We start from the raw sequence: 288,358 nt of genomic DNA, 5'->3' as shown, positions 1-288,358 counted from the left end.
GCTCCTGCGACCTGCACGTCTCTTGAAAGGGGCATTTAAACCCTCTTGTTAAGCTACTGCGACCTGCACGTCTCTTCCAAGGGGCATTTAAACTGTCTTGTTAAGCTACTGCGACCTCCATCTCTCTTCCAAGGGGCATTTAAACCATCTTATTAAGCTACTGCGACCTGCACATCTCTTCCAAAGGGCATTTAAACCTTCTTATTAAGCTACTGCAACCTGCACGTCTCTTCCAAGGGGCATTTAAACTGTCTTGTTAAGCTACTGCGAACTGCACGTCTCTTCCAAGGGGCATTTAAACTGTCTTGTTAAGCCACTGCGACCTCCACCGCTCTTCCTAGGGGCATTTAAACAGTCTTGTAAAGCTACTGTGACCTGCAAGCCTATTCCAAGGGGCATTTAAACACTCTTGTTAAGCTACTGCGACCTGCACGTCTCTTCCAAGGGGGATTTAAACTATCTTGTTAAGCTACTATGACCTGCATCTCTCTTCCAAGGTGCATTTAAACCATCTTGTTAAGCTACTGTGACATACTCGTCTCTTCCAAGGGGCATTTAAACCGTCTTGTTAAGCTACTGTAACCTCCACCACTTTTCCAAGGGGCATTTAAACCGTCTTGTTAAGCTACTGCGACCAGCAAACCTATTCCAAGGGGCATTTAAACCCTCTTGTTAAGCTACTGCGACCTCCACCGCACTTCCAAGGGGCATTTAAACCGTCTTGTTAAGCTACTGCGACCTGCACATCTCTGTCAAGGGGCATTTAAACTGTCTTGTTAAGCTACTGCGACCTGCACGTCTCTTCCAAGGTGGATTTAAACCGTCTTTTTTAAGCTACTGCTACCTGCACGTCTCTTCCAAGGGGCATTTAAACCATCTTGTTAAGCTACTGCGACCTGCTCGTCTCTTCCAAGGGGCATTTAAACTTTCTTGTTATGCTACTGCGACCTGCACTTCTCTTCCAAGGCGCATTTAAGCCTTCTTTTTAAGCTCCTGATACTTGATCGTCTCTTCCAAGGGGCATTTGAACGATCTTGTTAAGCTACTGTAACCTCCACCACTTTTCCAAGGGGCATTTAAAACGTCTTGTTAAGCTACTGCGACTTGCACGTCTCTTCCAAGTGGCTTTTAAACCGCCCTGTTAAGCTACTGCGACCTGCATGTCTCTTCCAAGGGGCATTTAAACCGTCTTTTTAAGCTGCTGCGACCTGCATGTCTCTTCCAAGGGGCATTTAAACCATCGTGTTAAGCTACTGCGACCTCCACCGCTCTTCCAAGGGGCATTTAAACCATCTTGTTAAGCTACTGCGACCTGCACATCTCTTCCAAGGGGCATTAAAACCATCTTGTTAAGATACTGTAGCTTGCACGTCTCTTCCAAGGGGCATTTAAACTGTCTTGTTAAGCTACTGTATCCTCCACCACTATTCCACGGGGAATTTAAACCGTCTTGTTAAGCTACTGCGACCTGCACGTCTCTTACAAGGTGCATTTAAACCGTCTTGCTAAGCTACTGCAACCTGCATGTCTCTTCCAAGGGGCATTTAAACCATCTTGTTAAGCTACTGCGACCTGCACATCTCTTCCAAGGGGCATTTAAACCATCTTGTTAAGCTACTGTAACTTGCACGTCTCTTCAAAGGGGCATTTAAACCGTCTTGTTAAGCTACTGCGACCTGCACGTCTCTTCCAAGGTGCATTTAAAAAGTCTTGTTAAGCTAATGCGACCTGCATGTCTCTTCCAATGGGCATTTAAACCGTCTTGTTAAGCCTCTGCGACCTGCACGTCTTTTACTAGGGGCATTTAAACTGTCTTGTTAAGCTACTGCGACCTCCACCGCTCTTCCAAGGGGCATTTAAACTGTCTTGTTAAGCTACTGCGACCTGCACGTCTCTTCCAAGGGGCATTTAAACCGTCTTGGTAAGCTACTGCGACCAGCAAGCCTATTCCAAGGGGCATTTAAACCCTCTTGTTAAGCTACTGCGACCTGCACATCTCTTCCAAGGGGGATTTAAACCGTCTTGTTAAGCTACTGCGACCTGCACGTCTCTTCCAAGGGGCATTTAAACCGTCTTGTTAAGCTACTGCGAACTGCTCGTCTCTTCCAACGGGCATTTAAACCGTTTTGTTAAGCTACTGCGACCTGCACGTCTCTTCCAAGGTGCATTTAAACCGTCTTTTTCAGCTACTGCGACCTGCACGTTTCTACCGAGGTGCATTTAAACCGTCTTGTTAATCTACTGCGACCTGCACGTCTCTTCCAAGGGGCATTTAAACCCTCTTGTTAAGCCACTGCGACCTGCACGTCTCTTCCAAGGGGCATTTAAACCGTCTTGTTAAGCTGCTGCGACCTGCATGTCTCTTCCAAGGGGCAATTAAACCATCTTGTTAAGCTACTGCGACCTCCACCGCACTCCCAAGGGGCATTTAAACCATCTTGTTAAGCCACTGCGACCTCCACCTCTCTTCCAAGGGGCATTTAAACCATCTTATTAAGCTACTGCGACCTGCACGTCTCTTCCACGGGGCATTTAAACTGTATTGTTAAGCTACTGCGACCTGCAAGCCTATTCTAAGGGGCATTTAAATCCTCTTGTTAAGACACTGCGACCTGCATGTCTCTTCCAAGGGGTATGTAAACCGTCTTGTTAAGCTACTGCTACCTGCACGTCTCTGCCAAGGGGTCATTTAAACCGTCTTGTTAAGCTACTGCGACTTGCACGTCTCTTCCATGGAGCATTTAAACCGTCTTCTTAAGCTACTGTAACCTCCACCACTTTTCCAAGGGGCATTTAAACCGTCTTGTTAAGATACTGCGACCTCCACAGCACTTCCAAGGGGCATTTAAAACGATTTGTTAAGCTACTGCGACCTGCATGTCTCTTCCAAGGGGCATTTAAACCGTCTTGTTAAGCTACTGCGACCTCCACGTCTCTTCCAAGGGGCATTTATACCGTCTTGTTAAAGTGCTGTGACCTGCATGTCTCTTCAAGGGGCATTTAAACCGTCTTGTTAAGCTACTGCGATCTCCACCGCACTTCCAAGGGGCATTTAAACCGTCTTGTTTAGCTACTGCGACCTGCTCGTCTCTTCCAAGGGGCATTTAAACCTTCTTTTTAAGCTACTGCGACCTGCATGTCTCTTCCAAGGGGGATTTAAACCGTCTTGTTTAGCCATTGCGACCTGCACGTCTGTTCCAAAGGGCATTTAAACCGTCTTATTTAGCTGCTGCGACCTGCATGTCTCTTCCAAGGGGTATTTAAGCCATCTTGTTAAGCTACTGCGACCTGCATGTCTCTTCCAAGGGGCATTTAAAGTGTCTTGTTAATCTACTGCTACCTGCACGTCTCTTCCAAGGGGAATTTAAAGTGTCTTGTTAAGCTACTGCTACCTGCACTTCTCTTCCAAGGGGCATTTAAACCTTCTTTTTAAGCTGCTGCGACCTGCACGTCTCTTCCAAGGGGCATTTAAACCATCTTGTTAAGCTACTGTAACATCCTCCAATTTTCCAAGGGGCATTTAAACCGTGTTTAAAGCTACTGCGACTTGCACTTCTCTTCCAAGGGGCTTTTAACACGTCTTGTTAAGCTACTGCGACCTGCATGCCTCTTCCAAGGGGAATTTAAACCGTCTTGTTAAGCCTCTGCGACCTGCACGTCTCTTCCAAGGGGCATTTAAACCGTCTTTTTAAGCTGCTGCCACCTGCATGTCTCTTCCAAGGGGCATTTAAACCATTGTGTTAAGCTACTGCGACCTCCACCGCTCTTCCAAGGGGCATTTAAACCATCTTGTTAAGCTACTGCGACCTGCACGTCTCTTCCAAGGGGGATTTAAAACGCCTTGTTAAGCTACTGCGACCTGCAAGCCTATTCTAAGGGGCATTTAAACTCTCTTGTTAAGATCCTGCGACCTGCATGTCTCTTCCAAGGGGCATTTAAACCGTCTTGTTAAGCTACTGCTACCTGCACGTCTCTTCCAAGGGGAATTTAAACCGTCTTGTTAAGCTACTGCGACCTGCTCGTCTCTTCCAAGGGGCATTTAAACCTTCTTTTTAAGCTACTGCGACCTGCATGTCTCTTCCAAGGGGGATTTAAACAGCCTTGTTAAGCTACTGCTACCTGCACGTCTCTTCCAAGGGGCATTTAAACCGTCTTTTTAAGTTACTGCGACCTGCACGTCTCTTCCAAGGGGCATTTAAACCATCTTTTTAAGCTGCTGCAACCAGCAAGCCTATTCCAAGGGGCATTTAAACCATCTTGTTAAGCTACTGCGAACTGCACATCTCTTCCAAGAGGGATTTAAACCGTCTTGTTAAGCTACTGTGACCTGCACGTCTCTTCCAAGGGGTATTTAAACCGTCTTGTTAAGCTACTGCGACCTGCACGTCTCTTCCAAGGTGCATTAAAACTGTCTTTTTAAGCTACTGCGACCTGCACGTCTCTTCCAAGGTGCATTTAAACCGTCTTGTTAAGCCTCTGCTACCTGCACGTCTCTTCCAAGGGGCATTTAAACCGTCTTTTTAAGCTGCTGCGACCTGCATGTCTCTTCCAAGGGGCATTTAAACCATCGTGTTAAGCTACTGCGACCTCCACCGCTCTTCCAAGGGGCATTTAAACCAACTTGTTAAGCTACTGAGACCTGCACGTCTCTTCCAAGGGGGATTTAAAATGCCTTGTTAAGCTACTGTGACCTGCACGTCTCTTCCAAGGACCATTTAAACCGTATTGTTAAGCTACTGCGACCTGCACGTCTCTTCCAAGGCGCATTTAAACCGTCTTTTTAAGCTACTGCGACTTGCACGTCTCTTCCAAGGGGCATTTAAACTGTCTTGTTAAGCTGCTGCGACCTGCAAGCCTATTCTAAGGGGCATTTAAACTCTCTTGTTAAGATCCTGCGACCTGCATGTCTCTTCCAAGGGGCATTTAAACTGTCTTGTTAAGCTACTGCTACCTGCACGTCTCTTCCAAGGGGAATTTAAATCGTCTTGTTAAGCTACTGCGACCTGCTCATCTCTTCCAAGGGGCATTTAAACCTTCTTTTTAAGCTACTGCGACCTGCATGTCTCTTCCAAGGGGGATTTAAACCGCCTTGTTAAGCTACTGCTACCTGCACGTCTCTTCCAAGCGGCATTTAAACCGTCTTGTTAAGCCTCTACGACATGCACGTCTCTTCCAAGGGGCATTTAAACTGTCTTTTTAAGCTGCTGCGACCTGCATGTCTCTTCCAAGGGGCATTTAAACCATCTTGTTAAGCTACTGCGACCTCCACCGCTCTTCCAAGGGGCATTTAAACCATCTTGTTAAGCTACTGCGACCTGCACATCTCTTCCAAGGGGCATTTAAACCATCTTGTTAAGCTACTGTAACTTGCACGTCTCTTCAAAGGGGCATTTAAACCGTCTTGTTAAGCTACTGCGACCTGCACGTCTCTTCCAAGGTGCATTTAAAAAGTCTTGTTAAGCTAATGCGACCTGCATGTCTCTTCCAATGGGCATTTAAACCGTCTTGTTATGCCTCTGCGACCTGCACGTCTTTTACTAGGGGCATTTAAACTGTCTTGTTAAGCTACTGCGACCTCCACCGCTCTTCCAAGGGGCATTTAAACTGTCTTGTTAAGCTACTGCGACCTGCACGTCTCTTCCAAGGGGCATTTAAACCGTCTTGGTAAGCTACTGCGACCAGCAAGCCTATTCCAAGGGGCATTTAAACCCTCTTGTTAAGCTACTGCGACCTGCATGTCTCTTCCAATGGGACATTTAAACCGTCTTGTTAAGCCACTGCGACCTGCACGTCTCTTCCAAGGGGCATTTAAACCGTCTTGTTAAGCTGCTGCGACCAGCATGTCTCTTCCAAGGGGCATTTAAACCATATTGTTAAGCTACTGCGACCTCCACCGCACTTCCAAGGGGCATTTAAACCGTCTTGTTAAGCTACTGCGACCTGCACATCTCTGTCAAGGGGCATTTAAACTGTCTTGTTAAGCTACTGCGACCTCCACCGTTTCTTCCAAGGGGCTTTTAAACTGTCTTGTTAACCTACTGCGACCTGCACGTCTCTTCCAAGTGGCATTTAAACTGTCTTGTTAAGCTACTGCGACCTGCACGTCTCTTCCAAGGGGCATTTAAACCGTCTTGTTAAGCTACTGCGACCTGCACATCTCTGTCAAGGGGCATTTAAACTGTCTTGTTAAGCTACTGCGACCTCCACCGTTTTTTCCAAGGGGCTTTTAAACCGTCTTGTTAACCTACTGCGACCTGCACGTCTCTTCCAAGTGGCATTTAAACTGTCTTGTTAAGCTACTGCGACCTGCACGTCTCTTCCAAGGGGCATTTAAACTGTCTTGTTAAGCTACTGCGACCTGCACGTCTCTTCCAAGGGGCATTTAATCCGTCTTATTAAGCAACTGCGACCTGCACGTCTCTTCCACGGGGCATTTAAACTGTATTGTTAAGCTACTGCGACCTGCAAGCCTATTCTAAGGGGCATTTAAACCCTCTTTTTAAGCTCCTGCGACTTGATCGTCTCTTCCAAGGGGCATTTAAACCATCTTTTTAAGCTACTGTAACCTCCACCACTTTTCCAAGGGGCATTTAAACCGTCTTGTTAAGCTACTGCGACTTGCACGTCTCTTCCAAGGGGCTTTTAAACCGTCTTGTTAAGCTACTGCGACCTGCATGTCTCTTCCAAGGGGCATTTAAACCGTCTTGTTAAGCCTCTGCAACCTGCATGTCTTTTCCAAGGAGCATTTAAACCATCGTGATTAGCTACTGCGACCTCCACCAATCTTCCAAGGGGCATTTAAACCATCTTGTTAAGCTACTGCGACCTGCACATCTCTTCCAAGGGGCATTTAAACCGTCTTGTTAAGCTACTGTAACTTGCACTTCTCTTCCAAGTGGCATTTAAACCGTCTTGTTAAGCTACTGTAACCTCCACCACTTTTCCACGGGGCATTTAAACCGTCTTGATAAGCTACTGCGACCTGCAAGCCTATTCTAAGGGGCATTTAAACCCTCTTGTTAACATCCTGTGACCTGAATGTCTCTTCCAAGGGGGATTTAAACCGTCTTGATAAACTACTGCTACCTTCACGTCTCTTCCAAGGGGCATTTAAACCGTCTTGTTAAGCTACTGCGACCTGCTCGTCTCTTCCAAGGGTCTTTTAAACCGTCTTGTTATGCTACTGCGACCTGCACTTCTCTTCCAAGGCGCATTTAAACCTTGTTTTTAAGCTCCTGATACTTGATCGTCTCTTCCAAGGGGCATTTAAACCATATTGTTAAGCTACTGTAACCTCCACCACTTTTCCAAGGGGCATTTAAAACGTCTTGTTAAGCTACTGCGACTTGCATGTCTCTTCCAAGGGGCATTTAAACCGTCTTGTTAAGCTACTGCGACCTGCACGTCTCTTCCAAGGGGCATTTAAACCATCGTGTTAAGCTACTGTAACCTCCACCACTTTTCCAAGGGGCATTTAAACCGTCTTTTAAGCTACTGCGACTTGCACTTCTCTTCCAAGGGGCTTTTAAACCGTCTTGTTAAGCTACTGCGACCTGCATGCCTCTTCCAAGGGGCATTTAAATCGTTTTGTTAAGCCTCTGCGACCTGCACGTCTCTTCCAAGGGGTATTTAAACCGTCTTTTTAAGCTGCTGCGACCTGCATGTCTCTTCCAAGGGGCATTTAAATCATCGTGTTAAGCTACTGCGACCTTCACCGCTCTTCCAACGGGTATTTAAACCATCTTGTTAAGCTACTGCGACCTGCACATCTCTTCCAAGGGGGATTTAAACCGTCTTGTTAAGCTACTGTGATCTGCACGTCTCTTCCAAGGGCCATTTAAACCGTCTTGTTAAGCTACTGTGACCTGCTCGTCTATTCCAAGGGGCATTTAAACCGTCTTGTTAAGCTACTGCGACCTGCACGTCTCTTCCAAGGCGCATTTAAACCGTCTTTTTAAGCTACTGCGACTTGCACGTCTCTTCCAAGCGGCATTTAAACTGTCTTGTTAAGCTACTGCGACCTGCATGTCTCTTCCAAGGGGCATTTAAACCGTCTTGTTAAGCTACTGCGACCTCCACGTCTGTTCCAAGGGGCATTTAAACCGTCTTCTTAAGCAACAGTGACCTGCATGTCTCTTCCAAGGCCAATTTAAACCGTCTTGTTAAGCTACTGCGACCTGCTCGTCTTTTCCAAGGGGCATTTAAACCTTCTTTTTAAGCTACTGCGACCTGCATGTCTCTTCCAAGGGGGATTTAAACCGTCTTGTTAAGCCACTGCTACCGGCACGTCTCTTCCAAGGGGCATTTAAAACGTCTTGTTAAGCTACTGCTACCTGCAGGTCTCTTCCAAGGGGCATTTAAACCGTCTTGTTAAGCTACTGCTACCTGCACGTCTCTTCCAAGGGGCATTTAAACCGTCTTGTTAAGCTACTGCGACCTGCATGTCTCTTCCAAGGGGAATTTAAACCGTCTTGTTATGCTACTGCGACCTGCAGTTCTCTTCCATGGCGCATTTAAACCTTCTTTTTAAGCTCCTGCGACTTGATCGTCTCTTCCAAGGGGCATTTAAACCATCTTGTTAAGCTACTGTAACCTCCACCACTTTTCCAAGGGGCCTTTAAACCGTCTTGTTAAGCTACTCCGACTTGCACGTCTCTTCCAAGGGGCATTTAATCCGTCTTGTTAAGCTACTGTAATTTGCAAGTCTCTGCCAAGGGGCATTTAAACCATCTTGTTAAGCTACTGTAACCTCCACCACTTTTCCACGGGGCATTTAAACCGTCTTTTTAAGCTGCTGCAACCTGCATGTCTCTTCCAAGGGGCATTTAATCCGTCTTGTTAAGCTACTGTAATTTGCAAGTCTCTGCCAAGGGGCATTTAAACCGTCTTGTTAAGCTACTGCGACCTGCACGTCTCTTTCAAGTGGCATTTAAACCGTCTTTTTAAGCTGCTGCAACCTGCATGTCTCTTCCAAGGGGCATTTAAACCATCGTGTTAAGCTTCTGCGACCTCCACCGCTCTTCCAAGGGGCATTTAAACCAACTTGTTAAGCTACTGCGACCTGCACATCTCTTCCAAGGGGCATTTAATCCATCTTGTTAAGCTACTGTAACTTGCAAGTCTCTGCCAAGGGGCATTTAAACCATCTTGTTAAGCTACTGTAACCTCCACCACTTTTCCACGGGGCATTTAATACGTCTTGTTAAGCTACTGCGACCTGCACGTCTCTTCCAAGGGGCATTTAAACCGTCTTGTTAAGCTACTGCGACCTGCATGTCTCTTCCAAGGGGCATTTAAACCGTCTTGTTAAGCCTCTGCGACCTGCACGTCTTTTCCTAGGGGCATTTAAACAGTCTTGTTAAGCTGCTTCGACCTGCATGTTTCTTCCAAGTGGCATTTAAACTATCTTGTTAAGCTACTGCGACCTCCACCGCTCTTCCCAGGAGCATTTATACTGTCTTGTTAAGCTACTGCGACCTGCACGTCTCTTCCAAGGGGCATTTAAAACCTCTTGTTAAGCTCCTGCGACCTGCACTTCTCTTGAAAGGGGCATTTAAACCGTCTTGTTAAGCTTCTGCGACCTGCACGTCTCTTCCAAGGGGCATTTAAATTGTCTTGTTAAGCTATTGCGACCTCCACCTCTCTTCCAAGGGGCATTTAAAGCGTCTTGTTAAGCTTCTGCGACCTGCACGTCTCTTCAAAGGCGCATTTAAACAGTCTTTTTACGCTACTCTGACTTGAACGTCTCTTCCAAGGGGCATTTAAACCCTCTTATTAAGCTCCTGCGACCTGCACGTCTCTTCCAAGGGGCATTTAAACAGTCTCGTTAAGCTACTGCGACCTGCATGTCTCTTCCAAGGGGCATTTAAACAGTCTTGTAAAGCTACTGCGACCTCCACCGCTCTTCCAAGGGGCATTTAAACCATCTTGTTAAGCTACTGCGACCTGCACGTCTCTTCCAAGGGGCATTTAAACCGTCTTATTAAGCTACTGCGACCTGCACGTCTCTTCCAAGGGGCATTTAAACCGCCTTATTAAGCTACTGCAACCTGCACGTCTCTTCCACGGGGCATTTATACTGTATTGTTAAGCTACTGCGACCTGCAAGGCTATTCTAAGGGGCATTTAAACCCTCTTTTTAAGCTCCTGCGATTTGATCGTCTCTTCCAAGGGGCATTTAAACTGTCTTGTTAAGCTACTGTAACCTCCACCACTTTTCCAAGGGGCATTTAAACCGTCTTGTTAAGCTACTTCGACCTGCATGTCTCTTCCAAGGGGCATTTAAACCATCTTGTTAAGCCTCTGCGACCTGCACGTCTCTTCCAAGGGTCATTTAAACCGTCTTTTTAAGCTGCTGCGACTTGCATGTCTCTTCCAAGGGGCAATTAAACCATCGTGATAAGCTACTGCGATCTCCACCGCTCTTCCACGGGGCATTTAAACCATCTTGTTAAGCTACTGCGACCTGCACATCTCTTCCAAGGGGCATTTAAATTGTCTTGTTAAGCTATTGCGACCTCCACCTCTCTTCCAAGGGGCATTTAAAGCGTCTTGTTAAGCTTCTGCGACCTGAACGTCTCTTCCAAGGCGCATTTAAACAGTCTTTTTACGCTACTGTGACTTGAACGTCTCTTCCAAGGGGCATTTAAACCCTCTTATTAAGCTCCTGCGACCTGCACGTCTCTTCCAAGGGGCATTTAAACAGTCTCGTTAAGCTACTGCGACCTGCATGTCTCTTTCAAGGGGCATTTAAACCGTCTTGATAAGCTACTGCGACCTACACGTTTCTTCCAAGGGGCATTTAAACTGTCTTGTTAAGCTACTGCGACCTGCAAGCCTATTCTAAGGGGCATTTAAACCCTCTTGTTAAGATCCTGTGACCTGCATGTCTCTTCCAAGGGGGATTTAAACTGTCTTGTTAAGCTACTGCTACCTGCACGTCTCTTCCAAGGGGCATTTAAACCGTCTTGTTAAGCTACTGCGACCTGCTCGTCTCTTCCAAGGGGCATTTAAACCGTCTTGTTATGCTACTGCGACCTGCACTTCTCTTCCAAGGCGCATTTAAACCTTCTTTTTAAGCTCCTGATACTTGATCTTCTCTTCCAAGGGGCATTTAAACGGTCTTGTTAAGCTACTGCGACCTGCACGTCTCTTCCAAGGGGCATTTAAACCATCGTGTTAAGCTACTGTAACCTCCACCACTTTTCCAAGGGGCATTTAAACCGTCTTGTTAAGCTACTGCGACCTGCATGTCTCTTCCAAGGGGCATTTAAATAGTCTTGTTAAGCTACTGCGACCTGCATGCCTCTTCCAAGGGGCATTTAAATCATTTTGTTAAGCCTCTACGACCTGCACGTCTCTTCCAAGGGACATTTAAACCATCGTGTTAAGCTACTGCGACCTCCACCGCTCTTCCAAGGGGCATTTATACCATCTTGTTAAGCTACTGCGACCTGCACGTCTCTTCCAAGGGGGATTTAAACCGTCTTGTTAAGCTACTGTGATCTGCACGTCTCTTCCAAGGGCCATTTAAACCGTCTTGTTAAGCTACTGCGACCTGCTCGTCTCTTCCAAGGGGCATTTAAACCGTCTTGTGAAGCTACTGCGACCTGCACGTCTCTTCCAAGGCGCATTTAAACCGTCTTTTTAAGCTATTGCGACTTGCACGTCTCTTCCAAGGGGCATTTAAACTGTCTTGTTAAGCTACTGCGACCTGCAAGCCTATTCTAAGGGGCATTTAAACCCTCTTGTAAAGATCCTGCGACCTGCACTTCTCTTCCAAGGGGGATTTAAACCGTCTTGTTAAGCAACTGTGACCTGCATGTCTCTTCCAAGGCCAATTTAAACCGTCTTGTTAAGCTACTGCGACCTGCTCGTCTCTTCCAAGGGGCATTTAAACCTTCTTTTTAAGCTACTGCTACCTGCACGTCCCTTCCAAGGGGCATTTAAACCGTCTTGTTAAGCTACTGCTACCTGCAGGTCTCTTCCAAGGGGCATTTAAACCGTCTTGTTAAGCTACTGCGACCTGCACATCTCTTCCAAGGGGCATTTAAACCGTCTTGTTAAGCTACTGTAACTTGCACTTCTCTTCCAAGTGGCATTTAAACCGTCTTGTTACGCTACTGCGACCTGCACTTCTCATTCAAGGTGCATTTAAACCTTCTTTTTAAGCTCCTGATACTTGATCGTCTCTTCCAAGGGGCATTTAATCCATCTTTTTAAGCTACTGCGACCTGCATGTCTCTTCCAAGGGGCATTTAAACCGTCTTGTTAAGCTACTGCGACCTGCACGTCTCTTCCAAGGGGCATTTAAACCATCGTGTTAAGCTACTGTAACCTCCACCACTTTTCCAAGGGGCATTTAAACCGTCTTTTAAGCTACTGCGACTTGCACTTCTCTTCCAAGGGGCTTTTAAACCGTCTTGTTAAGCTACTGCGACCTGTATGCCTCTTCCAAGGGGCATTTAAATCGTTTTGTTAAGCCTCTACGACCTGCACGTCTCTTCCAAGGGGCATTTAAACCGTCTTTTTAAGCTGCTGCGACATGAATGTCTCTTCCAAGGGGCATTTAAACCATCTTGTTAAGCTACTGCGACCTCCACCGCTCTTCCAAGGGGCATTTAAACCATCTTGTTAAGCTACTGCGACCTGCACGTCTCTTCCAAGGGGGATTTAAACCATCTTGTTAAGCTACTGTGATCTGCACGTCTCTTCCAAGGGCCATTTAAACCGTCTTGTTAAGCTACTGCGACCTGCTCGTCTCTTCCAAGGTGCATTTAAACCGTCTTGTTAAGCTACTGCGACCTGCACGTCTCTTCCAAGGCGCATTTAAACCGTCTTTTTAAGCTACTGCGACTTGCACGTCTCTTCCAAGGGGCATTTAAACTGTCTTGTTAAGCTACTGCGACCTGCAAGCCTATTCTAAGGGGCATTTAAACCCTTTCTTTAAGATCCTGCGTCCTGCACTTCTCTTCCAAGAGGGATTTAAACCGTCTTGATAAGCAACGGCGACCTGCTCGTCTCTTCCAAGGGGCATTTAAACCATCTTGTTAAGCAACTGTGACCTGCATGTCTCTTCCAAGGCCAATTTAAACCGTCTTGTTAAGCTACTGCGACCTGCTCGTCTCTTCCAAGGGGCATTTAAACCTTCTTTTTAAGCTACTGCGACCTGCATGTCTCTTCCAAGGGGGATTTAAACCGTCTTGTTAAGCTACTGCTACCTGCACGTCTCTTCCAAGGGGCATTTAAACCGTCTTTTTAAGCTACTGCTACCTGCAGGTCTCTTTCAAGGGGCATTTAAACCGTCTTGTTAAGTTACTGCTACCTGCACGTCTCTTCCAAGGGCCATTTAAACCATCTTGTTAAGCTACTGCGACCTGCATGTCTCTTCCAAGGGGAATTTAAACCGTCTTGTTATGCTACTGCGACCTGCAGTTCTCTTCCATGGCGCATTTAAACCTTCTTTTTAAGCTCCTGCGACTTGATCGTCTCTTCCAAGGGGCATTTAAACCATCTTGTTAAGCTACTGTAACCTCCACCACTTTTCCAAGGGGCATTTAAACCGTCTTGTTAAGCTACCGCGACTTGCACGTCTCTTCCAAGGGGCCTTTAATCCGTATTGTTAAGCTACTGTAATTTGCAAGTCTCTGCCAAGGGGCATTTAAACCATCTTGTTAAGCTACTGTAACCTCCACCATTTTTCCACGGGGCATTTAAACCGTCTTGTTAAGCTACTGCGACCTGCACGTCTCTTCCAAGTGGCATTTAAACCATCTTTTTAAGCTGCTGCAACCTGCATGTCTCTTCCAAGGGGCATTTAAACCATCGTGTTAAGCTTCTGCGACCTCCACCGCTCTTCCAAGGGGCATTTAAACCATCTTGTTAAGCTACTGCGACCTGCACATCTCTTCCAAGGGGCATTTAATCCGTCTTGTTAAGCTACTGTAACTTGCAAGTCTCTGCCAAGGGGCATTTCAACCATCTTGTTAAGCTACTGTAACCTCCACCACTTTTCCACGGGGCATTTCATCCGTCTTGTTAAGCTACTGCGACCTGCAAGTCTCTTCCAAGGGGCATTTAAACCGTCTTGTTAAGCTACTGCGACCTGCATGTCTCTTTCAAGGGGTATTTAAACCGTCTTATTAAGCCTCTGCGACCTGCACGTCTTTTCCTAGGGGCATTTAAACAGTCTTGTTAAGCTGCTTCGACCTGCATGTTTCTTCCAAGTGGCATTTAAACTGTCTTGTTAAGCTACTGCGACCTCCACCGATCTTCCAAGGAGCCTTTAAACTGTCTTGTTAAGCTACTGCGACCTGCACGTCTCTTCCAAGGGGCATTTAAAACCTCTTGTTAAGCTACTGCGACCTGCACGTCTCTTCCAAGGGGCATTTAAATTGTCTTGTTAAGCTACTGCGACCTCCACCTCTCTTCCAAGGGGCATTTAAAGCGTCTTGTTAAGCTTCTGCGACCTGCACGTCTCTTCCAAGACGCATTTAAACAGTCTTTTTACGCTACTGTGACTTGAACGTCTCTTCCAAGGGGCATTTAAACCCTCTTATTAAGCTCCTGCGACCTGCTCGTCTCTTGAAATTGGCATTTAAACCCTCTTGTTAAGCTACTGCGACCTGCATGTCTCTTCCAAGGTGCATTTAAACAGTCTTGTTAAGCTACTGCGACCTGCATGTCTCTTCCAAGGGGCATTTAAACAGTCTTGTTAAGCTACTGCGACCTCCACCGCTCTTCCAAGGGGCATTTAAACCACCTTGTTAAGCTACTGCGACCTGCACGTCTCTTCCAAGGGGCATTTAAACCCTCTTATTAAGCTCCTGCGACCTGCTCGTCTCTTGAAATTGGCATTTAAATCCTCTTGTTAAGCTACTGCGACCTGCATGTCTCTTCCAAGGTGCATTTAAACAGTCATGTTAAGCTACTGCGACCTGCATGTCTCTTCCAAGGGGCATTTAAACAGTCTTGTTAAGCTACTGCGACCTCCACCGCTCTTCCAAGGGGCATTTAAACCATCTTGTTAAGCTACTGCGACACGCACGTCTCTTCCAAGGGGCATTTAAACACTCTTATTAAGCTCCTGCGACCTGCTCGTCTCTTGAAATTGGCATTTAAACCCTCTTTTTAAGCTACTGCGACCTGCATGTCTCTTCCAAGGTGCATTTAAACAGTCTTGTTAAGCTACTGCGACCTGCATGTCTCTTCCAAGGGGCATTTAAACTGTCTTGTTAAGCTACTGCGACCTCCACCGCTCTTCCAAGGGGCATTTAAACCATCTTGTTAAGCTACTGCGACCTGCACGTCTCTTCCAAGGGGCATTTAAACCCTCTTGTTAAGCTCCTGCGACCTGCATGTTTCTTCCAAGGGGCATTTAAACTGTCTTGTTAAGCTACTGCAACCTGCACGTCTCTTCCAAGGGGCATTTAAACCCTCTTGTTAAGATCCTGTGACCTGCATGTCTCTTCCAAGGGGGATTTAAACCGTCTTGTTAAGCTACTGGTACCTGCACGTCTCTTCCAAGGGGCATTTAAACCGTCTTGTTATGCTACTGCGACCTGCTCGTCTCTTCCAAGGGGCATTTAAACCGTCTTGTTATGCTACTGCGACCTGCACTTCTCTTCCAAGGGGGATTTAAACCTTCTTTTTAAGCTCCTGATACTTGATCGTCTCTTCCAAGGGGCATTTAAACCATCTTGTTAAGCTACTGTAACCTCCACCACTTTTCCAAGGGGCATTTAAAACGTCTTGTTAAGCTACTGCGACCTGCATGTCTCTTTCAAGGGGCATTTAAACCGTCTTGTTAAGCTACTGTAGCCTCCACCACTTTTCCACGAGGCATTTAAACCGTCTTTTTAAGCTGCTGCGACCTGCATAACTCTTCCAAGGGGCATTTAAACCATCGTGTTAAGCTGCTGCGACCTCCACCGCTCTTCCAAGGGGCATTTAAACCATCTTGTTAAGCTACTGCGACCTGCACATCTCTTCTAAGGGGCATTTAAACCGTCTTGTTAAGCTACTGTAACCTCCACCACTTTTCCACGAGGCATTTAAACCGTCTTGTTAAGCTACTGCGACCTGCATGTCTCTTCCAAAGGGCATTTAAACTGTCTTGTTAAGCTACTGCGACCTCCACCGCTCTTCCAAGGGGCATTTAAACTGTCTTGTTAATCTACTGCGACCTGCACGTCTCTTCCAAGGGGCATTTAAATCGTCTTGGTAAGCTACTGCGACCAGCAAGCCTATTTCAAGGGGCATTTAAACCCTCTTGTTAAGCTACTGCGACCTGCACATCTCTTCCAAGGGGGATTTAAACCGTCTTGTTAAGCTACTGCGACCTGCACGTCTCTTCCAAGGGGCATTTAAACCGTCTTGTTAAGCTACTGCGACCTGCTCGCCTCTTCCAAGGGGCATTTAAACCATCTTATTAAGCTACTGCGACCTGCACGTCTCTTCCAAGGGGCATTTAAACTGTATTGTTAAGCTACTGCGACCTGCAAGCCTATTCTAAGGGGCATTTAAACCCTCTTGTTAAGATCCTGCGACCTGCATGTCTCTTCCAAGGGACATTTAAACCATCGTGATAAGCTACTGCGACCTCCACCGCTCTTCCAAGGGGCATTTAAACCATCTTGTTAAGCTACTGCGACCTGCACATCTCTTCCAAGGGGCATTTAAACCGTCTTGTTAAGCTACTGTAACTTGCATTTCTCTTCCAAGGGGCATTTAAACCGTCTTGATAATCTACTGTAACCTCCACCACATTTCCACGGGGCATTTAAACCGTCTTGTTAAGCTACTGCGACCTGCACGTCTCTTCCAAGGGGTCATTTAAACTGTCTTGTTAAGCTACTGCGACCTGCAAGCCTATTCTAAGGGGCATTTAAAACCTCTTGTTAAGATCCTGCGACCTGCATGTCTCTTCCAAGGGGGATTTAAACCGTCTTGTTAAGCTACTGCTACCTGCACGTCTCTTCCAAGGGGCATTTAAACCGTCTTGTTAAGCTACTGCGACCTGCTCGTCTCTTCCAAGGGGCATTTAAACCGTCTTGTTATGCTACTGCGACCTGCAGTTCTCTTCCAAGGCGCATTTAAACCTTCTTTTTAAGCTTCTGGTACTTGATCGTCTCTTCCAAGGGGCATTTAAACCATCTTGTTAAGCTACTGTAACCTCCACCACTTTTCCAAGGGGCTTTTAAACCGTCTTGTTAAGCTACTGCGACCTGTAAGTCTCTTCCAAGGGGCATTTAAACCGTCTTTTTAAGCTGCTGTGTCCTGCATGTCTTTTCCAAGGGGCATTTAAATCATCGTTTTAAGCTACTGCGACCTGCACATCTCTTCCAAGGGGCATTTAAACCATCTTGTTAAGCTACTGCGACCTGAACATCTCTTCCAAGGGGCATTTAAAAAATCTTGTTAAGCTACTGTAACTTGCACGTCTCTTCCAAGGGGCATTTAAACCGTCTGGTTAAGCTACTGTAACCTCCACCACTTTTCCACGGGGCATTTAAACCGTCTTGTTAAGCTACTGCGACCTGCACGTCTCTTCCAAGGTGCATTTAAACCGTCTTGTTAAGCTACTGCGACCTGCATGTCTCTTCAGAGGGGCATTTAAAGCGTCTTGTTAAGCCCCTACGACCTGCACGTCTTTTCCTAGGGGCATTTAAACAGTCTTGTTAACTGCTTCGACCTGCATGTTTCTTCCAAGTGGCATTTAAACTGTCTTGTTAAGCTACTGCAACCTCCACCGCTCTTCCAAGGTACATTTAAACTGTCTTGTTAAGCTACTGCGACCTGCACGTCTCTTCCAAGGGGCATTTAAACCGTCTTGTTAAGCTACTGCGACCAGCAAGCCTATTTCAAGGGGCATTTAAACCCTCTTGTTAACCTACTGCGACCTGCACATCTCTTCCAAGGGGGATTTAAACCGTCTTGTTAAGCTACTGCGACCTGCACGTCTCTTCCAAGGGGCATTTAACTGTCTTGTTAAGCTACTGCGACCTGCATGTCTCTTCCAAGGGGCATTTAACCTGTCTTGTTAAGCTACTGCGACCTGCACGTCTCTTCCAAGGGGCATTTAAACCGTCTTGTTAAGCAGCTGCGACCTGCATGTCTCTTCCAAGGGGCATTTAAACCATCTTGTTAAGCTACTGCGACCTCCACCGCACTTCCAAGGGGCATTTAAACTGTCTTGTTAAGCTACTGCGACCTCCACCTCTCTTCCAAGGGGCATTTAAACCGTCTTATTAAGCTACTGCGACCTGCACGTCTCTTCCACGGGGCATTTAAACTGTATTGTTAAGCTACTGCGACCTGCAAGCCTATTCTAAGGGGCATTTAAACCCTCTTGTTAAGATACTGCGACCTGCATGTCTCTTCCAAGGGGGATTTAAACCGTCTTGTTAAGCTACTGCTACCTGCACTTCTCTTCCAAGGGGCATTTAAACCGTCTTGTTAAGCTACTGCGACCTGCTCGTCTCTTCCAAGGGGCATTTAAACTGTCTTGTTAAGCTACTGCGACCTGCACTTCTCTTCCAAGGTGCATTTAAACCTTCTTTTTAAGCTCCTGCGACTTGATCATCTCTTCCAAGGGGCATTTAAACCATCTTGTTAACCTACTGTAACCTCCACCACTTTTCCAAGGGGCATTTAAACCGTCTTGTTAAGCTACTGCGACTTGCACGTCTCTTCCAAGGGGCATTTAAACCGTCTTGTTAAGCTACTGCGACCTGCATGTCTCTTCAAAGGGGCATTTAAACCGTCTTGTTAAGCCTCTGCGACCTGCACGTCTCTTCCAAGGGTCATTTAAACCATCGTGATAAGCTACTGCGGCCTCCACCGCTCTTCCAAGGGGCATTTAAACCATCTTGTTAAGCTACTGCGACCTGCACATCTCTTCCAATGGGCATTTAAACAGTCTTGTTAAGCTACTGTAACTTGCACTTCTCTTCCAAGGGGCATTTAAACCGTCTTTTTAAGCTACTGTAACCTCCACCACTTTTCCATGGGGCATTTAAACCATCTTTTTAAGCTACTGCGACCTGCACGTCTCTTCTAAGGGGCATTTAAACCCTCTTGTTAAGATCCTGCGACCTGCTCGTCTCTTCCAAGGGGCATTTAAACCGTCTTGTTATGCAACTGCGACCTGCAAGCCTATTCTAAGGGACATTTAAACCCTCTTGTTAAGATCCTGCGACCTGCTCGTCTCTTCCAAGGGGCATTTAAACCGTCTTGTTAAGCTACTGCTACCTGCAGGTCTCTTCCAAGGGGCATTTAAACCATCTTGTTAAGCTACTGCGACCTGCTCGTCTCTTCCAAGGGGCATTTAAACCGTCTTGTTATGCTACTGCGACCTGCATTTCTCTTCCAAGGCGCATTTAAACCTTCTTTTTTAACTCCTGATACTTGATCGTCTCTTCCAAGGGGCATTTAAACCATCATGTTAATCTACTGTAACCTCCACCACTTTTCCAAGGCCATTTAAAACGTCTTGTTAAGCTACTGCGACTTGCATGTCTCTTCCCATGGGCATTTAAACCGTCTTGTTAAGCCTCTACGACATGCACGTCTCTTCCAAGGGGCATTTAAACCGTCTTTTTATGCTGCTGCGACCTGCATGTCTCTTCCAAGTGGCATTTAAACCATCGTGTTAAGCTACTGCGACCTCCACCGCTCTTCCAAGGGGCATTTAAACCATCTTGTTAAGCTACTGCGACCTGCACATCTCTTCCAAGGGACATTTAAACTGTCTTGTTAAGCTACTGAGACCTCCACCGTTCTTCCAAGGGGCATTTAAACCGTCTTGTTAAGCTGCTGTGACCTGCATGTCTCTTTCAAGGGGCATTTAAACTTTCTTGTTAAGCTACTGCGACCTGCATGTCTCTTCCAAGGGGCATTTAAACCGTCTTGTTAAGCTACTGTGACCTGCATGTCTATTCCAAGGGGCATTTAAACCGTCTTGTTAAGCTACTGCGACCTGCACGTCTCTTTCAAGAGGCATTTAAACTGTCTTTTAAAGCTACTGCGACCTGCACGTCTCTTCCAAGTGGCATTTAAAGCGTTTTGTTAAGCTACTGCGACCTGCACATCTCTTTCAAGGGGCATTTAAACTGTCTTGTTAAGCTACTGCGACCTCCACCGCTCTTCCAAGGGTCATTTAAACCATCTTGTTAAGCTACTGCGACCTCCACGTCTCTTCCAAGGGGCATTTAAACGGTCTTGTTAAGCGGCTGTGACCAGCATGTCTATTCCAAGGGGCATTTAAACCGTCTTGTTAAGCTACTGCGACCTGCACGTCTCTTCCAAGGGGCATTTAAATTGTCTTGTTAAGCTACTGCGTCCTCCACCTCTCTTCCAAGGGGCATTTAAACCGTCTTATTAAGCTACTGCGACCTGCACATCTCTTCCAAGGGGCATTTAAACCGTCTTATTATGCTACTGCGACCTGCATGTCTCTTCCAAGGGTCATTTAAACTGTCTTGTTAAGCTACAGCGACCTCCACCTCTCTTCCAAGGGGAATTTAAACCGTGTTGTTAAGCTACTGCGACCTGCAGGTCTCTTCCAAGGGGCATTTAAACCGTCTTTTTAAGCTACTGCGACCTGCAAGCCTATTCCAAGGGGCATTTAAACCGTCTTGTTAAGCTGCTGCGACCTGCACGTCTCTTCCAATGGGGATTTAAACCGTCTTGTTAAGCTACTGCGACCTGCATGTCTCTTCCAAGGGGCATTTAAACCGTCTTGTTAAGCTACTGCGACCTGCTCGTCTATTCCAAGGGGCATTTAAACCGTCTTGTTAAGCTACTGCGACCTGCACGTCTCTTCCAAGGGGCATTTAAACTGTCTTGTTAAGCTAATGCGACCTCCACCGCTCTTCCAAGGGGCATTTAAACCATCTTGTTAAGCTACTGCGACATGCACCGGTCTTCCAAGGGGCATTTAAACCGTCTTGTTAAGCCTCTGCGACCTGCACGTCTCTTCCAAGTGGCATTTAAACCGTCTTTTTAAGCTGCTGCGTCCTGCATGTCTCTTCCAAGGGGCATTTAAACCATCTTGATAAGCTACTGCGACCTCCACCACTCTTCCAAGGGGCATTTAAACCATCTTGTTAAGCTACTGCGACCTACACATCTCTTCCAAGGGGCTTTTAAACCGTCTTGTTAAGCTACTGTAACTTACACGTCTCTTATAAGGGGCATTTAAACCGTCTTGTTAAGCTACTGCGACATGCAAGCCTATTCCAAGGGGGCATTTAAACCGTCTTGTTAAGCTACTGCGACCTGCACGTCTCTTCCAAGGGGCATTTAAACCGTCTTGTTAGGCTACTGCGACCTGCACGTCCCATCCAAGGGGAATTAAATCGTCTTGGTAAGCTACTGCGACCTGCAAGCCTATTCCACGGGGCATTTAAACGTCTTATTCAGCTACTGCAACCTGCACATCTCTTCCATGGGGCATTTAAACTGTCTTCTTAAGCTACTGCGACCTCCACCGCTCTTCCAAGGGGCATTTAAACCATCTTGTTAAGCTACTGCGACCTGCACGTCTCTTCCAAGGGGCATTTAAAATGTCTTTTGTTTAGCTTCTGCCACCTGCACGTCTCTTCTAAGGGGCATTTAAACAGTCTTTTTAAGCTACTGCGACTTGCACATCTCTACCAAGGGGCATTTAAACCGTCTTCTTAAGCTACTGTAAATTCCAGCACTTTTCCAAGGGGCATTTAAACCATCTTGTTAAGCTACTGCGACCTGCATGTCACTTCCAAGGGCATTTAAACAGTCTTGTTAAGCTACTGGTAACTCCACGTCTCTTCCAAGGGGCATTTAAACCGTCTTGTTAAGCTGCTGCGACCTGCATGTCTCTTCCAAGGGGCATTTAAACCGTCTTGTTAAGCTTCTGTGACCTGCACGTCTCTTCTAAGGGGCATATAAACAGTCTTGTTAAGCTACTGCGACTTGCACTTCTCCTCCAAGGGGCATTTAAACCATCTTCTTAATCTACTGTAACCTCCACGACTTTTCCAAGGGGCATTTAAACCGTCTTCTTAAGCTTCTGCGACCTGCATGTCTCTTCCAAGGGGCATTTAAACCGTCTTCTTAAGCTACTGCGACCTCCACGTCTCTTCCAAGGGGCATTTAAACCGTCTTGTTAAGCTCCTGCGACCTGCATGTCTCTTCGAATGGGCATTTAAACAGTCTTGATAAGCTACTGCGACCTGCACGTCTCTTTCAAGGGGCATTTAAACCGTCTTGTTAAGCTACTGCGACCTCCACCGCTCTTCCAAGGGGCATTTAAACCGTCTTGTTAAGCTACTGCGACTTGCACGTCTCTTCCAAGTGGCATTTAAACCGTCTTGTTAAGCTGCTGCGACCTGCACGTATCTTCCAAGGGGCATTTAAACTGTCTTGTTAAGCTACTGCGACCTCCACCTCTCTTCCAAGGGGCATTTAAACCGTCTTATTAAGCTACTGCGACCTGCACATCTCTTCCAAAGGGCATTTAAACCGTCCTATTAAGCTACTGCGACCTCCACCACTCTTCCAAGGGGCATTTAAACCGTCTTGTTAAGCTACTGCGACCTGCAAGCCTTTTCCAATTGGCATTTAAACCGTCTTGGTAAGCTACTGCGACCTGCAAGCCTATTCCAAGGGGCATTTAAACCCTCTTGTTATGCTGCTGCGACCTGCATGTCTCTTCCAAGGGGGATTTAAACCATCTTTTTAAGCTACTGCGACCTGCATGTCTCTACCAAGGGACATTTAAAACGTCTTTTAAGCTACTACGACCTGCACTTCTCTTCCAAGGGTTATTTAAACAGTCTTGTTAAGGTGCTGCGACCTGCATGTCTCTTCCAAGGGGCATTTAAACTGTCATGTTAAGCTACTGCGAACTCCACCGCTCTTCCAAGGGGCATTTAAACTGTCTTGTTAAGCTATACTGCGAGCTACACGTCTCTTCCAAGGGACATTTAAACCGTCTTGTTAAGCTGCTGCGACCTGCATGTCTCTTCCAAGGGGCATTTAAACCGTCTTGTTAAGCTTCTGTGACCTGCACGTCTCTTCTAAGGGGCATATAAACAGTCTTGTTAAGCTACTGCGACTTGCACGTCTCCTCCAAGGGGCATATAAACCGTCTTCTTAATCTACTGTAACCTCCACGACTTTTCCAAGGGGCATTTAAACCGTCTTCTTAAGCTTCTGCGACCTGCATGTCTCTTCCAAGGGGCATTTAAACAGTCTTGTTAAGCTACTGCGACCTGCAAGCCTATTCCAAGGGGCATTTAAACCCTCTTGTTAAGCTACTGCGACCTGCATGTCTCTTCCAATGGGCATTTAAACAGTCTTGTTAAGCTATACTGCGAGCTACACGTCTCTTCCAAGGGACATTTAAACCGTCTTGTTAAGCTACTGCGACCTGCAAGCCTCTTCCAAGGGGCATATAAACTGTCTTGTTAAGCTACTGCGACCTGCACGTCTCTTCCAAGGGGCATTTAAATCGTCTTGGTAAGCTACTGCGACCTGCAAGCCTCTTCCAAGGGGCATTTAAACCCTCTTGTTAAGCTACTGCGACCTGCACGTCTCTTCCAAGGGGCATTTAAACTGTCTTCTTTAGCTACTGCGACCTCCACCGCTCTTCCAAGGGGCATTTAAACCATCTTGTTAAGCTACTGCGACATGCACGTCTCTTCCAAGGTGCATTTAAACTGTCTTGTTGAGCTTCTGCGACCTGCACGTCTCTTCCAAGGGGCATTTAAACTGTCTTGTTTAGCTTCTGTGACCTGTACGTCTCTTCCAAGGGGCATTTAAACAGTCTTGTTAAGCTACTGCGACTTGCACGTCTCTTCCAAGGGGCATTTAAACCGTCTTCTTAAGCTACTGTAACCTCCACCACTTTTCCAAGGGGCATTTAAACCGTCTTCTTAAGCTACTGCGACCTGCACGTCTCTTTCAAGGGGAATTTAAAACGCTTTGTTAAGCTACTGCGACCTGCATGTCTCTTCCAAGGGGCATTTAAACCGTCTTGTTAAGCTACTGCGACCTCCACGTCTGTTCCAAGGGTTATTTAAACCGTCTTGTTAAGTTGCTGCGACCTGCATGTCTCTTCTAAGGGGCATTTAAACCGTCTTGTTAAGCTACTGCGACCTCCACCACACTTCCAATGGCCATTTAAACCGTCTTGTTAAGCTTCTGCGACCTGCACGTCTCTTCTAAGGGGCATTTAAACAGTCTTGTTAAGCTACTGCGACCTCCTCCACTCTTCCAAGGGACATTTAAACCGTCTTGTTAAGCTGCTGTGACCTGCACGTCTCTTCCAAGGGGCATTTAAACCGTCTTGTTAAGCGTCTGCGACTTGCACGTCTCTTCCAAGGGGCATTTAAACTGTCTTGTTAAGATACTGCGACCTCCTCCACTCTTCCAAGGGACATTTAAACCGTCTTGTTAAGCTACTGCGACCTGCACGTCTCTTCCAACTGGCATTTAAACCGTCTTGTTAAGCGTCTGCGACTTGCACGTCTCTTCCAAGGGGCATTTAAACTGTCTTGTTAAGCTACTGCGACCTCCACCTCTCTTCCAATGGGCATTTAAACCGTCTTGTTAAGCTACTGCGACCTGCACGTCTCTTCCAAGGGGCAATTAAACCATCTAGGTAAGCTACTGCGACCTGCAAGCCTATTCCAAGGGGCATTTAAACCCTCTTGTTAAGCTGCTGCGACCTGCACGTCTCTTCCAAGGGGGATTTAAACCGTCTTGTTAAGCTACTGCGACCTGCACGTCTCTTTCAAAGGGCATTTAAACCGTATTGTTAAGCTACTGCGACCTGCTCTTGTATTCCAAGGGGCATTTAAACCATCTTGTTAAGCTACTGCGACCTGCACGTCTCTTCCAAGGCGCGTTTAAACCTTCTTTTTAAGCTACTGCGACTTGCATGTCTCTTCCAAGGGGCATTTAAACTGTCTTGTTAAGCTACTGCGACATGCATGTCTTTTCCAAGGGGCATTTAAACCATCTTGTTAAGCCACTGCTACCTGCACGTCTCTTCCAAGGGGCATTTAAACCATCTTGTTAAGCTGCTGCGACCTGCATGTCTCTTCCAAGGGCCATTTAAACCGTCTTGTTAAGCTACTGCGACATCCACCGCACTTCCAAGGGGCATTTAAACGGTCTTGTTAAGCTACTGCGGCCTGCACGTCTCTTTCAAGGGGCATTTAAGCTGTCTTCTTAAGCTACTGCGACCTCCACCGCTCTTCCAAGGGGCATATAAACCGTCTTGTTAAGCTACTGAGACCTGCACGTCTCTTCCAAGGCGCATTTAAACCGTCTTTTTAAGCTACTGCGACTTGCACGTCTCTTCCAAGGGGCATTTAAACCGTTTTGTTAAGCTACTGTAACCTCCACCACTTTTACAAGGGGCATTTAAACAGTCTTGTTAAGCTACTGCTACCTGCACGTCTCTTCCAAGGGGCATTTAAACCATCTTGTTAAGCTTCTGCGACCTGCATGTCTCTTCCAAGGGGCATTTAAACCGTCTTGTTAAGCCACTGCGACCTGCATGTCTCTTCCAAGGGGCATTTAAACCGTCTTTTTAAGCTGCTGCGAACTGCATGTCTCTTCCAAGGGGCATTTAAACCATCTTGTTAAGCTACTGCGACCTCCATCGCTCTTCCAAGGGGCATTTAAACCAACTTGTTAAGCTACTGCGACCTGCACATCTCTTCCAAGGGGCATTTAAACCGTCTTGGTAAGCTACTGCGACCTGCAAGCCTCTTCCAAGGGGCATTTATACCGTCTTTTTAAGCTGCTGCGAACTGCTTGTCTCTTCCAAGGGGCATTTAAACCATCTTTTTAAGCTACTGCGACCTCCACCGCTCTTCCAAGGGGCATTTAAACCATCTTGTTAAGCTACTGCGACCTGCACGTCTCTTCCAAGGGGCATTTAAGCTGTCTTGTTAAGCTACTGCGACCTCCAAGGCTCTTCCAAGGGGCATTTAAACCATCTTGTTAATCTACTGCGACTTGCACGTCTCTTCCATGGGGGATTTAAACTGTCTTGTTAAGCTACTGCGACCTGCACGTCTCTCCCAAGGGGCATTTAAACCGTCTTGTTAAGCTACTGCGACCTGCTCGTCTTTCCCAAGGTGCATTTAAACTATCTTGTTAAGCTTCTGCGACTTGCACGTCTCTTCCATGGCGCATTTAAACCGTTTTTTAAGCTACTGCGACTGGCACGGCTCTTCCAAGGGGCATTTAAACCATCTTGTTAAGCTACTGCGACCTGCACATCTCTTCCAAGGGGCATTTAAACCGTCTTGTTAAGCTACTGTAACTTGCACTTCTCTTCCAAGGGGCATTTAAACCGTCTTGATAATCTACTGTAACCTACACCACTTTTCCACGGGGCATTTAAACCATCTTGTTAAGCTACTGCGACCTGCACGTCTCTTCCAAGGGGCATTTAAACTGTCTTGTTAAGCTACTGCGACCTGCAAGCCTATTCTAAGGGGCATTTAAAACCTCTTGTTAAGATCCTGCGACCTGCATGTCTCTTCCAAGGGGGATTTAAACCGTCTTGTTAAGCTACTGCTACCTGCACGTCTCTTCCAAGGGGCATTTAAACCGTCTTGTTAAGCTACTGCGACCTGCTCGTCTCTTCCAAGGGGCATTTAAACCGTCTTGTTATGCTACTGCGACCTGCACTTCTCTTCCAAGGCGCATTTAAACCTTCTTTTTAAGCTCCTGATACTTGATCGTCTCTTCCAAGGGGTATTTAAACCATCTTGTTAAGCTACTGTAACCTCCACCTCTTTTCCAAGGGGCTTTTAAACCGTCTTGTTAAGCTACTGCGACCTGTAAGTCTCTTCCAAGGGGCATTTAAACCGTCTTGTTAAGCCTCTACGACATGCACGTCTCTTCCAAGGGGCATTTAAACTGTCTTTTTAAGCTGCTGCGACCTGCATGTCTCTTCCAAGGGGCATTTAAATCATCGTGTTAAGCTACTGCGACCTGCACATCTCTTCCAAGGGGCATTTAAACCGTCTGGTTAAGCTACTGTAACCTCCACCACTTTTCCACGGGGCATTTAAACCGTCTTGTTAAGCTACTGCGACCTGCACGTCTCTTCCAAGGTGCATTTAAACCGTCTTGTTAAGCTACTGCGACCTGCATGTCTCTTCAGAGGGGCATTTAAACCGTCTTGTTAAGCCTCTACGACCTGCACGTCTTTTCCTAGGGGCATTTAAACAGTCTTGTTAAGCTGCTTCGACCTGCATGTTTCTTCCAAGTGGCATTTAAACTGTCTTGTTAAGCTACTGCAACCTCCACCGCTCTTCCAAGGTTCATTTAAACTGTCTTGTTAAGCTACTGCGACCTGCACGTCTCTTCCAAGGGGCATTTAAACCGTCTTGTTAAGCTACTGCGACCAGCAAGCCTATTTCAAGGGGCATTTAAACCCTCTTGTTAATCTACTGCGACCTGCACATCTCTTCCAAGGGGGATTTAAACCGTCTTGTTAATCTACTGCGACCTGCACGTCTCTTCCAAGAGGCATTTAAACCGTCTTGTTAAGCTACTGCGACCTGCTCGTCTCTTCCAAGGGGCATTTAAACCGTATTGTTAAGCTACTGCGACCTGCACGTCTCTTCCAAGGTGCATTTAAACCGTCTTTTTAAGCTACTGCGACCTGCACGTCTAGTACAAGGTGCATTTAAACCGTCTTGTTAATCTACTGCGACCTGCACGTCTCTTCCAAGGGGCATTTAAACCCTCTTGTTAAGCCACTGCGGCCTGCACGTCTCTTCCAAGGGGCATTTAAACTGTCTTGTTAAGCTACTGCGACCTGCATGTCTCTTCCACGGGGCATTTAACCTGTCTTGTTAAGCTACTGCGACCTGCACGTCTCTTCCAAGGGGCATTTAAACCGTCTTGTTAAGCAGCTGCGACCTGCATGTCTCTTCCAAGGGGCATTTAAACCATCTTGTTAAGCTACTGCGACCTCCACCGCACTTCCAAGGGGCATTTAAACCGTCTGGTTAAGCTACTGTAACCTCCACCACTTTTCCACGGGGCATTTAAACCGTCTTGTTAAGCTACTGCGACCTGCACGTCTCTTCCAAGGTGCATTTAAACCGTCTTGTTAAGCTACTGCGACCTGCATGTCTCTTCAGAGGGGCATTTAAACCGTCTTGTTAAGCCTCTACGACCTGCACGTCTTTTCCTAGGGGCATTTAAACAGTCTTGTTAAGCTGCTTCGACCTGCATGTTTCTTCCAAGTGGCATTTAAACTGTCTTGTTAAGCTACTGCAACCTCCACCGCTCTTCCAAGGTTCATTTAAACTGTCTTGTTAAGCTACTGCGACCTGCACGTCTCTTCCAAGGGGCATTTAAACCGTCTTGTTAAGCTACTGCGACCAGCAAGCCTATTTCAAGGGGCATTTAAACCCTCTTGTTAATCTACTGCGACCTGCACATCTCTTCCAAGGGGGATTTAAACCGTCTTGTTAATCTACTGCGACCTGCACGTCTCTTCCAAGAGGCATTTAAACCGTCTTGTTAAGCTACTGCGACCTGCTCGTCTCTTCCAAGGGGCATTTAAACCGTATTGTTAAGCTACTGCGACCTGCACGTCTCTTCCAAGGTGCATTTAAACCGTCTTTTTAAGCTACTGCGACCTGCACGTCTAGTACAAGGTGCATTTAAACCGTCTTGTTAATCTACTGCGACCTGCACGTCTCTTCCAAGGGGCATTTAAACCCTCTTGTTAAGCCACTGCGGCCTGCACGTCTCTTCCAAGGGGCATTTAAACTGTCTTGTTAAGCTACTGCGACCTGCATGTCTCTTCCACGGGGCATTTAACCTGTCTTGTTAAGCTACTGCGACCTGCACGTCTCTTCCAAGGGGCATTTAAACCGTCTTGTTAAGCAGCTGCGACCTGCATGTCTCTTCCAAGGGGCATTTAAACCATCTTGTTAAGCTACTGCGACCTCCACCGCACTTCCAAGGGGCATTTAAACCGTCTTGTTAAGCTACTGCGACCTCCACCTCTCTTCCAAGGGGCATTTAAACCATCTTATTAAGCTACTGCGACCTGCACGTCTCTTCCACGGGGCATTTAAACTGTATTGTTAAGCTACTGCGACCTGCAAGCCTATTCTAAGGGGCATTTAAATCCTCTTGTTAAGATACTGCGACCTGCATGTCTCTTCCAAGGGGGATTTAAACCGTCTTGTTAAGCTACTGCTACCTGCACGTCTCTTCCAAGGGGCATTTAAACCGTCTTGTTAAGCTACTGCGATCTGCTCGTCTCTTCCAAGGGGCATTTAAACTGTCTTGTTAAGCTACTGCGACCTGCACTTCTCTTCCAAGGCGCATTTAAACCTTCTTTTTAAGCTCCTGCGACTTGATCGTCTCTTCCAAGGGGCATTTAAACCATCTTGTTAACCTACTGTAACCTCCACCACTTCTCCAAGGGGCATTTAAACCGTCTTGTTAAGCTACTGCGACTTGCACGTCTCTTCCAAGGGGCTTTTAAACCGTCTTGTTAAGCCTCTGCGACCTGCACGTCTATTCCAAGGGTCATTTAAACCATCGTGATAAGCTACTGCGACCTCCACCGCTCTTCCAAGGGGCATTTAAACCATCTTGTTAAGCTACTGCGACCTGCACATCTCTTCCAAGGGGCATTTAAACAGTCTTGTTAAGCTACTGTAACTTGCACTTCTCTTCCAAGGGGCATTTAAACCGTCTTGTTAAGCTACTGTAACCTCCACCACTTTTCCATGGGGCATTTAAACCATCTTGTTAAGCTACTGCGACCTGCAAGCCTTTTATAAGGGGCATTTAAACCCTCTTGTTAAGATCCTGCGACCTGCTCGTCTCTTCCAAGGGGCATTTAAACCGTCTTGTTATGCTACTGCGACCTGCAAGCCTATTCTAAGGGACATTTAAACCCTCTTGTTAAGATCCTGCGACCTGCTCGTCTCTACCAAGGGGGATTTAAACCGTCTTGTTAAGCTACTGCTACCTGCAGGTCTCTTCCAAGGGGCATTTAAACCATCTTGTTAAGCTACTGCGACCTGCTCGTCTCTTCCAAGGGGCATTTAAACCCTCTTGTTATGCTACTGCGACCTGCACTTCTCTTCCAAGGCGCATTTAAACCTTCTTTTTTAACTCCTGATACTTGATCGTCTCTTCCAAGGGGCATTTAAACCATCATGTTAATCTACTGTAACCTCCACCACTTTTCCAAGGGCATTTAAAACGTCTTGTTAAGCTACTGCGACTTGCATGTCTCTTCCAAGGGGCATTTAAACCGTCTTGTTAAGCCTCTACGACATGCACGTCTCTTCCAAGGGGCATTTAAACCGTCTTTTTATGATGCTGCGACCTGCATGTCTCTTCCAAGTGGCATTTAAACAATCGTGTTAAGCTACTGCGACCTCCACCGCTCTTCCAAGGGGCATTTAAACCATCTTGTTAAGCTACTGCGACCTGCACATCTCTTCCAAGGGGCATTTAAACTGTCTTGTTAAGCTACTGTAACTTGCACGTCTCTTCCAAGGGGCATTTAAACCGTCTTGTTAAGCTACTGTAACCTCCACCACTTTTCCACGGGACATTTAAACCGTCTTATTAAGCTCCTGCGACCTGCTCGTCTCTTGAAAGGGGCATTTAAACCCTCTTGTTAAGCTACTGCGACCTGCACGTCTCTTCCAAGCTGCATTTAAACAGTCTTGTTAAGCTACTGCGACCTGCATGTCTCTTCCAAGGGGCATTTAAACAGTTTTGTTAAGCTACTGCGACCTCCACCGCTCTTCCAAGGGGCATTTAAACCATCTTGTTAAGCTACTGCAACCTGCACTTCTCTTCCAAGGTGCATTTAAACCTTCTTGTTAAGCTACTGCGACCTGCATGTCTCTTCCAAGGGGCATTTAAACTGTCTTGTTAAGCCTCTGCGACCTGCACGTCTTTTACTAGGGGCATTTAAACACTCTTGTTAAGCTGCTTCGACCTGCATGTTTCTTCCAAGTGGCATTTAAACTGTCTTGTTAAGCTACTGCGACCTCCACCGCTCTTCCAAGGGGCAGTTAAACTGTCTTGTTAAGCTACTGCGACCTGCACGTCTCTTCCAAGGGTCATTTAAATCGTCTTGGTAAGCTACTGCGACCTGCAAGCCTCTTCCAAGGGGCATTTAAACCCTCTTGTTAAGCTACTGCGACCTGCATGTCTCTTCCAAGGGGCATTTAAACTGTCTTCTTTAGCTACTGCGACCTCCACCACTCTTCCAAGGGGCATTAAAACCATCTTTTTAAGCTACTGCGACCTGCACGTCTCTTCCAAGGGGCATTTAAACTGTCTTGTTTAGCTTCTGCGACCTGCATGTCTCTTCCAAGGGGCATTTAAACCGTCTTGTTAAGCTACTGCGACCTCCACGTCTCTTCCAAGGGGCATTTAAACCGTCTTGTTAAGCTGATGTGACCTGCATGTCTCTTCCAAGGGGCATTTAAACCGTCTTGTTAAGCTACTGCGACCTCCACGTCTCTTCCAAGGGGCATTTAAACCGTCTTGTTAAGCTGATGTGACCTGCATGTCTCTTCCAAGGGGCATTTCAACCATCTTGTTAAGCTACTGCGACCTGCACATCTCTTCCAAGGGGCATTTAAACAGTCTTGTTAAGCTACTGTAACTTGCACTTCTCTTCCATGGGGCATTTAAACAGTCTTGTTAAGCTACTGCGACTTGCACATCTCTTCCATGGGGCATTTAAACCGTCTTCTTAAGCTACTGTAACCTCCACCACTTTTCCAAGGGGCATTTAAACCGTCTTGTTAAGCTGCTGTGACCTGCATGTCTATTACAAGGGGCATTTAAACCGTCTTGTTAAACTACTGCGACCTCCACCGCACTTCCAAGGGGCATTTAAACCGTCTTGTTAAGCTACTGCGACCTGCACGTCTTTTTCAAGAGGCATTTAAACTGTCTTGTTAAGCTACTGCGACCTCCACCGCACTTCCATGGGGCATTTAAACAGTCTTGTTAAGCTACTGCGACTTGCACATCTCTTCCATGGGGCATTTAAACCGTCTTCTTAAGCTACTGCGACCTGCATGTCTCTTTCAAGGGGGCATTTAAACCGTCTTGTTAAGCTACTGCGACCTCCACGTCTCTTCCAAGGGGCATTTAAACCGTCTTGTTAAGCTGCTGTGACCTGCATGTCTATTACAAGGGGCATTTAAACCGTCTTGTTAAACTACTGCGACCTCCACCGCACTTCCAAGGGGCATTTAAACCGTCTTGTTACGCTACTGCGACCTGCATGTCTTTTTCAAGAGGCATTTAAACTGTCTTGTTAAGCTACTGCGACCTCCACCGTTCTTCCAAGGGGCATTTAAACCGTCTTGTTAAGCTGCTGTGACCTGCATGTCTCTTTCAAGGGGCATTTAAACCATCTTGTTAAGCTACTGCGACCTCCACCGCACTTCCAAGGGGCATTTAAACCGTCTGGTTAAGCTACTGTAACCTCCACCACTTTTCCACGGGGCATTTAAACCGTCTTGTTAAGCTACTGCGACCTGCACGTCTCTTCCAAGGTGCATTTAAACCGTCTTGTTAAGCTACTGCGACCTGCATGTCTCTTCAGAGGGGCATTTAAACCGTCTTGTTAAGCCTCTACGACCTGCACGTCTTTTCCTAGGGGCATTTAAACAGTCTTGTTAAGCTGCTTCGACCTGCATGTTTCTTCCAAGTGGCATTTAAACTGTCTTGTTAAGCTACTGCAACCTCCACCGCTCTTCCAAGGTTCATTTAAACTGTCTTGTTAAGCTACTGCGACCTGCACGTCTCTTCCAAGGGGCATTTAAACCGTCTTGTTAAGCTACTGCGACCAGCAAGCCTATTTCAAGGGGCATTTAAACCCTCTTGTTAATCTACTGCGACCTGCACATCTCTTCCAAGGGGGATTTAAACCGTCTTGTTAATCTACTGCGACCTGCACGTCTCTTCCAAGAGGCATTTAAACCGTCTTGTTAAGCTACTGCGACCTGCTCGTCTCTTCCAAGGGGCATTTAAACCGTATTGTTAAGCTACTGCGACCTGCACGTCTCTTCCAAGGTGCATTTAAACCGTCTTTTTAAGCTACTGCGACCTGCACGTCTAGTACAAGGTGCATTTAAACCGTCTTGTTAATCTACTGCGACCTGCACGTCTCTTCCAAGGGGCATTTAAACCCTCTTGTTAAGCCACTGCGGCCTGCACGTCTCTTCCAAGGGGCATTTAAACTGTCTTGTTAAGCTACTGCGACCTGCATGTCTCTTCCACGGGGCATTTAACCTGTCTTGTTAAGCTACTGCGACCTGCACGTCTCTTCCAAGGGGCATTTAAACCGTCTTGTTAAGCAGCTGCGACCTGCATGTCTCTTCCAAGGGGCATTTAAACCATCTTGTTAAGCTACTGCGACCTCCACCGCACTTCCAAGGGGCATTTAAACCGTCTTGTTAAGCTACTGCGACCTCCACCTCTCTTCCAAGGGGCATTTAAACCATCTTATTAAGCTACTGCGACCTGCACGTCTCTTCCACGGGGCATTTAAACTGTATTGTTAAGCTACTGCGACCTGCAAGCCTATTCTAAGGGGCATTTAAATCCTCTTGTTAAGATACTGCGACCTGCATGTCTCTTCCAAGGGGGATTTAAACCGTCTTGTTAAGCTACTGCTACCTGCACGTCTCTTCCAAGGGGCATTTAAACCGTCTTGTTAAGCTACTGCGATCTGCTCGTCTCTTCCAAGGGGCATTTAAACTGTCTTGTTAAGCTACTGCGACCTGCACTTCTCTTCCAAGGCGCATTTAAACCTTCTTTTTAAGCTCCTGCGACTTGATCGTCTCTTCCAAGGGGCATTTAAACCATCTTGTTAACCTACTGTAACCTCCACCACTTCTCCAAGGGGCATTTAAACCGTCTTGTTAAGCTACTGCGACTTGCACGTCTCTTCCAAGGGGCTTTTAAACCGTCTTGTTAAGCCTCTGCGACCTGCACGTCTATTCCAAGGGTCATTTAAACCATCGTGATAAGCTACTGCGACCTCCACCGCTCTTCCAAGGGGCATTTAAACCATCTTGTTAAGCTACTGCGACCTGCACATCTCTTCCAAGGGGCATTTAAACAGTCTTGTTAAGCTACTGTAACTTGCACTTCTCTTCCAAGGGGCATTTAAACCTTCTTGTTAAGCTACTGTAACCTCCACCACTTTTCCATGGGGCATTTAAACCATCTTGTTAAGCTACTGCGACCTGCAAGAGTTTTTATAACGGGCATTTAAACCCTCTTGTTAAGATCCTGCGACCTGCTCGTCTCTTCCAAGGGGCATTTAAACCGTCTTGTTATGCTACTGCGACCTGCAAGCCTATTCTAAGGGACATTTAAACCCTCTTGTTAAGATCCTGCGACCTGCTCGTCTCTACCAAGGGGGATTTAAACCGTCTTGTTAAGCTACTGCTACCTGCAGGTCTCTTCCAAGGGGCATTTAAACCATCTTGTTAAGCTACTGCGACCTGCTCGTCTCTTCCAAGGGGCATTTAAACCCTCTTGTTATGCTACTGCGACCTGCACTTCTCTTCCAAGGCGCATTTAAACCTTCTTTTTTAACTCCTGATACTTGATCGTCTCTTCCAAGGGGCATTTAAACCATCATGTTAATCTACTGTAACCTCCACCACTTTTCCAAGGGCATTTAAAACGTCTTGTTAAGCTACTGCGACTTGCATGTCTCTTCCAAGGGGCATTTAAACCGTCTTGTTAAGCCTCTACGACATGCACGTCTCTTCCAAGGGGCATTTAAACCGTCTTTTTATGATGCTGCGACCTGCATATCTCTTCCAAGTGGCATTTAAACAATCGTGTTAAGCTACTGCGACCTCCACCGCTCTTCCAAGGGGCATTTAAACCATCTTGTTAAGCTACTGCGACCTGCACATCTCTTCCAAGGGGCATTTAAACTGTCTTGTTAAGCTACTGTAACTTGCACGTCTCTTCCAAGGGGCATTTAAACCGTCTTGTTAAGCTACTGTAACCTCCACCACTTTTCCACGGGGCATTTAAACCGTCTTATTAAGCTCCTGCGACCTGCTCGTCTCTTGAAAGGGGCATTTAAACCCTCTTGTTAAGCTACTGCGACCTGCACGTCTCTTCCAAGCTGCATTTAAACAGTCTTGTTAAGCTACTGCGACCTGCATGTCTCTTCCAAGGGGCATTTAAACAGTTTTGTTAAGCTACTGCGACCTCCACCGCTCTTCCAAGGGGCATTTAAACCATCTTGTTAAGCTACTGCAACCTGCACTTCTCTTCCAAGGTGCATTTAAACCTTCTTGTTAAGCTACTGCGACCTGCATGTCTCTTCCAAGGGGCATTTAAACTGTCTTGTTAAGCCTCTGCGACCTGCACGTCTTTTACTAGGGGCATTTAAACACTCTTGTTAAGCTGCTTCGACCTGCATGTTTCTTCCAAGTGGCATTTAAACTGTCTTGTTAAGCTACTGCGACCTCCACCGCTCTTCCAAGGGGCAGTTAAACTGTCTTGTTAAGCTACTGCGACCTGCACGTCTCTTCCAAGGGTCATTTAAATCGTCTTGGTAAGCTACTGCGACCTGCAAGCCTCTTCCAAGGGGCATTTAAACCCTCTTGTTAAGCTACTGCGACCTGCATGTCTCTTCCAAGGGGCATTTAAACTGTCTTCTTTAGCTACTGCGACCTCCACCACTCTTCCAAGGGGCATTAAAACCATCTTTTTAAGCTACTGCGACCTGCACGTCTCTTCCAAGGGGCATTTAAACTGTCTTGTTTAGCTTCTGCGACCTGCATGTCTCTTCCAAGGGGCATTTAAACCGTCTTGTTAAGCTACTGCGACCCCCACGTCTCTTCCAAGGGGCATTTAAACCGTCTTGTTAAGCTGATGTGACCTGCATGTCTCTTCCAAGGGGCATTTAAACCGTCTTGTTAAGCTACTGCGACCTCCACGTCTCTTCCAAGGGGCATTTAAACCGTCTTGTTAAGCTGATGTGACCTGCATGTCTCTTCCAAGGGGCATTTCAACCATCTTGTTAAGCTACTGCGACCTGCACATCTCTTCCAAGGGGCATTTAAACAGTCTTGTTAAGCTACTGTAACTTGCACTTCTCTTCCATGGGGCATTTAAACAGTCTTGTTAAGCTACTGCGACTTGCACATCTCTTCCATGGGGCATTTAAACCGTCTTCTTAAGCTACTGTAACCTCCACCACTTTTCCAAGGGGCATTTAAACCGTCTTGTTAAGCTGCTGTGACCTGCATGTCTATTACAAGGGGCATTTAAACCGTCTTGTTAAACTACTGCGACCTCCACCGCACTTCCAAGGGGCATTTAAACCGTCTTGTTAAGCTACTGCGACCTGCACGTCTTTTTCAAGAGGCATTTAAACTGTCTTGTTAAGCTACTGCGACCTCCACCGCACTTCCATGGGGCATTTAAACAGTCTTGTTAAGCTACTGCGACTTGCACATCTCTTCCATGGGGCATTTAAACCGTCTTCTTAAGCTACTGCGACCTGCATGTCTCTTTCAAGGGGGCATTTAAACCGTCTTGTTAAGCTACTGCGACCTCCACGTCTCTTCCAAGGGGCATTTAAACCGTCTTGTTAAGCTGCTGTGACCTGCATGTCTATTACAAGGGGCATTTAAACCGTCTTGTTAAACTACTGCGACCTCCACCGCACTTCCAAGGGGCATTTAAACCGTCTTGTTACGCTACTGCGACCTGCATGTCTTTTTCAAGAGGCATTTAAACTGTCTTGTTAAGCTACTGCGACCTCCACCGTTCTTCCAAGGGGCATTTAAACCGTCTTGTTAAGCTGCTGTGACCTGCATGTCTCTTTCAAGGGGCATTTAAACTTTCTTGTTAAGCTACTGCGACCTGCATGTCTCTTCCAAGGGGCATTTAAACCGTCTTGTTAAGCTACTGCGACCTTCACGTCTCTTCCAAGGGGCATTTAAACCGTCTTGTTAAGCTGCTGTGACCTGCATGTCTATTCCAAGGGGCATTTAAACCGTCTTGTTAAGCTACTGCGACCTGCACGTCTCTTTCAAGAGGCATTTAAACTGTCTTTTTAAGCTACTGCGACCTGCACGTCTCTTCCAAGTGGCATTTAAAGCGTTTTGTTAAGCTACTGCGACCTGCACGTCTCTTTCAAGGGGCATTTAAACTGTCTTGTTAAGCTACTGCGACCTCCACCGCTCTTCCAAGGGTCATTTAAACCGTCTTGTTAAGCTACTGCGACCTCCACGTCTCTTCCAAGGGGCATTTAAACAGTCTTGTTAAGCGGCTGTGACCTGCATGTCTATTCCAAGGGGCATTTAAACCGTCTTTTTAAGCTACTGCGACCTGCACGTCTCTTCCAAGGGGCATTTAAATTGTCTTGTTAAGCTACTGCGTCCTCCACCTCTCTTCCAAGGGGCATTTAAACCGTCTTATTAAGCTACTGCGACCTGCACATCTCTTCCAAGGGGCATTTAAACCGTCTTATTATGCTACTGCGATCTGCATGTCTCTTCCAAGGGTCATTTAAACTGTCTTGTTAAGCTACTGCGACCTCCACCTCTCTTCCAAGGGGAATTTAAACCGTGTTGTTAAGCTACTGCGACCTGCAAGTCTCTTCCAAGGGGCATGTAAACCGTCTTGTTAAGCTACTGCGACCTGCAAGCCTATTCCAAGGGGCATTTAAACCCTCTTGTTAAGCTGCTGCGACCTGCACGTCTCTTCCAATGGGGATTTAAACCGTCTTGTTAAGCTACTGCGACCTGTACGTCTCTTCCAAGGGGCATTTAAACAGTCTTGTTAAGCTACTGCGACCTGCTTGTCTATTCCAAGGGGCATTTAAACCGTCTTGTTAAGCTACTGCGACCTGCACGTCTCTTTCAAGGGGCATTTAAACTGTCTTGTTAAGCTAATGCGACCTCCACCGCTCTTCCAAGGGGCATTTAAACCATCTTGTTAAGCTACTGCGACATGCACCGCTCTTCCAAGGGGCATTTAAACCGTCTTGTTAAGCCTCTGCGACCTGCACGTCTCTTCCAAGTGGCATTTAAACAGTCTTTTTAAGCTGCTGCGTCCTGCATGTCTCTTCCAAGGGGCATTTAAACCATCTTGATAAGCTACGGCGACCTCCACCGCTCTTCCAAGGGGCATTTAAACCATCTTGTTAAGCTACTGCGACCTACACATCTCTTCCAAGGGGCTTTTAAACCGTCTTGTTAAGCTACTGTAACTTGCACGTCTCTTATAAGGGGCATTTAATCCGTCTTGTTAAGCTACTGCGACATGCAAGCCTATTCCAAGGGGGCATTTAAACCGTCTTGTTAAGCTACTGCGACCTGCACGTCTCTTCCAAGGGGCATTTAAACCATCTTGTTAAGCTACTGCGACCTGCACGTCCCATCCAAGGGGAATTAAATTGTCTTGGTAAGCTACTGCGACCTGCAAGCCTATTCCACGGGGCATTTAAACGTCTTATTCAGCTACTGCAACCTGCACATCTCTTCCATGGGGCATTTAAACTGTCTTCTTAAGCTACTGCGACCTCCACCGCTCTTCCAAGGGGCATTTAAACCATCTTGTTAAGCTACAGCGACCTGCACGTCTCTTCCAAGGGGCATTTAAAATGTCTTTTGTTTAGCTTCTGCCACCTGCACGTCTCTTCTAAGGGGCATTTAAACAGTCTTGTTAAGCTACTGCGACTTGCACATCTCTACCAAGGGGCATTTAAACCGTCTTCTTAAGCTAATGTAAATTCCAGCACTTTTCCAAGGGTCATTTAAACCATCTTGTTAAGCTACTGCGACCTGCATGTCTCTTCCAAGGGCATTTAAACAGTCTTGTTAAGCTAGTGCGACCTCCACGTCTCTTCCAAGGGGCATTTAAACCGTCTTGTTAAGCTGCTGCGACCTGCATGTCTCTTCCAAGGGGCATTTAAACCTGTCTTGTTAAGCTCCTGCGACCTGCATGTCTCTTCCAATGCGCATTTAAACAGTCTTGTTTAGCTACTGCGACCTGCACGTCTCTTTCAAGGGGCATTTAAACCGTTTTGTTAAGCTACTGCGACCTCCACCGCTCTTCCAAGGGGCATTTAAACCGTCTCGTTAAGCTACTGCGACTTGCACGTCTCTTCCAAGTGGTATTTAAACCGTCTTGTTAAGCTGCTGCGACCTGCACGTATCTTCCAAGGGGCATTTAAACCGTCTTGTTAAGCTACTGCTACCTGCACGTCTCTTCCAAGGGGCATTTAAACCGTCTTGTTAAGCTACTGCTATCTGCTCGTCTCTTCCAAGGGGCATTTAAACTGTCTTGTTAAGCTACTGCGACCTGCACTTCTCTTCCAAGGCGCATTTAAACCTTCTTTTTAAGCTCCTGCGACTTGATCGTCTCTTCCAAGGGGCATTTAAACCATCTTGTTAACCTACTGTAACCTCCACCACTTCTCCAAGGGGCATTTAAACCGTCTTGTTAAGCTACTGCGACCTCCACCGCTCTTCCAAGGGGCATTTAAACCGTCTCGTTAAGCTACTGCGACTTGCACGTCTCTTCCAAGTGGTATTTAAACCGTCTTGTTAAGCTGCTGCGACCTGCACGTATCTTCCAAGGGGCATTTAAACTGTCTTGTTAAGCTACTGCGACCTCCACCTCTCTTCCAAGGGGCATTTAAACCGTCTTGTTAAGCTACTGCGACCTGCAAGCCTTTTCCAAGGGGCATTTAAACCGTCTTGGTAAGCTACTGCGACCTGCAAGCCTATTCCAAGGGGCATTTAAACCATCTTTTTAAGCTGCTGCGACCTGCAAGTCTCTTCCAAGGGGGATTTAAACCATCTTTTTAAGCTACTGCGACCTGCATGTCTCTACCAAGGGACATTTAAAACATCTTTTAAGATACTGCAACCTGCACTTCTCTTCCAAGGGTTATTTAAACAGTCTTGTTAAGGTGCTGCGACCTGCATGTCTCTTCCAAGGGGCATTTAAACTGTCTTGTTAAGCTACTGCGAACTCCACCGCTCTTCCAAGGGGCATTTAAACTGTCTTGTTAAGCTATACTGCGAGCTACACGTCTCTTCCAAGGGACATTTAAACCGTCTTGTTAAGCTACTGCGACCTGCAAGCCTCTTCCAAGGGGCATATAAACTGTCTTGTTAAGCTACTGCGACCTGCACGTCTCTTCAAAGGGGCTTTTAAATCGTCTTGGTAAGCTACTGCGACCTGCAAGCCTCTTCCAAGGGGCATTTAAACCCTCTTGTAAAGCTACTGCGACCTGCACGTCTCTTCCAAGGGGCATTTAAACTGTCTTCTTAAGCTACTGCGACCTCCACCGCTCTTCCAAGGGGCATTTAAACCATCTTCTTAAGCTACTGCGACAGGCACGTCTCTTCTAAGGGGAATATAAACAGTCTTGTTAAGCTACTGCGACTTGCACGTCTCCTCCAAGGGGCATATAAACCGTCTTCTTAATCTACTGTAACCTCCACGACTTTTCCAAGGGGCATTTAAACCGTCTTCTTAAGCTTCTGCGACCTGCATGTCTCTTCCAAGGGGCATTTAAACCGTCTTGTTAAGCTACTGCGACCTCCACGTCTCTTCCAAGGGGCATTTAAACCGTCTTGTTAAGCTCCTGCGACCTGCATGTCTCTTCCAATGGGCATTTAAACAGTTTTGTTAAGCTACTGCGACCTGCACGTCTCTTTCAAGGGGCATTTAAACCGTCTTGTTAAGCTACTGCGACCTCCACCGCTCTTCCAAGGGGCATTTAAACCGTCTTGTTAAGCTACTGCGACTTGCACGTCTCTTCCAAGTGGCATTTAAACCGTCTTGTTAAGCTGCTGCGACCTGCACGTATCTTCCAAGGGGCATTTAAACTGTCTTGTTAAGCTACTGCGAACTCCACCGCTCTTCCAAGGGGCATTTAAACTGTCTTGTTAACCTATACTGCGAGCTACACGTCTCTTCCAAGGGACATTTAAACCGTCTTGTTAAGCTACTGCGACCTGCAAGCCTCTTTCAAGGGGCATATAAACTGTCTTGTTAAGCTACTGCGACCTGCACGTCTCTTCCAAGGGGCATTTAAATCGTCTTGGTAAGCTACTGCGACCTGCAAGCCTCTTCCAAGGGGCATTTAAACCCTCTTGTTAAGCTACTGCGACCTGCACGTCTCTTCCAAGGGGCATTTAAACTGTCTTCTTTAGCTACTGCGACCTCCACCTCTCTTCCAAGGGGCATTTAAACCATCTTGTTAAGCTACTGCGACATGCACGTCTCTTCCAAGGGGCATTTAAACTGTCTTGTTGAGCTTCTGCGACCTGCACGTCTCTTCCAAGGGGCATTTAAACTGTCTTGTTTAGCTTCTGTGACCTGCACGTCTCTTCTAAGGGGCATTTAAACAGTCTTGTTAAGCTACTGCGACTTGCACGTCTCTTCCAAGGGGCATTTAAACCGTCTTCTTAAGCTACTGTAACCTCCACCACTTTTCCAAGGGGCATTTAAACAGTCTTGTTAAGCTACTGCGACTTGCACGTCTCTTCCAAGGGGCATTTAAACTGTCTTGTTAAGCTACTGCGACATCCACAGCACTTCCAAGGGGCATTTAAACCCTCTTGTTAAGCTACTGCGGCCTGCACGTCTCTTTCAAGGGGCATTTAAGCTGTCTTCTTAAGCTACTGCGACCTCCACCGCTCTTCCAAGGGGCATTTAAACCGTCTTGTTAAGCTACTGAGACCTGCACGTCTCTTCCAAGGCGCATTTAAACCGTCTTTTTAAGCTACTGCGACTTGCACGTCTCTTCCAAGGGGCATTTAAACCGTTTTGTTAAGCTACTGTAACCTCCACCACTTTTACAAGGGGCATTTAAACAGTCTTGTTAAGCTACTGCTACCTGCACGTCTCTTCCAAGGGGCATTTAAACCATCTTGTTAAGCTACTGCGACATGCACGTCTCTTCCAAGGGGCATTTAAACTGTCTTGTTGAGCTTCTGCGACCTGCACGTCTCTTCCAAGGGGCATTTAAACTGTCTTGTTTAGCTTCTGTGACCTGCACGTCTCTTCTATGGGGCATTTAAACAGTCTTGTTAAGCTACTGCGACTTGCACGTCTCTTCCAAGGGGCATTTAAACCGTCTTCTTAAGCTACTGTAACCTCCACCACTTTTCCAAGGGGCATTTAAACCGTCTTCTTAAGCTACTGCGACCTGCACGTCTCTTTCAAGGGGAATTTAAAACGCTTTGTTAAGCTACTGCGACCTGCATGTCTCTTCCAAGGGGCATTTAAACCGTCTTGTTAAGCTACTGCGACCTCCACGTCTGTTCCAAGGGTTATTAAACTGTCTTGTTAAGCTGCTGCGACCTGCATGTCTCTTCTAAGGGGCATTTAAACCGTCTTGTTAAGCTACTGCGACCTCCACCACACTTCCAATGGCCATTTAAACCGTCTTGTTAAGCTTCTGCGACCTGCACGTCTCTTCTAAGGGGCATTTAAACAGTCTTGTTAAGCTACTGCGACCTCCTCCACTCTTCCAAGGGACATTTAAACCGTCTTGTTAAGCTGCTGTGACCTGCACGTCTCTTCCAAGGGGCATTTAAACCATCTTGTTAAGCGTCTGCGACTTGCACGTCTCTTCCAAGGGGCATTTAAACTGTCTTGTTAAGATACTGCGACCTCCTCCACTCTTCCAAGGGACATTTAAACCGTCTTGTTAAGCTACTGCGACCTGCACGTCTCTTCCAAGTGGCATTTAAACCGTCTTGTTAAGCGTCTGCGACTTGCACGTCTCTTCCAAGGGGCATTTAAACTGTCTTGTTAAGCTACTGCGACCTCCACCTCTCTTCCAATTGGCATTTAAACCGTCTTGTTAAGCTACTGCGACCTGCACGTCTCTTACAAGGGGCAATTAAACCGTCTTGGTAAGCTACTGCGACCTGCAAGCCTATTCCAAGGGGCATTTAAACCCTCTTGTTAAGCTGCTGCGACCTGCACGTCTCTTCCAAGGGGGATTTAAACCGTCTTGTTAAGCTACTGCGACCTGCACGTCTCTTTCAAAGGGCATTTAAACCGTATTGTTAAGCTACTGCGACCTGCTCTTCTATTCCAAGGGGCATTTAAACCATCTTGTTAAGCTACTGCGACCTGCACGTCTCTTCCAAGGCGCGTTTAAACCTTCTTTTTAAGCTACTGCGACTTGCATGTCTTTTCCAAGGGGCATTTAAACTGTCTTGTTAAGCTACTGCGACATGCATGTCTCTTCCAAGGAGCATTTAAACCATCTTGTTAAGCCACTGCTACCTGCACGTCTCTTCCAAGGGGCATTTAAACCATCTTGTTAAGCTGCTGCGACCTGCATGTCTCTTCCAAGGGCCATTTAAACCGTCTTGTTAAGCTACTGCGACATCCACCGCACTTCCAAGGGGCATTTAAACGGACTTGTTAAGCTACTGCGGCCTGCACGTCTCTTTCAAGGGGCATTTAAGCTGTCTTCTTAAGCTACTGCGACCTCCACCGCTCTTCCAAGGGGCATTTAAACCGTCTTGTAAGCTACTGCGACTTGCACGTCTCTTCCAAGGGGCATTTAAACCGTTTTGTTAAGCTACTGTAACCTCCACCACTTTTACAAGGGGCATTTAAACAGTCTTGTTAAGCTACTGCTACCTGCAAGTCTCTTCCAAGGGGCATTTAAACCATCTTGTTAAGCTACTGCGACCTGCATGTCTCTTCCAAGGGGCATTTAAACCGTCTTGTTAAGCCACTGCGACCTGCACGTCTCTTCCAAGGGGCATTTAAACCGTCTTTTTAAGCTGCTGCGAACTGCATGTCTCTTCCAAGGGGCATTTAAACCATCTTGTTAAGCTACTGCGACCTCCATCGCTCTTCCAAGGGGCATTTAAACCAACTTGTTAAGCTACTGCGACCTGCACGTCTCTTCCAAGGGGCATTTAAACCGTCTTGGTAAGCTACTGCGACCTGCAAGCCTCTTCCAAGGGGCATTTAAACCGTCTTTTTAAGCTGCTGCGAACTGCTTGTCTCTTCCAAGGGGCATTTAAACCATCTTTTTAAGCTACTGCGACCTCCACCGCTCTTCCAAGGGGCATTTAAACCATCTTGTTAAGCTACTGCGACCTGCACGTCTCTTCCAAGGGGCATTTAAGCTGTCTTGTTAAGCTACTGCGACCTCCAACGCTCTTCCAAGGGGCATTTAAACCATCTTGTTAATCTACTGCGACTTGCACGTCTCTTCCATGGGGGATTTAAACTGTCTTGTTAAGCTACTGCGACCTGCACGTCTCTTCCAAGGGGCATTTAAACCGTCTTGTTAAGCTACTGCGACCTGCTCGTCTTTCCCAAGGTGCATTTAAACTATCTTGTTAAGCTTCTGCGACTTGCACGTCTCTTCCATGGCGCATTTAAACCGTTTTTTAAGCTACTGCGACTGGCACGGCTCTTCCAAGGGGCATTTAAACCATCTTGTTAAGCTACTGCGACCTGCACATCTCTTCCAAGGGGCATTTAAACCGTCTTGTTAAGCTACTGTAACTTGCACTTCTCTTCCAAGGGGCATTTAAACTGTCTTGTTAAGCCTCTGCGACCTGCACGTCTTTTACTAGGGGCATTTAAACACTCTTGTTAAGCTGCTTCGACCTGCATGTTTCTTCCAAGTGGCATTTAAACTGTCTTGTTAAGCTACTGCGACCTCCACCGCTCTTCCAAGGGGCAGTTAAACTGTCTTGTTAAGCTACTGCGACCTGCACTTCTCTTCCAAGGGTCATTTAAATCGTCTTGGTAAGCTACTGCGACCTGCAAGCCTCTTCCAAGGGGCATTTAAACCCTCTTGTTAAGCTACTGCGACCTGCATGTCTCTTCCAAGGGGCATTTAAACTGTCTTCTTTAGCTACTGCGACCTCCACCGCTCTTCCAAGGGGCATTTAAACCATCTTTTTAAGCTACTGCGACCTGCACGTCTCTTCCAAGGGGCATTTAAACTGTCTTGTTTAGCTTCTGCGACCTGCATGTCTCTTCCAAGGGGCATTTAAACCGTCTTGTTAAGCTACTGCGACATCCACCGCACTTCCAAGGGGCATTTAAACGGTCTTGTTAAGCTACTGCGGCCTGCACGTCTCTTTCAAGGGGCATTTAAGCTGTCTTCTTAAGCTACTGCGACCTCCACCGCTCTTCCAAGGGGCATTTAAACCATCTTGTTAAGCTACTGAGACCTGCACGTCTCTTCCAAGGCGCATTTAAACCGTCTTTTTAAGCTACTGCGTCTTGCACGTCTCTTCCAAGGGGCATTTAAACCGTTTTGTTAAGCTACTGTAACCTCCACCACTTTTACAAGGGGCATTTAAACAGTCTTGTTAAGCTACTGCTACCTGCACGTCTCTTCCAAGGGGCATTTAAACCATCTTGTTAAGCTACTGCGACATGCACGTCTCTTCCAAGGGGCATTTAAACTGTCTTGTTGAGCTTCTGCGACCTGCACGTCTCTTCCAAGGGGCATTTAAACTGTCTTGTTTAGCTTCTGTGACCTGCACGTCTCTTCTAAGGGGCATTTAAACAGTCTTGTTAAGCTACTGCGACTTGCACGTCTCTTCCAAGGGGCATTTAAACCGTCTTCTTAAGCTACTGTAACCTCCACCACTTTTCCAATGGGCATTTAAACCGTCTTCTTAAGCTACTGCGACCTGCACGTCTCTTTCAAGGGGAATTTAAAACGCTTTGTTAAGCTACTGCGACCTGCATGTCTCTTCCAAGGGGCATTTAAACCGTCTTGTTAAGCTACTGCGACCTCCACGTCTGTTCCAAGGGTTATTTAAACTGTCTTGTTAAGCTGCTGCGACCTGCATGTCTCTTCTAAGGGGCATTTAAACCGTCTTGTTAAGCTACTGCGACCTCCACCACACTTCCAATGGCCATTTAAACCGTCTTGTTAAGCTTCTGCGACCTGCACGTCTCTTCTAACGGGCATTTAAACAGTCTTGTTAAGCTACTGCGACCTCCTCCACTCTTCCAAGGGACATTTAAACCGTCTTGTTAAGCTGCTGTAACCTGCACGTCTCTTCCAAGGGGCATTTAAACCGTCTTGTTAAGCGTCTGCGACTTGCACGTCTCTTCCAAGGGGCATTTAAACTGTCTTGTTAAGATACTGCGACCTCCTCCACTCTTCCAAGGGACATTTAAACCGTCTTGTTAAGCTACTGCGACCTGCACGTCTCTTCCAAGTGGCATTTAAACCGTCTTGTTAAGCGTCTGCGACTTGCACGTCTCTTCCAAGGGGCATTTAAACTGTCTTGTTAAGCTACTGCGACCTCCACCTCTCTTCCAATGGGCATTTAAACCGTCTTGTTAAGCTACTGCGACCTGCACGTCTCTTCCAAGGGGCAATTAAACCGTCTTGGTAAGCTACTGCGACCTGCAAGCCTATTCCAAGGGGCATTTAAACCCTCTTGTTAAGCTGCTGCGACCTGCACGTCTCTTCCAAGGGGGATTTAAACCGTCTTGTTAAGCTACTGCGACCTGCACGTCTCTTTCAAAGGGCATTTAAAACGTATTGTTAAGATACTGCGACCTGCTCTTCTATTCCAAGGGGCATTTAAACCATCTTGTTAAGCTACTGCGACCTGCACGTCTCTTCCAAGGCGCGTTTAAACCTTCTTTTTAAGCTACTGCGACTTGCATGTCTCTTCCAAGGGGCATTTAAACTGTCTTGTTAAGCTACTGCGACATGCATGTCTCTTCCAAGGGGCATTTAAACCATCTTGTTAAGCCACTGCTACCTGCACGTCTCTTCCAAGGGGCATTTAAACCATCTTGTTAAGCTGCTGCGACCTGCATGTCTCTTCCAAGGGCCATTTAAACCGTCTTATTAAGCTACTGCGACATCCACCGCACTTCCAAGGGGCATTTAAACGGTCTTGTTAAGCTACTGCGGCCTGCACGTCTCTTTCAAGGGGCATTTAAGCTGCCTTCTTAAGCTACTGCGACCTCCACCGCTCTTCCAAGGGGCATTTAAACCGTCTTGTTAAGCTACTGCGACTTGCACGTCTCTTCCAAGGGGCATTTAAACCATTTTGTTAAGCTACTGTAACCTCCACCACTTTTACAAGGGGCATTTAAACAGTCTTGTTAAGCTACTGCTACCTGCACGTCTCTTCCAAGGGGCATTTAAACCATCTTGTTAAGCTACTGCGACCTGCATGTCTCTTCCAAGGGGCATTTAAACCGTCTTGTTAAGCCACTGCGACCTGCACGTCTCTTCCAAGGGGCATTTAAACCGTCTTTTTAAGCTGCTGCGAACTGCATGTCTCTTCCAAGGGGCATTTAAACCATCTTGTTAAGCTACTGCGACCTCCATCGCTCTTCCAAGGGGCATTTAAACCAACTTGTTAAGCTACTGCGACCTGCACGTCTCTTCCAAGGGGCATTTAAACCGTCTTGGTAAGCTACTGCGACCTGCAAGCCTCTTCCAAGGGGCATTTAAACCGTCTTTTTAAGCTGCTGCGAACTGCTTGTCTCTTCCAAGGGGCATTTAAACCATCTTTTTAAGCTACTGCGACCTCCACCGCTCTTCCAAGGGGCATTTAAACCATCTTGTTAAGCTACTGCGACCTGCACGTCTCTTCCAAGGGGCATTTAAGCTGTCTTGTTAAGCTACTGCGACCTCCAACGCTCTTCCAAGGGGCATTTAAACCATCTTGTTAATCTACTGCGACTTGCACGTCTCTTCCATGGGGGATTTAAACTGTCTTGTTAAGCTACTGCGACCTGCACGTCTCTTCCAAGGGGCATTTAAACTGTCTTGTTAAGCTACTGCGACCTGCTCGTCTTTCCCAAGGTGCATTTAAACTATCTTGTTAAGCTTCTGCGACTTGCACGTCTCTTCCATGGCGCATTTAAACCGTTTTTTAAGCTACTGCGACTGGCACGGCTCTTCCAAGGGGCATTTAAACCGTCTTGTTAAGCGTCTGCGACTTGCACGTCTCTTCCAAGGGGCATTTAAACTGTCTTGTTAAGATACTGCGACCTCCTCCACTCTTCCAAGGGACATTTAAACCGTCTTGTTAAGCTACTGCGACCTGCACGTCTCTTCCAAGTGGCATTTAAACCGTCTTGTTAAGCGTCTGCGACTTGCACGTCTCTTCCAAGGGGCATTTAAACTGTCTTGTTAAGCTACTGCGACCTCCACCTCTCTTCCAATGGGCATTTAAACCGTCTTGTTAAGCTACTGCGACCTGCACGTCTCTTCCAAGGGGCAATTAAACCGTCTTGGTAAGCTACTGCGACCTGCAAGCCTATTCCAAGGGGCATTTAAACCCTCTTGTTAAGCTGCTGCGACCTGCACGTCTCTTCCAAGGGGGATTTAAACCGTCTTGTTAAGCTACTGCGACCTGCACGTCTCTTTCAAAGGGCATTTAAAACGTATTGTTAAGATACTGCGACCTGCTCTTCTATTCCAAGGGGCATTTAAACCATCTTGTTAAGCTACTGCGACCTGCACGTCTCTTCCAAGGCGCGTTTAAACCTTCTTTTTAAGCTACTGCGACTTGCATGTCTCTTCCAAGGGGCATTTAAACTGTCTTGTTAAGCTACTGCGACATGCATGTCTCTTCCAAGGGGCATTTAAACCATCTTGTTAAGCCACTGCTACCTGCACGTCTCTTCCAAGGGGCATTTAAACCATCTTGTTAAGCTGCTGCGACCTGCATGTCTCTTCCAAGGGCCATTTAAACCGTCTTATTAAGCTACTGCGACATCCACCGCACTTCCAAGGGGCATTTAAACGGTCTTGTTAAGCTACTGCGGCCTGCACGTCTCTTTCAAGGGGCATTTAAGCTGCCTTCTTAAGCTACTGCGACCTCCACCGCTCTTCCAAGGGGCATTTAAACCGTCTTGTTAAGCTACTGCGACTTGCACGTCTCTTCCAAGGGGCATTTAAACCGTTTTGTTAAGCTACTGTAACCTCCACCACTTTTACAAGGGGCATTTAAACAGTCTTGTTAAGCTACTGCTACCTGCACGTCTCTTCCAAGGGGCATTTAAACCATCTTGTTAAGCTACTGCGACCTGCATGTCTCTTCCAAGGGGCATTTAAACCGTCTTGTTAAGCCACTGCGACCTGCACGTCTCTTCCAAGGGGCATTTAAACCGTCTTTTTAAGCTGCTGCGAACTGCATGTCTCTTCCAAGGGGCATTTAAACCATCTTGTTAAGCTACTGCGACCTCCATCGCTCTTCCAAGGGGCATTTAAACCAACTTGTTAAGCTACTGCGACCGGCACGTCTCTTCCAAGGGGCATTTAAACCGTCTTGGTAAGCTACTGCGACCTGCAAGCCTCTTCCAAGGGGCATTTAAACCGTCTTTTTAAGCTGCTGCGAACTGCTTGTCTCTTCCAAGGGGCATTTAAACCATCTTTTTAAGCTACTGCGACCTCCACCGCTCTTCCAAGGGGCATTTAAACCATCTTGTTAAGCTACTGCGACCTGCACGTCTCTTCCAAGGGGCATTTAAGCTGTCTTGTTAAGCTACTGCGACCTCCAACGCTCTTCCAAGGGGCATTTAAACCATCTGGTTAATCTACTGCGACTTGCACGTCTCTTCCATGGGGGATTTAAACTGTCTTGTTAAGCTACTGCGACCTGCACGTCTCTTCCAAGGGGCATTTAAACTGTCTTGTTAAGCTACTGCGACCTGCTCGTCTTTCCCAAGGTGCATTTAAACTATCTTGTTAAGCTTCTGCGACTTGCACGTCTCTTCCATGGCGCATTTAAACCGTTTTTTAAGCTACTGCGACTGGCACGGCTCTTCCAAGGGGCATTTAAACCATCTTGTTAAGCTACTGCGACCTGCACATCTCTTCCAAGGGGCATTTAAACCGTCTTGTTAAGCTACTGTAACTTGCACTTCTCTTCCAAAGGGCATTTAAACTGTCTTGTTAAGCCTCTGCGACCTGCACGTCTTTTACTAGGGGCATTTAAACACTCTTGTTAAGCTGCTTCGACCTGCATGTTTCTTCCAAGTGGCATTTAAACTGTCTTGTTAAGCTACTGCGACCTCCACCGCTCTTCCAAGGGGCAGTTAAACTGTCTTGTTAAGCTACTGCGACCTGCACGTCTCTTCCAAGGGTCATTTAAATCGTCTTGGTAAGCTACTGCGACCTGCAAGCCTCTTCCAAGGGGCATTTAAACCCTCTTGTTAAGCTACTGCGACCTGCATGTCTCTTCCAAGGGGCATTTAAACTGTCTTCTTTAGCTACTGCGACCTCCACCGCTCTTCCAAGGGGCATTTAAACCATCTTTTTAAGCTACTGCGACCTGCAGGTCTCTTCCAAGGGGCATTTAAACTGTCTTGTTTAGCTTCTGCGACCTGCATGTCTCTTCCAAGGGGCATTTAAACCGTCTTATTAAGCTACTGCGACCTCCACGTCTCTTCCAAGGGGCATTTAAACCGTCTTGTTAAGCTGATGTGACCTGCGTGTCTCTTCCAAGGGGCATTTCAACCGTCTTGTTAAGCTACTGCGACCTCCACCGCACTTCCATGGGGCATTTAAACAGTCTTGTTAAGCTACTGCGACTTGCACATCTCTTCCATGGGGCATTTAAACCGTCTTCTTAAGCTACTGTAACCTCCACCACTTTTCCAAGGGGCATTTAAACCGTCTTGTTAAGCTACTGCGACCTGCATGTCTCTTTCAAGGGGGCATTTAAACCGTCTTATTAAGCTACTGCGACCTCCACGTCTCTTCCAAGGGGCATTTAAACCGTCTTGTTAAGCTGCTGTGACCTGCATGTCTATTACAAGGGGCATTTAAACCGTCTTGTTAAACTACTGCGACCTCCACCGCACTTCCAAGGGGCATTTAAACCGTCTTGTTAAGCTACTGCGACCTGCACGTCTTTTTCAAGAGGCATTTAAACTGTCTTGTTAAGCTACTGCGACCTTCACGTCTCTTCCAAGGGGCATTTAAACCGTCTTGTTAAGCTGCTGTGACCTGCATGTCTATTCCAAGGGGCATTTAAACCGTCTTGTTAAGCTACTGCGACCTGCACGTCTCTTTCAAGAGGCATTTAAACTGTCTTTTTAAGCTACTGCGACCTGCACGTCTCTTCCAAGTGGCATTTAAAGCGTTTTGTTAAGCTACTGCGACCTGCACGTCTCTTTCAAGGGGCATTTAAACTGTCTTGTTAAGCTACTGTGACCTCCACCGCTCTTCCAAGGGTCATTTAAACCGTCTTGTTAAGCTACTGCGACCTCCACGTCTCTTCCAAGGGGCATTTAAACCGTCTTGTTAAGCGGCTGTGACCTGCATGTCTATTCCAAGGGGCAGTTAAACCGTCTTGTTAAGCTACTGCGACCTGCACGTCTCTTCCAAGGGGCATTTAAATTGTCTTGTTAAGCTACTGCGTCCTCCACCTCTCTTCCAAGGGGCATTTAAACCGTCTTATTAAGCTACTGCGACCTGCACATCTCTTCCAAGGGGCATTTAAACCGTCTTATTATGCTACTGCGACCTGCATGTCTCTTCCAAGGGTCATTTAAACTGTCTTGTTAAGCTACTGCGACCTCCACCTCTCTTCCAAGGGGAATTTAAACCGTGTTGTTAAGCTACTGCGACCTGCAAGTCTCTTCCAAGGGGCATTTAAACCGTCTTGTTAAGCTACTGCGACCTGCAAGCCTATTCCAAGGGGCATTTAAACCCTCTTGTTAAGCTGCTGCGACCTGCACGTCTCTTCCAATGGGGATTTAAACCGTCTTGTTAAGCTACTGCGACCTGTACGTCTCTTCCAAGGGGCATTTAAACCGTCTTGTTAAGCTACTGCGACCTGCTCGTCTATTCCAAGGGGCATTTAAACCGTCTTGTTAAGCTACTGCGACCTGCACGTCTCTTCCAAGGGGCATTTAAACTGTCTTGTTAAGCTAATGCGACCTCCACCGCTCTTCCAAGGGGCATTTAAACCATCTTGTTAAGCTACTGCGACATGCACCGCTCTTCCAAGGGGCATTTAAACCGTCTTGTTAAGCCTCTGCGACCTGCACGTCTCTTCCAAGTGGCATTTAAACCGTCTTTTTAATCTGCTGCGTCCTGCATGTCTCTTCCAAGGGGCATTTAAACCATCTTTATAAGCTACGGCGACCTCCACCGCTCTTCCAAGGGGCATTTAAACCATCTTGTTAAGCTACTGCGACCTGCATGTCTCTTCCAAGGGCATTTAAACAGTCTTGTTAAGCTACTGCGACCTCCACGTCTCTTCCAAGGGGCATTTAAACCGTCTTGTTAAGCTGCTGCGACCTGCATGTCTCTTCCAAGGGGCATTTAAACCGTCTTGTTAAGCTTCTGTGACCTGCACGTCTCTTCTAAGGGGCATTTAAACAGTCTTGTTAAGCTACTGCGACTTGCACGTCTCCTCCAAGGGGCATTTAAACCGTCTTCTTAATCTACTGTAACCTCCACGACTTTTCCAAGGGGCATTTAAACCGTCTTCTTAAGCTTCTGCGACCTGCATGTCTCTTCCAAGGGGCATTTAAACCGTATTGTTAAGCTACTGCGACCTCCACGTCTCTTCCAAGGGGAATTTAAACCGTCTTGTTAAGCTCCTGCGACCTGCATGTCTCTTCCAATGGGCATTTCAACAGTCTTGTTTAGCTACTGCGAGCTGCACGTCTCTTTCAAGGGGCATTTAAACCGTATTGTTAAGCTACTGCGACCTCCACCGCTCTTCCAAGGGGCATTTAAACCGTCTCGTTAAGCTACTGCGACTTGCACGTCTCTTCCAAGTGGCATTTAAACCGTCTTGTTAAGCTGCTGCGACCTGCACGTATCTTCCAAGGGGCATTTAAACTGTCTTGTTAAGCTACTGCGACCTCCACCTCTCTTCCAAGGGGCATTTAAACCATCTTGTTAAGCTACTGCGACCTGCAAGCCTTTTCCAAGGGGCATTTAAACCGTCTTGGTAAGCTACTGCGACCTGCAAGTCTCTTCCAAGGGGGATTTAAACCATCTTTTTAAGCTACTGCGACCTGCATGTCTCTACCAAGGGACATTTAAAACATCTTTTAAGATACTGCGACCTGCACTTCTCTTCCAAGGGTTATTTAAACAGTCTTGTTAAGGTGCTGCGACCTGCATGTCTCTTCCAAGGGGCATTTAAACTGTCTTGTTAAGCTACTGCGAACTCCACCGCTCTTCCAAGGGGCATTTAAACTGTCTTGTTAAGCTATACTACGAGCTACACGTCTCTTCCAAGGGACATTTAAACCGTCTTGTTAAGCTACTGCGACCTGCAAGCCTCTTCCAAGGGGCATATAAACTGTCTTGTTAAGCTACTGCGACCTGCACGTCTCTTCAAAGGGGCTTTTAAATCGTCTTGGTAAGCTACTGCGACCTGCAAGCCTCTTCCAAGGGGCATTTAAACCCTCTTGTAAAGCTACTGCGACCTGCACGTCTCTTCCAAGGGGCATTTAAACTGTCTTCTTAAGCTACTGCGACCTCCACCGCTCTTCCAAGGGGCATTTAAACCATCTTCTTAAGCTACTGCAACATGCACGTCTCTTCCAAGGGGCATTTAAACTGTCTTGTTGAGCTTCTGCGACCTGCACGTCTCTTCCAAGGGGCATTTAAACTGTCTTGTTTAGCTTCTGTGACCTGCACGTCTCTTCTAAGGGGCATTTAAACAGTCTTGTTAAGCTACTGCGACTTGCACGTCTCTTCCAAGGGGCATTTAAACCGTCTTCTTAAGCTACTGTAACCTCCACCACTTTTCCAAGGGGCATTTAAACCGTCTTCTTAAGCTACTGCGACCTGCACGTCTCTTTCAAGGGGAATTTAAAACGCTTTGTTAAGCTACTGCGACCTGCATGTCTCTTCCAAGGGGCATTTAAACTGTCTTGTTAAGCTACTGCGACCTCCACGTCTGTTCCAAGGGTTATTTAAACCGTCTTGTTAAGCTGCTGCGACCTGCATGTCTCTTCTAAGGGACATTTAAACCGTCTTGTTAAGCTACTGCGACCTCCACCACACTTCCAATGGCCATTTAAACCGTCTTGTTAAGCTTCTGCGACCTGCACGTCTCTTCTAAGGGGCATTTAAACAGTCTTGTTAAGCTACTGCGACCTCCTCCACTCTTCCAAGGGACATTTAAACCGTCTTGTTAAGCTGCTGTGACCTGCACGTCTCTTCCAAGGGGCATTTAAACCGTCTTGTTAAGCGTCTGCGACTTGCACGTCTCTTCCAAGGGGCATTTAAGCTGTCTTGTTAAGCTACTGCGACCTCCTCCACTCTTCCAAGGGACATTTAAACCGTCTTGTTAAGCTACTGCGACCTGCACGTCTCTTCCAAGTGGCATTTAAACCGTCTTTTTAAGCGTCTGCGACTTGCACGTCTCTTCCAAGGGGCATTTAAACTGTCTTGTTAAGCTACTGCGACCTCCACCTCTCTTCCAATGGGCATTTAAACCGTCTTGTTAAGCTACTGCGACCTGCACGTCTCTTCCAAGGGGCAATTAAACCGTCTTGGTAAGCTACTGCGACCTGCAAGCCTATTCCAAGGGGCATTTAAACCCTCTTGTTAAGCTGCGGCGACCTACACGTCTCTTCCAAGGGGGATTTAAACCGTCTTGTTAAGCTACTGCGACCTGCACGTCTCTTTCAAAGGGCATTTAAACCGTCTTGTTAAGCTACTGCAACCTGCTCTTCTATTCCAAGGGGCATTTAAACCATCTTGTTAAGCTACTGCGACCTGCACGTCTCTTCCAAGGCGCATTTAAACCTTCTTTTTAAGCTACTGCGACTTGCATGTCTCTTCCAAGGGGCATTTAAACTGTCTTGTTAAGCTACTGCGACATGCATGTCTCTTCCAAGGGGCATTTAAACCATCTTGTTAAGCCACTGCTACCTGCACGTCTCTTCCAAGGAGCATTTAAACCATCTTGTTAAGCTGCTGCGACCTGCATGTCTCTTCCAAGGGGCATTTAAACCGTCTTGTTAAGCCACTGCGACATCCACCGCACTTCCAAGGGGCATTTAAACGGTCTTGTTAAGCTACTGCGGCCTGCATGTCTCTTTCAAGGGGCATTTAAGCTGTCTTCTTAAGCTACTGCGACCTCCACCGCTCTTCCAAGGGGCATTTAAACCGTCTTGTTAAGCTACTGAGACCTGCACGTCTCTTCCAAGGCGCATTTAAACCGTCTTTTTAAGCTACTGCGACTTGCACGTCTCTTCCAAGGGGCATTTAAACCGTTTTGTTAAGCTACTGTAACCTCCACCACTTTTACAAGGGGCATTTAAACAGTCTTGTTAAGCTACTGCTACCTGCACGTCTCTTCCAAGGGGCATTTAAACCATCTTGTTAAGCTACTGCGACCTGCATGTCTCTTCCATGGGGCATTTAAACCGTCTTGTTAAGCCACTGCGACCTGCACGTCTCTTCCAAGGGGCATTTAAACCGTCTTTTTAAGCTGCTGCGAACTGCATGTCTCTTCCAAGGGGCATTTAAACCATCTTGTTAAGCTACTGCGACCTCCATCGCTCTTCTAAGGGGCATTTAAACCAACTTGTTAAGCTACTGCGACCTGCACGTCTCTTCCAAGGGGAATTTAAACCGTCTTGGTAAGCTACTGCGACCTGCAAGCCTCTTCCAAGGGGCATTTAAACCGTCTTTTTAAGCTGCTGCGAACTGCTTGTCTCTTCCAAGGGGCATTTAAACCATCTTTTTAAGCTACTGCGACCTCCACCGCTCTTCCAAGGGGCATTTAAACCATCTTTTTAAGCTACTGCGACCTGCACGTTTCTTCCAAGGGGCATTTAAACTGTCTTGTTAAGCTACTGCGACCTCCAACGCTCTTCCAAGGGGCATTTAAACCATCTTGTTAAGCTTCTGCGACTTGCACGTCTCTTCCATGGGGGATTTAAACTGTCTTGTTAAGCTACTGCGACCTGCACGTCTCTTCCAAGGGGCATTTAAACCGTCTTGTTAAGCTTCTGCGACTTGCACGTCTCTTCCATGGCGCATTTAAACCGTTTTTTAAGCTACTGCGACTGGCACGTCTCTTCCAAGGGACATTGAAACCGTCTTGTTAAACTACTGCGACCTGCATGTCTCTACCAAGGGACATTTAAACCGTCTTGTTAAGCTATTGCGACGTGCATGTCTCTTCCAAGGGGCATTTAAACAATCTTGTTAAGATGCTGTGACCTGCATGTCTCTTCCAAGGGGCATTTAAACTGTCTTATTAAGCTACTGCGACCTCCAACGCTCTTCCAAGGGGCATTTCATCTGTCTTGTAAAGCTACTGCGACCTCCACCGCACTTCGAAGGGGCATTTAAACCGTCTTGTTAAGCTACTGCGACCTGCACATCTCTTTCAAGGGGCATTTAAACCGTCTTGTTAAGCTACTGCGACCTCCACCGCTCTTCCAAGGGGCATTTAAACCATCTTGTTAAGCTACTGCGACCTGCACGTCTCTTCCAAGTGGCATTTAAACCGTCTTGTTAAGCTACTGCGACCTGCATGTCTCTTCCAAGGGGCATTGAAACTGTCTTGTTAAGCTACTGCGACCTCCACAACTCTTCCAAGGGGCATTTAAACCGTCTTATTAAGCTACTGCGACCTGCAAGCCTCTTCGAAGGGGCATTTAAACCGTCTTTGTAAGCTACTGCGACCTGCAAGCCTATTCCAAGGGGCATTTAAACCCTCTTGTTAAGCTGCTGCGACCTGCACGTCTCTTCCAAGGGGGATTTAAGCCATCTTGTTAAGCTACTGCGACCTGCATGTCTCTACCAAGGGACATTTAAAACGTCTTTTAAGCTACTGCGACCTGCACGTCTCTTCCAAGGGATATTTAAACAGTCTTGTTAAGGTGCTGCGACCTGCATGTGTCTTCCAAGGGGCATTTAAACTGTCTTGTTAAGCTACTGCGACCTCCACCGCTCTTCCAAGGGGCATTTAAACTGTCTTGTTAAGCTACTGCGAGCTGCACGTCTCTTCCAAGGGACATTTAAATCGTCTTGGTAAGCTACTGCGACCTGCAAGCCTCTTCCAAGGGGCATTTAAACCGTCTTGTTAATCTACTGCGACCTGCAAGCCTCTTCCAAGGGGCATTTAAACTGTCTTGTTAAGCTACTGCGACCTGCACGTCTCTTCCAAGGGGCATTTAAGTCGTCTTGGTAAGCTACTGCGACCTGCAAGCCTCTTCCAAGGGGCATTTAAACCCTCTTGTTAAGCTACTGCGACCTGCACGTCTCTTCCAAGGGGCATTTAAACAGTCTTTTTAAGCTACTGCGACCTCCACCGCTCTTCCAAGGGGCATTTAAACCATCTTGTTAATCTACTGCGTCCTGCACGTGTCTTCCAAGGGGCATTTAAACCGTCTTGGTAAGCTACTGCGACCTGCAAGCCTCTTCCAAGGGGCATTTAAACCGTCTTTATAAGCTGCTGCGAACTGCATGTCTCTTCCAAGGGGCATTTAAACCATCTTGTTAAGCTACTGCGACCTCCACCGCTCTTCCAAGGGGCATTTAAACCATCTTGTTAAGCTACTGCGACCTCCACCGCTCTTCCAAGGGGCATTTAAACCATCTTGTTAAGCTACTGCGACCTGCATGTCTCTTCCAAGAGGCATTTAAACCATCTTGTTAAGCTACTGCGGCCTGCACGTCTTTTCCATGGGGCATTTACACCATCTTGTTAAGCTACTGCGACTTGCACGTCTCTTCTAAGGCGCATTTAAACCATTTTTTAAGCTACTGCGACTGGCACGTCTCTTCCAAGGGACATTTAAACCGTCTTGTTAAGCTACTGCGACCTGCATGTCTCTACCAAGGGACATTTAAACCGTCTTGTTAAGCTATTGCGACCTGCACGTCTCTTCCAAGGGACATTTAAACCGTCTTGTTTAGCTACTGCGATCTGCAAGCCTTTTCCAAGGGGCATTTAAACTGTCTTGGTAAGCTACTGCGACCTGCAAGCCTATTCCAAGGGGCATTTAAACCCTCTTGTTAAGCTTCTGCGACCTGCACGTCTCTTCCAAGGGGGATTTAAACCATCTTTTTAAGCTACTGCGACCTGCACGTCTCTTCTAAGGGGGATTTAAACCATCTTGTTAAGGTTCTGCGACCTGCATGTCTCTTCCAAGGGGCATTTAAACTGTCTTGTTAAGCTACTGCGAACTCCACCGCTCTTCCAAGGGGCATTTAAACTGTCTTGTTAAGCTACTGCGACCTGCAAGCCTCTTCCAAGGGGCATTTAAACTCTCTTGTTAAGCTACTGCGACCTGCACGTCTCTTCCAAGGGGCATTTAAACTGTCTTCTTAAGCTACTGCGACCTCCACCGCTCTTCCAAGGGGCATTTAAACCATCTTGTTAAGCTACTGCGACATGCACGTCTCTTCCAAGGGGCATTTAAACTGTCTTGTTTAGCTTCTGCGACTTGCACGTCTCTTCTAAGGGGCATTTAAACAGTTTTGTTAAGCTGCTGCGACTTGCACGTCTCTTCCAAGGGGCATTTAAACCGTCTTCTTAAGCTACTGTAACCTCCACCACTTTTCCAAGGGGCATTTAAACCGTCTTCTTAAGCTACTGCGACCTGCACGTCTCTTTCAAGGGGAATTTAAAACGCTTTGTTAAGCTACTGCGACCTGCATGTCTCTTCCAAGGGGCATTTAAACCGTCTTGTTAAGCTACTGCGACCTCCACGTCTGTTCCAAGGGTTATTTAAACCGTCTTGTTAAGCTACTGCGACCTCCACCACACTTCCAATGGGCATTTAAACCGTCTTGTTAAGCTTCTGCGACCTGCACGTCTCTTCTAAGGGGCATTTAACCTGTCTTGTTAAGCTACTGCGACCTCCTCCGTTCTTCTAAGGGACATTTAAACCGCCTTGTTAAGCTATTGTGACCTGCATGTCTCTTCCAAGTGGCATTTAAACCGTCTTGTTAAGCGTCTGCGACTTGCACGTCTCTTCCAAGGGGCATTTAAACTGTCTTGTTAAGCTACTGCGACCTCCACCTCTCTTCCAAGGGGCATTTAAACCGTCTTATTAAGCTACTGCGACCTGCACGTCTCTTCCAATGGGCATTAAAACCGTCTTGTTAAGCTAATGCGACCTCCACCGCTCTTCCAAGGGTCATTTAAAGCATCTTGTTAAGCTACTGCGACCTGCACATCTCTTCCAAGGGGCATTTAAACCGTCTTGTTAAGCTGCTGCGACCTGCATGTCTCTTCCAAGGGGCATTTAAACCGTCTTCTTAAGCTACTGCGACCTCCACCACACTTCCAATGGGCATTTAACCGTCTTGTTAAGCTTCTGCGACCTGCACGTCTCTTCTAAGGGGCATTTAAACAGTCTTGTTAAGCTACTGCGCCTTGCCCGTCTCTTCCAAGGGGCATTTAATCTGTCTTGTTAAGCTACTGCGACCTCCTCCGCTCTTCCAAGGGACATTTAAACCGCCTTGTTAAGCTACTGTGACCTGCATGTCTCTTCCAAGTGGCATTTAAACCGTCTTGTTAAGCGTCTGCGACTTGCACGTCTCTTCCAATGGGCATTTAAACCGTCTTGTTAAGCTAATGCGACCTCCACCGCTCTTCCAAGGGGCATTTAAACCATCTTGTTAAGCTACTGCGACCTGCACGTTTCTTCTAACGGGCACTTAAACCGTCTTGTTAAGCTACGGCGACCTGCACATCTCTTCCAAGGGGCATTTAAACCATCTTATTAAGCTACTGCGACCTGCACCATTCTTCCAATGGGCATTTAAACCGTCTTTTTAAGCTACTGCGACCTGCACATCTCTTCCAAGGGGCATTTAAACCATCTTATTAAGCTACTGCGACCTGCACCATTCTTCCAATGGGCATTTAAACCGTCTTTTTAAGCTACTGCGACCTGCACATCTCTTCCAAGGGGCATTTAAACCATCTTGTTAAGCTCCTACGACCTGCACCACTCTTCCAATGGGCATTTAAACCGTCTTTTTAAGCTACTGCGACCTGCACGTCTCTTCCAAGGGGCAATTAAACCGTCTTGGTAAGCTACTGCGACCTGAAAGCCTATTCCAAGGGGCATTTAAACCCTCTTGTTAAGCTACTGCGACCTGCACGTCTCTTCCAAGACGCATTTAAACCGTCTTTTTAAGCTACTGCGACTTGCATGTCTCTTCCAAGGGGCATTTAAACTGTCTTGTTAAGCTACTGTAACCTCCACCACTTTTCTAAGAGGCATTTAAACTGTCTTGTTAAGCTACTGCGACCTGCATGTCTCTTCCAAGGGGCATTTAAACCATCTTGTTAAGCCACTGCTACCTGCACGTCTCTTCCAAGGGGCATTTAAACCATCTTGTTAAGCTGCTGCGACCTGCATGTCTCTTCCAAGGGGCATTTAAACCGTTTTGTTAAGCTACTGCGACATCCACCGCACTTCCAAGGGGCAATTAAACGGTCTTGTTAAGCTACTGCGACCTGCACGTCTCTTTTAAGGGGCATTTAAACTGTCTTCTTAAGCTACTGCGACCTCCACCGCTCTTCCAAGGGGCATTTAAACAGTCTTGTTAAGCTACTGAGACCTGCACGTCTCTTCCAAGTCGCATTTAAACCATCTTTTTAAGCTACTACGACTTGCACGTCTCTTCCAAGGGGCATTTAAACCGTCTTGTTAAGCTACTGTAACCTCCACCACTTTTACAACGGGCATTTAATCAGTCTTGTTAAGCTACTGCTACCTGCACGTCTCTTCCAAGGGGCATTTAAACCATCTTGTTAAGCTACTGCGACCTGCATGTCTCTTCGAAGGGGCATTTAAACCGTCTTGTTAAGCCACTGCGACCTGCACGTCTCTTCCAAGGGGCATTTAAACCATCTTTTTAAGCTCCTGCGAACTGCATGTCTCTTCCAAGGTGCATTTAAACCATCTTGTTAAGCTACTGCGACCTCCACCGCTCTTCCAAGGGGCATTTAAACCATCTTGTTAAGCTACTGCGACCTGCACGTCTCTTCCAAGGGGCATTTAAACCGTCTTGGTAAGCTACTGCGACCTGCAAGCCTCTTCCAAGGGGCATTTAAACCGTCTTTTTAAGCTGCTGCGAACTGCATGTCTCTTCCAAGGGGCATTTAAACCATCTTTTTAAGCTACTGCGACCTCCACCGCTCTTCCAAGGGGCATTTAAACCATCTTGTTAAGCTACTGCGACCTGCACGTCTCTTCCAAGGGGCATTTAAACCATCTTGTTAAGCTACTGCGACCTGCACGTCTCTTCCAAGGGGCATTTAAACTGTCTTGTTAAGCTTCTGCGACCTCCACCGCTCTTCCAAGGGGCATTTAAACCATCTTGTTAAGCTACTGCGACTTGCACGTCTCTTCCATGGGGGATTTAAACTGTCTTGTTAAGCTACTGCGACCTGCACGTCTCTTCCAAGGGGCATTTAAACCGTCTTGTTAAGCTACTGCGACCTGCTCGTCTTTCCCAAGGGGCATTTAAACTGTCTTGTTAAGCTACTGCGACTTGCACGTCTCTTCCAAGGCGCAATTAAACCGTTTTTTAAGCTACTGCGACTGGCACGTCTCTTCCAAGGGGCATTTAAACAATCTTGTTAAGATGCTGTGACCTGCATGTCTCTTCCAAGGTGCATTTAAACTGTCTTATTAAGCTACTGCGACCTCCAACGCTCTTCCAAGGGGCATTTCATCTGTCTTGTAAAGCTACTGCGACCTCCACCGCACTTCGAAGGGGCATTTAAACCGTCTTGTTAAGCTACTGCGACCTGCACGTCTCTTTCAAGGGGTATTTAAACCGTCTTGTTAAGCTACTGCGACCTGCATGTCTCTTCCAAGGGGCATTAAAACCGTCTCGTTAAGCTACTGCAACCTCCACCGCACCTCGAAGGGGCATTTAAACCGTCTTGTTAAGCTACTGCGACTTGCACGTCTCTTTCAAGGGGCATCTAAACCGTCTTGTTAAGCTACTGCGACTTGCACGTCTCTTTCAAGGGGCATTTAAACCGTCTTGTTAAGCTACTGCGACCTCCACCGCTCTTCCAAGGGGCATTTAAACCGTCTTGTTAAGCTACTGCGACTTGCACGTCTCTTCCAAGTGGCATTTAAACCGTCTTGTTAAGCTACTGCGACCTGCACGTCTCTTCCAAGGGGCATTTAAACTGTCTTGTTAAGCTACTGCGACCTCCACCTCTCTTCCAAGGGGCATTTAAACCGTCTTATTAAGCTACTGCGACTTGCACATCTCTTCCAAGGGGCATTTAAACCGTCTTATTAAGCTACTGCGAACTGCATGTCTCTTCCAAGGGGCATTTAAACTGTCTTGTTAAGCTACTGCGACCTCCATCACTCTTCCAAGGGGCATTTAAACCGTCTTGTTAAGCTACTGCGACCTGCAAGCCTTTCCCAAGGGGCATTTAAACCGTCTTGGTAAGCTACTGCGACCTGCAAGCCTATTCCAAGGGGCATTTAAACCCTCTTGTTAAGCTTCTGCGACCTGCACGTCTTTTCCAAGGGGGATTTAAACGATCTTTTTAAGCTACTGCGACTTGCATGTCTCTACCAAGGGACATTTAAAACGTCTTTTAAGCTACTGCCACCTGCACGTCTGTTCCAAGGGGGATTTAAACCATCTTGTTAAGGTTCTGCAACCTGCATGTCTCTTCCAAGGGCATTTAAACTGTCTTGTTAAGCTACTGCGAACTCCACCGCTCTTCCAAGGGGCATTTAAACTGTCTTGTTAAGCTACTGCGACCTGCTAACCTCTTCCAAGGGGCATTTAAACCCTCTTGTTAATCTACTGCGACCTGCACGTCTCTTCCAAGGGGCATTTAAACTGTCTTCTTAAGCTACTGCGAAGTCCACCCCTCTTCCAAGGGGCATTTAAACCATCTTGTTAAGCTACTGCGACATGCACGTCTCTTCCAAGGTGCATTTAAACTGTCTTGTTTAGCTTCTGCGACCTGCACGTCTCTTCTAAGGGGCATTTAAACAGTCTTGTTAAGCTACTGCAACTTGCACGTCTCTTCCAAGGGGCATTTAAACCGTCTTCTTAAGTTACTGTAACCTCCACCACTTTTCCAAGGGGCATTTAAACCGTCTTCTTAAGCTACTGCGACCTGCACGTCTCTTTCAAGGGGAATTTAAAACGCTTTGTTAAGCTACTGCGACCTGCATGTCTCTTCCAATGGGCATTTAAACCATCTTGTTAAGCTACTGCGACCTCCACGTCTGTTCCAAGGGTTATTTAACCCGTCTTGATAAGCTGCTGCGACCTGCATTTCTCTTCCAAGGGGCATTTAAACCGTGTTGTTAAGCTACTGCGACCTCCACCACACTTCCAATGGGCATTTAAACCGTCTTGTTAAGCTTCTGCGACCTGCACGTCTCTTCTAAGGGGCATTTAAACAGTCTTGTTAAGCTATTGCGCCTTGCACGTCTCTTCCAAGGGGCATTTAAACTGTCTTGTTAAGCTACTGCGACCTCCTCCGCTCTTCTAAGGGACATTTAAACGCCTTGTTAAGCTACTGTGACCTGCATGTCTCTTCCAAGTGGCATTTAAACCGTCTTGTTAAGCGTCTGCGACTTGCATGTCTCTTCCAAGGGGCATTTAAACTGTCTTGTTAAGCTACTGCGACCTGCACGTCTCTTCCAATGGGCATTTAAACCGTCTTGTTAAGCTAATGCGACCTCCACCGCTCTTCCAAGGGGCATTTAAACCAACTTGTTAAGCTTCTGTGACCTGCACATCTCTTCCAAGGGGGATTTAAACCATCTTGTTAAGGTTCTGCGACCTGCATGTCTCTTCCAAGGGGCATTTAAACTGTCTTGTTAAGCTACTGCGAACTCCACCGCTCTTCCAAGGGGCATTTAAACTGTCTTGTTAAGCTACTGCGACCTGCTATCCTCTTCCAAGGGGCATTTAAACCCTCTTGTTAATCTACTGCGACCTGCACGTCTCTTCCAAAGGGCATTTAAACTGTCTTCTTAAGCTACTGCGACCTCCACCCCTCTTCCAAGGGGCATTTAAACCATCTTGTTAAGCTACTGCGACATGCACGTCTCTTCCAAGGTGCATTTAAACTGTCTTGTTTATCTTCTGCGACCTGCACGTCTCTTCTAAGGGGCATTTAAACAGTCTTGTTAAGCTACTGCGACTTGCACGTCTCTTCCAAGGGGCATTTAAACCGTCTTCTTAAGCTACTGTAACCTCCACCACTTTTCCAAGGGGCATTTAAAAAGTCTTCTTAAGCTACTGCGACCTGCACGTCTCTTTCAAGGGGAATTTAAAACGCTTTGTTAAGCTACTGCGACCTGCATGTCTCTTCCAATGGGCATTTAAACCATCTTGTTAAGCTATTGCGACCTCCACGTCTGTTCCAAGGGTTATTTAAACCGTCTTGATAAGCTGCTGCGACCTGCATGTCTCTTCCAAGGGGCATTTGAACCGTGTTGTTAAGCTACTGCGACCTCCACCACACTTCCAATGGGCATTTAAACCGTCTTGTTAAGCTTCTGCGACCTGCACGTCTCTTCTAAGGGGCATTTAAACAGTCTTGTTAAGCTATTGCGCCTTGCACGTATCTTCCAAGGGGCATTTAAACTGTCTTGTTAAGCCACTGCGACCTCCTCCGCTCTTCTAAGGGACATTTAAACAGGCTTGTTAAGCTACTGTGACCTGCATGTCTCTTCCAAGTGGCATTTAAACCGTCTTGTTAAGCGTCTGTGACTTGCACGTCTCTTCCAAGGGGCATTTAAACTGTCATGTTAAGCTACTGCGACCTCCACCTCTCTTCCAAGGGGCATTTAAACCGTCTTATTAAGCTACTGCGACCTGCTCGTCTCTTCCAATGGGCATTTAAACCGTCTTGTTATGCTAATGCGACCTCCACCGCTCTTCCAAGGGGCATTTAAACCATCTTGTTAAGCTACTGCGACCTGCACATCTCTTCCAAGGGGGATTTAAACCATCTTGTTAAGGTTCTGCGACCTGCATGTCTCTTCCAAGGGGCATTTAAACTGTCTTGTTAAGCTACTGCGAACTCCACCGCTCTTCCAAGGGGCATTTAAACTGTCTTGTTAAGCTACTGCGACCTGCTAACCTCTTCCAAGGGGCATTTAAACCCTCTTGTTAATCTACTGCGACCTGCACGTCTCTTCCAAGGGGCATTTAAACTCTCTTCTTAAGCTACTGCGACCTCCACCCCTCTTCCAAGGGGCATTTAAACCATCTTGTTAAGCTACTGCGACATGCACGTCTCTTCCAAGGTGCATTTAAACTGTCTTGTTTAGCTTCTGCGACCTGCACGTCTCTTCTAAGGGGCATTTAAACAGTCTTGTTAAGCTACTGCGACTTGCACGTCTCTTCCAAGGGGCATTTAAACCGTCTTCTTAAGCTACTGTAACCTCCACCACTTTTCCAAGGGGCATTTAAAAAGTCTTCTTAAGCTACTGCGACCTGCACGTCTGTTTCAAGGGGAATTTAAAACGCTTTGTTAAGCTACTGCGACCTGCATGTCTCTTCCAATGGGCATTTAAACCATCTTGTTAAGCTATTGCGACCTCCACGTCTGTTCCAAGGGTTATTTAAACCGTCTTGATAAGCTGCTGCGACCTGCATGTCTCTTCCAAGGGGCATTTGAACCGTGTTGTTAAGCTACTGCGACCTCCACCACACTTCCAATGGGCATTTAAACCGTCTTGTTAAGCTTCTGCGACCTGCACGTCTCTTCTAAGGGGCATTTAAACAGTCTTGTTAAGCTATTGCGCCTTGCACGTATCTTCCAAGGGGCATTTAAACTGTCTTGTTAAGCTACTGCGACCTCCTCCGCTCTTCTAAGGAACATTTAAACAGGCTTATTAAGCTACTGTGACCTGCATGTCTCTTCCAAGTGGCATTTAAACCGTCTTGTTAAGCGTCTGTGACTTGCACGTCTCTTCCAAGGGGCATTTAAACTGTCATGTTAAGCTACTGCGACCTCCACCTCTCTTCCAAGGGGCATTTAAACCGTCTTATTAAGCTACTGCGACCTGCTCGTCTCTTCCAATGGGCATTTAAACCGTCTTGTTAAGCTAATGCGACCTCCACCGCTCTTCCAAGGGGCATTTAAACCATCTTGTTAAGCTACTGCGACCTGCACATCTCTTCCAAGGGGGATTTAAACCATCTTGTTAAGGTTCTGCGACCTGCATGTCTCTTCCAAGGGGCATTTAAACTGTCTTGTTAAGCTACTGCGAACTCCACCGCTCTTCCAAGGGGCATTTAAACTGTCTTGTTAAGCTACTGCGACCTGCTAACCTCTTCCAAGGGGCATTTAAACCCACTTGTTAATCTACTGCGACCTGCACGTCTCTTCCAAGGGGCATTTAAACTCTCTTCTTAAGCTACTGCGACCTCCACCCCTCTTCCAAGGGGCATTTAAACCATCTTGTTAAGCTACTGCGACATGCACGTCTCTTCCAAGGTGCATTTAAACTGTCTTGTTTAGCTTCTGCGACCTGCACGTCTCTTCTAAGGGGCATTTAAACAGTCTTGTTAAGCTACTGCGACTTGCACGTCTCTTCCAAGGGGCATTTAAACCGTCTTCTTAAGCTACTGTAACCTCCACCACTTTTCCAAGGGGCATTTAAACTGTCTTCTTAACCTACTGCGACCTGCATGTATCTTCCAATGGGCATTTAAACCATCTTGTTAAGCTACTGCGACCTCCACGTCTGTTCCAAGGGTTATTTAAACCGTCTTGATAAGCTGCTGCGACCTGCATGTCTCTTCCAAGGGGCATTTAAACAGTCTTGTTAAGCTATTGCGCCTTGCACGTCTCTTCCAAGGGGCATTTAAACTGTCTTGTTAAGCTACTGCGACCTCCTCCGCTCTTCTAAGGGACATTTAAACCGCCTTGTTAAGCTACTGTGACCTGCATGTCTCTTCCAAGTGGCATTTAAACCGTATTGTTAAGCGTCTGCGACTTGCACGTCTCTTCCAAGGGGCATTTAAACTGTCTTGTTAAGCTACTGCGACCTCCACCTCTCTTCCAAGGGGCATTTAAACCTTCTTATTAAGCTACTGCGACCTGCACGTCTCTTCCAATGGTCATTTAAACCGTCTTGTTAAGTTAATGCGACCTCCACCGCTCTTCCAAGGGGCGTTTAAACCATCTTGTTAAGCTACTGCGACCTGCACATCTCTTCCAAGGGGCATTTAAACCGTCTTGTTAAGCTGCTGCGGCCTGCATGTCTCTTCCAAGGGGCATTTAAACCGTCTTTTTAAGCTACTGCGACCTCCACCACACTTCCAATGGGCATTTAAACCGTCTTGTTAAGCTTCTGCGACCTGCACGTCTCTTCTAAGAGGCATTTAAACAGTCTTGTTAAGCTACTGCGCCTTGCACGTCTCTACCAAGGGGCATTTAAACTGTCTTGTTAAGCTACTGCGACCTCCTCCGCTCTTCTATGGAACATTTAAACAGCCTTGTTAAGCTACTGCGACCTGCATGTCTCTTCCAAGGGGCATTTAAACCATCTTTTTAAGCTACTACAACTTGCACGTCTCTTCCAAGGGACATTTAAACCGCCTTGTTAAGCTACTGTGACCTGCATGTCTCTTCCAAGTGGCATTTAAACCGTCTTGTTAAGCGTCTGCGACTTGCACGTCTCTTCCAAGGGGCATTTAAACTGTCTTGTTAAGCTACTGCGACCTCCACCTCTCTTCCAAGGGGCATTTAAACCGTCTTATTAAGCTACTGCGACCTGCACGTCTCTTCTAATGGGCATTTAAACTGTCTTGTTAAGCTAATGCGACCTCCACCGCTCTTCCAAGGGGCATTTAAACCATCTTGTTAAGCTACTGCGACCTGCACATCTCTTCCAAGGGGCATTTAAACCGTCTTGTTAAGCTGCTGCGACCTGCATGTCTCTTCCAAGGGGCATTTAAACCGTCTTGTTAAGCTACTGCGACCTCCACCACAGTTCCAATGGGCATTTAAACCGTCTCGTTAAGCTTCTGCGACCTGCACGTCTCTTCTAAGGGGCATTTAAACAGTCTTGTTAAGCTACTGCGCCTTGCACGTCTCTTCCAAGGGGCATTTAAACCGTCTTGTTAAGCTACTGCGACCTGCACGTCTCTTTCAAGGGGCATTCAAACCGTCTTGTTAAGCTACTGCGACCTGCATGTCTCTTCCAAGGGGCATTTAAACCGTCTTGTTAAGCTACTGCGACCTGCACCACTCTTCCAATGGGCATTTAAACCGTCTTTTTAAGCTACTGCGACCTGCACATCTCTTCCAAGGGGCATTTAAACCATCTTGTTAAGCTCCTGCGACCTGCACCACTCTTCCAATGGGCATTTAAACCGTCTTTTTAAGCTACTGCGACCTGCAAGTCTCTTCCAAGGGGCAATTAAACCGTCTTGGTAAGCTACTGCGACCTGCAAGCCTATTCCAAGGGGCATTTAAACCCTCTTGTTAAGCTGCTGCGACCTGCACGTCTCTTCCAAGGGGGATTTAAACCGTCTTGTTAAGCAACTGCGACCTGCACGTCTCTTCCAAGGGGCATTTATACCGTCTTGTTAAGCTACTGCGACCTGCTCTTCTATTCCAAGGGGCATTTAAACCGTCTTGTTAAGCTACTGCGACCTGCACGTCTCTTCCAAGGTGCATTTAAACCGTCTTTTTAAGCTACTGCGACTTGCATGTCTCTTCCAAGGGGCATTTAAACTGTCTTGTTAAGCTACTGTAACCTCCACCACTTGTCCAAGGGGCATTTAAACTGTCTTGTTAAGCTACTGCGACCTGCATGTCTCTTCCAAGGGGCATTTAAACCATCTTGTTAAGCCACTGCTACCTGCACGTCTCTTCCAAGGGGCATTTAAACCATCTTGTTAAGCTGCTGTGAACTGCATGTCTCTTCCAAGGGGCATTTAAACCGTTTTGTTAAGCTACTGCGACATCCACCGCACTTCCAAGGGGCAATTAAACGGTCTTGCTAAGCTACTGCGACCTGCACGTCTCTTTCAAGGGGCATTTAAACTGTCTTCTTAAGCTACTGCGACCTCCACCGCTCTTCCAAGGGACATTTAAACAGTCTTGTTAAGCTACTGAGACCTGCACGTCTATTCCAAGGCGCATTTAAACTATCTTTTTAAGCTACTACGACTTGCACGTCTCTTCCAAGGGGCATTTAAACCGTCTTGTTAAGCTACTGTAACCTCCACCACTTTTACAAGGGGCATTTAAACAGTCTTGTTAAGCTACTGCTACCTGCACGTCTCTTCCAAGGGGCATTTAAACCATCTTGTTAAGCTACTGCGACCTGCATGTCTCTTCCAAGGGGCATTTAAACCGTCTTATTAAGCCACTGCGACCTGCACGTCTCTTCCAAGGGGCATTTAAACCATCTTTTTAAGCTGCTGCGAACTGCATGTCTCTTCCAAGGGGCATTTAAACCATTTTGTTAAGCTACTGCGACCTCCTCCGCTCTTCCAAGGGGCATTTAAACCATCTTGTTAAGCTACTGTGACCTGCACGTCTCTTCCAAGGGGCATTTAAACCGTCTTGGTAAGCTACTGCGACCTGCAAGCCTCTTCCAAGGGGCATTTAAACCGTCTTTTTAAGCTGCTGCGAACTGCATGTCTCTTCCAAGGGGCATTTAAACCATCTTTTTAAGATACTGCGACCTCCACCGCTCTTCCAAGGTGCATTTAAACCATCTTGTTAAGCTACTGCGACCTGCACGTCTCTTCCAAGGGGCATTTAAACCATCTTGTTAAGCTACTGCGACCTGCACGTCTCTTCCAAGGGGCATTTAAACTGTCTTGATAAGCTACTGCGACCCGCACGTCTCTTCCATGGGGCATTTAAACCGTCTTGTTAAGCTACTGCGACCTGCATGTCTCTACCAAGGGACATTTAAACAGTCTTTTTAAGCTATTGCGACCTGCACGTCTCTTCCAAGGGGCATTTAAACAATCTTGTTAAGATGCTGTGATCTGCATGTCTCTTCCAAGTGGCATTTAAACTGTCTTATTAAGCTACTGCGACCTCCAAAGCTCTTCCAAGGGGCATTTCATCTGTCTTGTAAAGCTACTGCGACCTCCACCGCACTTCGATGGGGCATTTAAACCGTCTTTTTAAGCTACTGCGACCTGCACATCTCTTCCAAGGGGCATTTAAACCATCTTCTTAAGCTCCTGCGACCTGCACCACTCTTCCAATGGGCATTTAAACCGTCTTTTTAAGCTACTGCGACCTGCAAGTCTCTTCCAAGGGGCAATTAAACCGTCTTGGTAAGCTACTGCGACCTGCAAGCCTATTCCAAGGGGCATTTAAACCCTCTTGTTAAGCTGCTGCGACCTGCACGTCTCTTCCAAGGGGGATTTAAACCGTCTTGTTAAAGTACTGCGACCTGCACGTCTCTTCCAAGGGGCATTTATACCGTCTTGTTAAGCTACTGTGACCTGCTCTTCTATTCCAAGGGGCATTTAAACCGTCTTGTTAAGCTACTGCGACCTGCACGTCTCTTCCAAGGCGCATTTAAACCGTCTTTTTAAGCTACTGCGACTTGCATGTCTCTTCCAAGGGGCATTTAAACTGTCTTGTTAAGCTACTGTAACCTCCACCACTTGTCCAAGGGGCATTTAAACTGTCTTGTTAAGCTACTGCGACCTGCATGTCTCTTCCAAGGGGCATTTAAACCATCTTGTTAAGCCACTGCTACCTGCACGTCTCTTCCAAGGGGCATTTAAACCATCTTGTTAAGCTACTGCGACATCCACCGCACTTCCAAGGGGCAATTAAACGGTCTTGTTAAGCTACTGCGACCTGCACGTCTCTTTCAAGGGGCATTTAAACTGTCTTCTTAAGCTACTGCGACCTCCACCGCTCTTCCAAGGGGCATTTAAACAGTCTTGTTAAGCTACTGAGACCTGCACGTCTATTCCAAGGCGCATTTAAACCATCTTTTTAAGCTACTACAACTTGCACGTCTCTTCCAAGGGACATTTAAACCGCCTTGTTAAGCTACTGTGACCTGCATGTCTCTTCCAAGTGGCATTTAAACCGTCTTGTTAAGCGTCTGCGACTTGCAAGTCTCTTCCAAGGGGCATTTAAACTGTCTTGTTAAGCTACTGCGACCTCCACCTCTCTTCCAAGGGGCATTTAAACCGTCTTATTAAGCTACTGCGACCTGCACGTCTCTTCCAATGGGCATTTAAACCGTCTTGTTAAGCTAGTGCGACCTCCACCTCTCTTCCAAGGGGCATTTAAACCGTCTTGTTAAGCTGCTGCGACCTGCATGTCTCTTCCAAGGGGCATTTGAACCGTCTTGTTAAGCTACTGCGACCTCCTCCACACTTCCAATGGGCATTTAAACCGTATCGTTAAGCTTCTGTGACCTGCACGTCTCTTCTAAGGGGCATTTAAACAGTCTTGTTAAGCTACTGCGCCTTGCACGTCGCTTCCAAGGGGCATTTAAACCGTCTTGTTAAGCTACTGCGACCTGCACGTCTCTTTCAAGGGGCATTTAAACCGTCTTGTTAAGCTACTGCGACCTGCATGTCTCTTCCAAGGGGCATTTAAACCGTCTTGTTAAGCTACTGCGACCTGCACCACTCTCCCAATGGGCATTTAAACCGTCTTTTTAAGCTACTGCGACCTGCACATCTCTTCCAAGGGGCATTTAAACCATCTTGTTAAGCTCCTGCGACCTGCACCACTCTTCCAATGGGCATTTAAACCGTCTTTTTAAGCTACTGCGACCTGCAAGTCTCTTCCAAGGGGCAATTAAACCGTCTTGGTAAGCTACTGCGACCTGCAAGCCTATTCCAAGGGGCATTTAAACCCTCTTGTTAAGCTGCTGCGACCTGCACGTCTCTTCCAAGGGGGATTTAAACCGTCTTGTTAAGCTACTGCGACCTGCACGTCTCTTCCAAGGGGCATTTATACCGTCTTGTTAAGCTACTGCGACCTGCTCTTCTATTCCAAGGGGCATTTAAACCGTCTTGTTAAGCTACTGCGACCTGCACGTCTCTTCAAAGGCGCATTTAAACCGTCTTTTTAAGCTACTGCGACTTGCATGTCTCTTCCAAGGGGCATTTAAACTGTCTTGTTAAGCTACTGTAACCTCCACCACTTGTCCAAGGGGCATTTAAACTGTCTTGTTAAGCTACTGCGACCTGCATGTCTCTTCCAAGGGGCATTTAAACCATCTTGTTAAGCCACTGCTACCTGCATGTCTCTTCCAAGGGGCATTTAAACCATCTTGTTAAGCTGCTGCGAACTGCATGTCTCTTCCAAGGGGCATTTAAACCGTTTTGTTAAGCTACTGCGACATCCCCCGCACTTCCAAGGGGCAATTAAACGGTCTTGTTAAGCTACTGCGACCTGCACGTCTCTTTCAAGGGGCATTTAAACTGTCTTCTTAAGCTACTGCGACCTCCACCGCTCTTCCAAGGGGCATTTAAACAGTCTTGTTAAGCTACTGAGACCTGCACGTCTATTCCAAGGCGCATTTAAACTATCTTTTTAAGCTACTACGACTTGCACGTCTCTTCCAAGGGGCATTTAAACCGTCTTGTTAAGCTACTGTAACCTCCACCACTTTTACAAGGGGCATTTAAACAGTCTTGTTAAGCTACTGCTACCTGCACGTCTCTTCCAAGGGGCATTTAAACCATCTTGTTAAGCTACTGCGACCTGCATGTCTCTTCCAAGGGGCATTTAAACCGTCTTGTTAAGCCACTGCGACCTGCACGTCTCTTCCAAGGGGCATTTAAACCATCTTTTTAAGCTGCTGCGAACTGCATGTCTCTTCCAAGGGGCATTTAAACCATCTTGTTAAGCTACTGCGACCTCCTCCGCTCTTCCAAGGGGCATTTAAACAATCTTGTTAAGCTACTGCGACCTGCACGTCTCTTCCAAGGGGCATTTAAACCGTCTTGGTAAGCTACTGCGACCTGCAAGCCTCTTCCAAGGGGCATTTAAACCGTCTTTTTAAGCTGCTGCGAACTGCATGTCTCTTCCAAGGGGCATTTAAACCATCTTTTTAAGCTACTGCGACCTCCACCGCTCTTCCAAGGTGCATTTAAACCATCTTGTTAAGCTACTGCGACCTGCACGTCTCTTCCAAGGGGCATTTAAACCATCTTGTTAAGCTACTGCGACCTGCACGTCTCTTCCAAGGGGCATTTAAACTGTCTTGTTAAGCTACTGCGACCTCCACCGCTCTTCCAAGGAGCATTTAAACCATCTCGTTAAGCTACTGCGACTTGCACGTCTCTTCCATGGGGGATTTAAACTGTCTTGTTAAGCTACTGCGACCTGCACGTCTCTTCCAAGGGGCATTTAAACCGTCTTGTTAAGCTACTGCGACCTGTACGTCTCTTCCATGGGGCATTTAAACCGTCTTGTTAAGCTACTGCAACCTGCATGTCTCTACCAAGGGACATTTAAACAGTCTTGTTAAGCTATTGCGACCTGCACGTCTCTTCCAAGGGGCATTTAAACCGTCTTGTTAAGCTACTGTAACCTCCACCACTTTTACAAGGGGCATTTAAACAGTCTTGTTAAGCTACTGCTACCTGCACGTCTCTTCCAAGGGGCATTTAAACCATCTTGTTAAGCTACTGCGACCTGCATGTCTCTTCCAAGGGGCATTTAAACCGTCTTGTTAAGCCACTGCGACCTGCACGTCTCTTCCAAGGGGCATTTAAACCATCTTTTTAAGCTGCTGCGAACTGCATGTCTCTTCCAAGGGGCATTTAAACCATCTTGTTAAGCTACTGCGACCTCCTCCGCTCTTCCAAGGGGCATTTAAACAATCTTGTTAAGCTACTGCGACCTGCACGTCTCTTCCAAGGGGCATTTAAACCGTCTTGGTAAGCTACTGCGACCTGCAAGCCTCTTCCAAGGGGCATTTAAACCGTCTTTTTAAGCTGCTGCGAACTGCATGTCTCTTCCAAGGGGCATTTAAACCATCTTTTTAAGCTACTGCGACCTCCACCGCTCTTCCAAGGTGCATTTAAACCATCTTGTTAAGCTACTGCGACCTGCACGTCTCTTCCAAGGGGCATTTAAACCATCTTGTTAAGCTACTGCGACCTGCACGTCTCTTCCAAGGGGCATTTAAACTGTCTTGTTAAGCTACTGCGACCTCCACCGCTCTTCCAAGGAGCATTTAAACCATCTCGTTAAGCTACTGCGACTTGCACGTCTCTTCCATGGGGGATTTAAACTGTCTTGTTAAGCTACTGCGACCTGCACGTCTCTTCCAAGGGGCATTTAAACCGTCTTGTTAAGCTACTGCGACCTGTACGTCTCTTCCATGGGGCATTTAAACCGTCTTGTTAAGCTACTGCGACCTGCATGTCTCTACCAAGGGACATTTAAACAGTCTTGTTAAGCTATTGCGACCTGCACGTCTCTTCCAAGGGGCATTTAAACAATCTTGTTAAGATGCTGTGATCTGCATGTCTCTTCCAAGGGGCATTTAAACTGTCTTATTAAGCTACTGCGACCTCCAACGCTCTTCCAAGGGGCATTTCATCTGTCTTGTAAAGCTACTGCGACCTCCACCGCACTACGATGGGGCATTTAAACCGTCTTGTTAAGCTACTGCGACCTGCACGTCTCTTTCAAGGGGCATTTAAACCGTCTTGTTAAGCTACTGCGGCCTCCACCGCTCTTCCAAGAGGCATTTAAACCGTCTTGTTAAGCTACTGCGACCTGCACGTCTCTTCCAAGTGGCATTTAAACCGTCTTGTTAAGCTACTGCGACCTGCACGTCTCTTCTAGAGATGAGCATTGTTCTACTCGAACTGTTCGCCAATCTCAAATTTGAGCTGTTTTGGGCGGTGTTCGAGCCGTTCGGCGAACACGAACAATTTGAGAAAAATTTGGCTGTTCGAGGTTATGTTCGATAACTGTTCGTGCACCAAAATCATAACTGGATTTTTTCTCAGTACTGATGAAAATTAATGTTAATACGCAGTTTGAGTGTACAGCGGGGTGGGGGGAGGGGCAGGGGATGGATCTCTGCAGGAACAATGAAGAACTCCATTTTTTTTCTCTTTCCCGCATTTGCAGTGGGGAGGTGCAATCTGTCAGCCTATCAGCAGCGCACACACGGAGCGAAGTGCTTTTTTTCACACAAGCAAGGGCATGTGTCATTGGCAGTGTATGTCACATGTCCTTGCCCTATAAGACCAAGCCATTTTCCCCGTCGCCACCATTTTCTCACTGCTGCAGCTGCGTGTTAGACGGCACCGCTGTTGCTGTGTGCGCTATACCTTGTTAATTTCAAGCCAATTTTTGCACAAATATACAGATAGCTTGGGAGTAGGGAATAGTTGTGATTGCAGTCCTTTTAAGGACTAGGTTACAGCATTTCCTACGACTTTTATCAGGGAGGTCTGTGCTCTTAAATAGATAGGTTGTGGGAGTAAAGACTAATTGTAATTGGAGTCCTTTTCAGGACTAGGTTACATGAGTTCCTATCAGTTTTTGCCAGGCAGGTCTGTGCCAGTGCTGTGCAAGTTTTTTTCACAGCATTTGGCTGAATCTAGCAAAGCTAATCCTTTTTGGCCTATTGCAGAGTGTGTTAGTCAGTGGAGTAGCCTATCTGTGTTGCAAGATATACCACCTGTGTATAGAATACCAATTTTTTTACTGCACCTAGTGAAGTAAAATCTTTTGGGCATAGCATCATTCTATTAGTCCATCTATACTGACCTCCATCAGGTTGCAAACTGAATATAATTTTTTTCTGCATCTAGCTCTGAAAAAATATTTGGGCTTCTAGCGGTGTGTGGGACTTGGTCTATTAGTCCATCTATACTGACCTCCATCAGGTTGCAAATTAAAAATAATTTTTTTCTGCATCTAGCTCTGAAAAAATATTTGGGCTTCTAGCGGTGTGTGGGACTTGGTCTATTAGTCCATCTATACTGACCTCCATCAGGTTGCAAATTAAAAATAATTTTTTTCTGCATCTAGCTCTGAAAAAATATTTGGGCTTCTAGCGGTGTGTGGGACTTGGTCTATTAGTCCATCTATACTGACCTCCATCAGGTTGCAAATTAAAAATAATTTTTTTCTTCATTTAGCTCTGAAAAAATATTTGGGCTTCTAGCAGTGTGTGGGACTTGTTCTATTAGTCCTTCTATACTGACCTCCATCAGGTTGCAAATTAAAAATAATTTTTTTCTGCATCTAGCTCTGAAAAAATATTTGGGCTTCTAGCGGTGTGTGGGACTTGGTCTATTAGTCCATCTATACTGACCTCCATCAGGTTGCAAATTAAAAATAATTTTTTTCTGCATCTAGCTCTGAAAAAATATTTGGGCTTCTAGCAGTGTGTGGGACTTGGTCTATTAGTCCATCTATACTGACCTCCATCAGGTTGCAAATTGAATCAAAAAATTTTCTGCATCTAGCTCTGAAAAAATATTTGGGCTTCTAGCGGTGTGTGGGACTTGGTCTATTAGTCCATCTATACTGACCTCCATCAGGTTGCAAATTAAAAATAATTTTTTTCTGCATCTAGCTCTGAAAAAATATTTGGGCTTCTAGCGGTGTGTGGGACTTGGTCTATTAGTCCATCTATACTGACCTCCATCAGGTTGCAAATTAAAAATAATTTTTTTCTGCATCTAGCTCTGAAAAAATATTTGGGCTTCTAGCGGTGTGTGGGACTTGGTCTATTAGTCCATCTATACTGACCTCCATCAGGTTGCAAATTAAAAATATTTTTTTTCTGCATCTAGCTCTGAAAAAATATTTGGGCTTCGAGCAGTGTGTGGGACTTGGTCTATTAGTCCATCTATACTGACCTCCATCAGGTTGCAAATTGAATCAAAAAATTTTCTGCATCTAGCTCTGAAAAAATATTTGGGCTTCTAGCGGTGTGTGGGACTTGGTCTATTAGTCCATCTATACTGACCTCCATCAGGTTGCAAATTAAAAATAATTTTTTTCTGCATCTAGCTCTGAAAAAATATTTGGGCTTCTAGCAGTGTGTGGGACTTGGTCTATTAGTCCATCTATACTGACCTCCATCAGGTTGCAAATTGAATCAAAAATTTTCTGCATCTAGCTCTGAAAAAATATTTGGGCTTCTAGCGGTGTGTGGGACTTGGTTTATTAGTCCATCTATACTGACCTCCATCAGGTTGCAAATTGAATCAAAAAATTTTCTGCATCTAGCTCTGAAAAAATATTTGGGCTTCTAGCGGTGTGTGGGACTTGGTCTATTAGTCCATCTATACTGACCTCCATCAGGTTGCAAATTAAAAATAATTTTTTTCTGCATCTAGCTCTGAAAAAATATTTGGGCTTCTAGCGGTGTGTGGGACTTGGTCTATTAGTCCATCTATACTGACCTCCATCAGGTTGCAAATTAAAAATAATTTTTTTCTGCATCTAGCTCTGAAAAAATATTTGGGCTTCTAGCAGTGTGTGGGACTTGGTCTATTAGTCCATCTATACTGACCTCCATCAGGTTGCAAATTGAATCAAAAAATTTTCTGCATCTAGCTCTGAAAAAATATTTGGGCTTCTAGCGGTGTGTGGGACTTGGTCTATTAGTCCATCTATACTGACCTCCATCAGGTTGCAAATTAAAAATAATTTTTTTCTGCATCTAGCTCTGAAAAAATATTTGGGCTTCTAGCAGTGTGTGGGACTTGGTCTATTAGTCCATCTATACTGACCTCCATCAGGTTGCAAATTGAATCAAAAAATTTTCTGCATCTAGCTCTGAAAAAATATTTGGGCTTCTAGCGGTGTGTGGGACTTGGTCTATTAGTCCATCTATACTGACCTCCATCAGGTTGCAAATTAAAAATAATTTTTTTCTGCATCTAGCTCTGAAAAAATATTTGGGCTTCTAGCGGTGTGTGGGACTTGGTCTATTAGTCCATCTATACTGACCTCCATCAGGTTGCAAATTGAATCAAAAAATTTTCTGCATCTAGCTCTGAAAAAATATTTGGGCTTCTAGCGGTGTGTGGGACTTGGTCTATTAGTCCATCTATACTGACCTCCATCAGGTTGCAAATTAAAAATAATTTTTTTCTGCATCTAACCCAGCCAATAGTTTTGGCCTAATACCACAGTTTGGCCACTCAGCTCTGCTCGGTTACCATCCATTGTTTTTTTGTGCAAACAACTCCAGAGTTGTGAATTAGTTAACCACCAAAATGAGTGGAAAAAGGCCTGCTGCTGGTGGAAAGGGGAATAGGCGTGTTGGGAAGGGAAAAAAAGGTTGTGTCCGTGGGGTAGGTGCAGAAGAAAGACCATCTTCCAGCCAAACTAAAATGTCTACTTCTTTTAGCGGACAATGTGATAAGATCCCTTTCTTACGGCCACGCCAATCGCTACAAATTCCAGATGAGGCACAAAAACAGCAGGTGCTTCAACGGATATCAAGTGCTCCTTTAAGTGGGCTCTCCTCCACATCAACTTCAACATCACAAATACTCCAGTCCTCAAAGGTGTCACCCAAATCGCACTTGCTTCCTCACAGCTCCCAAATCTCCAGCTGCCCGTCTGAGTATGAGGTAGAACAGATGGTTGAGTCTGCAGAGCTGTTTACTCATACTATAGCCTGGGAATCAGAGGTCGACTCCAGCGCTTCTGTGAATCCAGACAAGGAAATGATCTGCACTGATGCCCAGAATCTTTATGAGTCGGATCCAGGACCAGACGCAGAAGGTTCTGACCATAATGTTGACCCTCATTCCGAAACTGTAACTCCTGTTGGTGGAGACAATGAGGAAGACGATGATAAGACTCAAATACCTGATTGGAGCGACAACTTTAGTTTTTTGTCAGGGCAGGAACAGGTTGGCTCTGAGGACGACGGGTGTGATAATGCACAGGGTGATGATGATGAGGTCGGAGATCCCACTTACTGTCAACCCACAGTCAGCCAAGAGATGAGGTCAGCAGAGGAGGTGGAGGAAGATGCTAGTGACGACGAGGTCAGGTTGCGCCTTCCTGGACAGAGACATAGTACTGGAAGCACGTCAACAACTGCATCCTCAAACACAACTCTGCCTCTCACCACAAGTCGTGGTGGCTCTTCAGGTCGCATGGATGCTAAGCCTTGCATAGCCTGGGCATTTTTTCAGATCGATAAAGATGACCCAACTCGTGTTATCTGTAACATTTGTCAGCAAAAGCTAAGTAGAGGCCAAAAAATACATAGTTTGAGTACTTCATGCATGAACCGGCACATGGACATGAAGCATAAGTTGCAGTGGGAAGCTCAGTGTGCTACAATGCGGCCTAGCCGGCCGGGCCAACCACCGTCTGCCATATCTTGTGCATCCGCGGCCTCTTCATCCTCTGTGACTGGGGGGACAGCAGTCACACCTGTTTTGGGGCGCAGACCTGCCACCTCTTTACCCGCAACAGCCAGCGTGATTGGCAGGTCATCATTTTCTTTGGAGGTGGGAACACCAGCTGGTGTTGAGCACCACCTTTGGATCAAGGCAACCTAACATGTCCGCCTGCATCTTCCTCACAGACCGGCAGTTTGCCGGGGACACCCTTATCAACCCCGTCTAAGCACAAGAGCCAGCCCTCGGTCCCTCAGATGTGGACAAGTAAAAGACCATTTCCTCCTAGCCATGAGAAAGCTAAGAGGTTGAATTTCACCATCTGCAAGCTCTTGGCTACAGAAATGCTGCCTTTCCGCCTGGTGGACACAGAGGATTTTCGAGACCTTATGTCCGTCGCAGTGCCCCAGTACCAGATGCCCAGTCGGCACTACTTCTCAAAGAAAGGTGTGCCTGCGCTCCACCAGCATGTCGCACACAACATCACCGCTTCTTTGAGAAACTCTGTGTGTGACAGGGTGCATTTCACCACAGACACTTGGACGAGTAGGCATGGACAGGGGCGTTACATGTCGCTGACTGGGCACTGGGTAACTATGGTGACAGCAGGACAAGGGGCTGCTGTCCAAGTCTTGCCGTCCCCACGAGTTGTGCGTCAATCCTCTTTATGTCAAAGTTCCTCCACTGCTTCTGCCTCCTCAACCTCCTCTCGGTCTTCCACCTGCACCCAAAGCCTGTCTGGTCATGCCACAAGCTTTCTAACTGCGCAGAAGGGATCCTGCACACCTCCTTACTATGCTGGCAGTAGGGCTCAACGTCATCAGGCGGTTTTTACATTGAAATGTCTGGGAAATGTGAGTCACACAGCTGAGGCGTTGTGGTCAGCTCTGGAGAACCAATTTCATGAATGGTTGTCTCCACTGGACCTGAAACCAGGGAAGGCCGTATGCGACAATGCTGCAAACCTGGGTGCGGCCCTTCGCCGGGGCAATGTCACACACGTGCCTTGTATGGCTCACGTGTTGAACCTGGTTGTCCAGCAATTTTTAGCCCACTATCCCAGACTAGATGGCCTTCTGCAGAGGGCACGGTCGCTGTGTGCTCACTTCCGCCGTTCGCATCCCGCAGCTCAGCGACTTACATCTCTACAGAAGTCGTTGGGCCTGCCACTTCACCGGCTAAAATGCGATGTGCCTACCCGGTGGAATTCAACTCTGCACATGTTGCAGCGACTGTGGCAGCACCGACAAGCCCTGGTGCAATACGTTCTGACGTATAGCCTGGGCCAACGAGATTCAGAGGTGGGGCAAATCACGCTGGAGGAGTGGTCTCAGATCAGGGACCTATGCACCCTTCTGCACAGTTTTGAAATGGCGACGAAGATGTTTAGTGCTGACGATGCCATTATCAGCATGACTATTCCGGTGATTTACATGCTGGAGCACATGTTAAACAGAATTTGGAGTCAGGTGGTGGCACAAGAGGAGGTGGAGGAAGTAGAGGAGGAGGAGTTGTATGCGGAAGGGCTAACATCTGCAAGGTCCAGACGGTCGGCAGCACCAAGGCGGCAGGCATGTGAGGGTGGGGGAGATGGTTATACCAGGGCGCATGGTAGCAGCCAAACTAGTGAGGAAGGTGCAGGAGCCCAGGAAGAAGTGGAGGACGAACTGATGGAAGACTCATCAGATGAAGGAGACCTTGATCACATTTCTGTTGTGCGAGGTTGGGGGGAGAGGACAGAGGAAGGAAGCATGATTGTTACCTCGCCACCAACACAACAGGGACTTGGTGCTCCTGGATGCGCAACACACATGAGTGCCTTCTTGCTGCACTACCTGCAACATGACCCTCGAATTGTGAGAATTAGAAATAATCCTGACTACTGGGTTGCCACACTGTTAGATCCCCGGTACAAAAGTAAATTTTCAGAAATTATTCCTGCCATAGAAAGGGATGCACGCATGCAGGAGTATCAGCAGAGACTGTTGCAGAATCTTTCATGTGCTTTTCCACAAAATACCAGTGGTGCACGTAGTGAATCTCACAGTTCCAACTTGCCAACCGTGGGACCGTCAAGTGTTCAGCACTCAAACCGTAACAGAACCACAGTATCTGGTGGTAACATCAATTTTGCGGAATCATTTCACCACTTTTTTAGCCCATCCTTTGCAAGGCCACAGGAGACAAGAAGTCTGACACATAGTCAACGCCTAGAGACGATGGTACAGGAGTATCTCCAAGTAAACATTGAAGCCACGACTGTGTCACTGGACCCTTGCTCTTTTTGGGCTTCCAATCTGGATAAATGGCCGGAGCTAGCCACTTACGCCTTGGAGATCTTGTCATGCCCCGCAGCCAGCGTTCTGTCTGAACGTGTGTTCAGCGCTGCTGGTGGTGTGCTGACAGATAAGCGCACGCGGCTCTCCACTGATAATGTAGACAGACTCACGTTCATAAAGATGAACAAATCATGGATCCGAAACGACTTTTCTACCCCTGTGTCATCCTGGGGAGAGTAAAAGCTTGATGATTGTTTAAAATCACCCTACCAACCGTTTTAAGCTTTCAAATTACTAATCATGTTTATCTGTATCTTGACTGGAAAATAATTTGGGCTTTGTAGCAGTGTGCAGCACTGATCCTATTAGGCCATCTATAATAAGCTCCACCAGATTTAAAATTAAAAATAATTTTTAGCTGCATCTAGCCCGGAAAATAATTTTGGGGCTCCGAGATGCGCAAGACACATAAGTGCCTTCTTGCTGCACTACCTGCAGCATGACCCTCATATTGTCAGAATTCGAAGTAATCATGACTACTGGGTTGCCACACTCTTAGATCCCCCAAACTTTTCGATCAACCTTTTCATTTTAATAAAGACCAAAAAAATGGTCATTTTTGAAATTATAAGCATTAGCAGGTTGTTAGAAACTGAAATCAAACAGTTTTCAACTCAAAACTTTATTCTAGGTGATGTTACATTTTCACATAGGACCCCTTGTTCGAAAGGAGCTTCTGAACTCTCTCGTCCATTGAATTTGTCAGGTTTTGGATGGTTTCTGCTTCAATTGTTTTGCATGAGGACAGAATACCCTCCCAGAGCTGTTGCTTAGATGTGAACTGCCTCCCGCCATCATAGACACTCCTTTTAATGATGGTTCTGAATGGTGTAGAGGTCAGGGGAGCATGGGGGTCACACCATAAGTTTGTCCCCTTTTATGCCCATATCAGCCAGAGATGCAGATGTTTTATGTGCAGCATGAGATGGTGCATTATCATGCAGAAAAATGATCTTGCTGTGAAATACACGGTTCTTCTTCTTGAACCATGGCAGGAAGTGCTGTTTGAGAAAATCCACATACATTATGGAGTTCATCTTTAGCGCCTTCAGGGATCCTAAAGGGGCCGACAATCTCTCTCCCCATGATTCCAGCCCAAAACATTACTCCACCTCCTCCTTGTTGGCGCTGTAGCCGTGTTTGCGTGGGGTGTCCATCAACCAGCCATCCTCCACTCCATCCATCTGGACCATCGAGCGCTGCACGGCACTCATCCGTGAACAAAACAGTTTTGAAATCAGTCTTCATGTAATGTTTGGCCCACTGGAGCCGTTTCTGCTTGTGTGAAGTGGATAGAGGAGGTCGACAGGATGGCGTATGCACAGCTGCAAACCTCTGAAGGACCCTGCATCTTGTTGTTCGGGGGACATTGGAGGCACAAGCAGCTTCAAAAACTTGTCTGCTGCTATGACAAGGCTTTTTTGCCGCTGCTCTTTCAACCTGACGTAATTGCCTGTAGGAAAGAGTCCTCAATTTGCCCTTATCAGCACGCACACATGTGTACTGTGAATCAGCTACATACTTCTTGATTGCCAAGACACTTCATCCTGATCATCGCACAATGTTGATTGTAGTCATGCCTTGACCTAAACACTCCACAATTTGTTGCTTCTCAGCAGCCGACACATCCTGTTTCTTTCCCATTTTGGCAGAAAATGTAGGCTGCTGAATAATGTGAGAGAGCCTTCTTAAGTAGTCTTGCCTTTCATTGGACACACCTGCCAAACTAATTAGCACTGGTGTCTGCAATTGCTTACAGTGATATAAAGAGCCCTGACACACATCACCATCAATGAGTTTAACTGACAAACAAACAAATTCTTCCCTTATCACTCCTAAACACTTTTTGCATAATAATTTGGAACACAGTGTACATGTGCTTTTCCACAAAACACCAGTGGTTCACGTAGTGAATCTTACAGTTCTAACTTGCCAACCGTGGTCTGTATGGAGTTGTTCAATAAAGGGCCCAAAATTAAGATAACATAGATGGGAGAGGTCTCTATGAATAGGAATTCCTAAGTATTTGATACCCTGTGAGGGCCAGGCAAAGGGAAAGTTGGACTGGATGGAATCCTATATGGATTTGGGGAGGGAGACATCGAGGGCCTCAGACTTCGCTGCATTGATTTTAAAATTTGACCATGTAACAAAGTGATCTATTTCAGCCATAACAGCATGGATGGATATATGTGATTGAGTGATATATACTAGGACATCATCAGCAAATAGAGAGCACTTGTACTCGGTGCCTCCCACCTCAATCCACCTAATATTGGGGTTATGGCGAATTGATGAGAGCAGGTGCTCCGTCACTAGGATGTATAAGAGAGGGGACAGAGAACATCCCTGCCTTGTCCCATTGGTGATTGTGAAAGGTGATGAAAATGTTCTGCCGCGCCCCCTGGGCCTTGGGACACCCGGAGCCGGACCCTTTTTGGTGGATGCTGGTGGTTGTAGTCTCCGTGGCGGCAACCCGGTTCCGTGGCTCAGGGCGGTCAAACCAGTGGCGGAACTATTTATGTGGTTTTGATGTTTAAATGTCCGACTACGCCACCCGTGGATTGCGGTCAGAGTGAACCGCCGCTCCAGGGCAGACCGCTGAGGCTGGTGTTGTGGGTGCAGCAGAGCGTAGCATAACTCCCCACGGGAGGAGTATAGCCTCAGGGCAGTGTATGCGGAGGATGGGGGTGATGGTGCAGGGCAGCAGCAGTAATGACACGGAGTCAGTGATGCAGTCCAGGGCCTTTACTCACAGTTCTTATTATCCAGATCACGTCTGCAGGTAACGGCTGCCCACGTCGTACTGTGCTCACCAGGTGAGGGGCTCAGACAACTCCCAGATAACTTTGGAGCGCTTCACAGGACCCCCTTTGTGTGTCCTTTGTCTGGCCTTTCTTACCAACCCTTCTGTCCGGCTGCCTCGGGCCTCCTCTTGGTAAACTTGGCGCCAGTTTCCCTGACCCTATGTGGTGCCTTCCTAGCGGGTGTAGCGAGGGGCTGCGCCACATAAAATGTCACAGCCTCCTGTTTCTAGCTGAGGGTCGTTTCCTGCCTCCACTAGTTTCGGGGACCGGTCTCCCCCTTTGGCCTGACCCCTCCACGCAGGTGGATTCTGGCGTGCGGTGGCGACTCGCCCGTCCGCACCCCTGAGATCCCTTCGTTCCTCGTTCCTGGAGCCTTCTCCGCTCCTCTTCCTTCCTTCTCCCTCTTCCAGGCCTGGGCCTCTGTTACTAGGCCCGCCTCCGGAGCAGAGCTCATGCAGAGCCCCTGCTCCCTGCCACTTCTGCTCAGACTTCTCTGCACTGAACTAAGATGGTGCCCACCTTTTATACTCCCTTCTCAATGCACCCAGGAACTGCTTCCTCCCTGCTCCTGCACTACAGGGTTCCCCTTCCTCAGTGTTCCCTCCCCCCACTCCAGCCAGGGACAGGGACTGTCGTGCCCATCTCAGGGGCATATTGGTCGCCCTGCCCCACGGCAATGTGGTGTAATGCATGCAGGTGTCGGGTCCTGATCCACACTGCATCCTTACCTGAGAGTGAGATATCACACCTCTGGGTGAGGTGCAATACCTCTGTAGCAACCAAGCCCTCAGGGTGCTACAGTTCCATTTATCTTCAGCCTAGGTGACGTATTGCGATACAGGGCCGTGATTTTGGCTATAAAAGGGTCCCCTAGACCCCTACCCCAAGCTTTTTAAGAGAATCATATATGGCGTGCCAGGAGACTCTATGGAATGCTTTCTCAGCATCCAACGAGAGTATCTAATTACAAATTTTTAACTGCATCTAGCCCAGGAAATACTTTGTGCCTAGTAGCAGGGTCTGCTAGTCAGCGGATTATCCCGGCTGTTAAGCAAGCTACACCACCTGTAGTTTGGACACTTCATTTTTTCAAAGGAAATGCTTCGGGACCACGGGATACTCAGTGAAGAGCATCAGGAGGCACCCCAAGGCATAGGGGCTGGGACTGGCAGTAGGATGCCTTGCGGTGGACAGCCGAGCTCGATCCTTATAAAAGCTTTTTAACTGCAGCAGCTTTAGTGGACGCTACTGGAGCTGGAATTACGCGGCTGCTGGCATGAGACTTGCCCTCCAATAGATCCTTGTAAATGGATTTAAAGTGTATTCATTCAAATTAGAGAGACAATTTAAATTAAAAAGCTTAGAGCTGCCTCCACCACAGGGGGGCTCGCTCGACCCACCAGCGGACAGGCACCAGTATTGGGAGAGGGGGGCTGGCCATCAGGGTTCACCGCGGCTCTGGCACAAACCCGGCGACACGGAGGTGGCACGGGCAGGAGCGGACTGGCCGTGTCGGCTTCTCACTTTTTGGATTTTAGAAGGGCATGACATGCCTATATCTGTGTCTCCCAGTCCTTTTACTCCTCCACCTCTTTTATTTTCGCATGACTATATGTACTTGTCACTTTTCCATGTGTTAGTTATGTCTTCTGAGCAGTTTGTCAGCTTTTGGACACCTTTGAAGGTGATTTCTATGTGTTTCTATGTGTTTTTGTTTGTCTGCCATTGATTTTAACGGTGTTCGAAGGTGTTCGACGAACAGTTCGACGAACAGTTCGGCGAACACACGGGTGTTCGACGAACCGAACCGAACTCGAACACTACGGGGGTGGCTCAAAACTAGTCTCTTCCAAGGGGCATTTAAACCGTCTTGTTAAGCTACTGCGACCTCCACCGCTCTTCCAAGGGGCATTTAAACCGTCTTGTTAAGCTACTGCGACCTGCACGTCTCTTCCAAGGGTCATTTAAACCATCTTGTTAAGCTGCTGTGACCTGCATGTCTCTTCCAAGGGGCATTTAAACCGTTTTGCTAAGCTACTGCGACATCCACCGCACTTCCAAGGGGCAATTAAACGGTCTTGTTAAGCTACTGCGACCTGCACGTCTCTTTCAAGGGGCATTTAAACTGTCTTCTTAAGCTACTGCGACCTCCACCGCTCTTCCAAGGGGCATTTAAACAGTCTTGTTAAGCTACTGAGACCTGCACGTCTCTTCCAAGGCGCATTTAAACCATCTTTTTAAGCTACTACGACTTGCACGTCTCTTCCAAGTGGCATTTAAACCGTCTTGTTAAGCTACTGTAACCTCCACCACTTTTGCAAGGGGCATTTAAACAGTCTTGTTAAGCTACTGCTACCTGTACGTCTCTTCCAAGGGGCATTTAAACCATCTTGTTAAGCTACTGCGACCTGCATGTCTCTTCCAAGGGGCATTTAAACCGTCTTATTAGGCCACTGCGACCTGCACGTCTCTTCCAAGGGGCATTTAAACCATCTTTTTAAGCTGCTGCGAACTGCATGTCTCTTCCAAGGGGCATTTAAACCATCTTGTTAAGCTACTGCGACCTCCACCGCTCTTCCAAGGGGCATTTAAACCATCTTGTTAAGCTACTGCGACCTGCACGTCTCTTCCAAGGGGCATTTAAACCGTCTTGGTAAGCTACTGCGACCTGCAAGCCTCTTCCAAGGGGCATTTAAACCGTCTTTTTAAGCTGCTGCGAACTGCATGTCTCTTCCAAGGGGCATTTAAACCATCTTTTTAAGCTACTGCGACCTCCACCGCTCTTACAAGGGGCATTTAAACCATCTTGTTAAGCTACTGCGACCTGCACGTCTCTTCCAAGGGGCATTTAAACCATCTTGTTAAGCTACTGCGAACTGCACGTCTCTTCCAAGGGGCATTTAAACCATCTTGTTAAGCTACTGCGACCTGCTCGTCTTTCCCAAGGGCCATTTAAACTGTCTTGTTAAGCTACTGCGACTTGCACGTCTCTTCCAAGGCACATTTAAACCGTTTTTTAAGCTACTGCGACTGGCACGTCTCTTCCAAGGGACATTTAAACCGTCTTGTTAAGCTACTGCGACCTGCACGTCTCTTCCATGGGGCATTTAAACCGTCTTGTTAAGCTACTGCGAACTGCATGTCTCTACCAAGGGACATTTAAACCGTCTTGTTAAGCTATTGCGACCTGCACGTCTCTTCCAAGGGGCATTTAAACAATCTTGTTAAGATGCTGTGACCTGCATGTCTCTTCCAAGGGGCATTTAAACTGTCTTATTAAGCTACTGCGACCTCCAACGCTCTTCCAAGGGGCATTTCATATGTCTTGTAAAGCTACTGCGACCTCCACCGCACTTCGAAGGGGCATTTAAACCATCTTGTTAAGCTACTGCGACCTGCACGTCTCTTTCAAGGGGCATTTAAACCGTCTTGTTAAGCTACTGCGACCTCCACCGCTCTTCCAAGGGGCATTTAAACCGTCTTGTTAAGCTACTGCGACCTGCACGTCTCTTCCAAGTGGCATTTAAACCGTCTTGTTAAGCTACTGCGACCTGCACGTCTCTTCCAAGGGGCATTTAAACCGTCTTGTTAAGCTACTACGACCTGCACGTCTCTTCCAAGGGGCATTTAAACTGTCTTGTTAAGCTACTGCGACCTCCACCTCTCTTCCAAGGGGCATTTAAACCGTCTTATTAAGCTACTGCGACCTGCACATCTCTTCCAAGGCGCATTTAAACCATCTTATTAAGCTACTGTGAACTGCATGTCTCTTCCAAGGGGCATTGAAACTGTCTTGTTAAGCTACTGCGACCTCCACCACTCTTCCAAGGGGCATTTAAACCGTCTTGTTAAGCTACTGCGACCTGCAATCCTCTTTCAAGGGGCATTTAAACCATCTTGGTAAGATACTGTGACCTGCAAGCCAATTCCAAGGGGCATTTAAACCCTCTTGTTAAGCTGCGGCGACCTGCACGTCTCTTCCAAGGGGCATTTAAACCGTCTTGTAAAGCTACTACGCCCTGCACGTCTCTTCCAAGGGGCATTTAAACAATCTTGTTAAGCCACTGAGACTTGCACGTCTCTTCCAAGGGGCATTTTAACCGTCTTGTTAAGCCACTGAGACTTGTATGTCTCTTCCAAGGGACATTTAAACCATCTTGTTAAGACACTGCGACCTGCACGTCTCTTCCACGGGGCACTTAAACCGTCTTGATAAGCCACTGCGAAATGCACGTCTTTCACAAGGGGCATTTAAACCATCTTGTTAAGCTACTGCGACCACCACCGCTCTTCCAAAGGGCATTTAAACAATCTTGTTAAGCTACTGTGACCTGCAAGCCTATTCCAAGGGGCATTTAAACCCTCTTGTTAAGCTACTGCGACCTGCATGTCTCTTCCAAGGGGGATTTAAACCATCTTGTTAAGCTACTGCGACCTGCACGTCTCTTCCAAGGGGCATTTAAACCGTCTTGTTAAGCTACTGCGACCTGCACTTCGCTTCCAAGGGGCATTTAATTTGTCTTGTTAAGCTACTGCGACCTCCACCGCTCTTCCAAGTGGCACTTAATCCGTCTTGTTAAGCTACTGCGACCTGCACGTGTCTTCCAAGGGGCATTTAAACCGTCTTGTTAAGCTACTGCGACATGCACGTCTCTTCCAAGGGACATTTAAACCGACCTATAAAGCTACTGCGACCTGCACGTCTCTTCCAAGGGGGATTTAAACCGTCTTGTTAAGCTACTGTGACCTGCACGTCTCTTACAAGGGGCATTTAAACCGTCTTGTTAAGCTACTGCGACCTGCAAGCCTATTCCACGGGGCATTTAAACCCTCTTGTTAAGCTACTGCGACCTGCACTTCGCTTCCAAGGGGCATTTAAACTGTCTTGTTAAGCTACTGCGACCTCCACCGCTCTTCCAAGTGGCACTTAATCCATCTTGTTAAGCTACTGCGACCTGCACGTCTCTTCCAAGGGGCATTTAAACCGTCTTGTTAATCTACTGCGACATGCACGTCTCTTCCAAGGGACATTTAAACCGTCTTATTAAGCTACCGCGACCTAAATGTCTCTTCCAAAGGGCATTTAAACCGTCTTTTTAAGCCACTGCGACCTGCACGTCTCTACCAAGGGGCATTTAAACCGTCTTGTTAAACTGCTGCGAACTGCATGTCTCTTCCAATTGGCATTTAAACCATATTGTTAAGCTACTGCGACCTCCACCGCTCTTCCAAGGGGCATTTAAACTGTCTTGTTAAGCTACTGCAACCTGCTCGTCTCTTCCAAGGGGCATTTAAACCGTCTTGGTAAGCTACTGCGACCTGCAAGCCTATTCCAAGGGGCATTTAAACCGTCTTATTAAGCTACTGTGACCTGCACGTCTCTTCCAAGGGAAATTTAAACTGTCTTGTTAAGATACTGCGACCTCCACCGCTCTTCCAATTGGCATTTAAACCGTCTTGTTAAGCTACTGCGACCAGCACGTCTCTTCCAAGGGGCGTTTAAACAATCTTGTTAAGCTGCTGCGACCTGCATGTCTCTTCCAAGGGGCATTTAAACCGTCTTGTTAAGCTACTGCGACCTCCACCGCTCTTCCAAGGGGGCATTTAAACCGTCTTGTTAAGCTACTGCGACCTGCACGTCTCTTCCAAGGGCCATTTAAACCGTCTTGGTAAGCTACTGCGACCTGCACGTCTCTTCCAAGGGCCATTTAAACCGTCTTGGTATGCTACTGCGACCTGCAAGCCTCTTCCAAGGGGAATTTATACCGTCTTGTTAAGCTACTGCGACAAGCACTTCTTTTCCAAGGGGCATATAAAACATCTTGTTAAGCTACTGCGACCTGCACGTTTTTTCCAAGGGGCATTTAAACCGTCTTGTTAAGCTACTGCGACCTCCACCGCTCTTCCAAGTGGCATTTAAACCATCTTGCTAAGCTACTGCGACATGCACGTCTCTTCCAAGATGCATTTAAACCGTCTTGTTAAGCTACTGCGACCTGCACGTCTCTTGCAAGGGGCATTTAATCTGTCTTGTTAAGCTTCTGCGACCTGCACGTCTCTTTCAAGGGGCATTTAAACTGTCTTGTTAAGCTACTGCGACCTGCACGTCTCTTCCAAGGGGCATTTAAACCGTCTTGTTAAGCTACTGCGACCTGCACGTCTCTTCCAAGGGGCATTTAAACCGTCTTTTTAAGCTACTGTAACCTCCACCACTTTTCCAAGTGGCATTTAAACCGTCTTGCTAAGCTACTCCGACCTGCACGTCTCTTCCAAGGGGCATTTAAACCGTCTTGTTAAGCTACTGCGACATGCACGTCTCTTCCAAGGGGCATTTAAACAGTCTTGTTAAGCTGCTGCTACCTGAATGTGTCTTCCAAGGGGCATTTAAACTGTCTTGTTAAGCTACTGAGACCTTCACCGCTCTTCCAAGGGGCATTTAAACTGTCTTGTTAAGCTACTGTGACCTGCACGTCTCTTCCAAGGGGCATTTAAACCGTCTTGTTAAGCTACTGCGACCTGCACGTCTCTTACAAGGCGCATTTAAACCGACTTTTTAAGCTACTGCGACTTGCACGTCTCTTCCAAGGGACATTTAAACCGTCTTGTTAAGCTACTGCGACCTGCACGTCTCCTCCTTGGGGCATTTAAACCGTCTTGTTAAGCTACTGCGACCTGCATGTCTCTACCAAGGGACATTTAAACCGTCTTGTTAAGCTACTGCGACCTGCACGTCTCTTCCAAGGGGCATTTAAACTGTCTTGTTAAGCTACTGCGACATCCACCGCTCTTTCAAGGGGCATTTAAACTATCTTGATAAGCTACTGTGACCTGCACGTCTCTTCCAAGGGCCATTTAAACCGTCTTGGTAAGCTACTGCGAACTGCACGTCTCTTCCAAGGGCCATTTAAATCGTCTTGTTAAGCTACTGCGACTTGCACGTCTCTTCCAAGGGGCATTTAAACCTTCTTGTAAAGCTACTGTAACCTCCAGCACTTTTCCAAGGGGCATTTAAACTGTCTTGTTAAGCTACTGCGACCTGCACGTCTCTTCAATGGGGCATTTGAACCGTCTTGTTAAGCTACTGCGACCTGCACGTCTCTTCCAAGCGGCATTTAAACAGTCTTGTTTAGCTAATGCGAACTGCACGTCTCTTCCAAGGGGCATTTAAACTGTCTTGTTAAGCTACTGCGACCTACACCGCTCTTCCAAGGGGCATTTAAACCGTCTTGTTAAGCTACTGCGACCTGCACGTCTCTTCCAAGGGGCATTTAAACCTTCTTGTTAAGCTACTGCGACCAGCACGTCTCTTCCAAGGGGCAATTAAACCGTCTTGGTAAGCTTCTACGACCTGCAAGCCTCTTCCAAGGGGTATTTACACCCTCTTGTTAAGCTACTGCGACCTACACGTCTCTTCCAAGGGGCATTTAAACCATCTTGGTAAGCTACTGTGACCTGCTCGTCTCTTCCAAGGGGCATTTAAACCGTCTTGTTAAGCTACTGCGACCTGCACGTCTCTTCAAAGGGGCATTTAAACCGTCTTGGTAAGCTACTGCTAACTGCAAGACTCTTCCAAGGGTCATTTAAACACTCTTGTTAAGCTACTGCGAACTGCACGTCTCTTCCAATGGGGATTTAAACTGTCTTGTTAAGCCTCTGCGACTTGCACGTCTCTTCCAAGGGGCATTCAAACAATCTTGGTAAGCTACTGCGACCTGCACGTCTCTTCCAAGGCGCATTTAAACCGTCTTTTTAAGCAACTGCGACTTGCACGTCTCTTCCAAGGGACATTTAAACGGTCTTGTTAAGCTACTGTGACCTGCACGTCTCCTCCATGGGGCATTTAAACCGTCTTGTTAAGCTGCTGCGACCTGTATGTCTCTACCAAGGGACATTTAAACCATCTTGTTAAGCTACTGCGACCTGCACGTCTCTTCCAAGGGGCATTTAAACTGTCTTGTTCAGCTACTGCGACCTGCATGTCTCTTCCAAGGGGCATTTAAACTGTCTTGTTAAGCTACTGCGACATCCACCGCTCTTTCAAGGGGCATTTAAACTGTCTTGGTAAGCTACTGCGACTTGCAAGCCTCTTCCAAGGGGCATTTACACCGTCTTGTTAAGCTACTGTGACCTCCACCGCTCTTCCAAGGGGCACTTAAACTGTCTTGTTAAGCTACTGCGACCTGAAAGCCTCTTCCAAGGGGCATTTAAACAGTCTTGTTAAGCTGCTGCGACCTGCATGTCTCTTCCAAGGGGCATTTAAGCTGTCTTGTTAAGCTACTGCGACCTCCACCGCTCTTCCAAGGGGCATTTAAACTGTCTTATTAAGCTACTGCGACCTGCTCGTCTCTTCCAAAGGTCATTTAAACCATCTTGTTAAGCTACTGCGACCTGCACGTCTCTTCCAAGGGGCATTTAAACTGTCTTGTTAAGCTACTGCGACATCCACCGCTCTTTCAAGGGGCATTTAAACCGTCTTTTTAAGCTACTGTAACCTCCACCACTTTTCCAAGTGGCATTTAAACCGTCTTGCTAAGCTACTGCGACATGCACGTCTCTTCCAAGGGGCATTTAAGCAGTCTTGTTAAGCTGCTGCTACCTGAATGTGTCTTCCAAGGGGCATTTAAACTGTCTTGTTAAGCTACTGAGACCTTCACCGCTCTTCCAAGGGGCATTTAAACTGTCTTGTTAAGCTACTGTGACCTGCACGTCTCTTCCAAGGGGCATTTAAACCATCTTGTTAAGCTACTGAGACCTGCTCGTCTCTTCCAAGGGGCATTTAAACCGTCTTGTTAAGCTACTGCGACCTGCACGTCTCTTACAAGGCGCATTTAAACCGACTTTTTAAGCTACTGCGACTTGCACGTCTCTTCCAAGGGACATTTAAACCGTCTTGTTAAGCTACTGCGACCTGCACGTCTCCTCCTTGGGGCATTTAAACCGTCTTGTTAAGCTACTGCGACCTGCATGTCTCTACCAAGGGACATTTAAACCGTCTTGTTAAGCTACTGCGACCTGCACGTCTCTTCCAAGGGGCATTTAAACTGTCTTGTTAAGCTACTGCGACATCCACCGCTCTTTCAAGGGGCATTTAAACTATCTTGATAAGCTACTGTGACCTGCACGTCTCTTCCACGGTGCATTTAAATCGTCTTGGTAAGCTACTGTGACCTGCACGTCTCTTCCATGGGGCATTTAAACCGTCTTTTTAAGCTGCTGCGAACTGCACGTCTCTTCCATGGGGCATTTAAATCGTTTTGGTAAGCTACTGCGCCCTGCTCGTCTCTTCCAAGGGGCATTTAAACCATCTTGTTAAGCTACTGCATCCTGCACGTCTCTTCCAATAGGCATTTAAACCGTCTTGTTAAGCTACTGCGACCTGCATGTCTCTACCAAGGGGCATTTAAACCGGCTTTTTAAGCCACTGCGACCTCCACCGCTCTTCCTAGGGGCATTTAAACGTCTTGTTAAGTTACTGCGACCCACAATTCTCTTCGAAGGGCCATTTAAACCGTCTTGGTAGGCTACTGCGAACAGCAAGTCTTTTCCAAGGGGCATTTATACCGTCTTGTTAAGCTTCTACGACCTGCATGTCTCTTCCAAGGGACATTTAAAACATCTTGTTAAGCTACTGCGAACTGAACGTCTTTTCCAAGGGGCATTTAAACCGTCTTGTTAAGCTACTGCGACCTCCACCGATCATCCAAGGGGCATTTAAACCATCTTGTTAAGCTACTGCGACCTGCACGTCTCTTGCAAGGGGCATTTAAAGCGTCTTGTTAAGCTACTGCGACCTGAACGTCTCTTCCAAGGGGTATTTAAATCGCCTTGTTAAGCTACTGCGACATGCACGTCTCTTCCAAGGGGCATTTAAACCGTCTTATTAAGCTACTGCGACCTGCATGTCTCTTCCAAGGGGCATTTAAACTGTCTTGTTAAGTTACTGCGACCTCCACCTCTAATCCAAGGGGCAATTCAACCGTCTTGTTAAGCTACTGCGACCTGCACGTCTCTTCCAAGGGGCATTTAAACCGTCTTGTTAAGCTTCTGCGTCCTGCATGTCTCTTCCAAGGGGCATTTAAACCGTCTTGTTAAGCTACTGCGACCTGCATGTCTCTTCCAAGGGGCATTTAAAATGCTTTGTTAAGCTACTGCGACCTGCATGTCTCTGTTAAAGGGCATTTAAAACGCTTTGTTAAGCTACTGCGACCTGCATGTCTCTTCCAAGGGGCATTTAAACCGTCTTTTGAAGCTACTGCGACCTGCACGTCTCTTCCAAGGGGCAGTTAAACTGTCTTGTTAAGCTACTGCGACCTCCACCTCTCTTCCAAGGGTCATTTAAACCATCTTGTTAAGCTACTGCGACCTGCTCGTCTCTTCCAAGGGGCATTTAAACCGTCTTTTTAAGCTACTGCGACTTGAACGTCTCTTCCAAGGGGCATTTAAACAGTCTTGTTAAGCTACTGTAACCTCCACCACTTTTCCAAGGGGCATCTAAACCGTCTTGTTATGCTACTGCGACCAGCAAGTCTCTTCCAAGGGGCATTTAAACAGACTTGTTAAGCTACTGCGACCTGCATGTCTCTTCCAAGGGGCATTTAAACCGTCTTGTTAAGCTACTGCGACATGCACGGCTCTTCCAAGGGGCATTTAAACCATCTTGTTAAGCTGCTGCGACCTGCATGTCTCTTTCAAGGGGCATTTAAACCATCTTGTTAGGCTACTGTGACCTCCACCGCACCTCCAAGGGGCATTTAAACCGTCTAGTTAAGCTACTGCGTCCTGTACGTCTCTTCCAAGGGGCATTTAAACTGTCTTTTTAAGCTACTGAGACCTCCATCTCTCATCCAAGGGGCATTTAAAGCGTATTGTTAAGCTTCTGCGACCTGCTCGTCTCTTCCAAGGGGCATTTAAACAGTCTTGTTAAGCTTCTGTAACCTCCACCACTTTTCCAAGGGGCATCTAAACCGTCTTGTTAAGCTACTGCGACCTGCATGTCTCTTCCAAGGGGCATTTAAACCGCCTTGTTAAGCTACTGCAACCCGCACGTCTCTTCCAAGGGGTAATTAAATCGTCTTGTTAAGCTGCTGCGACCTACATGTCTCCTCCAAGGGGCATTTAGACCGTCTTGTTAAGCTACTGCGACCTCCACCGCACTTCCAAGGGGCATTTAAACCATTTTGTTAAGCTACTGCGACCTGCACGTCTCTTTCAAGGGGCATTTAAACTGTCTTGTTAAGCTACTGCGACCTCAACCGCTCATCCAAGGGGCATTTAAACCGTCTTGTTCAGCTACTTCGACGTGCACGTCTCTTCCAATTTGCATTTAAACTGTCTTGTTAAGCTACTGCGACCTGCAAGTCTCTTCCAAGGGGCATTTAAACTGTCTTGTTAAGCTACTGCATCCTCCACCACAATTCCAAGGGGCATTTAAAGCGTCTAGTTAAGCTTCTGCGACCTGCTGGTCTCTTCCAAGGGGCATTTAAACCGTCTTGTTAAGCTACTGCGACCTGCAATTCTCTTCCAAGGCGCATTTAAACCGTCTTTTTAAGCTACTGTGACTTGAACGTCTTTTCCAAGGGGCATTTAAACCGTCTTGTTAAGCTACTGTAACCTCCACCACTATTCCAAGGGGCATCTCAACAATCTTGTTAAGCTACTGCGACCTGCACGTCTCTTGAAAGGGGCATTTATACCTTCTTGTTAAGCTACTGTGACCTGCACGTCTCTTCCAAGGGGCATTTAAACTGTCTCATTAAGCTACTGCGACCTCCACCTCTCTTCCAAGGGGCATTTAAACCGTCTTGTTATGCTACTGCGACCTGCAAGTCTCTTCCAAGGCGCATTTAAATCGTCTTTTTAAGCTACTGTGACTTGAACTTCTCTTCCAAGGGGCAATTAAACCGTCTTGTTAAGCTACTGTAACCTCCACCACTTTTCCAAGGGGCATCTCAACAGTCTTGTTAAGCTACTGCTACCTCTACCGCTCTTCCAAGGGGCATTTAAACCATCTTGTTAAGCTACTGCGACCTGCACGTCTCTTCCAAGGGGCATTTAAACCCTCTTGTTAAGCTACTGCGACCTGCATGTCTCTTCCAAGGGGCATTTAAACTGTCTTGTTAAGCTACTGCGACCTCCTCCTCTTTTCCAAGGGGCATTTAAAGCGTCTTGTTAAGCTTCTGCGACCTGCACTTCTCTTCCAAGGCGCATTTAAACCTTCTTTTTAAGCTCCTGCGACTTGATCGTCTCTTCCAAGGGGCATTTAAACCATCTTGTTAAGCTACTGTAACCTCCACCACTTTTCCAAGGGGCATTTAAACCGTCTTTTAAGCTACTGCGACTTGCACTTCTCTTCCAAGGGGCTTTTAAACTGTCTTGTTAAGCTACGGCGACCTGCATGCCTCTTCCAAGAGTCATTTAAACCGTTTTGTTAAGACTCTGCGACCTGCACATCTCTTCCAAGGGGCATTTAAACCATCTTTTTAAGCTGCTGCGACCTGCATGTCTCTTCCAAGGGGCATTTAAACCATCGTGTTAAGCTACTGTGACCTCCACCGCTCTTCCAAGGGGCATTTAAACCATCTTGTTAAGCTACTGCGACCTGGACGTCTCTTCCAAGGGGGATTTAAACCATCTTGTTAAGCTACTGTGACCTGCACGTCTTTTCCAAGGGCCATGTAAACCGTCTTGTTAAGCTACTGCGACCTGCACGTCTCTTCCAAGGGGCATTTAAACCGTCTTGTTAAGCTACTGCGACCTGCACGTCTCTTCCAAGGCGCATTTAAACCGTCTTTTTCAGCTACTGCGACTTGCACGTCTCTTCCAAGGGGCATTTAAACTGTCTTGTTAAGCTACTGCGACCTGCAAGTCTATTCTAAGAGGCATTTAAACCCTCTTGTTAAGATCCTGCGACCTGCACTTCTCTTCCAAGGGGGATTTAAACCGTCTTGTTAAGAAACTGCAACCTGCTCGTCTCTTCCAAGGGGCATTTAAACCGTCTTGTTAAGCAACTGTGACCTGAATGTCTCTTCCAAGGCCCATTTAAACCATCTTGTTAAGCTACTGCGACATGCTCGTCTCTTCCAAGGGGCATTTAAACCTTCTTTTTAAGCTACTGCGACCTGCATGTCTCTTCCAAGGGGGATTTAAACCGTCTTGTTAAGCTACTGCTACCTGCACGTCTCTTCCAAGGGGAATTTAAACCGTCTTGTTAAGCTACTGCTACCTGCACGTCTCTTCCAAGGGGCATTTAAACTGTCTTGTTAAGCTACTGCTACCTGCACGTCTCTTCCAAGGGGCATTTAAACCGTCTTGTTAAGCTACTGCGACCTGCATGTCTCTTCCAAGGGGAATTTAAACCATCTTGTTATGCTACTGCGACCTGCAGTTCTCTTCCATGGCGCATTTAAACCTTCTTTTTAAGCTCCTGCGACTTGATCGTCTCTTCCAAGGGGCGTTTAAACCATCTTGTTAAGCTACTGTAACCTCCACCACTTTTCCAAGGGGCATTTAAACCGTCTTGTTAAGCTACTGCGACTTGCACGTCTCTTCCAAGGGGCTTTTAAACCGTCTTGTTAAGCTACTGCGACCTGCATGTCTCTTCCAAGGGTCATTTAAACCGTCTTGTTAAGCCTCGGCGACCTGCACGTCTCTTCCAAGTGGCATTTAAACCGTCTTTTTAAGCTGCTGTAACCTGCATGTCTCTTCCAAGGAGCATTTAAACCATCGTGTTAAGCTTCTGCGACCTCCACCGCTCTTCCAAGGGGCATTTAAACCATCTTGTTAAGCTACTGCGACCTGCACATCTCTTCCAAGGGGCATTTAATCCGTCTTGTTAAGCTACTGTAACTTGCAAGTCTCTGCCAAGGGGCATTTAAACCATCTTGTTAAGCTACTGTAACCTCCACCACTTTTCCACGGGGCATTTAAACCGTCTTGTTAAGCTACTGCGACCTGCACGTCTCTTCCAAGGGGCATTTAAACCGTCTTGTTAAGCTACTGCGACCTGCATGTCTCTTCCAAGGGGCATTTAAACCGTCTTGTTAAGCCTCTGCGACCTGCACGTCTTTTCCTAGGGGCATTTAAACAGTCTTATTAAGCTGCTTCGACCTGCATGTTTCTTCCAAGTGGCATTTAAACTGTCTTGTTAAGCTACTGCGACCTTCACCGCTCTTCAAAGGAGCATTTAAACTGTCTTGTTAAGCTACTGCGACCTGCACGTCTCTTGCAAGGGGCATTTATAACCTCTTGTTAAGTTCCTGCGACCTGCACGTCTCTTGAAAGGGGCATTTAAACCCTCTTGTTAAGCTACTGCGACCTGCACGTCTCTTCCAAGGGGCTTTTAAACCGTCTTGTTAAGCTACTGCGACCTCCAAGTCTCTTCCAAGGGTCATTTAAACCCTCTTGTTAAACTCCTGCGACATGCACTTCTCTTGAAAGGGGCATTTATACCTTCTTGTTAAGCTACTGTGACCTGCACGTCTCTTCCAAGGGGCATTTAAACTGTCTCATTAAGCTACTGCGACCTCCACCTCTCTTCCAAGGGGCATTTAAACCGTCTTATTAAGCTACTGCGACCTGCACATCTCTTCCAAGGCGCATTTAAATCGTCTTTTTAAGCTACTGTGACTTGAACTTCTCTTCCAAGGGGCAATTAAACCGTCTTGTTAAGCTACTGTAACCTCCACCACTTTTCCAAGGGGCATCTCAACAGTCTTGTTAAGCTACTGCTACATGCACGTCTCTTCCAAGGGGCATTTAAACAGTCTTGTTAAGCTACTGCGACCTGCATGTCTCTTCCAAGGGGCACTTAAACCGTCTTGTTAAGCTACTGCGACCTCCACCGCTCTTCCAAGGGGCATTTAAACCATCTTGTTATGCTACTGCGACCTGCAGTTCTCTTCCATGGCGCATTTAAACCTTCTTTTTAAGCTCCTGCGACTTGATCGTCTCTTCCAAGGGGCATTTAAACCATCTTTTTAAGCTACTGTAACCTCCACCACTTTTCCAAGGAGCATTTAAACCGTCTTGTTAAGCCTCGGCGACCTGCACGTCTCTTCCAAGTGGCATTTAAACCGTCTTTTTAAGCTGCTGCAACCTGCATGTCTCTTCCAAGGGGCATTTAAACCATCGTGTTAAGCTTCTGCGACCTCCACCTCTCTTCCAAGTGGCATTTAAACCATCTTGTTAAGCTACTGCGACCTGCACATCTCTTCCAAGGGGCATTTAATCCGTCTTGTTAAGCTACTGTAACTTGCAAGTCTCTGCCAAGGGGCATTTAAACCATCTTGTTAAGCTACTGTAACCTCCACCACTTTTCCACGGGGCATTTAAACCGTCTTGTTAAGCTACTGCGACCTGCACGTCTCTTCCAAGGGGCATTTAAACCGTCTTGTTAAGCTACTGCGACCTGCATGTCTCTTCCAAGGTGCATTTAAACCGTCTTGTTAAGCCTCTGCGACCTGCACGTCTTTTCCTAGGGGCATTTAAACAGTCTTATTAAGCTGCTTCGACCTGCATGTTTCTTCCAAGTGGCATTTAAACTGTCTTGTTAAGCTACTGCGACCTTCACCGCTCTTCCAAGGAGCATTTAAACTGTCTTGTTAAGCTACTGCGACCTGCACGTCTCTTCCAAGGGGCATTTATAACCTCTTGTTAAGTTCCTGCGACCTGCACGTCTCTTGAAAGGGGCATTTAAACCGTCTTGTTAAGCTACTGCGACCTGCACGTCTCTTCCAAGGGGCTTTTAAACCGTCTTGTTAAGCTACTGCGACCTGCATGTCTCTTTCAAGGTGCATTTAAACCGTCTTGTTAAGCCTCGGCGACCTGCACGTCTCTTCCAAGTGGCATTTAAACCGTCTTTTTAAGCTGCTGCAAACTGCATGTCTCTTCCAAGGGGCATTTAAACCATCGTGTTAAGCTTCTGCGACCTCCACCGCTCTTCCAAGGGGCATTTAAACCATCTTGTTAAGCTTCTGCGACCTCCACCGCTCTTCCAAGGGGCATTTAAACCCTCTTATTAAGCTCCTGCGACCTGCTCGTCTCTTGAAAGGGGCATTTAAACCCTCTTGTTAAGCTACTGCGACCTGCACGTCTCTTCCAAGGGGCAATTAAACTGTCTTGTTAAGCTACTGCGACCTCCACCTCTCTTCCAAGGGGCATTTAAACTGTCTTATTAAGCTACTGCGACCTGCACATTTCTTCCAAGGCGCATTTAAACCGTCTTTTTAAGCTACTGTGACTTGAACGTCACTTCCAAGGGGCATTTAAACCGTCTTGTTAAGTTAATGTAACCTCCACCACTTTTCCAAGGGGCATCTCAACAGTCTTGTTAAGATACTGCGACCTGCATGTCTCTTCCAAGGGGCATTTAAACAGTCTTGTTAAGCTACTGCGACCTCCACCGCTCTTCCAAGGGGCATTTAAACCATTTTGTTAAGCTAATGCGACCTGCACGTCTCTTCCAAGGGGCATTTAAACCCTCTTGTTAAGCTTCTGCGACCTGCACGTCTCTTGAAAGGGGCATTTAAACCCTCTTGTTAAGCTACTGCGACCTGCACGTCTCTTCCAAGGGGCATTTAAACTGTCTTGTGAAGCTACTGCGTCCTCCATCTCTCTTCCAAGGGGCATTTAAACCATCTTATTAAGCTACTGCGACCTGCACATCTCTTCGAAGGGGCATTTAAACCGTTTTATTAAGCTACTGCGACCTGCACGTCTCTTCCAAGGGGCATTTAAACTGTCTTGTTAAGCTACTGCGAACTGCACGTCTCTTCCAAGGGGCATTTAAACTGTCTTGTTAAGCCACTGCAACCTCCACCGCTCTTCCTAGGGGCATTTAAACCGTCTTGTAAAGCTACTGCGACCTGAAAGCCTATTCCAAGGGGCATTTAAACACTCTTGTTAAGCTACTGGGACCTGCACGTCTCTTCCAAGGGGGATTTAAACCATCTTGTTAAGCTACTACGACCTGCAGGTCTCTTACTAAGTGCATTTAAACCATCTTGTTAAGCTACTGTGACATACTCGTCTCTTCCAAGGGGCATCTAAACCGTCTTGTTAAGCTACTGTAACCTCCACCACTTTTCCAAGGGGCATTTAAACCATCTTGTTAAGCTACTGCGACCTGCACGTCTCTTCCAAGGGGCATTTAAACCGTCTTGGTAAGCTACTGCGACCAGCAAACCTATTCCAAGGGGCATTTAAACCCTCTTGTTAAGCTACTGCGACCTGCACATCTCTTTCAAGGGGGATTTAAACCCTCTTGTTAAGCTACTGCGACCTGCACATCTCTTCCAAGGGGGATTTAAACCGTCTTGTTCAGCTACTGCGACCTGCACGTCTCTTCCAAGGTGCATTTAAACCGTCTTTTTGAGCTACTGCGACCTGCACGTCTCTTCCAAGGTGCATTTAACCGTCTTGTTAATCTACTGTAACCTCCACCACCTTTCCATGGGGCATTTAAACCGTCTTGTTAAGCTACTGCGACCTGCACGTCTCTTCCAAGGGGCATTTAGCCGTCTTGTTAAGCTACTGCGACCTGCATGTCTCTTCCAACAGGCATTTAAACCGTCTTGTTAAGCTGCTGCGACCAGCATGTCTCTTCCAAGGGGCATTTAAACCATCTTGTTAAGCGTCTGCGACCTCCACCGCACTTCCAAGGGGCATTTAAACCGTCTTGTTAAGCTACTGCGACCTGCACATCTCTGTCAAGGGGCATTTAAACTGTCTTGTTAAGCTACTGCGACCTGCACGTCTCTTCCAAGGGGCATTTAAACCGTCTTATTAAGCTACTGCGACCTGCACGTCTCTTCAGAGGGGCATTTAAACTGTATTGTTAAGCTACTGCGACCTGCAAGCCTATTCTAAGGGGCATTTAAACCCTCTTGTTAAGACACTGCGACTTGCATGTCTCTTCCAAGGGGGATGTAAACCGTCTTGTTAAGCTACTGCTACCTGCACGTCTCTTCCAAGGGGCATTTAAACCGTCTTGTTAAGCTACTGCGACTTGCACGTCTCTTCCATCGGGCATTTAAACCGTCTTCTTAAGCTACTGTAACCTCCACCACTTTTCCAAGGGGCATTTAAACCGTCTTGTTAAGCTACTGCGACCTCCACAGCACTTCCAAGGGGCATTTAAAATGCTTTGTTAAGCTACTGCGACCTGCATGTCTCTTCCAAGGTGCATTTAAACCGTCTTGTTAAGCTACTGCGACCTCCACGTCTCTTCCAAGGGGCATTTAAACCGTCTTTTTAAGGTGCTGTGACCTGCATGTCTCTTCCAAGGGGCATTTAAACCGTCTTGTTAAGCTACTGCGATCTCCACCGCACTTCCAAGGGGCATTTAAACCGTCTTGTTAAGCTACTGCGACCTGCACGTCTCTTTCAAGGGGCATTTAAACTGTCTTGTTAAGCTACTGCGACCTGCACGTCTCTTCCAAGGTGCATTTAAACCGTCTTTTTATGCTACTGCGACCTGCACGTCTCTTCCAAGGTGCATTTAAACCGTCTTGTTAATCTACTGCGACCTGCACGTCTCTTCCAAGGGGCATTTAAACCCTCATGTTAAGCCACTGCGACCTGCACGTCTCTTCCAAGGGGCATTTAAACCGTCTTGTTAAGCTGCTGCGACCTGCATGTCTCTTCCAAGGGGCAATTAAACCATCTTGTTAAGCTACTGCGACCTCCACCGCACTTCCAAGGGGCATTTAAACCATCTTGTTAAGCTACTGCAACCTCCACAGCACTTCCAAGGGGCATTTAAAACGCTTTGTTAAGCTACTGCAACCTGCATGTCTCTTCCAAAGGGCATTTAAACCGTCTTGTTAAGCTACTGCGACCTCCACGTCTCTTCCAAGGGGCATTTAAACCGTCTTGTTAAGGTGCTGTGACCTGCATGTCTCTTCCAAGGGGCATTTAAACCGTCTTGTTAAGCTACTGCGATCTCCACCGCACTTCCAAGGGGCATTTAAACCGTCTTGTTTAGCTACTGCGACCTGCTCGTCTCTTCAAAGGGACATTTAAACCTTCTTTTTAAGCTACTGCGACCTGCATGTCTCTTCCAAGGGGGATTTAAACAGTCTTGTTAAGCTACTGCGACCTGCATGTCTCTTCCAAGGGGTATTTAAACCATCTTGTTAAGCTACTGCGACCTGCATGTCTCTTCCAAGGGGCATTTAAAGTGTCTTGTTAATCTACTGCTACCTGCACGTCTCTTCCAAGGGGCATTTAAAGTGTCTTGTTAAGCTACTGCAACCTGCACTTCTCTTCCAAGGGGCATTTAAACCTTCTTTTTAAGCTACTTCGACCTGCACGTCTCTTCCAAGGGGCATTTAAACCATCTTGTTAAGCTACTGTAACCTCCACCACTTTTCCAATGGGCATTTAAACCGTCTTTTAAGCTACTGCGACTTGCACTTCTCTTCCAAGGGGCTTTTAAACCGTCTTGTTAAGCTACTGCGACCTGCATGCCTCTTCCAAGGGGCATTTAAACCGTCTTGTTAAGCCTCTGCGACCTGCACGTCTCTTCCAAGGGGCACTTAAACCGTCTTTTTAAGCTGCTGCGACCTGCATGTCTCTTCCAAGGGGCATTTAAACCATCGTGTTAAGCTACTGCGACCTCCACCGCTCTTCCAAGGGGCATTTAAACCGTCTTGTTAAGCTACTGTGACCTGCACGTCTCTTCCAAGGACCATTTAAAGCCTCTTGTTAAGCTACTGCGACCTGCTCGTCTCTTCCAAGGGGCATTTAAACAGTCTTGTTAAGCTACTGCGACCTGCACGTCTCTTCCAAGGCGCATTTAAACCGTCTTTTTAAGCTACTGCGACTTGCACGTCTCTTCCAAGGGGCATTTAAACTCTCTTGTTAAGATCCTGCGACCTGCATGTCTCTTCCAAGGGGCATTTAAACCGTCTTGTTAAGCTACTGTTACCTGCACGTCTCTTCCGAGGGGAATTTAAACCGTCTTGTTAAGCTACTGCGACCTGCATGTCTCTTCCAAGGGGGATTTAAACGGCCTTGTTAAGCTACTGCTACCTGCACGTCTCTTCCAAGGGGCATTTAAACCGTCTTGTTAAGCTACTGCGACATGCACGTCTCTTCCAAGGGGCATTTAAACCATCTTGTTAAGCTGCTGCGACAGGCAAGCCTATTCCAAGGGGCATTTAAACCCTCTTGTTAAGCTACTGCGACCTGCACATCTCTTCCAAGAGGGATTTAAACCGTCTTGTTAAGCTACTGCGACCTGCTTGTCTCTTCCAAGGGGCATTTAAACCGTCTTGTTAAGCTACTGCGACCTGCACGTCTCTTCCAAGGTGCATTAAAACTGTCTTTTTAAGCTACTGCGACCTGCACGTCTCTTCCAAGGTGCATTTAAACCGTCTTGGTAATCTACTGAAACCTCCACCACTTTTCCAAGAGGCATTTAAACCGTCTTGTTAAGCTACTGCGACCTCCACCGCACTTCTAAGGGGCATTTAAACCGTCTTGTTAAGCTACTGCGACCTGCACATCTCTGTCAAGGGGCATTTAAAGTGTCTTGTTAAGCTACTGCGACCTCCACCGCTCTTCCAAGGGGCATTTAAACCGTCTTGTTAACCTACTGCGACCTGCACGTCTCTTCCAAGTGGCATTTAAACTGTCTTGTTAAGCTACTGCGACCTGCACGTCTCTTCCAAGGGGCATTTAAACTGTCTTGTTAAGCTACTGCGACCTCCACCTCTCTTCCAAGGGGCATTTAAATCATCTTCTTAAGCTACTGCGACCTGCACGTCTCTTCCACGCAGCATTTAAACTGTATTGTTAAGCTACTGCGACCTGCAAGCCTATTCTAAGGGGCATTTAAACCCTCTTGTTAAGATCCTGCGACCTGCATGTCTCTTCCAAGGGGGATTTAAACCGTCTTGTTAAGCTACTGCTACCTGCACGTCTCTTCCAAGGGGCTTTTAAACCGTCTTGTTAAGCTACTGCGACCTGCATGTCTCTTCCAAGGTGCATTTAAACTGTCTTGTTAAGATCCTGCGACCTGCATGTCTCTTCCAAGGGGGATTTAAACCGTCTTGTTAAGCTACTGCTACCTGCACGTCACTTCCAAGGGGCATTTAAACCGTCTTGTTAAGCTACTGCGACTTGCACGTCTCTTCCAAGGGGCATTTAAACCGTCTTATTAAGCTACTGCGACCTGCACGTTTCTTCCAAGGGGCATTTAAACCGTCTTATTAAGCTACTGAGACCTGCACGTCTCTTCCACGGGGCATTTAAACTGTATTGTTAAGCTACTGCGACCTGCAAGCCTATTCTAAGGGGCATTTAAACCCTCTTTTTAAGCTCCTGCGACTTGATCGTCTCTTCCAAGGGGCATTGAAACCATCTTTTTAAGCTACTGTAACCTCCACCACTTTTCCAAGGGGCATTTAAACCGTCTTGTTAAGCTACTGCGACCTGCATGTCTCTTCCAAGGGGCATTTAAACCGTCTTGTTAAGCCTCTGCAACCTGCATGTCTCTTCCAAGGGGCATTTAAACCATCGTGATAAGCTACTGCGACCTCCACCGCTCTTCCAAGGGGCATTTAAACCGTCTTGTTAAGCTACTGTAACTTGCACTTCTCTTCCAAGTGGCATTTAAACCGTCTTGTTAAGCTACTGCGACCTGCAAGCCTATTCTAATGGGCATTTAAACCCTCTTGATAAGATCCTGTGACCTGCATGTCTCTTCCAAGGGGGATTTAAACCGTCTTGTTAAGCTACTGCTACCTGCACGTCTCTTCCAAGGGGCATTTAAACCGTCTTGTTAAGCTACTGCGACCTGCTCGTCTCTTCCAAGGGGCATTTAAACCGTCTTCTTATGCTACTGCGACCTGCACTTCTCTTCCAAGGCGCATTTAAACCTTCTTTTTAAGCTCCTGATACTTGATCGTCTCTTCCAAGGGGCATTTAAACCATCATGTTAAGCTACTGTAACCTCCACCACTTTTCCAAGGGGCATTTAAAACGTCTTGTTAAGCTACTGCGACCTGAATGTCTCTTCCAAGGGGCATTTAAACCGTCTTGTTAAGATACTGCGACCTGCACGTCTCTTCCAAGGGGCATTTAAACCATCTTGTTAAGCTACTGTAACCTCCACCACTTTTCCAAGGGGCATTTAAACCGTCTTTTAAGCTACTGCGACTTGCACTTCTCTTCCAAGGGGCTTTTAAACCTTCTTGTTAAGCTACTGCGACCTGCATGCCTCTTCCAAGGGGCATTTAAATCATTTTGTTAAGCCTCTGCGACCTGCACGTCTCTTCCAAGGGGCATTTAAACCGTCTTTTTAAGCTGCTGCGACCTGCATGTCTCTTCCAAGGGGCATTTAAACCATCGTGTTAAGCTACTGCGACCTTCACCGCTCTTCCAAGGGGCATTTAAACCATCTTGTTAAGCTACTGCGACCTGCACGTCTCTTCCAAGGGGGATTTAAACCGTCTTGTTAAGCTACTGTGATCAGCACGTCTCTTCCAAGGTGCATTTAAACCGTCTTGTTAAGCTACTGCGACCTGCACGTCTCTTCCAAGGCGCATTTAAACCATCTTTTTAAGCTACTGCGACTTGCACGTCTCTTCCAAGGGGCATTAAAACTGTCTTGTTAAGCTACTGCGACCTGCAAGCCTATTCTAAGGGGCATTTAAACTCTCTTGCTAAGATCCTGCGACCTGCATGTCTCTTCCAAGGGGCATTTAAACCGTCTTGTTAAGCTACTGCTACCTGCACGTCTCTTCCAAGGGGAATTTAAACCGTCTTGTTAAGCTACTGCGACCTGCATGTCTCTTCCAAGGGGAATTTAAACCGCCTTGTTAAGCTACTGCTACCTGCACGTCTCTTCCAAGGGGCATTTAAACCGTCTTGTTAAGCTACTGCGACCTGCACGTCTCTTCCAAGGGGCATTTAAACCATTTTGTTAAGCTGCTGCGACCAGCAAGCCTATTCCAAGGGGCATTTAAACCCTCTTGTTAAGCTACTGCGTCCTGCACATCTCTTCCAAGAGGGATTTAAACCATCTTGTTAAGCTACTGCGACCTGCACGTCTCTTCCAAGGGGCATTTAAACCGTCTTGTTAAGCTACTGCGACCTGCACGTCTCTTCCAAGGTGCATTAAAACTGTCTTTTTAAGCTACTGCGACCTGCACGTCTCTTCCAAGGTGCATTTAAACCATCTTGGTAATCTACTGAAACCTCCACCACTTTTCCAAGGGGCATTTAAACAGTCTTGTTAAGCTACTGCGACCTGCACGTCTCTTCCAAGGGGCATATAGCCGTCTTGTTAAGCTACTGCGACCTGCATGTCTCTTCCAAGGGGCATTTAAACCGTCTTGTTAAGCCACTGCGACCTGCACGTCTCTTCCAAGGGGCATTTAAACCGTCTTGTTAAGCTGCTGCGACCAGCATGTCTCTTCCAAGGGGCATTTAAACCATCTTGTTAAGCTACTGCGACCTCCACCGCACTTCCAAGGGGCATTTAAACCGTCTTGTTAAGCTACTGCGACCTGCACATCTCTGTCAAGGGGCATTTAACCTGTCTTGTTAAGCTACTGCGACCTCCACCGCTCTTCCAAGGGGCATGTAAACCGTCTTGTTAACCTACTGCGACCTGCACGTCTCTTCCAAGTGGCATTTAAACTGTCTTGTTAAGCTACTGCGACCTGCACGTCTCTTCCAAGGGGCATTTAAACTGTCTTGTTAAGCTACTGCGACCTCCACCTCTCTTCCATGGGGCATTTAAACTGTATTGTTAAGCTACTGCGACCTGCAAGCCTATTCTAAGGGGCATTTAAACCATCATGTTAAGATCCTGCGACCTGCATGTCTCTCCAAGGGGGATTTAAACCGTCTTGTTAAGCTACTGCTACCTGCACTTCACTTCCAAAGGGCATTTAAACCGTCTTATTAAGCTTCTGCGACCTGCACGTCTCTTCCACGGGGCATTTAAACTGTACTGTTAAGCTACTGCGACCTGCAAGCCTATTCTAAGGGGCATTTAAACCCTCTTGTTAAGATCCTGCGACCTGCATGTCTCTTCCAAGGGGGATTTAAACCATCTTGTTAAGCTACTGCTACCTGCACGTCTCTTCCAAGGGGCTTTTAAACCGTCTTGTTAAGCTACTGCGACCTGCATGTCTCTTCCAAGGTGCATTTAAACCGTCTTGTTAAGATCCTGCGACCTGCATGTCTCTTCCAAGGGGGATTTAAACCATCTTGTTAAGCTACTGCTACCTGCACGTCACTTCCAAGGGGCATTTAAACCGTCTTGTTAAGCTACTGCGACTTGCTCGTCTCTTCCAAGGGGCATTTAAACCGTCTTATTAAGCTACTGAGACCTGCACGTCTCTTCCACGGGGCAATTAAACTGTATTGTTAAGCTACTGCGACCTGCAAGCCTATTCTAAGGTCCATTTAAACCCTCTTTTTAAGCTCCTGCGACTTGATCGTCTCTTCCAAGGGGCATTTAAACCATCTTTTTAAGCTACTGTAACCTCCACCACTTTTACAAGGGGCATTTAAACCGTCTTGTTAAGCTACTGCGACCTGCATGTCTCTTCCAAGGGGCATTTAAACCGTCTTGTTAAGCCTCTGCAACCTGCATGTCTCTTCCAAGGGGCATTTAAACCATCGTGATAAGCTGCTGCGACCTCCACCGCTCTTCCAAGGGGCATTTAAACTATCTTGTTAAGCTACTGCGACCTGCACATCTCTTCCAAGGGGCATTTAAACCATCTGGTTAAGCAACTGTGACCTGCATGTCTCTTCCAAGGCCAATTTAAACCGTCTTGTTAAGCTACTGCGACCTGCTCGTCTCTTCCAAGGGGCATTTAAACCTTCTTTTTAAGCTACTGCGACCTGCATGTCTCTTCCAAGGGGGATTTAAACCGTCTTGTTAAGCTACTGCTACCTGCAGGTCTCTTCCAAGGGGCATTTATACCGTCTTGTTAAGCTACTGCTACCTGCACGTCTCTTCCAAGGGGCATTTAAACCGTCTTGTTAAGCTACTGTGACCTGCATGTCTCTTCCAAGGGGAATTTAAACCGTCTTGTTATGCTACTGCGACCTGCAGTTCTCTTCCATGGCGCATTTAAACCTTCTTTTTAAGCTCCTGCGACTTGATCGTCTCTTCCAAGTGGCATTTAAACCATCTTGTTAAGCTACTGTAACCTCCACCACTTTTCCAAGCGGCATTTAAACCGTCTTTTTAAGCTACTGCGACCTGCACGTCTCTTCCAAGTGGCATTTAAACCGTCTTTTTAAGCTGCTCCAACCTGCATGTCTCTTCCAAGGGGCATTTAAACCATCGTGTTAAGCTTCTGCGAAATCCACCGCTCTTCCAAGGGGCATTTAAACCATCTTGTTAAGCTACTGCGACCTGCACATCTCTTCCAAGGGGCATTTAATCCGTCTTGTTAAGCTACTGTAACTTGCAAGTCTCTGCCAAGGGGCATTTAAACCATCTTGTTAAGCTACTGTAACCTCCACCACTTTTCCACGGGGCATTTAATCCGTCTTGTTAAGCTACTGCGACCTGCACGTCTCTTCCAAGGGGCATTTAAACCGTCTTGTTAAGCTACTGCGACCTGCATGTCTCTTCCAAGGGGCATTTAAACCATCTTGTTAAGTCTCTGCGACCTGCACGTCTTTTCCTAGGGGCATTTAAACAGTCTTGTTAAGCTGCTTCGACCTACATGTTTCTTCCAAGTGGCATTTAAACTGTCTTGTTAAGCTACTGCGAGCTGCACGTCTCTTCCAAGGGGCATTTAAACTGTCTTGTTAAGCTACTGCGACCTCCACCTCTCTTCCATGGGGGCATTTAAACTGTATTGTTAAGCTACTGCGACCTGCAAGCCTATTCTAAGGGGCATTTAAACCCTCATGTTAAGATCCTGCGACCTGCATGTCTCTTCCAAGGGGGATTTAAACCGTCTTGTTAAGCTACTGCTACCTGCACGTCACTTCCAAAGGGCATTTAAACCGTCTTATTAAGCTACTGCGACCTGCACGTCTCTTCCACGGGGCATTTAAACTGTACTGTTAAGCTACTGCGACCTGCAAACCTATTCTAAGGGGCATTTAAACCCTCTTGTTAAGATCCTGCGACCTGCATGTCTCTTCCAAGGGGGATTTAAACCGTCTTGTTAAGCTACTGCTACCTGCACGTCTCTTCCAAGGGGCTTTTAAACCGTCTTGTTAAGCTACTGCGACCTGCATGTCTCTTCCAAGGGGGATTTAAACCGTCTTGTTAAGCTACTGCTACCTGCATGTCACTTCCAAGGGGCATTTAAACCGTCTTGTTAAGCTACTGCGACTTGCTCGTCTCTTCCAAGGGGCATTTAAACCGTCTTATTAAGCTACTGAGACCTGCACGTCTCTTCCACGGGGCATTTAAACTGTATTGTTAAGCTACTGCGACCTGCAAGCCTATTCTAAGGTGCATTTAAACCCTCTTTTTAAGCTCCTGCGACTTGATCGTCTCTTCCAAGGGGCATTTAAACCATCTTTTTAAGCTACTGTAACCTCCACCACTTTTCCAAGGGGCATTTAAACCGTCTTGTTAAGCTACTGCGACCTGCATGTCTCTTCCAAGGGGCATTTAAACCGTCTTTTTAAGCCTCTGCAACCTGCATGTCTCTTCCAAGGGGCATTTAAACCATCGTGATAAGCTACTGCGACCTCCACCGCTCTTCCAAGGGGCATTTAAACCATCTTGTTAAGCTACTGCGACCTGCACATCTCTTCCAAGGGGCATTTAAACCATCTGATTAAGCAACTGTGACCTGCATGTCTCTTCCAAGGCCAATTTAAACCGTCTTGTTAAGCTACTGCGACCTGCTCGTCTCTTCCAAGGGGCATTTAAACCTTCTTTTTAAGCTACTGCGACCTGCATGTCTCTTCCAAGGGGGATTTAAACCGTCTTGTTAAGCTACTGCTACCTGCAGGTCTCTTCCAAGGGGCATTTAAACCGTCTTGTTAAGCTACTGCTACCTGCACGTCTCTTCCAAGGGGCATTTAAACCGTCTTGTTAAGCTACTGTGACCTGCATGTCTCTTCCAAGGGGAATTTAAACCGTCTTGTTATGCTACTGCGACCTGCAGTTCTCTTCCATTGCGCATTTAAACCTTCTTTTTAAGCTCCTGCGACTTGATCGTCTCTTCCAAGTGGCATTTAAACCATCTTGTTAAGCTACTGTAACCTCCACCACTTTTCCAAGCGGCATTTAAACCGTCTTGTTAAGCTACTGCGACCTGCACGTCTCTTCCAAGTGGCATTTAAACCGTCTTTTTAAGCTGCTGCAACCTGCATGTCTCTTCCAAGGGGCATTTAAACCATCGTGTTAAGATTCTGCGAAATCCACCGCTCTTCCAAGGGGCATTTAAACCATCTTGTTAAGCTACTGCGACCTGCACATCTCTTCCAAGGGGCATTTAAACCGTCTTGTTAAGCTACTGTAACTTGCACTTCTCTTCCAAGTGGCATTTAAACCGTCTTGTTAAGCTACTGTAACCTCCACCACTTATCCACGGGGCATTTAAACCGTCTTGATAAGCTACTGCGACCTACACGTCTCTTCCAAAGGGCATTTAAACTGTCTTGTTAAGCTACTGCGACCTGCAAGCCTATTCTAAGGGGCATTTAAACCCTCTTGTTAAGATCCTCTGACCTGCATGTCTCTTCCAACGGGGATTTAAACCGTCATGTTAAGCTACTGCTACCTGCACGTCTCTTCCAAGGGGCATTTAAACCGTCTTCTTAAGCTACTGCGACCTGCTCGTCTCTTCCAAGGGGCATTTAAACCGTATTGTTATGCAACTGCGACCTGCACTTCTCTTCCAAGGCGCATTTAAACCTTCTTTTTAAGCTCCTGATACTTGATCGTCTCTTCCAAGGGGCATTTAAACAGTCTTGTTAAGCTACTGCGACCTGCACGTCTCTTCCAAGGGGCATTTAAACCATCTTGTTAAGCTACTGTAACCTCCACCACTTTTCCAAGGGGCATTTAAACCGTCTTTTAAGCTACTGCGACTTGCACTTCTCTTCCAAGGGGCTTTCAAATCTTCTTGTTAAGCTACTGCGACCTGCATGCCTCTTCCAATGGGCATTTAAATCGTTTTGTTAAGCCTCTGTGACCTGCACGTCTCTTCCAAGGGGCATTTAAACCGTCTTTTTAAGCTGCTGCGACCTGCATGTCTCTTCCAAGGGGCATTTAAACCATCGTGTTAAGCTACTGCGACCTTCACCGCTCTTCCAAGGGGCATTTAAACCATCTTGTTAAGCTACTGCGACCTGCACGTCTCTTCCAAGGGGGATTTAAACCGTCTTGTTAAGCTACTGTGATCAGCACGTCTCTTCCAAGGTGCATTTAAACCGTCTTGTTAAGCTACAGCGACGTGCACATCTCTTCCAAGGCGCATTTAAACCATCTTTTTAAGCTACTGCGACTTGCACGTCTCTTCCAAGGGGCATTAAAACTGTCTTGTTAAGCTACTGCGACCTGCAAGCCTATTCTAAGGGGCATTTAAACTCTCTTGTTAAGATCCTGCGACCTGCATGTCTCTTCCAAGGGGCTTTTAAACCGTCTTGTTAAGCTACTGCTACCTGCACGTGTCTTCCAAGGGGAATTTAAACCGTCTTGTTAAGCTACTGCGACCTGCATGTCTCTTCCAAGGGGAATTTAAACCGCCTTGTTAAGCTACTGCTACCTGGACGTCTCTTCCAAGGGGCATTTAAACCGTCTTGTTAAGCTACTGTGACCTGCACGTCTCTTCCAAGGGGCATTTAAACCATCTTGTTAAGCTGCTGCGACCAGCAAGCTTATTCCAAGGGGCATTTAAACCCTCTTGTTAAGCTACTGCGACCTGCACATCTCTTCCAAGAGGGATTTAAACCGTCTTGTTAAGCTACTGCGACCTGCACGTCTCTTCCAAGGGGCATTTAAACCGTCTTGTTAAGCTACTGCGACCTGCACGTCTCTTCCAAGGTGCATTAAAACTGTCTTTTTAAGCTACTGCGACCTGCACGTCTCTTCCAAGGTGCATTTAAACCGTCTTGGTAATCTACTGAAACCTCCACCACTTTTTCAAGGGGCATTTAAACAGTCTTGTTAAGCTACTGCGACCTGCACGTCTCTTCCAAGGGGCATATAGCCGTCTTGTTAAGCTACTGCGACCTGCATGTCTCTTCCAAGGGGCATTTAAACCGTCTTGTTAAGCCACTGCGACCTGCACGTCTCTTCCAAGGGGCATTTAAACCGTCTTGTTAAGCTGCTGCGACCAGCATGTCTCTTCCAAGGGGCATTTAAACCATCTTGTTAAGCTACTGCGACCTCCACCGCACTTCCAAGGGGCATTTAAACCGTCTTGTTAAGCTACTGCGACCTGCACATCTCTGTCAAGGGGCATTTAACCTGTCTTGTTAAGCTACTGCGACCTCCACCGCTCTTCCAAGGGGCATGTAAACCGTCTTGTTAACCTAATGCGACCTGCACGTCTCTTCCAAGTGGCATTTAAACTGTCTTGTTAAGCTACTGCGACCTGCACGTCTCTTCCAAGGGGCATTTAAACTGTCTTGTTAAGCTACTGCGACCTCCACCTCTCTTCCATGGGGCATTTAAACTGTATTGTTACGCTACTGCGTCCTGCAAGCCTATTCTTAGGGGCATTTAAACCCTCATGTTAAGATCCTGCGACCTGCATGTCTCTTCCAAGGGGGATTTAAACCGTCTTGTTAAGCTACTGCTACCTGCACGTCACTTCCAAAGGGCATTTAAACCGTCTTATTAAGCTACTGCGACCTGCACGTCTCTTCCACGGGGCATTTAAACTGTACTGTTAAGCTACTGCGACCTGCAAGCCTATTCTAAGGGGCATTTAAACCCTCTTGTTAAGATCCTGCGACCTGCATGTCTCTTCCAAGGGGGATTTAAACCGTCTTGTTAAGCTACTGCTACCTGCACGTCTCTTCCAAGGGGCTTTTAAACCGTCTTGTTAAGCTACTGCGACCTGCATGTCTCTTCCAAGGTGCATTTAAACCGTCTTGTTAAGATCCTGCGACCTGCATGTCTCTTCCAAGGGGGATTTAAACCGTCTTGTTAAGCTACTGCTACCTGCACGTCACTTCCAAGGGGCATTTAAACCGTCTTGTTAAGCTACTGCGATTTGCTCGTCTCTTCCAAGGGGCATTTAAACCGTCTTATTAAGCTACTGAGACCTGCACGTCTCTTCCACGGGGCATTTAAACTGTATTGTTAAGCTACTGCGACCTGCAAGCCTATTCTAAGGTGCATTTAAACCCTCTTTTTAAGCTCCTGCGACTTGATCGTCTCTTCCAAGGGGCATTTAATCCATCTTTTTAAGCTACTGTAACCTCCACCACTTTTCCAAGGGGCATTTAAACCGTCTTGTTAAGCTACTGCGACCTGCATGTCTTTTCCTAGGGGCATTTAAACAGTCTTGTTAAGCTACTTCGACCTACATGTTTCTTCCAAATGTCATTTAAACTGTCTTGTTAAGCTACTGCGACCTCCACCGCTCTTCCAAGGAGCATTTAAACTGTCTTGTTAAGCTACTGCGACCTGCACGTCTCTTCCAAGGGGCATTTAAAACCTCTTGTTAAGCTCCTGCGACCTGCACGTCTCTTGAAAGGGGCATTTAAACCCTCTTGTTAAGCTACTGCGACCTGCACGTCTCTTCCAAGGGGCATTGAAACTGTCTTGTTAAGCTACTGCGACCTCCACCTCTCTTCCAAGGGGCATTTAAAGCGTCTTGTTAAGCTTCTGCGACCTGCACGTCTCTTCCAAGGTGCATTTAAACAGTCTTTTTACGCTGCTGTGACTTGAACGTCTCTTCCAAGGGGCTTTTAAACCATCTTGTTAAGCTACTGCGACCTGCACGTCTCTTCCAAGGGGCATTTAAACCGTCTTATTAAGCTACTGCGACCTCCACTGCTCTTCCAAGGGGCATTTAAACCATCTTGTTAAGCTACTGCGACCTCCACCGCTCTTCCAAGGGGCATTTAAACCATCTTGTTAAGCTACTGCGACCTTCACGTCTCTTCCAAGCGGGATTTAAACCGTCTTATTAAGCTACTGCGACCTGCACGTCTCTTCCACGGGGCATTTAAACTGTATTGTTAAGCTACTGCGACCTGCAAGCCTATTCTAAGGGGCATTTAAACCCTCTTTTTAAGCTCCTGCGACTTGATCGTCTCTTCCAAGGGGCATTTAAACTGTCTTGTTAAGCTACTGTAACCTCCACCACTTTTCCAAGGGGCATTTAAACCGTCTTGTTAAGCTACTGCGACTTGCACGTCTCTTCCAAGGGGCTTTTAAACCGTCTTGTTAAGCTACTGCAACCTGCATGTCTCTTCCAAGGGGCATTTAAACCGTCTTGTTAAGCCTCTGCGACTTGCACGTCTCTTCCAAGGGTCATTTAAACCGTCTTTTTAAGCTGCTGCGACCTGCATGTCTCTTCCAAGGGGCATTTAAACCATCGTGATAAGCTACTGCGACCTCCACCGCTCTTCCAAGGGGCATTTAAACCATCTTGCTTAGCTACTGCGACCTGCACATCTCTTCCAAGCGGCATTTAAACCGTCTTGTTAAGCTACTGTAACTTGCACTTCTCTTCCAAGTGGCATTTAAAACGTCTCGTTAAGCTACTGTAACCTCCACCACTTATCCACGGGGCATTTAAACCGTCTTGATAAGCTACTGCGACCTACACGTCTCTTCCAAGGGGCATTTAAACTGTCTTGCTAAGCTACTGCGACCTGCAAGCCTATTCTAAGGGGCATTTAAACCCTCTTGTTAAGATCCTCTGACCTGCATGTCTCTTCCAAGGGGGATTTAAACCATCTTGTTAAGCTACTGCGACCTGCTCGTCTCTTCCAAGGGGCATTTAAACCGTCTTGTTATGCTACTGCGACCTGCACTTCTCTTCCAAGGCGCATTTAAACCTTCCTTTTAAGCTCCTGATACTTGATCGTCTCTTCCAAGGGGCATTTAAACCATCTTGTTAAGCTACTGCGACCTGCATGTCTCTTCCAAGGGGCATTTAAACAAGTCTTGTTAAGCTACTGCGACCTGCACGTCTCTTCCAAGGGGCATTTAAACCATAGTGTTAAGCTACTGTAACCTCCACCACTTTTCCAAGGGGCATTTAAACCGTCTTTTAAGCTACTGCGACTTGCACTTCTCTTCCAAGGGGCTTTTAAACCGTCTTGTTAAGCTAATGCGACCTGCATGTCTCTTCGAAGGGGCATTTAAACCGTCTTTTTAAGCTGCTGCGACCTGCATGTCTCTTCCAAGGGGCATTTAAACCATCGTGTTAAGCTACTGCGACCTTCACCGCTCTTCCAAGGGGCATTTAAACCATCTTGTTAAGCTACTGCGACCTGCACGTCTCTTCCAAGGGGGATTTAAACCGTCTTGTTAAGCTACTGTGATCAGCACGTCTCTTCCAAGGTGCATTTAAACCGTCTTGTTAAGCTACTGCGACGTGCACATCTCTTCCAAGGCGCATTTAAACCATCTTTTTAAGCTACTGCGACTTGCACGTCTCTTCCAAGGGGCATTAAAACTGTCTTGTTAAGCTACTGCGACCTGCAAGCCTATTCTAAGGGGCATTTAAACTCTCTTGTTAAGATCCTGCGACCTGCATGTCTCTTCCAAGGGGCTTTTAAACCGTCTTGTTAAGCTACTGCTACCTGCACGTGTCTTCCAAGGGGAATTTAAACCGTCTTGTTAAGCTACTGCGACCTGCATGTCTCTTCCAAGGGGAATTTAAACCGCCTTGTTAAGCTACTGCTACCTGGACGTCTCTTCCAAGGGGCATTTAAACCGTCTTGTTAAGCTACTGCGACCTGCACGTCTCTTCCAAGGGGCATTTAAACCATCTTGTTAAGCTGCTGCGACCAGCAAGCTTATTCCAAGGGGCATTTAAACCCTCTTGTTAAGCTACTGCGACCTGCACATCTCTTCCAAGAGGGATTTAAACCGTCTTGTTAAGCTACTGCGACCTGCACGTCTCTTCCAAGGGGCATTTAAACCGTCTTGTTAAGCTACTGCGACCTGCACGTCTCTTCCAAGGTGCATTAAAACTGTCTTTTTAAGCTACTGCGACCTGCACGTCTCTTCCAAGGTGCATTTAAACCGTCTTGGTAATCTACTGAAACCTCCACCACTTTTCCAAGGGGCATTTAAACAGTCTTGTTAAGCTACTGCGACCTGCACGTCTCTTCCAAGGGGCATATAGCCGTCTTGTTAAGCTACTGCGACCTGCATGTCTCTTCCAAGGGGCATTTAAACCGTCTTGTTAAGCCACTGCGACCTGCACGTCTCTTCCAAGGGGCATTTAAACCGTCTTGTTAAGCTGCTGCGACCAGCATGTCTCTTCCAAGGGGCATTTAAACCATCTTGTTAAGCTACTGCGACCTCCACCGCACTTCCAAGGGGCATTTAAACCGTCTTGTTAAGCTACTGCGACCTGCACATCTCTGTCAAGGGGCATTTAACCTGTCTTGTTAAGCTACTGCGACCTCCACCGCTCTTCCAAGGGGCATGTAAACCGTCTTGTTAACCTACTGCGACCTGCACGTCTCTTCCAAGTGGCATTTAAACTGTCTTGTTAAGCTACTGCGACCTGCACGTCTCTTCCAAGGGGCATTTAAACTGTCTTGTTAAGCTACTGCGACCTCCACCTCTCTTCCATGGGGCATTTAAACTGTATTGTTATGCTACTGCGTCCTGCAAGCCTATTCTTAGGGGCATTTAAACCCTCATGTTAAGATCCTGCGACCTGCATGTCTCTTCCAAGGGGGATTTAAACCGTCTTGTTAAGCTACTGCTACCTGCACGTCACTTCCAAAGGGCATTTAAACCGTCTTATTAAGCTACTGCGACCTGCACGTCTCTTCCACGGGGCATTTAAACTGTACTGTTAAGCTACTGCGACCTGCAAGCCTATTCTAAGGGGCATTTAAACCCTCTTGTTAAGATCCTGCGACCTGCATGTCTCTTCCAAGGGGGATTTAAACCGTCTTGTTAAGCTACTGCTACCTGCACGTCTCTTCCAAGGGGCTTTTAAACCGTCTTGTTAAGCTACTGCGACCTGCATGTCTCTTCCAAGGTGCATTTAAACCGTCTTGTTAAGATCCTGCGACCTGCATGTCTCTTCCAAGGGGGATTTAAACCGTCTTGTTAAGCTACTGCTACCTGCACGTCACTTCCAAGGGGCATTTAAACCGTCTTGTTAAGCTACTGCGACTTGCTCGTCTCTTCCAAGGGGCATTTAAACCGTCTTATTAAGCTACTGAGACCTGCACGTCTCTTCCACGGGGCATTTAAACTGTATTGTTAAGCTACTGCGACCTGCAAGCCTATTCTAAGGTGCATTTAAACCCTCTTTTTAAGCTCCTGCGACTTGATCGTCTCTTCCAAGGGGCATTTAAACCATCTTTTTAAGCTACTGTAACCTCCACCACTTTTCCAAGGGGCATTTAAACCGTCTTGTTAAGCTACTGCGACCTGCATGTCTTTTCCTAGGGGCATTTAAACAGTCTTGTTAAGCTGCTTCGACCTACATGTTTCTTCCAAATGGCATTTAAACTGTCTTGTTAAGCTACTGCGACCTCCACCGCTCTTCCAAGGAGCATTTAAACTGTCTTGTTAAGCTACTGCGACCTGCACGTCTCTTCCAAGGGGCATTTAAAACCTCTTGTTAAGCTCCTGCGACCTGCACGTCTCTTGAAAGGGGCATTTAAACCCTCTTGTTAAGCTACTGCGACCTGCACGTCTCTTCCAAGGGGCATTGAAACTGTCTTGTTAAGCTACTGCGACCTCCACCTCTCTTCCAAGGGGCATTTAAAGCGTCTTGTTAAGCTTCTGCGACCTGCACGTCTCTTCCAAGGTGCATTTAAACAGTCTTTTTACGCTGCTGTGACTTGAACGTCTCTTCCAAGGGGCTTTTAAACCATCTTGTTAAGCTACTGCGACCTGCACGTCTCTTCCAAGGGGCATTTAAACCGTCTTATTAAGCTACTGCGACCTCCACTGCTCTTCCAAGGGGCATTTAAACCATCTTGTTAAGCTACTGCGACCTCCACCGCTCTTCCAAGGGGCATTTAAACCATCTTGTTAAGCTACTGCGACCTTCACGTCTCTTCCAAGCGGGATTTAAACCGTCTTATTAAGCTACTGCGACCTGCACGTCTCTGCCACGGGGCATTTGAACTGTATTGTTAAGCTACTGCGACCTGCAAGCCTATTCTAAGGGGCATTTAAACCCTATTTTTAAGCTCCTGCGACTTGATCGTCTCTTCCAAGGGGCATTTAAACTGTCTTGTTAAGCTACTGTAACCTCCACCACTTTTCCAAGGGGCATTTAAACCGTCTTGTTAAGCTACTGCGACTTGCACGTCTCTTCCAAGGGGCTTTTAAACCGTCTTGCTAAGCTACTGCAACCTGCATGTCTCTTCCAAGGGGCATTTAAACCGTCTTGTTAAGCCTCTGCGACTTGCACGTCTCTTCCAAGGGTCATTTAAACCGTCTTTTTAAGCTGCTGCGACCTGAATGTCTCTTCCAAGGGGCATTTAAACCATCGTGATAAGCTACTGCGACCTCCACCGCTCTTCCAAGGGGCATTTAAACCATCTTGCTAAGCTACTGCGACCTGCACATCTCTTCCAAGGGGCATTTAAACCGTCTTGTTAAGCTACTGTAACTTGCACTTCTCTTCCAAGTGGCATTTAAAACGTCTTGTTAAGCTACTGTAACCTCCACCACTTATCCACGGGGCATTTAAACCGTCTTGATAAGCTACTGCGACCTACACGTCTCTTCCAAGGGGCATTTAAACTGTCTTGCTAAGCTACTGCGACCTGCAAGCCTATTCTAAGGGGCATTTAAACCCTCTTGTTAAGCTACTGCGACCTGCATGTCTCTTCCAAGGGGCATTTAAACAAGTCTTGTTAAGCTACTGCGACCTGCACGTCTCTTCCAAGGGGCATTTAAACCATCGTGTTAAGCTACTGTAACCTCCACCACTTTTCCAAGGGGCATTTAAACCGTCTTTTAAGCTACTGCGACTTGCACTTCTCTTCCAAGGGGCTTTTAAACCGTCTTGTTAAGCTAATGCGACCTGCATGTCTCTTCGAAGGGGCATTTAAACCGTCTTTTTAAGCTGCTGCGACCTGCATGTCTCTTTCAAGGGGCATTTAAACCATCGTGTTAAGCTACTGCGACCTCCACCGCTCTTCCAAGGGGCATTTAAACCATCTTGTTAAGCTACTGCGACCTGCACGTCTCTTCCAAGGGGGATTTAAACCGTCTTGTTAAGCTACTGTGATCTGCACGTCTCTTCCAAGGGCCATTTAAACTGTCTTGTTAAGCTACTGCAACCTGCTCGTCTCTTCCAAGGGGCATTTAAACCGTCTTGTTAAGCTACTGCGACCTGCACGTCTCTTCCAAGGCGCATTTAAACCGTCTTTTTAAGCTACTGCGACTTGCACGTGTCTTCCAAGGGGCATTTAAACTGTCTTGTTAAGCTACTGCGACCTGCAAGCCTATTCTAAGGGGCATTTAAACCCTCTTGTTAAGATCCTGCGACCTGCACTTCTCTTCCAAGGGGGATTTAAACCGTCTTGTTAAGCAACTGCGACCTGCTCTTCTCTTCCAAGGGGCATTTAAACCGTCTTGTTAAGCAACGGTGACCTGCATGTCTCTTCCAAGGCCAATTTAAACCGTCTTGTTAAGCTACTGCGACCTGCTCGTCTCTTCCAAGGGGCATTTAAACCTTCTTTTTAAGCTACTGCGACCTGCATGTTTCTTCTAAGGGGGATTTAAACCGTCTTGTTAAGCTACTGCTACCTGCACGTCTCTTCCAAGGGGCATTTAAACCATCTTCTTAAGCTACTGCTACCTGCAGGTCTCTTCCAAGGGGCATTTAAACCGTCTTGTTAAGCTACTGCTACCTGCACGTCTCTTCCAAGGGGCATTTAAACCGTCTTGTTAAGCTACTGCGACCTGCATGTCTCTTCCAAGGGGAATTTAAACCGTCTTGTTATGCTACTGCGACCTGCAGTTCTCTTCCATGGTGCATTTAAACCTTCTTTTTAAGCTCCTGCGACTTGATCGTCTCTTCCAAGGGGCATTTAAACAATCTTGTTCAGCTACTGAAACCTCCACCACTTTTCCAAGGGGCATTTAAACCGTCTTGTTAAGCTACTGCGACCTGCACATCTCTTCCAAGGGGCATTTAAACCGTCTTGTTAAGCTACTGTAACCTCCACCACTTTTCCACGGGGCATTTAAACCGTCTTGATAAGCTACTGCGACCTATACGTCTCTTCCAAGGGGCATTTAAACTGTCTTGTTAAGCTACTGCGACCTGCAAGCCTATTCTAAGGGGCATTTAAACCCTCTTGTTAAGATCCTGTGACATGCATGTCTCTTCCAAGGGGGATTTAAACCGTCTTGTTAAGCTACTGCTACCTGCACGTCTCTTCCAAGGGGCATTTAAACCGTCTTGTTAAGCTACTGCGACCTGCTCGTCTCTTCCAAGGGGCATTTAAACCGTCTTGTTATGCTACTGCGACCTGCACTTCTCTTCCAAGGCTCATTTAAACCTTCTTTTTAAGCTCCTGATACTTGATCGTCTCTTCCAAGGGGCATTTAAACCATCTTGTTAAGCTACTGCGACCTGCATGTCTCTTCCAAGGGGCATTTAAACCGTCTTGTTAAGCTACTGCGACCTGCACGTCTCTTCCAAGGGGCATTTAAACCATCGTGTTAAGCTACTGCGACCTCCACCACTTTTCCAAGGGGCATTTAAACTGTCTTTTAAGCTAATGCGACTTGCACTTCTCCTCCAAGGGGCTTTTAAACCGTCTTGTTAAGCTACTGCGACCTGTATGCCTCTTCCAAGGGGCATTTAAATCGTTTTGTTAAGCCTCTACGACCTGCACGTCTCTTCCAAGGGGCATTTAAACCGTCTTTTTAAGCTGCTGCGACCTGCATGTCTCTTCCAAGGGGCATTTAAACCATCGTGTTAAGCTACTGCGACCTCCACCGCTCTTCCAAGGGGCATTTAAACCATCTTGTTAAGCTACTGCGAAATGCACGTCTCTTCCAAGGGGGATTTAAACCGTCTTGTTAAGCTACTGCGACCTGCAAGCCTATTCTAAGGGGCATTTAAACCCTCTTGTTAAGATCCTGCGACCTGCACTTCTCTTCCAAGGGGCATTTAAACCGTCTTGTTAAGCTACTGTGATCTGCACGTCTCTTCCAAGGGGCATTTAAACTGTCTTGTTAAGCTACTGCGACCTGCAAGCCTATTCTAAGGGGCATTTAAACCCTCTTGTTAAGATCCTGCGACCTGCACTTCACTTCCAAGGGGCATTTAAACCGTCTTGTTAAGCAACTGTGACCGGCATGTCTCTTCCAAGGCCAATTTAAACCGTCTTGTTAAGCTACTGCGAACTGCTTTTCTCTTCCAAGGGGCATTTAAACCTTCTTTTTAAGCTACTGCTACCTGCAGGTCTCTTCCAAGGGGCATTTAAACCGTCTTGTTAAGCTACTGCTACCTGCACGTCTCTTCCAAGGGGCATTTAAACCGTCTTGTTAAGCTACTGCGACCTGCATGTCTCTTCCAAGGGGAATTTAAACCGTCTTGTTATGCTACTGCGACCTGCAGTTCTCTTCCATGGCGCATTTAAACCTTCTTTTTAAGCTCCTGCGACTTGATTGTCTCTTCCAAGGGGCATTTAAACCATCTTGTTAAGCTACTGTAACCTCCACCACTTTTCCAAGGGGCATGTAAACCATCTTGTTAAGCTACTGCGACTTGCACGTCTCTTCCAAGGGGCATTTAATCCGTCTTGTTAAGCTACTGTAATTTGCAAGTCTCTGCCAAGGGGCATTTAAACCATCTTGTTAAGCTACTGTAACCTACACCACTTTTCAACGGGGCATTTAAACCGTCTTGTTAAGCTACTGCGACCTGCACGTCTCTTCCAAGTGGCATTTAAACCGTCTTTTTAAGCTGCTGCAACCTGCAGGTCTCTTCCAAGGGGCATTTAAACCGTCTTGTTAAGCTACTGCTACCTGCACGTCTCTTCCAAGGGGCATTTAAACCGTCTTGTTAAGCTACTGCGACCTGCATGTCTCTTCCAAGGGGAATTTAAACCGTCTTGTTATGCTACTGCGACCTGCAGTTCTCTTCCATGGCGCATTTAAACCTTCTTTTTAAGCTCCTGCGACTTGATCGTCTCTTCCAAGGGGCATTTAAACAATCTTGTTAAGCTACTGAAACCTCCACCACTTTTCCAAGGGGCATTTAAACCGTCTTGTTAAGCTACTGCGACCTGCACATCTCTTCCAAGGGGCATTTAAACCGTCTTGTTAAGCTACTGTAACTTGCACTTCTCTTCCAAGTGGCATTTAAACCGTCTTGTTAAGCTACTGTAACCTCCACCACTTTTCCACGGGGCATTTAAACCGTCTTGATAAGCTACTGCGACCTACACGTCTCTTCCAAGGGGCATTTAAACTGTCTTGTTAAGCTACTGCGACCTGCAAGCCTATTCTAAGGGGCATTTAAACCCTCTTGTTAAGATCCTGTGACATGCATGTCTCTTCCAAGGGGGATTTAAACCGTCTTGTTAAGCTACTGCTACCTGCACGTCTCTTCCAAGGGGCATTTAAACCGTCTTGTTAAGCTACTGCGACCTGCTCGTCTCTTCCAAGGGGCATTTAAACCGTCTTGTTATGCTACTGCGACCTGCACTTCTCTTCCAAGGCTCATTTAAACCTTCTTTTTAAGCTCCTGATACTTGATCGTCTCTTCCAAGGGGCATTTAAACCATCTTGTTAAGCTACTGCGACCTGCATGTCTCTTCCAAGGGGCATTTAAACCGTCTTGTTAAGCTACTGCGACCTGCACGTCTCTTCCAAGGGGCATTTAAACCATCGTGTTAAGCTACTGCGACCTCCACCACTTTTCCAAGGGGCATTTAAACTGTCTTTTAAGCTAATGCGACTTGCACTTCTCTTCCAAGGGGCTTTTAAACCGTCTTGTTAAGCTACTGCGACCTGTATGCCTCTTCCAAGGGGCATTTAAATCGTTTTGTTAAGCCTCTACGACCTGCACGTCTCTTCCAAGGGGCATTTAAACCGTCTTTTTAAGCTGCTGCGACCTGCATGTCTCTTCCAAGGGGCATTTAAACCATCGTGTTAAGCTACTGCGACCTCCACCGCTCTTCCAAGGGGCATTTAAACCATCTTGTTAAGCTACTGCGAAATGCACGTCTCTTCCAAGGGGGATTTAAACCGTCTTGTTAAGCTACTGCGACCTGCAAGCCTATTCTAAGGGGCATTTAAACCCTCTTGTTAAGATCCTGCGACCTGCACTTCTCTTCCAAGGGGCATTTAAACCGTCTTGTTAAGCTACTGTGATCTGCACGTCTCTTCCAAGGGGCATTTAAACTGTCTTGTTAAGCTACTGCGACCTGCAAGCCTATTCTAAGGGGCATTTAAACCCTCTTGTTAAGATCCTGCGACCTGCACTTCACTTCCAAGGGGCATTTAAACCGTCTTGTTAAGCAACTGTGACCGGCATGTCTCTTCCAAGGCCAATTTAAACCGTCTTGTTAAGCTACTGCGAACTGCTTTTCTCTTCCAAGGGGCATTTAAACCTTCTTTTTAAGCTACTGCTACCTGCAGGTCTCTTCCAAGGGGCATTTAAACCATCTTGTTAAGCTACTGCGACCTGCATGTCTCTTCCAAGGGGCATTTAAACAAGTCTTGTTAAGCTACTGCGACCTGCACGTCTCTTCCAAGGGGCATTTAAACCATCGTGTTAAGCTACTGTAACCTCCACCACTTTTCCAAGGGGCATTTAAACCGTCTTTTAAGCTACTGCGACTTGCACTTCTCTTCCAAGGGGCTTTTAAACCGTCTTGTTAAGCTAATGCGACCTGCATGTCTCTTCGAAGGGGCATTTAAACCGTCTTTTTAAGCTGCTGCGACCTGCATGTCTCTTCCAAGGGGCATTTAAACCATCGTGTTAAGCTACTGCGACCTCCACCGCTCTTCCAAGGGGCATTTAAACCATCTTGTTAAGCTACTGCGACCTGCACGTCTCTTCCAAGGGGGATTTAAACCGTCTTGTTAAGCTACTGTGATCTGCACGTCTCTTCCAAGGGCCATTTAAACTGTCTTGTTAAGCTACTGCAACCTGCTCGTCTCTTCCAAGGGGCATTTAAACCGTCTTGTTAAGCTACTGCGACCTGCACGTCTCTTCCAAGGCGCATTTAAACCGTCTTTTTAAGCTACTGCGACTTGCACGTGTCTTCCAAGGGGCATTTAAACTGTCTTGTTAAGCTACTGCGACCTGCAAGCCTATTCTAAGGGGCATTTAAACCCTCTTGTTAAGATCCTGCGACCTGCACTTCTCTTCCAAGGGGGATTTAAACCGTCTTGTTAAGCAACTGCGACCTGCTCTTCTCTTCCAAGGGGCATTTAAACCGTCTTGTTAAGCAACGGTGACCTGCATGTCTCTTCCAAGGCCAATTTAAACCGTCTTGTTAAGCTACTGCGACCTGCTCGTCTCTTCCAAGGGGCATTTAAACCTTCTTTTTAAGCTACTGCGACCTGCATGTTTCTTCTAAGGGGGATTTAAACCGTCTTGTTAAGCTGCTGCTACCTGCACGTCTCTTCCAAGGGGCATTTAAACCATCTTCTTAAGCTACTGCTACCTGCAGGTCTCTTCCAAGGGGCATTTAAACCGTCTTGTTAAGCTACTGCTACCTGCACGTCTCTTCCAAGGGGCATTTAAACCGTCTTGTTAAGCTACTGCGACCTGCATGTCTCTTCCAAGGGGAATTTAAACCGTCTTGTTATGCTACTGCGACCTGCAGTTCTCTTCCATGGCGCATTTAAACCTTCTTTTTAAGCTCCTGCGACTTGATCGTCTCTTCCAAGGGGCATTTAAACAATCTTGTTAAGCTACTGAAACCTCCACCACTTTTCCAAGGGGCATTTAAACCGTCTTGTTAAGCTACTGCGACCTGCACATCTCTTCCAAGGGGCATTTAAACCGTCTTGTTAAGCTACTGTAACTTGCACTTCTCTTCCAAGTGGCATTTAAACCGTCTTGTTAAGCTACTGTAACCTCCACCACTTTTCCACGGGGCATTTAAACCGTCTTGATAAGCTACTGCGACCTACACGTCTCTTCCAAGGGGCATTTAAACTGTCTTGTTAAGCTACTGCGACCTGCAAGCCTATTCTAAGGGGCATTTAAACCCTCTTGTTAAGATCCTGTGACATGCATGTCTCTTCCAAGGGGGATTTAAACTGTCTTGTTAAGCTACTGCTACCTGCACGTCTCTTCCAAGGGGCATTTAAACCGTCTTGTTAAGCTACTGCGACCTGCTCGTCTCTTCCAAGGGGCATTTAAACCGTCTTGTTATGCTACTGCGACCTGCACTTCTCTTCCAAGGCTCATTTAAACCTTCTTTTTAAGCTCCTGATACTTGATCGTCTCTTCCAAGGGGCATTTAAACCATCTTGTTAAGCTACTGCGACCTGCATGTCTCTTCCAAGGGGCATTTAAACCGTCTTGTTAAGCTACTGCGACCTGCACGTCTCTTCCAAGGGGCATTTAAACCATCGTGTTAAGCTACTGCGACCTCCACCACTTTTCCAAGGGGCATTTAAACTGTCTTTTAAGCTAATGCGACTTGCACTTCTCTTCCAAGGGGCTTTTAAACCGTCTTGTTAAGCTACTGCGACCTGCTCGTCTCTTCCAAGGGGCATTTAAACCGTCTTGTTATGCTACTGCGACCTGCACTTCTCTTCCAAGGCTCATTTAAACCTTCTTTTTAAGCTCCTGATACTTGATCGTCTCTTCCAAGGGGCATTTAAACCATCTTGTTAAGCTACTGCGACCTGCATGTCTCTTCCAAGGGGCATTTAAACCGTCTTGTTAAGCTACTGCGACCTGCACGTCTCTTCCAAGGGGCATTTAAACCATCGTGTTAAGCTACTGCGACCTCCACCACTTTTCCAAGGGGCATTTAAACTGTCTTTTAAGCTAATGCGACTTGCACTTCTCTTCCAAGGGGCTTTTAAACCGTCTTGTTAAGCTACTGCGACCTGTATGCCTCTTCCAAGGGGCATTTAAATCGTTTTGTTAAGCCTCTACGACCTGCACGTCTCTTCCAAGGGGCATTTAAACCGTCTTTTTAAGCTGCTGCGACCTGCATGTCTCTTCCAAGGGGCATTTAAACCATCGTGTTAAGCTACTGCGACCTCCACCGCTCTTCCAAGGGGCATTTAAACCATCTTGTTAAGCTACTGCGAAATGCACGTCTCTTCCAAGGGGGATTTAAACCGTCTTGTTAAGCTACTGCGACCTGCAAGCCTATTCTAAGGGGCATTTAAACCCTCTTGTTAAGATCCTGCGACCTGCACTTCTCTTCCAAGGGGCATTTAAACCGTCTTGTTAAGCTACTGTGATCTGCACGTCTCTTCCAAGGTGCATTTAAACTGTCTTGTTAAGCTACTGCGACCTGCAAGCCTATTCTAAGGGGTATTTAAACCCTCTTGTTAAGATCCTGCGACCTGCACTTCACTTCCAAGGGGCATTTAAACCGTCTTGTTAAGCAACTGTGACCGGCATGTCTCTTCCAAGGCCAATTTAAACCGTCTTGTTAAGCTACTGCGAACTGCTTTTCTCTTCCAAGGGGCATTTAAACCTTCTTTTTAAGCTACTGCTACCTGCAGGTCTCTTCCAAGGGGCATTTAAACCATCTTGTTAAGCTACTGCGACCTGCATGTCTCTTCCAAGGGGCATTTAAACAAGTCTTGTTAAGCTACTGCGACCTGCACGTCTCTTCCAAGGGGCATTTAAACCATCGTGTTAAGCTACTGTAACCTCCACCACTTTTCCAAGGGGCATTTAAACCGTCTTTTAAGCTACTGCGACTTGCACTTCTCTTCCAAGGGGCTTTTAAACCGTCTTGTTAAGCTAATGTGACCTGCATGTCTCTTCGAAGGGGCATTTAAACCGTCTTTTTAAGCTGCTGCGACCTGCATGTCTCTTCCAAGGGGCATTTAAACCATCGTGTTAAGCTACTGCGACCTCCACCGCTCTTCCAAGGGGCATTTAAACCATCTTGTTAAGCTACTGCGACCTGCACGTCTCTTCCAAGGGGGATTTAAACCGTCTTGTTAAGCTACTGTGATCTGCACGTCTCTTCCAAGGGCCATTTAAACTGTCTTGTTAAGCTACTGCAACCTGCTCGTCTCTTCCAAGGGGCATTTAAACCGTCTTGTTAAGCTACTGCGACCTGCACGTCTCTTCCAAGGCGCATTTAAACCATCTTTTTAAGCTACTGCGACTTGCACGTGTCTTCCAAGGGGCATTTAAACTGTCTTGTTAAGCTACTGCGACCTGCAAGCCTATTCTAAGGGGCATTTAAACCCTCTTGTTAAGATCCTGCGACCTGCACTTCTCTTCCAAGGGGGATTTAAACCGTCTTGTTAAGCAACTGCGACCTGCTCTTCTCTTCCAAGGGGCATTTAAACCGTCTTGTTAAGCAACGGTGACCTGCATGTCTCTTCCAAGGCCAATTTAAACCGTCTTGTTAAGCTACTGCGACCTGCTCGTCTCTTCCAAGGGGCATTTAAACCTTCTTTTTAAGCTACTGCGACCTGCATGTTTCTTCTAAGGAGGATTTAAACCGTCTTGTTAAGCTACTGCTACCTGCACGTCTCTTCCAAGGGGCATTTAAACCGTCTTGTTAAGCTACTGCGACCTGCATGTCTCTTCCAAGGGGAATTTAAACCGTCTTGTTATGCTACTGCGACCTGCAGTTCTCTTCCATGGCGCATTTAAACCTTCTTTTTAAGCTCCTGCGACTTGATCGTCTCTTCCAAGGGGCATTTAAACAATCTTGTTAAGCTACTGAAACCTCCACCACTTTTCCAAGGGGCATTTAAACCGTCTTGTTAAGCTACTGCGACCTGCACATCTCTTCCAAGGGGCATTTAAACCGTCTTGTTAAGCTACTGTAACTTGCACTTCTCTTCCAAGTGGCATTTAAACCGTCTTGTTAAGCTACTGTAACCTCCACCACTTTTCCACGGGGCATTTAAACCGTCTTGATAAGCTACTGCGACCTACACGTCTCTTCCAAGGGGCATTTAAACTGTCTTGTTAAGCTACTGCGACCTGCAAGCCTATTCTAAGGGGCATTTAAACCCTCTTGTTAAGATCCTGTGACATGCATGTCTCTTCCAAGGGGGATTTAAACCGTCTTGTTAAGCTACTGCTACCTGCACGTCTCTTCCAAGGGGCATTTAAACCGTCTTGTTAAGCTACTGCGACCTGCTCGTCTCTTCCAAGGGGCATTTAAACCGTCTTGTTATGCTACTGCGACCTGCACTTCTCTTCCAAGGCTCATTTAAACCTTCTTTTTAAGCTCCTGATACTTGATCGTCTCTTCCAAGGGGCATTTAAACCATCTTGTTAAGCTACTGCGACCTGCATGTCTCTTCCAAGGGGCATTTAAACCGTCTTGTTAAGCTACTGCGACCTGCACGTCTCTTCCAAGGGGCATTTAAACCATCGTGTTAAGCTACTGCGACCTCCACCACTTTTCCAAGGGGCATTTAAACTGTCTTTTAAGCTAATGCGACTTGCACTTCTCTTCCAAGGGGCTTTTAAACCGTCTTGTTAAGCTACTGCGACCTGTATGCCTCTTCCAAGGGGCATTTAAATCGTTTTGTTAAGCCTCTACGACCTGCACGTCTCTTCCAAGGGGCATTTAAACCGTCTTTTTAAGCTGCTGCGACCTGCATGTCTCTTCCAAGGGGCATTTAAACCATCGTGTTAAGCTACTGCGACCTCCACCGCTCTTCCAAGGGGCATTTAAACCATCTTGTTAAGCTACTGCGAAATGCACGTCTCTTCCAAGGGGGATTTAAACCGTCTTGTTAAGCTACTGCGACCTGCAAGCCTATTCTAAGGGGCATTTAAACCCTCTTGTTAAGATCCTGCGACCTGCACTTCTCTTCCAAGGGGCATTTAAACCGTCTTGTTAAGCTACTGTGATCTGCACGTCTCTTCCAAGGGGCATTTAAACTGTCTTGTTAAGCTACTGCGACCTGCAAGCCTATTCTAAGGGGCATTTAAACCCTCTTGTTAAGATCCTGCGACCTGCACTTCACTTCCAAGGGGCATTTAAACCGTCTTGTTAAGCAACTGTGACCGGCATGTCTCTTCCAAGGCCAATTTAAACCGTCTTGTTAAGCTACTGCGAACTGCTTTTCTCTTCCAAGGGGCATTTAAACCTTCTTTTTAAGCTACTGCTACCTGCAGGTCTCTTCCAAGGGGCATTTAAACCGTCTTGTTAAGCTACTGCTACCTGCACGTCTCTTCCAAGGGGCATTTAAACCGTCTTGTTAAGCTACTGCGACCTGCATGTCTCTTCCAAGGGGAATTTAAACCGTCTTGTTATGCTACTGCGACCTGCAGTTCTCTTCCATGGCGCATTTAAACCTTCTTTTTAAGCTCCTGCGACTTGATCGTCTCTTCCAAGGGGCATTTAAACCATCTTGTTAAGCTACTGTAACCTCCACCACTTTTCCAAGGGGCATGTAAACCATCTTGTTAAGCTACTGCGACTTGCACGTCTCTTCCAAGGGGAATTTAATCCGTCTTGTTAAGCTACTGTAATTTGCAAGTCTCTGCCAAGGGGCATTTAAACCATCTTGTTAAGCTACTGTAACCTACACCACTTTTCAACGGGGCATTTAAACCGTCTTGTTAAGCTACTGCGACCTGCACGTCTCTTCCAAGTGGCATTTAAACCGTCTTTTTAAGCTGCTGCAACCTGCAGGTCTCTTCCAAGGGGCATTTAAACCGTCTTGTTAAGCTACTGCTACCTGCACGTCTCTTCCAAGGGGCATTTAAACCGTCTTGTTAAGCTACTGCGACCTGCATGTCTCTTCCAAGGGGAATTTAAACCGTCTTGTTATGCTACTGCGACCTGCAGTTCTCTTCCATGGCGCATTTAAACCTTCTTTTTAAGCTCCTGCGACTTGATCGTCTCTTCCAAGGGGCATTTAAACAATCTTGTTAAGCTACTGAAACCTCCACCACTTTTCCAAGGGGCATTTAAACCGTCTTGTTAAGCTACTGCGACCTGCACATCTCTTCCAAGGGGCATTTAAACCGTCTTGTTAAGCTACTGTAACTTGCACTTCTCTTCCAAGTGGCATTTAAACCGTCTTGTTAAGCTACTGTAACCTCCACCACTTTTCCATGGGGCATTTAAACCGTCTTGATAAGCTACTGCGACCTACACGTCTCTTCCAAGGGGCATTTAAACTGTCTTGTTAAGCTACTGCGACCTGCAAGCCTATTCTAAGGGGCATTTAAACCCTCTTGTTAAGATCCTGTGACATGCATGTCTCTTCCAAGGGGGATTTAAACCGTCTTGTTAAGCTACTGCTACCTGCACGTCTCTTCCAAGGGGCATTTAAACCGTCTTGTTAAGCTACTGCGACCTGCTCGTCTCTTCCAAGGGGCATTTAAACCGTCTTGTTATGCTACTGCGACCTGCACTTCTCTTCCAAGGCTCATTTAAACCTTCTTTTTAAGCTCCTGATACTTGATCGTCTCTTCCAAGGGGCATTTAAACCATCTTGTTAAGCTACTGCGACCTGCATGTCTCTTCCAAGGGGCATTTAAACCGTCTTGTTAAGCTACTGCGACCTGCACGTCTCTTCCAAGGGGCATTTAAACCATCGTGTTAAGCTACTGCGACCTCCACCACTTTTCCAAGGGGCATTTAAACTGTCTTTTAAGCTAATGCGACTTGCACTTCTCTTCCAAGGGGCTTTTAAACCGTCTTGTTAAGCTACTGCGACCTGTATGCCTCTTCCAAGGGGCATTTAAATCGTTTTGTTAAGCCTCTACGACCTGCACGTCTCTTCCAAGGGGCATTTAAACCGTCTTTTTAAGCTGCTGCGACCTGCATGTCTCTTCCAAGGGGCATTTAAACCATCGTGTTAAGCTACTGCGACCTCCACCGCTCTTCCAAGGGGCATTTAAACCATCTTGTTAAGCTACTGCGAAATGCACGTCTCTTCCAAGGGGGATTTAAACCGTCTTGTTAAGCTACTGCGACCTGCAAGCCTATTCTAAGGGGCATTTAAACCCTCTTGTTAAGATCCTGCGACCTGCACTTCTCTTCCAAGGGGCATTTAAACCGTCTTGTTAAGCTACTGTGATCTGCACGTCTCTTCCAAGGGGCATTTAAACTGTCTTGTTAAGCTACTGCGACCTGCAAGCCTATTCTAAGGGGCATTTAAACCCTCTTGTTAAGATCCTGCGACCTGCACTTCACTTCCAAGGGGCATTTAAACCGTCTTGTTAAGCAACTGTGACCGGCATGTCTCTTCCAAGGCCAATTTAAACCGTCTTGTTAAGCTACTGCGAACTGCTTTTCTCTTCCAAGGGGCATTTAAACCTTCTTTTTAAGCTACTGCTACCTGCAGGTCTCTTCCAAGGGGCATTTAAACCGTCTTGTTAAGCTACTGCTACCTGCACGTCTCTTCCAAGGGGCATTTAAACCGTCTTGTTAAGCTACTGCGACCTGCATGTCTCTTCCAAGGGGAATTTAAACCGTCTTGTTATGCTACTGCGACCTGCAGTTCTCTTCCATGGCGCATTTAAACCTTCTTTTTAAGCTCCTGCGACTTGATCGTCTCTTCCAAGGGGCATTTAAACCATCGTGTTAAGCTACTGCGACCTCCACCACTTTTCCAAGGGGCATTTAAACTGTCTTTTAAGCTAATGCGACTTGCACTTCTCTTCCAAGGGGCTTTTAAACCGTCTTGTTAAGCTACTGCGACCTGTATGCCTCTTCCAAGGGGCATTTAAATCGTTTTGTTAAGCCTCTACGACCTGCACGTCTCTTCCAAGGGGCATTTAAACCGTCTTTTTAAGCTGCTGCGACCTGCATGTCTCTTCCAAGGGGCATTTAAACCATCGTGTTAAGCTACTGCGACCTCCACCGCTCTTCCAAGGGGCATTTAAACCATCTTGTTAAGCTACTGCGAAATGCACGTCTCTTCCAAGGGGGATTTAAACCGTCTTGTTAAGCTACTGCGACCTGCAAGCCTATTCTAAGGGGCATTTAAACCCTCTTGTTAAGATCCTGCGACCTGCACTTCTCTTCCAAGGGGCATTTAAACCGTCTTGTTAAGCTACTGTGATCTGCACGTCTCTTCCAAGGGGCATTTAAACTGTCTTGTTAAGCTACTGCGACCTGCAAGCCTATTCTAAGGGGCATTTAAACCATCTTGTTAAGATCCTGCGACCTGCACTTCACTTCCAAGGGGCATTTAAACCGTCTTGTTAAGCAACTGTGACCGGCATGTCTCTTCCAAGGCCAATTTAAACCGTCTTGTTAAGCTACTGCGAACTGCTTTTCTCTTCCAAGGGGCATTTAAACCTTCTTTTTAAGCTACTGCTACCTGCAGGTCTCTTCCAAGGGGCATTTAAACCGTCTTGTTAAGCTACTGCTACCTGCACGTCTCTTCCAAGGGGCATTTAAACCGTCTTGTTAAGCTACTGCGACCTGCATGTCTCTTCCAAGGGGAATTTAAACCGTCTTGTTATGCTACTGCGACCTGCAGTTCTCTTCCATGGCGCATTTAAACCTTCTTTTTAAGCTCCTGCGACTTGATCGTCTCTTCCAAGGGGCATTTAAACCATCTTGTTAAGCTACTGTAACCTCCACCACTTTTCCAAGGGGCATGTAAACCATCTTGTTAAGCTACTGCGACTTGCACGTCTCTTCCAAGGGGCATTTAATCCGTCTTGTTAAAGCTACTGTAATTTGCAAGTCTCTGCCAAGGGGCATTTAAACCATCTTGTTAAGCTACTGTAACCTACACCACTTTTCAACGGGGCATTTAAACCGTCTTGTTAAGCTACTGCGACCTGCACGTCTCTTCCAAGTGGCATTTAAACCGTCTTTTTAAGCTGCTGCAACCTGCAGGTCTCTTCCAAGGGGCATTTAAACCGTCTTGTTAAGCTACTGCTACCTGCACGTCTCTTCCAAGGGGCATTTAAACCGTCTTGTTAAGCTACTGTGACCTGCATGTCTCTTCCAAGGGGAATTTAAACCGTCTTGTTATGCTACTGCGACCTGCAGTTCTCTTCCATGGCGCATTTAAACCTTCTTTTTAAGCTCCTGCGACTTGATCGTCTCTTCCAAGGGGCATTTAAACCATCTTGTTAAGCTACTGTAACCTCCACCACTTTTCCAAGGGGCATGTAAACCATCTTGTTAAGCTACTGCGACTTGCACGTCTCTTCCAAGGGGCATTTAATCCGTCTTGTTAAGCTACTGTAATTTGCAAGTCTCTGCCAAGGGGCATTTAAACCATCTTGTTAAGCTTCTGCGACCTCCACCGCTCTTCCAAGGGGCATTTAAACCATCTTGTTAAGCTACTGCGACCTGCACATCTCTTCCAAGGGGCATTTAATCCGTCTTGTTAAGCTACTGTAACCTCCACCACTTTTCCATGGGGCATTTAATCTGTCTTGTTAAGCTACTGCGACCTGCACGTCTCTTCCAAGGGGCATTTAAACCGTCTTGTTAAGCTACTGCGACCTGCATGTCTCTTCCAAGGGGCATTTAAACCGTCTTGTTAAGCCTCTGCGACCTGCATGTCTTTTCCTAGGGGCATTTAAACAGTCTTGTTAAGCTGCTTCGACCTGCATGTTTCTTCCAAGTGGCATTTAAACTGTCTTGTTAAGCCTCTACGACATGCACGTCTCTTCCAAGGGGCATTTAAACCGTCTTTTTAAGCTGCTGCGACCTGCATGTCTCTTCCAAGGGGCATTTAAATCATCGTGTTAAGCTACTGCGACCTCCACCGCTCTTCCAAGGGGCATTTAAACCATCTTATTAAGCTACTGCGACCTGCACATCTCTTCCAAGGGGCATTTAAACCATCTTGTTAAGCTACTGTAACCTCCACCAGTTTTCCACGGGACATTTAAACCGTCTTTATTAAGCTACTGCGACCTGCACGTCTCTTCCAAGGTGCATTTAAACCGTCTTGTTAAGCTACTGCGACCTGCATGTCTCTTCCAAGGGGCATTTAAGGCGTCTTGTTAAGCCTCTACGACCTGCACGTCTTTTCATAGGGGCATTTAAACTGTCTTGTTAAGCTGCTTCGACCTGCATGTTTCTTCCAAGTGACATTTAAACTGTCTTGTTAAGCTACTGCAACCCCCACCGCTCTTCCAAGGTTCATTTAAACTGTCTTGTTAAGCTACTGCGACCTGCACGTCTTTTCCAAGGGGCATTTAAACCGTCTTGTTAAGCTACTGCGACCAGCAAGCCTATTCCAAGGGGCATTTAAACCCTCTTGTTAAGCTACTGCGACCTGCACATCTCTTCCAAGGGAGATTTAAACCGTCTTGTTAAGCTACTGCGACCTGCACGTCTCTTCCAAGGGGCATTTAAACCGTCTTGTTAAGCTACTGCGACCTGCTCGTCTCTTCCAAGGGTTATTTAAACCGTCTTGTTAAGCTACTGCGACCTGCACGTCTCTTCCAAGGTGCATATAAACCGTCTTGTTAATCTACTGCGACCTGCACGTCTCTTCCAAGGGGCATTTAAACCCTCTTGTTAAGCCACTGCGACCTGCACGTCTCTTCCAAGGGGCATTTAAACTGTCTTGTTAAGCTACTGCGACCTGCATGTCTCTTCCAAGGGGCATTTAAACTGTCTTGTTAAGCTACTGCGACCTGCACGTCTCTTCCAAGGGGCATTTAAACCGTCTTGTTAAGCAGCTGCGACCTGCATGTCTCTTCCAAGGGGCATTTAAACCATCTTGTTAAGCTACTGCGAACTCCACCGCACTTAAAAGGTGCATTTAAACCGTCTTGTTAAGCTACTGCGACCTCCACCTCTCTTCCAAGGGGCATTTAAAACGTCTTATTAAGCTACTGCGACCTGCACGTCTCTTCCACGGGGCATTTAAACTGTATTGCTAAGCTACTGCGACCTGCAAGCCTATTCTAAGGGGCATTTAAACCCTCTTGTTAAGATACTGCGACCTGCATGTCTCTTCCAAGGGGGATTTAAACCGTCTTGTTAAGCTACTGCTACCTGCACGTCTCTTCCAAGGGGCATTTAAACCATCTTGTTAAGCTACTGCGACTTGATCGTCTCTTCCAAGGGGCATTTAAACCATCTTGTTAAGCTACTGTAACCTCCACCACTTTTCCAAGGGGCATTTAAAACGTCTTGTTAAGCTACTGCGACTTGCACGTCTCTTCCAAGGGGCTTTTAAACCATCTTGTTAAGCTACTGCGACCTGCATGTCTCTTCCAAGGGGCATTTAAACCATCTTGTTAAGCCTCTGCGACCTGCTCGTCTCTTCAAAGGGTCATTTAAACCATCGTGATAAGCTACTGCGACCTCCACCGCTCTTCCAAGGGACATTTAAACCATCTTGTTAAGCTACTGCGACCTGCACATCTCTTCCAAGGGGCATTTAAACAGTCTTGTTAAGCTACTGTAACTTGCACTTCTCTTCAAAGGGGCATTTAAACCGTCTTGTTAAGCTACTGTAACCTCCACCACTTTTCCACGGGGCATTTAAACCATCTTGTTAAGCTACTGCGACCTGCAAGCCTATTCTAAGGGGCATTTAAACCCTCTTGTTAAGATCCTGCGACTTGCTCGTCTCTACCAAGTGGGATTTAAACTGTCTTGTTAAGCTACTGCTACCTGCACGTCTCTTGCAAGGGGCATTTAAACCATCTTGTTAAGCTACTGCGACCTGCTCGTCTCTTCCAAGGGGCATTTAAACCGTCTTGTTATGCTACTGCGACCTGCACTTCTCTTCCAAGGCGCATTTAAACCTTCTTTTTAAGCTCCTGATACTTGATCGTCTCTTCCAAGGGGCATTCAAACCATCTTGTTAAGCTACTGTAACCTCCACCACTTTTCCAAGGGGCATTTAAAACGTCTTGTTAAGCTACTGCGACTTGCATGTCTCTTCCAAGGGGCATTTAAACCGTCTTGTTAAGCCTCTACGACATGCACGTCTCTTCCAAGGGGCATTTAAACCGTCTTTTTATGCTGCTGCGACCTGCATGTCTCTTCCAAGGGGCATTTAAACCATTGTGTTAAGCTACTGCGACCTCCACCGCTCTTCCAAGGGGCATCTAAACCATCTTGTTAAGCTACTGCGACCTGCACATCTCTTCCAAGGGGCATTTAAACCGTCTTGTTAAGCTACTGTAACTTGCACGTCTCTTCCAAGGGGCATTTAAACCGTCTTGTTAAGCTACTGTAACCTCCACCACTTTTCCACGGGGCATTTAAACCGTCTTGTTAAGCTACTGCAACCTGTACTTCTCTTCCAAGGTGCATTTAAACTGTCTTGTTAAGCTACTGCGACCTGCATGTCTCTTCCAATGGGCATTTAAACTGTCTTGTTAAGCCTCTGCGACCTGCACGTCTTTTACTAGGGGCATTTAAACAGTCTTGTTAAGCTGCTTCGAAATTCATGTTTCTTCCAAGTGGCATTTAAACTGTCTTGTTAAGCTACTGCGACCTCCACCGCTCTTCCAAGGGGCAGTTAAACTGTCTTGTTAAGCTACTGCGACCTGCACGTCTCTTCCAAGGGTCATTTAAATCGTCTTGGTAAGCTACTGCGACCTGCAAGTTTCTTCCAAGGGGCATTTAAACCCTCTTGTTAAGCTACTGCGACCTGCATGTCTCTTCCAAGGGGCATTTAAACTGTCTTCTTTAGCTACTGCGACCTCCACCGCTCTTCCAAGGGGCATTTAAACCATCTTGTTAAGCTAGTGCGACCTGCACGTCTCTTCCAAGGGGCATTTAAACTGTCTTGTTTAGCTTCTGCGACCTGCATGTCTCTTCCAAGGGGCATTTAAACCGTCTTGTTAAGCTACTGCGACCTCCACGTCTCTTCCAAGGGGCATTTAAACCGTCTTGTTAAGCTGATGTGACCTGCATGTCTCTTCCAAGGGGCATTTAAACCGTCTTGTTAGGCTGATGTGACCTGCATGTCTCTTCCAAGGGGCATTTCAACCGTCTTGTTAAGCTACTGCGACCTCCACCGCACTTCCATGAGGCATTTAAACAGTCTTGTTAAGCTACTGCGACTTGCACATCTCTTCCATGGGGCATTTAAACCGTGTTCTTAAGCTACTGTAACCTCCACCACTTTTCCAAGGGGCATTTAAACCGTCTTGTTAAGCTACTGCGACCTCCACCGCACTTCCAAGGGGCATTTAAACCGTCTTGTTAAGCTACTGCGACCTGCACGTCTTTTTCAAGAGGCATTTAAACTGTCTCGTTAAGCTACTGCGACCTCCACCGCTCTTCCAAGGGGCATTTAAACCGTCTTGTTAAGCTGCTGTGACCTGCATGTCTCTTTCAAGGGGCATTTAAACTGTCTTGTTAAGCTACTGCGACCTGCATGTCTCTTCCAAGGGGCATTTAAACCGTCTTGTTAAGCTACTGCGACCTCCACGTCTCTTCCAAGGGGCATTTAAACCGTCTTGTTAAGATGCTGTGACCTGCATGTCTACTATTCCAAGGGGCATTTAAACCATCTTGTTAAGCTACTGCGACCTCCACCGCACTTCCAAGGGGCATTTAAACCATCTTGTTAAGCTACTGCGACCTGCACGTCTCTTTCAAGAGGCATTTAAACTGTCTTGTTAAGCTACTGCGACCTGCACGTCTCTTCCAAGTGGCATTTAAACCGTTTTGTTAAGCTACTGCGACCTGCACGTCTCTTTCAAGGGGCATTTAAACTGTCTTGTTAAGCTACTGCGACCTCCACCGCTCTTCCAAGGGGCATTTAAACCGTCTTGTTAAGCTACTGCGACCTCCACGTCTCTTCCAAGGGGCATTTAAACCGTCTTGTTAAGCTGCTGTGACCTGCATGTCTATTCCAAGGGGCATTTAAACCGTCTTGTTAAGCTACTGCGACCTCCACCGCACTTCCAAGGGGCATTTAAACCGTTTTGTTAAGCTACTGCGACCTGCACGTGTCTTCCAAGGGGCAATTAAATCATCTTGTTAAGCTACTGCGACCTCCACCTATCTTCCAAGGGGCATTTAAACCGTCTTATTAAGCTACTGCGACCTGCACATCTCTTCCAAGGGGCATTTAAACCGTCTTATTATGCTACTGCGACCTGCATGTCTCTTCCAAGGGTCATTTAAACTGTCTTGTTAAGCTACTGCGACCTCCACCACTCTTCCAAGGGGAATTTAAACCGTGTTGTTAAGCTACTGCGACGTGCAAGTCTCTTCCAAGGCGCATTTAAACCATCTTGTTAAGCTACTGCGACCTTCAAGCCTATTCCAAGGGGCATTTAAACCCTCTTGTTAAGCTGCTGCGACCTGCACGTCTCTTCCAATGGGGATTTAAACCGTCTTGTTAAGCTACTGCGACCTGCACGTCTCTTCCAAGGGGCATTTAAACCGTCTTGTTAAGCTACTGCGATCTGCTCGTCTATTCCAAGGGGCATTTAAACCGTCTTGTTAAGCTACTGCGACCTGCACGTCTCTTCCAAGGTGCATTTAAACTGTCTTGTTAAGCTAATGCGACCTCCACCGCTCTTCCAAGGGGCATTTAAACCATCTTGTTAAGCTACTGCGACATGCACCGCTCTTCCAAGGGGCATTTAAACCGTCTTGTTAAGCCTCTGCGACCTGCACGTCTCTTCCAAGGGGCATTTAAACCGTCTTTTTAAGCTGCTGCGTCCTGCATGTCTCTTCCAAGGGGCATTTAAACCATCTTGATAAGCTACTGCGACCTCCACCGCTCTTCCAAGGGGCATTTAAACCATCTCGTTAAGCTACTGCGACCTGCACATCTCTTCCAAGGGGCTTTTAAACCGTCTTGTTAAGCTACTGCGACCTGCTCTTCTATTCCAAGGGGCATTTAAACCGTCTTGTTAAGCTACTGTAACTTGCACGTCTCTTATAAGGGGCATTTAAACCGTCTTGTTAAGCTACTGCGACATGCAAGCCTATTCCAAGGGGGCATTTAAACCATCTTATTCAGCTACTGTGACCTGCACGTAACTTCCAAGGGGCATTTAAACCCTCTTATTAAGCTATTGCAACCTGCTCATCTCTTCCAAAGGGCATTTAAACTGTCTTCTTAAGCTACTGCGACCTCCACCGCTCTTCCAAGGGGCATTTAAACCATCTTGTTAAGCTACTGCGACCTGCACTTCTCTTCCACGGGGCATTTAAACCGTCTTGTTAAGCTACTGCGACCTGCATGTTTCTTCCAAGTGGCATTTAAACTGTCTTGTTAAGCTACTGCGACCTCCACCGCTCTTCCAAAGGACATTTAAACTGTCTTGTTAAGCTACTGCGACCTGCACGTCCCTTCCAAGGGGCATTTAAATCGTCTTGGTAAGCTAATGCGACCTGCAAGCCTATTCCACGGGGCATTTAAACCATCTTATTCAGCTACTGTGACCTGCACGTAACTTCCAAGGGGCATTTAAACCGTCTTGTTAAGCTACTGCGACCTCCACCGCACTTCCAAGGGGCATTTAAACCGTCTTGTTAAGCTACTGCGACCTGCACGTCTTTTTCAAGAGGCATTTAAACTGTCTCGTTAAGCTACTGCGACCTCCACCGCTCTTCCAAGGGGCATTTAAACCGTCTTGTTAAGCTGCTGTGACCTGCATGTCTCTTTCAAGGGGCATTTAAACTGTCTTGTTAAGCTACTGCGACCTGCATGTCTCTTCCAAGGGGCATTTAAACCGTCTTGTTAAGCTACTGCGACCTCCACGTCTCTTCCAAGGGGCATTTAAACCGTCTTGTTAAGATGCTGTGACCTGCATGTCTACTATTCCAAGGGGCATTTAAACCATCTTGTTAAGCTACTGCGACCTCCACCGCACTTCCAAGGGGCATTTAAACCATCTTGTTAAGCTACTGCGACCTGCACGTCTCTTTCAAGAGGCATTTAAACTGTCTTGTTAAGCTACTGCGACCTGCACGTCTCTTCCAAGTGGCATTTAAACCGTTTTGTTAAGCTACTGCGACCTGCACGTCTCTTTCAAGGGGCATTTAAACTGTCTTGTTAAGCTACTGCGACCTCCACCGCTCTTCCAAGGGGCATTTAAACCGTCTTGTTAAGCTACTGCGACCTCCACGTCTCTTCCAAGGGGCATTTAAACCGTCTTGTTAAGCTGCTGTGACCTGCATGTCTATTCCAAGGGGCATTTAAACCGTCTTGTTAAGCTACTGCGACCTCCACCGCACTTCCAAGGGGCATTTAAACCGTTTTGTTAAGATACTGCGACCTGCACGTGTCTTCCAAGGGGCAATTAAATCATCTTTTTAAGCTACTGCGACCTCCACCTATCTTCCAAGGGGCATTTAAACCGTCTTATTAAGCTACTGCGACCTGCACATCTCTTCCAAGGGGCATTTAAACCGTCTTATTATGCTACTGCGACCTGCATGTCTCTTCCAAGGGTCATTTAAACTGTCTTGTTAAGCTACTGCGACCTCCACCACTCTTCCAAGGGGAATTTAAACCGTGTTGTTAAGCTACTGCGACGTGCAAGTCTCTTCCAAGGCGCATTTAAACCATCTTGTTAAGCTACTGCGACCTGCAAGCCTATTCCAAGGGGCATTTAAACCCTCTTGTTAAGCTGCTGCGACCTGCACGTCTCTTCCAATGGGGATTTAAACCGTCTTGTTAAGCTACTGCGACCTGCACGTCTCTTCCAAGGGGCATTTAAACCGTCTTGTTAAGCTACTGCGATCTGCTCGTCTATTCCAAGGGGCATTTAAACCGTCTTGTTAAGCTACTGCGACCTGCACGTCTCTTCCAAGGTGCATTTAAACTGTCTTGTTAAGCTAATGCGACCTCCACCGCTCTTCCAAGGGGCATTTAAACCATCTTGTTAAGCTACTGCGACATGCACCGCTCTTCCAAGGGGCATTTAAACAGTCTTGTTAAGCCTCTGCGACCTGCACGTCTCTTCCAAGGGGCATTTAAACCGTCTTTTTAAGCTGCTGCGTCCTGCATGTCTCTTCCAAGGGGCATTTAAACCATCTTGATAAGCTACTGCGACCTCCACCGCTCTTCCAAGGGGCATTTAAACCATCTCGTTAAGCTACTGCGACCTGCACATCTCTTCCAAGGGGCTTTTAAACCGTCTTGTTAAGCTACTGCGACCTGCTCTTCTATTCCAAGGGGCATTTAAACCGTCTTGTTAAGCTACTGTAACTTGCACGTCTCTTATAAGGGGCATTTAAACCGTCTTGTTAAGCTACTGCGACATGCAAGCCTATTCCAAGGGGGCATTTAAACCATCTTATTCAGCTACTGTGACCTGCACGTAACTTCCAAGGGGCATTTAAACCCTCTTATTAAGCTATTGCAACCTGCACATCTCTTCCAAGGGGCATTTAAACTGTCTTCTTAAGCTACTGCGACCTCCACCGCTCTTCCAAGGGGCATTTAAACCATCTTGTTAAGCTACTGCGACCTGCACCTCTCTTCCACGGGGCATTTAAACCGTCTTGTTAAGCTACTGCGACCTGCATGTTTCTTCCAAGTGGCATTTAAACTGTCTTGTTAAGCTACTGCGACCTCCACCGCTCTTCCAAAGGACATTTAAACTGTCTTGTTAAGCTACTGCGACCTGCACGTCCCTTCCAAGGGGCATTTAAATCGTCTTGGTAAGCTAATGCGACCTGCAAGCCTATTCCACGGGGCATTTAAACCATCTTATTCAGCTACTGTGACCTGCACGTAACTTCCAAGGGGCATTTAAACCCTCTTATTAAGCTATTGCAACCTGCACATCTCTTCCAAGGGGCATTTAAACTGTCTTCTTAAGCTACTGCGACCTCCACCGCTCTTCCAAGGGGCATTTAAACCATCTTGTTAAGCTACTGCGACCTGCGCGTCTCTTCTAAGGGGCATTTAAACAGTCTTGTTAAGCTACTACGACTTGCACGTCTCTACCAAGGGGCATTTAAACCGTCTTCTTAAGCTACTGTAAATTCCACCACTTTTCCAAGGGGCATTTAAACCATCTTGTTAAGCTACTGCGATCTGCATGTCTCTTCCAAGGGCATTTAAACAGTCTTGTTAAGCTACTGCGACCTCCACGTCTCTTCCAAGGGGCATTTAAACCGTCTTGTTAAGCTGCTGCGACCTGCATGTCTCTTCCAAGCGGCATTTAAACCGTCTTGTTAAGCTTCTGTGACCTGCACGTCTCTATTAAGGGGCATTTAAACAGTCTTGTTAAGCTACTGCGACTTGCACGTCTCATCGAAGGGGCATTTAAACCGTCTTCTTAATCTACTGCGACCTGCATGTCTCTTCCAAGGGGCATTTAAACCGTCTTGTTAAGCTACTGCGACCTCCACATCTCTTCCAAGGGGCATTTAAACCGTCTTCTTAAGCTACTGCGACCTGCATGTCTCTTCCAAGGGGCATTTAAACCGTCTTGTTAAGCTACTGCGACCTCCACATCTCTTCCAAGGGGCATTTAAACCATCTTGTTAAGCTCCTGCGACCTGCATGTCTCTTCCAATGGGCATTTAAACCGTCTTGGTAAGCTACCGCGACCCCCACCGCACTTCGAAGGGGCATTTAAACCGTCTTGTTAAGCTACTGCGACCTGCATGTCTCTTCCAAGGGGCATTTAAATCGTCTTGTTAAGCTACTGCGACCTCCACCGCACTTCGAAGGGGCATTTAAACCGTCTTGTTAAGCTACTGCGACCTGCACGTCTCTTTCAAGGGGCATTTAAACCGTCTTGTTAAGCTACTGCGACCTCCACCGCTCTTCCAAGGGGCATTTAAACCGTCTTGTTAAGCTACTGCGACTTGCACGTCTCTTCCAAGTGGCATTTAAACCGTCTTGTTAAGCTACTGCGACCTGCACGTATCTTCCAAGGGGCATTTAAACTGTCTTGTTAAGCTACTGCGACCTCCACCTCTCTTCCAAGGGGCATTTAAACCGTCTTATTAAGCTACTGCGACCTGAACATCTCTTCCAAAGGGCATTTAAACCGTCTTATTAAGCTACTGCAAACTGCATGTCTCTTCCAAGGGGCATTTAAACTGTCTTGTTAAGCTACTGCAACCTCCACCACTCTTCCAAGGGGCACTTAAACCGTCTTGTTAAGCTACTGCGACCTGCAAGCCTTTTCCAAGGGGCATTTAAACCGTCTTGGTAAGCTACTGCGACCTGCAAGCCTATTCCAAGGGGCATTTAAACCCTCTTGTTAAGCTGCTGCGACCTGCACGTCTCTTCCAAGGGGGATTTAAACCATCTTTTTAAGCTACTGCGACCTGCATGTCTCTACCAAGGGACATTTAAAACGTCTTTTAAGCTAATGCGACCTGCACGTCTCTTCCAAGGGATATTTAAACAGTCTTGTTAAGGTGCTGCGACCTGCATGTCTCTTCCAAGGGGCATATAAACTGTCTTGTTAAGCTACTGTGAACTCCACCGCTCTTCCAAGGGGCATTTAAACTGTCTTGTTAAGCTATACTGCGAACTACACGTCTCTTCCAAGGGACATTTAAACCGTCTTGTTAAGCTACTGCGACCTGCAAGCCTCTTCCAAGGGGCATATAAACTGTCTTGTTAAGCTACTGCGACCTGCACGTCTCTTCCAAGGGGCATTTAAATCGTCTTGGTAAGCTACTGCGACCTGCAAGCCTCTTCCAAGGGGCATTTAAACCCTCTTGTTAAGCTACTGCGACCTGCACGTCTCTACCAAGGGGCATTAAACTGTCTTCTTAAGCTACTGCGACCTCCACCGCTCTTCCAAGGGGCATTTAAACCATCTTGTTAAGCTACTGCGACATGCACGTCTCTTCCAAGGGGCATTTAAACTGTATTGTTTAGCTTCTGCGACCTGCACTTCTCTTCCAAGGGGCAATTAAACTGTCTTGTTTAGCTTCTGCGACCTGCACGTCTCTTCTAAGGGGCATTTAAACAGTCTTGTTAAGCTACTGCGACTTGCACGTCTCTTCCAAGGGGCATTTAAACCGTCTTCTTAAGCTACTGTAACCTCCACCACTTTTCCAAGGGGCATTTAAACCGTCTTCTTAAGCTACTGCGACCTGCACGTCTCTTTCAAGGGGAATTTAAAACGCTTTGTTAAGCTACTGCGACCTGCATGTCTCTTCCAAGGGGCATTTAAACCGTCTTGCTAAGCTACTGCGACCTCCACGTCTGTTCCAAGGGTTATTTAAACCGTCTTGTTAAGCTGCTGCGACCTGCATGTCTCTTCTAAGGGGCATTTAAACCGTCTTGTTAAGCTACTGCGACCTCCACCACACTTCCAATGGGCATTTAAACCGTCTTGTTAAGCTTCTGCGACCTGCACGTCTCTTCTAATGGGCATTTAAACAGTCTTGTTAAGCTACTGCGACCTCCTCCGCTCTTCCAAGGGACATTTAAACCGTCTTGTTAAGCTGCTGTGACCTGCACGTCTCTTCCAAGTGGCATTTAAACCGTCTTGTTAAGCGTCTGCAACTTGCACGTCTCTTCCAAGGGGCATTTAAACTGTCTTGTTAAGCTACTGCGACCTCCACCTCTCTTCCAATGGGCATTTAAACCGTCTTGTTAAGCTACTGCGACCTGCACGTCTCTTCCAAGGGGCAATTAAACCGTCTTGGTAAGCTACTGCGACCTGCAAGCCTATTCCAAGGGGCATTTAAACCCTCTTGTTAAGCTGCTGCGACCTGCACGTCTCTTCCAAGGGGGATTTAAACCGTCTTGTTAAGCTACTGCGACCTGCACGTCTCTTCCAAGGGGCATTTAAACCGTCTTGTTAAGCTACTGCGACCTGCTCTTCTATTCCAATGGGCATTTAAACCATCTTGTTAAGCTACTGCGACCTGCACGTCTCTTTCAAGGCGCATTTAAACCGTCTTTTTAAGCTACTGCGACTTGAATGTCTCTTCCAAGGGGCATTTAAACTGTCTTGTTAAGCTACTGTAACCTCCACGACTTTTCCAAGGGGCATTTAAACTTTCTTGTTAAGCTACTGCGACCTGCATGTCTCTTCCAAGGGGCATTTAAACCATCTTGTTAAGCCACTGCTACCTGCACGTCTCTTCCAAGGGGCATTTAAACCATCTTGTTAAGCTGCTGCGACCTGCATGTCTCTTCCAAGGGGCATTTAAACCCTCTTGTTAAGCTACTGCGACATCCACCGCACTTCCAAGTGGCATTTAAACGGTCTTGTTAAGCTACTGCGACCTGCACGTCTCTTTCAAGGGGCATTTAAACTGTCTTCTTAAGCTACTGCGACCTCCACCGCTCTTCCAAGGGGCATTTAAACAGTCTTGTTAAGCTACTGAGACCTGCACGTCTCTTCCAAGGCGCATTTAAACCGTCTTTTTAAGCTAATGCGACTTTCACGTCTCTTCCAAGGGGCATTTAAACCGTCTTGTTAAGCTACTGTAACCTCCACCACTTTTACAAGGGGCATTTAAACAGTCTTGTTAAGCTACTGCTACCTGCACGTCTCTTCCAAGGGCCATTTAAACCATCTTGTTAAGCTACTGCGACCTGCATGTCTCTTCCAAGGGGCATTTAAACCGTCTTGTTAAGCCACTTCGACCTGCACGTCTCTTCCAATAGGCATTTAAACCGTCTTTTTAAGCTGTTGCGAACTGCATGTCTCTTCCAAGGGGCATTTAAACCATCTTGTTAAGCTACTGCGACCTCCACCGCTCTTCCAAGGGGCATTTAAACCAACTTGTTAAGCTACTGCGACCTGCACGTCTCTTCCAAGGGGCATTGAAACCGTCTTGGTAAGCTACTGCGACCTGCAAGCCTCTTCCAAGGGGCATTTAAACCGTCTTTTTAAGCTGCTGTGAACTGCATGTCTCTTCCAAGGGGCATTTAAACAATCTTTTTAAGCTACTGCGACCTCCACCGCTATTCCAAGGGGCATTTAAACCATCTTGTTAAGCTACTGCGACTTGCACGTCTCTTCCAAGGGGCATTTAAACAATCTTGTTAAGCTACTGCGACCTGCACGTCTCTTCCAAGGGGCATTAAAACTGTTTTGTTAAGCTACTGCGACCTCCAACGCTCTTCCAAGGGGCATTTAAACCATCTTGTTAAGCTACTGCGACTTGCACGTCTCTTCCATGGGGGATTTAAACTGTCTTGTTAAGCTACTGCGACTTGCACGTCTCTTCCATGGGGGATTTAAACCGTCTTGTTAAGCTACTGCGACCTGCTCGTCTTTCCCAAGGGGCATTTAAACTGTCTTGTTAAGCTACTGCGACTTGCACGTCTCTTCCATGGCGCATTTAAACCGTTTTTTAAGCTACTGCGACTGGCACGTCTCTTCCAAGGGACATTTAAACCGTCTTGTTAAGCTACTGCGACCTGCATGTCTCTACCAAGGGACATTTAAACCGTCTTGTTAAGCTATTGCGACCTGCACGTCTCTTCCAAGATGCATTTAAACAATCTTGTTAAGATGCTGTGACCTGCATGTCTCTTCCAAGAGGCATTTAAACTGTCTTATTAAGCTACTACGACCTCCAACGCTCTTCCAAGGGGCATTTCATCTGTCTTGTAAAGCTACTGCGACCTCCACCGCACTTCGAAGGGGCATTTAAACCGTCTTGTTAAGCTACTGCGACCTGCACGTCTCTTTCAAGGGGCATTTAAACCGTCTTGTTAAGCTAATGCGACCTCCACCGCTCTTCCAAGGGGCATTTAAACCATCTTGTTAAGCTACTGCGACCTGCACGTCTCTTCCAAGTGGCATTTAAACCGTCTTGTTAAGCTACTGCGACCTGCATGTCTCTTCCAAGGGGCATTGAAACTGTCTTGTTAAGCTACTGCGACCTCCACCACTCTTCCAGGGGCATTTAAACCGTCTTGTTAAGCTACTGCGAACTGCAAGCCTCTTCCAAGGGGCATTTAAACCATCTTGGTAAGCTACTGCGACCTGCAAGCCTATTCCAAGGGGCATTTAAACCCTCTTGTTAAGCTGCTGCGACCTGCACGTCTCTTCCAAGGGGGATTTAAGCCATCTTGTTAAGCTACTGCGACCTGCATGTCTCTACCAAGGGACATTTAAAACGTCTTTTAAGCTACTGCGACCTGCACGTCTCTTCCAAGGGATATTTAAACAGTCTTGTTAAGGTGCTGCGACCTGCATGTGTCTTCCAAGGGGCATTTAAACTGTCTTGTTAAGCTACTGCGACCTCCACCGCTCTTCCAAGGGGCATTTAAACTGTCTTGTTAAGCTGCTGCGAGCTGCACGTCTCTTCCAAGGGACATTTAAATCGTCTTGGTAAGCTACTGCGACCTGCAAGCCTCTTCCAAGGGGCATTTAAACCCTCTTGTTAATCTACTGCGACCTGCAAGCCTCTTCCAAGGGGCATTTAAACTGTCTTGTTAAGTTACTGCGACCTGAACGTCTCTTTCAAGGGGCATTTAAGTCGTCTTGGTAAGCTACTGCGACCTGCAAGCCTCTTCCTAGGGGCATTTAAACCCTCTTGTTAAGCTACTGCGACCTGCACGTCTCTTCCAAGGGGCATTTAAACTGTCTTTTTAAGCTACTGCGACCTCCACCGCTCTTCCAAGGGGCATTTAAACCATCTTGTTAAGCTACTGCGACCTGCACGTCTCTTCCAAGGGGCATTTAAACCGTCTTGGTAAGCTACTGCGACCTGCAAGCCTCTTCCAAGGGGCATTTAAACCGTCTTTATAAGCTGCTGCGAACTGCATGTCTCTTCCAAGGGGCATTTAAACCATCTTGTTAAGCTACTGCTACCTCCACCGCTCTTCCAAGGGGCATTTAAACCATCTTGTTAAGCTACTGCGACCTGCACGTCTCTTCCAAGGGGCATTTAAACCGTCTTGTTAAGCTACTGCGACCTGCACGTCTCTTCCAAGGGGCATTTAAACCGTCTTGTTAAGCTACTGCGACCTGCACGTCTCTTCCAAGGAGCATTTAACTGTCTTGTTAAGCTACTGCGACTTGCACGTCTCTTCCAAGGCGCATTTAAACCGTCTTTTTAAGCTTCTGCGACTTGCACGTCTCTTCCAAGGGTCATTTAAACCGTTTTGTTAAGCTACTGCGACCTGCACGTCTCTTCCATGGGGCATTTAAACCGTCTTGTTAAGCTACTGCGACCTGCATGTCTCTAGCAAGGGACATTTAAACCGTCTTGTTAAGCGACTGCGACCTGCACGTCTCTTCCAAGGGGCATGTAAACAATCTTGTTAAGATGCTGTGACCTGCATGTCTCTTCCAAGGGGCATTTAAACTGTCTTGTTAAGCTACTGCGACCTCCACCGCTCTTCCAAGGGGCATTTAAACCATCTTGTTAAGCTACTGCGACCTGCACGTCTCTTCCAAGGGGCATTTAAACCGTCTTGTTAAGCTACTGCGACCTGCACGTCTCTTCCAAGGGGCATTTAAACCGTCTTGTTAAGCTACTGCGACCTGCACGTCTCTTCCAAGGAGCATTTAACTGTCTTGTTAAGCTACTGCGACTTGCACGTCTCTTCCAAGGCGCATTTAAACCGTCTTTTTAAGCTTCTGCGACTTGCACGTCTCTTCCAAGGGTCATTTAAACCGTTTTGTTAAGCTACTGCGACCTGCACGTCTCTTCCATGGGGCATTTAAACCGTCTTGTTAAGCTACTGCGACCTGCATGTCTCTAGAAAGGGACATTTAAACCGTCTTGTTAAGCGACTGCGACCTGCACGTCTCTTCCAAGGGGCATGTAAACAATCTTGTTAAGATGCTGTGACCTGCATGTCTCTTCCAAGGGGCATTTAAACTGTCTTGTTAAGCTACTGCGACCTCCACCGCTCTTCCAAGGGGCATTTAAACCATCTTGTTAAGCTACTGCGACCTGCACGTCTCTTCCAAGGGGCATTTAAACCGTCTTGTTAAGCTACTGCGACCTGCACGTCTCTTCCAAGGGGCATTTAAACCGTCTTGTTAAGCTACTGCGACCTGCACGTCTCTTCCAAGGAGCATTTAACTGTCTTGTTAAGCTACTGCGACTTGCACGTCTCTTCCAAGGCGCATTTAAACCGTCTTTTTAAGCTTCTGCGACTTGCACGTCTCTTCCAAGGGTCATTTAAACCGTTTTGTTAAGCTACTGCGACCTGCACGTCTCTTCCATGGGGCATTTAAACCGTCTTGTTAAGCTACTGCGACCTGCAAGTCTCTAGCAAGGGACATTTAAACCGTCTTGTTAAGCGACTGCGACCTGCACGTCTCTTCCAAGGGGCATGTAAACAATCTTGTTAAGATGCTGTGACCTGCATGTCTCTTCCAAGGGGCATTTAAACTGTCTTATTAAGCTACTGCGACCTCCAGCGCTCTTCCAAGGGGCATTTCAACTGTCTTGTTAAGCTACTGCGACCTGCACGTCTCTTCCAAGGAGCATTTAACTGTCTTGTTAAACTACTGCGACCTGCACGTCTCTTCCAAGGAGCATTTAACTGTCTTTTTAAGCTACTGCGACTTGCACGTCTCTTCCAAGGCGCATTTAAACCGTCTTTTTAAGCTTCTGCGACTTGCACGTCTCTTCCAAGGGTCATTTAAACCGTTTTGTTAAGCTACTGCGACCTGCACGTCTCTTCCATGGGGCATTTAAACCGTCTTGTTAAGCTACTGCGACCTGCATGTCTCTAGCAAGGGACATTTAAACCGTCTTGTTAAGCGACTGCGACCTGCACGTCTCTTCCAAGGGGCATATAAACAATCTTGTTAAGATGCTGTGACCTGCATGTCTCTTCCAAGGGGCATTTAAACTGTCTTGTTAAGCTACTGCGACCTCCACCGCTCTTCCAAGGGGCATTTAAACCATCTTGTTAAGCTACTGCGACCTGCACGTCTCTTCCAAGGGGCATTTAAACCGTCTTGTTAAGCTACTGCGACCTGCACGTCTCTTCAAAGGGGCATTTAAACCATCTTGTTAAGCTACTGCGACCTCCAGCGCTCTTCCAAGGAGCATTTCAACTGTCTTGTTAAGCTACTGCGACCTGCATGTCTCTTCCAAGGGACATTTAAATCGTCTTGGTAAGCTACTGCGGCCTGTAAGCCTCCTCCAAGGGACATTTAAACAGTCTTGTTAAGCTACTGCGACCTGCACGTCTCTTCCAAGGGGCATTTAACCTGTCTTGTTAAGCTACTGCGACCTCCACCGCTCTTCCAAGGGGCATTTAAACCATCTTGTTAAGCTACTGCAACCTGCACGCCTCTTCCAAGGGGCATTTAAGCTGTCTTATTAAGCTACTGCGAACAGCACGTCTCTTCTATGGGGCATTTAAACCGTCTTGTTATGCTACTGCGACTTTCACGTCTCTTCCAAGGGGCATTTAAATCGTCTTGTTAAGCTACTGTAACCTCCACCACTTTTCCAAGGGGCATTTAAACCGTCTTGTTAAGCTACTGCGACCAGCACGTCTCTTCCAAAGGGCATTTAAAACGCTTTGTTAAGCTACTGCGACCTGCATGTCTATTCCAAGGTGCATTTAAACCGTCTTGTTAAGCTACTGCGACCTGCACGTCTCTTTCAAGGGGCATTTATACGGTCTTGTTAAGCTGCTGCGGCCTGCATGTCTCTTCCAAGGGGCATTTAAACCGTCTTGTTAAGCTACTGCGACCTGCATGTTTCTTCCAAGGAGCATTTTAACGGTCTTGTTAAGCTGCTGCGACCTGCATGTTTCTTCCAGGGGGCATTTAAACCGTCTTGTTAAGCTACTGCGACCTCCACCGCACTTCCAAGGGGCATTTAAACCGTCTTGATAAGCTACTGTGACCTGCACGTCTCTTTCAAGGGGCATTTAAACTGTCTTGTTAAGCTTCTGTGACCTGCACGTCTCTTCTAAGGGGCATTTAAACTGTCTTGTTAAGCTACTGCGACTTGCACGTCTCTTCCAAGGGGCATTTTAACCGTCTTGTTAAGATACTGTAACCTCCACCAATTTTCCAAGGGGCATATAAACCGTCCTGTTAAGCTACTGTGTCCTGCACGTCTCTTCCAAGGGGCATTTAAACTGTCTTGTTAAGCTACTGCGACCTGCACGTCTCTTCCAAGGGGCATTTAAACCGTCTTGATAATCTACTGTGACCTGCACGTCTCTTTCAAGGGGCATTTAAACTGTCTTGTTAAGCTTCTGTGACCTGCACGTCTCTTCTAAGGGGCATTTAAACTGTCTTGTTAAGCTACTGCGACTTGCACGTCTCTTCCAAGGGGCATTTAAACCGTCTTGTTAAGCTACTGTAACCTCCACCAATTTTCCAAGGGGCATTTAAATCGTCTTGTTAAGCTACTGCGACCTGCACGTCTCTTCCAAGGGGCATTTAAACCATCATGTTAAGCTGCTGCGACCTGCGTGTCTCTTCCAAGGGGCATTGAAACCGTCTTGTTAAGCTACTGCGACCTCCTCCGCACTTCCAAGGGGCATTTAAACAGTTTTTTTAAGCTACTGCGACCTGCACGTCTCTTCCAAGTGGCATTTAAACCATCTTGTTAAGCTACTGCGACCTGCACGTCTCTTCCTAGGGGGATTTAAACCGACTTGTTAAGCTACTGCGACCTGCACGTCTCTTCCAAGGGGCATTTAAACAGTCTTGTTCAGCTACTGCGTCCTGCTAGTCTATTCATAGGGGCATTTAAACCGTCTTGTTAAGCTTCTGCGACCTCCACCGCTCTTTCAATGGACATTTAAAGCGTCTTGTTAAGCTATTGCGACCTGCACGGCTCTTCCAAGGGGCATTTAAACCGTATTGGTAAGCTACTGCGACCTGCAAGCCTATTCCAAGGGGCATTTAAACCCTCTTGTTAAACTACTGCGACCTGCACGTCTCTACCTAGGGGGATTTAAACCGCCTTGTTAAGCTACTGCGACCTGCACGTTTCTTCCAAGGGGCATTTAAACTGTCTTGTTAAGATACTGTAACCTCCACCAATTTTCCAAGGGGCATTTAAATCGTCTTGGTAAGCTAATGCGGCCTGCAAGCCTATTCCACGGGGCATTTAAACAGTCTTGTTAAGCTACTGCGACCTGCACGTCTCTTCCAAGGGGGATTTAAACCGTCTTGTTAAGCTACTGCGACCTGCACGTCTCTTCCAAGGGGCATTTAAACCGTCTCGTTAAGCTTCTGCGACCTGCTCGTCTCTTCCAAGGGGCATTTAAACCGTCTTCTTTAGCTACTGCGACCTGCACGTCTCTTCCAAGGGGCATTTAAACCGTCTTTTTAAGCTACTGCGACTTGCACGTCTCTTCCTTGGGGCATTTAAACCGTCTTGTTAAGCTACTGCGACCTGCACGTCTCTTCCAAGGGGCATTTAAACTGTCTTGTTAAGCTACTGCGACCTGCACGTCTCTTCCAAGGGGCATTTAAACCATCTTGTTAAGCTACTGCGACCTCCACGTCTGTTCCAAGGGTTATTTAAACGGTCTTGTTAAGCTGCTGCGACCTGCATGTCTCATCCAAGGGGCATTTAAACCGTCTTGTTAAGCTACTGCGACCTCCACCACACTTCCAATGGGCATTTAAACCGTCTTGTTAAGCTTCTGCCACCTGCACGTTTCTTCTAAGGGGCATTTAAACAGTCTTGTTAAGCTACTGCGCCTTGTACGTCTTTTTCAAGGGGCATTTAAACTGTCTTGTTAAGCTACTGCGACCTCCTCCGCTCTTCCAAGGGACATTTAAACCGCCTTGTTAAGCTACTGTGACCTGCACGTCTCTTCCAAGTGGCATTTAAACCGTCTTGTTAAGCGTCTGCAACTTGCACGTCTCTTCCAAGGGGCATTTAAACTGTCTTGTTAAGCTACTGCGACCTCCACCTCTCTTCCAAGGGGCATTTAAACGGTCTTATTAAGCTACTGCGACCTGCACGTCTCTTCCAATGGGCAATTAAACCGTCTTGTTAAGCTAATGCGACCTCCACCGCTCTTCCAAGGGGCATTTAAACCATCTTGTTAAGCTACTGCGACCTGCACATCTCTTCCAAGGGGCATTTAAACCGTCTTATTAAGCTACTGCGACCTGCACCACTCTTCCAAGGGGCATTTAAACCGTCTTTTTAAGCTACTACGACCTGCACGTCTCTTCCATGGGGCAATTAAACCCTGTTGGTAAGCTACTGCGACCTGCAAGCCTATTCCAAGGGGCATTTAAACCCTCTTGTTAAGCTGCTGCGACCTGCACGCCTCTTCCAAGGGGGATTTAAACCGTCTTGTTAAGCTACTGCGACCTGCACGTCTCTTCCAAGGGGCATTTAAACCGTCTTGTTAAGCTACTGCGACCTGCACGTCTCTTCCAAGGCGCATTTAAACTGTCTTTTTAAGCTACTGCGACTTGCATGTCTCTTCCAAGGGGCATTTAAACTGTCTTGTTAAGCTACTGTAACCTCCACCACTTTTCCAAGGGGCATTTAAACTGTCTTGTTAGGCTACTGCGACCTGCATGTCTCTTCCAAGGGGCATTTAAAACATCTTGTTAAGCCACTGCTACCTGCACGTCTCTTCCAAGGGGCATTTAAACCATCTTGTTAAGCTGCTGCGACCTGCATGTCTCTTCCAAGGGGCATTTAAACCGTTTTGTTAAGCTACTTCGACATCCACCACCCTTCCAAGGGGCAATTAAACGGTCTTGTTAAGCTACTGCGACCTGCACGCCTCTTTCAAGGGGCATTTAAACTGTCTTCTTAAGCTACTGCGACCTACACCGCTCCTCCAAGGGGAATTTAAACCGTCTTTTTAAGCTACTACGACTTGCACGTCTCTTCCAAGGGGCAATTAAACCGTCTTGTTAAGCTACTGTAACCTCCACCACTTTTACAAGGGGCATTTAAACAGTCTTGTTAAGCTACTGCTACCTGCACGTCTCTTCCAAGGGGCATTTAAACAATCTTGTTAAGCTACTGCGACCTGCATGTCTCTTCCAAGGGGCATTTAAACCGTCTTGTTAAGCCACTGCAACCTGCATGTCTCTTCCAAGGGGTATTTAAACCGTCTTGTTAAGCTACTGCAACCTCCACCGCTCTTCCAAGCGGCATTTAAACTGTCTTATTAAGCTACTGTGACCTCCAACGCTCTTCCAAGGGGCATTTCATCTGTCTTGTAAAGCTACTGTGACCTCCACCGCACTTCGAAGGGGCATTTAAACCATCTTGTTAAGCTACTGCGACCTGCACGTCTCTTTCAAGGGGCATTTAAAGCGTCTTGTTAAGCTACTGCGACCTCCACCGCTCTTCCAAGGGGCATTTAAACCATCTTGTTAAGCTACTGCGACCTGCACGTCTCTTCCAAGTGGCATTTAAACCGTCTTGTTAAGCTACTGCGACCTGCACGTCTCTTCCAAGGGGCATTTAAACTGTCTTGTTAAGCTACTGCGACCTCCAACTCTCTTCCAAGGGGCATTTAAACCGTCTTATTAAGCTACTGCGAACTGCATGTCTCTTCCAAGGGGCATTTAAACCGTCTTGTTAAGCTACTGCGACCTGCAAGCCTATTCCAAGGGGCATTTAAACCCTCTTGTTAAGCTGCTGCGACCTGCACGTCTCTTCCAAGGGGGATTTAAGCCATCTTGTTAAGCTGCTGCGACCTGCATGTCTCTACCAAGGGACATTTAACACGTCTTTTAAGCTACTGCGACCTGCACGTTTCTTCCAAGGGATATTTAAACAGTCTTGTTAAGGTGCTGCGACCTGCATGTCTCTTCCAAGGGGCATTTAAACTGTCTTGTTAAGCTACTGCGACCTCCACCGCTCTTCCAAGGGGCATATAAACTGTCTTGTTAAGCTACTGCAAGCAGCACTTCTCTTCCAAGGGACATTTAAATCGTCTTGGTAAGCTACTGCGACCTGCAAGCCTCTTCCAATGGGCATTTAAACCCTCTTGTTAAGCTATTGCGAACTGCATGTCTCTTCCAAGGGGCATTTAAACTGTCTTTTTAAGCTACTGCGACCTCCACCGCTCTTCCAAGGGGCATTTAAACCATCTTGTTAAGCAACTGCGACCTGCACGTCTCTTTCAAGGGGCATTTAAACCGTCTTGGTAAGCTACTGCGACATGCAAGCCTCTTCCAAGGGGCATTTAAACCGTCTTTATAAGCTGCTGCGAACTGCATGTCTCTTCCAAGGGGCATTTAAACCATCTTGTTAAGCTACTGCGACCTACAACGCTCTTCCAAGGGGCATTTAAACCATCTTGTTAAGCTATTGCGACCTACACGTCTCTTCCAAGGTGCATTTAAACCGTCTTGTTAAGCTACTGCGACCTGCACGTCTCTTCCAAGGGGCATTTAAACTGTCTTGTTAAGCTACTGCGACCTCCACCGCTCTTCCAAGGGGCATTTAAACCATCTTGTTAAGCTACTGCGACCTGCACGTCTCTTCCAAGGGGGATTTAAACTGTCTTGTTAAGCTACTGCGACCTCCACGTCTCTTCCAAGGGGCATTTAAACCGTCTTGTTATGCTACTGCGACCTGCTCGTCTCTTCCAAGGAGCATTTAAACTGTCTTGTTAAGCTACTGCTACTTGCACGTCTCTTCCAAGGCGCATTTAAACCGTCTTTTTAAGCTACTGCGACTTGCACGTCTCTTCCAAGGGTCATTTAAACCGTCTTGTTAAGCTGCTGCGTCCTGCACGTCTCTTCCATGGGGCATTTAAACCGTCTTGTTAAGCTACTGCGAACTTCATGTCTCTAGCAAGGGACATTTAAACCGTCTTGTTAAGCTACTGCGACCTGCACGTCTCTTCCAAGGGGCATTTAAACAATCTTGTTAAGTGGCTGTGACCTGCATGTCTCTTCCAAGGGGCATTTAAACTGTCTTATTAAGCTACTGCAACCTCCACCGCTCTTCCAAGGGGCATTTCAACTGTCTTGTTAAGCTACTGCGACCTGCACGTCTCTTCCAAGGGGCATTTAAATCGTCTTGGTAAGCTACTGCTTCCTGCAAGCCTCTTCCAAGGGGCATTTAAAACATCTTGTTAAGCTACTGCGGCCTGCACGTCTCTTCCAAGGGGCATTTAAACCGTCTTGTTAAGCTACTGCGACCTGCACGTCTTTTCCAACAGGCATTTACACCGTCTTGTTAAGCTACTGCGACTTGCACGTCCCTTCCAAGAGGTATTTAAACGGTCTTGTGAAGATACTGTAACCTCCACCAGTTTTCCAAGGGGCATTTAAACCGTCTTGTTAAGCTACTGCGACCTGTACGTCTCTTCCATGGGGCATTTAAAACGTCTTTTAAGCTACTGCGACCTGCACGTCTCTTCCAAGGGGTATTTAAACAGTCTTGTTAAGGTGCTGCGACCTGCGTGTCCTTCCAAGGGGCATTTAAACTGTCTTGTTAAGCTACTGTGACCTCCACCGCTCTTCCAAGGGGCATTTAAACTGTCTTATTAAGCTACTGCGACCTGCAGGTCTCTTCCAAGGGACATTTAAATCGTCTTGGTAAGCTACTGCGGCCTGCTAGCCTCTTCCAAGGGGCATTTAAACAGTCTTGTTAAGCTACTGCAACCTGCACGTCTCTTCCAAGGGGCCTTTAACATGTCTTGTTAAGCTACTGCGACCTCCACCGCTCTTCCAAGGGGCATTTATACCATCTTGTTAAGCTACTGCAACCTGCACGTCTCTTCCAAGGGGCATTTAAGCTGTCTTATTAAGCTACTGCGACCTGCATCACTCTTCTAAGGGGCATTTAAACCGTCTTGTTATGCTACTGCGACTTTCACGTCTCTTCCAAGGGGCATTTAAATCGTCTTGTTAAGCTACTGTAACCTCCACCACTTTTCCAAGGGGCATTTAAACCGTCTTGTTAAGCTACTGCGACCAGCACGTCTCTTCCAAAGGGCATTTAAAACGCTTTGTTAAGCTACTGCGACCTGCATGTCTTTTCCAAGGGGACATTTATACGGTCTTGATAAGCTGCTGCGGCCTGCATGTCTCTTCCAAGGGGCATTTAAACCGTCTTGTTAAGCTATTGCGACCTCCACCGCACTTCCAAGTGGCATTTAAACCATCTTGTTAAGCTACTGCGACCTGCACGTCTCTTCCAAGGGGCATTTAAACCATCTTGTTAAGCTTCTGCGACCTGCACGTCTCTTCTAAGGGGCATTTAAACAGTCTTGTTAAGCTTCTGCGACTTTCACTTCACTTCCAAGGGGCATTTAAACCGTCTTGTTAATCTACTGCAACCTCCAACACTTTTCCAAGGGGCATTTAAACCGTCTTGTTAAGCTACTGCGACCTGCACATCTCTTCCAAGGGGCATTTTAACTGTCTTGTTAAGCTGCTGCGACCTGCATGTTTCTTCCAAGTGGCATTTAAACCGTCTTGTGAAGCTACTGCGACCTCCACCACACTTCCAAGGTGCATTTAAACCGTCTTGTTAAGCTACTGCGACCATTACGTCTCTTCCAGGGGGCATTTAAAGCGTCTTGTTAAGCTAATGCGACCTCCACCGCACTTCTAAGGGGCATTTAAACCGTCTTGTTAAGCTACTTCGACCTCCACCTCTCTTCCAAGGGGTATTTAAACCATCTTGTTAAGCTACTGCGACCTGCACGTCTCTTCCAAGGCGCATTTAAACCGTCTTTTTAAGCTACTGCGACCTGTACGTCTCTTCCAAGGGGCATTTAAACCGTCTTGTTAAGCTACTGCGACCTCCACCGCACTTCCAAGGGGCATTTAAACCGTCTTGTTAAGCTACTTCCACCTCCACCTCTCTTCCAAGGGGCATTTAAACCATCTTGTTAAGCTACTGCGACGTGCACGTCTCTTCCAAGGGGCATTTAAACTTTCTTGTTAAGCTACTGCGACTTGCACGTCTCTTCCAACGGGCAATTAAATCGTCTTGTTAAGCCACTGTAACCTCCACCACTTTTCCAAGGGGCATATAAACCATCTTGTTAAGCTACTGCGACCTGCACGTCTCTTCCAAGGGGCATTTAAGCTGTCTTGTTAAGCTTCTGTGAACTGCACGTCTCTTCCAAGGGGCATTTAAACTGTCTTGTTAAGCTTTTGTGACCTGCACGTCTCTTCCAAGGGGCATTTAAACTGTCTTGTTAAGCTACTGTGACCTGCACGTCTCTTTCAAGGGATATTTAAACTGTCTTGTTAAGCTTCTATGACCTGCACGTCTCTTCTAAGGGGCATTTAAACTGTCTTGTTAAGCTACAGCGACTTGCACGTCTCTTCCAAGGGGCAATTAAACCGTCTTGTTAAGCTACTGTAACCTCCACCACTTTTCCAAGGGGCATATAAACCGTCTTGTTAAGCTACTGTGACCTGCACGTCTCTTCCAAGGGGCTTTTAATACGCTTTGTTAAGCTACTGCGACGTGCATGTCTCTTGCAAGGGATTTAAACCGTCTTGTTAAGCTACTGCGACCTGCACGTCTCTTCCAAGGGGCATTTAAACCATCTTGTTAAGCTGCTGCGACCTGCGTGTCTCTTCCAACGGGCATTTAAACCGTCTTGTTAAGCTACTGCGACCTCCTCCGCACTTCCAAGGGGCATTTAAACTGTCTTTTTAAGCTACTGCGACCTGCACGTCTCTTCCAAGGGGCATTTAAACTGTCTTGTTTATCTACTGCGTCCTCCACATATCTTCCAAGGGGCATTTAAACCGTCTTATTAAGCTTCTGCGACCTCCACCGCTCTTCCAATGGACATTTAAACCATCTTGTTAAGCTACTGCGACCTGCACGGCTCTTCCAAGGGGCATTTAAACCGTATTGGTAAGCTACTGCGACCTGCAAGCCTATTCCAAGGGGCATTTAAACCCTCTTGTTAAGCTACTGCGACCTGCACGTCTCTTCCTATGGGGATTTAAACCGACTTGTTAAGCTTCTGCGTCCTGCACGTCTCTTCCAAGGGGCATTTAAACAGTCTTGTTAAACTTCTGCGACCTGCACGTCTCTTCCAAGGGGCATTTAAACTGTCTTTTTAAGATACTGTAACCTCCACCACTTTTCCAAGGGGCATTTAAACCGTCTTGGTAAGCTAATTCGGCCTGCAAGCCTATTCCAAGGGGCATTTAAACACTCTTGTTAACTACTGCGACCTGCACGTCTCTTCCAAGGGGGATTAAAACCGTCTTGTTAAGCTACTGCGACCTGCACGTCTCTTCCGAGGGGCATTTAAACCGTCTTGTTAAGCTACTGCGACCTGCTCGTCTCTTCAAAGGGGCATTTAAACCATCTTGTTAAGCTACTGCGACCTGCACGTCTCTTCCAAGGGGCATTTAAACCGTCTTGTTAAGCTACTGCGACCTGCATGTTTCTTCCAAGTGGCATTTAAACTGTCTTGTTAAGCTACTGCGACCTCCACCGCTCTTCCAAGGGGCATTTAAACAGTCTTGTTTAGCTTCTGCCACCTGCACGTCTCTTCCAAGGGGCATTTAAATCGTCTTGGTAAGCTACTGCTTCCTGCAAGCCTCTTCCAAGGGGCATTTAAACCATCTTGTTAAGCTACTGCGGCCTGCACGTCTCTTCCAAGGGGCATTTAAACCGTCTTGTTAAGCTACTGCGACCTGCACGTCTTTTCCAACAGGCATTTACACCGTCTTGTTAAGCTACTGCGACTTGCACGTCCCTTCCAAGAGGTATTTAAACGGTCTTGTTAAGATACTGTAACCTCCACCAGTTTTCCAAGGGGCATTTAAACCGTCTTGTTAAGCTACTGCGACCTGTACGTCTCTTCCATGGGGCATTTAAAACGTCTTTTAAGCTACTGCGACCTGCACGTCTCTTCCAAGGGGTATTTAAACAGTCTTGTTAAGGTGCTGCGACCTGCGTGTCCTTCCAAGGGGCATTTAAACTGTCTTGTTAAGCTACTGTGACCTCCACCGCTCTTCCAAGGGGCATTTAAACTGTCTTATTAAGCTACTGCGACCTGCAGGTCTCTTCCAAGGGACATTTAAATCGTCTTGGTAAGCTGCTGCGGCCTGCTAGCTTCTTCCAAGGGGCATTTAAACAGTCTTGTTAAGCTACTGCATCCTGCACGTCTCTTCCAAGGGGCCTTTAACATGTCTTGTTAAGCTACTGCGACCTCCACCGCTCTTCCAAGGGGCATTTATACCATCTTGTTAAGCTACTGCAACCTGCACGTCTCTTCCAAGGGGTATTTAAGCTGTCTTATTAAGCTACTGCGACCTGCTCGTCTCTTCAAAGGGGCATTTAAACCATCTTGTTAAGCTACTGCGACCTGCACGTCTCTTCCGAGGGGCATTTAAACCGTCTTGTTAAGCTACTGCGACCTGCTCGTCTCTTCAAAGGGGCATTTAAACCATCTTGTTAAGCTACTGCGACCTGCACGTCTCTTCCAAGGGGCATTTAAACCGTCTTGTTAAGCTACTGCGACCTGCATGTTTCTTCCAAGTGGCATTTAAACTGTCTTGTTAAGCTACTGCGACCTCCACCGCTCTTCCAAGGGGCATTTAAACTGTCTTGTTTAGCTTCTGCCACCTGCACGTCTCTTCCAAGGGGCATTTAAACAGTCTTGTTAAGCTACTGCGACTTGCACGCCTCTTCCAAGTAGCATTTAAACCGTCTTCTTAAGCTACTGTAAATTCCACCACTTTTCCAAGGGGCATTTAAACCATCTTATTAAGCTACTGCGACCTGCATGTCTCTTCCAAGGGGCATTTAAACAGTCTTGTTAAGCTACTGCGACCTCCACGTCTCTTCCAAGGGGCATTTAAACCATCTTGTTAAGCTACTGCGACCTGCACATCTCTTCCAAGGGGCATTTAAACCGTCTTATTAAGCTACTGCGACCTGCACCACTCTTCCAATGGGCATTTAAACCGTCTTGTTAAGCTACTGCGATCTGCACGTTTCTTCCAAGGGGCAATTAAACCGTCTTGGTAAGCTACTGCGACCTGCAAGCCTATTCCAAGGGGCATTTAAACCCTCTTGTTAAGCTGCTGTGACCTGCACGTCTCTTCCAAGGGGGATTTAAACCGTCTTGTTAAGATACTGCGACCTGCACGTTTCTTCCAAGGGGCATTTAAACCGTCTTGTTAAGCTACGGCGACCTGCTCTTCTATTCCAAGGGGCATTTAAACCGTCTTGTTAAGCTACTGCGACCTGCACGTCTCTTCCAAGGCGCATTTAAACCGTCTTTTTAAGCTACTGCGACTTGCATGTCTGTTCCAAGGGGCATTTAAACTGTCTTGTTAAGCTACTGTAACCTCCACCACTTTTCCAAGGGGCATTTAAACTGTCTTGTTAAGCTACTGCGACCTGCATGTCTCTTCCAAGGGGCATTTAAACCATCTTCTTAAGCCACTGCTACCTGCACGTCTCTTCCAAGGGGCATTTAAACCATCTTGTTAAGCTGCTGCGACCTGCATGTCTCTACCAAGGGGCATTGAAACCGTCTTGTTAAGCTACTGCGACATCCACCGCACTTCCAAGGGGCATTTAAATGGTCTTGTTAAGCCACTCCGACCTGCACGTCTCTTTCAAGGGGCATTTAAACTGTCTTTTTAAGCTACTGCGACCTCCACCTCTCTTACAAGGGTCATTTAAACCGTCTTGTTAAGCTACTACGACTTGCACGTCACTTCCAAGGGGCATTTAAACCGTCTTGTTAAGCTACTGTAACCTCCACCACTTTTACAAGGGGCATTTAAACAGTCTTGTTAAGCTACTGCTACCTGCACGTCTCTTCCAAGGGGCATTTAAATCAACTTGTTAAGCTACTGCGACCTGCACGTCTCTTCCAAGGGGCATTTAAACCGTCTTTTTAAGCTGCTGCGAACTGCATGTCTCTTCCAAGGGGCATTTAAACCATCTTGTTAAGCTACTGCGACCTCCACCGCTCTTCCAAGGGGCATTTAAACCATCTTGTTAAGCTACTGCGACCTGCACGTCTCTTCCAAGGGGCACTTAAACCGTCTTGGTAAGCTACTGCGACCTGCAAGCCTCTTCCAAGGGGCATTTAAACCGTCTTTTTAAGCTGCTGCGAACTGCATGTCTCTTCCAAGGGGCATTTAAACCATCTTTTTAAGCTACTGCGACCTCCACCGCTCTTACAAGGAGCATTTAAACCATCTTGTTATGCTACTGCGACCTTCACGTCTCTTCCAAGAGGCATTTAAACCATCTTGTTAAGCTACTGCGACCTGCACGTCTCTTCCAAGGGGCATTTAAACTGTCTTGTTAAGCTACTGCAACCTGCACGTCTCTTCCAAGGGGCATTTAAACCGTCTTGTTAAGCTAATGCGACCTGCTCGTCTTTCCCAAGGGTCATTTAAACCGTTTTTAAGCTACTGCGACTGGCACGTCTCTTCCATGGGGCATTTAAACCGTCTTGTTAAGCTACTGCGACCTGCATGTCTCTACCAAGGGACATTTAAACCGTCTTGTTAAGCTATTGCGACCTGCACGTCTCTTCCAAGGGGCATTTAAACAATCTTGTTAAGAGGCTGTGACCTGCATGTCTCTTCCTAGGGGCATTTAAACTGTCTTATTAAGCTACTGCGACCTCCACCGCACTTCGAAGGGGCATTTAAACCATCTTGTTAAGCTACTGCGACCTGCACGTCTCTTTCAAGGGGCATTTAAACCATCTTGTTAAGCTACTGCGACCTCCACCGCTCATCCAAGGGGCATTGAAACCGTCTTGTTAAGCTACTGCGCCCTGCACGTCTCTTCCAATTGGCATTTTAACCGTCTTGTTAAGCTACTGCGATCTGCACGTCTCTTCCAAGGGGCATTTAAACCGTCTTGCTAAGCTACTGCGACCTGCTCTTCTATTCCAAGGGGCATTTATACCGTCTTGTTAAGCTACTGCGACCTGCACGTCTCTTGCAAGGCGCATTTAAACTGTCTTTTTAAGCTACTGCGACTTGCATGTCTGTTCCAAGGGGCATTTAAATTGTCTTGTTAAGCTAATGTAACCTCCACCACTTTTCCAAGGGGCATTTAAACTGTCTTGTTAAGCTACTGCGACCTGCATGTCTCTTCCAAGGAGCATTTAAACCATCTTGTTAAGTCACTGCTACCTGCACGTCTCTTCCAAGGGGCATTTAAACCATCTTGTTAAGTTGCTGCGACCTGCATGTCTCTTCCAAGGGGCATTTAAACTGTCTTGTTAAGCTACTGCGACATCCACCGCACTTCCAAGGGGCATTTAAACGGTCTTGTGAAGCTACTGCGACCTGCACCTCTCTTTCAAGGGGCATTTAAACTGTCTTATTAAGCTACTGCGACCTGCACCTCTGTTCCAAGGGGCATTTAAACCATCTTGTTAAACTACTGCGACCTGCACGTCTCTTCCAAGGGGCATTTAAACCGTCTTGCTAAGCTACTGCGACCTGCACGTCTCTTTCAAGTGGCATTTAAACCGTCTTGTTCAGCTACTGCGACCTGCACGTCTCTTCCAAGGGGCATTTAAACTGTCTTGTTAAGCTACTGCGACCTCCACCTCTCTTCCAAGGGGCATTTAAACCGTCTTATTAAGCTACTGCGACCTGCACATCTCTTCCAAGGGGCATTTAAACCGTCTTATTAAGCTACTGCGAACTGCATGTCTCTTCCAAGGGGCATTGAAACTGTCTTGTTAAGCTACTGCGACCTCCACCACTCTTCCAAGGGGCATTTAAACCATCTTGTTAAGCTACTGCGCCCTGCACGTCTCTTCCAAGTGGCATTTAAACCGTCTTGTTCAGCTACTGCGACCTGCACGTCTCTTCCAAGGGGCATTTAAACTGTCTTGTTAAGCTACTGCGACCTCCACCTCTCTTCCAAGGGGCATTTAAACCGTCTTATTAAGCTACTGCGACCTGCACATCTCTTCCAAGGGGCATTTAAACCATCTTATTAAGCTACTGCGAACTGCATGTCTCTTCCAAGGGGCATTTAAACAGTCTTGTTAAGCTACTGCGACCTGCAAGCCTCTTCCAAGGGGCATTTAAACCGTCTTGGTAATCTACTGCGACCTGCAAGCCTATTCCAAGGGGCATTTAAACCCTCTTGTTAAGCTGCTGCGACCTGCACGTCTCTTCCAAGGGGGATTTAAGCCATCTTGTTAAGCTACTGCGACCTGCATGTCTCTACCAAGGGACATTTAAAACGTCTTTTAAGCTACTGCGACCTGCACGTCTCTTCCAAGGGATATTTAAACTGTCTTGTTAAGCTACTGCGACCTCCACCGCTCTTCCAAGGGGCATTTAAACTGTCTTGTTAAGCTACTGCGAGCTGCACGTCTCTTCCAAGGGGCATTTAAACCGTCTTGCTAAGCTACTGCGACCTGCTCTTCTATTCCAAGGGGCATTTAAACCGTCTTGTTAAGCTACTGCGACCTGCACGTCTCTTGCAAGGCGCATTTAAACTGTCTTTTTAAGCTACTGCGACTTGCATGTCTGTTCCAAGGGGCATTTAAATTGTCTTGTTAAGCTAATGTAACCTCCACCACTTTTCCAAGGGGCATTTAAACTGTTTTGTTAAGCTACTGCGACCTGCATGTCTCTTCCAAGGAGCATTTAAACCATCTTGTTAAGCCACTGCTACCTGTACGTCTCTTCCAAGGGGCATTTAAACCATCTTGTTAAGTTGCTGCGACCTGCATGTCTCTTCCAAGGGGCATTTAAACCGTCTTGTTAAGCTACTGCGACATCCACCGCACTTCCAAGGGGCATTTAAACGGTCTTGTTAAGCTACTGCGACCTGCACCTCTCTTTCAAGGGGCATTTAAACTGTCTTATTAAGCTACTGCGACCTGCACCTCTGTTCCAAGGGGCATTTAAACCATCTTGTTAAGCTACTGCGACCTGCACGTCTCTTCCAAGGGGCATTTAAACCATCTTGTTAAGCTACTGCGACCTGCACGTCTCTTCCAAGTGGCATTTAAACCGTCTTGTTCAGCTACTGCGACCTGCATGTCTCTTCCAAGGGGCATTTAAACTGTCTTGTTAAGCTACTGCGACCTGCAAGCCTCTTCCAAGGGGCATTTAAACCGTCTTGGTAATCTACTGCGACCTGCAAGCCTATTCCAAGGGGCATTTAAACCCTCTTGTTAAGCTGCTGCGACCTGCACGTCTCTTCCAAGGGATATTTAAACTGTCTTGTTAAGCTACTGCGACCTCCACCGCTCTTCCAAGGGGCATTTAAACTGTCTTGTTAAGCTACTGTGAGCTGCACGTCTCTTCCAAGGGGCATTTAAACCGTCTTGCTAAGCTACTGCGACCTGCTCTTCTATTCCAAGGGGCTTTTAAACCGTCTTGTTAAGCTACTGCGACCTGCACGTCTCTTGCAAGGCGCATTTAAACTGTCTTTTTAAGCTACTGCGACTTGCATGTCTGTTCCAAGGGGCATTTAAATTGTCTTGTTAAGCTAATGTAACCTCCACCACTTTTCCAAGGGGCATTTAAACTGTCTTGTTAAGCTACTGCGACCTGCATGTCTCTTCCAAGGAGCATTTAAACCATCTTGTTAAGCCACTGCTACCTGCACGTCTCTTCCAAGGGGCATTTAAACCATCTTGTTAAGTTGCTGCGACCTGCATGTCTCTTCCAAGGGGCATTTAAACCGTCTTGTTAAGCTACTGCGACATCCACCGCACTTCCAAGGGGCATTTAAACGGTCTTGTTAAGCTACTGCGACCTGCACCTCTCTTTCAAGGGGCATTTAAACTGTCTTATTAAGCTACTGCGACCTGCACCTCTGTTCCAAGGGGCATTTAAACCATCTTGTTAAGCTACTGCGACCTGCACGTCTCTTCCAAGGGGCATTTAAACCGTCTTGTTAAGCTACTGCGACCTGCACGTCTCTTCCAAGTGGCATTTAAACCGTCTTGTTCAGCTACTGCGACCTGCACGTCTCTTCCAAGGGGCATTTAAGCTGTCTTGTTAAGCTACTGCGACCTCCACCTCTCTTCCAAGGGGCATTTAAACCGTCTTATTAAGCTACTGCGACCTGCACATCTCTTCCAAGGGGCATTTAAACCGTCTTATTAAGCTACTGCGAACTGCATGTCTCTTCCAAGGGGCATTGAAACTGTCTTGTTAAGCTACTGCGACCTCCACCACTCTTCCAAGGGGCATTTAAACCGTCTTGTTAAGCTACTGCGCCCTGCACGTCTCTTCCAAGTGGCATTTAAACCGTCTTGTTCAGCTACTGCGACCTGCACGTCTCTTCCAAGGGGCATTTAAACTGTCTTGTTAAGCTACTGCGACCTCCACCTCTCTTCCAAGGGGCATTTAAACCGTCTTATTAAGCTACTGCGACCTGCACATCTCTTCCAAGGGGCATTTAAACCATCTTATTAAGCTACTGCGAACTGCATGTCTCTTCCAAGGGGCATTTAACCAGTCCTGTTAAGCTACTGCGACCTGCAAGCCTCTTCCAAGGGGCATTTAAACCATTTTGGTAATCTACTGCGACCTGCAAGCCTATTCCAAGGGGCATTTAAACCGTCTTGTTAAGCTACTGCGACCTGCATGTCTCTACCAAGGGACATTTAAAACGTCTTTTAAGCTACTGCGACCTGCACGTCTCTTCCAAGGGATATTTAAACTGTCTTGTTAAGCTACTACGACCTCCACCGCTCTTCCAAGGGGCATTTAAAATGTCTTGTTAAGCTACTGCGAGCTGCACGTCTCTTCCAAGGGACATTTAAGTCGTCTTGGTAAGCTACTGCGACCTGCAAGCCTCTCCCAAGTGGCATTTAAACTGTCTTGTTAAGCTACTGTGACCTGCACGTCTCTTCCAAGGGGCATTTAAATCGTCTTGGTAAGCTACTGCGACCTGCAAGCCACTTCCAAGGGGCATTTAAACCCTCTTGTTAAGCTACTGCGACCTGCATGTCTCTTCCAAGGGGCATTTAAACCGTCTTGGTAAGCTACTGCGACCTGGAAGCCTCTTCCAAGGGGCATTTAAACCGTCTTTATAAGCTGCTACGAACTGCATGTCTCTTCCAAGGGGCATTTAAACCATCTTGTTAAGGTACTGCGACCTCCACCGCTCTTCCAAGGGGAATTTAAACCATTTTGTTAAGCTACTGCGACCTGCACGTCTCTTCCAAGGGGCATTTAAACGGTCTTGTTAAGCTACTGCGACCTGTACGTCTCTTACAAGGGGCATTTAAACTGTCTTGTTAAGCTACTGCGACCTCCACCGCTCTTCCAAGGGGCATTTAAACCATCTTGTTAAGCTACTGCGACCTCCACGTCTCTTCCAAGGGGCATTTAAACCGTCTTGTTAAGCTACTGCGACCTGTTTGTCTCTTCCAAGGAGCATTTAAACTGTCTTGTTAAGCTACTGCGACTTGCACGTCTCTTCCAAGGCGCATTTAAACCGTCTTTTTAAGCTTCTGCGACTTGCACGTCTCTTCCAAGGGTCATTTAAACCGTCTTGTTAAGCTACTGTGACCTGCACGTCTCTTCCATGGGGCATTTAAACCGTCTTGTTAAGCTAATGCGACCTCCACCCCTCTTCCAAGGGGCATTTCAACTGTCTTGTCAAGCTACTGCGACCTGCATGTCTCTTCCAAGGGGCATTTAAATCATCTTGGTAAGCTACTGATTCCTGCAAGCCTCTTCCAAGGGGCATTTAAACCATCTTGTTAAGCTACTGCAGCCTGCATGTCTCTTCCAAGGGGCATTTAAACCGTCTTGTTAAGCTACTGCGACCTGCACGTCTTTTCCAAGGGGCATTTACACCGTCTTGTTCAGCTACTGCGACTTGCCTGTCTCTACCAAAGGGCATTTAAACGGTCTTGTTAAGCTACTGTAACCTCCACCACTTTTCCAAGGTGCATTAAACCGTCTTGTTGAGCTACTGCGACCTGCACGTCTCTTCCAAGGGGCATTTAAACCGTCTTGTTAAGCTACTGCGACCTGCATGTCTCTACCAAGGGACATTTAAAACGTCTTTTAAGCTACTGCGACCTGCACGTCTCTTCCAAGGGGAATTTAAACAGTCTTGTTAAGGTGTTGCGACCTGCATGTCCTTCCAAGGGGCATTTAAACTGTCTTGTTAAGCTACTGCGACCTCCACCGCTCTTCCAAGGGGCATTTAAACTGTCTTGTTAAGCTACTGCGACCTGCAGGTCTCTTCCAAGGGACATTTAAATCGTCTTGGTAAGCTACTGCGGCCTGCAAGCCTCTTCCAAGGGGCATTTAAACAGTCTTGTTAAGCTACTGCGACCTCCACCGCTCTTCCAAGGGGCATTTAAACCATCTTGTTAAGCTACTGCGACCTGCACGTCACTTCCAAGGGGTATTTATGCTGTCTTATTAAGCTACTGCGACCTGCACCTCTCTTCTAAGGGGCATTTAAACCGTCTTGTTATGCTACTGCGACTTTCACGTCTCTTCCAAGGGGCATTTAAATTGTCTTGTTAAGCTACTGTAACCTCCACCACTTTTCCAAGGGGCATTTAAACCGTCTTGTTAAGCTACTGCGACCAGCACGTCTCTTCCAAAGGGCATTTAAAACGCTTTGTTAAGCTACTGCGACCTGCACGTCTCTTCCAAGGGGCATTTATACGGTCTTGTTAAGCTGCTGCGGCCTGCATGTCTCTTCCAAGGGGCATTTAAACCATCTTGTTAAGCTACTGCGACCTGCACGTCTCTTCCAAGTGGCATTTAAACCATTTTGTTAAGCTTCTGCGACCTGCACGTCTCTTCTAAGGGGCATTTAAACAGTCTTGTTAATCTACTGTAACCTCCACCACTTTTCCAAGGGGCATTTAAACCGTCTTGTTAAGCTACTGCGACCTGCACATCTCTTCCAAGGGGCATTTTAACGGTCTTGTTAAGCTGCTGTGACCTGCATGTTTCTTCCAAGGGGCATTTAAACCGTCTTGTTAAGCTACTGCGACCATCACGTCTCTTCCAAGGGGCATTTAAACTGTCTTGTTAAGCTACTGCGACCTCCTCCGCTCTTCCAAGTGGCATTTAAACCATCTTATTAAGCTACTGTGACCTGCACGTCTCTTTCAAGGGGCATTTAAACTGTCTTGTTAAGCTTCTGTGACCTTCACGTTTCTTCTAAGGGACATTTAAACTGTCTTGTTAAGCTACTGCGACTTGCACGTCTCTTCCAAGGGGCATTTAAACCGTCTTGTTAAGCTATTGTAACCTCCACCAATTTTCCAAGGGGCATATAAACCGTCTTGTTAAGCTACTGTGACCTGCACGTCTCTTCCAAGGGGCTTTTAAAACGCTTTGTTAAGCTACTGCGACCTGCATGTCTCTTCCAAGGGGCATTTAAACCGTCTTGTTAAGCTACTGCGACCTGCACGTCTCTTCCAAGGGGCATTTAAACCATCATGTTAAGCTGCTGCGACCTGCGTGTCTCTTCCAAGGGGCATTGAAACCGTCTTGTTAAGCTACTGCGACCTCCTCCGCACTTCCAAGGGGCATTTAAACCGTCTTGTTAAGCTACTGCGACCTGCACGTCTCTTCCAAGTGGCATTTAAACCATCTTGTTAAGCTACTGCGACATGCACGTCTCTTCCAAGGGGCATTTAAACTGTTTTGTTTTTCTACTGCGACCTCCACCTATCTTCCAAGGGGCATTTAAACCGTCTTATTAAGCTACTGCGACCTGCACATCTCTTCCAAGGGGCATTTAAACAGTCTTGTTAAGCTTCTGTGACCTCCACGTCTTTTCTAAGGGGCATTTAAACCGTCTTGCTAAGCTACTGCGACTTGTACGTCTCTTCCAAGGGGCATTTAAACCGTCTTGTTAAGCTACTGTAACCTCCACCAATTTTCCAAGGGGCATATAAACCGTCTTGTTAAGCTACTGCAAAGTGCACATCTCTTCCAAGGGGCATTTAAACCGTCTTGTTAAGCTACTGCGACCTTCACGTCTCTTCCAAGGGGCATTTAAACTGTCTTGTTAAGCTACTGCGACGTCCACCGCTCTTCCAAGGGGCATTTAAACCGTCTTGTTAAGCTACTGCGACCTGCACGTCTCTTCCAAGGGGCATTTAAACCATCTTGGTAATCTACTGCGACCTGCAAGCCTATTCCAAGGGGCATTTAAACCCTCTTGTTAAGTTTCTGTGACCTGCACGTCTCTTCCAAGGGGCATTTAAACCGTCTTATTAAGCCACTGCGACCTGCACGTCTCTTCCAAGGGGCATTTAAACCGTCTTGTTAAGCTGCTGTGACCTGCATGTCTCTTCCAAGGTGCATTTAAATCATCATGTTAAGCTACTGCGACCTCCATCGCATTTCCAAGTTGCATTTAAACCGTCTTGTTAAGCTACTGCGACCTGCACGTCTCTTTCAAGCGGCATTTAAACTGTCTTGTAAAGCTACTGCGACCTCCACCGCTCTTCCAAGGGGCATTTAAACAATCTTTTTAAGCTACTGCGACCTCCACCGCACTTCCAAGGGGCATTTAAATCATCTTGTTAAGCTACTGCGACCTGCACGTCTCTTTCAAGGGGCATTTAAACCGTCTTGTTAAGCTACTGCGACCTCCACCGCTCATCCAAGGGGCATTGAAACCGTCTTGTTAAGCTACTGCGCCCTGCACGTCTCTTCCAAGTGGCATTTTAACCGTCTTGTTAAGCTACTGCGATCTGCACGTCTCTTCCAAGGGGCATTTAAACCATCTTGCTAAGCTACTGCGACCTGCTCTTCTATTCCAAGGGGCATTTAAACCGTCTTGTTAAGCTACTGCGACCTGCACGTCTCTTGCAAGGCGCATTTAAACTGTCTTTTTAAGCTACTGCGACTTGCATGTCTGTTCCAAGGGGCATTTAAATTGTCTTGTTAAGCTAATGTAACCTCCACCACTTTTCCAAGGGGCATTTAAACTGTCTTGTTAAGCTACTGCGACCTGCATGTCTCTTCCAAGGAGCATTTAAACCATCTTGTTAAGTCACTGCTACCTGCACGTCTCTTCCAAGGGGCATTTAAACCATCTTGTTAAGTTGCTGCGACCTGCATGTCTCTTCCAAGGGGCATTTAAACTGTCTTGTTAAGCTACTGCGACATCCACCGCACTTCCAAGGGGCATTTAAACGGTCTTGTGAAGCTACTGCGACATGCACCTCTCTTTTAAGGGGCATTTAAACTGTCTTATTAAGCTACTGCGACCTGCACCTCTGTTCCAAGGGGCATTTAAACCATCTTGTTAAACTACTGCGACCTGCACGTCTCTTCCAAGGGGCATTTAAACCGTCTTGTTAAGCTACTGCGACCTGCACGTCTATTCCAAGTGGCATTTAAACCGTCTTGTTCAGCTACTGCGACCTGCACGTCTCTTCCAAGGGGCATTTAAACTGTCTTGTTAAGCTACTGCGACCTCCACCTCTCTTCCAAGGGGCATTTAAACCGTCTTATTAAGCTACTGCGACCTGCACATCTCTTCCAAGGGGCATTTAAACCGTCTTATTAAGCTACTGCGAACTTCATGTCTCTTCCAAGGGGCATTGAAACTGTCTTGTTAAGCTACTGCGACCTCCACCACTCTTCCAAGGGGCATTTAAACCGTCTTGTTAAGCTACTGCGCCCTGCACGTCTCTTCCAAGTGGCATTTAAACCGTCTTGTTCAGCTACTGCGACCTGCACGTCTCTTCCAAGGGGCATTTAAACTGTCTTGTTAAGCTACTGCGACCTCCAACTCTCTTCCAAGGGGCATTTAAACCGTCTTATTAAGCTACTGCGACCTGCACATCTCTTCCAAGGGGCATTTAAACCATCTTATTAAGCTACTGCGTACTGCATGTCTCTTCCAAGGGGCATTTAAATTGTCTTGTTAAGCTAATGTAACCTCCACCACTTTTCCAAGGGGCATTTAAACTGTCTTGTTAAGCTACTGCGACCTGCATGTCTCTTCCAAGGAGCATTTAAACCATCTTGTTAAGTCACTGCTACCTGCACGTCTCTTCCAAGGGGCATTTAAACCCTCTTGTTAAGCTGCTGCGACCTGCACGTCTCTTCCAAGGGGGATTTAAGCCATCTTGTTAAGCTACTGCGACCTGCATGTCTCTACCAAGGGACATTTAAAACGTCTTTTAAGCTACTGCGACCTGCACGTCTCTTCCAAGGGATATTTAAACTGTCTTGTTAAGCTACTGCGACCTCCACCGCTCTTCCAAGGGGCATTTAAACTGTCTTGTTAAGCTACTGCGAGCTGCACGTCTCTTCCAAGGGACATTTAAGTCGTCTTGGTAAGCTACTGCGACCTGCAAGCCTCTCCCAAGGGGCATTTAAACTGTCTTGTTAAGCTACTGCGACCTGCACGTCTCTTCCAAGGGGCATTTAAATCGTCTTGGTAAGCTACTGCAACCTGCAAGCCACTTCCAAGGGGCATTTAAACCCTCTTGTTAAGCTACTGCGACCTGCATGTCTCTTCCAAGGGGCATTTAAACTGTCTTTTTAAGCTACTGCGACCTCCACCGCTCTTCCAAGGGGCATTTAAACCATCTTGTTAAGCTACTGCGACCTGCACGTCTCTTCCAAGGGGCATTTAAACCGTCTTGGTAAGCTACTGCGACCTGCAAGCCTCTTCCAAGGGGCATTTAAACCGTCTTTATAAGCTGCTACGAACTGCATGTCTCTTCCAAGGGGCATTTAAACCATCTTGTTAAGCTACTGCGACCTCCACCGCTCTTCCAAGGGGAATTTAAACCATCTTGTTAAGCTACTGCGACCTGCACGTCTCTTCCAAGGGGCATTTAAACGGTCTTCTTAAGCTACTGCGACCTGTACGTCTCTTACAAGGGGCATTTAAACTGTCTTGTTAAGCTACTGCGACCTCCACCGCTCTTCCAAGGGGCATTTAAACCATCTTGTTAAGCTACTGCGACCTCCACGTCTCTTCCAAGGGGCATTTAAACCGTCTTGTTAAGCTACTGCGACCTGCTCGTCTCTTCCAAGGAGCATTTAAACTGTCTTGTTAAGCTACTGCGACTTGCACGTCTCTTCCAAGGCGCATTTAAACCGTCTTTTTAAGCTTCTGCGACTTGAACGTCTCTTCCAAGGGTCATTTAAACCGTCTTGTTAAGCTACTGCGACCTGCACGTCTCTTCCATGGGGCATTTAAACCGTCTTGTTAAGCTAATGCGACCTCCACCCCTCTTCCAAGGGGCATTTCAACTGTCTTGATAAGCTACTGCGACCTGCACGTCTCTTCCAAGGGGCATTTAAATCGCCTTGGTAAGCTACTGCGACCTGCACGTCTTTTCCAAGGGGCATTTACTCCGTCTTGTTAAGCTACTGCGACTTGCCTGTCTCTACCAAAGGGCATTTAAACGGTCTTGTTAAGCTACTGTAACCTCCACCACTTTTCCAAGGGGCATTTAAACCGTCTTGTTGAGCTACTGCGACCTGCACGTCTCTTCCAAGGGGCATTTAAACCGTCTTGTTAAGCTACTGCGACCTGCATGTCTCTACCAAGGGACATTTAAAACGTCTTTTAAGCTTCTGCGACCTGCACGTCTCTTCCAAGGGGTATTTAAACAGTCTTGTTAAGGTGCTGCGACCTGCATGTCCTTCCAAGGGGCATTTAAACTGTCTTGTTAAGCTACGGCGACCTCCACCGCTCTTCCAAGGGGCATTTAAACTGTCTTGTTAAGCTACTGCGACCTGCAGGTCTCTTCCAAGGGACATTTAAATCGTCTTGGTAAGCTACTGCGGCCTGCAAGCCTCTTCCAAGGGGCATTTAAACAGTCTTGTTAAGCTACTGCGACCTCCACCGCTCTTCCAAGGGGCATTTAAACCATCTTGTTAAGCTACTGCGACCTGCAAGTCTCTTCCAAGGGGCATTTATGCTGTCTTATTAAGCTACTGCGACCTGCACCTCTCTTCTAAGGGGCATTTAAACCGTCTTGTTATGCTACTGCGACTTTCACTTCTCTTCCAAGGGGCATTTAAATTGTCTTGTTAAGCTACTGTAACCTCCACCACTTTTCCAAGGGGCATTTAAACCGTCTTGTTAAGCTACTGCGACCTGCACGTCTCTTCCAAAGGGCATTTAAAACGCTTTGTTAAGCTACTGCGACCTGCATGTCTTTTCCAAGGTGCATTTAAATCGTCTTGTTAAGCAACTGCGACCTGCACGTCTCTTCCAAGGGGCATTTATACGGTCTTGTTAAGCTGCTGCGGCCTGCATGTTTCTTCCAAGGGGCATTTAAACCGTCTTGTTAAGCTACTGCGACCATCACGTCTCTTCCAAGGGGCATTTAAACTCTCTTGTTAAGCTACTGCGACCTCCACCGCTCTTCCAAGTGGCATTTAAACCATCTTATTAAGCTACTGTGACCTGCACGTCTCTTTCAAGGGGCATTTAAACTGTCTTGTTAAGCTTCTGTGACCTTCACGTCTCTTCTAAGGGGCATTTAAACTGTCTTGTTAAGCTACTGCGACTTGCACGTCTCTTCCAAGGGGCATTTAAACCGTCTTGTTAAGCTACTGTAACCTCCACTCATTTTCCAAGGGGCATATAAACCGTCTTGTTAACCTACTGTGACCTGCACATCTCTTCCAAGGGGCTTTTAAAACGCTTTGTTAAGCTACTGCGACCTGCATGTCTCTTCCAAGGGGCATTTAAACCGTCTTGTTAAGCTACTGCGACCTGCACGTCTCTTCCAAGGGGCATTTAAACCATCATGTTAAGCTGCTGCGACCTGCATGTCTCTTCCAAGGGGCATTGAAACCGTCTTGTTAAGCTACTGCGACCTCCTCCGCACTTCCAAGGGGCATTTAAACTGTCTTGTTAAGCTACTGCGACCTGCACGTCTCTTCCAAGTGGCATTTAAACCATCTTGTTAAGCTACTGCGACATGCACGTCTCTTCCAAGGGGCATTTAAACTGTTTTGTTTTTCTACTGCGACCTCCACCTATCTTCTAAGGGGCATTTAAACCGTCTTATTAAGCTACTGCGACCTGCACATCTCTTCCAAGGGGCATTTAAACAGTCTTGTTAAGCTTCTGTGGCCTGCACGTCTCTTCTAAGGGGCATTTAAACCGTCTTGCTAAGCTACTGCGACCTGCATGTCTCTTCCAAGAGGCATTTAAACCATCTTGTTAAGCCACTGCTACCTGCACGTCTCTTCAAAGTGGCATTTAATCTGTCTTGTTAAGCTGCTGCGACCTGCATGTCTCTTCCAGGGGGCATTTAAATCGTCTTGTTAAGCTACTGCACCCTCCACCGCACTTCCAAGTGGCATTTAAACCGTCTTGTTACGCTACTGCGACTTGCACGTCTTTTTAAGCTGCTGCGACCTGCATGTCTCTTCCAAGGGGCATTTAAACCATCTTGTTAAGCTACTGCGACCTACACCGCTCTTCCAAGGGGCATTTAAACCGTCTTGTTAAGCTACTGCGACCTGCACGTCTCTTCCAAGTGGCATTTAAAGCGTCTTGTTAAGCTAATGCGACCTGCCCGTCTTTTCCAAGGGGCATTTAAACTGTATTTTTAAGTTACTGTGACCTCCACCTCTCTTCCAAGGGCCATTTAAACCGTCTTATTAAGCTACTGCGACCTGCACATCTCTTCCAAGGGGCATTTAAACCGTCTTATTAAGCTACTGCAACATGCACGTCTCTTCCAAGGGGCATTTAAACTGTCTTGTTAAGCTTCTGTGACCTCCACCGCTCTTCCAAGGGGCATTTAAACCGTCTTGTTAAGCTACTGCGACCTGCACGTCTCTTCCAAGGCTCATTTAAACTGTCTTTTTAAGCTTCTGCGACTTGAACGTCTCTTCCAAGGGGCATTTAAACCGTCTTGTTAAGCTACTATAACCTCCACCACTTTTCCAAGGGGCATCTCAACAGTCTTGTTAAGCTACTGCGACCTGCACGTCTCTTCCAAGGGGCATTTAAACCTTCTTGTTAAGCTACTGCTACCTGCATGTCTCTTCCAAGGGGCATTTAAACCATCTTGTTAAGCTACTGTGACCTCCACCGCTCTTCCAAGGGGCATTTAAACCATCTTGTTAAGCTACTGCAACCTGCCCGTCTCTTCCAAGGGACATTTAAACCCTCTTGTTAAGCTCCTGCGACCTGCACGTCTCTTGAAAGGGGCATTTAAACCCTTTTTTTAAGCTACTGCGACCTGCACGTCTCTTCCAAGGGGCATTTAAACTGTCTTGTTAATCTACTGCGACCTCCATCTCTCTTCCAAGGGGCATTTAAACCATCCTATTAAGCTACTGCGACCTGCACATCTCTTCCAAGCAGCATTTAAACAGTCTAATTAAGCTACTGCGACCTGCACGTCTCTTGAAAGGGGCATTTAAACCGTCTTGTTAAGCTACTGCGACCTCCACCGCTCTTCCAAGGGGCATTTAAACCGTCTTGTTAAGCTACTGCGACCTGCACGTCTCTTTCAAGGGGCATTTAAACCGTCTTGTTAAGCTACTGCGACCTGCATGTCTCTTCCAAGGGGCATTTAAACCGTCTTGTTAAGCTACTACGACTGGCATGTCTCTTCCAAGGGGCATTTAAACCGTCTTGTTAAGCCACTGCGACCTGCACGTCTCTTCCAAGGGGCATTTAAACCATCTTTTTAAGCTGATGCGAACTGCATGTCTCTCCCAAGGGGCATTTAAACCAACTTGTTATGCTACTGCGACCTCCACCGCTCTTCCAAAGGGCATTTAAACCATCTTGCTAAGCTTCTGCTACCTGCACGTCTCTTCCAAGAGGCATTTCAACCGTCTTGGTAATCTACTGCGACCTGCAAGCCTATTCCAAGGGGCATTTAAACCGTATTGTTAAGCTACTGCGACCTGCACGTCTCTTCCAAGGTGCATTTAAACCGTCTTGTTAAGCTACTGCGACCTGCACGTCTCTTCCAAGGGGCATTTAAACCATCTTATTAAGCTACTGCGACCTCCACCGCTCTTCCAAGGGGCATTTAAACTGTCTTGTTAAGCTACTGCGACCTCCACCTCTCTTCCAAGGTGCATTTAAACCATCTTATTAAGCTACTGCGACCTGCACATCTCTTCCAAGGGGCATTTAAACCGTCTGATTAAGCTACTGAGACCTGCACGTCTCTTCCAAGGGGCATTTAAACTGTCTTGTTAAGCTAATGCTACCTCCACCTCTCTTCCAAGGGGCATTTAAACCGTCTTATTAAGCTACTGCGACCTGCACATCTCTTCCAAGGGGCATTTAAACCGTCTTGTTAAGCTACTGCGACCTTCACGTCTCTTCCAAGGGGCATTTAAACTGTCTTGTTAAGCTACTGCGACCTCCACCGCTCTTTCAAAGGGGCATTTAAACCGTTTGTTAAGCTACTGCGACCTGCAAGCCTATTCCAAGGGGCATTTAAACCCTCTTGTTATGTTTCTGAGACCTGCACGTCTCTTCCAAGAGGCATTTAAACCGTCTTGTTAAGCCACTGCGACCTGCATGTCTCTTCCAAGGGGCATTTAAACCATCTTGATAAGCTACTGCGACCTCCACCGCACTTCCAAGGGGCATTTAAACCGTCTTGCTAAGCTACTGCGACCTGCACATCTCTTCAAAGGGGCATTTAAACCGTCTTGTTAAACTACTGCGACCTTCACGTCTCTTCCAAGGGGCATTTAAACTGTCTTGTTAAGCTACTGCGACCTCCACCGCTCTTCCAAGGGGCATTTAAACCGTCTTGTTAAGCTACTGTAACCTCCACCACTTTTCCAAGGGGCATCTCAACAGTCTTGTTAAGCTGCTGCGACCTGCACGTCTCTTCCAAGGGGCATTTAAACCGTCCTGTTAAGCTACTGCTACCTGCATGTCTCTTCCAAGGGGCATTTAAACCGTCTTGTTAAGCTATTGTGACCTCCACCGCTCTTCCAAGGGGCATTTAAACCATCTTGTTAAGCTACTGCGACCTACACGTCTCTTCCAAGGGGCATTTAAACCGTCTTATTAAGCTACTGCGACCAGCACGTCTCTTCCAAGGGGCATTTAAACTGTCTTGTTAAGCTACTGCGACCTGCACGTCTCTTCCAAGGGGCATTTAAACTGTCTTGTTAAGCTACTGTGACCTCCACCGCTCTTCCAAGGGGCATTTAAACCATCTTGTTAAGCTACTACGACCTGCACGTCTCTTCCAAGGGGGCTTTAAACTGTCTTGTTAAGCTACTGCGACCTGCACGTCTCTTCCAAGGGGCATTTAAACCGTCTTGTTAAGCTACTGCGACCTGCTCGTCTCTTCCAAGGGGCACTTAAACCGTCTTGTTAAGCTACTGCGACTTGCACGTCTCTTCCAAGGGAAATTTAAACCGTCTTGTTAAGCTACTGCGACCTGCACGTCTCTTCCATGGGGCATTTAAACCGTCTTGTTAAGCTACTGCGACCTGCATGTCTCTACCAAGGGACATTGAAACCGTCTTGTTAAGCTACTGCGACCTGCACGTCTCTTCCAAGGGGCAATTAAACAATCTTGTTAAGATGCTGCGACCTGCATGTCTCTTCCAAGGGGCATTTAAACCGTCTTGTTAAGCTACTGCGACCTCCACCGCTCTTCCAAGGGGCATTTAAATTGTCTTGTTAAGCTACTGCGACCTGCACGTCTCTTCCAAGGGGCATTTAAATCGTCTAGGTAAGCTACTGCGTCCTGCAAGCCTCTTCCAAGGGGCATTTAACCCTTCTTGTTAAGTTACTGCTACCTGCACGTCTCTTCCATTGGGCATTTAAACTATCTTGTTAAGCTACTGCGAACTAAACTGTTCTTCCAAGGGGCATTTAAACCATCTTGTTAAGCTACTGCTGCCTGCACGTCTCCTCCAAGGGGCATTTAAACCGTCTTGTTAAGCTACTGCGACCTGCACGTCTTTTCCAAGGGGCATTTACACCGTCTTGTTAAGCTACTGTGACTTGCACGTCTCTTCCAAGGGACATTTAAACGGACTTGTTAAGCTCCTGCGACCTGAACGTCTCTTCCAAGGGGCATTTAAACCGTCTTATTAAGCTACTGTAACCTCCACCACTTTTCCAAGGGGCATTTAAACGGTCTTGTTAAGCTACTGCGACCTGCACTTCTCTTCCATGGGGCATTTAAACCGTCTTGTTAAGCTACTGAGACCTGCATGTCTCTTCCAAGGGGTATTTAAACAGTCTTGTTAAGGTTCTGCGACCTGTTCGTCTCTTTCAAGGGGCATTTAAACCGTCTTGTTAAGCTACTGCGACCTCCACCGCACTTCCAAGGGACATTTAAACCGTCTTGTTAAGCTACTGCGACCTCCGCCGCACTTCCAAGGGACATTTAAACCGTCCTGTTAAGCTACTGCTACCTGCAGGTCTCTTCCAAGGGGCATTTAAACCGTCTTATTAAGCTACTGAGACCTGCACGTCTCTTCCAAGGGGCATTTAAACTGTCTTGTTAAGCTAATGCTACCTCCACCTCTCTGCCAAGGGGCATTTAAACCGTCTTATTAAGCTACTGCGACCTGCACATCTCTTCCAAGGGGCATTTAAACCGTCTTGTTAAGCTACTGCGACCTTCACGTCTCTTCCAAGGGGCATTTAAACTGTCTTGTTAAGCTACTGCGACCTCCACCGCTCTTCCAAGGTGCATTTAAACCATCTTATTAAGCTACTGTGACCTGCACATCTCTTCCAAGGGGCATTTAAACCGTCTGATTAAGCTACTGAGACCTGCATGTCTCTTCCAAGGGGCATTTAAACTGTCTTGTTAAGCTAATGCTACCTCCACCTCTCTTCCAAGGGGCATTTAAACCGTCTTATTAAGCTACTGCGACCTGCACATCTCTTCCAAGGGGCATTTAAACCGTCTTGTTAAGCTACTGCGACCTTCACGTCTCTTCCAAGGGGCATTTAAACTGTCTTGTTAAGCTACTGCGACCTCCACCGCTCTTTCAAGGGGCATTTAAACCGTTTGTTAAGCTACTGCGACCTGCAAGCCTATTCCAAGTGGCATTTAAACCCTCTTGTTATGTTTCTGAGACCTGCACGTCTCTTCCAAGAGGCATTTAAACCGTCTTGTTAAGCCACTGCGACCTGCATGTCTCTTCCAAGGGGCATTTAAACCATCTTGATAAGCTACTGCGACCTCCACCGCACTTCCAAGGGGCATTTAAACCGTCTTGCTAAGCTACTGCGACCTGCACATCTCTTCCAAGGGGCATTTAAACCGTCTTGTTAAACTACTGCGACCTTCACGTCTCTTCCAAGGGGCATTTAAACTGCCTTGTTAAGCTACTGCGACCTCCACCGCTCTTCCAAGGGGCATTTAAACCGTCTTGTTAAGCTACTGTAACCTCCACCACTTTTCCAAGGGGCATCTCAACAGTCTTGTTAAGCTACTGCGACCTGCACGTCTCTTCCAAGGGGCATTTAAACCGTCCTGTTAAGCTACTGCTACCTGCATGTCTCTTCCAAGGGGCATTTAAACCATCTTGTTAAGCTATTGTGACCTCCACCGCTCTTCCAAGGGGCATTTAAACCATCTTGTTAAGCTACTGCGACCTACACGTCTCTTCCAAGGGGCATTTAAACCGTCTTATTAAGCTACTGCGACCAGCACGTCTCTTCCAAGGGGCATTTAAACTGTCTTGTTAAGCTACTGCGACCTGCACGTCTCTTCCAAGGGGCATTTAAACTGTCTTGTTAAGTTTCTGCCACCTCCACCGCTCTTCCAAGGGGCATTTAAACCGTCTTGTTAAGCTACTGCGACCAGCACGTCTCTTCCAAGGCTCATTTAAACCGTCTTTTTAAGCTTCTGCGACTTGAACGTCTGTTCCAAGGGGCATTTAAACCGTCTTGTTAAGCTACTATAACCTCCACCACTTTTCCAAGGGGCATCTCAACAGTCTTGTTAAGCTACTGCGACCTGCACGTCTCTTCCAAGGGGCATTTAAACCTTCTTGTTAAGCTACTGCTACCTGCATGTCTCTTCCAAGGGGCATTTAAACCATCTTGTTAAGCTACTGTGACCTCCACCGCTCTTCCAAGGGGCATTTAAACCATCTTGTTAAGCTACTGCGACCTGCACATCTCTTACAAGCAGCATTTAAACAGTCTAATTAAGCTACTGCGACCTGCACGTCTCTTCAAAGGGGTATTTAAACCGTCTTGTTAAGCTACTGCGACCTCCACCGCTCTTCCAAGGGGCATTTAAACCGTCTTGTTAAGCTACTGCGACCTGCACGTCTCTTTCAAGGGGGACTTAAACTGTCTTGTTAAGCTACTGCGACCTCCACCGCTCTTCCAAGGGGCATTTAAACCGTCTTGTTAAGCTACTGCGACCTGCACGTCTCTTCCAAGGGGCATTTAAACCGTCTTGTTAAGCTACTGCGACCTGCACGTCTCTTCCAAGTGTCATTTAAACCGTCTTGTTAAGCTACTGCGACCTGCATGTCTCTTCCAAGGGGCATTTAAACCGTCTTGTTAAGCTACTGTGACCTCCACCGCTCTTCCAAGGGGCATTTAAACCATCTTGTTAAGCTACTGCGACCTGCAGGTCTCTTCCAAGGGGCATTTAAACCCTCTTATTAAGCTACTGAGACCTGCACGTCTCTTCCAAGGGGCATTTATTTAAACTGTCTTGTTAAGCTAATGCTACCTCCACCTTTCTTCCAAGGGGCATTTAAACCGTCTTATTAAGCTACTGCGACCTGCACATCTCTTCCAAGGGGCATTTAAACCGTCTTGTTAAGCTACTGCGACCTTCACGTCTCTTCCAAGGGGCATTTAAACTGTCTTGTTAAGCTACTGCGACGTCCACCGCTCTTCCAAGGGGCATTTAAACCGTCTTGTTAAGCCTCTGCGACCTGCACGTCTTTTCCTAGGGGCATTTAAACAGTCTTATTAAGCTGCTTCGACCTGCATGTTTCTTCCAAGTGGCATTTAAACTGTCTTGTTAAGCTACTGCGACCTTCACTGCTCTTCCAAGGAGCATTTAAACTGTCTTGTTAAGCTACTGCGACCTGCACGTCTCTTCCAAGGGGCATTTATAACCTCTTGTTAAGTTCCTGCGACCTGCACGTCTCTTGAAAGGGGCATTTAAACCCTCTTGTTAAGCTACTGCGACCTGCACGTCTCTTCCAAGGGGCTTTTAAACCGTCTTGTTAAGCTACTGCGACCTGCATGTCTCTTTCAAGGTGCATTTAAACCGTCTTGTTAAGCCTCGGCGACCTGCACGTCTCTTCCAAGTGGCATTTAAACCGTCTTTTTAAGCTGCTGCAAACTGCATGTCTCTTCCAAGGGGCATTTAAACCATCGTGTTAAGCTTCTGCGACCTCCACCGCTCTTCCAAGGAGCATTTAAACCATCTTGTTAAGCTTCTGCGACCTGCACGTCTCTTCCATGGCGCATTTAAACAGTCTTTTTACGCTACTGTGACTTGAACGTCTCTTCCAAGGGGCATTTAAACCCTCTTATTAAGCTCCTGCGACCTGCTCGTCTCTTGAAATTGGCATTTAAACCCTCTTGTTAAGCTACTGCGACCTGCACGTCTCTTCCAAGGGGCATTTAAACTGTCTTGTTAAGCTACTGCGACCTCCACCTCTCTTCCAAGGGGCATTTAAACTGTCTTATTAAGCTACTGCGACCTGCACATTTCTTCCAAGGCGCATTTAAACCGTCTTTTTAAGCTACTGTGACTTGAACGTCACTTCCAAGGGGCATTTAAACCGTCTTGTTAAGTTAATGTAACCTCCACCACTTTTCCAAGGGGCATCTCAACAGTTTTGTTAAGCTACTGCAACCTGCACGTCTCTTCAGAGGGGCATTTAAACAGTCTTGTTAAGCTACTGCGACCTGCATGTCTCTTCCAAGGGGCATTTAAACAGTCTTGTTAAGCTACTGCGACCTCCACCGCTCTTCCAAGGGGCATTTAAACCATTTTGTTAAGCTAATGCGACCTGCACGTCTCTTCCAAGGGGCATTTAAACCCTCTTGTTAAGCTTCTGCGACCTGCACGTCTCTTGAAAGGGGCATTTAAACCCTCTTGTTAAGCTACTGCGACCTGCACGTCTCTTCCAAGGGGCATTTAAACTGTCTTGTGAAGCTACTGCGTCCTCCATTTCTCTTCCAAGGGGCATTTAAACCATCTTATTAAGCTACTGCGACCTGCACATCTCTTCGAAGGGGCATTTAAACCGTCTTATTAAGCTACTGCGACCTGCACGTCTCTTCCAAGGGGCATTTAAACTGTCTTGTTAAGCTACTGCGAACTGCACGTCTCTTCCAAGGGGCATTTAAACTGTCTTGTGAAGCTACTGCGTCCTCCATTTCTCTTCCAAGGGGCATTTAAACCATCTTATTAAGCTACTGCGACCTGCACATCTCTTCGAAGGGGCATTTAAACCGTCTTATTAAGCTACTGCGACCTGCACGTCTCTTCCAAGGGGCATTTAAACTGTCTTGTTAAGCTACTGCGAACTGCACGTCTCTTCCAAGGGGCATTTAAACTGTCTTGTTAAGCCACTGCGACCTCCACCGCTCTTCCTAGGGGCATTTAAACCGTCTTGTAAAGCTACTGCGACCTGAAAGCCTATTCCAAGGGGCATTTAAACACTCTTGTTAAGCTACTACGACCTGCATGTCTCTTCCAAGGTGCATTTAAACCATCTTGTTAAGCTACTGTGACATACTCGTCTCTTCCAAGGGGCATCTAAACCGTCTTGTTAAGCTACTGTAACCTCCACCACTTTTCCAAGGGGCATTTAAACCATCTTGTTAAGCTACTGCGACCTGCACGTCTCTTCCAAGGGGCATTTAAACCGTCTTGGTAAGCTACTGCGACCAGCAAACCTATTCCAAGGGGCATTTAAACCCTCTTGTTAAGCTACTGCGACCTGCACATCTCTTCCAAGGGGGATTTAAACCCTCTTGTTAAGCTACTGCGACCTGCACATCTCTTCCAAGGGGGATTTAAACCGTCTTGTTCAGCTACTGCGACCTGCACGTCTCTTCCAAGGTGCATTTAAACCGTCTTTTTAAGCTACTGCGACCTGCACGTCTCTTCCAAGGTGCATTTAACCGTCTTGTTAATCTACTGTAACCTCCACCACCTTTCCATGGGGCATTTAAACCGTCTTGTTAAGCTACTGCGACCTGCACGTCTCTTCCAAGGGGCATTTAGCCGTCTTGTTAAGCTACTGCGACCTGCATGTCTCTTCCAACAGGCATTTAAACCGTCTTGTTAAGCTGCTGCGACCAGCATATCTCTTCCAAGGGGCATTTAAACCATCTTGTTAAGCTACTGCGACCTCCACCGCACTTCCAAGGGGCATTTAAACCGTCTTGTTAAGCTACTGCGACCTGCACATCTCTGTCAAGGGGCATTTAAACTGTCTTGTTAAGCTACTGCGACCTGCACGTCTCTTCCAAGGGGCATTTAAACCGTCTTATTAAGCTACTGCGACCTGCACGTCTCTTCAGAGGGGCATTTAAACTGTATTGTTAAGCTACTGCGACCTGCAAGCCTATTCTAAGGGGCATTTAAACCCTCTTGTTAAGACACTGCGACTTGCATGTCTCTTCCAAGGGGGATGTAAACCGTCTTGTTAAGCTACTGCTACCTGCACGTCTCTTCCAAGGGGCATTTAAACCGTCTTGTTAAGCTACTGCGACTTGCACGTCTCTTCCATGGGGCATTTAAACCGTCTTCTTAAGCTACTGTAACCTCCACCACTTTGCCAAGGGGCATTTAAACCGTCTTGTTAAGCTACTGCGACCTCCACAGCACTTCCAAGGGGCATTTAAAATGCTTTGTTAAGCTACTGCGACCTGCATGTCTCTTCCAAGGGGCATTTAAACCGTCTTGTTAAGCTACTGCGACCTCCACGTCTCTTCCAAGGGGCATTTAAACCGTCTTTTTAAGGTGCTGTGACCTGCATGTCTCTTCCAAGGGGCATTTAAACCGTCTTGTTAAGCTACTGCGATCTCCACCGCACTTCCAAGGGGCATTTAAACCGTCTTGTTAAGCTACTGCGACCTGCACGTCTCTTTCAAGGGGCATTTAAACTGTCTTGTTAAGCTACTGCGACCTGCACGTCTCTTCCAAGGTGCATTTAAACCGTCTTTTTATGCTACTGCGACCTGCACGTCTCTTGCAAGGTGCATTTAAACCGTCTTGTTAATCTACTGCGACCTGCACGTCTCTTCCAAGGGGCATTTAAACCCTCATGTTAAGCCACTGCGACCTGCACGTCTCTTCCAAGGGGCATTTAAACCGTCTTGTTAAGCTGCTGCGACCTGCATGTCTCTTCCAAGGGGCAATTAAACCATCTTGTTAAGCTACTGCGACCTCCACCGCACTTCCAAGGGGCATTTAAACCATCTTGTTAAGCTACTGCGACCTCCACAGCACTTCCAAGGGGCATTTAAAACGCTTTGTTAAGCTACTGCGACCTGCATGTCTCTTCCAAAGGGCATTTAAACCGTCTTGTTAAGCTACTGCGAACTCCACGTCTCTTCCAAGGGGCATTTAAACCGTCTTGTTAAGGTGCTGTGACCTGCATGTCTCTTCCAAGGGGCATTTAAACCGTCTTGTTAAGCTACTGCGATCTCCACCGCACTTCCAAGGGGCATTTAAACCGTCTTGTTTAGCTACTGCGACCTGCTCGTCTCTTCAAAGGGACATTTAAACCTTCTTTTTAAGCTACTGCGACCTGCATGTCTCTTCCAAGGGGGATTTAAACCGTCTTGTTAAGCTACTGCGACCTGCATGTCTCTTCCAAGGGGTATTTAAACCATCTTGTTAAGCTACTGCGACCTGCATGTCTCTTCCAAGGGGCATTTAAAGTGTCTTGTTAATCTACTGCTACCTGCACGTCTCTTCCAAGGGGCATTTAAAGTGTCTTGTTAAGCTACTGCAACCTGCACTTCTCTTCCAAGGGGCATTTAAACCTTCTTTTTAAGCTACTTCGACCTGCACGTCTCTTCCAAGGGGCATTTAAACCATCTTGTTAAGCTACTGTAACCTCCACCGCTCTTCCAAGGGGCATTTAAACCGTCTTGTTAACCTACTGCGACCTGCACGTCTCTTCCAAGTGGCATTTAAACTGTCTTGTTAAGCTACTGCGACCTGCACGTCTCTTCCAAGGGGCATTTAATCTGTCTTGTTAAGCTACTGCGACCTCCACCTCTCTTCCAAGGGGCATTTAAATCATCTTATTAAGCTACTGCGACCTGCACGTCTCTTCCACGTAGCATTTAAACTGTATTGTTAAGCTACTGCGACCTGCAAGCCTATTCTAAGGGGCATTTAAACCCTCTTGTTAAGATCCTGCGACCTGCATGTCTCTTCCAAGGGGGATTTAAACCGTCTTGTTAAGCTACTGCTACCTGCACGTCTCTTCCAAGGGGCTTTTCAACCGTCTTGTTAAGCTACTGCGACCTGCATGTCTCTTCCAAGGTGCATTTAAACTGTCTTGTTAAGATCCTTCGACCTGCATGTCTCTTCCAAGGGGGATTTAAACCGTCTTGTTAAGCTACTGCTACCTGCACGTCTCTTCCAAGGGGCATTTAAACCGTCTTATTAAGCTACTGCGACTTGCACGTTTCTTCCAAGGGGCATTTAAACCGTCTTATTAAGCTACTGAGACCTGCACGTCTCTTCCACGGGGCATTTAAACTGTATTGTTAAGCTACTGCGACCTGCAAGCCTATTCTAAGGGGCATTTAAACCCTCTTTTTAAGCTCCTGCGACTTGATCGTCTCTTCCAAGGGGCATTTAAACCATCTTTTTAAGCTACTGTAACCTCCACCACTTTTCCAAGGGGCATTTAAACCGTCTTGTTAAGCTACTGCGACCTGCATGTCTCTTCCAAGGGGCATTTAAACCGTCTTGTTCAGCCTCTGCAACCTGCATGTCTCTTCCAAGGGGCATTTAAACCATCGTGATAAGCTACTGCGAACTCCACCGCTCTTTCAAGGGGCATTTAAACCGTCTTGTTAAGCTACTGTAACTTGCACTTCTCTTCCAAGTGGCATTTAAACCGTCTTGTTAAGCTACTGCGACCTGCAAGCCTATTCTAATGGGCATTTAAACCCTCTTGATAAGATCCTGTGACCTGCATGTGTCTTCCAAGGGGGATTTAAACCGTCTTGTTAAGCTACTGCTACCTGCACGTCTCTTCCAAGGGGCATTTAAACCGTCTTGTTAAGCTACTGCGACCTGCTCGTCTCTTCCAAGGGGCATTTAAACCGTCTTGTTATGCTACTGCGACCTGCACTTCTCTTCCAAGGCGCATTTAAACCTTCTTTTTAAGCTCCTGATACTTGATCGTCTCTTCCAAGGGGCATTTAAACCATCTTGTTAAGCTACTGTAACCTCCACCACTTTTCCAAGGGGCAGTTAAAACGTCTTGTTAAGCTACTGCGACCTGAATGTCTCTTCCAAGGGGCATTTAAACCGTCTTGTTAAGATACTGCGACCTGCACGTCTCTTCCAAGGGGCATTTAAACCATCTTGTTAAGATACTGTAACCTCCACCACTTTTCCAAGGGGCATTTAAACCGTCTTTTAAGCTACTGCGACTTGCACTTCTCTTCCAAGGGGCTTTTAAACGTTCTTGTTAAGCTACTGCGACCTGCATGCCTCTTCCAAGGGGCATTTAAATCGTTTTGTTAAGCCTCTGCGACCTGCACGTCTCTTCCAAGGGGCATTTAAACCGTCGTTTTAAGCTGCTGCGACCTGCATGTCTCTTCCAAGGGGCATTTAAACCATCGTGTTAAGCTACTGCGACCTTCACCGCTCTTCCAAGGGGCATTTAAACCGTCTTGTTAAGCTACTGCGACTTGCTCGTCTCTTCCAAGGGGCATTTAAACCGTCTTATTAAGCTACTGAGACCTGCACGTCTCTTCCACGGGGCATTTAAACTGTATTGTTAAGCTACTGCGACCTGCAAGCCTATTCTAAGGTGCATTTAAACCCTCTTTTTAAGCTCCTGCGACTTGATCGTCTCTTCCAAGGGGCATTTAAACCATCTTTTTAAGCTACTGTAACCTCCACCACTTTTCCAAGGGGCATTTAAACCGTCTTGTTAAGCTGCTGCAACCTGCATGTCTCTTCCAAGGGGCATTTAAACCATCGTGTTAAGCTTCTGCGAAATCCACCGCTCTTCCAAGCGGCATTTAAACCATCTTGTTAAGCTACTGCGACCTGCACATCTCTTCCAAGGGGCATTTAAACCGTCTTGTTAAGCTACTGTAACTTGCACTTCTCTTCCAAGTGGCATTTAAACCGTCTTGTTAAGCTACTGTAACCTCCACCACTTATCCACGGGGCATTTAAACCGTCTTGATAAGCTACTGCGACCTACACGTCTCTTCCAAGGGGCATTTAAACTGTCTTGTTAAGCTACTGCGACCTGCAAGCCTATTCTAAGGGGCATTTAAACCCTCTTGTTAAGATCCTCTGACCTGCATGTCTCTTCCAAGGGGGATTTAAACCATCTTGTTAAGCTACTGCTACCTGCACGTCTCTTCCAAGGGGCATTTAAACCGTCTTGTTAAGCTACTGCGACCTGCTCGTCTCTTCCAAGGGGCATTCAAACCGTCTTGTTATGCTACTGCGACCTGCACTTCTCTTCCAAGGCGCATTTAAACCTTCTTTTTAAGCTCCAGATACTTGATCGTCTCTTCCAAGGGGCATTTAAACCGTCTTGTTAAGCTACTGCGACCTGCACGTCTCTTACAAGGGGCATTTAAACCATCTTGTTAAGCTACTGTAACCTCCACCACTTTTCCAAGGGGCATTTAAACCGTCTTTTAAGCTACTGCGACTTGCACTTCTCTTCCAAGGGGCTTTTAAATCTTCTTGTTAAGCTACTGCGACCTGCATGCCTCTTCCAAGGGGCATTTAAATCGTTTTGTTAAGCCTCTGTGACCTGCACGTCTCTTCCAAGGGGCATTTAAACCGTCTTTTTAAGCTGCTGCGACCTGCATGTCTCTTCCAAGGGGCATTTAAACCATCGTGTTAAGCTACTGCGACCTTCACCGCTTTTCCAAGGGGCATTTAAACCATCTTGTTAAGCTACTGCGACCTGCACGTCTCTTCCAAGGGGGATTTAAACCGTCTTGTTAAGCTACTGCGATCAGCACGTCTCTTCCAAGGTGCATTTAAACCGTCTTGTTAAGCTACTGCGACCTGCACGTCTCTTCCAAGGTGCATTAAAACTGTCTTTTTAAGCTACTGCGACCTGCACATCTCTTCCAAGGGGCATATAGCCGTCTTGTTAAGCTACTGCGACCTGCATGTCTCTTCCAAGGGGCATTTAAACCGTCTTGTTCAGCCTCTGCAACCTGCATGTCTCTTCCAAGGGGCATTTAAACCATCGTGATAAGCTACTGCGAACTCCACCGCTCTTCCAAGGGGCATTTAAACCGTCTTGTTAAGCTACTGTAACTTGCACTTCTCTTCCAAGTGGCATTTAAACCGTCTTGTTAAGCTACTGCGACCTGCAAGCCTATTCTAATGGGCATTTAAACCCTCTTGATAAGATCCTGTGACCTGCATGTGTCTTCCAAGGGGGATTTAAACCGTCTTGTTAAGCTACTGCTACCTGCACGTCTCTTCCAAGGGGCATTTAAACCGTCTTGTTAAGCTACTGCGACCTGCTCGTCTCTTCCAAGGGGCATTTAAACCGTCTTGTTATGCTACTGCGACCTGCACTTCTCTTCCAAGGCGCATTTAAACCTTCTTTTTAAGCTCCTGATACTTGATCGTCTCTTCCAAGGGGCATTTAAACCATCTTGTTAAGCTACTGTAACCTCCACCACTTTTCCAAGGGGCAGTTAAAACGTCTTGTTAAGCTACTGCGACCTGAATGTCTCTTCCAAGGGGCATTTAAACCGTCTTGTTAAGATACTGCGACCTGCACGTCTCTTCCAAGGGGCATTTAAACCATCTTGTTAAGCTACTGTAACCTCCACCACTTTTCCAAGGGGCATTTAAACCGTCTTTTAAGCTACTGCGACTTGCACTTCTCTTCCAAGGGGCTTTTAAACCTTCTTGTTAAGCTACTGCGACCTGCATGCCTCTTCCAAGGGGCATTTAAATCATTTTGTTAAGCCTCTGCGACCTGCACGTCTCTTCCAAGGGGCATTTAAACCGTCGTTTTAAGCTGCTGCGACCTGCATGTCTCTTCCAAGGGGCATTTAAACCATCGTGTTAAGCTACTGCGACCTTCACCGCTCTTCCAAGGGGCATTTAAACCGTCTTGTTAAGCTGCTGCGACTTGCTCGTCTCTTCCAAGGGGCATTTAAACCGTCTTATTAAGCTACTGAGACCTGCACGTCTCTTCCACGGGGCATTTAAACTGTATTGTTAAGCTACTGCGACCTGCAAGCCTATTCTAAGGTGCATTTAAACCCTCTTTTTAAGCTCCTGCGACTTGATCGTCTCTTCCAAGGGGCATTTAAACCATCTTTTTAAGCTACTGTAACCTCCACCACTTTTCCAAGGGGCATTTAAACCGTCTTGTTAAGCTGCTGCAACCTGCATGTCTCTTCCAAGGGGCATTTAAACCATCGTGTTAAGCTTCTGCGAAATCCACCGCTCTTCCAAGGGGCATTTAAACCATCTTGTTAAGCTACTGCGACCTGCACATCTCTTCCAAGGGGCATTTAAACCGTCTTGTTAAGCTACTGTAACTTGCACTTCTCTTCCAAGTGGCATTTAAACCGTCTTGTTAAGCTACTGTAACCTCCACCACTTATCCACGGGGCATTTAAACCGTCTTGATAAGCTACTGCGACCTACACGTCTCTTCCAAGGGGCATTTAAACTGTCTTGTTAAGCTACTGCGACCTGCAAGCCTATTCTAAGGGGCATTTAAACCCTCTTGTTAAGATCCTCTGACCTGCATGTCTCTTCCAAGGGGGATTTAAACCGTCTTGTTAAGCTACTGCTACCTGCACGTCTCTTCCAAGGGGCATTTAAACCGTCTTTTTAAGCTACTGCGACCTGCTCGTCTCTTCCAAGGGGCATTTAAACCGTCTTGTTATGCTACTGCGACCTGCACTTCTCTTCCAAGGCGCATTTAAACCTTCTTTTTAAGCTCCAGATACTTGATCGTCTCTTCCAAGGGGCATTTAAACCGTCTTGTTAAGCTACTGCGACCTGCACGTCTCTTCCAAGGGGCATTTAAACCATCTTGTTAAGCTACTGTAACCTCCACCACTTTTCCAAGGGGCATTTAAACCGTCTTTTAAGCTACTGCGACTTGCACTTCTCTTCCAAGGGGCTTTTAAATCTTCTTGTTAAGCTACTGCGACCTGCATGCCTCTTCCAAGGGGCATTTAAATCGTTTTGTTAAGCCTCTGTGACCTGCACGTCTCTTCCAAGGGGCATTTAAACCGTCTTTTTAAGCTGCTGCGACCTGCATGTCTCTTCCAAGGGGCATTTAAACCATCGTGTTAAGCTACTGCGACCTTCACCGCTTTTCCAAGGGGCATTTAAACCATCTTGTTAAGCTACTGCGACCTGCACGTCTCTTCCAAGGGGGATTTAAACCGTCTTGTTAAGCTACTGCGATCAGCACGTCTCTTCCAAGGTGCATTTAAACCGTCTTGTTAAGCTACTGCGACCTGCACGTCTCTTCCAAGGTGCATTAAAACTGTCTTTTTAAGCTACTGCGACCTGCACATCTCTTCCAAGGGGCATATAGCCGTCTTGTTAAGCTACTGCGACCTGCATGTCTCTTCCAAGGGGCATTTAAACCGTCTTGTTAAGCCACTGCGACCTGCACGTCTCTTCCAAGGGGCATTTAAACCGTCTTGTTAAGCTGCTGCGACCAGCATGTCTCTTCCAAGGGGCATTTAAACCATCTTGTTAAGCTACTGCGACCTCCACCGCACTTCCAAGGGGCATTTAAACCGTCTTGTTAAGCTACTGCGACCTGCACATCTCTGTCAAGGGGCATTTAACCTGTCTTGTTAAGCTACTGCGACCTCCACCGCTCTTCCAAGGGGCATGTAAACCGTCTTGTTAACCTACTGCGACCTGCACGTCTCTTCCAAGTGGCATTTAAACTGTCTTGTTAAGCTACTGCGACCTGCACGTCTCTTCCAAGGGGCATTTAAACTGTCTTGTTAAGCTACTGCGACCTCCACCTCTCTTCCATGGGGCATTTAAACTGTATTGTTAAGCTACTGCGTCCTGCAAGCCTATTCTTATTGGCATTTAAACCCTCATGTTAAGATCCTGCGACCTGCATGTCTCTTCCAAGGGGGATTTAAACCGTCTTGTTAAGCTACTGCTACCTGCACGTCACTTCCAAAGGGCATTTAAACCGTCTTATTAAGCTACTGCGACCTGCACGTCTCTTCCACGGGGCATTTAAACTGTACTGTTAAGCTACTGCGACCTGCAAGCCTATTCTAAGGGGCATTTAAACCCTCTTGTTAAGATCCTGCGACCTGCATGTCTCTTCCAAGGGGGATTTAAACCGTCTTGTTAAGCTACTGCTACCTGCACGTCTCTTCCAAGGGGCTTTTAAACCGTCTTGTTAAGATACTGCGACCTGCATGTCTCTTCCAAGGTGCATTTAAACCGTCTTGTTAAGATCCTGCGACCTGCATGTCTCTTCCAAGGGGGATTTAAACTGTCTTGTTAAGCTACTACTACCTGCACGTCACTTCCAAGGGGCATTTAAACCGTCTTGTTAAGCTACTGCGACTTGCTCGTCTCTTCCAAGGGGCATTTAAACCGTCTTATTAAGCTACTGAGACCTGCACGTCTCTTCCACGGGGCATTTAAACTGTATTGTTAAGCTACTGCGACCTGCAAGCCTATTCTAAGGTGCATTTAAACCCTCTTTTTAAGCTCCTGCGACTTGATCGTCACTTCCAAGGGGCATTTAAACCATCTTTTTAAGCTACTGTAACCTCCACCACTTTTCCAAGGGGCATTTAAACCGTCTTGTTAAGCTACTGCGACCTGCATGTCTCTTCCAAGGGGCATTTAAACCGTCTTGTTAAGCCTCTGCAACCTGCATGTCTCTTCCAAGGGGCATTTAAACCATCGTGATAAGCTACTGCGACCTCCACCGCTCTTCCAAGGGGCATTTAAACCATCTTGTTAAGCTACTGCGACCTGCACATCTCTTCCAAGGGGCATTTAAACCATCTGGTTAAGCAACTGTGAACTGCATGTCTCTTCCAAGGCCAATTTAAACCGTCTTGTTAAGCTACCGCGACCTGCTCGTCTCTTCCAAGGGGCATTTAAACCTTCTTTTTAAGCTACTGCGACCTGCATGTCTCTTCCAAGGGGGATTTAAACCGTCTTGTTAAGCTACTGCTACCTGCAGGTCTCTTCCAAGGGGCATTTAAACCGTCTTGTTAAGCTACTGCTACCTGCACGTCTCTTCCAAGGGGCATTTAAACCGTCTTGTTAAGCTACTGTGACCTGCATGTCTCTTCCAAGGGGAATTTAAACCGTCTTGTTATGCTACTGCGACCTGCAGTTCTCTTCCATGGCGCATTTAAACCTTCTTTTTAAGCTCCTGCGACTTGATCGTCTCTTCCAAGTGGCATTTAAACCATCTTGTTAAGCTACTGTAACCTCCACCACTTTTCCAAGCGGCATTTAAACCGTCTTGTTAAGCTACAGCGACCTGCACGTCTCTTCCAAGTGGCATTTAAACCGTCTTTTTAAGCTGCTGCAACCTGCATGTCTCTTCCAAGGGGCATTTAAACCATCGTGTTAAGCTTCTGCGAAATCCACCGCTCTTCCAAGGGGCATTTAAACCATCTTGTTAAGCTACTGCGACCTGCACATCTCTTCCAAGGGGCATTTAATCCGTCTTGTTAAGCTACTGTAACTTGCAAGTCTCTGCCAAGGGGCATTTAAACCATCTTGTTAAGCTACTGTAACCTCCACCACTTTTCCACGGGGCATTTAATCCGTCTTGTTAAGCTACTGCGACCTGCACGATTCTTCCAAGGGGCATTTAAACCGTCTTGTTAAGCTACTGCGACCTGCATGTCTCTTCCAAGGGGCATTTAAACCGTCTTGTTAAGTCTCTGCGACCTGCATGTCTTTTCCTAGGGGCATTTAAACAGTCTTGTTAAGCTGCTTCGACCTACATGTTTCTTCCAAATGGCATTTAAACTGTCTTGTTAAGCTACTGCGACCTCCACCGCTCTTCCAAGGAGCATTTAAACTGTCTTGTTAAGCTACTGCGACCTGCACGTCTCTTCCAAGGGGCATTTAAAACCTCTTGTTAAGCTCCTGCGACCTGCACGTCTCTTGAAAGGGGCATTTAAACCCTCTTGTTAAGCTACTGCGACCTGCACGTCTCTTCCAAGGGGCATTGAAATTGTCTTGTTAAGCTACTGCGACCTCCACCGCTCTTCCAAGGGGCATTTAAACCATCTTGTTAAGCTACTGCGACCTCCACCGCTCTTCCAAGGGGCATTTAAACCATCTTGTTAAGCTACTGCGACCTTCACGTCTCTTCCAAGCGGGATTTAAACCGTCTTATTAAGCTACTGCGACCTGCACGTCTCTTCCACGGGGCATTTAAACTGTATTGTTAAGCTACTGCGACCTGCAAGCCTATTCTAAGGGGCATTTAAACCCTCTTTTTAAGCTCCTGCGACTTGATCGTCTCTTCCAAGGGGCATTTAAACTGTCTTGTTAAGCTACTGTAACCTCCACCACTTTTCCAAGGGGCATTTAAACCGTCTTGTTAAGCTACTGCGACTTGCACGTCTCTTCCAAGGGGCTTTTAAACCGTCTTGTTAAGCTACTGCGACCTGCATGTCTCTTCCAAGGGGCATTTAAACCGTCTTGTTAAGCCTCTGCGACTTGCACGTCTCTTCCAAGGGTCATTTAAACCGTCTTTTTAAGCTGCTGCGACCTGCATGTCTCTTCCAAGGGGCATTTAAACCATCGTGATAAGCTACTGCGACCTCCACCTCTCTTCCAAGGGGCATTTAAACCATCTTGCTAAGCTACTGCGACCTGCACATCTCTTCCAAGGGGCATTTAAACCGTCTTGTTAAGCTACTGTAACTTGCACTTCTCTTCCAAGTGGCATTTAAACCGTCTTGTTAAGCTACTGTAACCTCCACCACTTATCCACGGGGCATTTAAACCGTCTTGATAAGCTACTGCGACCTACACGTCTCTTCCAAGGGGCATTTAAACTGTCTTGTTAAGCTACTGCGACCTGCAAGCCTATTCTAAGGGGCATTTAAACCCTCTTGTTAAGATCCTCTGACCTGCATGTCTCTTCCAAGGGGGATTTAAACCATCTTGTTAAGCTACTGCGACCTGCTCGTCTCTTCCAAGGGGCATTTAAACCGTCTTGTTATGCTACTGCGACCTGCACTTCTCTTCCAAGGCGCATTTAAACCTTCTTTTTAAGCTCCTGATACTTGATCGTCTCTTCCAAGGGGCATTTAAACCGTCTTGTTAAGCTACTGCGACCTGCACGTCTCTTCCAAGGGGCATTTAAACCATCGTGTTAAGCTACTGTAACCTCCACCACTTTTCCAAGGGGCATTTAAACCGTCTTTTAAGCTACTTCGACTTGCACTTCTCTTCCAAGGGGCTTTTAAACCGTCTTGTTAAGCTAATGCGACCTGCATGCCTCTTCCAAGCGGCATTTAAATCGTTTTGTTAAGCCTCTACGACCTGCACGTCTCTTCCAAGGGGCATTTAAACCGTCTTTTTAAGCTGTTGCGACCTGCATGTCTCTTCCAAGGGGCATTTAAACCATCGTGTTAAGCTACTGCGACCTCCACCGCTCTTCCAAGGGGCATTTAAATCATCTTGTTAAGCTACTGCGACCTGCACGTCTCTTCCAAGGGGGATTTAAACTGTCTTGTTAAGCTACTGTGATCTGCACGTCTCTTCCAAGGGGCATTTAAACCATCTTGTTAAGCTACTGCGAAATGCACGTCTCTTCCAAGGGGGATTTAAACCATCTTGTTAAGCTACTGCGACCTGCAAGCCTATTCTAAGGGGCATTTAAACCCTCTTGTTAAGATCCTGCGACCTGCACTTCTCTTCCAAGGGGCATTTAAAACGTCTTTTTAAGCTACTGTGATCTGCACGTCTCTTCCAAGGGGCATTTAAACTGTCTTGTTAAGCTACTGCGACCTGCAAGCCTATTCTAAGGGGCATTTAAACCCTCTTGTTAAGATCCTGCGACCTGCACTTCACTTCCAAGGGGCATTTAAACCGTCTTGTTAAGCAACTGTGACCGGCATGTCTCTTCCAAGGCCAATTTAAACCGTCTTGTTAAGCTACTGCGAACTGCTTTTCTCTTCCAAGGGGCATTTAAACCTTCTTTTTAAGCTACTGCTACCTGCAGGTCTCTTCCAAGGGGCATTTAAACCGTCTTGTTATGCTACTGCGACCTGCAGTTCTCTTCCATGGCGCATTTAAACCTTCTTTTTAAGCTCCTGCGACTTGATCGTCTCTTCCAAGGGGCATTTAAACCATCTTGTTAAGCTACTGTAACCTCCACCACTTTTCCAAGGGGCATTTAAACCATCTTGTTAAGCTACTGCGACTTGCACGTCTCTTCCAAGGGGCATTTAATCCGTCTTGTTAAGCTACTGTAATTTGCAAGTCTCTGCCAAGGGGCATTTAAACCATCTTGTTAAGCTACTGTAACCTCCACCACTTTTCAACGGGGCATTTAAACCGTCTTGTTAAGCTACTGCGACCTGCACGTCTTTTCCAAGTGGCATTTAAACCGTCTTTTTAAGCTGCTGCAACCTGCATGTCTCTTCCAAGGGGCATTTAAACCATCGTGTTAAGCTTCTGCGACCTCCACCGCTCTTCCAAGGGGTATAAAAAACAATCTTGTTAAGCTACTGCGACCTGCACATCTCTTCCAAGGGGCATTTAATCCGTCTTGTTAAGCTACTGTAACCTCCACCACTTTTCCATGGGGCATTTAATCTGTCTTGTTAAGCTACTGCGACCTGCACGTCTCTTCCAAAGGGCATTTAAACCGTCTTGTTAAGCTACTGCAACCTGCATGTCTCTTCCAAGGGGCATTTAAACCGTCTTGTTAAGCCTCTGCGACCTGCACGTCTTTTCCTAGGGGCATTTAAACAGTCTTGTTAAGCTGCTTCGACCTGCATGTTTCTTCCAAGTGGCATTTAAACTTTCTTGTTTAGCCTCTACGACATGCACGTCTCTTCCAAGGGGCATTTAAACCGTGTTTTTAAGCTGCTGCGACCTGCATGTCTCTTCCAAGGGGCATTTAAATCATCGTGTTAAGCTACTGCGACCTCCACCGCTCTTCCAAGGGGCATTTAAACCATCTTATTAAGCTACTGCGACCTGCACATCTCTTCCAAGGGGCATTTAAACCATCTTGTTAAGCTACTGTAACCTCCACCACTTTTCCACGGGGCATTTAAACCGTCTTTATTAAGCCACTGCGACCTGCACGTCTCTTCCAAGGTGCATTTAAACCGTCTTGTTAAGCTACTGCGACCTGCATGTCTCTTCCAAGGGGCATTTAAACCCTCTTGTTAAGCTACTGCGACCTGCACATCTCTTCCAAGGGAGATTTAAACCGTCTTGTTAAGCTACTGCGACCTGCACGTCTCTTCCAAGGGGCATTTAAACCGTCTTGTTAAGCTACTGCGACCAGCAAGCCTATTCCAAGGGGCATTTAAACCCTCTTGTTAAGCTACTGCGACCTGCACATCTCTTCCAAGTGAGATTTAAACCGTCTTGTTAAGCTACTGCGACCTGCACGTCTCTTCCAAGGGGCATTTAAACCGTCTTGTTAAGCTACTGCAACCTGCTCGTCTCTTCCAAGGGTTATTTAAACCGTCTTGTTAAGCTACTGCGACCTGCACGTCTCTTCCAAGGTGCATGTAAACAGTCTTTTTTAACTACTGCGACCTGCACGTCTCTTCCAAGGTGCATATAAACCGTCTTGTTAATCTACTGCGACCTGCACGTCTCTTCCAAGGGGCATTTAAACCATCTTGTTAAGCCACTGCGACCTGCACGTCTCTTCCAAGGGGCATTTAAACTGTCTTGTTAAGCTACTGCGACCTGCATGTCTCTTCCAAGGGGCATTTAAACTGTCTTGTTAAGCTACTGCGACCTGCACGTCTCTTCCAAGGGGCATTTAAACCGTCTTGTTAAGCAGCTGCGACCTGCATGTCTCTTCCAAGGGGCATTTAAACCGTCTTGTTAAGCTACTGCGACCTCCACCTCTCTTCCAAGGGGCATTTAAAACGTCTTATTAAGCTACTGCGACCTGCACGTCTCTTCCACGGGGCATTTAAACTGTATTGCTAAGCTACTGCGACCTGCAAGCCTATTCTAAGGGGCATTTAAACCCTCTTGTTAAGATACTGCGACCTGCATGTCTCTTCCAAGGGGGATTTAAACCGTCTTGTTAAGCTACTGCTACCTGCACGTCTCTTCCAAGGGGCATTTAAACCGTCTTGTTAAGCTATTGCGACCTGCTCGTCTCTTCCAAGGGGCATTTAAAAGGTCTTGTTAAGCTACTGCGACCTGCAATTCTCTTCCAAGGCGCATTTAATCCTTCTTTTTAAGCTCCTGCGACTTGATCGTCTCTTCCAAGGGGCATTTAAACCATCTTGTTAAGCTACTGTAACCTCCAGCACTTTTCCAAGGGGCATTTAAAACGTCTTGTTAAGCTACTGCGACTTGCACGTCTCTTCCAAGGGGCTTTTAAACCATCTTGTTAAGCTACTGCGACCTGCATGTCTCTTCCAAGGGGCATTTAAACCATCTTGTTAAGCCTCTGCGACCTGCACGTCTCTTCCAAGGGTCATTTAAACCATCGTGATAAGCTACTGCGACCTCCACCGCTCTTCCAAGGGACATTTAAACCATCTTGTTAAGCTACTGCGACCTGCACATCTCTTCCAAGGGGCATTTAAACAGTCTTGTTAAGCTACTGTAACTTGCACTTCTCTTCCAAGGGGCATTTAAACCGTCTTGTTAAGCTACTGTAACCTGCACGTCTCTTCCACGGGGCATTTAAACCATCTTGTTAAGCTACTGCGACCTGCAAGCCTATTCTAAGGGGCATTTAAACCCTCTTGTTAAGATCCTGCGACTTGCTCGTCTCTACCAAGTGGGATTTAAACTGTCTTGTTAAGCTACTGCTACCTGCACGTCTCTTCCAAGGGGCATTTAAACCATCTTGTTAAGCTACTGCGACCAGCTCGTCTCTTCCAAGGGGCATTTAAACCGTCTTGTTATGCTACTGCGACCTGCACTTCTCTTCCAAGGCACATTTAAACCTTCTTTTTAAGCTCCTGATACTTGATCGTCTCTTCCAAGGGGCATTCAAACCATCTTGTTAAGCTACTGTAACCTCCACCACTTTTCCAAGGGGCATTTAAAACGTCTTGTTAAGCTACTGCGACTTGCATGTCTCTTCCAAGGGGCATTTAAACCGTCTTGTTAAGCCTCTACGACATGCACGTCTCTTCCAAGGGGCATTTAAACCATCTTTTTATGCTGCTGCGACCTGCATGTCTCTTCCAAGGGGCATTTAAACCATCGTGTTAAGCTACTGCGACCTCCACCGCTCTTCCAAGGGGCATTTAAACCATCTTGTTAAGCTACTGCGACCTGCACATCTCTTCCAAGGGGCATTTAAACCGTCTTGTTAAGCTACTGTAACTTGCATGTCTCTTCCAAGGGGCATTTAAACCGTCTTGTTAAGCTACTGTAACCTCCACCACTTTTCCACGGGGCATTTAAACCGTCTTGTTAAGCTACTGCAACCTGTACTTCTCTTCCAAGGTGCATTTAAACTGTCTTGTTAAGCTACTGCGACCTGCATGTCTCTTCCAATGGGCATTTAAACTGTCTTGTTAAGCCTCTGCGACCTGCACGTCTTTTACTAGGGGCATTTAAACAGTCTTGTTAAGCTGCTTCGAAATACATGTTTCTTCCAAGTGGCATTTAAACTGTCTTGTTAAGCTACTGCGACCTCCACCGCTCTTCCAAGGGGCAGTTAAACTGTCTTGTTAAGCTACTGCGACCTGCACGTCTCTTCCAAGGGTCATTTAAATCGTCTTGGTAAGCTACTGCGACCTGCAAGCCTCTTCCAAGGGGCATTTAAACCCTCTTGTTAAGCTACTGCGACCTGCATGTCTCTTCCAAGGGGCATTTAAACTGTCTTCTTTAGCTACTGCGACCTCCACCGCTCTTCCAAGGGGCATTTAAACCATCTTGTTAAGCTACTGCGACCTGCACGTCTCTTCCAAGGGGCATTTAAACTGTCTTGTTTAGCTTCTGCGACCTGCATTTCTCTTCCAAGGGGCATTTAAACCGTCTTGTTAAGCTACTGCGACCTCCATGTCTCTTCCAAGGGGCATTTAAACCGTCTTGTTAAGCTGATGTGACCTGCATGTCTCTTCCAAGGGGCATTTAAACCGTCTTGTTAGGCTGATGTGACCTGCATGTCTCTTCCAAGGGGCATTTCAACCGTCTTGTTAAGCTACTGCGACCTCCACCGCACTTCCATGGGGCATTTAAACAGTCTTGTTAAGCTACTGCGACTTGCACATCTCTTCCATGGGGCATTTAAACCGTGTTCTTAAGCTACTGTAACCTCCACCACTTTTCCAAGGGGCATTTAAACCGCCTTGTTAAGCTACTGCGACCTCCACCGCACTTCCAAGGGGCATTTAAACCGTCTTGTTAAGCTACTGCGACCTGCACGTCTTTTTCAAGAGGCATTTAAACTGTCTCGTTAAGCTACTGCGACCTCCACCGCTCTTCCAAGGGGCATTTAAACCGTCTTGTTAAGCTGCTGTGACCTGCATGTCTCTTTCAAGGGGCATTTAAACTGTCTTGTTAAGCTACTGCGACCTGCATGTCTCTTCCAAGGGGCATTTAAACCGTCTTGTTAAGCTACTGCGACCTCCACGTCTCTTCCAAGGGGCATTTAAACAGTCTTGTTAAGATGCTGTGACCTGCATGTCTATTCCAAGGGGCATTTAAACCATCTTGTTAAGCTACTGCGACCTCCACCGCACTTCCAAGGGGCATTTAAACCATCTTGTTAAGCTACTGCGACCTGCACGTCTCTTTCAAGAGGCATTTAAACTGTCTTGTTAAGCTACTGCGACCTGCACGTCTCTTCCAAGTGGCATTTAAACCGTTTTGTTAAGCTACTGCGACCTGCACGTCTCTTTCAAGGGGCATTTAAACTGTCTTGTTAAGCTACTGCGACCTCCACCGCTCTTCCAAGGGGCATTTAAACCGTCTTGTTAAGCTACTGCGACCTCCACGTCTCTTCCAAGGGGCATTTAAAACGTCTTGTTAAGCTACTGCAACTTGCACGTCTCTTCCAAGGGGCTTTTAAACCATCTTGTTAAGCTACTGCGACCTGCATGTCTCTTCCAAGGGGCATTTAAACCATCTTGTTAAGCCTCTGCGACCTGCACGTCTCTTCCAAGGGTCATTTAAACCATCGTGATAAGCTACTGCGACCTTCACCGCTCTTCCAAGGGACATTTAAACCATCTTGTTAAGCTACTGCGACCTGCACATCTCTTCCAAGGGGCATTTAAACAGTCTTGTTAAGCTACTGTAACTTGCACTTCTCTTCCAAGGGGCATTTAAACCGTCTTGTTAAGCTACTGTAACCTCCACCACTTTTCCACGGGGCATTTAAACCATCTTGTTAAGCTACTGCGACCTGCAAGCCTATTCTAAGGGGCATTTAAACCCTCTTGTTAAGATCCTGCGACTTGCTCATCTCTACCAAGTGGGATTTAAACTGTCTTGTTAAGCTACTGCTACCTGCACGTCTCTTCCAAGGGGCATTTAAACCATCTTGTTAAGCTACTGCGACCTGCTCGTCTCTTCCAAGGGGCATTTAAACCGTCTTGTTATGCTACTGCGACCTGCACTTCTCTTCCAAGGCGCATTTAAACCTTCTTTTTAAGCTCCTGATACTTGATCGTCTCTTCCAAGGGGCATTCAAACCATCTTGTTAAGCTACTCTAACCTCCACCACTTTTCCAAGGGGCATTTAAAACGTCTTGTTAAGCTACTGTGACTTGCATGTCTCTTCCAAGGGGCATTTAAACCGTCTTGTTAAGCCTCTACGACATGCACATCTCTTCCAAGGGGCATTTAAACCGTCTTTTTATGCTGCTGCGACCTGCATGTCTCTTCCAAGGGGCATTTAAACCATCGTGTTAAGCTACTGCGACCTCCACCACTCTTGCAAGGGGCATTTAAACCATCTTGTTAAGCTACTGCGACCTGCACATCTCTTCCAAGGGGCATTTAAACCGTCTTGTTAAGCTACTGTAACTTGCACGTCTCTTCCAAGAGGCATTTAAACCGTCTTGTTAAGCTACTGTAACCTCCACCACTTTTCCACTGGGCATTTAAACCGTCTTGTTAAGCTACTGCAACCTGTACTTCTCTTCCAAGGTGCATTTAAACTGTCTTGTTAAGCTACTGCGACCTGCATGTCTCTTCCAATGGGCATTTAAACTGTCTTGTTAAGCCTCTGCGACCTGCACGTCTTTTACTAGGGGCATTTAAACAGTCTTGTTAAGCTGCTTCGAAATTCATGTTTCTTCCAAGTGGCATTTAAACTGTCTTGTTAAGCTACTGCGACCTCCACCGCTCTTCCAAGGGGCAGTTAAACTGTCTTGTTAAGCTACTGCGACCTGCACGTCTCTTCCAAGGGTCATTTAAATCGTCTTGGTAAGCTACTGCGACCTGCAAGCCTCTACCAAGGGGCATTTAAACCCTCTTGTTAAGCTAATGCGACCTGCATGTCTCTTCCAAGGGGCATTTAAACTGTCTTCTTTAGCTACTGCGACCTCCACCGCTCTTCCAAGGGGCATTTAAACCATCTTGTTAAGCTACTGGGACCTGCACGTCTCTTCCAAGGGGCATTTAAACTGTCTTGTTTAGCTTCTGCGACCTGCATGTCTTTTCCAAGGGGCATTTAAACCGTCTTGTTAAGCTACTGCGACCTCCACGTCTCTTCCAAGGGGCATTTAAACCGTCTTGTTAAGCTGATGTGACCTGCATGTCTCTTCCAAGGGGCATTTAAACCGTCTTGTTAGGCTGATGTGACCTGCATGTCTCTTCCAAGGGGCATTTCAACCGTCTTGTTAAGCTACTGCGACCTCCACCGCACTTCCATGGGGCATTTAAACAGTCTTGTTAAGCTACTGCGACTTGCACATCTCTTCCATGGGGCATTTAAACCGTGTTCTTAAGCTACTGTAACCTCCACCACTTTTCCAAGGGGCATTTAAACCGTCTTGTTAAGCTACTGCGACCTCCACCGCACTTCCAAGGGGCATTTAAACCGTCTTGTTAAGCTACTGCGACCTGCACGTCTTTTTCAAGAGGCATTTAAACTGTCTCGTTAAGCTACTGCGACCTCCACCGCTCTTCCAAGGGGCATTTAAACCGTCTTTTTAAGCTGCTGAGACCTGCATGTCTCTTTCAAGGGGCATTTAAACTGTCTTGTTAAGCTACTGCGACCTGCATGTCTCTTCCAAGGGGCATTTAAACCGTCTTGTTAAGCTACTGCGACCTCCACGTCTCTTCCAAGGGGCATTTAAACCGTCTTGTTAAGATGCTGAGACCTGCATGTCTATTCCAAGGGGCATTTAAACCATCTTGTTAAGCTACTGCGACCTCCACCGCACTTCCAAGGGGCACTTAAACCATCTTGTTAAGCTACTGCGACCTGCACGTCTCTTTCAAGAGGCATTTAAACTGTCTTGTTAAGCTACTGCGACCTGCACGTCTCTTCCAAGTGGCATTTAAACCGTTTTGTTAAGCTACTGCGACCTGCACGTCTCTTTCAAGGGGCATTTAAACTGTGTTGTTAAGCTACTGCGACCTCCACCGCTCTTCCAAGGGGCATTTAAACCGTCTTGTTAAGCTACTGCGACCTCCACGTCTCTTCCAAGGGGCATTTAAACCGTCTTGTTAAGCTGCTGTGACCTGCATGTCTATTCCAAGGGGCATTTAAACCGTCTTGTTAAGCTACTGCGACCTCCACCGCACTTCCAAGGGGCATTTAAACCCTCTTGTTAAGCTACTGCAACCTGCACGTGTCTTCCAAGGGGCAATTAAATCATCTTGTTAAGCTACTGCGACCTCCACCTATCTTCCAAGGGGCATTTAAACCGTCTTATTAAGCTACTGCGACCTGCACATCTCTTCCAAGGGGCATTTAAACCATCTTATTATGCTACTGCGACCTGCATGTCTGTTCCAAGGGTCATTTAAACTGTCTTGTTAAGCTACTGCGACCTCCACCACTCTTCCAAGGGGAATTTAAACCGTGTTGTTAAGCTACTGCGACGTGCAAGTCTCTTCCAAGGCGCATTTAAACCATCTTGTTAAGCTACTGCGACCTGCAAGCCTATTGCAAGGGGCATTTAAACCCTCTTGTTAAGCTGCTGCGACCTGCACGTCTCTTCCAATGGGGATTTAAACCGTCTTGTTAAGCTACTGCGACCTGCACGTCTCTTCCAAGGGGCATTTAAACCGTCTTGTTAAGCTACTGCGATCTGCTCGTCTATTCCAAGGGGCATTTAAACCGTCTCGTTAAGCTACTGCGACCTGCAAGCCTATTCTAAGGGGCATTTAAACCCTCTTGTTAAGATCCTGCGACTTGCTCGTCTCTACCAAGTGGGATTTAAACTGTCTTGTTAAGCTACTGCTACCTGCACGTCTCTTCCAAGGGGCATTTAAACCATCTTGTTAAGCTACTGCGACCTGCTCGTCTCTTCCAAGGGGCATTTAAACCGTCTTGTTATGCTACTGCGACCTGCACTTCTCTTCCAAGGCGCATTTAAAATTTCTTTTTAAGCTCCTGATACTTGATCGTCTCTTCCAAGGGGCATTCAAACCATCTTGTTAAGCTACTCTAACCTCCACCACTTTTCCAAGGGGCATTTAAAACGTCTTGTTAAGCTACTGCGACTTGCATGTCTCTTCCAAGGGGCATTTAAACCGTCTTGTTAAGCCTCTACGACATGCACGTCTCTTCCAAGGGGCATTTAAACCGTCTTTTTATGCTGCTGCGACCTGCATGTCTCTTCCAAGGGGCATTTAAACCATCGTGTTAAGCTACTGCGACCTCCACCACTCTTGCAAGGGGCATTTAAACCATCTTGTTAAGCTACTGCGACCTGCACATCTCTTCCAAGGGGCATTTAAACCGTCTTGTTAAGCTACTGTAACTTGCACGTCTCTTCCAAGAGGCATTTAAACCGTCTTGTTAAGCTACTGTAACCTCCACCACTTTTCCACTGGGCATTTAAACCGTCTTGTTAAGCTACTGCAACCTGTACTTCTCTTCCAAGGTGCATTTAAACTGTCTTGTTAAGCTACTGCGACCTGCATGTCTCTTCCAATGGGCATTTAAACTGTCTTGTTAAGCCTCTGCGACCTGCACGTCTTTTACTAGGGGCATTTAAACAGTCTTGTTAAGCTGCTTCGAAATTCATGTTTCTTCCAAGTGGCATTTAAACTGTCTTGTTAAGCTACTGCGACCTCCACCGCTCTTCCAAGGGGCAGTTAAACTGTCTTGTTAAGCTACTGCGACCTGCACGTCTCTTCCAAGGGTCATTTAAATCGTCTTGGTAAGCTACTGCGACCTGCAAGCCTCTACCAAGGGGCATTTAAACCCTCTTGTTAAGCTACTGCGACCTGCATGTCTCTTCCAAGGGGCATTTAGACTGTCTTCTTTAGCTACTGCGAACTCCACCGCTCTTCCAAGGGGCATTTAAACCATCTTGTTAAGCTACTGCGACCTGCACGTCTCTTCCAAGGGGCATTTAAACTGTCTTGTTTAGATTCTGCGACCTGCATGTCTCTTCCAAGGGGCATTTAAACCGTCTTGTTAAGCTACTGCGACCTCCACGTCTCTTCCAAGGGGCATTTAAACCGTCTTGTTAAGCTGATGTGACCTGCATGTCTCTTCCAAGGGGCATTTAAACCGTCTTGTTAGGCTGATGTGTCCTGCATGTCTCTTCCAAGGGGCATTTCAACCGTCTTGTTAAGCTACTGCGACCTCCACCGCACTTCCATGGGGCATTTAAACAGTCTTGTTAAGCTACTGCGACTTGCACATCTCTTCCATGGGGCATTTAAACCGTGTTCTTAAGCTACTGTAACCTCCACCACTTTTCCAAGGGGCATTTAAACCGTCTTGTTAAGCTACTGCGACCTCCACCGCACTTCCAAGGGGCATTTAAACCGTCTTGTTAAGCTACTGCGACCTGCACGTCTTTTTCAAGAGGCATTTAAACTGTCTCGTTAAGCTACTGCGACCTCCACCGCTCTTCCAAGGGGCATTTAAACCGTCTTTTTAAGCTGCTGTGACCTGCATGTCTCTTTCAAGGGGCATTTAAACTGTCTTGTTAAGCTACTGCGACCTGCATGTCTCTTCCAAGGGGCATTTAAACCGTCTTGTTAAGCTACTGCGACCTCCACGTCTCTTCCAAGGGGCATTTAAACCGTCTTGTTAAGATGCTGTGACCTGCATGTCTATTCCAAGGGGCATTTAAACCATCTTGTTAAGCTACTGCGACCTCCACCGCACTTCCAAGGGGCACTTAAACCATCTTGTTAAGCTACTGCGACCTGCACGTCTCTTTCAAGAGGCATTTAAACTGTCTTGTTAAGCTACTGCGACCTGCACGTCTCTTCCAAGTGGCATTTAAACCGTTTTGTTAAGCTACTGCGACCTGCACGTCTCTTTCAAGGGGCATTTAAACTGTGTTGTTAAGCTACTGCGACCTCCACCGCTCTTCCAAGGGGCATTTAAACCGTCTTGTTAAGCTACTGCGACCTCCACGTCTCTTCCAAGGGGCATTTAAACCGTCTTGTTAAGCTGCTGTGACCTGCATGTCTATTCCAAGGGGCATTTAAACCGTCTTGTTAAGCTACTGCGACCTCCACCGCACTTCCAAGGGGCATTTAAACCCTCTTGTTAAGCTACTGCGACCTGCACGTGTCTTCCAAGGGGCAATTAAATCATCTTGTTAAGCTACTGCGACCTCCACCTATCTTCCAAGGGGTATTTAAACCGTCTTATTAAGCTACTGCGACCTGCACATCTCTTCCAAGGGGCATTTAAACCATCTTATTATGCTACTGCGACCTGCATGTCTGTTCCAAGGGTCATTTAAACTGTCTTGTTAAGCTACTGCGACCTCCACCACTCTTCCAAGGGGAATTTAAACCGTGTTGTTAAGCTACTGCGACGTGCAAGTCTCTTCCAAGGCGCATTTAAACCATCTTGTTAAGCTACTGCGACCTGCAAGCCTATTGCAAGGGGCATTTAAACCCTCTTGTTAAGCTGCTGCGACCTGCACGTCTCTTCCAATGGGGATTTAAACCGTCTTGTTAAGCTACTGCGACCTGCACGTCTCTTCCAAGGGGCATTTAAACCGTCTTGTTAAGCTACTGCGATCTGCTCGTCTATTCCAAGGGGCATTTAAACCGTCTTGTTAAGCTACTGCGACCTGCACGTCTCTTCCAAGGTGCATTTAAACTGTCTTGTTAAGCTAATGCGACCTCCACCGCTCTTCCAAGGGGCATTTAAACCATCTTGTTAAGCTACTGCGACATGCACCGCTCTTCCAAGGGGCATTTAAACCGTCTTGTTAAGCCTCTGCGACCTGCACGTCTCTTCCAAGGGGCATTTAAACCGTCTTTTTAAGCTGCTGCGTCCTGCATGTCTCTTCCAAGGGGCATTTAAACCATCTTGATAAGCTACTGCGACCTCCACCGCTCTTCCAAGGGGCATTTAAACCATCTCGTTAAGCTACTGCGACCTGCACATCTCTTCCAAGGGGCCTTTAAACCGTCTTGTTAAGCTACTGCGACCTGCTCTTCTATTCCAAGGGGCATTTAAACCGTCTTGTTAAGCTACTGTAACTTGCACGTCTCTTATAAGGGGCATTTAAACCGTCTTGTTAAGCTACTGCGACATGCAAGCCTATTCCAAGGGGGCATTTAAACCATCTTATTCAGCTACTGTGACCTGCACGTAACTTCCAAGGGGCATTTAAACCCTCTTATTAAGCTATTGCAACCTGCACATCTCTTCCAAGGGGCATTTAAACTGTCTTCTTAAGCTACTGCGACCTCCACCGCTCTTCCAAGGGGCATTTAAACCATCTTGTTAAGCTACTGCGACCTGCACCTCTCTTCCACGGGGCATTTAAACCGTCTTGTTAACTACTGCGACCTGCATGTTTCTTCCAAGTGGCATTTAAACTGTCTTGTTAAGCTACTGCGACCTCCACCGCTCTTCCAAAGGACATTTAAACTGTCTTGTTAAGCTACTGCGACCTGCACGTCCCTTCCAAGGGGCATTTAAATCGTCTTGGTAAGCTACTGCGACCTGCAAGCCTATTCCACGGGGCATTTAAACCATCTTATTCAGCTACTGTGACCTGCACGTAACTTCCAAGTGGCATTTAAACCCTCTTATTAAGCTATTGCAACCTGCACATCTCTTCCAAGGGGCATTTAAACTGTCTTCTTAAGCTACTGCGACCTCCACCGCTCTTCCAAGGGGCATTTAAACCATCTTGTTAAGCTACTGCGACCTGCACGTCTCTTCCAATGGGCATTTAAACTGTCTTTTGTTTAGCTTCTGCCACCTGCGCGTCTCTTCTAAGGGGCATTTAAACAGTCTTGTTAAGCTACTGCGACTTGCACGTCTCTACCAAGGGGCATTTAAACCGTCTTCTTAAGCTACTGTAAATTCCACCACTTTTCCAAGGGGCATTTAAACCATCTTGTTAAGCTACTGCGATCTGCATGTCTCTTCCAAGGGCATTTAAACAGTCTTGTTAAGCTACTGCGACCTCCACGTCTCTTCCAAGGGGCATTTAAACCGTCTTGTTAAGCTGCTGCGACCTGCATGTCTCTTCCAAGCGGCATTTAAACCGTCTTGTTAAGCTTCTGTGACCTGCACGTCTCTACTAAGGGGCATTTAAACAGTCTTGTTAAGCTACTGCGACTTGCACGTCTCATCGAAGGGGCATTTAAACCGTCTTCTTAATCTACTGTAACCTCCACGACTTTTCCAAGGGGCATTTAAACCGTCTTCTTAAGCTACTGCGACCTGCATGTCTCTTCCAAGGGGCATTTAAACCGTCTTGTTAAGCTACTGCGACCTCCACGTCTCTTCCAAGGGGCATTTAAACCGTCTTGTTAAGCTCCTGTGACCTGCATGTCTCTTCCAATGGGCATTTAAACCGTCTTGGTAAGCTACCGCGACCCCCACCGCACTTCGAAGGGGCATTTAAACCGTCTTGTTAAGCTACTGCGACCTGCATGTTTCTTCCAAGGGGCATTTAAACCATCTTGTTAAGCTACTGCGACCTCCACCGCACTTCGAAGGGGCATTTAAACCGTCTTGTTAAGCTACTGCGACCTGCACGTCTCTTCCAATGGGCATTTAAACTGTCTTTTGTTTAGCTTCTGCCACCTGCGCGTCTCTTCTAAGGGGCATTTAAACAGTCTTGTTAAGCTACTGCGACTTGCACGTCTCTACCAAGGGGCATTTAAACCGTCTTCTTAAGCTACTGTAAATTCCACCACTTTTCCAAGGGGCATTTAAACCATCTTGTTAAGCTACTGCGATCTGCATGTCTCTTCCAAGGGCATTTAAACAGTCTTGTTAAGCTACTGCGACCTCCACGTCTCTTCCAAAGGGCATTTAAACCGTCTTGTTAAGCTGCTGCGACCTGCATGTCTCTTCCAAGCGGCATTTAAACCGTCTTGTTAAGCTTCTGTGACCTGCACGTCTCTACTAAGGGGCATTTAAACAGTCTTGTTAAGCTACTGCGACTTGCACGTCTCATCGAAGGGGCATTTAAACCGTCTTCTTAATCTACTGTAACCTCCACGACTTTTCCAAGGGGCATTTAAACCGTCTTCTTAAGCTACCGCGACCTGCATGTCTCTTCCAAGGGGCATTTAAACCGTCTTGTTAAGCTACTGCGACCTCCACGTCTCTTCCAAGGGGCATTTAAACCGTCTTGTTAAGCTCCTGTGACCTGCATGTCTCTTCCAATGGGCATTTAAACCGTCTTGGTAAGCTACCGCGACCCCCACCGCACTTCGAAGGGGCATTTAAACCGTCTTGTTAAGCTACTGCGACCTGCATGTTTCTTCCAAGGGGCATTTAAACCATCTTGTTAAGCTACTGCGACCTCCACCGCACTTCGAAGGGGCATTTAAACCGTCTTGTTAAGCTACTGCGACCTGCACGTCTCTTTCAAGGGGCATTTAAACCGTCTTGTTAAGCTACTGCGACCTCCACCGCTCTTCCAAGGGGCATTTAAACCGTCTTGTTAAGCTACTGCGACTTGCATCTCTCTTCCAAGTGGCATTTAAACCGTCTTGTTAAGCTACTGCGACCTGCACGTATCTTCCAAGGGGCATTTAAACTGTCTTGTTAAGCTACTGCGACCTCCACCTCTCTTCCAAGGGGCATTTAAACCGTCTTATTAAGCTACTGCGACCTGAACATCTCTTCCAAAGGGCATTTAAACCGTCTTATTAAGCTACTGCAAACTGCATGTCTCTTCCAATGGGCATTTAAACTGTCTTGTTAAGCTACTGCAACCTCCACCACTCTTCCAAGGGGCATTTAAACCGTCTTGTTAAGCTACTGCGACCTTCAAGCCTTTTCCATGGGGCATTTAAACCGTCTTGGTAAGCTACTGCGACCTGCAAGCCTATTCCAAGGGGTATTTAAACCCTCTTGTTAAGCTGCTGCGACCTGCACGTCTCTTCCAAGGGGGATTTAAACCATCTTTTTAAGCTACTGCGACCTGCATGTCTCTACCAAGGGACATTTAAAACGTCTTTTAAGCTAATGCGACCTGCACGTCTCTTCCAAGGGATATTTAAACAGTCTTGTTAAGGTGCTGCGACCTGCATGTCTCTTCCAAGGGGCATATAAACTGTCTTGTTAAGCTACTGTGAACTCCACCGCTCTTCCAAGGGGCATTTAAACTGTCTTGTTAAGCTATACTGCAAACTACACGTCTCTTCCAAGGGACATTTAAACTGTCTTGTTAAGCTACTGCGACCTCCACCACTCTTCCAAGGGGAATTTAAACCGTGTTGTTAAGCTACTGCGACGTGCAAGTCTCTTCCAAGGCGCATTTAAACCATCTTGTTAAGCTACTGCGACCTGCAAGCCTATTCCAAGGGGCATTTAAACCCTCTTGTTAAGCTGCTGCGACCTGCACGTCTCTTCCAATGGGGATTTAAACCGTCTTGTTAAGCTACTGCGACCTGCACGTCTCTTCCAAGGGGCATTTAAACCGTCTTGTTAAGCTACTGCGATCTGCTCGTCTATTCCAAGGGGCATTTAAACCGTCTTGTTAAGCTACTGCGACCTGCACGTCTCTTCCAAGGTGCATTTAAACTGTCTTGTTAAGCTAATGCGACCTCCACCGCTCTTCCAAGGGGCATTTAAACCATCTTGTTAAGCTACTGCGACATGCACCGCTCTTCCAAGGGGCATTTAAACCGTCTTGTTAAGCCTCTGCGACCTGCACGTCTCTTCCAAGGGGCATTTAAACCGTCTTTTTAAGCTGCTGCGTCCTGCATGTCTCTTCCAAGGGGCATTTAAACCATCTTGATAAGCTACTGCGACCTCCACCGCTCTTCCAAGGGGCATTTAAACCATCTCGTTAAGCTACTGCGACCTGCACATCTCTTCCAAGGGGCCTTTAAACCGTCTTGTTAAGCTACTGCGACCTGCTCTTCTATTCCAAGGGGCATTTAAACCGTCTTGTTAAGCTACTGTAACTTGCACGTCTCTTATAAGGGGCATTTAAACCGTCTTGTTAAGCTACTGCGACATGCAAGCCTATTCCAAGGGGGCATTTAAACCATCTTATTCAGCTACTGTGACCTGCACGTAACTTCCAAGGGGCATTTAAACCCTCTTATTAAGCTATTGCAACCTGCACATCTCTTCCAAGGGGCATTTAAACTGTCTTCTTAAGCTACTGCGACCTCCACCGCTCTTCCAAGGGGCATTTAAACCATCTTGTTAAGCTACTGCGACCTGCACCTCTCTTCCACGGGGCATTTAAACCGTCTTGTTAACTACTGCGACCTGCATGTTTCTTCCAAGTGGCATTTAAACTGTCTTGTTAAGCTACTGCGACCTCCACCGCTCTTCCAAAGGACATTTAAACTGTCTTGTTAAGCTACTGCGACCTGCAGGTCCCTTCCAAGGGGCATTTAAATCGTCTTGGTAAGCTACTGCGACCTGCAAGCCTATTCCACGGGGCATTTAAACCATCTTATTCAGCTACTGTGACCTGCACGTAACTTCCAAGTGGCATTTAAACCCTCTTATTAAGCTATTGCAACCTGCACATCTCTTCCAAGGGGCATTTAAACTGTCTTCTTAAGCTACTGCGACCTCCACCGCTCTTCCAAGGGACATTTAAACCATCTTGTTAAGCTACTGCGACCTGCACGTCTCTTCCAATGGGCATTTAAACTGTCTTTTGTTTAGCTTCTGCCACCTGCGCGTCTCTTCTAAGGGGCATTTAAACAGTCTTGTTAAGCTACTGCGACTTGCACGTCTCTACCAAGGGGCATTTAAACCGTCTTCTTAAGCTACTGTAAATTCCACCACTTTTCCAAGGGGCATTTAAACCATCTTGTTAAGCTACTGCGATCTGCATTTCTCTTCCAAGGGCATTTAAACAGTCTTGTTAAGCTACTGCGACCTCCACCGCTCTTCCAAGGGGCATTTAAACCATCTTGTTAAGCTACTGCGACATGCACCGCTCTTCCAAGGGGCATTTAAACCGTCTTGTTAAGCCTCTGCGACCTGCACGTCTCTTCCAAGGGGCATTTAAACCGTCTTTTTAAGCTGCTGCGTCCTGCATGTCTCTTCCAAGGGGCATTTAAACCATCTTGATAAGCTACTGCGACCTCCACCGCTCTTCCAAGGGGCATTTAAACCATCTCGTTAAGCTACTGCGACCTGCACATCTCTTCCAAGGGGCCTTTAAACCGTCTTGTTAAGCTACTGCGACCTGCTCTTCTATTCCAAGGGGCATTTAAACCGTCTTGTTAAGCTACTGTAACTTGCACGTCTCTTATAAGGGGCATTTAAACCGTCTTGTTAAGCTACTGCGACATGCAAGCCTATTCCAAGGGGGCATTTAAACCATCTTATTCAGCTACTGTGACCTGCACGTAACTTCCAAGGGGCATTTAAACCCTCTTATTAAGCTATTGCAACCTGCACATCTCTTCCAAGGGGCATTTAAACTGTCTTCTTAAGCTACTGCGACCTCCACCGCTCTTCCAAGGGGCATTTAAACCATCTTGTTAAGCTACTGCGACCTGCACCTCTCTTCCACGGGGCATTTAAACCGTCTTGTTAACTACTGCGACCTGCATGTTTCTTCCAAGTGGCATTTAAACTGTCTTGTTAAGCTACTGCGACCTCCACCGCTCTTCCAAAGGACATTTAAACTGTCTTGTTAAGCTACTGCGACCTGCACGTCCCTTCCAAGGGGCATTTAAATCGTCTTGGTAAGCTACTGCGACCTGCAAGCCTATTCCACGGGGCATTTAAACCATCTTATTCAGCTACTGTGACCTGCACGTAACTTCCAAGTGGCATTTAAACCCTCTTATTAAGCTATTGCAACCTGCACATCTCTTCCAAGGGGCATTTAAACTGTCTTCTTAAGCTACTGCGACCTCCACCGCTCTTCCAAGGGACATTTAAACCATCTTGTTAAGCTACTGCGACCTGCACGTCTCTTCCAATGGGCATTTAAACTGTCTTTTGTTTAGCTTCTGCCACCTGCGCGTCTCTTCTAAGGGGCATTTAAACAGTCTTGTTAAGCTACTGCGACTTGCACGTCTCTACCAAGGGGCATTTAAACCGTCTTCTTAAGCTACTGTAAATTCCACCACTTTTCCAAGGGGCATTTAAACCATCTTGTTAAGCTACTGCGATCTGCATGTCTCTTCCAAGGGCATTTAAACAGTCTTGTTAAGCTACTGCGACCTCCACGTCTCTTCCAAGGGGCATTTAAACCGTCTTGTTAAGCTGCTGCGACCTGCATGTCTCTTCCAAGCGGCATTTAAACCGTCTTGTTAAGCTTCTGTGACCTGCACGTCTCTACTAAGGGGCATTTAAACAGTCTTGTTAAGCTACTGCGACTTGCACGTCTCATCGAAGGGGCATTTAAACCGTCTTCTTAATCTACTGTAACCTCCACGACTTTTCCAAGGGGCATTTAAACCGTCTTCTTAAGCTACTGCGACCTGCATGTCTCTTCCAAGGGGCATTTAAACCGTCTTGTTAAGCTACTGCGACCTCCACGTCTCTTCCAAGGGGCATTTAAACCGTCTTGTTAAGCTCCTGTGACCTGCATGTCTCTTCCAATGGGCATTTAAACCGTCTTGGTAAGCTACCGCGACCCCCACCGCACTTCGAAGGGGCATTTAAACCGTCTTGTTAAGCTACTGCGACCTGCATGCTTCTTCCAAGGGGCATTTAAACCATCTTGTTAAGCTACTGCGACCTCCACCGCATTTCGAAGGGGCATTTAAACCGTCTTGTTAAGCTACTGCGACCTGCACGTCTCTTTCAAGGGGAATTTAAACCGTCTTGTTAAGCTACTGCGACCTCCACCGCTCTTCCAAGGGGCATTTAAACCGTCTTGTTAAGCTACTGCGACTTGCACGTCTCTTCCAAGTGGCATTTAAACCGTCTTGTTAAGCTACTGCGACCTGAACATCTCTTCCAAAGGGCATTTAAACCGTCTTTTTAAGCTACTGCAAACTGCATGTCTCTTCCAATGGGCATTTAAACTGTCTTGTTAAGCTACTGCAACCTCCACCACTCTTCCAAGGGGCATTTAAACCGTCTTGTTAAGCTACTGCGACCTTCAAGCCTTTTCCAACGGGCATTTAAACCGTCTTGGTAAGCTACTGCGACCTGCAAGCCTATTCCAAGGGGCATTTAAACCCTCTTGTTAAGCTGCTGCGACCTGCACGTCTCTTCCAAGGGATATTTAAACAGTCTTGTAAAGGTGCTGCGACCTGCATGTCTCTTCCAAGGGGCATATAAACTGTCTTGTTAAGCTACTGTGAACTCCACCGCTCTTCCAAGGGGCATTTAAACTGTCTTGTTAAGCTATACTGCAAACTACACGTCTCTTCCAAGGGACATTTAAACCGTCTTGTTAAGCTACTGCGACCTGCAAGCCTCTTCCAAGGGGCATATAAACTGTCTTGTTAAGCTACTGCGACCTGCACGTCTCTTCCAAGGGGCATTTAAATCGTCTTGGTAAGCTACTGCGACCTGCAAGCCTCTTACAAGGGGCATTTAAACCCTCTTGTTAAGCTACTGCGACCTGCACGTCTCTACCAAGGGGCATTTAAACTGTCTTCTTAAGCTACTGCGACCTCCACCGCTCTTCCAAGTGGCATTTAAACCATCTTGTTAAGCTACTGCGACATGCACGTCTCTTCCAAGGGGCATTTAAACTGTATTGTTTAGCTTCTGCGACCTGCACTTCTCTTCCAAGGGGCAATTAAACTGTCTTGTTTAGCTTCTGCGACCTGCACGTCTCTTCTAAGGGGCATTTAAACAGTCTTGTTAAGCTACTGCGACTTGCACGTCTCTTCCAAGGGGCATTTAAACCGTCTTCTTAAGCTACTGTAACCTCCACCACTTTTCCAAGGGGCATTTAAACCGTCTTCTTAAGCTACTGCGACCTGCACGTCTCTTTCAAGGGGAATTTAAAACGCTTTGTTAAGCTACTGCGACCTGCATGTCTCTTCCAAGGGGCATTTAAACCGTCTTGTTAAGCTACTGCGACCTGCACGTCTCTTCCAAGGGGCATTTAAACCGTCTTGTTAAGCTACTGCGACCTGCTCTTCTATTCCAAGGGGCATTTAAACCATCTTGTTAAGCTACTGCGACCTGCACGTCTCTTCCAAGGCGCATTTAAACCGTCTTTTTAAGCTACTGCGACTTGAATGTCTCTTCCAAGGGGCATTTAAACTGTCTTGTTAAGCTACTGTAACCTCCACGACTTTTCCAAGGGGCATTTAAACTGTCTTGTTAAGCTACTGCGACCTGCATGTCTCTTCCAAGGGGCATTTAAACCATCTTGTTAAGCCACTGCTACCTGCACGTCTCTTCCAAGGGGCATTTAAACCATCTTGTTAAGCTGCTGCGACCTGCATGTCTCTTCCAAGGGGCATTTAAACCGTCTTGTTAAGCTACTGCGACATCCACCGCACTTCCAAGTGGCATTTAAACGGTCTTGTTAAGCTACTGCGACCTGCACGTCTCTTTCAAGGGGCATTTAAACTGTCTTCTTAAGCTACTGCGACCTCCACCGCTCTTCCAAGGGGCATTTAAACAGTCTTGTTAAGCTACTGAGACCTGCACGTCTCTTCCAAGGCGCATTTAAACCGTCTTTTTAAGCTAATGCGACTTTCACGTCTCTTCCAAGGGGCATTTAAACCGTCTTGTTAAGCTACTGTAACCTCCACCACTTTTACAAGGGGCATTTAAACAGTCTTGTTAAGCTACTGCTACCTGCACGTCTCTTCCAAGGGGCATTTAAACCATCTTGTTAAGCTACTGCGACCTGCATGTCTCTTCCAAGGGGCATTTAAACCGTCTTGTTAAGCCACTTCGACCTGCACGTCTCTTCCAATGGGCATTTAAACCGTCTTTTTAAGCTGTTGCGAACTGCATGCCTCTTCCAAGGGGCATTTAAACCATCTTGTTAAGCTACTGCGACCTCCACCGCTCTTCCAAGGGGCATTTAAACCAACTTGTTAAGCTACTGCGACCTGCACGTCTCTTCCAAGGGGCATTGAAACCGTCTTGGTAAGCTACTGCGACCTGCAAGCCTCTTCCAAGGGGCATTTAAACCGTTTTTTTAAGCTGCTGTGAACTGCATGTCTCTTCCAAGGGGCATTTAAACAATCTTTTTAAGCTACTGCGACCTCCACCGCTCTTCCAAGGGGCATTTAAACCATCTTGTTAAGCTGCTGCGACTTGCACGTCTCTTCCAAGGGGCATTTAAACAATCTTGTTAAGCTACTGCGACCTGCACGTCTCTTCCAAGGGGCATTAAAACTGTTTTGTTAAGCTACTGCGACCTCCAACGCTCTTCCAAGGGGCATTTAAACCATCTTGTTAAGCTACTGCGACTTGCACGTCTCTTCCATGGGGGATTTAAACTGTCTTGTTAAGCTACTGCGACTTGCACGTCTCTTCCATGGGGGATTTAAACCGTCTTGTTAAGCTACTGCGACCTCCACCGCACTTCGAAGGGGCATTTAAACCGTCTTGTTAAGCTACTGCGACCTGCACGTCTCTTTCAAGGGGCATTTAAACCGTCTTGTTAAGCTACTGCGACCTCCACCGCTCTTCCAAGGGGCATTTAAACCGTCTTGTTAAGCTACTGCGACTTGCATCTCTCTTCCAAGTGGCATTTAAACCGTCTTGTTAAGCTACTGCGACCTGCACGTATCTTCCAAGGGGCATTTAAACTGTCTTGTTAAGCTACTGCGACCTCCACCTCTCTTCCAAGGGGCATTTAAACCGTCTTATTAAGCTACTGCGACCTGAACATCTCTTCCAAAGGGCATTTAAACCGTCTTATTAAGCTACTGCAAACTGCATGTCTCTTCCAATGGGCATTTAAACTGTCTTGTTAAGCTACTGCAACCTCCACCACTCTTCCAAGGGGCATTTAAACCGTCTTGTTAAGCTACTGCGACCTTCAAGCCTTTTCCATGGGGCATTTAAACCGTCTTGGTAAGCTACTGCGACCTGCAAGCCTATTCCAAGGGGTATTTAAACCCTCTTGTTAAGCTGCTGCGACCTGCACGTCTCTTCCAAGGGGGATTTAAACCATCTTTTTAAGCTACTGCGACCTGCATGTCTCTACCAAGGGACATTTAAAACGTCTTTTAAGCTAATGCGACCTGCACGTCTCTTCCAAGGGATATTTAAACAGTCTTGTTAAGGTGCTGCGACCTGCATGTCTCTTCCAAGGGGCATATAAACTGTCTTGTTAAGCTACTGTGAACTCCACCGCTCTTCCAAGGGGCATTTAAACTGTCTTGTTAAGCTATACTGCAAACTACACGTCTCTTCCAAGGGACATTTAAACTGTCTTGTTAAGCTACTGCGACCTCCACCACTCTTCCAAGGGGAATTTAAACCGTGTTGTTAAGCTACTGCGACGTGCAAGTCTCTTCCAAGGCGCATTTAAACCATCTTGTTAAGCTACTGCGACCTGCAAGCCTATTCCAAGGGGCATTTAAACCCTCTTGTTAAGCTGCTGCGACCTGCACGTCTCTTCCAATGGGGATTTAAACCGTCTTGTTAAGCTACTGCGACCTGCACGTCTCTTCCAAGGGGCATTTAAACCGTCTTGTTAAGCTACTGCGATCTGCTCGTCTATTCCAAGGGGCATTTAAACCGTCTTGTTAAGCTACTGCGACCTGCACGTCTCTTCCAAGGTGCATTTAAACTGTCTTGTTAAGCTAATGCGACCTCCACCGCTCTTCCAAGGGGCATTTAAACCATCTTGTTAAGCTACTGCGACATGCACCGCTCTTCCAAGGGGCATTTAAACCGTCTTGTTAAGCCTCTGCGACCTGCACGTCTCTTCCAAGGGGCATTTAAACCGTCTTTTTAAGCTGCTGCGTCCTGCATGTCTCTTCCAAGGGGCATTTAAACCATCTTGATAAGCTACTGCGACCTCCACCGCTCTTCCAAGGGGCATTTAAACCATCTCGTTAAGCTACTGCGACCTGCACATCTCTTCCAAGGGGCCTTTAAACCGTCTTGTTAAGCTACTGCGACCTGCTCTTCTATTCCAAGGGGCATTTAAACCGTCTTGTTAAGCTACTGTAACTTGCACGTCTCTTATAAGGGGCATTTAAACCGTCTTGTTAAGCTACTGCGACATGCAAGCCTATTCCAAGGGGCATTTAAACCATCTTATTCAGCTACTGTGACCTGCACGTAACTTCCAAGGGGCATTTAAACCCTCTTATTAAGCTATTGCAACCTGCACATCTCTTCCAAGGGGCATTTAAACTGTCTTCTTAAGCTACTGCGACCTCCACCGCTCTTCCAAGGGGCATTTAAACCATCTTGTTAAGCTACTGCGACCTGCACCTCTCTTCCACGGGGCATTTAAACCGTCTTGTTAACTACTGCGACCTGCATGTTTCTTCCAAGTGGCATTTAAACTGTCTTGTTAAGCTACTGCGACCTCCACCGCTCTTCCAAAGGACATTTAAACTGTCTTGTTAAGCTACTGCGACCTGCACGTCCGTTCCAAGGGGCATTTAAATCGTCTTGGTAAGCTACTGCGACCTGCAAGCCTATTCCACGGGGCATTTAAACCATCTTATTCAGCTACTGTGACCTGCACGTAACTTCCAAGTGGCATTTAAACCCTCTTATTAAGCTATTGCAACCTGCACATCTCTTCCAAGGGGCATTTAAACTGTCTTCTTAAGCTACTGCGACCTCCACCGCTCTTCCAAGGGACATTTAAACCATCTTGTTAAGCTACTGCGACCTGCACGTCTCTTCCAATGGGCATTTAAACTGTCTTTTGTTTAGCTTCTGCCACCTGCGCGTCTCTTCTAAGGGGCATTTAAACAGTCTTGTTAAGCTACTGCGACTTGCACGTCTCTACCAAGGGGCATTTAAACCGTCTTCTTAAGCTACTGTAAATTCCACCACTTTTCCAAGGGGCATTTAAACCATCTTGTTAAGCTACTGCGATCTGCATGTCTCTTCCAAGGGCATTTAAACAGTCTTGTTAAGCTACTGCGACCTCCACCGCTCTTCCAAGGGGCATTTAAACCATCTTGTTAAGCTACTGCGACATGCACCGCTCTTCCAAGGGGCATTTAAACCGTCTTGTTAAGCCTCTGCGACCTGCACGTCTCTTCCAAGGGGCATTTAAACCGTCTTTTTAAGCTGCTGCGTCCTGCATGTCTCTTCCAAGGGGCATTTAAACCATCTTGATAAGCTACTGCGACCTCCACCGCTCTTCCAAGGGGCATTTAAACCATCTCGTTAAGCTACTGCGACCTGCACATCTCTTCCAAGGGGCCTTTAAACCGTCTTGTTAAGCTACTGCGACCTGCTCTTCTATTCCAAGGGGCATTTAAACCGTCTTGTTAAGCTACTGTAACTTGCACGTCTCTTATAAGGGGCATTTAAACCGTCTTGTTAAGCTACTGCGACATGCAAGCCTATTCCAAGGGGGCATTTAAACCATCTTATTCAGCTACTGTGACCTGCACGTAACTTCCAAGGGGCATTTAAACCCTCTTATTAAGCTATTGCAACCTGCACATCTCTTCCAAGGGGCATTTAAACTGTCTTCTTAAGCTACTGCGACCTCCACCGCTCTTCCAAGGGGCATTTAAACCATCTTGTTAAGCTACTGCGACCTGCACCTCTCTTCCACGGGGCATTTAAACCGTCTTGTTAACTACTGCGACCTGCATGTTTCTTCCAAGTGGCATTTAAACTGTCTTGTTAAGCTACTGCGACCTCCACCGCTCTTCCAAAGGACATTTAAACTGTCTTGTTAAGCTACTGCGACCTGCACGTCCCTTCCAAGGGGCATTTAAATCGTCTTGGTAAGCTACTGCGACCTGCAAGCCTATTCCACGGGGCATTTAAACCATCTTATTCAGCTACTGTGACCTGCACGTAACTTCCAAGTGGCATTTAAACCCTCTTATTAAGCTATTGCAACCTGCACATCTCTTCCAAGGGGCATTTAAACTGTCTTCTTAAGCTACTGCGACCTCCACCGCTCTTCCAAGGGACATTTAAACCATCTTGTTAAGCTACTGCGACCTGCACGTCTCTTCCAATGGGCATTTAAACTGTCTTTTGTTTAGCTTCTGCCACCTGCGCGTCTCTTCTAAGGGGCATTTAAACAGTCTTGTTAAGCTACTGCGACTTGCACGTCTCTACCAAGGGGCATTTAAACCGTCTTCTTAAGCTACTGTAAATTCCACCACTTTTCCAAGGGGCATTTAAACCATCTTGTTAAGCTACTGCGATCTGCATGTCTCTTCCAAGGGCATTTAAACAGTCTTGTTAAGCTACTGCGACCTCCACGTCTCTTCCAAGGGGCATTTAAACCGTCTTGTTAAGCTGCTGCGACCTGCATGTCTCTTCCAAGCGGCATTTAAACCGTCTTGTTAAGCTTCTGTGACCTGCACGTCTCTACTAAGGGGCATTTAAACAGTCTTGTTAAGCTACTGCGACTTGCACGTCTCATCGAAGGGGCATTTAAACCGTCTTCTTAATCTACTGTAACCTCCACGACTTTTCCAAGGGGCATTTAAACCGTCTTCTTAAGCTACTGCGACCTGCATGTCTCTTCCAAGGGGCATTTAAACCGTCTTGTTAAGCTACTGCGACCTCCACGTCTCTTCCAAGGGGCATTTAAACCGTCTTGTTAAGCTCCTGTGACCTGCATGTCTCTTCCAATGGGCATTTAAACCGTCTTGGTAAGCTACCGCGACCCCCACCGCACTTCGAAGGGGCATTTAAACCGTCTTGTTAAGCTACTGCGACCTGCATGCTTCTTCCAAGGGGCATTTAAACCATCTTGTTAAGCTACTGCGACCTCCACCGCATTTCGAAGGGGCATTTAAACCGTCTTGTTAAGCTACTGCGACCTGCACGTCTCTTTCAAGGGGAATTTAAACCGTCTTGTTAAGCTACTGCGACCTCCACCGCTCTTCCAAGGGGCATTTAAACCGTCTTGTTAAGCTACTGCGACTTGCACGTCTCTTCCAAGTGGCATTTAAACCGTCTTGTTAAGCTACTGCGACCTGAACATCTCTTCCAAAGGGCATTTAAACCGTCTTTTTAAGCTACTGCAAACTGCATGTCTCTTCCAATGGGCATTTAAACTGTCTTGTTAAGCTACTGCAACCTCCACCACTCTTCCAAGGGGCATTTAAACCGTCTTGTTAAGCTACTGCGACCTTCAAGCCTTTTCCAACGGGCATTTAAACCGTCTTGGTAAGCTACTGCGACCTGCAAGCCTATTCCAAGGGGCATTTAAACCCTCTTGTTAAGCTGCTGCGACCTGCACGTCTCTTCCAAGGGATATTTAAACAGTCTTGTAAAGGTGCTGCGACCTGCATGTCTCTTCCAAGGGGCATATAAACTGTCTTGTTAAGCTACTGTGAACTCCACCGCTCTTCCAAGGGGCATTTAAACTGTCTTGTTAAGCTATACTGCAAACTACACGTCTCTTCCAAGGGACATTTAAACCGTCTTGTTAAGCTACTGCGACCTGCAAGCCTCTTCCAAGGGGCATATAAACTGTCTTGTTAAGCTACTGCGACCTGCACGTCTCTTCCAAGGGGCATTTAAATCGTCTTGGTAAGCTACTGCGACCTGCAAGCCTCTTACAAGGGGCATTTAAACCCTCTTGTTAAGCTACTGCGACCTGCACGTCTCTACCAAGGGGCATTTAAACTGTCTTCTTAAGCTACTGCGACCTCCACCGCTCTTCCAAGTGGCATTTAAACCATCTTGTTAAGCTACTGCGACATGCACGTCTCTTCCAAGGGGCATTTAAACTGTATTGTTTAGCTTCTGCGACCTGCACTTCTCTTCCAAGGGGCAATTAAACTGTCTTGTTTAGCTTCTGCGACCTGCACGTCTCTTCTAAGGGGCATTTAAACAGTCTTGTTAAGCTACTGCGACTTGCACGTCTCTTCCAAGGGGCATTTAAACCGTCTTCTTAAGCTACTGTAACCTCCACCACTTTTCCAAGGGGCATTTAAACCGTCTTCTTAAGCTACTGCGACCTGCACGTCTCTTTCAAGGGGAATTTAAAACGCTTTGTTAAGCTACTGCGACCTGCATGTCTCTTCCAAGGGGCATTTAAACCGTCTTGTTAAGCTACTGCGACCTGCACGTCTCTTCCAAGGGGCATTTAAACCGTCTTGTTAAGCTACTGCGACCTGCTCTTCTATTCCAAGGGGCATTTAAACCATCTTGTTAAGCTACTGCGACCTGCACGTCTCTTCCAAGGCGCATTTAAACCGTCTTTTTAAGCTACTGCGACTTGAATGTCTCTTCCAAGGGGCATTTAAACTGTCTTGTTAAGCTACTGTAACCTCCACGACTTTTCCAAGGGGCATTTAAACTGTCTTGTTAAGCTACTGCGACCTGCATGTCTCTTCCAAGGGGCATTTAAACCATCTTGTTAAGCCACTGCTACCTGCACGTCTCTTCCAAGGGGCATTTAAACCATCTTGTTAAGCTGCTGCGACCTGCATGTCTCTTCCAAGGGGCATTTAAACCGTCTTGTTAAGCTACTGCGACATCCACCGCACTTCCAAGTGGCATTTAAACGGTCTTGTTAAGCTACTGCGACCTGCACGTCTCTTTCAAGGGGCATTTAAACTGTCTTCTTAAGCTACTGCGACCTCCACCGCTCTTCCAAGGGGCATTTAAACAGTCTTGTTAAGCTACTGAGACCTGCACGTCTCTTCCAAGGCGCATTTAAACCGTCTTTTTAAGCTAATGCGACTTTCACGTCTCTTCCAAGGGGCATTTAAACCGTCTTGTTAAGCTACTGTAACCTCCACCACTTTTACAAGGGGCATTTAAACAGTCTTGTTAAGCTACTGCTACCTGCACGTCTCTTCCAAGGGGCATTTAAACCATCTTGTTAAGCTACTGCGACCTGCATGTCTCTTCCAAGGGGCATTTAAACCGTCTTGTTAAGCCACTTCGACCTGCACGTCTCTTCCAATGGGCATTTAAACCGTCTTTTTAAGCTGTTGCGAACTGCATGTCTCTTCCAAGGGGCATTTAAACCATCTTGTTAAGCTACTGCGACCTCCACCGCTCTTCCAAGGGGCATTTAAACCAACTTGTTAAGCTACTGCGACCTGCACGTCTCTTCCAAGGGGCATTGAAACCGTCTTGGTAAGCTACTGCGACCTGCAAGCCTCTTCCAAGGGGCATTTAAACCGTTTTTTTAAGCTGCTGTGAACTGCATGTCTCTTCCAAGGGGCATTTAAACAATCTTTTTAAGCTACTGCGACCTCCACCGCTCTTCCAAGGGGCATTTAAACCATCTTGTTAAGCTGCTGCGACTTGCACGTCTCTTCCAAGGGGCATTTAAACAATCTTGTTAAGCTACTGCGACCTGCACGTCTCTTCCAAGGGGCATTAAAACTGTTTTGTTAAGCTACTGCGACCTCCAACGCTCTTCCAAGGGGCATTTAAACCATCTTGTTAAGCTACTGCGACTTGCACGTCTCTTCCATGGGGGATTTAAACTGTCTTGTTAAGCTACTGCGACTTGCACGTCTCTTCCATGGGGGATTTAAACCGTCTTGTTAAGCTACTGCGACCTGCTCGTCTTTCCCAAGGGGCATTTAAACTGTCTTGTTAAGCTACTGCGACTTGCACGTCTCTTCCATGGCGAATTTAAACCGTTTTTTAAGCTACTGCGACTGGCACGTCTCTTCCAAGGGACATTTAAACCGTCTTGTTAAGCTACTGCGACCTGCATGTCTCTACCAAGGGACATTTAAACCGTCTTGTTAAGCTATTGCGACCTGCACGTCTCTTCCAAGGGGCATTTAAACAATCTTGTTAAGATGCTGTGACCTGCATGTCTCTTCCAAGAGGCATTTAAACTGTCTTATTAAGCTACTACGACCTCCAGCGCTCTTCCAAGGGGCATTTCATCTGTCTTGTAAAGCTACTGCGACCTCCACCGCACTTCGAAGGGGCATTTAAACCGTCTTGTTAAGCTACTGCGACCTGCACGTCTCTTCCAAGTGGCATTTAAACCGTCTTGTTAAGCTACTGCGACCTGCATGTCTCTTCCAAGGGGCATTGAAACTGTCTTGTTAAGCTACTGCGACCTCCACCACTCTTCCAAGGGGCATTTAAACCATCTTGTTAAGCTACTGCGACCTGCACGTCTCTTCCAAGGGGCATTTAAACCGTCTTAGTAAGCTACTGCGACCTGCAAGCCTCTTCCAAGGGCCATTTAAACCGTCTTTATAAGCTGCTGCGAACTGCATGTCTCTTCCAAGGGGCATTTAAACCATCTTGTTAAGCTACTGCGACCTCCACCGCTCTTCCAAGGGGCATTTAAACCATCTTGTTAAGCTACTGCGACCTGCACGTCTCTTCCAAGGGGCATTTAAACCGACTTGTTAAGCTACTGCGACCTGCACTTCTCTTCCAAGGGGCATTTAAACCGTCTTGTTAAGCTACTGCGACCTGCACGTCTCTTCCAAGGAGCATTTAACTGTCTTGTTAAACTACTGCGACTTGCACGTCTCTTCCAAGGCGCATTTAAACCGTCTTTTTAAGCTTCTGCGACTTGCACGTCTCTTCCAAGGGTCATTTAAACCGTTTTGTTAAGCTACTGCGACCTGCACGTCTCTTCCATGGGGCATTTAAACCGTCTTGTTAAGCTACTGCGACCTGCATGTCTCTAGCAAGGGACATTTAAACCGTCTTGTTAAGCGACTGCGACCTGCACGTCTCTTCCAAGGGGCATGTAAACAATCTTGTTAAGATGCTGTGACCTGCATGTCTCTTCCAAGGGGCATTTAAACTGTCTTATTAAGCTACTGCGACCTCCAGCGCTCTTCCAAGGGGCATTTCAACTGTCTTGTTAAGCTACTGCGACCTGCATGTCTCTTCCAAGGGGCATTTAAACCATCTTGTTAAGCTACTGCGACCTGCATGTCTCTTCCAAGGGGCATTTAAACCATCTTGTTAAGCTACTGCGGCCTGCACGTCTTTTCCAAGGGGCATTTACACCGTCTTGTTAAGCTACTGCGACCTGCACGTCTTTTCCAAGGGGCATTTACACCGTCTTGTTAAGCTACTGCGACTTGCACGTCTCTTCCAAGGGGCATTTAAACCGTCTTGTTAAGCTACTGTAACCTCCACCACTTTTCCGAGAGGTATTTAAACCGTCTTGTTAAGCTACTGCGACCTGCACGTCTCTTCCATGGGGCATTTAAACCGTCTTGTTAAGCTACTGCGACCTCCACCGCTCTTCCAAGGGGCATTTAAACCGTCTTGTTAAGCTACTGCGACTTGCACGTTTCTTCCAAGGGGCATTTAAACGGTCTTGTTAAGCTACTGTAACCTCCACCACTTTTCCAAGGGGTATTTAAACCGTCTTGTTAAGCTACTGCGACCTGCACGTCTCTTCCATGGGGCATTTAAACCGTCTTGTTAAGCTACTGCGACCTCCACCGCTCTTCCAAGGGGCATTTACACCGTCTTGTTAAGCTACTGCGACTTGCACGTCTCTTCCAAGGGGCATTTAAACGGTCTTGTTAAGCTACTGTAACCTCCACCACTTTTCCAAGGGGTATTTAAACCGTCTTGTTAAGCTACTGCGACCTGCACGTCTCTTCCATGGGGCATTTAAACCGTCTTGTTAAGCTACTGCGACCTACACCGCTCTTCCTTGGGGCATTAAAACCGTCTTGTTAAGCTACTGCTACCTGCATGTCTCTACCAAGGGACATTTAAAACGTCTTTTAAGCTACTGCGACCTGCACGTCTCTTCCAAGGGGCATTTAAACAGTCTTGTTAAGGTGCTGCGACCTGCATGTCCTTCCAAGGGGCATTTAAACTGTCTTGTTAAGCTACTGCGACCTGCAGTTCTCTTCCAAGGGACATTTAAATCGTCTTGGTAAGCTACTGCGGCCTGTAAGCCTCCTCCAAGGGACATTTAAACAGTCTTGTTAAGCTACTGCGACCTGCACGTCTCTTCCAAGGGGCATTTAACCTGTCTTGTTAAGCTACTGCGACCTCCACCGCTCTTCCAAGGGGCATTTAAACCATCTTGTTAAGCTACTGCAACCTGCACGCCTCTTCCAAGGGGCATTTAAGCTGTCTTATTAAGCTACTGCGACCAGCACGTCTCTTCTATGGGGCATTTAAACCGTCTTGTTATGCTACTGCGACTTTCACGTCTCTTCCAAGGGGCATTTAAATCGTCTTGTTAAGCTACTGTAACCTCCACCACTTTTCCAAGGGGCATTTAAACCGTCTTGTTAAGCTACTGCGACCAGCACGTCTCTTCCAAAGGGCATTTAAAACGCTTTGTTAAGCTACTGCGACCTGCATGTCTTTTCCAAGGTGCATTTAAACCGTCTTGTTAAGCTACTGCGACCTGCACGTCTCTTCCAAGGGGCATTTACACCGTCTTGTTAAGCTACTGCGACTTGCACGTCTCTTCCAAGGGGCATTTAAACGGTCTTGTTAAGCTACTGTAACCTCCACCACTTTTCCAAGGGGTATTTAAACCGTCTTGTTAAGCTACTGCGACCTGCACGTCTCTTCCATGGGGCATTTAAACCGTCTTGTTAAGCTACTGCGACCTACACCGCTCTTCCTTGGGGCATTAAAACCGTCTTGTTAAGCTACTGCTACCTGCATGTCTCTACCAAGGGACATTTAAAACGTCTTTTAAGCTACTGCGACCTGCACGTCTCTTCCAAGGGGCATTTAAACAGTCTTGTTAAGGTGCTGCGACCTGCATGTCCTTCCAAGGGGCATTTAAACTGTCTTGTTAAGCTACTGCGACCTGCAGTTCTCTTCCAAGGGACATTTAAATCGTCTTGGTAAGCTACTGCGGCCTGTAAGCCTCCTCCAAGGGACATTTAAACAGTCTTGTTAAGCTACTGCGACCTGCACGTCTCTTCCAAGGGGCATTTAACCTGTCTTGTTAAGCTACTGCGACCTCCACCGCTCTTCCAAGGGGCATTTAAACCATCTTGTTAAGCTACTGCAACCTGCACGCCTCTTCCAAGGGGCATTTAAGCTGTCTTATTAAGCTACTGCGACCAGCACGTCTCTTCTATGGGGCATTTAAACCGTCTTGTTATGCTACTGCGACTTTCACGTCTCTTCCAAGGGGCATTTAAATCGTCTTGTTAAGCTACTGTAACCTCCACCACTTTTCCAAGGGGCATTTAAACCGTCTTGTTAAGCTACTGCGACCAGCACGTCTCTTCCAAAGGGCATTTAAAACGCTTTGTTAAGCTACTGCGACCTGCATGTCTTTTCCAAGGTGCATTTAAACCGTCTTGTTAAGCTACTGCGACCTGCACGTCTCTTTCAAGGGGCATTTATACGGTCTTGTTAAGCTGCTGCGGCCTGCATGTCTCTTCCAAGGGGCATTTAAACCGTCTTGTTAAGCTACTGCGACCTGCATGTTTCTTCCAAGGGGCATTTTAACGGTCTTGTTAAGCTGCTGCGACCTGCATGTTTCTTCCAGGGGGCATTTAAACCGTCTTGTTAAGCTACTGCGACCTCCACCGCACTTCCAAGGGGCATTTAAACCGTCTTGATAAGCTACTGTGACCTGCACGTCTCTTTCAAGGGGCATTTAAACTGTCTTGTTAAGCTTCTGTGACCTGCACGTCTCTTCTAAGGGGCATTTAAACTGTCTTGTTAAGCTACTGCGACTTGCACGTCTCTTCCAAGGGGCATTTAAACCGTCTTGTTAAGATACTGTAACCTCCACCAATTTTCCAAGGGGCATATAAACCGTCTTGTTAAGCTACTGTGTCCTGCACGTCTCTTCCAAGGGGCATTTAAACTATCTTGTTAAGCTACTGCGACCTGCACGTCTCTTCCAAGGGGCATTTAAACCGTCTTGATAATCTACTGTGACCTGCACGTCTCTTTCAAAGGGCATTTAAACTGTCTTGTTAAGCTTCTGTGACCTGCACGTCTCTTCTAAGGGGCATTTAAACTGTCTTGTTAAGCTACTGCGACTTGCACGTCTCTTCCAAGGGGCATTTAAACCGTCTTGTTAAGCTACTGTAACCTCCACCAATTTTCCAAGGGGCATATAAACCGTCTTGTTAAGCTACTGTGACCTGCACGTTTCTTCCAAGGGGCATTTAAACAGTCTTGTTAAGCTACTGCGACCTGCACGTCTCTTCCAAGGGGCATTTAAACCATCATGTTAAGCTGCTGCGACCTGCGTGTCTCTTCCAAGGGGCATTGAAACCGTCTTGTTAAGCTACTGCGACCTCCTCCGCACTTCCAAGGGGCATTTAAACAGTTTTTTTAAGATACTGCGACCTGCACGTCTCTTCCAAGTGGCATTTAAACCATCTTGTTAAGCTACTGCGACCTGCACGTCTCTTCCTAGGGGGATTTAAACCGACTTGTTAAGCTACTGCGACCTGCACGTCTCTTCCAAGGGGCATTTAAACAGTCTTGTTAAGCTACTGCGACCTGCTAGTCTATTCAAAGGGGCATTTAAACCGTCTTGTTAAGCTTCTGCGGCCTCCACCGCTCTTCCAATGGACATTTAAAGCGTCTTGTTAAGCTATTGCGACCTGCACGGCTCTTCCAAGGGGCATTTAAACCGTATTGGTAAGCTACTGCGACCTGCAAGCCTATTCCAAGGGGCATTTAAACCCTCTTGTTAAGCTACTGCGACCTGCACGTCTCTACCTAGGGGAATTTAAACCGACTTTTTAAGCTACTGCGACCTGCACGTTTCTTCCAAGGGGCATTTAAACTGTCTTGTTAAGATACTGTAACCTCCACCAATTTTCCAAGGGGCATTTAAACCGTCTTGGTAAGCTAATGCGGCCTGCAAGCCTATTCCACGGGGCATTTAAACAGTCTTGTTAAGCTACTGCGACCTGCACGTCTCTTCCAAGGGGGATTTAAACCGTCTTGTTAAGCTACTGCGACCTGCACGTCTCTTCCAAGGGGCATTTAAACCGTCTCGTTAAGCTTCTGCGACCTGCTCGTCTCTTCCAAGGGGCATTTAAACCGTCTTGTTTAGCTATTGCGACCTGCACGTCTCTTCCAAGGGGCATTTAAACCGTCTTTTTAAGCTACTGCGACTTGCACGTCTCTTCCTTGGGGCATTTAAACCGTCTTGTTAAGCTACTGCGACCTGCACGTCTCTTCCAAGGGGCATTTAAACCGTCTTGTTAAGCTACTGCGACCTCCACCACACTTCCAATGGGCATTTAAACCGTCTTGTTAAGCTTCTGCCACCTGCACGTTTCTTCTAAAGGGCATTTAAACAGTCTTGTTAAGATACTGCGCCTTGTACGTCTTTTTCAAGGGGCATTTACACTGTCTTGTTAAGCTACTGCGACCTCCTCCGCTCTTCCAAGGGACATTTAAACCGCCTTGTTAAGCTACTGTGACCTGCACGTCTCTTCCAAGTGGCATTTAAACCGTTTTGTTAAGCGTCTGCAACTTGCACCTCTCTTCCAAGGGGCATTTAAACTGTCTTGTTAAGCTACTGCGACCTCCACCTCTCTTCCAAGGGGCATTTAAACGGTCTTATTAAGCTACTGCGACCTGCACGTCTCTTCCAATGGGCAATTAAACCGTCTTGTTAAGCTAATGCGACCTCCACCGCTCTTCCAAGGGGCATTTAAACCATCTTGTTAAGCTACTGCGACCTGCACATCTCTTCCAAGGGGCATTTAAACCCTCTTATTAAGCTACTGCGACCTGCACCACTCTTCCAATGGGCATTTAAACCGTCTTTTTAAGCTACTACGACCTGCACGTCTCTTCCATGGGGCAATTAAACCCTGTTGGTAAGCTACTGCGACCTGCAAGCCTATTCCAAGGGGCATTTAAACCCTCTTGTTAAGCTGCTGCGACCTGCACGCCTCTTCCAAGGGGGATTTAAACCGTCTTGTTAAGCTACTGCGACCTGCACGTCTCTTCCAAGGCGCATTTAAACCGTCTTTTTAAGCTACTGCGACTTGCATGTCTCTTCCAAGGGGCATTTAAACTGTCTTGTTAAGCTACTGTAACCTCCACCACTTTTCCAAGGGGCATTTAAACTGTCTTGTTAGGCTACTGCGACCTGCATGTCTCTTCCAAGGGGCATTTAAACCATCTTGTTAAGCCACTGCTACCTGCACGTCTCTTCCAAGGGGCATTTAAACCATCTTGTTAAGCTGCTGCGACCTGCATGTCTCTTCCAAGGGGCATTTAAACCGTTTTGTTAAGCTACTGCGACATCCACCACCCTTCCAAGGGGCAATTAAACGGTCTTGTTAAGCTACTGCGACCTGCACGTCTCTTTCAAGGGGCATTTAATCTGTCTTCTTAAGCTACTGCGACCTACACCGCTCCTCCAAGGGGAATTTAAACCGTCTTTTTAAGCTACTACGACTTGCACGTCTCTTCCAAGGGGCATTTAAACCGTCTTGTTAAGCTACTGTAACCTCCACCACTTTTACAAGGGGCATTTAAACAGTCTTGTTAAGCTACTGCTACCTGCACGTCTCTTCCAAGGGGCATTTAAACAATCTTGTTAAGCTACTGCGACCTGCATGTCTCTTCCAAGGGGCATTTAAACCGTCTTGTTAAGCAACTGCAACCTGCATGTCTATTCCAAGGGGTATTTAAACCGTCTTGTTAAGCTACTGCAACCTCCACCGCTCTTCCAAGGGGCATTTAAACTGTCTTATTAAGGTACTGCGACCTCCAACGCTCTTCCAAGGGGCATTTCATCTGTCTTGTAAAGCTACTGTGACCTCCACCGCACTTCGAAGGGGCATTTAAACCATCTTGTTAAGCTACTGCGACCTGCACGTCTCTTTCAAGGGGCATTTAAAGCGTCTTGTTAAGCTACTGCGACCTCCACCGCTCTTCCAAGGGGCATTTAAACCATCTTGTTAAGCTACTGCGACCTGCACGTCTCTTCCAAGTGGCATTTAAACCGTCTTGTTAAGCTACTGCGACCTGCACGTCTCTTCCAAGGGGCATTTAAACTGTCTTGTTAAGCTACTGCGACCTCTACCTCTCTTCCAAGGGGCATTTAAACCGTCTTATTAAGCTACTGCGAACTGCATGTCTCTTCCAAGGGGCATTTAAACCGTCTTGTTAAGCTACTGCGACCTGCAAGCCTATTCCAAGGGGCATTTAAACCCTCTTGTTAAGCTGCTGCGACCTGCACGTCTCTTCCAAGGGGGATTTAAGCCATCTTGTTAAGCTGCTGCGACCTGCATGTCTCTACCAAGGGACATTTAACACGTCTTTTAAGCTACTGCGACCTGCACGTTTCTTCCAGGGGATATTTAAACAGTCTTGTTAAGGTGCTGCGACCTGCATGTCTCTTCCAAGGGGCATTTAAACTGTCTTGTTAAGCTACTGCGACCTCCACCGCTCTTCCAAGGGGCATATAAACTGTCTTGTTAAGCTACTGCAAGCTGCACTTCTCTTCCAAGGGACATTTAAATCGTCTTGGTAAGCTACTGCGACCTGCAAGCCTCTTCCAATGGGCATTTAAACCCTCTTGTTAAGCTACTGCGAACTGCATGTCTCTTCCAAGGGGCATTTAAACTGTCTTTTTAAGCTACTGCGACCTCCACCGCTCTTCCAAGGGGCATTTAAACCATCTTGTTAAGCAACTGCGACCTGCACGTCTCTTTCAAGGGGCATTTAAACCGTCTTGGTAAGCTACTGCGACATGCAAGCCTCTTCCAAGGGGCATTTAAACCGTCTTTATAAGCTGCTGCGAACTGCATGTCTCTTCCAAGGGGCATTTAAACCATCTTGTTAAGCTACCGCGACCTACAACGCTCTTCCAAGGGGCATTTAAACCATCTTGTTAAGCTACTGCGACCTGCACGTCTCTTCCAAGGTGCATTTAAACCGTCTTGTTAAGCTACTGCGACCTGCACGTCTCTTCCAAGGGGCATTTAAACTGTCTTGTTAAGCTACTGCGACCTCCACCGCTCTTCCAAGGGGCATTTAAACCATCTTGTTAAGCTACTGCGACCTGCACATCTCTTCCAAGGGGGATTTAAACTGTCTTGTTAAGCTACTGCGACCTCCACGTCTCTTCCAAGGGGCATTTAAACCGTCTTGTTAAGCTACTGCGACCTGCTCGTCTCTTCCAAGGAGCATTTAAACTGTCTTGTTAAGCTACTGCTACTTGCACGTCTCTTCCAAGGCGCATTTAAACCGTCTTTTTAAGCTACTGCGACTTGCACATCTCTTCCAAGGGTCATTTAAACCGTCTTGTTAAGCTGCTGCGACCTGCACGTCTCTTCCATGGGGCATTTAAACCGTCTTGTTAAGCTACTGCGAACTTCATGTCTCTAGCAAGGGACATTTAAACCGTCTTGTTAAGCTACTGCGACCTGCACGTCTCTTCCAAGGGGCATTTAAACAATCTTGTTAAGTTGCTGTGACCTGCATGTCTCTTCCAAGGGGCATTTAAACTGTCTTATTAAGCTACTGCAACCTCCACCGCTCTTCCAAGGGGCATTTCAACTGTCTTGTTAAGCTACTGCGACCTGCACGTCTCTTCCAAGGGGCATTTAAATCGTCTTAGTAAGCTACTGCTTCCTGCAAGCCTCTTCCAAGGGGCATTTAAACCATCTTGTTAAGCTACTGCGGCCTGCACGTCTCTTCCAAGGGGCATTTAAACCGTCTTGTTAAGCTACTGCGACCTGCACGTCTTTTCCAACAGGCATTTACACCGTCTTGTTAAGCTACTGCGACTTGCACGTCCCTTCCAAGGGGCATTTAAACGGTCTTGTTAAGATACTGTAACCTCCACCAGTTTTCCAAGGGGCATTTAAACCGTCTTGTTAAGCTACTGCGACCTGTACGTCTCTTCCATGGGGCATTTAAAACGTCTTTTAAGCTACTGCGACCTGCACGTCTCTTCCAAGGGGTATTTAAACAGTCTTGTTAAGGTGCTGCGACCTGCGTGTCCTTCCAAGGGGCATTTAAACTGTCTTGTTAAGCTACTGTGACCTCCACCGCTCTTCCAAGGGGCATTTAAACTGTCTTATTAAGCTACTGCGACCTGCAGGTCTCTTCCAAGGGACATTTAAATCGTCTTGGTAAGCTACTGCGGCCTGCTAGCCTCTTCCAAGGGGCATTTAAACAGTCTTGTTAAGCTACTGCAACCTGCACGTCTCTTCCAAGGGGCCTTTAACATGTCTTGTTAAGCTACTGCGACCTCCACCGCTCTTCCAAGGGGCATTTATACCGTCTTGTTAAGCTACTGCAACCTGCACGTCTCTTCCAAGAGGCATTTAAGCTGTCTTATTAAGCTACTGCGACCTGCACCACTCTTCTAAGGGGCATTTAAACCGTCTTGTTATGCTACTGCGACTTTCACGTCTCTTCCAAGGGGCATTTAAATCGTCTTGTTAAGCTACTGTAACCTCCACCACTTTTCCAAGGGGCATTTAAACCGTCTTGTTAAGCTACTGCGACCAGCACGTCTCTTCCAAAGGGCATTTAAAACGCTTTGTTAAGCTACTGCGACCTGCATGTCTTTTCCAAGGGGACATTTATACGGTCTTGATAAGCTGCTGCGGCCTGCATGTCTCTTCCAAGGGGCATTTAAACCGTCTTGTTAAGCTATTGCGACCTCCACCGCACTTCCAAGTGGCATTTAAACCATCTTGTTAAGCTACTGCGACCTGCACGTCTCTTCCAAGGGGCATTTAAACCATCTTGTTAAGCTTCTGCGACCTGCACGTCTCTTCTAAGGGGCATTTAAACAGTCTTGTTAAGCTTCTGCGACTTTCACTTCACTTCCAAGGGGCATTTAAACCGTCTTGTTAATCTACTGCAACCTCCAACACTTTTCCAAGGGGCATTTAAACCGTCTTGTTAAGCTACTGCGACCTGCACATCTGTTCCAAGGGGCATTTTAACTGTCTTGTTAAGCTGCTGCGACCTGCATGTTTCTTCCAAGTGGCATTTAAACCGTCTTGTGAAGCTACTGCGACCTCCACCACACTTCCAAGGGGCATTTAAACCGTCTTGTTAAGCTACTGCGACCATTACGTCTCTTCCAGGGGGCATTTAAAGCGTCTTGTTAAGCTAATGCGACCTCCACCGCACTTCTAAGGGGCATTTAAATCGTATTGTTAAGCTACTTCGACCTCCACCTCTCTTCCAAGGGGTATTTAAACCATCTTGTTAAGCTACTGCGACCTGCACGTCTCTTCCAAGGCGCATTTAAACCGTCTTTTTAAGCTACTGCGACCTGTACGTCTCTTCCAAGGGGCATTTAAACCGTCTTGTTAAGCTACTGCGACCTCCACCGCACTTCCAAGGGGCATTTAAACCGTCTTGTTAAGCTACTTCCACCTCCACCTCTCTTCCAAGGGGCATTTAAACCATCTTGTTAAGCTACTGCGACGTGCACGTCTCTTCCAAGGGGCATTTAAACTGTCTTGTTAAGCTACTGCGACTTGCACGTCTCTTCCAACGGGCAATTAAATTGTCTTGTTAAGCCACTGTAGCCTCCACCACTTTTCCAAGGGGCATATAAACCATCTTGTTAAGCTACTGCGACCTGCACGTCTCTTCCAAGGGGCATTTAAACTGTCTTGTTAAGCTTCTGTGAACTGCACGTCTCTTCCAAGGGGCATTTAAACTGTCTTGTTAAGCTTTTGTGACCTGCACGTCTCTTCCAAGGGGCATTTAAACTGTCTTGTTAAGCTACTGTGACCTGCACGTCTCTTTCAAGGGATATTTAAACTGTCTTGTTAAGCTTCTGTGACCTGCACGTCTCTTCTAAGGGGCATTTAAACTGTCTTGTTAAGCTACAGCGACTTGCACGTCTCTTCCAAGGGGCAATTAAACCGTCTTTTTAAGCTACTGTAACCTCCACCACTTTTCCAAGGGGCATATAAACCGTCTTGTTAAGCTACTGTGACCTGCACGTCTCTTCCAAGGGGCTTTCAATACGCTTTGTTAAGCTACTGCGACGTGCATGTCTCTTGCAAGGGATTTAAACCGTCTTGTTAAGCTACTGCGACCTGCACGTCTCTTCCAAGGGGCATTTAAACCATCTTGTTAAGCTGCTGCGACCTGCGTGTCTCTTCCAACGGGCATTTAAACCGTCTTGTTAAGCTACTGCGACCTCCTCCGCACTACCAAGGGGCATTTAAACTGTCTTTTTAAGCTACTGCGACCTGCACGTCTCTTCCAAGGGGCATTTAAACTGTCTTGTTTATCTACTGCGTCCTCCACATATCTTCCAAGGGGCATTTAAACCGTCTTATTAAGCTACTGCGACCTGCACGTCTCTTCCAAGGGGCATTTAAACCGTCTTGTTAAGCTTCTGCGACCTCCACCGCTCTTCCAATGGACATTTAAACCATCTTGTTAAGCTACTGCGACCTGCACGGCTCTTCCAAGGGGCATTTAAACCGTATTGGTAAGCTACTGCGACCTGCAAGCCTATTCCAAGGGGCATTTAAACCCTCTTGTTAAGCTACTGCGACCTGCACGTCTCTTCCTATGGGGATTTAAACCGACTTGTTAAGCTTCTGCGTCCTGCACGTCTCTTCCAAGGGGCATTTAAACAGTCTTGTTAAACTTCTGCGACCTGCACGTCTCTTCCAAGGGGCATTTAAACTGTCTTTTTAAGATACTGTAACCTCCACCACTTTTCCAAGGGGCATTTAAACCGTCTTGGTAAGCTAATTCGGCCTGCAAGCCTATTCCAAGGGGCCTTTAAACACTTTTGTTAACTACTGCGACCTGCACGTCTCTTCCAAGGGGGATTAAAACCATCTTGTTAAGCTACTGCGACCTGCACGTCTCTTCCGAGGGGCATTTAAACCGTCTTGTTAAGCTACTGCGACCTGCTCGTCTCTTCAAAGGGGCATTTAAACCATCTTGTTAAGCTACTGCGACCTGCACGTCTCTTCCAAGGGGCATTTAAACCGTCTTGTTAAGCTACTGCGACCTGCATGTTTCTTCCAAGTGGCATTTAAACTGTCTTGTTAAGCTACTGCGACCTCCACCGCTCTTCCAAGGGGCATTTAAACTGTCTTGTTTAGCTTCTGCCACCTGCACGTCTCTTCCAAGGGGCATTTAAACAGTCTTGTTAAGCTACTGCGACTTGCACGCCTCTTCCAAGGAGCATTTAAACCGTCTTCTTAAGCTACTGTAAATTCCACCACTTTTCCAAGGGGCATTTAAACCATCTTATTAATCTACTGCGACCTGCATGTCTCTTCCAAGGGGCATTTAAACAGTCTTGTTAAGCTACTGCGACCTCCACGTCTCTTCCAAGGGGCATTTAAACCATCTTGTTAAGCTACTGCGACCTGCACATCTCTTCCAAGGGGCATTTAAACCGTCTTATTAAGCTACTGCGACCTGCACCACTCTTCCAATGGGCATTTAAACCGTATTGTTAAGCTACTGCGATCTGCACGTTTCTTCCAAGGGGCAATTAAACCGTCTTGGTAAGCTACTGCGACCTGCAAGCCTATTCCAAGGGGCATTTAAACCCTCTTGTTAAGCTGCTGTGACCTGCACGTCTCTTCCAAGGGGGATTTAAACCGTCTTGTTAAGATACTGCGACCTGCACGTTTCTTCCAAGGGGCATTTAAACCGTCTTGTTAAGCTACGGCGACCTGCTCTTCTATTCCAAGGGGCATTTAAACCGTCTTGTTAAGCTACTGCGACCTGCATGTCTCTTCCAAGGCGCATTTAAACCGTCTTTTTAAGCTACTGCGACTTGCATGTCTGTTCCAAGGGGCATTTAAACTGTCTTGTTAAGCTACTGTAACCTCCACCACTTTTCCAAGGGGCATTTAAACTGTCTTGTTAAGCTACTGCGACCTGCATGTCTCTTCCAAGGGGCATTTAAACCATCTTGTTAAGCCACTGCTACCTGCACGTCTCTTCCAAGGGGCATTTAAACCATCTTGTTAAGCTGCTGCGACCTGCATGTCTCTTCCAAGGGGCATTGAAACCGTCTTGTTAAGCTACTGCGACATCCACCGCACTTCCAAGGGGCATTTAAATGGTCTTGTTAAGCCACTCCGACCTGCACGTCTCTTTCAAGGGGCATTTAAACTGTCTTTTTAAGCTACTGCGACCTCCACCTCTCTTCCAAGGGTCATTTAAACCATCTTGTTAAGCTACTACGTCTTGCACGTCACTTCCAAGGGGCATTTAAACCGTCTTGTTAAGCTACTGTAACCTCCACCACTTTTACAAGGGGCATTTAAACAGTCTTGTTAAGCTACTGCTACCTGCACGTCTCTTCCAAGGGGCATTTAAATCAACTTGTTAAGCTACTGCGACCTGCACGTCTCTTCCAAGGGGCATTTAAACCGTCTTTTTAAGCTGCTGCGAACTGCATGTCTCTTCCAAGGGGCATTTAAACCATCTTGTTAAGCTACTGCGACCTCCACCGCTCTTCCAAGGGGCATTTAAACCATCTTGTTAAGCTACTGCGACCTGCACGTCTCTTCCAAGGGGCACTTAAACCGTCTTGGTAAGCTACTGCGACCTGCAAGCCTCTTCCAAGGGGCATTTAAACCGTCTTTTTAAGCTGCTGCGAACTGCATGTCTCTTCCAAGGGGCATTTAAACCATCTTTTTATGCTACTGCGACCTCCACCGCTCTTACAAGGAGCATTTAAACCATCTTGTTATGCTACTGCGACCTTCTCGTCTCTTCCAAGGGGCATTTAAACCATCTTGTTAAGCTACTGCGACCTGCACGTCTCTTCCAAGGGGCATTTAAACTGTCTTGTTAAGCTACTGCAACCTGCACGTCTCTTCCAAGGGGCATTTAAACCGTCTTGTTAAGCTAATGCGACCTGCTCGTCTTTCCCAAGGGTCATTTAAACCGTTTTTAAGCTACTGCGACTGGCACGTCTCTTCCATGGGGCATTTAAACCGTCTTGTTAAGCTACTGCGACCTGCATGTCTCTACCAAGGGACATTTAAACCGTCTTGTTAAGCTATTGCGACCTGCACGTCTCTTCCAAGGGGCATTTAAACAATCTTGTTAAGAGGCTGTGACCTGCATGTCTCTTCCAAGGGGCATTTAAACTGTCTTATTAAGCTACTGCGACCTCCACAGCACTTCGAAGGGGCATTTAAACCGTCTTGTTAAGCTACTGCGACCTGCACGTCTCTTTCAAGGGGCATTTAAACCGTCTTGTTAAGCTACTGCGACCTCCACCGCTCATCCAAGGGGCATTGAAACCGTCTTGTTAAGCTACTGCGCCCTGCACGTCTCTTCCAAGTGGCATTTTAACCGTCTTGTTAAGCTACTGCGATCTGCACGTCTCTTCCAAAGGGCATTTAAACCGTCTTGCTAAGCTACTGCGACCTGCTCTTCTATTCCAAGGGGCATTTAAACCGTCTTGTTAAGCTACTGCGACCTGCACGTCTCTTGCAAGGCGCATTTAAACTGTCTTTTTAAGCTACTGCGACTTGCATGTCTGTTCCAAGGGGCATTTAAATTGTCTTGTTAAGCTAATGTAACCTCCACCACTTTTCCAAGGGGCATTTAAACTGTCTTGTTAAGCTACTGCGACCTGCATGTCTCTTCCAAGGAGCATTTAAACCATCTTGTTAAGCCACTGCTACCTGCACGTCTCTTCCAAGGGGCATTTAAACCATCTTGTTAAGTTGCTGCGACCTGCATGTCTCTTCCAAGAGGCATTTAAACCGTCTTGTTAAGCTACTGCGACATCCACCGCACTTCCAAGGGGCATTTAAACGGTCTTGTTAAGCTACTGCGACCTGCACCTCTCTTTCAAGGGGCATTTAAGCTGTCTTATTAAGCTACTGCGACCTGCACCTCTGTTCCAAGGGGCATTTAAACCATCTTGTTAAGCTACTGCGACCTGCACGTCTCTTCCAAGGGGCATTTAAACCGTCTTGTTAAGCTACTGCGACCTGCACGTCTCTTCCAAGTGGCATTTAAACCGTCTTGTTCAGCTACTGCGACCTGCACGTCTCTTCCAAGGGGCATTTAAACTGTCTTGTTAAGCTACTGCGACCTCCACCTCTCTTCCAAGGGGCATTTAAACCGTCTTATTAAGCTACTGCGACCTGCACATCTCTTCCAAGGGGCATTTAAACCGTCTTATTAAGCTACTGCGAACTGCATGTCTATTCCAAGGGGCATTGAAACTGTCTTGTTAAGCTACTGCGACATCCATCGCACTTCCAAGGGGCATTTAAATGGTCTTGTTAAGCCACTCCGACCTGCACGTCTGTTTCAAGGGGCATTTAAACTGTCTTTTTAAGCTACTGCGACCTCCACCTCTCTTCCAAGGGTCATTTAAACCGTCTTGTTAAGCTACTACGACTTGCACGTCACTTCCAAGGGGCATTTAAACCGTCTTGTTAAGCTACTGTAACCTCCACCACTTTTACAAGGGGCATTTAAACAGTCTTGTTAAGCTACTGTTACCTGCACGTCTCTTCCAAGGGGCATTTAAATCAACTTGTTAAGCTACTGCGACCTGCACGTCTTTTCCAAGGGGCATTTAAACCGTCTTTTTAAGCTGCTGCGAACTGCATGTCTCTTCCAAGGGGCATTTAAACCATCTTGTTAAGCTACTGCGACCTCCACCGCTCTTCCAAGGCGCATTTAAACCATCTTGTTAAGCTACTGCGACCTGCACGTCTCTTCCAAGGGGCACTTAAACCGTCTTGGTAAGCTACTGCGACTTGCAAGCCTCTTCCAAGGGGCATTTAAACCGTCTTTTTAAGCTGCTGCGAACTGCATGTCTCTTCCAAGGGGCATTTAAACCATCTTTTTAAGCTACTGCGACCTCCACCGCTCTTACAAGGAGCATTTAAACCATCTTGTTATGCTACTGCGACCTTCACGTCTCTTCCAAGGGGCATTTAAACCATCTTGTTAAGCTACTGCGACCTGCACGTCTCTTCCAAGGGGCATTTAAACGGTCTTGTTAAGCTACTGTAACCTCCACCACTTTTCCAAGGGGTATTTAAACCGTCTTGTTAAGCTACTGCGACCTGCACGTCTCTTCCATGGGGCATTTAAACCGTCTTGTTAAGCTACTGCGACCTACACCGCTCTTCCTTGGGGCATTAAAACCGTCTTGTTAAGCTACTGCTACCTGCATGTCTCTACCAAGGGACATTTAAAACGTCTTTTAAGCTACTGCGACCTGCACGTCTCTTCCAAGGGGCATTTAAACAGTCTTGTTAAGGTGCTGCGACCTGCATGTCCTTCCAAGGGGCATTTAAACTGTCTTGTTAAGCTACTGCGACCTGCAGTTCTCTTCCAAGGGACATTTAAATCGTCTTGGTAAGCTACTGCGGCCTGTAAGCCTCCTCCAAGGGACATTTAAACAGTCTTGTTAAGCTACTGCGACCTGCACGTCTCTTCCAAGGGGCATTTAACCTGTCTTGTTAAGTTACTGCGACCTCCACCGCTCTTCCAAGGGGCATTTAAACCATCTTGTTAAGCTACTGCAACCTGCACGCCTCTTCCAAGGGGCATTTAAGCTGTCTTATTAAGCTACTGCGACCAGCACGTCTCTTCTATGGGGCATTTAAACCGTCTTGTTATGCTACTGCGACTTTCACGTCTCTTCCAAGGGGCATTTAAATCGTCTTGTTAAGCTACTGTAACCTCCACCACTTTTCCAAGGGGCATTTAAACCGTCTTGTTAAGCTACTGCGACCAGCACGTCTCTTCCAAAGGGCATTTAAAACGCTTTGTTAAGCTACTGCGACCTGCATGTCTTTTCCAAGGTGCATTTAAACCGTCTTGTTAAGCTACTGCGACCTGCACGTCTCTTTCAAGGGGCATTTATACGGTCTTGTTAAGCTGCTGCGGCCTGCATGTCTCTTCCAAGGGGCATTTAAACCGTCTTGTTAAGCTACTGCGACCTGCATGTTTCTTCCAAGGGGCATTTTAACGGTCTTGTTAAGCTGCTGCGACCTGCATGTTTCTTCCAGGGGGCATTTAAACCGTCTTGTTAAGCTACTGCGACCTCCACCGCACTTCCAAGGGGCATTTAAACCGTCTTGATAAGCTACTGTGACCTGCACGTCTCTTTCAAGGGGCATTTAAACTGTCTTGTTAAGCTTCTGTGACCTGCACGTCTCTTCTAAGGGGCATTTAAACTGTCTTGTTAAGCTACTGCGACTTGCACGTCTCTTCCAAGGGGCATTTAAACCGTCTTGTTAAGATACTGTAACCTCCACCAATTTTCCAAGGGGCATATAAACCGTCTTGTTAAGCTACTGTGTCCTGCACGTCTCTTCCAAGGGGCATTTAAACTATCTTGTTAAGCTACTGCGACCTGCACGTCTCTTCCAAGGGGCATTTAAACCGTCTTGATAATCTACTGTGACCTGCACGTCTCTTTCAAAGGGCATTTAAACTGTCTTGTTAAGCTTCTGTGACCTGCACGTCTCTTCTAAGGGGCATTTAAACTGTCTTGTTAAGCTACTGCGACTTGCACGTCTCTTCCAAGGGGCATTTAAACCGTCTTGTTAAGCTACTGTAACCTCCACCAATTTTCCAAGGGGCATATAAACCGTCTTGTTAAGCTACTGTGACCTGCACGTTTCTTCCAAGGGGCATTTAAACAGTCTTGTTAAGCTACTGCGACCTGCACGTCTCTTCCAAGGGGCATTTAAACCATCATGTTAAGCTGCTGCGACCTGCGTGTCTCTTCCAAGGGGCATTGAAACCGTCTTGTTAAGCTACTGCGACCTCCTCCGCACTTCCAAGGGGCATTTAAACAGTTTTTTTAAGATACTGCGACCTGCACGTCTCTTCCAAGTGGCATTTAAACCATCTTGTTAAGCTACTGCGACCTGCACGTCTCTTCCTAGGGGGATTTAAACCGACTTGTTAAGCTACTGCGACCTGCACGTCTCTTCCAAGGGGCATTTAAACAGTCTTGTTAAGCTACTGCGACCTGCTAGTCTATTCAAAGGGGCATTTAAACCGTCTTGTTAAGCTTCTGCGGCCTCCACCGCTCTTCCAATGGACATTTAAAGCGTCTTGTTAAGCTATTGCGACCTGCACGGCTCTTCCAAGGGGCATTTAAACCGTATTGGTAAGCTACTGCGACCTGCAAGCCTATTCCAAGGGGCATTTAAACCCTCTTGTTAAGCTACTGCGACCTGCACGTCTCTACCTAGGGGAATTTAAACCGACTTTTTAAGCTACTGCGACCTGCACGTTTCTTCCAAGGGGCATTTAAACTGTCTTGTTAAGATACTGTAACCTCCACCAATTTTCCAAGGGGCATTTAAACCGTCTTGGTAAGCTAATGCGGCCTGCAAGCCTATTCCACGGGGCATTTAAACAGTCTTGTTAAGCTACTGCGACCTGCACGTCTCTTCCAAGGGGGATTTAAACCGTCTTGTTAAGCTACTGCGACCTGCACGTCTCTTCCAAGGGGCATTTAAACCGTCTCGTTAAGCTTCTGCGACCTGCTCGTCTCTTCCAAGGGGCATTTAAACCGTCTTGTTTAGCTATTGCGACCTGCACGTCTCTTCCAAGGGGCATTTAAACCGTCTTTTTAAGCTACTGCGACTTGCACGTCTCTTCCTTGGGGCATTTAAACCGTCTTGTTAAGCTACTGCGACCTGCACGTCTCTTCCAAGGGGCATTTAAACCGTCTTGTTAAGCTACTGCGACCTCCACCACACTTCCAATGGGCATTTAAACCGTCTTGTTAAGCTTCTGCCACCTGCACGTTTCTTCTAAAGGGCATTTAAACAGTCTTGTTAAGATACTGCGCCTTGTACGTCTTTTTCAAGGGGCATTTACACTGTCTTGTTAAGCTACTGCGACCTCCTCCGCTCTTCCAAGGGACATTTAAACCGCCTTGTTAAGCTACTGTGACCTGCACGTCTCTTCCAAGTGGCATTTAAACCGTTTTGTTAAGCGTCTGCAACTTGCACCTCTCTTCCAAGGGGCATTTAAACTGTCTTGTTAAGCTACTGCGACCTCCACCTCTCTTCCAAGGGGCATTTAAACGGTCTTATTAAGCTACTGCGACCTGCACGTCTCTTCCAATGGGCAATTAAACCGTCTTGTTAAGCTAATGCGACCTCCACCGCTCTTCCAAGGGGCATTTAAACCATCTTGTTAAGCTACTGCGACCTGCACATCTCTTCCAAGGGGCATTTAAACCCTCTTATTAAGCTACTGCGACCTGCACCACTCTTCCAATGGGCATTTAAACCGTCTTTTTAAGCTACTACGACCTGCACGTCTCTTCCATGGGGCAATTAAACCCTGTTGGTAAGCTACTGCGACCTGCAAGCCTATTCCAAGGGGCATTTAAACCCTCTTGTTAAGCTGCTGCGACCTGCACGCCTCTTCCAAGGGGGATTTAAACCGTCTTGTTAAGCTACTGCGACCTGCACGTCTCTTCCAAGGCGCATTTAAACCGTCTTTTTAAGCTACTGCGACTTGCATGTCTCTTCCAAGGGGCATTTAAACTGTCTTGTTAAGCTACTGTAACCTCCACCACTTTTCCAAGGGGCATTTAAACTGTCTTGTTAGGCTACTGCGACCTGCATGTCTCTTCCAAGGGGCATTTAAACCATCTTGTTAAGCCACTGCTACCTGCACGTCTCTTCCAAGGGGCATTTAAACCATCTTGTTAAGCTGCTGCGACCTGCATGTCTCTTCCAAGGGGCATTTAAACCGTTTTGTTAAGCTACTGCGACATCCACCACCCTTCCAAGGGGCAATTAAACGGTCTTGTTAAGCTACTGCGACCTGCACGTCTCTTTCAAGGGGCATTTAATCTGTCTTCTTAAGCTACTGCGACCTACACCGCTCCTCCAAGGGGAATTTAAACCGTCTTTTTAAGCTACTACGACTTGCACGTCTCTTCCAAGGGGCATTTAAACCGTCTTGTTAAGCTACTGTAACCTCCACCACTTTTACAAGGGGCATTTAAACAGTCTTGTTAAGCTACTGCTACCTGCACGTCTCTTCCAAGGGGCATTTAAACAATCTTGTTAAGCTACTGCGACCTGCATGTCTCTTCCAAGGGGCATTTAAACCGTCTTGTTAAGCAACTGCAACCTGCATGTCTATTCCAAGGGGTATTTAAACCGTCTTGTTAAGCTACTGCAACCTCCACCGCTCTTCCAAGGGGCATTTAAACTGTCTTATTAAGGTACTGCGACCTCCAACGCTCTTCCAAGGGGCATTTCATCTGTCTTGTAAAGCTACTGTGACCTCCACCGCACTTCGAAGGGGCATTTAAACCATCTTGTTAAGCTACTGCGACCTGCACGTCTCTTTCAAGGGGCATTTAAAGCGTCTTGTTAAGCTACTGCGACCTCCACCGCTCTTCCAAGGGGCATTTAAACCATCTTGTTAAGCTACTGCGACCTGCACGTCTCTTCCAAGTGGCATTTAAACCGTCTTGTTAAGCTACTGCGACCTGCACGTCTCTTCCAAGGGGCATTTAAACTGTCTTGTTAAGCTACTGCGACCTCTACCTCTCTTCCAAGGGGCATTTAAACCGTCTTATTAAGCTACTGCGAACTGCATGTCTCTTCCAAGGGGCATTTAAACCGTCTTGTTAAGCTACTGCGACCTGCAAGCCTATTCCAAGGGGCATTTAAACCCTCTTGTTAAGCTGCTGCGACCTGCACGTCTCTTCCAAGGGGGATTTAAGCCATCTTGTTAAGCTGCTGCGACCTGCATGTCTCTACCAAGGGACATTTAACACGTCTTTTAAGCTACTGCGACCTGCACGTTTCTTCCAGGGGATATTTAAACAGTCTTGTTAAGGTGCTGCGACCTGCATGTCTCTTCCAAGGGGCATTTAAACTGTCTTGTTAAGCTACTGCGACCTCCACCGCTCTTCCAAGGGGCATATAAACTGTCTTGTTAAGCTACTGCAAGCTGCACTTCTCTTCCAAGGGACATTTAAATCGTCTTGGTAAGCTACTGCGACCTGCAAGCCTCTTCCAATGGGCATTTAAACCCTCTTGTTAAGCTACTGCGAACTGCATGTCTCTTCCAAGGGGCATTTAAACTGTCTTTTTAAGCTACTGCGACCTCCACCGCTCTTCCAAGGGGCATTTAAACCATCTTGTTAAGCAACTGCGACCTGCACGTCTCTTTCAAGGGGCATTTAAACCGTCTTGGTAAGCTACTGCGACATGCAAGCCTCTTCCAAGGGGCATTTAAACCGTCTTTATAAGCTGCTGCGAACTGCATGTCTCTTCCAAGGGGCATTTAAACCATCTTGTTAAGCTACCGCGACCTACAACGCTCTTCCAAGGGGCATTTAAACCATCTTGTTAAGCTACTGCGACCTGCACGTCTCTTCCAAGGTGCATTTAAACCGTCTTGTTAAGCTACTGCGACCTGCACGTCTCTTCCAAGGGGCATTTAAACTGTCTTGTTAAGCTACTGCGACCTCCACCGCTCTTCCAAGGGGCATTTAAACCATCTTGTTAAGCTACTGCGACCTGCACATCTCTTCCAAGGGGGATTTAAACTGTCTTGTTAAGCTACTGCGACCTCCACGTCTCTTCCAAGGGGCATTTAAACCGTCTTGTTAAGCTACTGCGACCTGCTCGTCTCTTCCAAGGAGCATTTAAACTGTCTTGTTAAGCTACTGCTACTTGCACGTCTCTTCCAAGGCGCATTTAAACCGTCTTTTTAAGCTACTGCGACTTGCACATCTCTTCCAAGGGTCATTTAAACCGTCTTGTTAAGCTGCTGCGACCTGCACGTCTCTTCCATGGGGCATTTAAACCGTCTTGTTAAGCTACTGCGAACTTCATGTCTCTAGCAAGGGACATTTAAACCGTCTTGTTAAGCTACTGCGACCTGCACGTCTCTTCCAAGGGGCATTTAAACAATCTTGTTAAGTTGCTGTGACCTGCATGTCTCTTCCAAGGGGCATTTAAACTGTCTTATTAAGCTACTGCAACCTCCACCGCTCTTCCAAGGGGCATTTCAACTGTCTTGTTAAGCTACTGCGACCTGCACGTCTCTTCCAAGGGGCATTTAAATCGTCTTAGTAAGCTACTGCTTCCTGCAAGCCTCTTCCAAGGGGCATTTAAACCATCTTGTTAAGCTACTGCGGCCTGCACGTCTCTTCCAAGGGGCATTTAAACCGTCTTGTTAAGCTACTGCGACCTGCACGTCTTTTCCAACAGGCATTTACACCGTCTTGTTAAGCTACTGCGACTTGCACGTCCCTTCCAAGGGGCATTTAAACGGTCTTGTTAAGATACTGTAACCTCCACCAGTTTTCCAAGGGGCATTTAAACCGTCTTGTTAAGCTACTGCGACCTGTACGTCTCTTCCATGGGGCATTTAAAACGTCTTTTAAGCTACTGCGACCTGCACGTCTCTTCCAAGGGGTATTTAAACAGTCTTGTTAAGGTGCTGCGACCTGCGTGTCCTTCCAAGGGGCATTTAAACTGTCTTGTTAAGCTACTGTGACCTCCACCGCTCTTCCAAGGGGCATTTAAACTGTCTTATTAAGCTACTGCGACCTGCAGGTCTCTTCCAAGGGACATTTAAATCGTCTTGGTAAGCTACTGCGGCCTGCTAGCCTCTTCCAAGGGGCATTTAAACAGTCTTGTTAAGCTACTGCAACCTGCACGTCTCTTCCAAGGGGCCTTTAACATGTCTTGTTAAGCTACTGCGACCTCCACCGCTCTTCCAAGGGGCATTTATACCGTCTTGTTAAGCTACTGCAACCTGCACGTCTCTTCCAAGAGGCATTTAAGCTGTCTTATTAAGCTACTGCGACCTGCACCACTCTTCTAAGGGGCATTTAAACCGTCTTGTTATGCTACTGCGACTTTCACGTCTCTTCCAAGGGGCATTTAAATCGTCTTGTTAAGCTACTGTAACCTCCACCACTTTTCCAAGGGGCATTTAAACCGTCTTGTTAAGCTACTGCGACCAGCACGTCTCTTCCAAAGGGCATTTAAAACGCTTTGTTAAGCTACTGCGACCTGCATGTCTTTTCCAAGGGGACATTTATACGGTCTTGATAAGCTGCTGCGGCCTGCATGTCTCTTCCAAGGGGCATTTAAACCGTCTTGTTAAGCTATTGCGACCTCCACCGCACTTCCAAGTGGCATTTAAACCATCTTGTTAAGCTACTGCGACCTGCACGTCTCTTCCAAGGGGCATTTAAACCATCTTGTTAAGCTTCTGCGACCTGCACGTCTCTTCTAAGGGGCATTTAAACAGTCTTGTTAAGCTTCTGCGACTTTCACTTCACTTCCAAGGGGCATTTAAACCGTCTTGTTAATCTACTGCAACCTCCAACACTTTTCCAAGGGGCATTTAAACCGTCTTGTTAAGCTACTGCGACCTGCACATCTGTTCCAAGGGGCATTTTAACTGTCTTGTTAAGCTGCTGCGACCTGCATGTTTCTTCCAAGTGGCATTTAAACCGTCTTGTGAAGCTACTGCGACCTCCACCACACTTCCAAGGGGCATTTAAACCGTCTTGTTAAGCTACTGCGACCATTACGTCTCTTCCAGGGGGCATTTAAAGCGTCTTGTTAAGCTAATGCGACCTCCACCGCACTTCTAAGGGGCATTTAAATCGTATTGTTAAGCTACTTCGACCTCCACCTCTCTTCCAAGGGGTATTTAAACCATCTTGTTAAGCTACTGCGACCTGCACGTCTCTTCCAAGGCGCATTTAAACCGTCTTTTTAAGCTACTGCGACCTGTACGTCTCTTCCAAGGGGCATTTAAACCGTCTTGTTAAGCTACTGCGACCTCCACCGCACTTCCAAGGGGCATTTAAACCGTCTTGTTAAGCTACTTCCACCTCCACCTCTCTTCCAAGGGGCATTTAAACCATCTTGTTAAGCTACTGCGACGTGCACGTCTCTTCCAAGGGGCATTTAAACTGTCTTGTTAAGCTACTGCGACTTGCACGTCTCTTCCAACGGGCAATTAAATTGTCTTGTTAAGCCACTGTAGCCTCCACCACTTTTCCAAGGGGCATATAAACCATCTTGTTAAGCTACTGCGACCTGCACGTCTCTTCCAAGGGGCATTTAAACTGTCTTGTTAAGCTTCTGTGAACTGCACGTCTCTTCCAAGGGGCATTTAAACTGTCTTGTTAAGCTTTTGTGACCTGCACGTCTCTTCCAAGGGGCATTTAAACTGTCTTGTTAAGCTACTGTGACCTGCACGTCTCTTTCAAGGGATATTTAAACTGTCTTGTTAAGCTTCTGTGACCTGCACGTCTCTTCTAAGGGGCATTTAAACTGTCTTGTTAAGCTACAGCGACTTGCACGTCTCTTCCAAGGGGCAATTAAACCGTCTTTTTAAGCTACTGTAACCTCCACCACTTTTCCAAGGGGCATATAAACCGTCTTGTTAAGCTACTGTGACCTGCACGTCTCTTCCAAGGGGCTTTCAATACGCTTTGTTAAGCTACTGCGACGTGCATGTCTCTTGCAAGGGATTTAAACCGTCTTGTTAAGCTACTGCGACCTGCACGTCTCTTCCAAGGGGCATTTAAACCATCTTGTTAAGCTGCTGCGACCTGCGTGTCTCTTCCAACGGGCATTTAAACCGTCTTGTTAAGCTACTGCGACCTCCTCCGCACTACCAAGGGGCATTTAAACTGTCTTTTTAAGCTACTGCGACCTGCACGTCTCTTCCAAGGGGCATTTAAACTGTCTTGTTTATCTACTGCGTCCTCCACATATCTTCCAAGGGGCATTTAAACCGTCTTATTAAGCTACTGCGACCTGCACGTCTCTTCCAAGGGGCATTTAAACCGTCTTGTTAAGCTTCTGCGACCTCCACCGCTCTTCCAATGGACATTTAAACCATCTTGTTAAGCTACTGCGACCTGCACGGCTCTTCCAAGGGGCATTTAAACCGTATTGGTAAGCTACTGCGACCTGCAAGCCTATTCCAAGGGGCATTTAAACCCTCTTGTTAAGCTACTGCGACCTGCACGTCTCTTCCTATGGGGATTTAAACCGACTTGTTAAGCTTCTGCGTCCTGCACGTCTCTTCCAAGGGGCATTTAAACAGTCTTGTTAAACTTCTGCGACCTGCACGTCTCTTCCAAGGGGCATTTAAACTGTCTTTTTAAGATACTGTAACCTCCACCACTTTTCCAAGGGGCATTTAAACCGTCTTGGTAAGCTAATTCGGCCTGCAAGCCTATTCCAAGGGGCCTTTAAACACTTTTGTTAACTACTGCGACCTGCACGTCTCTTCCAAGGGGGATTAAAACCATCTTGTTAAGCTACTGCGACCTGCACGTCTCTTCCGAGGGGCATTTAAACCGTCTTGTTAAGCTACTGCGACCTGCTCGTCTCTTCAAAGGGGCATTTAAACCATCTTGTTAAGCTACTGCGACCTGCACGTCTCTTCCAAGGGGCATTTAAACCGTCTTGTTAAGCTACTGCGACCTGCATGTTTCTTCCAAGTGGCATTTAAACTGTCTTGTTAAGCTACTGCGACCTCCACCGCTCTTCCAAGGGGCATTTAAACTGTCTTGTTTAGCTTCTGCCACCTGCACGTCTCTTCCAAGGGGCATTTAAACAGTCTTGTTAAGCTACTGCGACTTGCACGCCTCTTCCAAGGAGCATTTAAACCGTCTTCTTAAGCTACTGTAAATTCCACCACTTTTCCAAGGGGCATTTAAACCATCTTATTAATCTACTGCGACCTGCATGTCTCTTCCAAGGGGCATTTAAACAGTCTTGTTAAGCTACTGCGACCTCCACGTCTCTTCCAAGGGGCATTTAAACCATCTTGTTAAGCTACTGCGACCTGCACATCTCTTCCAAGGGGCATTTAAACCGTCTTATTAAGCTACTGCGACCTGCACCACTCTTCCAATGGGCATTTAAACCGTATTGTTAAGCTACTGCGATCTGCACGTTTCTTCCAAGGGGCAATTAAACCGTCTTGGTAAGCTACTGCGACCTGCAAGCCTATTCCAAGGGGCATTTAAACCCTCTTGTTAAGCTGCTGTGACCTGCACGTCTCTTCCAAGGGGGATTTAAACCGTCTTGTTAAGATACTGCGACCTGCACGTTTCTTCCAAGGGGCATTTAAACCGTCTTGTTAAGCTACGGCGACCTGCTCTTCTATTCCAAGGGGCATTTAAACCGTCTTGTTAAGCTACTGCGACCTGCATGTCTCTTCCAAGGCGCATTTAAACCGTCTTTTTAAGCTACTGCGACTTGCATGTCTGTTCCAAGGGGCATTTAAACTGTCTTGTTAAGCTACTGTAACCTCCACCACTTTTCCAAGGGGCATTTAAACTGTCTTGTTAAGCTACTGCGACCTGCATGTCTCTTCCAAGGGGCATTTAAACCATCTTGTTAAGCCACTGCTACCTGCACGTCTCTTCCAAGGGGCATTTAAACCATCTTGTTAAGCTGCTGCGACCTGCATGTCTCTTCCAAGGGGCATTGAAACCGTCTTGTTAAGCTACTGCGACATCCACCGCACTTCCAAGGGGCATTTAAATGGTCTTGTTAAGCCACTCCGACCTGCACGTCTCTTTCAAGGGGCATTTAAACTGTCTTTTTAAGCTACTGCGACCTCCACCTCTCTTCCAAGGGTCATTTAAACCATCTTGTTAAGCTACTACGTCTTGCACGTCACTTCCAAGGGGCATTTAAACCGTCTTGTTAAGCTACTGTAACCTCCACCACTTTTACAAGGGGCATTTAAACAGTCTTGTTAAGCTACTGCTACCTGCACGTCTCTTCCAAGGGGCATTTAAATCAACTTGTTAAGCTACTGCGACCTGCACGTCTCTTCCAAGGGGCATTTAAACCGTCTTTTTAAGCTGCTGCGAACTGCATGTCTCTTCCAAGGGGCATTTAAACCATCTTGTTAAGCTACTGCGACCTCCACCGCTCTTCCAAGGGGCATTTAAACCATCTTGTTAAGCTACTGCGACCTGCACGTCTCTTCCAAGGGGCACTTAAACCGTCTTGGTAAGCTACTGCGACCTGCAAGCCTCTTCCAAGGGGCATTTAAACCGTCTTTTTAAGCTGCTGCGAACTGCATGTCTCTTCCAAGGGGCATTTAAACCATCTTTTTATGCTACTGCGACCTCCACCGCTCTTACAAGGAGCATTTAAACCATCTTGTTATGCTACTGCGACCTTCTCGTCTCTTCCAAGGGGCATTTAAACCATCTTGTTAAGCTACTGCGACCTGCACGTCTCTTCCAAGGAGCATTTAAACCGTCTTCTTAAGCTACTGTAAATTCCACCACTTTTCCAAGGGGCATTTAAACCATCTTATTAAGCTACTGCGACCTGCATGTCTCTTCCAAGGGGCATTTAAACAGTCTTGTTAAGCTACTGCGACCTCCACGTCTCTTCCAAGGGGCATTTAAACCATCTTGTTAAGCTACTGCGACCTGCACATCTCTTCCAAGGGGCATTTAAACCGTCTTATTAAGCTACTGCGACCTGCACCACTCTTCCAATGGGCATTTAAACCGTATTGTTAAGCTACTGCGATCTGCACGTTTCTTCCAAGGGGCAATTAAACCGTCTTGGTAAGCTACTGCGACCTGCAAGCCTATTCCAAGGGGCATTTAAACCCTCTTGTTAAGCTGCTGTGACCTGCACGTCTCTTCCAAGGGGGATTTAAACCGTCTTGTTAAGATACTGCGACCTGCACGTTTCTTCCAAGGGGCATTTAAACCGTCTTGTTAAGCTACGGCGACCTGCTCTTCTATTCCAAGGGGCATTTAAACCGTCTTGTTAAGCTACTGCGACCTGCATGTCTCTTCCAAGGCGCATTTAAACCGTCTTTTTAAGCTACTGCGACTTGCATGTCTGTTCCAAGGGGCATTTAAACTGTCTTGTTAAGCTACTGCAACCTCCACCACTTTTCCAAGGGGCATTTAAACTGTCTTGTTAAGCTACTGCGACCTGCATGTCTCTTCCAAGGGGCATTTAAACCATCTTGTTAAGCCACTGCTACCTGCACGTCTCTTCCAAGGGGCATTTAAACCATCTTGTTAAGCTGCTGCGACCTGCATGTCTCTTCCAAGGGGCATTGAAACCGTCTTGTTAAGCTACTGCGACATCCACCGCACTTCCAAGGGGCATTTAAATGGTCTTGTTAAGCCACTCCGACCTGCACGTCTCTTTCAAGGGGCATTTAAACTGTCTTTTTAAGCTACTGCGACCTCCACCTCTCTTCCAAGGGTCATTTAAACCATCTTGTTAAGCTACTACGACTTGCACGTCACTTCCAAGGGGCATTTAAACCGTCTTGTTAAGCTACTGTAACCTCCACCACTTTTACAAGGGGCATTTAAACAGTCTTGTTAAGCTACTGCTACCTGCACGTCTCTTCCAAGGGGCATTTAAATCAACTTGTTAAGCTACTGCGACCTGCACGTCTCTTCCAAGGGGCATTTAAACCGTCTTTTTAAGCTGCTGCGAACTGCATGTCTCTTCCAAGGGGCATTTAAACCATCTTGTTAAGCTACTGCGACCTCCACCGCTCTTCCAAGGGGCATTTAAACCATCTTGTTAAGCTACTGCGACCTGCACGTCTCTTCCAAGGGGCACTTAAACCGTCTTGGTAAGCTACTGCGACCTGCAAGCCTCTTCCAAGGGGCATTTAAACCGTCTTTTTAAGCTGCTGCGAACTGCATGTCTCTTCCAAGGGGCATTTAAACCATCTTTTTATGCTACTGCGACCTCCACCGCTCTTACAAGGAGCATTTAAACCATCTTGTTATGCTACTGCGACCTTCTCGTCTCTTCCAAGGGGCATTTAAACCATCTTGTTAAGCTACTGCGACCTGCACGTCTCTTCCAAGGGGCATTTAAACTGTCTTGTTAAGCTACTGCAACCTGCACGTCTCTTCCAAGGGGCATTTAAACCGTCTTGTTAAGCTAATGCGACCTGCTCGTCTTTCCCAAGGGTCATTTAAACCGTTTTTAAGCTACTGCGACTGGCACGTCTCTTCCATGGGGCATTTAAACCGTCTTGTTAAGCTACTGCGACCTGCATGTCTCTACCAAGGGACATTTAAACCGTCTTGTTAAGCTATTGCGACCTGCACGTCTCTTCCAAGGGGCATTTAAACAATCTTGTTAAGAGGCTGTGACCTGCATGTCTCTTCCAAGGGGCATTTAAACTGTCTTATTAAGCTACTGCGACCTCCACAGCACTTCGAAGGGGCATTTAAACCGTCTTGTTAAGCTACTGCGACCTGCACGTCTCTTTCAAGGGGCATTTAAACCGTCTTGTTAAGCTACTGCGACCTCCACCGCTCATCCAAGGGGCATTGAAACCGTCTTGTTAAGCTACTGCGCCCTGCACGTCTCTTCCAAGTGGCATTTTAACCGTCTTGTTAAGCTACTGCGATCTGCACGTCTCTTCCAAAGGGCATTTAAACCGTCTTGCTAAGCTACTGCGACCTGCTCTTCTATTCCAAGGGGCATTTAAACCGTCTTGTTAAGCTACTGCGACCTGCACGTCTCTTGCAAGGCGCATTTAAACTGTCTTTTTAAGCTACTGCGACTTGCATGTCTGTTCCAAGGGGCATTTAAATTGTCTTGTTAAGCTAATGTAACCTCCACCACTTTTCCAAGGGGCATTTAAACTGTCTTGTTAAGCTACTGCGACCTGCATGTCTCTTCCAAGGAGCATTTAAACCATCTTGTTAAGCCACTGCTACCTGCACGTCTCTTCCAAGGGGCATTTAAACCATCTTGTTAAGTTGCTGCGACCTGCATGTCTCTTCCAAGAGGCATTTAAACCGTCTTGTTAAGCTACTGCGACATCCACCGCACTTCCAAGGGGCATTTAAACGGTCTTGTTAAGCTACTGCGACCTGCACCTCTCTTTCAAGGGGCATTTAAGCTGTCTTATTAAGCTACTGCGACCTGCACCTCTGTTCCAAGGGGCATTTAAACCATCTTGTTAAGCTACTGCGACCTGCACGTCTCTTCCAAGGGGCATTTAAACCGTCTTGTTAAGCTACTGCGACCTGCACGTCTCTTCCAAGTGGCATTTAAACCGTCTTGTTCAGCTACTGCGACCTGCACGTCTCTTCCAAGGGGCATTTAAACTGTCTTGTTAAGCTACTGCGACCTCCACCTCTCTTCCAAGGGGCATTTAAACCGTCTTATTAAGCTACTGCGACCTGCACATCTCTTCCAAGGGGCATTTAAACCGTCTTATTAAGCTACTGCGAACTGCATGTCTATTCCAAGGGGCATTGAAACTGTCTTGTTAAGCTACTGCGACATCCATCGCACTTCCAAGGGGCATTTAAATGGTCTTGTTAAGCCACTCCGACCTGCACGTCTGTTTCAAGGGGCATTTAAACTGTCTTTTTAAGCTACTGCGACCTCCACCTCTCTTCCAAGGGTCATTTAAACCGTCTTGTTAAGCTACTACGACTTGCACGTCACTTCCAAGGGGCATTTAAACCGTCTTGTTAAGCTACTGTAACCTCCACCACTTTTACAAGGGGCATTTAAACAGTCTTGTTAAGCTACTGTTACCTGCACGTCTCTTCCAAGGGGCATTTAAATCAACTTGTTAAGCTACTGCGACCTGCACGTCTTTTCCAAGGGGCATTTAAACCGTCTTTTTAAGCTGCTGCGAACTGCATGTCTCTTCCAAGGGGCATTTAAACCATCTTGTTAAGCTACTGCGACCTCCACCGCTCTTCCAAGGCGCATTTAAACCATCTTGTTAAGCTACTGCGACCTGCACGTCTCTTCCAAGGGGCACTTAAACCGTCTTGGTAAGCTACTGCGACTTGCAAGCCTCTTCCAAGGGGCATTTAAACCGTCTTTTTAAGCTGCTGCGAACTGCATGTCTCTTCCAAGGGGCATTTAAACCATCTTTTTAAGCTACTGCGACCTCCACCGCTCTTACAAGAAGCATTTAAACCATCTTGTTATGCTACTGCGACCTTCACGTCTCTTCCAAGGGGCATTTAAACCATCTTGTTAAGCTACTGCGACCTGCACGTCTCTTCCAAGGGGCATTTAAACTGTCTTGTTAAGCTACTGCAACCTGCACGTCTCTTCCAAGGGGCATTTAAACCGTCTTGTTAAGCTAATGCGACCTGCTCGTCTTTCCCAAGGGTCATTTAAACCGTTTTTAAGCTACTGCGACTGGCACGTCTCTTCCATGGGGCATTTAAACCGTCTTGTTAAGCTACTGCGACCTGCATGTCTCTACCAAGGGACATTTAAACCGTCTTGTTAAGCTACTGCGACCTGCATGTCTCTACCAAGGGACATTTAAACCGTCTTGTTAAGCTACTGCGACCTCCACCACTCTTCCAAGGGGCATTTAAACCGTCTTGTTAAGCTACTGCGCCCTGCACGTCTCTTCCAAGTGGCATTTAAACCGTCTTGTTCAGCTACTGCGACCTGCACGTCTCTTCCAAGGGGCATTTAAACTGTCTTGTTAAGCTACTGCGACCTCCACCTCTCTTCCAAGGGGCATTTAAACCGTCTTATTAAGCTACTGCGACCTGCACATCTCTTCCAAGGGGCATTTAAACCATCTTATTAAGCTACTGCGAACTGCATGTCTCTTCCAAGGGGCATTTAAACAGTCTTGTTAAGCTACTGCGACCTGCAAGCCTCTTCCAAGGGGCATTTAAACCGTCTTGGTAATCTACTGCGACCTGCAAGCCTATTCCAAGGGGCATTTAAACCCTCTTGTTAAGCTGCTGCGACCTGCACGTCTCTTCCAAAGGGGATTTAAGCCATCTTGTTAAGCTACTGCGACCTGCATGTCTCTACCAAGGGACATTTAAAACGTCTTTTAAGCTACTGCGACCTGCACGTCTCTTCCAAGGGATATTTAAACTGTCTTGTTAAGCTACTGCGACCTCCACCGCTCTTCCAAGGGGCATTTAAAATGTCTTGTTAAGCTACTGCGAGCTGCACGTCTCTTCCAAGGGACATTTAAGTCGTCTTGGTAAGCTACTGCGACCTGCAAGCCTCTCCCAAGTGGCATTTAAACTGTCTTGTTAAGCTACTGCGACCTGCACGTCTCTTCCAAGGGGCATTTAAATCGTCTTGGTAAGCTACTGCAACCTGCAAGCCACTTCCAAGGGGCATTTAAACCCTCTTGTTAAGCTACTGCGACCTGCATGTCTCTTCCAAGGGGCATTTAAACTGTCTTTTTAAGCTACTGCGACCTCCACCGCTCTTCCATGGGGCATTTAAATCATCTTGTTAAGCTACTGCGACCTGCACGTCTCTTCCAAGGGGCATTTAAACCGTCTTGGTAAGCTACTGCGACCTGGAAGCCTCTTCCAAGGGGCATTTAAACCATCTTTATAAGCTGCTACGAACTGCATGTCTCTTCCAAGGGGCATTTAAACCATCTTGTTAAGCTACTGCGACCTCCACCGCTCTTCCAAGGGGAATTTAAACCATCTTGTTAAGCTACTGCGACCTGCACGTCTCTTCCAAGGGGCATTTAAACGGTCTTGTTAAGCTACTGCGACCTGTATGTCTCTTACAAGGGGCATTTAAACTGTCTTGTTAAGCTACTGCGACCTCCACCGCTCTTCCAAGGGGCATTTAAACCATCTTGTTAAGCTACTGCGACCTCCACGTCTCTTCCAAGGGGCATTTAAACCGTCTTGTTAAGCTACTGCGACCTGCTCGTCTCTTCCAAGGAGCATTTAAACTGTCTTGTTAAGCTACTGCGACTTGCACGTCTCTTCCAAGGCGCATTTAAACCGTCTTTTTAAGCTTCTGCGACTTGCACGTCTCTTCCAAGGGTCATTTAAACCGTCTTGTTAAGCTACTGCGACCTGCACGTCTCTTCCATGGGGCATTTAAACCGTCTTGTTAAGCTAATGCGACCTCCACCCCTCTTCCAAGGGGCATTTCAACTGTCTTGTTAAGCTACTGCGACCTGCACGTCTCTTCCAAGGGGCATTTAAATCATCTTGGTAAGCTACTGATTCCTGCAAGCCTCTTCCAAGGGGCATTTAAACCATCTTGTTAAGCTACTGCAGCCTGCATGTCTCTTCCAAGGGGCATTTAAACCGTCTTGTTAAGCTACTGCGACCTGCACGTCTTTTCCAAGGGGCATTTACACCGTCTTGTTAAGCTACTGCGACTTGCCTGTCTCTACCAAGGGGCATTTAAACGGTCTTGTTAAGCTACTGTAACCTCCACCACTTTTCCAAGGGACATTTAAACCGTCTTGTTGAGCTACTGCGACCTGCACGTCTCTTCCAAGGGGCATTTAAACCGTCTTGTTAAGCTACTGCGACCTGCATGTCTCTACCAAGGGACATTTAAAACGTCTTTTAAGCTACTGCGACCTGCACGTCTCTTCCAAGGGGTATTTAAACAGTCTTGTTAAGGTGTTGCGACCTGCATGTCCTTCCAAGGGGCATTTAAACTGTCTTGTTAAGCTCCTGCGACCTCCACCGCTCTTCCAAGGGGCATTTAAACTGTCTTGTTAAGCTACTGCGACCTGCAGGTCTCTTCCAAGGGGCATTTAAATCGTCTTGGTAAGCTACTGCGGCCTGCAAGCCTCTTCCAAGGGGCATTTAAACAGTCTTGTTAAGCTACTGCGACCTCCACCGCTCTTCCAAGGGGCATTTAAACCATCTTGTTAAGCTACTGCGAGCTGCACGTCACTTCCAAGGGGTATTTATGCTCTCTTATTAAGCTACTGCGACCTGCACCTCTCTTCTAAGGGGCATTTAAACCGTCTTGTTATGCTACTGCGACTTTCACGTCTCTTCCAAGGGGCATTTAAATTGTCTTGTTAAGCTACTGTAACCTCCACCACTTTTCCAAGGGGCATTTAAACCGTCTTGTTAAGCTACTGCGACCAGCACGTCTCTTCCAAAGGGCATTTAAAACGCTTTGTTAAGCTACTGCGACCTGCATGTCTTTTCCAAGGTGCATTTAAATCGTCTTGTTAAGCTACTGCGACCTGCACGTCTCTTCCAAGGGGCATTTATACGGTCTTGTTAAGCTGCTGCGGCCTGCATGTCTCTTCCAAGGGGCATATAAACCATCTTGTTAAGCTACTGCGACCTGCCCGTCTCTTCCAAGTGGCATTTAAACCATTTTGTTAAGCTTCTGCGACCTGCACGTCTCTTCTAAGGGGCATTTAAACAGTCTTGTTAATCTACTGTAACCTCCACCACTTTTCCAAGGGGCATTTAAACCGTCTTGTTAAGCTACTGCGACCTGCACATCTCTTCCAAGGGGCATTTTAACGGTCTTGTTAAGCTGCTGCGACCTGCATGTTTCTTCCAAGGGGCATTTAAACCGTCTTGTTAAGCTACTGCGACCATAACGTCTCTTCCAAGGGGCATTTAAACTGTCTTGTTAAGCTACTGCGACCTCCACCGCTCTTCCAAGTGGCATTTAAACGATCTTATTAAGCTACTGTGACCTGCACGTCTCTTTCAAGGGGCATTTAAACTGTCTTGTTAAGCTTCTGTGACCTTCACGTCTCTTCTAAGGGGCATTTAAACTGTCTTGTTAAGCTACTGCGACTTGCACGTCTCTTCCAAGGGGCATTTAAACCGTCTTGTTAAGCTACTGTAACCTCCACCAATTTTCCAAGGGGCATATAAACCGTCTTGTTAAGCTACTGTGACCTGCACGTCTCTTCCAAGGGGCTTTTAAAACGCTTTGTTAAGCTACTGCGACCTGCATGTCTCTTCCAAGGGGCATTTAAACCGTCTTGTTAAGCTACTGCGACCTGCACGTCTCTTCCAAGGGGCATTTAAACCATCATGTTAAGCTGCTGCGACCTGCGTGTCTCTTCCAAGGGGCATTGAAACCGTCTTTTTAAGCTACTGCGACCTCCTCCGCACTTCCAAGGGGCATTTAAACCGTCTTGTTAAGCTACTGCGACCTGCACGTCTCTTCCAAGTGGCATTTAAACCATCTTGTTAAGCTACTGCGACATGCACGTCTCTTCCAAGGGGCATTTAAACTGTTTTGTTTTTCTACTGCGACCTCCACCTATCTTCAAAGGGGCATTTAAACCGTCTTATTAAGCTACAGCGACCTGCACATCTCTTCCAAGGGGCATTTAAACAGTCTTGTTAAGCTTCTGTGACCTGCACGTCTCTTCCAAGGGGCATTTAAACCATCTTGTTAAGTTGCTGCGACCTGCATGTCTCTTCCAAGGGGCATTTAAACTGTCTTGTTAAGCTACTGCGACATCCACCGCACTTCCAAGGGGCATTTAAACGGTCTTGTGAAGCTACTGCGACCTGCACCTCTCTTTCAAGGGGCATTTAAACTGTCTTATTAAGCTACTGCGACCTGCACCTCTGTTCCAAGGTGCATTTAAACCATCTTGTTAAGCTACTGCGACCTGCACGTCTCTTCCAAGGGGCATTTAAACCGTCTTGTTAAGCTACTGCGACCTGCACGTCTCTTCCAAGTGGCATTTAAACTGTCTTGTTCAGCTACTGTGACCTGCACGTCTCTTCCAAGGGGAATTTAAACTGTCTTGTTAAGCTACTGCGACCTCCACCTCTCTTCCAAGGGGCATTTAAACCGTCTTATTAAGCTACTGCGACCTGCACATCTCTTCCAAGGGGCATTTAAACCGTCTTATTAAGCTACTGCGAACTGCATGTCTCTTCCAAGGGGCATTGAAACTGTCTTGTTAAGCTACTGCGACCTCCACCACTCTTCCAAGGGGCATTTAAACCGTCTTGTTAAGCTACTGCGCCCTGCACGTCTCTTCCAAGTGGCATTTAAACCGTCTTGTTCAGCTACTGCGACCTGCACGTCTCTTCCAAGGGGTATTTAAACTGTCTTGTTAAGCTACTGCGACCTCCACCTCTCTTTCAAGGGGCATTTAAACCGTCTTATTAAGCTACTGCGACCTGCACATCTCTTCCAAGGGGCATTTAAACCATCTTATTAAGCTACTGCGAACTGCATGTCTCTTCCAAGGGGCATTTAAACATTCTTGTTAAGCTACTGCGACCTGCAAGCCTCTTCCAAGGGGCATTTAAACCGTCTTGGTAATCTACTGCGACCTGCAAGCCTATTCCAAGGGGCATTTAAACCCTCTTGTTAAGCTGCTGCGACCTGCACGTCTCTTCCAAGGGGGATTTAAGCCATCTTGTTAAGCTACTGCGACCTGCATGTCTCTACCAAGGGACATTTAAAACGTCTTTTAAGCTACTGCGACCTGCACGTCTCTTCCAAGGGATATTTAAACTGTCTTGTTAAGCTACTGCGACCTCCACCGCTCTTCCAAGGGGCATTTAAACTGTCTTGTTAAGCTACTGCGAGCTGCACGTCTCTTCCAAGGGACATTTAAGTCGTCTTGGTAAGCTACTGCGACCTGCAAGCCTCTCCCAAGGGGCATTTAAACTGTCTTGTTAAGCTACTGCGACCTGCACGTCTCTTCCAAGGGGCATTTAAATCGTCTTGGTAAGCTACTGCGACCTGCAAGCCACTTCCAAGGGGCATTTAAACCCTCTTGTTAAGCTACTGCGACCTGCATGTCTCTTCCAAGGGGCATTTAAACTGTCTTTTTAAGCTACTGCGACCTCCACCGCTCTTCCAAGGGGCATTTAAACCATCTTGTTAAGCTACTGCGACCTGCACGTCTCTTCCAAGGGGCATTTAAACCGTCTTGGTAAGCTACTGCGACCTGCAAGCCTCTTCCAAGGGGCATTTAAACCGTCTTTATAAGCTGCTACGAACTGCATGTCTCTTCCAAGGGGCATTTAAACCATCTTGTTAAGCTACTGCGACCTCCACCGCTCTTCCAAGGGGAATTTAAACCATCTTGTTAAGCTACTGCGACCTGCACGTCTCTTCCAAGGGGCATTTAAACGGTCTTGTTAAGCTACTGCGACCTGTACGTCTCTTACAAGGGGCATTTAAACTGTCTTGTTAAGCTACTGCGACCTCCACCGCTCTTCCAAGGGGCATTTAAACCATCTTGTTAAGCTACTGCGACCTCCACGTCTCTTCCAAGGGGCATTTAAACCGTCTTGTTAAGCTACTGCGACCTGCTCGTCTCTTCCAAGGAGCATTTAAACTGTCTTGTTAAGCTACTGCGACTTGCACGTCTCTTCCAAGGCGCATTTAAACCGTCTTTTTAAGCTTCTGTGACTTGCACGTCTCTTCCAAGGGTCATTTAAACCGTCTTGTTAAGCTACTGCGACCTGCACGTCTCTTCCAAGGGGCATTTAAATCGCCTTGGTAAGCTACTGATTCCTGCAAGCCTCTTCCAAGGGGCATTTAAACCATCTTTTTAAGCTACTGCAGACTGCATGTCTCTTCCAAGGGGCATTTAAACCGTCTTGTTAAGCTACTGCGACCTGCACGTCTTTTCCAAGGGGCATTTACACCGTCTTGTTAAGCTACTGCGACTTGCCTGTCTCTACCAATGGGCATTTAAACGGTCTTGTTAAGCTACTGTAACCTCCACCACTTTTCCAAGGGGCATTTAAACCGTCTTGTTGAGCTACTGCGACCTGCACGTCTCTTCCAAGGGGCATTTAAACCGTCTTGTTAAGCTACTGCGACCTGCATGTCTCTACCAAGGGACATTTAAAACGTCTTTTAAGCTTCTGCGACCTGCACGTCTCTTCCAAGGGGTATTTAAACAGTCTTGTTAAGGTGCTGCGACCTGCATGTCCTTCCAAGGGGCATTTAAACTGTCTTGTTAAGCTACGGCGACCTCCACCGCTCTTCCAAGGGGCATTTAAATTGTCTTGTTAAGCTACTGCGACCTGCAGGTCTCTTCCAAGGGACATTTAAATCGTCTTGGTAAGCTACTGCGGCCTGCAAGCCTCTTCCAAGGGGCATTTAAACAGTCTTGTTAAGCTACTGCGACCTCCACCGCTCTTCCAAGGGGCATTTAAACCATCTTGTTAAGCTACTGCGACCTGCAAGTCTCTTCCAAGGGGCATTTATGCTGTCTTATTAAGCTACTGCGACCTGCACCTCTCTTCTAAGGGGCATTTAAACCGTCTTGTTATGCTACTGCGACTTTCACGTCTCTTCCAAGGGGCATTTAAATTGTCTTGTTAAGCTACTGTAACCTCCACCACTTTTCCAAGGGGCATTTAAACCGTCTTGTTAAGCTACTGCGACCTGCACGTCTCTTCCAAAGGGCATTTAAAACGCTTTGTTAAGCTACTGCGACCTGCATGTCTTTTCCAAGGTGCATTTAAATTGTCTTGTTAAGCTACTGCGACCTGCACGTCTCTTCCAAGGGGCATTTATACGGTCTTGTTAAGCTGCTGCGGCCTGCATGTCTCTTCCAAGGGGCATTTAAACCATCTTGTTAAGCTACTGCGACCTGCACGTCTCTTCCAAGGGGCATTTAAACCATTTTGTTAAGCTTCTGCGACCTGCACGTCTCTTCTAAGGGGCATTTAAACAGTCTTGTTAATCTACTGTAACCTCCACCACTTTTCCAAGGGGCATTTAAACCGTCTTGTTAAGCTACTGCGACCTGCACATCTCTTCCAAGGGGCATTTTAACGGTCTTGTTAAGCTGCTGCGACCTGCATGTTTCTTCCAAGGGTCTTGTTAAGCTACTGCGACCATCACGTCTCTTCCAAGGGGCATTTAAACTCTCTTGTTAAGCTACTGCGACCTCCACCGCTCTTCCAAGTGGCATTTAAACCATCTTATTAAGCTACTGTGACCTGCACGTCTCTTTCAAGGGGCATTTAAACTGTCTTGTTAAGCTTCTGTGACCTTCACGTCTCTTCTAAGGGGCATTTAAACTGTCTTGTTAAGCTACTGCGACTTGCACGTCTCTTTCAAGGGGCATTTAAACCGTCTTGTTAAGCTACTGTAACCTCCACTCATTTTCCAAGGGGCATATAAACCGTCTTGTTAACCTACTGTGACCTGCACATCTCTTTCAAGGGGCTTTTAAAACGCTTTGTTAAGCTACTGCGACCTGCATGTCTCTTCCAAGGGGCATTTAAACCGTCTTGTTAAGCTACTGCGACCTGCACGTCTCTTCCAAGGGGCATTTAAACCATCATGTTAAGCTGCTGCGACCTGCGTGTCTCTTCCAAGGGGCATTGAAACCGTCTTGTTAAGCTACTGCGACCTCCTCCGCACTTCCAAGGGGCATTTAAACCGTCTTGTTAAGCTACTGCGACCTGCACGTCTCTTCCAAGTGGCATTTAAACCATCTTGTTAAGCTACTGCGACATGCACGTCTCTTCCAAGGGGCATTTAAACTGTTTTGTTTTTCTACTGCGACCTCCACCTATCTTCTAAGGGGCATTTAAACCGTCTTATTAAGCTACTGCGACCTGCACATCTCTTCCAAGGGGCATTTAAACAGTCTTGTTAAGCTTCTGTGGCCTGCACGTCTCTTCTAAGGGGCATTTAAACCGTCTTGCTAAGCTACTGCGACTTGCACGTCTCTTCCAAAGGGCATTTAAACCGTCTTGTTAAGCTACTGTAACCTCCACCAATTTTCCAAGGGGCATATAAACCGTCTTGTTAAGCTACTGCGACCTGCACATCTCTTCCAAGGGCATTTAAACCGTCTTGTTAAGCTACTGCGACCTTCACGTCTCTTCCAAGGGGCATTTAAACTGTCTTGTTAAGCTACTGCGACGTCCACCGCTCTTCCAAGGGGCATTTAAACCGTCTTGTTAAGCTACTGCGACCTGCACGTCTCTTCCAACTGGCATTTAAACCATCTTGGTAAGCTACTGCGACCTGCAAGCCTATTCCAAGGGGCATTTAAACCCTCTTGTTAAGTTTCTGTGACCTGCACGTCTCTTCCAAGGGGCATTTAAACCGTCTTATTAAGCCACTGCGACCTGCACGTCTCTTCCAAGGGGCATTTAAACCGTCTTGTTAAGCTGCTGCGACCTGCATGTCTCTTCCAAGGGGCATTTAAACCATCATGTTAAGCTACTGCGACCTCCATCGCATTTCCAAGTTGCATTTAAACCGTCTTGTTAAGCTACTGCGACCTGCACGTCTCTTTCAAGCGGCATTTAAACTGTCTTGTTAAGCTACTGCGACCTCCACCGCTCTTCCAAGGGGCATTTAAACAATCTTGTTAAGCTACTGTGACCTCCACCGCACTTCCAAGGGGCATTTAAACCGTCTTATTAAGCTACTGCGACCTGCACGTCTCTTCCAAGGGGCATTTAAACCGTCTTATTAAGCTACTGTGACCTGCACGTCTCTTCCAAGGGGCATTTAAACTGTCTTGTTAAGCTTCTGCGACCTCCACCGCTCTTCCAAGGGGCATTTAAACCGTCTTGTTAAGCTACTGCGACCTGCTCGTTTATTCCAAGGGGCATTTAAACTGTCTTGTTAAGCTACTGTGACCAGCACGTCTCTTCCAAGCCGCATTTAAACCGTCTTGTTAAGCTACTGCGACCTGCATGTCTCTTCCAAGGGGCATTTAAACCATCTTGTTAAGCCACTGCTACCTGCTCGTCTCTTCAAAGTGGCATTTAAGCTGTCTTGTTAAGCTGCTGCGACCTGCATGTCTCTTCCAGGGGGCATTTAAACCGTCTTGTTAAGCTACTGCACCCTCCACCGCACTTCCAAGTGGCATTTAAACCGTCTTGTTAAGCTACTGCGACTTGCACGTCTTTTTAAGCTGCTGCGACCTGCATGTCTCTTCCAAGGGGCATTTAAACCATCTTGTTAAGCTACTGCGACCTACACCACTCTTCCAAGGGGCATTTAAACCGTCTTGTTAAGCTACTGCGACCTGCACGTCTCTTCCAAGTGGCATTTAAAGTGTCTTGTTAAGCTAATGCGACCTGCCCGTCTTTTCCAAGGGGCATTTAAACTGTATTTTTAAGTTACTGTGACCTCCACCTCTCTTCCAAGGGCCATTTAAACCGTCTTATTAAGCTACTGCGACCTGCACATCTCTTCCAAGGGGCATTTAAACCGTCTTATTAAGCTACTGCAACATGCACGTCTCTTCCAAGGGGCATTTAAACTGTCTTGTTAAGCTTCTGTGACCTCCACCGCTCTTCCAAGGGGCATTTAAACCGTCTTGTTAAGCTACTGCGACCTGCACGTCTCTTCCAAGGCTCATTTAAACTGTCTTTTTAAGCTTCTGCGACTTGAACGTCTCTTCCAAGGGGCATTTAAACCGTCTTGTTAAGCTACTATAACCTCCACCACTTTTCCAAGGGGCATATCAACAGTCTTGTTAAGCTACTGCGACCTGCACGTCTCTTCCAAGGGGCATTTAAACCTTCTTGTTAAGCTACTGTGACCTCCACCGCTCTTCCAAGGGGCATTTAAACCATCTTGTTAAGCTACTGCGACCTGCACGTCTCTTCCAAGGGACATTTAAACCCTCTTGTTAAGCTCCTGCGACCTGCACGTCTCTTGAAATGGGCATTTAAACCCTTTTTTTAAGCTACTGCGACCTGCACGTCTCCTCCAAGGGGCATTTAAACTGTCTTGTTAATCTACTGCGACCTCCATCTCTCTTCCAAGGGGCATTTAAACCATACTATTAAGCTTCTGCGACCTGCACATCTCTTCCAAGCAGCATTTAAACAGTCTAATTAAGCTACTGCGACCTGTACGTCTCTTGAAAGGGGCATTTAAACCGTCTTGTTAAGCTACTGCGACCTCCACCGCTCTTCCAAGGGGCATTTAAACCGTCTTGTTAAGCTACTGCGACCTACACGTCTCTTTCAAGGGGCATTTAAACCGTCTTGTTAAGCTACTGCGACCTGCACGTCTCTTCCAAGTGTCATTTAAACCGTCTTGTTAAGCTACTGCGACCTGCAAGTCTCTTCCAAGGGGCATTTAAACTGTCTTGTTAAGCTACTGCGACCTCCACCTCTCTTCCAAGGGGCATTTAAAGCGTCTTGTTAAGCTACTGCGACCTGCTCGTCTCTTCCAAGGGGCATTTAAACCGTCTTGTTAAGCTACTGCAACCTGCAAGTCTCTTCCAAGGCTCATTTAAACCGTCTTTTTAAGCTACTGAGACTTGCACGTCTCTTCCAAGGGGCATTTAAACGGTCTTGTTAAGCTACTGTAACCTCCACCACTTTTCCAAGGCGCATCCCAACAGTCTTGATAAGCTACTGCGAACTGCATGTCTCTTTCAAGGGGCATTTAAACCGTCTTGTTAAGCTGCTGTGACCTGCATGTCTTTTGAAGGGGCATTTAAACCATCTTGTTAAGCTACTGCGACCTCCACCGCATTTCCAATGGGCATTTAAACCGTCTTGTTAAGCTACTGCGACCTGCACGTCTCTTTCAAGGGGCATTTAAACTGTCTTGTTAAGCTACTGCGACCTCCACCGCTCTTCCAAGAGGCATTTAAACCTTCTTGTTAAGCTACTGCGACCAGCACGTCTCTTCCAAGGCGCATTTAAACCCTCTTGTTAAGCTACTGCGACTTGCACGTCTCTTCCAAGGGGCATTTAAACCGTCTTGTTAAGCCACAGCTACCTGCACGTCTCTTCAAAGTGGCATTTAAGCCATCTTGTTAAGCTGCTGCGACCTGCATGTCTCTTCCAAGGGGCATTTAAACCCTCTTGTTAAGCTACTGCAACCTGCACGTCTCTTCCAAGGGGGATTTAAACCGTCTTGTTTAGCTACTGCGACCTGCACGTCTCTTCAAAGGGGTATTTAAACCATCTTGTTAAGCTACTACGACCTGCTTGTCTCTTCCAAGGGGCATTTAAACCGTCATGTTAAGCTACTGCCACCTGCACGTCTCTTCCAAGGCTCATTTAAACCGTGTTTTTAAGCTACTGCGACTTGCACGTCTCTTCCAAGGGTCATTTAAACCGTCTTGTTAAGCTACTGCGACCTGCATGTCTCTTCCAAGGGGCATTTAAACCGTCTTGTTAAGCTACTGCGACTGGCATGTCTCTTCCAAGGGGCATTTAAACCGTCTTGTTAAGCCACTGCGACCTGCACGTCTCTTCCAAGGGGCATTTAAACCATCTTTTTAAGCTGATGCGAACTGCATGTCTCTCCCAAGGGGCATTTAAACCAACTTGTTATGCTACTGCGACCTCCACCGCTCTTCCAAAGGGCATTTAAACCATCTTGCTAAGCTTCTGCTACCTGCACGTCTCTTCCAAGAGGCATTTCAACAGTCTTGGTAATCTACTGCGACCTGCAAGCCTATTCCAAGGGGCATTTAAACCCTCTTGTTAAGCTACTGCGACCTGCACGTTTCTTCCAAGGGGGATTTAAACCGTCTTGTTAAGCTACTGAGACCTGCACGTCTCTTCCAAGGGGCATTTAACTGTCTTGTTAAGCTACTGCTACCTGCAGGTCTCTTCCAAGGGGCATTTAAACAGTCTTATTAAGCTACTGAGACCTGCACGTCTCTTCCAAGGGGCATTTAAACTGTCTTGTTAAGCTAATGCTACCTCCACCTCTCTGCCAAGGGGCATTTAAACCGTCTTATTAAGCTACTGCGACCTGCACATCTCTTCCAAGGGGCATATAAACCGTCTTGTTAAGCTACTGCGACCTTCACGTCTCTTCCAAGGGGCATTTAAACTGTCTTGTTAAGCTGCTGCGACCTCCACCGCTCTTCAAAGGTGCATTTAAACCATCTTATTAAGCTACTGCGACCTGCACATCTCTTCCAAGGGGCATTTAAACCGTCTGATTAAGCTACTGAGACCTGCACGTCTCTTCCAAGGGGCATTTAAACTGTCTTGTTAAGCTAATGCTACCTCCACCTCTCTTCCAAGGGGCATTTAAACCGTATTATTAAGCTACTGCGTCCTGCACATCTCTTCCAAGGGCCATTTAAACCGTCTTGTTAAGCTACTGCGACCTTCACGTCTCTTCCAAGGGGCATTTAAACTGTCTTGTTAAGCTACTGCGACCTCCACCGCTCTTTCAAGGGGCATTTAAACCGTTTGTTAAGCTACTGCGACCTGCAAGCCTATTCCAAGTGGCATTTAAACCCTCTTGTTATGTTTCTGAGACCTGCACGTCTCTTCCAAGAGGCATTTAAACCGTCTTGTTAAGCCACTGCGACCTGCATGTCTCTTCCAAGGGGCATTTAAACCATCTTGATAAGCTACTGCGACCTCCACCGCACTTCCAAGGGGCATTTAAACCGTCTTGCTAAGCTACTGCGACCTGCACATCTCTTCCAAGGGGCATTTAAACCGTCTTGTTAAACTACTGCGACCTTCACGTCTCTTCCAAGGGGCATTTAAACTGTCTTGTTAAGCTACTGCGACCTCCACCGCTCTTCCAAGGGGCATTTAAACCGTCTTGTTAAGCTACTGTAACCTCCACCACTTTTCCAAGGGGCATCTCAACAGTCTTGTTAAGCTACTGCGACCTGCACGTCTCTTCCAAGGGGCATTTAAACCGTCCTGTTAAGCTACTGCTACCTGCATGTCTCTTCCAAGGGGCATTTAAACCGTCTTATTAAGCTACTGCGACCAGCACGTCTCTTCCAAGGGGCATTTAAACTGTCTTGTTAAGCTACTGCGACCTGCACGTCTCTTCCAAGGGGCACTTAAACTGTCTTGTTAAGCTATTGTGACCTCCACCGCTCTTCCAAGGGGCATTTAAACCATCTTGTTAAGCTACTGCGACCTACAAGTCTCTTCCAAGGGGCATTTAAACCGTCTTATTAAGCTACTGCGACCAGCACGTCTCTTCCAAGGGGCACTTAAACTGTCTTGTTAAGCTATTGTGACCTCCACCGCTCTTCCAAGGGGCATTTAAACCGTCTTGTTAAGCCACTGCGACCTTCACGTCTCTTCCAAGGGGCATTTAAACTGTCTTGTTAAGCTACTGCGACCTCCACCGCACTTCCAAGGGGCATTTAAACCGTCTTGTTAAGCTATTGTGACCTCCACCGCTCTTCCAAGGGGCATTTAAACCATCTTGTTAAGCTACTGCGACCTACAAGTCTCTTCCAAGGGGCATTTAAACCGTCTTATTAAGCTACTGCGACCAGCACGTCTCTTCCAAGGGGCATTTAAACTGTCTTGTTAAGCTACTGCGACCTGCACGTCTCTTCCAAGGGGCACTTAAACTGTCTTGTTAAGCTACTGTGACCTCCACCGCTCTTCCAAGGGGCATTTAAACCATCTTGTTAAGCTACTACGACCTGCACGTCTCTTCCAAGGGGGCTTTAAACTGTCTTGTTAAGCTACTGCGACCTGCTCGTCTCTTCCAAGGGGCACTTAAACCGTCTTGTTAAGCTACTGCGACTTGCACGTCTCTTCCAAGGGAAATTTAAACCGTCTTGTTAAGCTACTGCGACCTGCACGTCTCTTCCATGGGGCATTTAAACCGTCTTGTTAAGCTACTGCGACCTGCATGTCTCTACCAAGGGACATTGAAACCGTCTTGTTAAGCTACTGCGACCTGAACGTCTCTTCCAAGGGGCAATTAAACAATCTTGTTAAGATGCTGCGACCTGCATGTCTCTTCCAAGGGGCATTTAAACCGTCTTGTTAAGCTACTGCGACCTCCACCGCTCTTCCAAGGGGCATTTAAATTGTCTTGTTAAGCTACTGCGACCTGCACGTCTCTTCCAAGGGGCATTTAAATCGTCTTGGTAAGCTACTGCGTCCTGCAAGCCTCTTCCAAGGGGCATTTAACCCTTCTTGTTAAGTTACTGCTACCTGCACGTCTCTTCCATTGGGCATTTAAACCATCTTGTTAAGCTACTGCTGCCTGCACGTCTCCTCCAAGGGGCATTTAAACCGTCTTGTTAAGCTACTGCGACCTGCACGTCTTTTCCCAGGGGCATTTACACCGTCTTGTTAAGCTACTGTGACTTGCACGTCTCTTCCAAGGGACATTTAAACGGTCTTGTTAAGCTCCTGCGACCTGCACGTCTCTTCCAAGGGGCATTTATACCGTCTTATTAAGCTACTGTAACCTCCACCACTTTTCCAAGGGGCATTTAAACGGTCTTGTTAAGCTACTGCGACCTGCACTTCTCTTCCATGGGGCATTTAAACCGTCTTGTTAAGCTACTGAGACCTGCATGTCTCTACCAAGGGACATTTAAAACGTATTTTAAGCTACTGCTACCTGCACGTCTCTTCCAAGGGGTATTTAAACAGTCTTGTTAAGGTGCTGCGACCTGTACGTCTCTTCCAAGGGGCATTTAAACCGTCTTGTTAAGCTACTGCGACCTCCACCGCACTTCCAAGGGACATTTAAACAGTCTTGTTAAGCTACTGCGACCTCCGCCGCACTTCCAAGGGACATTTAAACCGTCCTGTTAAGCTACTGCTACCTGCAGGTCTCTTCCAAGGGGCATTTAAACCGTCTTATTAAGCTACTGAGACCTGCACGTCTCTTCCAAGGGGCATTTAAACTGTCTTGTTAAGCTAATGCTACTTCCACCTCTCTGCCAAGGGGCATTTAAACCGTCTTATTAAGCTACTGCGACCTGCACATCTCTTCCAAGAGGCATTTAAACCGTCTTGTTAAGCTACTGCGACCTTCACGTCTCTTCCAAGGGGCATTTAAACTGTCTTGTTAAGCTACTGCGAGCTCCACCGCTCTTCCAAGGTGCATTTAAACCGTCTTGTTAAGCTACTGCGACCTGCACGTCTCTTCCAAGGGGCATTTAAACCATCTTGGTAAGCTACTGCGACCTGCAAGCCTATTCCAAGGGGCATTTAAACCCTCTTGTTAAGTTTCTGTGACCTGCACGTCTCTTCCAAGGTGCATTTAAACCGTCTTATTAAGCTACTGCGACCTGCACGTCTCTTCCAAGGGGCATTTAAACCGTCATGTTAAGCTGCTGCGACCTGCATGTCTCTTCCAAGGGGCATTTAAACCATCATGTTAAGCTACTGCGACCTCCACCGCATTTCCAAGTTGCATTTAAACCGTCTTGTTAAGCTACTGCGACCTGCACGTCTCTTTCAAGCGTCATTTAAACTGTCTTGTTAAGCTACTGCGACCTCCACCGCTCTTCCAAGGGGCATTTAAACCATCTTGTTAAGCTACTGCGACCTCCACCGCACTTCCAAGGGGCATTTAAACCGTCTTTTTAAGCCACTGCGACCTGCACGTCTCTTTCAAGGGGCATTTAAACTGTCTTGTTAAGCTACTGCGACCTCCACCGCTCTTTCAAGGGGCATTTAAACTGTCTTGTTAAGCTACTGCGACCTGCACGTCTCTTCCAAGTGGCATTTAAACCGTCTTGTTAAGCTACTGCGACCTGCACGCCTCTTCCAAGGGGCACTTAAACTGTCTTTTTAAGTTACTGTGACCTCCACCTCTCTTCCAAGGGGCATTTAAACCGTCTTATTAAGCTACTGCGACCTGCACATCTCTTCCAAGGGGCATTTAAACCGTCTTATTAAGCTACTGTGACCTGCACGTCTCTTCCAAGGGGCATTTAAACTGTCTTGTTAAGCTTCTGCGACCTCCACCGCTCTTCCAAGGGGCATTTAAACCGTCTTGTTAAGCTACTGCGACCTGCTCGTTTATTCCAAGGGGCATTTAAACTGTCTTGTTAAGCTACTGTGACCAGCATGTCTCTTCCAAGGGGCATTTAAACCATCTTGTTAAGCCACTGCTACCTGCACGTCTCTTCAAAGTGGCATTTAAGCTGTCTTGTTAAGCTGCTAGGACCTGCATGTCTCTTACAGGGGGCATTTAAACCGTCTTGTTAAGCTACTGCACCCTCCACCGCACTTCCAAGTGGCATTTAAACCGTCTTGTTAAGCTACTGCGACTTGCACGTCTTTTTAAGCTGCTGCGACCTGCATGTCTCTTCCAAGGGGCATTTAAACCATCTTGTTAAGCTACTGCGACCTACACCGCTCTTCCAAGGGGCATTTAAACCGTCTTGTTAAGCTACTGCGACCTGCACGTCTCTTCCAAGTGGCATTTAAAGCGTCTTGTTAAGCTAATGCGACCTGCACGTCTGTTCCAAGGGGCATTTAAACTGTATTTTTAAGTTACTGTGACCTCAACCTCTCTTCCAAGGGGCATTTAAACCGTCTTATTAAGCTACTGCGACCTGCACATCTTTTCCAAGGGGCATTTAAACCGTCTTATTAAGCTTCTGCAACCTGCACGTCTCTTCCAAGGGGCATTTAAACTGTCTTGTTAAGTTTCTGCGACCTCCACCGCTCTTCCAAGGGGCATTTAAACCGTCTTGTTAAGCTACTGCGACCAGCACGTCTCTTCCAAGGCTCATTTAAACCGTCTTTTTAAGCTTCTGCGACTTGAACGTCTCTTCCAAGGGGCATTTAAACCGTCTTGTTAAGCTACTATAACCTCCACCACTTTTCCAAGGGGCATCTCAACAGTCTTGTTAAGCTACTGCGACCTGCACGTCTCTTCCAAGGGGCATTTAAACCTTCTTGTTAAGCTACTGCTACCTGCATGTCTCTTCCAAGGGGCATTTAAACCATCTTGTTAAGCTACTGTGACCTCCACCGCTCTTCCAAGGGGCATTAAAACCATCTTGTTAAGCTACTGCGACCTGCACATCTCTTCCAAGCAGCATTTAAACAGTCTAATTAAGCTACTGCGACCTGCACGTCTCTTCAAAGGGGCATTTAAACCGTCTTGTTAAGCTACTGCGACCTCCACCGCTCTTCGAAGGGGCATTTAAACCGTCTTGTTAAGCTACTGCGACCAGCACGTCTCTTTCAAGGGGGACTTAAACTGTCTTGTTAAGCTACTGCGACCTCCACCGCTCTTCCAAGGGGCATTTAAACCGTCTTGTTAAGCTACTGCGACCTGCACGTCTCTTCCAAGGGCCATTTAAACCGTCTTGTTAAGCTACTGCGACCTGCACGTCTCTTCCAAGTGTCATTTAAACCGTCTTGTTAAGCTACTGCGACCTGCATGTCTCTTCCAAGGGGCATTTAAACCGTCTTGTTAAGCTACCCTGACCTCCACCGCTCTTCCAAGGGGCATTTAAACCATCTTGTTAAGCTACTGCGACCTGCAGGTCTCTTCCAAGGGGCATTTAAATCCTCTTATTAAGCTACTGAGACCTGCACGTCTCTTCCAAGGGGCATTTATTTAAACTGTCTTGTTAAGCTAATGCTACCTCCACCTTTCTTCCAAGGGGCATTTAAACCGTCTTATTAAGCTACTGCGACCTCCACATCTCTTCCAAGGGGCATTTAAACCGTCTTGTTAAGCTACTGCGACCTTCACGTCTCTTCCAAGGGGCATTTAAACGGTCTTGTTAAGCTACTGCGACGTCCACCGCTCTTCCAAGGGGCATTTAAACCGTGTTGTTAAGCTACTGCGAACTGCACGTCTCTTCCAAGGGGCATTTAAGCCATCTTGGTAAGCTACTACGACCTGCAAGCCTATTCCAAGGGGCATTTAAACCCTCTTGTTAAGTTTCTGTGACCTGCACGTCTCTTCCAAGGGGCATTTAAATCGTCATATTAAGCCACTGCGACCTGCACGTCTCTTCCAAGGGGCATTTAAACCGTCTTGTTAAGCTGCTGCGACCTGCATGTCTCTTCCAAGGGGCATTTAAACCATCATGTTAAGCTACTGCGACCTCCAACGCATTTCCAAGTTGCATTTAAACAGTCTTGTTAAGCTACTACGACCTGCACGTCTCTTCCAAAGGGCATTTAAACTGTCTTGTTAAGCTAATGCTACCTCCACCTCTCTGCCAAGGGGCATTTAAACCGTCTTATTAAGCTACTGCGACCTGCACATCTCTTCCAAGAGGCATTTAAACCGTCTTGTTAAGCTACTGCGACCTTCACGTCTCTTCCAAGGGGCATTTAAACTGTCTTGTTAAGCTACTGCGAGCTCCACCGCTCTTCCAAGGTGCATTTAAACCGTCTTGTTAAGCTACTGCGACCTGCACGTCTCTTCCAAGGGGCATTTAAACCATCTTGGTAAGCTACTGCGACCTGCAAGCCTATTCCAAGGGGCATTTAAACCCTCTTGTTAAGTTTCTGTGACCTGCACGTCTCTTCCAAGGTGCATTTAAACCGTCTTATTAAGCTACTGCGACCTGCACGTCTCTTCCAAGGGGCATTTAAACCGTCATGTTAAGCTGCTGCGACCTGCATGTCTCTTCCAAGGGGCATTTAAACCATCATGTTAAGCTACTGCGACCTCCACCGCATTTCCAAGTTGCATTTAAACCGTCTTGTTAAGCTACTGCGACCTGCACGTCTCTTTCAAGCGTCATTTAAACTGTCTTGTTAAGCTACTGCGACCTCCACCGCTCTTCCAAGGGGCATTTAAACCATCTTGTTAAGCTACTGCGACCTCCACCGCACTTCCAAGGGGCATTTAAACCGTCTTTTTAAGCCACTGCGACCTGCACGTCTCTTTCAAGGGGCATTTAAACTGTCTTGTTAAGCTACTGCGACCTCCACCGCTCTTTCAAGGGGCATTTAAACTGTCTTGTTAAGCTACTGCGACCTGCTCGTCTCTTCCAAGTGGCATTTAAACCGTCTTGTTAAGCTACTGCGACCTGCACGCCTCTTCCAAGGGGCACTTAAACTGTCTTTTTAAGTTACTGTGACCTCCACCTCTCTTCCAAGGGGCATTTAAACCGTCTTATTAAGCTACTGCGACCTGCACATCTCTTCCAAGGGGCATTTAAACCGTCTTATTAAGCTACTGTGACCTGCACGTCTCTTCCAAGGGGCATTTAAACTGTCTTGTTAAGCTTCTGCGACCTCCACCGCTCTTCCAAGGGGCATTTAAACCGTCTTGTTAAGCTACTGCGACCTGCTCGTTTATTCCAAGGGGCATTTAAACTGTCTTGTTAAGCTACTGTGACCAGCATGTCTCTTCCAAGGGGCATTTAAACCATCTTGTTAAGCCACTGCTACCTGCACGTCTCTTCAAAGTGGCATTTAAGCTGTCTTGTTAAGCTGCTACGACCTGCATGTCTCTTACAGGGGGCATTTAAACCGTCTTGTTAAGCTACTGCACCCTCCACCGCACTTCCAAGTGGCATTTAAACCGTCTTGTTAAGCTACTGCGACTTGCACGTCTTTTTAAGCTGCTGCGACCTGCATGTCTCTTCCAAGGGGCATTTAAACCATCTTGTTAAGCTACTGCGACCTACACCGCTCTTCCAAGGGGCATTTAAACCGTCTTGTTAAGCTACTGCGACCTGCACGTCTCTTCCAAGTGGCATTTAAAGCGTCTTGTTAAGCTAATGCGACCTGCACGTCTTTTCCAAGGGGCATTTAAACTGTATTTTTAAGTTACTGTGACCTCAACCTCTCTTCCAAGGGGCATTTAAACCGTCTTATTAAGCTACTGCGACCTGCACATCTTTTCCAAGGGGCATTTAAACCGTCTTATTAAGCTTCTGCAACCTGCACGTCTCTTCCAAGGGGCATTTAAACTGTCTTGTTAAGTTTCTGCGACCTCCACCGCTCTTCCAAGGGGCATTTAAACCATCTTGTTAAGCTACTGCGACCAGCACGTCTCTTCCAAGGCTCATTTAAACCGTCTTTTTAAGCTTCTGCGACTTGAACGTCTCTTCCAAGGGGCATTTAAACCGTCTTGTTAAGCTACTATAACCTCCACCACTTTTCCAAGGGGCATCTCAACAGTCTTGTTAAGCTACTGCGACCTGCACGTCTCTTCCAAGGGGCATTTAAACCTTCTTGTTAAGCTACTGCTACCTGCATGTCTCTTCCAAGGGGCATTTAAACCATCTTGTTAAGCTACTGTGACCTCCACCGCTCTTCCAAGGGGCATTAAAACCATCTTGTTAAGCTACTGCGACCTGCACATCTCTTCCAAGCAGCATTTAAACAGTCTAATTAAGCTACTGCGACCTGCACGTCTCTTCAAAGGGGCATTTAAAATGTCTTGTTAAGCTACTGCGACCTCCACCGCTCTTCGAAGGGGCATTTAAACCGTCTTGTTAAGCTACTGCGACCAGCACGTCTCTTTCAAGGGGGACTTAAACTGTCTTGTTAAGCTACTGCGACCTCCACCGCTCTTCCAAGGGGCATTTAAACCGTCTTGTTAAGCTACTGCGACCTGCACGTCTCTTCCAAGGGCCATTTAAACCGTCTTGTTAAGCTACTGCGACCTGCACGTCTCTTCCAAGTGTCATTTAAACCGTCTTGTTAAGCTACTGCGACCTGCATGTCTCTTCCAAGGGGCATTTAAACCGTCTTGTTAAGCTACCCTGACCTCCACCGCTCTTCCAAGGGGCATTTAAACCATCTTGTTAAGCTACTGCGACCTGCAGGTCTCTTCCAAGGGGCATTTAAATCCTCTTATTAAGCTACTGAGACCTGCACGTCTCTTCCAAGGGGCATTTATTTAAACTGTCTTGTTAAGCTAATGCTACCTCCACCTTTCTTCCAAGGGGCATTTATACCGTCTTATTAAGCTACTGCGACCTCCACATCTCTTCCAAGGGGCATTTAAACCGTCTTGTTAAGCTACTGCGACCTTCACGTCTCTTCCAAGGGGCATTTAAACGGTCTTGTTAAGCTACTGCGACGTCCACCGCTCTTCCAAGGGGCATTTAAACCGTCTTGTTAAGCTACTGCGAACTGCACGTCTCTTCCAAGGGGCATTTAAACCATCTTGGTAAGCTACTACCACCTGCAAGCCTATTCCAAGGGGCATTTAAACCCTCTTGTTAAGTTTCTGTGACCTGCACGTCTCTTCCAAGGGGCATTTAAATCGTCATATTAAGCCACTGCGACCTGCACGTCTCTTCCAAGGGGCATTTAAACCGTCTTGTTAAGCTGCTGCGACCTGCATGTCTCTTCCAAGGGGCATTTAAACCATCATGTTAAGCTACTGCGACCTCCAACGCATTTCCAAGTTGCATTTAAACAGTCTTGTTAAGCTACTACGACCTGCACGTCTCTTCCAAAGGGCATTTAAACTGTCTTGTTAAGCTACTGCGACCTGCACGTCTCTTCCAAGTGTCATTTAAACCGTCTTGTTAAGCTACTGCGACCTGCAAGTCTCTTCCAAGGGGCATTTAAACTGTCTTGTTAAGCCACTGCGACCTCCACCTCTCTTCCAAGGGGCATTTAAAGCGTCTTGTTAAGCTACTGCGACCTGCTCGTCTCTTCCAAGGGGCATTTAAACCGTCTTGTTAAGCTACTGCAACTTGCAAGTCTCTTCCAAGGCTCATTTAAACCGTCTTTTTAAGCTACTGCAACTTGCACGTCTCTTCCAAGGGGCATTTAAACGGTTTTGTTAAGCTGCTGCGACCTGCATGTCTTTTCCAAGGGGCATTTAAACCATCTTGTTAAGCTACTGCGACCTCCACCGCATTTCCAAGGGGCTTTTAAACCGTCTTGTTAAGCTACTGCGACCTGCACGTCTCTTTCAAGGGGCATTTAAACTGTCTTGTTAAGCTACTGCGACCTCCACCGCTCTTCCAAGGGGCATTTAAACCTTCTTGTTAAGCTACTGCGACCTGTTCGTCTATTCCAAGGGGCATTTAAACCGTCTTGTTAAGCTACTGCGACCAGCACGTCTCTTCCAAGGCGCATTTAAACCCTCTTGTTAAGCTACTGCGACTTGCACGTCTCTTCCAAGGGGCATTTAAACCGTCTTGTTAAGCCACAGCTACCTGCACGTCTCTTCAAAGTGGCATTTAAGCCATCTTGTTAAGCTGCTGCGACCTGCATGTCTCTTCCAAGGGGCATTTAAACCCTCTTGTTAAGCTACTTCAACCTGCACGTCTCTTCCAAGGGGGATTTAAACCGTCTTTTTAAGCTACTGCGACCTGCACGTTTCTTCCAAGGGTCATTTAAACCGTCTTGTTAAGCTACTGCGACCTGCATGTCTCTTCCAAGGGGCATTTAAACCGTTTTGTTAAGCTACTGCGACTGGCATGTCTCTTCCAAGGGGCATTTAAACCGTCTTGTTAAGCTACTGCGACCTCCACCGCACTTCCAAGGGGCATTTAAACCGTCTTGCTAAGCTACTGCGACCTGCACATCTCTTCCAAGGGGCATTTAAACCGTCTTGTTAAGCTACTGCGACCTTCACGTCTCTTCCAAGGGGCATTTAAACTGTCTTGTTAAGCTACTGCGACCTCCACCGCTCTTCCAAGGGGCATTTAAATCGTCTTGTTAAGCTACTGCAACCTGCACGTCTCTTCCAAGGGGCATTTAAACCATCTTGGTAAGCTACTGTGACCTGCAAGCCTATTCCAAGGGGCATTTAAACCCTCTTGTTAAGTTTCTGTGACCTGCACGTCTCTTCCAAGGGGCATTTAAACCGTCTTATTAAGCCACTGCGACCTGCACGTCTCTTCCAAGGGGCATTTAAACCGTCTTGTTAAGCTGCTGCGACCTGCATGTCTCTTCCAAGGGGCATTTAAACCATCATGTTAAGCTACTGCGACCTCCACCGCATTTCCAAGTTGCATTTAAACCGTCTTGTTAAGCTACTGCGACCTGCACGTCTCTTTCAAGCGGCATTTAAACTGTCTTGTTAAGCTACTGCGACCACCACCGCTCTTCCAAGGGGCATTTAAACCATCTTCTAAAGCTACTGCGACCTCCACCGCACTTCCAAGGGGCATTTAAACCATCTTTTGAAGCCACTGCGACCTGCACGTCTCTTTCAAGGGGCATTTAAACTGACTTGTTAAGCTACTGCGACCTGCACGTCTCTTCCAAGTGGCATTTAAACCGTCTTGTTAAGCTACTGCGACCTGCACGTCTCTTCCAAGGGGCATTTAAACCGTCTTATTAAGCTACTGCGACCTGTACATCTCTTCCAAGGGGCATTTAAACCGTCTTATTAAGCTACTGTGACCTGCACGTCTCTTCGAAGGGGCATTTAAACTGTCTTGTTAAGCTTCTGCGACCTCCACCGCTCTTCCAAGGGGCATTTAAACCGTCTTGTTAAGCTACTGCGACCTTCTCGTTTATTCCAAGGGGCATTTAAACTGTCTTGTTAAGCTACTGTGACCAGCACGTCTCTTCCAAGCCGCATTTAAACCGTCTTGTTAAGCTACTGCGACCTGCACGTCTCTTCCAAGTGGCATTTAAAGCGTCTTGTTAAGCTACTGCTACCTGCACGTCTCTTCCATGGGACATTTAAACCCTCTTGTTAAGCTCCTGCGACCTGCACGTCTCTTGAAAGGGGCATTTAAACCCTTTTTTTAAGCTACTGCGACCTGCACGTCTCTTCCAAGGGGCATTTAAACTGTCTTGTTAATCTACTGCGACCTCCATCTCTCTTCCAAGGGGCATTTAAACCATGAAATTAAGCTACTGCGACCTGCACATCTCTTCCAAGCAGCATTTAAACAGTCTAATTAAGCTACTGCGGCCTGCACGTCTCTTCAAAGGGGCATTTAAACCGTCTTGTTAAGCTACTGCGACCTCCACCGCTCTTCCAAGGGGCATTTAAACCGTCTTGTTAAGCTACTGCGACCTGCACGTCTCTTTCAAGGGGGACTTAAACTGTCTTGTTAAGCTACTGCGACCTCCACCGCTCTTCCAAGGGGCATTTAAACCGTCTTGTTAAGCTACTGCGACCTGCACGTCTCTTCCAAGTGTCATTTAAACCGTCTTGTTAAGCTACTGCGACCTGCAAGTCTCTTCCAAAGGGCATTTAAACTGTCTTGTTAAGCTACTGCGACCTCCACCTCTCTTCCAAGGGGCATTTAAAGCATTTTGTTAAGCTACTGCGACCTGCTCGTCTCTTCCAAGGGGCATTTAAACCGTCTTGTTAAGCTACTGCAACCTGCAAGTCTCTTCCAAAGCTCATTTAAACCGTCTTTTTAAGCTACTGAGACTTGCACGTCTCTTCCAAGGGGGATTTAAACCATCTTGTTTAGCTACTGCGACCTGCACGTCTCTTCAAAGGGGTATTTAAACCGTCTTGTTAAGCTACTATGACCTGCATGTCTCTACCAAGGGGCATTTAAACCGTCATGTTAAGCTACTGCCACCTGCACGTCTCTTCCAAGGCTCATTTAAACCGTGTTTTTAAGCTACTGCGACTTGCACATCTCTTCCAAGAGGCATTTCAACCGTCTTGGTAATCTACTGCGACCTGCAAGCCTATTCCAAGGGGCATTTAAACCCTCTTGTTAAGCTACTGCGACCTGCACGTCTCTTCCAAGGGGGATTTAAACCGTCTTGTTAAGCTACTGCGACCTGCACGTCTCTTCCAAGGTGCATTTAAACCGTCTTGTTAAGCTACTGCGACCTGCACGTCTCTTCCAAGGGGCATTTAAACCATCTTATTAAGCTACTGCGACCTCCACCGCTCTTCCAAGGGGCATTTAAACTGTCTTGTTAAGCTACTGCGACCTCCACCTCTCTTCCAAGGTGCATTTAAACCATCTTATTAAGCTACTGCGACCTGCACATCTCTTCCAAGGGGCATTTAAACCGTCTGATTAAGCTACTGAGACCTGCACGTCTCTTCCAAGGGGCATTTAAACTGTCTTGTTAAGCTAATGCTACCTCCACCTCTCTTCCAAGGGGCATTTAAACCGTCTTGTTAAGCTACTGCGACCTTCACGTCTCTTCCAAGGGGCATTTAAGCTGTCTTGTTAAGCTACTGCGACCTCCACCGCTCTTCCAAGGGGCATTTAAACCGTCTTGTTAAGCTACTGCGACCTGCAAGCCTATTCCAAGGGGCATTTAAACCCTCTTGTTATGTTTCTGAGACCTGCAGGTCTCTCCAAGGGGCATTTAAACCGTCTTGTTAAGCCACTGCGACCTGCATGTCTCTTCCAAGGGGCATTTAAACCATCTTGTTAAGCTACTGCGACCTCCACCGCACTTCCAAGGGGCATTTAAACCGTCTTGCTAAGCTACTGCGACCTGCACATCTCTTCCAAGGGGCATTTAAACCGTCTTGTTAAGCTACTGCGACCTTCACGTCTCTTCCAAGGGGCATTTAAACTGTCTTGTTAAGCTACTGCGACCTCCACCGCTCTTCCAAGGGGCATTTAAACCGTCTTGTTAAGCTACTGCTACCTGCACGTCTCTTCCAAGGGGCATTTAAACCATCTTGGTAAGCTACTGCGACCTGCAAGCCTATTCCAAGGGGCATTTAAACCCTCTTGTTAAGTTTCTGTGACATGCACGTCTCTTCCAAGGGGCATTTAAATCGTCTTATTAAGCCACTGCGACCTGCACTTCTCTTCAGAGGGGCATTTAAACCGTCTTGTTAAGCTACTGCAACCTGCACGTCTCTTCCAAGGGGCATTTAAACCATCATGTTAAGCTACTGCGACCTCCACCGCATTTCCAAGTTGCATTTAAACCGTCTTGTTAAGCTACTGCGACCTGCACGTCTCTTTCAAGGGGCATTTAAACTGTCTTGTTAAGCTACTGCGACCTCCACCGCTCTTTCAAGGGGCATTTAAACTGTCTTGTTAAGCTACTGCGACCTGCACGTCTCTTCCAAGTGGCATTTAAACCGTCTTGTTAAGCTACTGCGACCTGCACGTCTCTTCCAAGGGGCATTTAAACTGTCTTGTTAAGCTACTGCGACCTCTACCGCTCTTCCAAGGGGCATTTAAACCGTCTTGTTAAGCTACTGCTACCTGCACGTCTCTTCCAAGGGGCATTTAAACCATCTTGGTAAGCTACTGCGACCTGCAAGCCTATTCCAAGGGGCATTTAAACCCTCTTGTTAAGTTTCTGTGACCTGCACGTCTCTTCCAAGGGGCATTTAAATCGTCTTATTAAGCCACTGCGACCTGCACTTCTCTTCCAAGGGGCATTTAAACCGTCTTGTTAAGCTACTGCAACCTGCACGTCTCTTCCAAGGGGCATTTAAACCATCATGTTAAGCTACTGCGACCTCCACCGCATTTCCAAGTTGCATTTAAACCGTCTTGTTAAGCTACTGCGACCTGCACGTCTCTTTCAAGCGGCATTTAAACTGTCTTGTTAAGCTTCTGCGACCTCCACCGCTCTTCCAAGGGGCATTTAAACCATCTTGTTAAGCTACTGCGACCTCCACCGCACTTCCAAGGGGCATTTAAACCGTCTTTTTAAGCCACTGCGACCTGCACGTCTCTTTCAAGGGGCATTTAAACTGTCTTGTTAAGCTACTGCGACCTCCACCGCTCTTTCAAGGGGCATTTAAACTGTCTTGTTAAGCTACTGCGACCTGCACGTCTCTTCCAAGTGGCATTTAAACCGTCTTGTTAAGCTACTGCGACCTGCACGTCTCTTCCAAGGGGCATTTAAACTGACTTTTTAAGTTACTGTGACCTCCACCTCTCTTGCAATTGGCATTTAAACCGTCTTATTAAGTTACTGCGACCTATACATCTCTTCCAAGGGGCATTTAAACCGTCTTATTAAGCTACTGTGACCTGCATGTCTCTTCCAAGGGGCATTTAAACTGTCTTGATATGCTTCTGCGACCTCCACCGCTCTTCCAAGGGGCATTTAAACCGTCTTGTTAAGCTACTGCGACCTACTCGTTTATTCCAAGAGGCATTTAAACCGTCTTGTTAAGCTACTGCGACCTGCAGGTCTCTTCCAAGGGGCATTTAAACCGTCTTGTTAAGCCACTGCTACCTGCACGTCTCTTCAAAGTGGCATTTAATCTGTCTTGTTAAGCTTCTACGACCTGCATGTCTCTTCCACGGGGCTTTTAAACCGTCTTGTTAAGCTACTGCACCCTCCACCGCACTTCCAAGGGGCATTTAAACCGTCTTGTTAAGCTACTGCGACCTGCACGTCTTTTTAAGCTGCTGCGACCTGCATGTCTCTTCCAAGGGGCATTTAAACCATCTTGTTAAGCTACTGCGACCTCCACCGCTCTTCCAAGGGGCATTTAAATCGTCTTGTTAAGCTACTGCGACGTGCACGTCTCTTCCAAGTGGCATTTAAAGCTTCTTGTTTAGCTAATGCGACCTGCACGTCTTTTCCAAGGGGCATTTAAACTGTATTTTTAAGTTACTGTGACCTCCACCTCTCTTCCAAGGGGCATTTAAACCGTCTTTTTAAGCTACTGCGACCTGCACATCTCTTCCAAGGGGCATTTAAACCATATTATTAAGCTACTGCTACCTGCACGTCTCTTCCAAGGGGCATTTAAACTGTCTTGTTAAGCTTCTGCGACCTCCACCGCTCTTCCAAGGGGCATTTAAACCGTCTTGTTAAGCTACTGCGACCTGCACGTCTCTTCCAAGGCTCATTTAAACCGTCTTTTTAAGCTTCTGCGACTTGAACGTCTCTTCCAAGGGGCATTTAAACCGTCTTGTTAAGCTACTATTACCTCCACCACTTTTCCAAGGGGCATCTCAACAGTCTTGTTAAGCTACTGCGACCTGCACGTCTCTTCCAAGGGGCATTTAAACCTTCTTGTTAAGCTACTGCTACCTGCATTTCTCTTCCAAGGGGCATTTAAACCATCTTGTTAAGCTACTGTGACCTCCACCGCTCTTCCAAGGGGCATTTAAACCATCTTGTTAAGCTACTGAGACCTGCACGTCTCTTCCAAGGGACATTTAAACCCTCTTGTTTAGCTCCTGCGACCTGCACGTCTCTTGAAAGGGGCATTTAAACCCTTTTTTTAAGCTACTGCGACCTGCACGTCTCTTCCAAGGGGCATTCAAACTGTCTTGTTAATCTACTGCGACCTCCATCTCTCTTCCAAGGGGCATTTAAACCGTCTTGTTAAGCTACTGCGACCTGCAAGTCTCTTCAAAGGGGCATTTAAACCGTCTTGTTAAGCTACTGCGACCTCCACCGCTCTTCCAAGGGGCATTTAAACCGTCTTGTTAAGCTACTGCGACCTGCACATCTCTTTCAAGGGGGACTTAAACTGTCTTGTTAAGCTACTGCGACCTCCACCGCTCTTCCAAGGGGCATTTAAACAGTCTTGTTAAGCTACTGCGACCTGCACGTCTCTTCCAAGGGGCATTTAAACCGTCTTGTTAAGCTACTGCGACCTGCACGTCTCTTCCAAGTGTCATTTAAACCGTCTTGTTAAACTACTGCGACCTGCAAGTCTCTTCCAAGGGGCATTTAAACTGTCTTGTTAAGCTACTGCGACCTCCACCTCTCTTCCAAGGGGCATTTAAAGCGTTTTGTTAAGCTACTGCGACCTGCTCGTCTCTTCCAAGGGGCATTTAAACCGTCTTGTTAAGCTACTGCAACCTGCAAGTCTCTTCCAAGGCTCATTTAAACCGTCTTTTTAAGCTACTGAGACTTGCACGTCTCTTCCAAGGGGCATTTAAACGGTCTTGTTAAGCTAATGTAACCTCCACCACTTTTCCAAGGGGCATCTCAACAGTCTTGATAAGCTACTGCGAACTGCATGTCTCTTCCAAGGGGCATTTAAACCGTCTTGTTAAGCTGCTGCGACCTGCATGTCTTTTCCAAGGGGCATTTAAACCATCTTGTTAAGCTACTGCGACCTCCACCGCATTTCCAAGGGGCATTTAAACCGTCTTGTTAAGCTACTGCGACCTGCACGTCTCTTTCAAGGGGCATTTAAACTGTCTTGTTAAGCTACTGCGACCTCCACCGCTCTTCCAAGGGGCATTTAAACCTTCTTGTTAAGCTACTGCGACCTGCTCGTCTATTCCAAGGGGCATTTAAACCGTCTTGTTAAGCTACTGCGACCAGCACGTCTCTTCCAAGGTGCATTTAAACCCTCTTGTTAAGCTACTGCGACTTGCACGTCTCTTCCAAGGGGCATTTAAACCGTCTTGTTAAGCCACAGCTACCTGCACGTCTCTTCAAAGTGGCATTTAAGCCATCTTGTTAAGCTGCTGCGACCTGCATGTCTCTTCCAAGGGGCATTTAAACCCTCTTGTTAAGCTACTGCAACCTGCACGTCTCTTCCAAGGTGGATTTAAACCGTCTTGTTTAGCTACTGCGACCTGCACGTCACTTCAAGGGGCATTTAAACCGTCATGTTAAGCTACTGCCACCTGCACGTCTCTTCCAAGGCTCATTTAAACCGTGTTTTTAAGCTACTGCGACTTGCACGTCTCTTCCAAGGGTCATTTAAACCGTCTTGTTAAGCTACTGCGACCTGCATGTCTCTTCCAAGGGGCATTTCAACCGTCTTGTTAAGCTACTGCGACTGACATGTCTCTTCCAAGGGGCATTTAAACCGTCTTGTTAAGCCACTGCGACCTGCACGTCTCTTCCAAGGCTCATTTAAACCGTGTTTTTAAGCTACTGCGACCTGCACGTCTCTTCCAAGGGGCATTTAAACCATCTTTTTAAGCTGATGCGAACTGCATGTCTCTCCCAAATGGCATTTAAACCAACTTGTTATGCTACTGCGACCTCCAACGCTCTTCCAAAGGGCATGTAAACCATCTTGCTAAGCTTCTGCTACCTGCACGTCTCTTCCAAGAGGCATTTCAACCGTCTTGGTAATCTACTGCGAGCTGCAAGCCTATTCCAAGGGGCATTTAAACCCTCTTGATAAGCTACTGCGACCTGCACGTCTCTTCCAAGGGGGATTTAAACCGTCTTGTTAAGCTACTGCGACCTGCACGTCACTTCCAAGGGGCATTTAAACCATCTTATTAAGCTACTGCGACCTCCACCGCTCTTCCAAGGCGCACTTAAACTGTCTTGTTAAGCTACTGCGACCTCCACCTCTCTTCCAAGGTGCATTTAAACCATCTTATTAAGCTACTGCGACCTGCACATCTCTTCCAAGGGGCATTTAAACCGTCTGATTAAGCTACTGAGACCTGCACGTCTTTTCCAAGGGGCATTTAAACTGTCTTGTTAAGCTAATGCAACCTCCACCTCTCTTCCAAGGGGCATTTAAACCGTCTTATTAAGCTACTGCGACCTGCACATCTCTTCCAAGGGGCATTTAAACCGTCTTGTTAAGCTACTGCGACCTTCACGTCTCTTCCAAGGGGCATTTAAACTGTCTTGTTAAGCTGCTGCGACCTCCACCGCTCTTCCAAGGGGCATTTAAACCGTCTTGTTAAGCTACTGCGACCTGCAAGCCTATTCCAAGGGGCATTTAAACCCTCTTGTTATGTTTCTGAGACCTGCACGTCTCTTCCAAGGGGCATTTAAACCGTCTTGTTAAGCCACTGCGACCTGCATGTCTCTTCCAAGGGGCATTTAAACCATCTTGTTAAGCTACT

Source organism: Phyllobates terribilis, unplaced genomic scaffold, assembly GCF_046119375.1.
Source record: "Phyllobates terribilis strain yellow unplaced genomic scaffold, ASM4611937v1 Scaffold_21__1_contigs__length_20361869, whole genome shotgun sequence".
Classification (NCBI taxonomy): Eukaryota; Metazoa; Chordata; class Amphibia; order Anura; family Dendrobatidae; genus Phyllobates; species Phyllobates terribilis.
Note: the sequence above shows the minus strand (reverse complement) of the source record.